This window comes from Lithobates pipiens, unplaced genomic scaffold (assembly GCF_037356315.1).
Source record: "Lithobates pipiens isolate NorthernLeopardFrog02 unplaced genomic scaffold, aLitPip1_a1.2 Scaffold_8, whole genome shotgun sequence".
NCBI classification, from domain to species: Eukaryota; Metazoa; Chordata; class Amphibia; order Anura; family Ranidae; genus Lithobates; species Lithobates pipiens.
In genome coordinates this window covers 251415519-251703876 of record NW_027507903.1, presented here as the reverse complement: position 1 = coordinate 251703876, position 288358 = coordinate 251415519, and the positions used below count along the sequence as shown (strand labels likewise).

Here is a 288358-nt window from a genome sequence, read left to right as displayed (position 1 = left end):
TTCTGTTCTGAGCCACTGAGACTTCACTTGTTGCATGTTTGTTTGGGTCAGTGACTTTTTCCATTTAAAAAAAATCTGATATGCCCCTAGCAAGAGGTCCATTTTATGCAAGCTCATATGACTATTAGGACTCTGATGAGTTTACTTCCTTTTTCATTCCCTGCAAAGGTAAAGCATAATGGACTACTATGCATCGCATAGTAGCCCATTATGTGTCGCTTACCTGACACAGGAGCCAGCGATGTCACTGCTGTCCCCTGTAGTCCGGCGCATCCATCTTCTCGGTGGGTCTCGCTGCTCCGCCGCTGTCATTCGACGAAGCCGCGATGACGTCACTCCCGCGCATGCGAATGGGAGCCGCCACGCGTGGCATCTTCGTCGTTGACGGGGCTGCGCTCAGTGCGCCTGCGCGCCGCTGTCTACGGTGCATGCGCCGTAGACAGCGGTGCCTGTCTTTTGGCAAATATCTCCTAAACCGTGTATGTTTAGGAGATATTTCTTGGATCTACAGGTAAGCCTTAACCACTTGCCGACCGCCTAACGCCGATGTACGTCGGCAGAATGGCACGGGCAGGCATAAGCACGTATATGTACGTGATTTGCCTCCCGCGGGTCGGGGGCCCGATCGGGCCCCCGCCCGGTGCCTGCGGCGGTCGGTTTTCGTTCGGGAGCGATCCCGGACGAGGGGACGGCCATTCATTCATGGCCACCCCCTCGCGATCGCTCCCGACGAATGGAAATCCCCGGTGACATCACTTCCTCTCCTGTAATGTAAACACAGGAGAGGAAGTGATGTATTCTCTCCTCCGTGTCGGTATTTTTCGTTCCGACACGGAGGAGAGCGGATCAGTGAGTTGCACCAACACATCCCACACACAGTAGAACATGCCAGGCACACTCACACCCCCCCTTTACCCCCCGATCACCCCCCCAATTACCCCTGCCCCCCAGTCACAGTGACACCAATGTCATTTTTTTTTTTTTTTTTTTTTTTTTTGCATTGGTGTCATTTGTGACTGTAATAACTGTTAGGGCAGTTAGGGTTAGCCCCCTTTAGTTCTAATGTACCCCCCTAACCCCCCCAATAAAGGTTTAACCCCGTGATCACCCCCCGTCGCCAGTGTCACTAAGGCTGGGTTCACATTGCAGCGGTTTATGAGAACGAATGTGATTCGCACCGCACTGCAGTGCAAATCACATCCGATCTCTGTGCGATTCGAGTTCAGCCATTCGCCGCACCCGCCGCACCCGCCACACCCGCCGCACCCGCCGCAAATTCGCACGGGACCCTTTTTTTGGCCCGCAGCAGAATCGGATCGCATGGGTGTTCACACCATGCGATCCGAGTTTGCAGATCGCACTGCGATATGCGAACTGATCTGGGGGTGTCAGTAACATTTCACTGACACTCCCAGCAGTTCGCATAGGGCAGTGTGAACTGCCGCCGGGAGGCATGCGATGCGGGAACCCGCCGCGGATTCGCGGCGTTTCCGCATCGCTCCAGTGTGAACCCAGCCTAATAAGCGATCATTTTTCTGATCGCCGTATTAGTGTCACAGGTGACGCTAGTTAGGCAGGTAGGTATTTAGGTTCGCCGCAGCTTTTTATAGCGCTAGGGACCCCCATATACTACCGCATAAAGCCCCCTGATTGCCCCCTAGTTAACCCTTTCACCAGTGATCACCATATAACTGTTACAGGTGACGCTGGTTGGTTAGTTATTTTTTTATAGTTTCAGGGCACCCGCCATTTATTACCTAATAAAGGTTTAACCCCCTGATCACCCGGCAGGTGTCATTTGTGACTAATAACTGTTAGGGCAGTTAGGGTTAGCCCCCTTTAGTTCTAAGGTACCCCCCTAACCCCCCCAATAAAGGTTTAACCCCGTGATCACCCCCCGTCGCCAGTGTCACTAAGGCTGGGTTCACATTGCAGCGGTTTATGAGAACGGATGTGATTCGCACCGCACTGCAGTGCAAATCACATCCGATCTCTGTGCGATTCGAGTTCAGCTATACAGATAGTATGGCTGAATTCGTGTCGCACCCGCCGCACCCGCCGCAAACTCGCACGGGACCCTTTTTTTGGTCCGCAGCAGAATCGGATCGCATGGGTGTTCACACCATGCGATCCAAGTTTGCAGATCGCACTGCGATATGCGAACTGATCTGGGGGTGTCATTAACATTTCACTGACACTCCCAGCAGTTCGCATAGGGCAGTGTGAACTGCCGCCGGGAGGCATGCGATGCGGGAACCCGCCGCGCATTCGTGGCGTTCCCGCATCGCTCCAGTGTGAACCCAGCCTAATAAGCGATCGTTTTTCTGATCGCTGTATTAGTGTCACAGGTGACGCTAGTTAGGCAGGTAGGTATTTAGGTTCGCCGCAGCTTTTTATAGCGCCAGGGACCCCCATATACTACCGCATAAAGCCCCCTGATTGCCCCCTAGTTAACCCTTTCACCAGTGATCACCATATAACTGTTACAGGTGACGCTGGTTGGTTAGTTATTTTTTTATAGTTTCAGGGCACCCGCCATTTATTACCTAGTCTCACTAGTGTACCCCTAAATTTAGGGGTGTCTACTTTCTAAAATGGGGTCATTTGGGGGGGGGGGGGGTTTGTGCCATCTTGGCATTTTATGGCCTTCAAAACTGTAACGCCCTTAGAAAGCCTGAAGGCGGTGCTTGGTTTTTGGGGCCCCGTACGCGGCTAGGCTCCCAAAAAGTCCCACATATGTGGTATCCCCGTACTCAGGAGAAGCAGCAGAATTTATTTTGGGGTGTCATTTCACATATGCCCATGGCATGCGTGAGCAATATATCATTTAGTGACAACTTTGTGAAAAAAAAAAAAAGTTTGTAATTTTCCCGCAACTTGTGGCAAAATATAAAATATTCCATGGACTCAACATGCCTCTCAGCAAATAGCTTGGGGTGTCTACTTTCTAAAATGGGGTCATTTGTGGGGGTTTTGTGCCATCTTGGCATTTTATGGCCTTCAAAACTGTAATAGGTAGTGAGAAGTGAACTCAAAAAATTACGCCCTTAGAAAGCCTGAAGGCGGTGCTTGGTTTTCGGGGCCCCGTACGCGGCTAGGCTCCCAAAAAGTCCCACATATGTGGTATCCCCGTACTCAGGAGAAGCAGCAGAATTTATTTTGGGGTGTCATTTCACATATGCCCATGGCATGCATGAGCAATATATCATTTAGTGACAACTTTGTGAAAAAAAAAAAAAAAAAAAAAAAGTTTGTAATTTTCCCGCAACTTGTGGCAAAATATAAAATATTCCATGGACTCAACATGCCTCTCAGCAAATAGCTTGGGGTGTCTACTTTCTAAAATGGGGTCATTTGTGGGGGTTTTGTGCCATCTTGGCATTTTATGGCCTTCAAAACTGTAATAGGTAGTGAGGCGTGAAATCAAAAATTTACGCCCTTAGAAAGCCTGAAGGCGGTGCTTGGTTTTCGGGGCCCTGTACGCGGCTAGGCTCCCAAAAAGTCCCACATATGTGGTATCCCCGTACTCAGGAGAAGCAGCAGAATTTATTTTGGGGTGTCATTTCACATACGCCCATAGCATGTGTGAGCAATATATCATTTAGTGACAACTTTGTGTAAAAAAAAAAAAAAAAATTTTTTTTTGTCATTATTCAATCGCTTGAGGCAAAAAAATAAAATATTCAATGGGCTCAACATGCCTCTTATCAATTTCCTTAGGGGGTCTACTTTCCAAAATGGGGTCATTTGGGGGGGTTTTGTACTGCCCTGTCATTTTAGCACCTCAAGAAATGAGATAGGCAGTCGTAAACTAAAAGCTGCGTAAATTCCAGAAAACGTACCTTAGTTTGTAGATGTGACAACTTTTGCGCAAACCAATAAATATACAATTATTGACTTTTTTTTTACCAAAGACATGTGGCTGAATACATTTTGTCCTAAATGTATGACTAAAATTGAGTTTATTGGATTTTTCTAATAACAAAAAGTAGAAAATATCATTTTTTTTCAAAATTTGCGGTCTTTTTACGTTTATATCGCAAAAAATAAAAATCGCAGAGGCAATCAAATACCATCAAAAGAAAGCTCTATTTGTGGGAAGAAAAGGACGCAAATTTTGTTTGGGTACAACATTGCATGACCGCGCAATTACCAGTTAAAGCAGCGCAGTGCCAAAGTGTAAAAAGACCTCTGGTCATTTACCAGCAAAATGGTCCGGTCTGAAAGTGGTTAATCTAGGCTTACCTGTAGGTCAAAGTGTGTTGTAAGGGTTTACAACCACTTTAAGATCATGCACTTCCATGATCTACAAAGATGGCCCACTGTGGCCCTACACACAGTAATGAAATTATTCTGCTTTCTATGGAGAAAGGGACACTATGCCTGATTAGTCACAGAGATTTTCTATTATGTTGAAAGATCTCTACAGGCTATATCAAGCCTTTTAGAAGTTAACCCCTACACTGCCCAATAATCACAAACTATGCATCCAATTATAGCCATGTATGGCCAGTCTAATGAAATGAGGATCTGTCATCTGTGTAAGCATTCCATTCTGTTCTTTTACAATCTGACTTTGAACATCTTTTTAGAAATTATTAAAGAGAGCACAAGTTTTTAATTCCAGAACGAATGTTCTAAAATCTAAAACACAGGATAAGACATTATTTCTTTAGCTGTGTATGCAGTGTGCATATACAAACTGTCAGGAACGCTGTTTACAAGGGTAGAGATGCTAATGTGCGTGTGAGGTTTACAGCGTCTAAATATGGATTATGTTTTCAATGTGAAAAAGGCATGACAGTTTACACATGCTGACCTTCACATTTTTGTTAGGTCTGTGCTTTGCGAATTTGTGTATTATTTAAAATACAACAAAATATAAATAGTGCATTTTTTTCTCTGCATAAAATAAATATATTCTTTTAGACTTCCATACCGTAGGCACTTTGTGGTCTAAGCACATAGAGGAGAGACTACACAACAACATTTTGTTGGCCAAGTTTCACAAATGGTTTCTCAGGCATCCTTGCAAATGCTAATAAGGGCTCAGCCTTGAACTGTGTTTGCTCTTTGGGGAAATCCTTACCATCGGCATGCAGTTATTCTCTACACCGTCAAGCAGTTCCTGTTAGTACTTTGAACATATTTCATTATTATTAGAATCAGCATCAACCAGACTATTTCCTTTTAACACAATTTTATAGAAGACACGAGACCATGTTTGTTCTTTCTGTGTGGAAGCAGTGTCACATGAATTTACACATTGAAATCTAGTACTGCATCTCTGAAGTCTAAGTCATTTTAAAAGGATAAGCCATTCAAAACAAGTGTAGCACTTACCTGTTAAGAATTGGGTTTTCCTACCATTTCCAGTGATGACCCATCCTGTACCTGGACTTGGCAATATATGGACACCACCAGGAGTGATAAATTGGCATTATCAACCACTTTAAGCAGGTAGAAGTCGGCACTGTAAAGGGATCATGATGCCCAGAAGAAGCAAGTGGGGCTCCTGATTTTGCTTTACTGTGATTGGCTGCTTGATGCTGACCTCATTGGGAGCCACCAACTTCCAAATGTCAGTAGTTGACTGTGAGCTGTCAGGCATGCTTCCCTCAGGTCTACAGCAAAATGGCCCCCACTCCTCCTGTACTGAAGACACTTCCAACTCTCACCTGCACTTAAAAGTTGCCATATCCTACTGATCAATTAAAGGGGATGTTGCCTGGGTCTACATATTTTAGTAATGAGTGGATTCTAACTGACGGATTGGCTCACTGTCTTCTTATGTTCATCTGGGTCTCCACTTGGAAGGTCTTCACACCACAGATCTTACCTGTGCCCCCATCCATGTCCAAAAATGTTGACAGCATCTGGTGGGTGATTTAACTCCCCAACATTTACACAGCATTTAACCATAAGCAGGGTTGTAGGTAGATACACCATATTACCAAAAGTATTGGGACGCCTGCCTTTAAATGCACATGAACTTTAATGGCATGCCAGTCTTAGTCTGTAGGGTTCAATATTGAGTCGACCCGCCCCTTGCAGCTATAATAACTTCAACTCTTCTGGGAAGGCTGTCCACAAGGTTTAGGAGTGTGTCTATGGGAATGTTTGACCATTCTTCCAGAAGCGCATTTGTGAAGTCAGGCACTGATGTTGGAGAGAAGGCCTGGCTCGCAGTCTACCCTCTAACTCAAAGGTGTTCTATGTCAGGGCTGGGCTCAGCCCTTCCTTCTCTGAGCTGGCCGCTCAGCTGTCGGCTAATTGCCAGCTCCTTTCTCTCCATGGTGACTCAGCTGTTGTAGATCTGCTCATCAGTCCTGCCTACTTAAACCCGTCCAGCTCACTTCATCTCTGCCTTTGGTCACATCTCAGAGACTTTTCTCCTGCGTTCCTGTTGAAGACTTGCTCGGCTGACGTCACTTCTGGCTCCTGATCCTGCTTGCTGTACTACTACGTTGATCTCTGGCTCTCTGACTTTGGCATTGGCTGACTACCCGATCCGGTTATTGAACTCTGGTTATGTATTGACTACGCTTACTCTGTTTACTTTTTTATTATTATTAAACAAGTGTGATTAACTGTACTTCTGTCTCGGTCTGATTCATGGTTTATGACATTCTATCAGGTTGAGGTCAGGACTCTGGGCAGACCAGTCAAGTTCTTCCACCCCAAACTAGCTCATCCGTGTCTTTATGGACCTTGTTTGTTCACTGGTCCAGATCATTTGGTGGAGAGGAGATTATGGTGTTAGGGTGTTTTTCAAGGGTTGGGCTTGACCCCTTAGTTCCAGTGAAAGGGACCCTTAAGGCATCAGCATACCAAGACATTTTTGACAATGTCACGCTCATAACTTTGTGGGAACAGTTTGGGGTTGGCCCTTCTTGTTCCAACATGAGATGGATGAGTGAGTTTGGGGTGGAGGAACTTGACTGGCATGCACAGAATCCTGATCTCAACCCGATAGAACATCGTTGGGATGAATTAGACTAAAGACTGTGGGCCAGGCCTTCTCTCCAACATCAGTGCCTGACCTCACAAATCCGCTTCTGGAATAATGGTCAAACATTATCATAGACACACTCCTAAACTTTGTGGACAGCTTTCCCAGACGAGTTGAAGCTGTTTGTCATTGGGTGGGCCAACTCAATATTGAACCCTATGAACTAAGACTGGGATGCAATTAAAGTTCATGTGCGTGTAAATACTGTTGGTAATATAGTGTATATTTCTTTTTTTAGGCACAACTGAATAATGGTGACTTTTTGAAAAGCCCAGGCCCTTCTATCTCACAATTGTTTTAGTAAAATTTAAAACAAATGTGCTGTTGGAGGAATCATGTTGTCTGCTTTACACTCACAATTACTTTGTAACTTTACAACCCAACAATCATAGTTGTGTGTTTATTGTATATAATGAGTTTCCTGTCTACAATTTAAAACTAGAATGTGCTGTTGGAGGAATCATGTGGTCTGCTTTACACTCACAATTACTTTGTAACTTTACAGCCCAACAAACATAGTTGTGTGTTTATTGAACTATAATGAGTTTCCTGACTTCTCTCAATTCACCCGCATACATTCCACCCTGTAATTAATTTGCCATATTTAGCCACAAATGTCTATAGGTGACCAGAGCTGCAAGGAGAAGGAAAGAAAATACGAAAAAAATGGTATGTTTGTCAAGGTTTGTAATACGCCAGGCATTGTGGCAAATACAGCCTTGAGTGTAGGGTTTGGGTGAACGAATCATTTTGCCTTTTCTTTAGATTATTAAGACGTGCAATGTTGTGGGGTCATTTATTGGCCATACACACCACACTTGTTTGGCTATTTAAACCAATTTCAACTGGTTTATCTACTAGCAAATGAGTTCCTTTTCCATGAACTGGTAATTTAGAACACTACACATCTGGACTCCAAAGTCTCACTATTTTTTTTATTTTATTTACTTATTTTAGGTACTTATATAGCACCGTCCATTTACGCAGCACTTTATATTATTATACATTCACATCACTCCCTGGTTAAAATCTAAGGTCCCTAACTCACCTTCATACATATACATACTAGGGCCAATTTAGACAGGAGCCAATAAACCTACCAGCATGTCTTTGAAGTGTGGAAGGAAATCGGAGTACCCAGAGGAAACCCTCACAGGCATAGGGACAATTAGCAAACTCTCCCACTAAAGAAAATAAATAAACCATGATGATGTGCAAAGGTGCAGTATCCCAAAGCAAAAAAGAAATCTCATTAGCTGACCTTAGTAAAATAAAATCAGTTTGGCTGCTATCAGTTACTACCTTTATCATATCCTTGCATTGGTGTTCATGATAGTCATAATAAAATCTCCCTAATTGGTGCCAGTGACGGCATAACACATGGGTCAACACATTTTTCAGGGTTTTTACTCATTTTTCTTGTATCACACCCAGAAATAACAAACTGAGCAATACAAAAGATCCAGAGTTTGTGTTTTTTAGTGGCAATTATAGTACCCTTCTTCACTGGGGTTCAATGGCAATCCTTTTCATTGGTGTTATTCTCGTTCCATCTGTTCCAATCCATTCCATTGTTATTCCCTCGGAGCAATAATAAAGCCCCCCCTCCCCCCTTCACTGGTGTTCAGTGCCAGCAATATTAAATTATCACCCCACATTAGTGTTCAGTGGCAGCAACAATAAAGTTCCCCCCATACATTACTGTTTAGTGGCGTCAGTATTAACCCTTTCATGACTAAGCCTATTTTTGGAATTTGGTGTTTACAAGTTAAAATCCATATTTTTTGCTTGAAAATTACTTGGAACCCCCAAACATTATATATATTTTTTTAGCAGAGACTCTAGAGAATAAAACAGCGATTGTTGCAATATTTTATGTCACACGGTATTTGCGCAGCGGGAACAGGGACACTTTCATGAATAAAAAAAAAACAAAACAGTAAATTAGCCCAATTTTTTTGCGTAATGTGAAAGATAATGTTACGCCGAGTAAATAGATACCAAACATGTCACACTTTATAATTGCGCGCACTTGTGGATTGACGACAAAGTACGGTACCTAAAAATCTCAATAGGCGACGCTTTAATTTTTTTTTACGGTTACCAGGTTAGCGTTACAGAGCAGGTCTAGTGCTAGAATTATTGCTCTCGCTCTAACGATCGCGGCGATACCTCACATGTGTGATTTGAACACCGTTTCCATAAGCGGGCGCGACTTCCGTATGCGTTTTCTTTGCTTCGCGAGCTCGCGGGGACGGCGGGTGCTTTTAAAAAAAATTTTTAATTTTTTTATTTATTTTAAAATGACTAAATTGTTTAAAAAAAAAAATTTTGATCACTTTTATTGCTGTCACAAGGAATGTAAACATCCCTTGTGACAGTAATAGGTGGTGACAGGTACTCTTTATGGAGGGATCGGGGGTCTAAATAACCCCCCACTCCTCCTTTACACTTCAATGTATTCAGATCGCCGAAAACGGCGATTCTGAATACCGGATATTTTTTTAAAACCGGCGCTATTGGCAGCCGAGTAAACGGGAAGTGACGTCATGACGTCGCTTCTGTGTTTACGATGAGGAGACTGGAACGAAGCCGATTACGGCTTCGTTCCAGTTCCTCCCCAGCAGCCGGTGGCAGCGGAATTTGAATCGGTGCTCCCGATCGAGCGGGAGCACCGGTAACAGCGGTGGGAGGGGGGGACGTCCCCTCCCGCTCCTCCGGCATAACAGCCGAGCGGCTTTTAGCCGCATCGGTTGTTATGCCTGGATAGCCAATCGCCTGCTGAGAAAAACGGTACCGGGATGATGCCTGCAGGTGCGGGCATCATCCCGGTATACCCCCCGGAAGCCGAGTACGCACATCTGCGTACGCTCGGCGGGAAGGGGTTAAGGACCCTTGTTAATTTGTGTTCTGTAGCAACAATAATAAAGTCCCCTAGAGCTTCATAAGTGTTCAGTGGCAGCCATAAACATAACCTCCTTCATTGTGTTTAGTAGTAGCAACAATAAGAACCCTCTTCATTAGAGTTGAGCCAAACAACCCCCGGTTTGGTTTGCGGCCAGGACTCTCAAATATCACAAAAGTTCGGACCAGAGCCATGAACCCTAATAAAGTGTATGGTATCCGAACTTGAAAAATCAATAGTTCTCATTTTAAAGGCTTATATTCAAGTTATTGGCCATAAAAGGGGATGAAGGCCAGGGTACTGCCTGGGGGACATGTATCGATGCAAACATTTAAAAAAAAAAAGGTTGTTTTTACAGGAGCAGTGATTTTAATGATGCTTAAAGTGAAACAATACAATTTTAAATTTCTTTAAATATAGAGCCTGGGGATCTCCTTATTCTGCCTGTAAAATGCCACATCTACCGTGTATAGAACCCGTTGCAGCAAAACTGACTAATATAAAAAAAACAAATGGCATTTAAATTGCTGGCAATACAATACCATTGCCATCAATTCAAAAATGTAAAAAACAAAACAAAAAAAACGTCAGGGAGCAGCCCATATCAGGCCCTTTGGATTTTGAAGGGAATCCCACGCAAAAAAAAAAAAAAAAAACAGTCCTCCTCAAAATCCATATCAGACCGAAAGCACCCCCCCCCCCCCCCATGTCAAGGGCATGTGGCCTGGCATGGTTCAGGGGGCACTCACTTATCCCCACCCTCTCCTGTCCTGCCAGGCAGCATGCTTGGATAAGGGTTTGGTATACATTTTGGGGGGACACCCACACCTTTTTTTCCCACTTTTTTGTATTGCCAGCATTTTTGTTTAAATTTGGCTATCAGGGAAGCTGTTGACAACTAATAAATCATTTGTTGTTAAGGACGCAGTGGCTGCTTCCTGGCCCACTCCCTAACAACCAGCTATGCACTATGCAGTGCACAGTGCATCGAGGACAGTGTTAATATTGGCAGCAAATTTCAATTCAGATTTAGTCTAAAGCTGGCCATACAACTATCTGCAGATTTTCTATGGTTAGATGGAAAAAGTGCAACAGATTTCTCCATGTACGCTAAACTGTGTGGATGGAGTAATCTCCCACTTTTTCCATCTGACCATAGACAATCTGCAGATAATCTATAGGTGTATGGCCAGACTTAAACTTTTTGCCATTTTAGTCAGCTGCAATTGTTTCAGTTTGTCATAATTAGTCGACTAAAATCTTCAGTATATTTTAGTCGACTAAAATCATTTTAGTCAACTAAAACCATTTTAGTTAACTTAAACTCATTTTAGTTGTCTAAAATTGAATGGGTTTACTTAAATTGTAATGCAATATTTAAGCATTTCCCTACAATTTCCAAATTCATGATATACTCCTGGGGTAAAAAATCAAATATGTTATTATTTATGGTATTTAAATTTAGCACAGATTTAGTCATTATATAACATCTTTAGTTAAGTAAAACCAAGTTTCGTTAAAAGAATATTGCTTTTTTGACAGAAGTAAGTATAACATTAAAATAAAACCCCCCCAAAAATTATTTGCCGGATGCTGCCAATGTCAATGGATGAAAATGTGGTGTACTTTTTGTTTGTGGAGCGCCCTGCATCCATGTTCAGGCCGAAATTTTGCTTGGCTCACACTGTTTGCCCAATTCTACTCTTCGTTAGTGTTCAGTGGCAGCAATAATAATAATAACCCCTTCATTAGTGTTCAGTGGCAGCAATAATAAGAAGCCCCCTCATTAGTGCTCAGTGGTAGCAATAATAAAGTACCCCCTTTATTGATTTTCTGTGACAGAAAAAATAAAGACTTGAGTTCATGGATTTACGCAGCTATTGGAACCATTATGAGGTGTTACCTTTTTTTATTTATTTTATATTACTAAGCCCATAAGACTCTATATCTTACTAAACTACCACTTCTGGGCAGACTGATTACTGTAGTCCTGTTTAACAACAAAATGGTTGTCAGAATGCCGATAAATATCTGCTTCCTACTTTTACCCAAATTTCATGCAAAATGACAAGAAAATGTAAAGCATTTAATAGTAATTATTTTTGAAACACTTTTCTTTTCTTTTTTAAAAAAATTATTTAATGCATGTACAGACAAATGAGTTTAACCTTATTCTCTTAAGCAAGCTCTTTACTTATGAGCAAGCTGCAGTGACTAAAGTAGCAGTCATACCTAGCGGTTAGTATATACAATTATCAGGAATGTGTTCTTCTGCATTGTTTCTTTCACCTTTGAAACATACCTTTTTAAGAAAGGTCACTTGTCAGTGATCAGTCTAGCGGGGAATGCATGAAATGTTCAGTCCCAGCAGTCACAGTGAATAGTTCAGCTATAAACTACATGAGGAAGGAATTTTTATTATCCTTGGTATGCAAATATCAACACCTATCTTACCCCCTACCAGGACCAAATTACTGGAATAATTAGTTTTAAAGCTATAACGGCCTAGGTTTGGTGCTGTAGTAAACAGATGTTATTGACTGCAAATCTTTGCCATCAATTCCTGTTAAAACTGTTTTTCCACAGTAATACAGTTATTTTATAATATCAATAATAAGGTTTGTGATTGTTGTTGTTAAAATGTTAGTAGGTATGAGTATATAGAAATATACTTAAAGATTTCTAAAGGAAGAGTATAGCCAAAGCTCTGTTGGCTGTACTTCTCTTGGGGATCACAGGAGTGCAGTTTGTTCTGCCCTCCTGTGGCCGGTTTTCAGCAGTCGGCAGGAAACACTTTTTGAAAGATAAAAAGTGCATTTTTATATACGACTACTGTGTATAGATCAGATCAAAATAAGGGACAAATGAGGATGAAAGAGGAACAGGGGGACTTTGTTCCAAATCAGGGACATTCCTTTGAAATCAGGGACAGTTGGGAGCGATGGACAAGAGTGGCCTCTACTTCTCTAGACCAACCACCCCTGAGTAGTGAGCCAGAATGCAGGGACAAAAGAATGGCAAGATTTATATTTAATTGTTTTATATATAAATACCAGAGTGACAGGCAGAAATTGTGGTCAGAAACAAGTCAGTAAACACAGGATTATATCAGCATAATGGGAAGAGCCAAAGAAGAGTCAGAGTGCAAGCCAGGCTGGTAACAGAACATCAGGATCAGATGTAGGATCAGGTGAAGATCTTTCAGTACTGGAGTCCTACAAATGTCAGCCTATTCCAGCACTATAGGTGGTGAGCGCACATGCTTGCCTGTACATGTACCACAAGACTAGAGTATGATCAGACTATTGAATGATCCATCATTAACCTGATAAGCATATCCCTTACTGTGTTGACTTATCTCCCAATAATTGTCTGTCAAGGGGAAGTAGGGAGAGCTGGGTTGTTAAACTGCCACACAAACTGTTTCCCTGATGTGCAATAGGTCAGTCTCTTTCAGTGTATTAGTACAGGGATAAATATTGACTGCAAAGGACAAATGTACCAATAGATCCAGTCTCATGCTGCAATTCTTGTAAATACTGCCCATTGGGTGAAAAGCACTTGATAGGCCCCTTTTTGGTTTTAGGGACCCATTACTACTGCGCAGACTGCACAGCAAGTGTGGCTGTACACTTGCATAGACAACTTGATTATACTAGAACTAATCTTTCATCAGACGTGTTGAATAAAATTCAGCATCTTCTTATTCACAGTGACACTGTTAGGCCGCGTACACACGGGCGGATTGTCTGTCCAACTTAGTCCGCTGAAACGTGTTTCAGCGGACAATCCGCTCGTGTGTGGGCTTCAGCGGACTTTTTCAGCGGACAGTCTGGCGGACTAAGTCTTTCGGAATTTCCGTAATTTTGTCCGTCCAAACTTGGTTTCAGCGGACAGTCCGCTCGTGTGTAGGCAAGTTGGACGGACTAAGTATGGCGCATGCTCAGAAAGGATTTACACGCCGAAGGTTGCATTGCAGTGTATTGGACGTCGTATTTCTAGTCCCGTCGTACGTGCTGTACACGTCATCGCGCAAGCTTTCAGCGGACTGTCTGTTCATCGTGTGTGGTCAAGTCCGTTCATTCAAAAGTTGGACGGACTGTCTGTTGGATTGTCTGACGAACTTAGTTGGGCAGACAATCCGCCCGTGTGTACGCGGCCTTAGGCTTGAACTTCAAACTATGGTTGTCTTACTAGTTGCTAATGGAGCAGAAAAGTGTATTGTTAGTGTCTGCTAACTTGTAAAGTAGTTACATAGTTAATCTGGTTGAAAAAAGTCCATCCAGTTCAACCTACAGAAAATAAAAACAAAACCTACACAAATTAAAAACCTCCATATACACAATCCTATACTCACAGCTGATCCAGAAGAAGGCAACCTCCCTCCACCCCAAAAAAAAGGTATGCTCCAATTTTTTCCAGCGGCGGACAAATCCTTCCTGATTCCCCAAGAGGCAATTGGATATTCCCTGGATCAACTTTACCTATAAATATTAGTATCCAATTATATTTTTTTGTATTTAGGAAAGACTCCAAGTCTTTTGTAAAAACAATCTACTGAGCTTGCCAGAACCAGTTCTTGAGCGAGTCTGTTTCACATTCTCACAGCTTTTACTATAAAGAAGCCTATCTGTACATCACTAGCAATAGGTGACTGCAACAGTGGAAATTCAAGCAAATATGCAACACAAAACCATTTAGACCATTTTTGGCACTGTCCGAATCAGTGCGACGCTGACTTTCCCAAAAGTCGTTTCTGTACTACTTTTGGCATCTTCGGATGCGATTTTCGAAAGCAGGAACACACACATGTCTCTGAAATCACTCCCGAAGGCAGACTGACATGCGGGTATGAAATTGTGCGAGTTCAGCTAAATCTCTAAAGCGTACATATGGCCAAAATCTTATGTTTCTTTTTTTTTTTTGCTTTGCATAGAGAAGAGAAAGAGTAACATCCCCAACTGCATTTTAGTGGGGAGATTTCCCTTCACTTCCTCTCCTGGAAACAACAGAAAATGATAGAAGATCCTTCTATCTACTCCTTCCAAAGAGAGAGGAATTCCCTTCTTAATCAGTTGTCAGAGCACAGGTGTTCCCATAGGGTCCTCTTTTTCTGGTGAAAACTGTAAAATTATGGATTTCCTACCACTTTCTGTCTTGGTATCAAAAATAAAAAAAATGGCTTTATATACACACTAAGGCTCCATGCACACTGGCTTAAAAACAGAAAATTGTACCATACTTACCGTAATTTTCTTTTCCTGGTGCCTATCCATGGCAGCATACCTGTGACAAGCTCCGCCTTGGCTCCTCCCTCAGGACTAGTGAATATTATAAAAGAAAAGGTTAGTACGGCCCCCGCATTCTCCGTAATATAGAATACTGAGGGTGGGATTGTATGCTGCCATGGATAGGCACCAGGAAAAGAAAATTACGGTAAGTATGGTACAATTTTCTGTTTTCCTGGTGCCTCCATGGCAGCATACCTGTGACAAATAACTAGCTGAGACGGGTGGGATGCTTAGAAGTTTATTTTAAAGAAATTATTATTTAGAAGAAGCGAAGGCCGAAGTGACTGCCTGTCTGCCAAACTCCACCGAAGAGAGAGCTCCTGGGTCCACCCTGTAATGTTTCAGAAATGTATGTTGGGACGACCAAGTCGCTGCCCGACAAATAGTCTCATCGACACATTCGCTCTTGCCGCCCAAGAAGCAGAAACCGCTCTGGTGGAGTGCGCTCTGACCGCCAAAGGGGGTTCCAGTCCCTTCGTCCTGTACACCTTGTGGATGAGTTCCACTCTGTCTGGGTAAAATATAATGTGATCGTGATCTGCTCCTAAAGCTTGGAGCTCCGAAACCCGTCTGCCAGAGGTTATAGCTATCAGGAAGGCTAGCTTCAAGGTTAGAATCCAGAGCGATGCCGAGTCCGAAGGGGCAAAGAGTGGATTGGCCAAGGACTCCAGGATGACGGCAAGGTCCCAAGTGGGAAAAGATTGTTTGGTTGGTGGTCGGATCTTTCTGACAGCTTTGAAGAACTGGATTAACAATGGATCCTCGGCCCATCTTCTACTGGTTGCTGCTGAGATCGCTGATACCTGCACCTTTAGTTTACCTAATGCAAGACCTAGGTCCAGGCCTGTCTGCAAGAACTCGAGAATTTGAGAGGATGATGGGGAACCTGGATCACAGCATCTGTCAAGCATGAAGGCCCTGAACTTGTTCCACACTTTATCGTATATGTCGTTTATGGATGGTTTTCTTGCTTTGAGCAGGGTTGCGATCACTTTGTCGGAGCACCCTAGGGATTGGAACCTTTTCCTTTCAGCTGCTAGATGTGAAGGTCCAGCCTGCGGGGATCTGGATGGGTGTGACATCCCTGTGACAGGAGAAGAGGTATTATTGGAACCTTGACTGGAGGTCGGGTGCTCAGATCCATTGCCGTGGGGAACCAAAGCCTTCTTGGCCAATATGGTAGGACCGCTATCACCGTCGAGGTTTCCCTCACAAGTCTTGACAAGAATCTTGGAATGAGAGGCCGCGGAGGGAAGGCATAGGCCCGATTGCATGCCCAAGGGGCTGAGAGGGCGTCTGTTGCCTCCGCCTGGGGGTGAGGAAGCCTCGAGATAAACCTTGGAAGCTTGGTGTTGAATGCTGTCGCAAAGAGGTCTAGCTCGAGGGGACCCCACTGGTTCACTATCCAGTTGAAGATTTCCGGATGTAGGGACCACTCGTTGGTATCCGCGAACTTGCGGGAAAGGCTGTCTGCCCTCGAGTTGAGATGACCGGGCAGATAGACTGCCCTTAGGTCCTTCAGATTCCTTTCCGCCCAGAGGAATATGGGTTCCACCTCGTTCAGGAGGGACCTGCTGCCCGTCCCCCTTGTCGGTGCACATAAGATACCACGGCCCTGTTGTCCATCCTGAGGAGAACTGGTTTCCCCGAAATCTTGAACTCTAGGGCTAGTAGTGCAAGGTAGGCTGCTCTGAGCTCCAAGACATTTGACACCACGCCTGGAAGGACCATCTTCCTTGCACTGAGGTCTGGTTGGAGTGTGCTCCCCAACCAGCTGCACTGGCATCGGTAGTAATTATGATCCAGTCAACATGCCCTAGCGGGCGTGATTTCAGAAGTGTCTGTTTCTTCATCCACCAATGTAGACTCCTGAGCATCAGGGTCGTCAAGTGTATGGGTTGGGATAGATATCGTCTGTTCCACAGTCTAAGGAACTCCAGCTGGAAATGTCTCAAATGCCAGTGGGCCCAGGGGACAATAGGGATACATGATGACATTCGGCCTATCAGGCTCAAGCAGTTTGAGGCTGTCAGGTAGGATCTCGTGCTCACTGTCTTCATTTGCTGAATTATGGAAGTTGCCTTCTGAGGTGGGAGAGACACTGTTTCGTTCCTTGTGTTGAACAGAGCGCCCAAATAGACCATCTCCTGGGTTGGAGAAAGGTGACTTTTCTCCTGGTTTATCTTCCATCCAAATTCCGTTAGTGTTGTCAAAAGGATGCTCCCGTGCTCCACTAACTGGGCTGGATCCTTCGCCAGGAGTAGAAGGTCGTCCAAGTAGTGATATACCCGAAGCCCCAATTCTCTCAGAGGGGCTATGATGGCAATCAGGGTCTTTGTGAAGACTCTTGGTGACGTGCAGAGGCCAAATGGAAGGCTCTGAAATTGGAGATGCACCTGCCCCACCGTGAATCTCAGATACTTCTGGAAAGGAGGGAGTATGGGTATATGCAGGTAAGCGTCCTGCAAGTCTATTGACAACATCCAGTCCCCTGGTTGGACTACACACGAATAATCGTTTGTAGTGACTCCATCTTGAATTTTTCTAGAAAAATATAGCGATTTAATCTTTTTAGGTCTATCACGGGTCTCCACCCTCCGTTTCTCTTGGGGACTAGAAACAGGGTGGAGTAAAAACCTGAAAATCTCTCTGATGGAGGCACTGGAACTACTGCTTGTTGCTCCTGCAGGGAGAGAAGAAATCACTTTAGCGCTTCCGCTTTTTGGGGAGACATGGACACCCTTGTGGGGGAGAAAAAGTCCTTGGGAGGTTTGTCTAGGAATGACCAGAAATGGCAGTGTTTGACCGTGGCAACTACCCAAGGATCCCTGCACTTTTGTTCCCAGATCTTTGAGAACTGTTTAACCTGGCCCCTACAGGGATCACTTGGGCTGGCCTGGCGTCAAAAGGATTTAGTTGAATCCTGTGGGGTAGGCACTGGCCTCTGTCTCCGGGTCTTGAGAAACGTAGATTGTGTGCTTTTCCAATTATGCCTGAAGCCTTTCCTTTGCCTGGACTGTCGGTAGTCCTTATTTTTGGAGTATTGGAACCTGGGTGCGAATAACCTGGAGCGTCTGGATCGCCTGTCTTGGGGAAGTAGGCCTGATTTTCCGCCAGTGACCCGAGAGATGGCCTTGTACAGCTTTTCCCCAAACAAGGCTTTACCGTCAAAAGGTATCTTGCACCAGTTCTGCTTCGAGGCAATGTCCGCTGCCCACGGTTTCAGCCACAGGGCCCGTTTGGCCATTACTGAATGGAGCATTGCCCTTGCGGAGCAACGAATTGAGTCAATGGCGGCTTCTCCAATAAAGTCCGCTGAGAGCTTCAGCTCATCTAAGGCCTTAATTATATCTTCCTTTGGGATGTCCTGTTGGATTGCCGACTCTATATTATCCGTCCAGACACATAATGCGTTAGACACTGATGTCAAGGCTATCACAGGTTTACAGGCGTTGCCTGCCATCTGATAAGCCTTCTTAAGGTCAAGGTCCATCCTTCTGTCCAGAGGATCCTTGAAAGAAGTTGAATCTTCCTGGGGCAAAGTGACATTATTTGCCAGCCTTACCACTGCGGCATCGACCACTGGAGAGCCCTCCAGCATTGCGGAATCCGCCTCTGAGAGAGGGTATAGTTTTCCCAAGCGATTGGTGGAAAATCTCTTTTCTGTCCTCCCCCACTTTTCCTCGATCACTTCCTTGATCTCTTCCATAAGAGGGAAAAGGGAGATCTGGCGCTTGAGAAAGGGGAAGTATGATTTCGACTTCTTAACCTCCGTGTTGGACTCTTCCCAGCCGATCGCTTGTTTAACCGCCTGTACATAAGGCTGGACCATGGCGAAGGCAAAGCCGGAGACATCTAGGTCATCAGATGATTCCTCTGAAATGGCCATCTCATCTTGATGCTTAGAGGAAGATGCAGGCATTGGGCGAAAAATTCCACTCGTGGATGGCCCGGGAATAGGGGCTTCAGCCATCTGCTCCTGAAGAGGGGATGCTGGTTGTTGTGTCGGCATTGTAGCTACCAATTCTGCAAGGGAGTCTTTTACTGCCTTTTTAAGGAGATCCACCACTTGCAGGCCCTCAGATTCTCTGTCTGCTGCATAGTCTCTAAGGCAATTTCGACAAATCAGTTTGTCCAGAAGTGGGGTACCTCCACAGGCCTGACATCTAGTGGGTCTAGGTCTCGGGGAGCGCGAATGACGGCACTTCTTGGCCGAAGCTTTCCTGCCACTTCTGTAATCCCCATGCCTGGGCGACCTGTCTCTACTGTGACTAGAGTCATCGTCGTCTTCATATCGCCTTGAGGTCCTCTTAGACATCTTCTGGCATACAGGACTGAAATACAAAAAGTACCATGCTAAGTGCACTCTTTTTTTTTTTTTAAGACTTACCTGGACGTAGGTCCTTACCTTGGGAGTAGAGTAGGATCTTGAGCGGGCGGCGAAAGGCTCATGTTAGGCGGCTTAGAAGAGGCGCAACGGCTAGGAAAACAGTCAGAGTAGAAGAATCAACTGGTCGTGCCCTAACTTACGAGGAAAAAGGGAATTTACCTGCATAAATAATGACTTTCCCCCCGTTTTTTTTTTTTTTTTGGAACAGCAAATGATCAATTAATTAATTAATTCAATTTATTAATTTACATTTATATAAATAAATTAATATATATATTATCCATTTATATTATTTAGTACAATATATATATATATATATATATATATATATATATATATATATATATATATATATATATATATATATATATATATATATACATCAATTCATTTGCCTACCTTTAGAAGAATGGGTATAACTTCCCTGGATCTCTAAAGTGCAGTTCTCCCCACAGCCACAGGCATCCCACTGAGGCTGTTGGGTAGATAAATAGGAGGAGGAGGGGTGGGGGCACGCCTGTGCTCCACCCCTGACGCTCTGAGGGCAAAGTGGACACTCCGCCCTCAGCAAAAATGGCCGCCGTAGCCTCCGAATCCACCGCACATGCACTGACCGGCGGAACGAGCCGTGGAAAGATCCGTCCCGCCGGCGCATGCGCAAAAGACAGCGGGGAACGCCGACAGTAAATAAAAAAACGGCGCTGGCCGTGAGCGGCCCCTAGGGAGCCTGAAGGACGGCAGGGGTGAGGGGGGAAGGGAGGGGGGGTCTCTGAAAGGTATGGGAAGCCAGGGGAAAGAAAATAGAAAGTTGGGGAGGAGAGGAGAAGAGAAAGGGAAGAGGAAAGAAGAGGCAAGAGACGGATTGCAAGCCTAAAGGTGAAGGGAAAACGGAAAGATAAGGAGGACAGGAGGGAAGAGAGAGACAGAAAAGGAATATAGAAATAGCTGCTAACTCTGCTGCCATGAGCGAGCTGAAGCCTGAATACCCAACTGCAAATAAAGCTCTTAGTTAAGAGACAAACTGCTTGTCCCAAAAGATCCTGCAGAAGGGACTTCCAACCTTATAAGCGCATTTAGCTGCCCAAGAGAAGGAACTTCAAGCCTCTCCCGGACGGAAGCTGCCGAATGCAGAAGGTAAGGGCGCCGACCAGAATTCACTGCCATGAGGTATGAGGAAAAAAAGGAGAATGCGGGGGCCGTACTAACCTTTTCTTTTATAATATTCACTAGTCCTGAGGGAGGAGCCAAGGCGGAGCTTGTCACAGGTATGCTGCCATGGATAGGCACCAGGAAAAATTGTTGCTTCTACAGGAGTTTTGTGTTCCGCCTGTAGAAGCAGCTCAATGATCTCCTATGTGTCCATACACATTAGGACGATTACAGGCATATTTTAAGTTCAACGTTTAGAGGCAGGGAAAAAAAAAAATTCTGGTTCACGTTTCTGATTGGAGCTCACTGGCAGAAAAAAATGTAAAATTCTTCTAAACTCGTTTAGACGTTGTACAAAAAATTCTCTATATGAGCATTTTTTACTCCCAAGAGAACAGACCTTTTTATACCTAAGGGGGAATGGCGCCTATGTCTCCATGCACACTGGGCTTAAAAAAACACCAGTTCCCTTGGCTGAAAAAATGCTCATATATATATATATATATATATATATATATATATATATATATATATATATATATATATATATATATATATATATATATATATATATATATATATATATATATATATTTATTTATTTATTTTTTTGTACAAAGTTTAGACGAGTTTAGGAGAGTTTTGCATTTTTTTTTTGCCAGAAAGCTCCAATCAAAAATGCAAACCAGAAGGGTTTTTTAATTTCCTGCCTCTAAACATTGAGCCTGTAATCATCCTAATGTGTATGGACAAATAAAAAATAAGTTCAGCGCTAAGTGATAAAACAATAGTGAAAAGAAAAATTTACATAAATAATAATATATCAAGAAATATGCTGGATTAGTGTAGTGAAAATCAGTCCATAGATACAAGTCCTTAGGTGAATTTCCAACAAAGATCAGTGAGTATGAAGTCCCTTTGCCAAGTGGAAAAACACCCAGGAAGTGAGCAAATATTCTCCTTACCGACTTCAAAGACCAATAGAATGATCTCAGCAAGCCCAGGGAATTCGGTCTCCCAAAAACCTATGCTGTAATACAGCTGATCCTGGATCGGTACCACTCAGGGAATATAAATAATAAAAGCTCCCATTGTGTAATATTTAAATAAAGAATTTAATAAAAATAAATAGATCACACTTACAAGAAAGTTGCAATATAGTGCGATATAAAATCATCAGTGTCCCATAACACTCTCCCCGCTTGCTGTCCCCTCCAACGAGGCAAACGTGATGACGTCAAAGCACCTCCCTATGCAGCGTTTCATCACAAGTGGACGTCGTCTGGGGATTGGCGGAGGCCACATCACCCAAAAAAAGAAATCCTACGGCCACATCACCCAAAAAAAAAGCCTATGGCCACATCACCCAAAAAAAAAATTGCCTACGGCCACATCACCCCGAATGTGCCGATCTCGTCTGATCTTGGATGCTAAACAGAGTTGGGCCTGATTACTACCTGGATGGGAGACCGCCTGGGAATACCAGGGGCCATAGGCTAAAAAAGCCTACGGCCACATCACATCGAAAACGCGGATCTCGTCTGATCCCGGATGCTAAGCAGGGTCAGGCCTGGTTAGTACCTGGATGGGAGACCGCCTGGGAATACCAGGTGCCGTAGGCTAAAAAAACTCAGCCAATCCCCAGACGACGTCCACTTGTGACAAAACACCGCGTAGGGAGGTGCCTTGACATCATCGCATTTGCCTCGTTGGAGGTGTAGCTGCGGAGGACAGCAAGCAGGGAGAGTGTTATGGGCCACCGATGATTTTATATCGAGCTATAAAGTCCGGCGATTTCTAACGCGATGACGTACAGCACGTACGACGGGACTAGAAAAAGGAAGTTCAATAGCCAGTAGCCAATAGCTTCCTTTTCGTACTTGCTTCAGAGCATGCGTCATTCTTAGTCTAGCGGACTAGCACACTGACGAACGGATTGTCCACTGAAAGCCAAGTCCAGAGGAAAAATTTTGAGTCAAAACTACTTTCTAAGTCCGCCGGACTTTACATTGAAAAAGTCCGCTGGAGCCCACACACGATCGAATTGTCCGGCGTACTGTGGTCCGGTGAACCTAGTCCGCCGGACAATTCGATCGTGTGTACGCAGCATAAATTTTCACTTTTAGCATTTTTTCACCAGATATTTTTTAGTCACTTTAAATAATAATTTTTTTATGTTTATTATATATGCTTAATTCTAGTGTGCAAATCTATTATGTTTAAGCAGAGTTTGTGCTATTCATCCAGCATATTTCTTGATATATTATTATTTATGTACATTTTTCTTTTCACTATTGCTTTATCAATTAGCGCTGCACTTATTTTTTATTTGTCACTGATTTAGGGGTTTTCTTGTATTCTAAAACTCAAAGTGCTGGCTGCTCTACCGATTGATTTATTTTTATTTTTTGGACATTCATATCCTTTCTATAGCGCAGCGTTTGGCCTTTGGCTGTTTTTTAATGTGTATGGACACATAGGATAACATTGAGCTGCTTCTACAGGCAGAACACAAAACTCCGGTAGAAGTAACGAGATTTAAGCCAGTGTGCATGGATCCTTAAAATGTATTTATATATAATGTTCATTTAACTATCTAAAACTATGCTTATGGATTGAAGGGTATGCACTGTGAATCTATTTTGTATTACACTTTTTCATTGTATAATGCTGTCATCTCATATATTTCAGGCACTAGAGGTATTTAAGTACCGTATTTTTCGGACGATAAGGCGCACCGGATTATAAGGCGCACTAGCAACGACCGGCTAATATAATGGATATTTCCATATATAAGGCGCATCGGACTATAAGGCGCACTGGATTATAAGGCGCATTTAATGAAACACAACTCGGATGCGGTACTGTAAGTCAAATTTTATTCAACTCTTTAGCAATAACCATAAAATGGTCTATAACAATAACTCTTAACACTGTTCAATTAAATACAAAACCAGACAATTATTTTTTCACTTTATTCTTCAATAACTATTAACACTGTTCAGTTACCGGTGAATACCGTACAAAACCAGACACTCACTTTTTCACTTTATTCTTCTCCCGCAAATCCATCAAATTCTTCATCTTCAGTGTCTGAGTTTAACAATTGGGCGATTTCGGCATCAAGCACGCCCGTATCCCTCTCATCATTCTCATCAGTATCCGAGTCAGGCTCGTTGCTGTCATCGGTACCGGTACTTAGCTGTTCAGTGATAATTCCGGACTTCTTGAAAGCTCGGATTACACTGGTGACTGATACCTTCGCCCAGGCATCCACGATCCACTGGCAGATAGTGGCGTAACTCGCCCGGCGTTGCCTCCCTGTGTTGGTGAATGTGTGTTCGCCTTCTGTCATCCAATGCTCCCACGCAGCTCGCAGTTTAACTTTAAACGACCTGTTGACACCTATATCTAGTGGCTGCAGTTCTTTGGTTAATCCACCTGGAATGATGGCAAGCACCGAATGAGTTTTCTTCACTTGGGCTTTGACAGTATCTGTCAGATGGGCGCGCATGGAGTCACAGACCAATAGGGATGGAGATTCGTGGAAAAAGCCGCCCGGTCTCTTGACGTAAACCTCTCTCAGCCACTCACTCATCTTCTCCTCGTCCATCCAGCCCTTCGGGTTAGCCTTGATGATGATGCCAACCGGAAACTTTTCTTTTGGCAGAGTCTTCCTCTTGAAAATTACCATGGGTGGTAGTTTCTGGCCATTAGCCTGGCAACCGAGAACTACAGTGAAGGATGACTTTTCGTTTCCTGTAGTGCGTATAGATACCGTACTGGTCCCTGTTCTCTCGACAGTACGGTTTACAGGGATATCAAAGGTAAGGGGGACCTCGTCCATGTTGGTGATGTGCTCTGGTCGGATTTTCTGTTCATTGATCTTGTTCTTGCAGTAGGTATGGAAAATGGCCAGCTTTTCTTCGTAATCCTTTGGCAGTTGCTGTGACATAGTGGTTCTTGTGCGGATAGAGAGATTCCGCCTTTTCATGAAACGGAAGCACCAAGAGGGACCTCCTCGAAAGTCGTTGATCTCCATGTCGCGTGCGATCGCTGTTGCTTTGAGTCGAATAGAGACAGTAGAGACGCTTCTACCTGCGGTTCTCTGTTCAATAACCCACTGTTCAATTTTGTCCTCCAACCGTGGCCATCTTGCTTTGTTTCCTCGGAAACTCAGTTTGGTCTTCTTTACCTGGCGCAGGGCATCTTCTTGCTTCCTCCACTTTCGTACCATTGATTCATTAATGTTGAATTCTCTCGCAGCTACTCTATTTCCATGCTCTACTGCATGACTGATAGCCTTCAGTTTGAAATCCGCTTCGTAAGCATGTCTCTTAACAGGAGCCATTTTTGGGGCAGCGGGTATACCGTAGAAAATGAACGAATGAATGCGCACACCTCCTGACTAAGATGGCCGTAATGCTCACGAAGCTGCACTGCTTGGATTGGGCATTACGGCCATCTTAGTCAGGAGGTGTGCGCATTCATTCGTTCATTTTCTACGGTATACCCGCTGCCCCAAAAATGGCTCCTGTTAAGAGACATGCTTACGAAGCGGATTTCAAACTCATCGCTATCAGTCACGCAGTAGAACAACCTGAGAGAGGTTTACGGTACGTCAGTTTACGGTAAGAGACCGGGTGGCTTTTTCCACGAAGGTCATATATAAGGCGCACCGGATTATAAGGCGCACGGTCGATTTTATGAGAAAATTTAGGCTTTTACGTGCGCCTTATAGTCCGAAAAATACGGTAGCTTAAGGAGAAAAAGGATCTCCCTGGCGTGATAATGCTCATTCATAGTCCAATGAGCTGACATTATAATCAAAGTAAACATACATATTAAAAATTAAATTGTTCTACTCATTTGGTAATCCACCCCATTGGCCTCTGTATTTTGTCTATGTTGTTTGGATAGAGTTTTACTTTAACGTTTATGACTTATGTAAGAAGATGATATAGTGCTTATGTCTGTCTCTATTAGACAGGTGAAATATGAGCAGTAGAAGTGAATCTTGAATTCTTCTACACAAGTGAAAACATCCGTTCTACTGGAGAATTCATGCTGTTTCTCAGGAGAATGATCTAAACTTGCCAAAGTACATATGTCCCTGCAAGGGAGGAGTGCAAAAACGAGAGGAATGTACAGAGACATCTTCATTCCATTGTCTACATGTTCTCATGCCTGCTATTCCTGAATATGGTATAAAATGAGCCCTGTATGGCCTATGCTAGTATAGAACCTATGCAGACTGTACTATATGTTACCACTGCAGATGACAGTATATAGGTGTTTTTCATTGAAATTATTGCCTCCCTGGTAATACAAGGAAAATACCATCATTAAAGTGTCAGGAACAAATTGAACATTTTAATTTCAATACTATAAAATACACTGAGAGTATTTTATAGTATTGCAAATACTATAAAATGATTTTATTCATTACAGTATAAAATACTGTGTCATGAGAAATATGAGTTTGCAACTGTCAACCTCATTTGGAAATTCTGTTAGGGGAGTATTTAATGGACACAGTTGAACTGTGCTATTCTGGCATCAGTGGATTCTGGTGCTATATATTTTTTTGGGGTGGGGGGTGCCACCCCCCGGACTCATGGAACACCCGCAAACCCCCAATTACCCCATCCAGGTCACGGGCAGCTCTTCCTCCAGGTGGCGGCCTCACACTGCATCTCCTTCTCTTCTACCTCTTCTCCATGAGCTACAAACTCTTATCCTCTTGGCCAATTGTGTCTCAGGACTCACTTCCTGATTGGCCGGGAGGAGAATCAGGAAGACTATAGCGAATGTTAATTTGCTATTGTCACACAAGTGTCACGCAGTGCTCTACGCCCCAAGTCCATCCTTTTTTGGAGTCAATTGAAGCCTCAGGTTGTAATCGTGTGCTTCTAAAAAAAAACAAAAAAACATTGGAGTCCATGTGTCCAACTCCCTGCATGTAGATTAGGGGCCGGGCGCATGGATTAGGGGGCAGCACCTCTGTGTCCCATACGGGCCGCCACTGGCTGGCACCATTCTTGCTAAGTAATGAAGTAACTAGCTGCACAATAGTGGTAATTACCTTGGAATGTAGCAGAAATCTATTGTTATTTATACCAGTCATAGAGAACATGGGAGCCATTCATGTACATGTGGTGGGAGTTACTATGTATCCCCTACATTTTCACTAACTCAAACCTTTAAAACTGTGTTGTGTATTTACTAATATCATTTTACGTAGGACTAAAGCCGCGTACACACGTAGCGGTATGTCCGACATACTTAGTCTGGCGGACTTCCCGCCAGACTGTCCATCAGACTTTCCGAACGGGCTACTTGCCCACACACGGCACTTTTTGAGCGGACTAATACGGCGTACTAAGTCCGCCGTACTATCCGCCCTACTTTTGAAATGAACGGACTCGCCCACACACGCGGAGGAAGGTCCGCTCATTTCGAGCGCGTCTCCAGGTAGGCGGGGCCCACGAAGGAGACATCGCTGGCCCCGCCGCCTGGTATGGACTTAAAGGGGAACCCCAACGCCTAAAAAAAATCGGCGTGGGGGTCCCCCCCAAGTCCACAACAGACCCTTGTCCGAGCACGCTACCCGGCCAGCCAGGAAAGGGGGGTGAGCGAGCGCCCCCCCCCCCTCCTGAGCCGTACCAGGCCGCGTGCCCTCAACATGGGGGTGCCTTGGGGAAGGGGGGCCGCACGGGGGCCATACTCATTCCCATAGGGTGGGGAGCCGGTATCCGGGGGCCCCCTTATTAAAGGGGGCTCCCGGATTCCGATAAGCCCCCCGCCCGCAGACCCCGACAACCAACGGCCAGGGTTGTCGGGAAGAGGCCCTTGTCCTCATCAACATGGGGACAAGGTGCTTTGGGGTGGGGGGGCCTGGTACGGCTCAGGAGGGGGGGCGCTCGCTCGCCCCCCTTTCCTGGCCAGCCAGGTAGCGTGCTCGGACAAGGGTCTGTTGTGGACTTTTTTCGGCGTTGGGGTTCCCCTTTAAGTCCATACCAGGCGGCTGGGCCAGCGACGTCTGCTTCGCGGGCCCCACCTACCTGGAGACCCGCTCAAAATGAGCGGACTTTTCTCCGGGCGGGAAAAGTCCGCTCATTTCAAAAGTATGGCAGACTGGCATGCACACGGCCGGATTGTCCGCCGAAATGCGAGTCTGGCGGGAAGATTGGAGTGCAACACGGCATTCTAAGTCCGCCGTACTTTCGGGTCAAAAAAGTATGCTGGAGGCTACACACGGGGGGATTGTTTGGCGGACTTGAGTTTGCTGGACTTTTCCACCGGATTGTTTGATCGCGTGTACGTGGCATAAGTCTAATAGACTTATTTATAAATTTACTGGGACTTTTTTGTCCTTGATACAGTGCTGAGTCAACTATCCAAGTTACCATAGTATGGTCTGCCAATACACAATTTAAGGATTTGCGTTTTAAATAATCTAGCTAAACATATCCATAAACAAGACTTTATAGTCTTTTTTTATTCTCAGATATATAATATAATTGGTAAATAGGACAGATGAGTGGTTCTAGGTGTGATAAGATGCAAATCAAATCAAATCTTGTCAAAATTTCTATGCCACAACAATGAGCAAAGATTTCTAACTTCTGTTCAAATGTTCTGATCCCCTCCCTATTCATGCTGTTAATTTTATGTTGATTATTGTGATTATTGTGTTTGTTGTATCTCTGTGACACCTTAGTGGGAAAACTAAAATCAGTAAAGTCCCAAAGGGAGAAACCCACACTGCTATATCTATGTTGGGGGGAAATAACTTTCTGCTTAAGGGTGGAAAATCCCCATGAGTCCTATATGGGGAATTTTGTTTTATTCCAAACTGTTGCCTTTAGCTGTTACATGACCTGTGTATCATGATCTGATATTTCAGTAGTAACTTTCTTTGGAATGAGCATGGTCGGTGTGTTCATGACAAAGAAAGATGAGCTTCTGAAACATCTAGCCATGTTTACAGTATGATATGGACTTTATTATATTTATTAGCCACACAGAAGGCTATTTTTTTTTTTTATATCATTGATAACAAAGTTTTTGGAGTAATACAAATATCTATGTTGCTATGAACAAGCCAAGTACATTTTCAGAGAAAACAAGCAATATATTTTTAATTATAATATGTTCGTTCTTAGAGCTGACCACTTATTGCTGGTGGTACACAGCACTCTCAGTACCAATGGCAGACATTGATCCTCTAACTGTCCCCATTGTTACAAAATTATTTGAAAATTCAAGACAAAAAAAGGTTTAACGTCATTCTGTAATAACGTTATTTTTTAGTTATAAAGTAGTGAGATGTGCGATGATTGGAGAGCATTTGATTAATTCTTCCACAGAAATAAACAACATTTTCAATTAACCATAAAATTATAGTATGTTAGTTCTTGGAGCTGACCACTCATTGTTGGTGATACACAGCACTCTCAGTACCAAGACCACTTGTAGACCCCACAGCTCCTCTAACTGTCCCTATTCTGTAAAGTGACTCCACAACCCTATCTTGTTTCTGCAATTTAACATTATACTGTCCAAGGCACACCTGATGAATGACTTCATTTTCTACAGGCCCCACCCCTTGTTTCCTGAATATTTTCCTAATATGAATGCTGACATATGTCACTGGAGGCAGTATGGAGACCATTAATAGGCATATTTACATTTTAACTCTATACACCACCAAACAAGGCATGCATTTTGAACTATAGAGAGACTTTTGCCATGTGGCATCTTTGAGATTCACTTGTTATGTCATTTTGTTGCACAAGTCACCCCTGACGAAGTCAGGTGAAGCATTTTAGGTTTTAGGGTTATTTTGAAGATTTTTTAACACTTTTATTCTGTCATTCTTTGGGGGGGGGGGCATTATGGGGGGCATTATGTCAGAAACTGTATCTGTGTGAATTGAGTGAGCTCAGATCAGAATACTTCTCATGCATTTGTGTAGCCAGTGAGTATACCGTAGATGCCTCTGGACATAAACTTTGATCACATAGTTGGTAATGACTTAGTAATGACTTTTCTAATAATTCTTTTAAAATTCAATAATTTTTTTAACTTAATTTTGTATTTTTTCACTCTCTTTCTGTTCCAAAGACACAACAGAAAGTAAGAGATTATATCTCCAATGCAATGGGAAATTTCCAATAAGACCAATGTTAATGGAACAGAGTTCTAGGTTCCGATTGTGGTACCTTCCAGACATTAAGTCAATGTTAGACATTGAGTGCTTTCCAGGTCTAGAACTATGGTGTTGCCTCAGGGCTTGTCCTAAGTAATGGCACATCTTGCTCACCAATGTGCTGGCCCCTGGGTTAGTCTTATTGCACTCTCAAAGCAATCCCATAGTGAAATATCTAGCTAACCTCCTAGCTAACTTGTGGAAACAGTCAGCACAAGTTTTTTTTAGCTCTGACCATCCTGACCTTGCAAATGTTCATTTAGATCCTGAACCTTCAGAAATCAGTGCTGGAACCAAGTCATCACTTGAAATAGTTAGGTCTATTCCTCTACCTTGCTCAATTCAGAGTTTTTCTTCCCCAGGAGAAACTTCAAATTTTTTGTTTTCAGACTGAGACCCTTCAGTCCAGCAGCCGCTAGAATCTTCACTTCTTCAATAGAGTCCTGGGACCAGGGCTCAAGTCCTGCGGGAACGCATGGGAACGGAGTTTCTGTACTTTTTCCACAACAGGAACTCAGTTCCCGTTAGCAGCCATTTCCTGCAAGACTTTGAAGTATGCGAGCTGTGTGGTAGGTGCTACACCAGCAGCCGCCAACACAGCTCGCAATAGTAAGTGGCGCACACCTGACCATTCAGGCATTGCCAGTAGGGGGCCCCATGACAGCTTCCGCTTCGATCTACCTGTCAATCACAGCTTGCTGACAGGTAGACCAGGTCCCTGCTGCTAAGAGATTGTATTTAGTCAGACCTCTCGTGATGCGCTCCTCCCTGCCGGCCCCTCCTGATTTTCTGTCTCCTCATCCCCCCCCCCCCCCCCCCCCCCAGTCTCCTGCATACTTGCTCTGTGTGTCCCGCTGAATCCCCCCCTCCTCTATCTTCAGTGCCATATGATGAGAGAACCCAGAGGGGCACAGCTATTCTGCTCACAGGACGTGCAGGGAGAGAGGTGAGCTGAGGGAGGAACATCAGTTTGGGGTGGTAAGTTGAGCACAATACCTGGCAAAGTTTAATGCCAGGAGGGAAGTTTATGTGGAAATATGTGAAGGGTTAGAATAGCAGCGTGTGTGTGTTGGAGCCCTGCAGAGTTTGCAGCCCCTTAAGCTAACATACATCTCCTAAGCAGGAACACATCACTGTCTCCCAAGCATTCTGTCCAGATAATGTGCAGTTCATTTATGACCTTTCCATTTAACCTTGTGTTATCCAAACTCTGTTCAATAAAAAGTGTAAACTCACCACATAAACACTCTATATACAAAATAACATTCCCCAATAAAGATCAGAACACAATGTTCACATTTGCATGGAAGCACAATTGAATGAATGCCGATTATTTAGAGAATTATCGTTTTTTTATGTACTAACAGTTAAGCTTCATATGCGCAATATGAAAATGGGATGAAAAATACTACTTTTGAAGTGTTTGTTTATTTGAGCGTATTATTTTTTATTTTTTCTGGTGGGGGAGTGGATCTTGGGGAGTTTCCACACTTTTTTCCCCAGGACTTGACCCCTGCCTGGGACTGATAGTAACCTTCTTTAAGGCAATATAATTGTTATCAGTTTCACTTTAGACCCCTGCAACGCAACTTTCTGTTGTCATGGGACAAGTCAGTCCAGTTCTTGAACAGACCTAGGCTTCTGTGATTTGTCTGGCACAGAAGCCTAGGTTGTCCGAGACTTGATAGCTCAGGAATCTGGCCCTGGAGTTGGGAAAATTCTTCGTTCTGATCCTCATAACACATGTCAGACTGTTTGTCTGGATAGCTATCCTGGGCACCTCGTCAGTGCAGGGGACTTGGACATCTTGTCCCCCAATCAACAGTCTGGAACTTCAAGTCAATTGATTGTTTCTACAATGCTGGACCTCCTCTGTGGATCGTAATGTGATAAGAGTGTAGTCAAGAGAGGTAAAACATATCCTGTCCTAGACAGATATTCACGTTTCAGCTTTGTCTGCTGTTTACATCCCAGAAATGCACATTTGACAGGTGGACTTCCTCAGGCAGTAGTGCCTGGACCCAGGAGAGTGGTGCCTATGCTCAGAGTTGTTCAATGACTTGTATCATAGGTGTGGCTTCTAGTTTCAACAACAAACTCCACAGGTTTGTCTTCAGGTATAGGGATCTTCTGTTGTAAGCAGTGGATGCTGTAGTGACCCTGAAGGATCACATCCTGATCTATACCTTTTCCTCCCCTGAAACCCCTTCCTTTTTTGCTCAGCAGGATCAAGATGGAAGTCATTCCAGTGATCCTCATAGCTCTGTACTCCAACCTGATAAGACTTCTAGTTGACACCCCATGAGCTCTTTAAAGGGTTACTCCACTTTAGTGGGGAAAAGAATAGCAAATAAAGAAAAATATTTTATTTAGCACATATAATTTGCGACAATAATCATATTGCAATTAAATGTTATTAAAAATGACCTTTCCTTTTCAATCTGCAGCCAATGTAATTTTCTGAGAATACATTGCAATATGGCTATCTTGAGTTGTTCTGTACACAGAATGCGTACTGAACACTCCCCAGAAACATAATTTCCTGCTTGTGTTATTGGCTCACCAATTTTCCCAGAAGTCTGCCTAAGATACAAATCAGATTTCAGGCATCCCTTACAACAAAAGGGATGCAGGCCCAGCAGATTTTCTCATTAGTGTTGTGTAGCTCCACACCTGACAGCTAATTATGAAACCACTCCCATTAGACCCACTCAGAACAGAGGCACAGAGAATCACACATGGATTTCTTCAGAATAACAAATAACAAAAGGTAGGAATATGCAACAAAGTTTGTTACAATCCTTGCAATGTACATAGATCACCCAGGGGGGAATGTTTTTTCTCAACAAAAGTGGAGTTACACTTTAAAAGATAAGTTCATCTTTGGAAACATGTTACATGTTTCACCCATTTCTAGGGTGAAACATGTACCCAATTTTGCAGCTGCTGTGTGACCACCCCCCCCCCCCCCCATCCCCGCTGTGACAGCAGTATGGGGAGATGTTTTCTGTGCTAGCTGTCATTTTTTGACACTAGCGCAGCCATGCGGGGCTTCGCCCACATGGCCGCATCATTTATTCATACAGCTCTGTGTGTGAGTGAACTACAAGCCCTGACATTCTTTGTGACTGTCAGCTTGTAGTTCTCAATGAACAACAATGGCGTTGTGGAGCACCGTAGTAGTTTATTGATTCGTCCTGTCAGATTGTATCTGATTGCCCCTACGGGATGTACAGGCACACAGATACTCTGACAGATCTGGAGGAGATGTGAATAGCACCAGGGATCTGCTGATCCCTGGTGCAATGCTTTACAGGCTCAAAAAAATAATAATAAATGCTATTTTTTTTACCTGCAAAAAATGTGCATTTATTATTTCTAAAAAGTTAACTTATCCTCTAAGAATGATCTGAATTTTCTGTCTCAAGGGCTGATTTACAACACTGATTCTTGGTTACTGGTATTCATGGAATGGCGGTACAGGTCAATGTTTGGAGGAACAGAAGCATAACTCTATCAGCTATTCTCACAATGTTAAAAGCTAGAAAGTTTATTTCTCACAACCAAATAAAAAAAATACCTAACAAGCTAACTATAATATAAAATATACAAGGTGAGGAACACAGATCATAGGAGAAATTATCCTGTGACCTGTGTTCCTCGCTTTGTATATTTTGTATTATAGTTAGCTTGTTAGGTTTTTTTATTTTATTTGGTTATATGTTTGTTGTGTATGTCGTTTGCTGGGGTTTTGTTTCGCTGTTAATAAACTTGCTTAAATCATATACTGTATAGTCTGGTCAAAGTTTCCTGGGTGCAACTATGCAGAACTGGCCATCCCTGCTGCTGGATGCCTGCAGTTGGCATCCCAGACAGGCTAACTCTGTTCCTTTAAGACTCAGTGTATTCTACATTTGATTCTCCTGGCACTTCAAAAACCACCTTTTAAAACTATCAGGGATATTTTCATTTCAACACTTACTTTCAAGACTTGTTTCTTGTTGCCATTACTGTACGAGGCAAATCTCTGTGCTGGTGGCCTTATCCTTTGGAAGTGCCTTTATCTTGCACAAGGACAAGTTGGTATTGAGGTCCAGGACTGCCTTGCTACCAAAGGTAGTTTTGGCCTTTCACTTCAAACAGTATATCACTCTTCAATCCCTCTGTCCAACTCTAGTTCTCTGGAAGGAGCTCTCTCTATTGCCTGGATGTAGTTCAGGCTGTGCAAGTTTATCTTGCAGCCGTTGTTTTCTTCTGAAAATTTGAATTCTTATTTGTAATTTCAGATGGTCCGCATAAGGGGGGACTAGCTTCTTGTTCCACCTTTTCTCAGTGGCTTATACAGACCCTTATTCAAGTTTATGTTCCTGAGAATCAGGTGTCACCCTTTCCTTTCAAGGCAGACTCACTAAATCTGTAAGTGCCTTTTGAGGTCTTCAGCATCATGGCTTCTGTTGCTCAGATTTGCAGGGCTGCTACCTGGCTTTATGTTCACATGTTCTCCAAGTTTTACCAGGTGGATGTTCAGGCCTCATTCTGATGTCAGCTTCAGCCGTAAGGTCCTTCAGGTAGCTCTTTAAGCTACAGGAAATCCCAATTTTTATGGGCTTGTTAAAGTTTTGTTTGCTGTTGCCTGCCCCTAAGTCCCTTAAGTCCATTGAGAACAAAGGTACCATGCCTCTGTGTTTATGATTATGCTCTTGGTACTTCTTTGACACAAAAACATTACATGCTGGGAGTAGGAGGGGCTATCCTGTGCTGGCTTTCAATTTTTCTGTTTGCCAGTGTTCAATCCCCCTGTAGAAGGCAGTATAACCCAACAGTAGAGGACTTCCTTTGAATGTCATCCTTGCAGGTGGGGGAGCTTTACACTACTTAATGAATGAATTCCTTCTCAAATATGAATTCTAACAAAGGGCACATAGGATGTAATCGATACCGACAAGGTTCTTAACCTTTCCCACTCTAACAAAGTACTTTCTTTGCTGTCTGTGTTCCTATTAAAGAGATATCTCCTCTCTCTTACTTTCTCAGAAATCACTGACACTAAAACTATTATTGAGTGGAAATATACCCAACACAAAGACAGGAATAAATGTCACAGAGGTTCTAACCCTTACCCATTCCACCAAAGATAAACATGTTTTTCCTATAATCTCGTGCCAGTTTTTGTCAGCATGTAATGTGTTATCTTTTATCCTTTTTAATCCTGTTAACAAATATTAAAATAACATCTAATACCAAATGCAGCATTCTGTATTTTAGCTACTTTAAAAATCAAAAAACAAAAAAACGTTAGCTTCTATCGTGCCAACAGCAATTAAATTCTCCAAATTAGCAGTTTGGCATTTGCACCATGTTGCACAATATACATTCTTGGCTGAAGACAGCAGTGACATGTTATGACATTGAAAAGTCTGTTAGAATGATTCATGTCTAAATGCTTAAATACAGAGCCATTATTCGTATCTAAATACCAGAGTTGTCTTGTCAAAAATTGTAGCTCCAGTGCAAAACCAGTTCTCATATCCTGGAGAAAGATAGATATTTTAAAAGCTTAAAATAAAATTATCTTTTCTTTGGACTATTTTTAGGTTTATATGGGGTTTAACTGTTTTATATATTTTACTATGTAAATAAAATTCAAAATCTATACTTATTACAGGGCAAACCAGCATCACTGCTGTTACAGTTTCATGTGTTTTTCAGAGATAACAGTAGAAGCTGTTTGCTTTCAGACTGTCTCTCGTTAATTAAAAATCTGTTTGGGGACATGTACAGCAGTCTTTCTCTAATTACATTTCTGTATAGAGAGTATGGGGGGGGGGAGGTGGGTGAGTTGCTCTTTCAGTTTGAGCCACTGTGCTCTGTAAACAATAAGTTTTATCTGGAAGGCAGATAAGGTCAACTCTGTAAACATGAGAAAAAGAGAGCTCTACCTGGCTGGAAATGTAAATATCAGATGTTCCTATGTTATATTTCATATTTACCTGACTAAAAAAAAAAGAAAAAAAATATTTGTAAATATTATAGTTTGACCATGAACATATTGAATAAAAAGTAGTTGAAAATAAAGAAATAAAAGCTTAGATGAATTTAATGGTGTTACTCTTTTTTTGATGAAAAAAAACAACTTGCATTTAAAGTACCGTATTTATCAGTGTATAACATGCACTTTTTCTGCCTCCAAGGTGAAGGAGGGGGCAAACGCCCAGGCATGTACTGGCCATTGGGACTACCGGGAGTTTCCTGGTGGGCCGATGGCTCAGTGGGCCACTCTGATGTAAGGGGGCTGGTGATGGGACACTCTGATGTAAGGGGGCTGGTGATGGGACACTCTGATGTAAGGGGGCTGCTGATGGGACACTCTGATGTAAGGGGGCTGGTAATAGGACACTCTGATGTAAGGGGGTGTTGATAGGACACTCTGATGTAAGGGGGTGCTGATAGGACACTCTGATGTAAGGGGGCTGGTAATAGGACACTCTGATGTAAGGGGTTCTGATGGGACACTCTGATGTAAGGGGGTGCTGACGGGACACTCTGATGTAAGGGGGTGCTGATGGGACACTCTGATGTAAGGGGTGCTGATGGGACACTCTGTTGTAAGGGGGCTGGTGATGGGACACTCTGATGTAAGGGAGTGCTGATGGGATTCTCATAATGTAAGTGGGCCGGTCTGGATGAAGTCCAGGGCCAAATTTCTGTCCCAGTCCAGCCCTGCAAATGCCGGTGGATTAAACAGAGCCGCAATCTCCTTTTTAGCCAGCACTTAGTCACACACAGTCCTGCCTCCTGGCCCGGCATTGGACCACTGTTCTGTCTATCATAGGAGCCAGGCCAGGAGGCGGGACTGTGAGTTACTGCAATCGTCGGGTACACAGATCACGGCTCTGTGTAATCCGGCACTGGTGAAAGTGCAATGATGGGCAAAGGCAAGGTTGCAGATGGGCACTGAGCAGGCTACATTGATGGGCAAAGGTGAAGCTGCATATGGGCACTGAGCAGACTGCATTAATGGGGAATGGTGAGGCTGCAGATGGGCACTGATTAGGCTGCATTGACGGACTGTGACCCTTATTTTGCTTCAAAGTTCTTTATTTAAAACTTACGTTATTTTCCTGAAACGTCCCTCCAAAAATTAAGGTGCATGTTATACACTGATAAATATGGTAGTTGTGAACATACATAATTATAGACCAGAGGTAGGCAACCTTTCAGAGGTTGAGATCTACCTTGGCAACATGTAGGAAATCAAAGACCCCTGGCGGAAGGGGCAGTTGGGGCGTTGGCATCGCACCTTTAAAATTATAAATAAATAAAGCATTCACCAAAAACACATAGAGGTCATGGTAGTGTCTTCTGCCCCACTTCAAATCACTCCCCGCCACCACAGTAGTATTCTTTGTCATCTCCTCCCCCGCAGCGGTGTTCTCTGCCTCCTTTCACTTCATCCCACCTAGTAATATATTATGCCAACCCACTGTAGTGTCCTCTGCCCCCCCCCCCCCCCCCGACACAAACACATGGTAGTGTCCTCTGACCCTCCCACACATGGTAGTGTCTTCTGACCCTCCCAACTGTAGTGTCCTCTGCCTCCCTCCATAGTGCCCCCTATAGCAGTGTCTTCTGCAGCCCCCTACCCCCTCTACAATAGTTTCCTATGCCACCCCTCACTGTAGTGTCCTTTGTCCCCCTAAGCAGTGTCCTCTGCACCCCCCACACAGTAGTGTCCTCTGCCCCCCTCTGTAGTGCCCCCCATAGTAGTGTCCTTTGCACCCCCACACACATATGGTAGTGTCCTCTGACCCTCCCACACAGGGTAGTGTCTTCTGACCTCCCCAACAGTAGTATCCTGTGCCCCCCAAAGCAGTGTCCTCTGCCTCCCTCCCTCCACTGTAGTGCCCTCTGCCCCCCCATAGCAGTGTCCTCTGCATCCCCCTCCACTGTAGCGCCCTCTGCCCCCCAGAGCAGTGTCCTCTGCATCCTCCCCCACACAGTAGTGCCCTCTGCCGCCTCAGCAGTGTCCTCTGCAGCCCCCCACACAGAATAGTGTCCTCCAAAGCAGTGTCCTCTGCAGCCCCCTACCCCTTCAACAATAGTTTCCTCTGCCCCCCCCCCCGTAGTGCCTCTGCCACCCCATAGCAATGTCCTCTGCATCAAACACCCCCCAAGTAATGTCCTCTGCCCCTCCTTCTGTAGTACCCTCCCCTCATAGCAGTTTCCTCTGCAACAGTAGTGTGCTCTCCTCAGTCCCCCCTGCATAGCACTATCCTCTGTACCCCCCCCCATGATGTTCTCTGCCCCTTTATAGCCTTCGGCTGGTAGCTCGCGATCAACAGGCTGCCGACCCCGGTTATAGACACTTTCAAATATGACACCATAACGGATTTTTCTAAGTTTCAGAAATGATCTTTCTTAACTTTTTTAACAAGGCATCTCTCGCATTTCTCCTTCCTAAGACCCCTTTTCACACGCCTGCAAAGCGCCCTGAAAGAGCCGCTGCTATGTCTTGAATATGAAAGCCGAGAGGGCTTTCACACTGGAGCGGTGTGCTGTCAGGACGCTAAAAAAAGTCCTGCTAGCAGCATCTTTGGAGCAGGTGTATACCAATATCAATAGGGCAGGGCGGCTATACCGCCAGCATAGCGCTGCTACAACAGCACTTTGGCGTGGTTTTAACCCTATCAGGGCTGCTAACGGGGTGCTTTTACCCCCCGCCAGTAGCCCTGAAAGGGTTAAATAGCACCGCAAAATTGACGGTAAAGCACCACGAAATTGACGGTAAAGCACCACTAAAAATACGCCCCCAGTGTGAAAGAGGCCTAATAGTGAGGAGCGGGATTACATTACTGTACAGACATGCAGTGTGCCTGTATTCCATAGTCTGTTCAGCCTAAGGCAGGATGCAGGCTGAGCTTGAGCAGTGGGCATGTTTAAGAGGCAAGATGTGATTGGGAGGGTGTGTGTGCCACATACAGGCTATAAATGTTTGGGGGGGATGGGGTGGCTGAACAAACTACCCTATACAGGTAAGCGGTGTGCCTGCACAGTGTCCTGTACACCTCTGGGTGGCCAGCCAAAGGATGCAAACTGACCATGCTAACACAGATCAGCATCTGTGCGTTGTGCGGTCTGTTAAGAACAAGGAAGAAAGGTGACTGCCAGGATCAACCAGGTACTTGAGATAGAAGAAGTACATGAAACTGATTGAGACTGATTTATAATATATAATATATATGTGAACACACATGTAGAAAAAATATATATTTAGGAGAACATACACTTTAACTCCTTACAATGTCTATACACGTCCATGTGCTGGATGTGGGGGGGGGGGGGGGGGGTGGGGGGGATTGTGCTGGGAACATATGTGAAATGAGAAGATTTTAGCTAAGCATGCATATAAGCGCTGAATTTTTTTGGAGGGGGGGGATATTTGCTGACACATAATGCTCATATATCTTGGAACAGGGGGAGGGGATGCAATTAGGCATGTTCGCCCTGGGCTCTAGATGACCTTGTCCCAGCACTGTGTGGATATTGCACTCCAGACACCAATAGAGTGTGACCTCAGGGCTGCCTAGATGGTGGCCAACAGCTCCCAAAGGCCCAGAACATAGTAGCAAATCACAGGGCAGAGCAGGCAGCAAACATGCATGCTTGAGAAACAAGCAGAAGGTCTGGGGAGGGGGCATGCAAAAAAACTGAGGGCAACAATAGCCAGAAGCAACTAGCAGTAACAGATATCTGTCAGGCCGCGTACACACGGGCGGACTGTTCGCCCAACCTTGTCCGCTGAACAGTGTTTGGGCGGACAGTCCGCTCGTGTGTGGGCTTTCAGCGGACAGTTTCAGCGGACAGTTGGACGGACAATGTCTTTCGGAAATTCCGAAAAACTGTCCGCTGAAACTGTGTTTGAGCGAACAGTCCGCCCGTGTGTGGGCTTGTCCGCTGTACTTTCGAAATGAGCGGACTGTTCCCGCTCGGAAAGTCCGCCCATTTCGAGCGCGTGTACAGGTAGGCGGGGCCCGCGAAGGAGACGTCGCGGGCTCCGCCGCCTGGAATGGGCTTAAAGGGGAACCCCAACGCCGAAAAAAATCGGCGTGGGGTTCCCCCCAAGTCCACACCAGACCCTTGTCCGAGCACGCTACCCGGCCGGCCAGGAAAGGGGGGCGAGCGAGCGCGCCCCCCCTCCTGAGCCGTACCAGGCCGCGTGCCCTCAACATGGGGGGGTGCCTTGGGGAAGGGGGGGGCCGCGCGGCCCCCCCACCCCAAAGCACCTTGTCCCCATGTTGATGAGGACAAGGGCCTCTTCCCGACAACCCTGGCCGTTGGTTGTCGGGGTCTGCGGGCGGGGGGCTTATCGGAATCCGGGAGCCCCCTTTAAGAAGGGGGCCCCCGGATACCGGCCCCCCACCCTATGTGAATGAGTATGGGGTACAATGTACCCCTACCCATTCACCTGTGAAATAAAGTACAAATAAAAACACAACACAGGGGGAAAAAATATTTTATTGCACAGCCGGGGGTCTTCCGTCTTCGGGGGTCTTCTCGCCGGACTCCTCCGCTATGTGTGTGTAGCTCTTTTGCCAGCGGAGGAGTCCGGCTTTCTTCCTCCCCGCCGCCGGCCTCTTCTCCCGACTTCGGGGGTCTTGTCCCCCTCTTCGGTTCTTCTGCCGGGCCACCGCGCCTGGTCCGGTGGCCCGGTCTTCTGTCGCCGTCTTCCGTTCTTCTGTCGCCGCCTTCGGTTCTTCTGCCGGGCCACCGCGCCTTCTTGTAGCTCTTTTACAGGCGGTGGCCCGGTCTTCTGTCGCCGCCTTCCGTTCGTGTTCTTCTTCTTGTTCTTCTTGTTCTTCTCCTGGAGATGTTGACTCGACGAGCTCTCCGGCCGGAATGCCGGGGACGCGCTGTGCGGTCACTTATATAGTGACAATGGGGCGGGGTCACATGGTATATGTCACATGGGTTGGTCACATGGGTTGATGTCACATGGGGACTATGACATCGTAAGGGGGCGGGGGTCACCATGTGACATCAACCCATGTGACATATACCATGTGACCCCGCCCCATTGTCACTATATAAGTCACAGCGCAGGGCGGCTCTGGCATTCCGGCCGGAGGGAGCGACGTGTCAACATCGCCTGGAGAAGAACAAGAAGAACAAGAAGAAGAACACGAACGGAAGGCGGCGACGGCGACAGAAGACCGGGCCACCGCCTGTAAAAGAGCTACAAGAAGGCGCGGTGGCCCGGCAGAAGAACCGAAGGCGGCGACAGAAGAACGGAAGACGGCGACTGAAGACCGGGCCACCGGACCAGGCGCGGTGGCCCGGCAGAAGAACCGAAGAGGGGGACAAGACCCCCGAAGTCGGGAGAAGAGGCCGGCGGCGGGGAGGAAGAAAGCCGGACTCCTCCGCTGGCAAAAGAGCTACACACACATAGCGGAGGAGTCCGGCGAGAAGACCCCCGAAGACGGAAGACCCCCGGCTGTGCAATAAAATATTTTTTCCCCCTGTGTTGTGTTTTTATTTGTACTTTATTTCACAGGTGAATGGGTAGGGGTACATTGTACCCCATACTCATTCACATAGGGTGGGGGGCCGGTATCCGGGGGCCCCCTTCTTAAAGGGGGCTCCCGGATTCCGATGAGCCCCCCGCCCGCAGACCCCGACAACCAACGGCCAGGGTTGTCGGGAAGAGGCCCTTGTCCTCATCAACATGGGGACAAGGTGCTTTGGGGTGGGGGGGCCGCGCGGCCCCCCCTTCCCCAAGGCACCCCCCATGTTGAGGGCACGCGGCCTGGTACGGCTCAGGAGGGGGGGCGCGCTCGCTCGCCCCCCTTTCCTGGCCGCCGGGTAGCGTGCTCGGACAAGGGTCTGGTGTGGACTTGGGGGGAACCCCCACGCCGATTTTTTTCGGCGTTGGGGTTCCCCTTTAAGCCCATTCCAGGCGGCGGAGCCCGCGATGTCTCCTTCGCGGGCCCCGCCTACCTGTACACGCGCTCGAAATGGGCGGATTTGCCTCCTCCTTACGTGGGCGAGTCCGTTCATTTCAAAAGTTGAGCGAACTGTTTGCCCAACCTTGTTCGTCAAACAGTCCGCTCGTGTGTGGGCAAGTCCGCTCATGCAAATTTTGAGCGGACTGTTTGACAAACTGTTTGCCGAACAAGGTTGGGCGAACAGTCCGCGCGTGTGTACGCGGCCTCAGAACAGACAGAACAGAGATAGCTGTCAAACACAAGCTGAGTTGTAACAGGAAACCAGATTCAAATACAGATCTGCCTTGCAGTTTAGCACACAAACACCATTGATAAGTATCTTTCTAAGGCCTTGTTTATACATGTGTTACCCTCTGAAGAGCAATCCATGGATTGTTTTCCAGAGGGCATTTGAAAGAGGGTGAATATGCATTAAAAACCCATGCCACCATGCAGCAGGGTGGTTCTGGCAGAGCCCCATTTAATTAATACGTTTTTCTGCTCCACAATGCAAAGCATCCCAGTTGCATCATGTGTGCACCCCCCACTGCTTGTTGCACCTTAAAGGGGAGCAATTGGGGGACTGTAAAAATGTGTCTCAAGCTCGTATTTTTACAGCCTCCCCCAACCACAAGTGTAATCCTAGCCTTTGGCCGCGTACACACGCGGGGACTGTTCGCCCAACTTTGTCCGCTGAACAGTGTTTCGGCAAACAGTCCGCTCGTGTGTGGGCTTTCAGCGGACAGTTTCAGCGAACAGTCCGCTGAACAAGGTTTTTCGGAAATTCCGAAAAACTGTCCGCTGAAACAAAGTTTCAGTGAACAGTCCCCTCGTGTGTAGGCTTGTTCGTCAAACTAAGTTCCGCGCATGCTCAGAAAGGATTTACACGCCGAAAGTTATAATGCAGTGTATAGGACGTCGTATTTTTCGTCCCGTCGTACGTGCCGTTCACGTCATCGCGCACGGTTTCAACAAACTGTTCGTTCGTCGTGTGTGGCCATGTCCGTCCATGCTAATTTTGAGCGGACTGTTTGCCGAAACTGTTTGACGGACAAAGTTGGGCGAACAGTCCCCGCGTGTGTACGCGGCCTAAGTGTAACTATCCTAAATTAGGCTACTGAACTTGAGACCAGGTTTGCATCTGCATATGACCATGCCACAGTGTTGAAGATCTTCTAGCAGATTGCATGAACGTGAGCCTAAACATCAATGCTAACCGTTCCAGGGATGGAAACAAGACAATTACAAGAAATAACTTTCTAAAAGATGCTGACATTTTGCTTGTGAGATTGTAAAGAAAATGTGGAACTTTTTTTTCTGGCCCTGATTAGCAGTCCTCAGTAAGGATCCCAATGCAGGTTCAGGTAAGTATCCAGCAGAATGGTTATTGTTAGAGCTTAGTTTAGTGGTTAGGTTAGTGTTAGCTTCAAATTAGGGGCTATGTTTCCAGAGGATGTTAAGGGCTTGCTTTAGAAGCTAAGTGATGGAGGGGCTGAGTGTTGTATGACCATTTTACGGGATGGCTAAGTATTGCATTTTCATGTGGGGGTGGGAAGGGGGAGGGGTTAAGTGTTAGGACCATGTACTGGTAAAAATATAACACTTATATAGAGAACCACTAGAAGAATACCGGATACAGCTACATGTTACATACATTATTAGATATCAGTCTAAAAGAATGCCTACTTTAACGGCATTATGTAAATATCATTGTCTTATTCGTCTTCAGTTATTTTCAATGTAACATATACTACTTTATGACAAACACCAAGACATGGGTGCTGTATATGCAGAGGACATGTCTGTGACAACGCACATTTACATTCTGTGTACTGGACATCCCAACCTGCAAAAACTTGTTTCAGGGAGGTGGTGCCGTACCCCCACCATAAGAGTCTAAAGAGTTCCCCTTTACATCAGGGCAGAGGAAATATCAAATGGGCTCAGCCAACTGCCAACAGACATTGGGGGTCAGTATGATCTGGATGCATACAGAGAAATGGGGAAATCACCTGAAATTTCTACTCCCACTTTGATCAGTGTCCCCCTGTCCCCAGACAAGGTCACCTGTGAGAATAATGGACCAATCAGAATTTCCCACCAATTATTTCACCTATATTCTCATACTATATATATATATATATATATATATATATATATATACTCATATTGCTAAGAGGATATAATAAAAAACAGAAGATAAACCGCGCTCAAAAGCAAACACTAATTATAACAAAAAGCTGCAATAAAAACCAAGAAATATCCATATGGTGTCAAAAATCTAAAATGATATAAATTGCGCTAATAAATGTGACCACTCTCAATATAAATGACATAAAAAGGAGCAGTTGGATATCCAATATACCCGTGCAGAGGGTTGTATCTGCCTGCGCAGTAGACCTAGTCAACTAGGGGGTCCATCATATTCATTATGGTGCATTTAGAATTTTGACCTGCTATCGTCACATCTTCTACCTTTTCTCCACCTGCAAGTTCTGGTGAAGGTGCCTTCTGCCCTTTTAAGCTTCGGGACCTCCAAAATAACTGTCTCCTCATTGGATGTATTGGGGTCTTCATTCTCTAGCTCCTCTTTGGACTATTGATGGACTTTATTTTTTATTTTTTTATAAAAAATTTATATTTTTTATTTTTTTATATTTTATTTTTTATTTTTTTTATTTTAAGTGCACATATATTTATTTATAATTTTTAATTACATATTTTTGCACATGTATTGATTTATATTTATCAATTATCACTCATTTTTATGTCATTTATATTGAGAGTGGTCACATTTATTAGCGCAATTTATATAATTTTTGATATATTACTAAGAGGAAGGCTTCGGCCGAATCGCACCAGCATTTCATATGTAGCCCTGCTGTTTATGCTCAATAAAGGAACATAAGAAGCATTCGTATTGCCCTCATTTTCGTTTATCTTATGTTTATGGGACAATGTGGACATATAACATAAGGCTAGTAGAGATCACTGCAGAACCCAAGCATCTGGGAACTGAGGAGACCAGTTGCTGGAGTTTTGGGAGGGGAATGTTTTCCCATTCTTGCCTGATATAGGATTCTAACTGTTCAATGGTCCCGAATCTTCTTTTTTTGTTTCAATTATATTATTAATGTTTTCAAATTCACAGGAAAAAACTGTGAAGCGGTTACAAGTAATATAAATGGCAAAACATGAGTACCAACAAGATATTGATAATGCAAGTCATAGTAAACTGAACTTCACAAAACGTATAATTGCAGCTCCACAAGGGTCCAACTCACAGAGGGTTGGGGTGGTACATTTGAGGGACTCTGTAATGTAATTACAGGTAAAGCAGGCATACCACCATGGCACCCAAACACCCCTTTTGGGAACTAACTGTGAGTGGGTGGGGGCTCTGATACCTGGCACTTGTCTTTCCCTCTTACCGGTTTACTGAGAGGTTTAATTGAGTCACTCTACTCCTCTGGTGTTCTATTTATATGAAATTCCTCATTGGGGGTGAACTTCCAGGTGTAGTTCCCAAACACTATGTCCAACTGCAGCAGCATGTAGATTGTCTTGTATGACTCTAGGCCCTACTGGGAAGCTTTAGTCACTGTTCAGGGGAGGGTAGGGAAAAGGGCGGGTGGGGTGCAGAGGGGTGTGGTGTGAGCTCGCACCTGTATGCTATGTGATGGCATACAATGTATCATGGGTATCCCCAGGTCAAGTTATTAAGAAATGTTTAAGAGGTTGTGGAAATCTGTTGTGGAAAGGAGACATATACCTGTGGTGGCTGCAGCTTTTGCCAGTATATACACATAGGTCCCACATGTAGGTTACTCAATGGCAGAGTATTTAGAGGCCAACATTTTGCTAACTGTAAGGCATGAGGTGTGGTTTATTTGTTATTATGTGACTGTGGCTCATTCTATGTAGGAAAAACCAAGGACGAGCTGTGAACTAGGATGTCAAAACACATTTTGAGCATGAATGGATGCAATCCAGATCTTCCCTTGGGGAGACATGTAACTATGTTGCACAATGGTCTTTTTTCAAAAATGTAATTCTTAGCAATTGAGAGAATACATTCTAACTTGAGAGGAGGGGACTGGAACAAGGTCCTACTCCAGAGAGAATTAAAATGGATTTTCTCCCTTCAAGCTACCATCTTTCCAGGCCTCAATGAGGCAGTCAATTACAGACCCTTCCTAGAAGAGTTTGTATCTGGAGGTATGGAAAAATAATTTACCTCCAAAATTGTGGACTGTGTAAGCCCCTGACCTTGGTATTTCTTTTGAGTCCTTTCTTTTGAGTTTGTTTTCAATGAAACCTTCTATCTTGGTGGACATTTACTTATATCATATGCTACCCTCCTCTTTGGGCATTTTGCCCTGTCAAAGTCCTACATCCATTTGTTGCTTTATATGCCACACATGTCCACTCTGAGTGATATTGGTCTTTTTTCTCTACAAATTTAATTCTTATTTATTTTATTGTTATTTCATTTTATTTTATTTTATTATATTTAATTTAAATTTGTTTTATTTTATTATATTATGTTATTTTATTATTGCATTTAATTTAATTTATTTTTATTTATATTTTATTTTATTTAATTTATACTTTGTCTTCTCTCCTCTTGTGTTTTGTCATGCTATTCCCCCTGTCTCTGTTTCCCCTGTTTCTCTTTCCTGTTTTTCTTTTCTTTCCCTCCTCTTCCTCCTCCCCTTTTATATTTTTTTCTCTGGTTGGATTTGGCGCGGAGCCCATATGTGCAATCCCGGCATGCGTGGGCTGTTTGGGTCCACAGGCCATTTCAGTGGATGTTTATCCACCCTCCGACCCCTAGATTGTTAGGCAATTCTTTGGGGCATTTGGGCTGTAGGATCTGGGATATATTTGCCACTTCCGTTTATCATCCAGCTCTACCTGTGGCTAATGGCTATTGGGAATCACTATATCCCCCTACTGAGGCTGTGGTATTCTTCTCTCCCTCCCTCACCAGTTGCCGCGGATCCCGGGGGCTGCCGCGCATGCATGTCGGTGGGAGCATGACGTCACTCCGCTTGTGCCGCCATCTTGGATGTGGGCATAGGGCGGCTTCATGCGCCACACACTAGGGGAACCAGGTAAGAAACACAGGTCGATTAATTTCCAGGCGATGTCTCCACCTGATGCATGGAGCAGATCTATGACTATAAATAGGAGGTGAACTCTATCTCCTTTAATGGCGATCTACCAAAGGAGCAGTCCATACTGAACTTTTTGAACCTCTATGCATAGGTAAGTGTCACTACTCTGACACTGTATTGTTTATATGATGAATATATTTCAGTACTCTGAGAGCCGTTCATGTTTAAGAAGATAATTGCCACTCTAAACCCAAATGGTCTCAAGGCACACGCCCTGTAGGAATCCCTCGGGTGCAAGCTATGCAAGCAATGAATCAGAGAGTGAAAAAACAAGTCCTGGACAGCCGCACACTGATAAGGCACATTCAGACTATGATATATGAGCACCAATATATGGTATGAAATGCGTTGAGTATGTATCCCTGCAGTTGCTAATATGAACTGACTGTATTGGATTTTATCTGCAATAAAGGTGCCTTATCGGTGTGCAGCCGTCCAGAACTTTTTTTCGCTCTCTGAGTCGTTTGTGTTTGTTTCACTATGTTGTAAATATATTGTCTGCTATTTGAGACCAGGTACTCCTTGTCCCTATATGTCTAATATTAATAAAAATGCCATAAAACTATCCCCTATTTTGTAAACGCTATAACTTTTGCGCAAACCAATCAATAATCACTTATTACCAAAAATATGTAGAAGAATACGTATCGGCCTATACTGAGGAAAATTTTTTTTTTTTTATATATATTTTTGGGAGATATTTATTATAGCAAAAAGTAAAAATTTTTCAAAACTGTTGTTTTTTTTTGTTTATAGCGCAAAATTAAAAACCGCAGGGGTGATCAAATACCATCAAAAGAAAGCTCTATTTGTGGGAAAAAAAGGACGTCAATTTTGTTTGGGAGCCACGTCGCACGACCGCACAATTGTCAGTTAAAGCGACGCAGTGCCGAATCGCAAAAAGTGCTCTGGTCAGGAAGGGGGTAAATTCTTCCAGGGCTGAAGTGGTTAAACAGCCATGTACTCCCAGGCTGTTTCTTCTTATATATGGAACCAATGATAAACTATGTTGGACATCTCCATCTATATCAACATATCCTGCAAACCTTGCAGCTATCACAGTGACTCTAAAGGTATGCTCTATATGAACCCTTTATTCATTTCTAGACACCAATAGGCCTTAATCACGGTCGTCTGTGTGTGCACATGCGCACGTGTATATTTTGTGTATGTGCGGGTGTGTATGCACGCATCTGGATTTTAGGCATTACTTTTTATATATATATTTTTATATCCTTTTTTTTTATTCTAATTATTGTCTCTTCGCCCATAGCAACGCTGTTCTGCTCCCAGTTTGCACTTCTGTGACTCTCTATCCATCTTCCTTCTGACTAGACTTTTTGAATTCCCTCTTCTCTACTGTATCTCTTGGCCATCCTGGTCACTTCCCAAGGGGAAATCTGTGTTTACCTTAAATTAGGGGTTTTGGCCTTTCAACAGCAGATATAATCCACCTCCAATTTTTTGATATCTACATAGATACATGGGAGAAGTGAGTGACGTACCCACCCAGAGTCATTCACAGGATCACCAGGTGAAAATAAAGGAAGAACAGCCTGAAAAAACAAACACAACACATGCAGGAACTTTATGCAAGCACTGGTAAGCTTTAAGTCAGTTTGAAATTTTAGTTCATAATTTTCTCACCAAAAATGCTCAATTTTAAAATAAAGGTATAATTTATGTGTGGAATTCTTTTTTTCTGGTTAAATTGGACACCCCCTAATAGTTTTCAGTTATTACAAGCTTGAAGCTAAGAATATTTTAAGAAATGTTAACTGTATAATATCTTTTAAGATCGATAAAAATAACATGGGTTCATTCAGAAAATACATGATAATTAAATCATCACACGTAGTATGCTTTTGAGAAATTAACCTAACATTAATTACAGGTAAAATGCAAATTACAAAAATACACTTCCAAAATTTAATTCCACACAGAAAAGAACTGTCCCCTTTTCTTTATACAGATTTTCACTATAATTTGTCATGTTTTCCTGTGTCCATTCCGATGACCGTGCTCAACATGTAAGAGTGACATCACTGGTGTCTGTATATGTGTTAGCGTGCTTTGTTAACAAAAGTTGGAATCTTTCACAAAAGCCTCTTTGTGCTATTTTTGGCAGGCAAGTCATATATTTATTTAAACATGCATAACTTTAAGGTGAATTACATGAGTAATCACAATTTAACTGACAATTCTAGCCCAGAGTGATTATCAGATCAATGCAAGAGCGATAGGAGCAAGGCTCCTCTTTCTCAGATCTCAGATTTTGTCACAAAACTAATCCCTGTGTGAGAAGGTTCTGATGGATAAAGCCATATCCTTTTTGGTAAAAATGCATACTACCTCTTAGGCAGATACTCAGGGAATAGGTTTAGCCTTAGTTTCCCAGAAGTAGCATATGGCATATGAACTAAACAATTGCTGTTTCCATCAGTCTTCTCACCTCTGTTTTGGGACAGATTGCCTTTGAAAATGAATATATAATTCATTGAATGCAAATCAATATAAGACTAACTTAAATTAATATGAACCATTCTATAATCCCTTAGTACAACTAAAAAGAAATACATATATACTGTACATATAATTAGTGATAATAAAACCCTAGACCACTATCTGTACTAAAAACGTCCATAAAAGTGCAAAAAAACAAAGAGCTATTGAGCTTAGTTTTATTGAGACGTTCCTGAAAGACAGTTCTTTGTCACACATGTACAGTATTATCTTGGCGCTTATCATGTGAATATAATGCAACAATTCTTTTTTTCAAAGCAGTTATCACCTCTGTGATTCCCAATATAAAGTAACTCAGGCTCATCAAAAGCAGGTCACATATTACTTTTCAAACAACCCTACTTAGCAATGGGACTCCAGGTCCATCCTTGCTATTCTTCCTCTCCCTCATTAGCTCATTCCAAGAATATCCCAAGCGATACAGTATGTCTTTCAACTATGCATTTAGTTATTTGACTTGAGTTGCACGATAGTTAAATACAGCACATGTGACTTGACACTCCTAATGTATGGAACTTTCTATAAAAGATGTTTATATAAAATCCTTTAAAGGCATGCAGTCACTTTGCCTTGAATGGGCAATGTGACCTTTTTTGTAAAAAGATCTTTCATTAACCCTCTGATAATCAACGCTTTAGTGACCCCCAATCCTCCATGTTCAAACAACGGACGTAGGGACGTGCTGACATCACAGTGTGCTACGTCCATTGTTTGTAAGCACGGGCGTGTGTACTGCAGCCAGCCAGCCACAACGTTTTATACAGATTTTTTTTAATAGAAGTGTTTTTGTGTTTCTATGCTTCAGCGTATGCATTTTTTTATAAAATACCCTACGGATTTTACCTATGATTGCTCCATCTTTCTTTTTTTTTAGCAAACATACATCTATCCTTTGTTATACCACCTGTCATCAGTGGAGGATCACAGGGATATTGCTAAGGCTGGGAGATTCCTGCAGAAGAGGTGCCGATCAGATCGTTGGGCGACCGGACCATCTACTGAAACCTTCTGACAAAAAGGCCCCGGCTGGGCAATAGCCACATGTCTTTAAACTCTTACAGCTGGTAAGCATGTATTTCACTCAGTGGTGGGATTCATTTAGCACAAGTCACTATATTGTGGAAATCATCATAAGCTGTCACCTAAACACCCACGGATTGTGGACTTATTTATGAATTTCTCTCACATGACATTTTTTATTCATAGAAATTTGTTTATGTGCTATTTGCTTTGGTATTGGAGTATATGTGTTTTTGTTCACAGCACCTAATATCTATTTATTTAATTAATTTATCTATTCACTTTATTAATTAATTAATTAATTTTTAGGGGCGCAACCTTGTTTGGATTTTTATTATTGGTGTGTATCTCACGTGGTGTTGCTGTTATTTCGTTTTTCTGTCCAGCGCAGCTTTTCTTTTTGCTATATTAGTGTCAAATGTTAATGGATATCTTATGATATCTACAGTATATGTGTAGTGCCAGCTTCAGGTAGAATTGGCTGAAATGTACTGGAGAAACAAAGTACCGGTAGGTGTTTTACTACAAGAATTAAAGTGACACAAAACTCATGTTTTTTTCTAAAAAATAAATAAATGCAACATGCCTAAATATAAGTACATAGAATGTACCTTCTAACTCTCTCTTCCTTCGTTTCATCACTCAAATGCAAGTTTTTCTTTGCTATTCTCAGACTTCCTGTTCTAGGGTGGCTTCATTCATTTTCCATACTCCCCTTGTGTATGTAAACATAGCCACCCTTTCCTGCTCGCCCCTAAGATGGACTACACTTCATTATGCAGACACATTCAGTTGTATGGACATTGTAGTATGCATATAGCAGAGCATGTGACCAGAGATGATGGCACTGCTCAATCTACACCAGTAGCAGTGAAGTGCATAAGTCAAGGATAGGGAGCATGCACAGTACAAAAAGGAAGCATGAAAACAATGCTAAGAAGCGAAAAAAAAAAAAGTACTTGATATTGTAGAACAATTGATGTAAAATTAGAAATGTGAGTTTAACACCACTTTAAGAGACCGCAAATGACACAGCAGTGTAAAATGGCCAACAGCAGTACATATTTAATCAGGGGTAATAAGCCTAACTGGTCAAAGCCTACGTTTTATTTTATTTATAGAAATGGTTTGTGGTGAATGTGATATATTGTGAGGTGGTATAGGTGCACTTAGATTTATTTCCTTTTAAATAATGCAAACAAAAGATTACTTAAAGAACTGATGGTTATAACAAGTCAAAGCTCTTCTTTAAACACCCAAGACCTAAAAAAAAGCCCTATGAACGTTTAAAAAAAGAATTTTTTTTTTTAGAGGATTGCCATGGATAGATAAAGGCGACTGCTGACCTCGAATCAATTACAAATAAAAATGAAAGACAAAAGCACTCAATAATAAAAAAGCAGCAAGGAGATTGATTGCCTAAAAAGATTGCAATCAAAATGACATTGAAGTATAGTTTCCTACCTGAACCTAATCTCTCCCTGTGCAGTTTGTCAGCTTTTATTGCAACAGTTTCAATTCCCCAAAACTATGTATTCTTTGCATACAGTGTTCGGCAGCCATTTTTGGTGTGACCAGGGAGCAGCATGCTCTGACTCCATTTTACTGTAGTCCGGTGGCCATTTTCCCTGTGATTATATCCTTTAAACTGGATGCTCAGCGGCCATTTTGTTGAAGCCTGAACATGTTTTTCAGCTTCAGCGCTGTACAGTGGAGCTCAGCACAGCGCGGTTTTGTCTCTTAAGCATCTGGGAGCTGACACAGGACACGGGCACACCTATCTGGATGGCGCAGAACTCGGTCAGGGTGGGGGCCCTCAACCTGCAGCAGTTAGGAGGAGGGTGGGACCATCACTGCCCTAAGTTCCCAACAGGTGGCAGACAGGGTAGGGTCAGCATGGCTTCAGAAACTGGTGTTTCTTCCCCCGAAATCCAGGCAATTGCAACCGGTTTGATGGCAGACAGTGCATTGCCTCTGGACGCTTTGTCAGCGGTCCTTAATACGTTTGTTGTCAAGATGGAGGCGGTGGGTGGGCACAAAGGTGGTAAAAAATGGCCTCTGCCCCTCATCCTCCAGGGAGAGCTCTGACGCAGACTCTGGCCCCACTGAGGCTGGTGATCTCTGTTCTGTAGTTTCAGATGACACTGACCAGGACTGTTTGGACAGTGAGAATGAATCCCCGTCTGGGTCTGTGCGCGATAAAGCGCTTGTTGGAGCACTTATAACAGCTGTGCATGATACCCTGAAAATTCAGGAGCCAGCAGATCCCTCTGCTGATGTAGTGGTCCCTTTTGGGTCCTGTAAGCCAGCCTGTACACCTAAGGTGTTTCCGTACCTAACTTATTTAGATAAGTTCATATACAAGGAATGGGGTCAACCTCAACAGACCTTTTCGGCCCCCAAATACATGGCGGTGCATTACTCCTTTGAGGAGAGCCTTCTCAAAAAGTGGTTGGCTCCTCCGGTCGTGGTCCTCCCAGTATCCAGGTTAAACAAAGTAACCAGGACAAGAGATCCTTGGGCAGACGCCCCAGGTGGACTCCGTGGGATCAGTACCAGCTGATCTATGCCTTTCCTCCGCTGAAACTGTTACCACGCCTGCTCCGCAGAGTGGAGGCCGAGGGGATTCCAGTAATTTTGATTGCCCCAGATTGGCCCCAGCATCCCTGGTAAGCAGACCTAGTATGCCTGGTGGTGGACGCACCATGGTGACTGCTGTTACGAGAGGACCTTCTGTCTCAAGGTCCGATTTTTCCATCCTGCCTTACCATCGATTATTTTAATGGCATGGCTATTGTGAGCCAGGTGTTGAGGAACCGGGGTCTTTCAGACTCAGTGATTCCAACTATGCTGAGAGCATGGAAATCATCTTCTCGGAAGATATATATCATCGTACCTGGAAGGCCTACATCTCCATGTGTGAGGAGAAAGGATGGCGTCCGCGCTCCTTTTCTATATCCAGGATCCTGCTGTTTCTACAGCAAGGAGTAGAACAGAAATTGGCTTTAAGCACCATTGAGGGACAAATATCAGCCTTGGCTGTCTTTTTTCAGCGACCCCTGGTGTCTCACTCTCTAGTGAGCACTTTTGTTCAAGGGGTCCGACATGTAGTTCCTCCGATGCGTCCACTGTTACCCCCATGGAATCTGAACCTGGTGTTATCGGCGCTTCAGAAACCGCCATTTGAAAATATCAGAGAGATCCCTCTGTTGACTCTTTCTCAGAAAGTGGTCTTTCTAGTGGCCATTACATCGGCCAGGAGGGTTTTGGAACTGGCAGCCTTGTCTTGCAAGTCGCCCTATCTGGATACCCACAAGGATAAAGTGGTGTTGTGTCTGCAACCTTCTTTTCTGCCGAAGGTGGTTTTGGCATTCCACATCAATGAAGACATCTCTGTGTCCTAAACTGACACACCCTAAATAGGTGGCCCTTCATTTCCTGGCGTGGTCCGGGCTTTGAGGGTGTATTTGTCTGCTATGGCTCCCCTTCAGAAGTCAGAGTCCTTGTTTTTTTCGGCGGCTGGTACGAAAAAAGGCATGGCGGTCTCGTCGGCCACCATTTCCAGGTGGATCAGACAGATTGTAGTACAGGCCTACACCTTGAAGGGGCAGGTGCCCCCCTTTCCGATCACGGCCCACTCCACCAGGGCAATTGGACGTCTTGGGCCTTTCCGACATCAACCGTCTGTCGCTCAAGTGTGTAAAACTGGTCGTCTGTTCACACCTTTACAAAATTCTACAAGGTAGATGTCGGTGCATCGGCTGATGCCTGTTTTGGCCTCAAAGTTTTGCAGCTGGCAGTGTAATTTGCAATTGCACTAAAACTTTTTTTATGGGTTTCTGGTAAAAAACACAGTACCTTTTAATAAATGCACTGTTGCATTTGTTACCGCAAGTTTTGAGGAGGTTTGTGAGCTAGTGACTCCCAGATTGAGGAGCACTCTGTTTTTTTTAATGGGAAAGAAGTTCTTTGCTGTTCCCACACTCTGTTTTTTGTGGGTGAAGTTTTATATTGGTTCCCACATGCCATTGTGGGTGAAGTTTTATGCTGTTTCCCAACCCTCGTTTTGGCACTGCTTGGGGACGTCCCGATGGTCTAAGAAAGGAGCTGTGTCAGTCGGTGAATGTAAGAGAAAATAGGATTTTTTGTACTCACCGTAAAATCCTTTTCTCTGTAGTTCACCAACTGACACAGCACCCGCCCCTCCTATTTTTTACGTTATACTGCTTGTTGATGTATTGAAGCTGCAGGAGGCAGGCTGGGGGGTTGTTACCTAAGGGACCACCCCTTGGGCGGAACTAGAAAGTTCAAGTTTTGTTATAACATGTTCTGCCTAGTTCTCTCCTGAAGGTGGCGTAACAACCCGATGGTCTAAGAAAGGAGTTTTGTCAGCCGGTGAACTACAGAGAAAAGGCTTTTTCGGTGAGTACAAAAAAATCCTATTTTTTATTTGTGATATATATAGAAAACCATGATCTCTGACACCTCAAGGGTAAAAGCATCCTAGGCAACACACTGCCTACCAGATACATCTTGAGGTCAAGAGCAGTGCCAAACACAGTAACAATGCTTTGACATTGCATTCTACCTCATGTCTTATTACTTTGCCTTATGTTCTATTGCTTCAGTGCCCTGAAGAAGAAAAAATAGGACACTATAGCACTGCGTGTTCTGAAGTGCTCTAGCTCATCACAATACACTGTTGTGTATAGAGTTAAATGAAGTGTAAGTTAATTAAAAGATTTAGAAAAGGAAACTTGGGATGCACGTGCACAATACACCAGCACACACAAGTTATGAACACTATAACATACACTCGATGGTGTGAGTGAGCCCTAAAAAGATATCTTTCTGCTGCTTTATTCATTACTATAATTTGTTTTTGTTGTTAGAGGGACAGAGTCCCTCTAAAAGGGTCTGACAGAAAAAGAGATGAGGAAATAACTGATAAATTTCAGTGAATTGCTAAGGAACATACACCACTTTGAACCATGGAACATTAAGGCATTGTACAGTAACTGGGTAATGGGTCTATTCTCTACCAGAACGTTATCTGAATTCAATTTGCATGTTCTCTCCATGTTAACATATGGTTTCTTCAGAACTCTGTAGTTTCCTCATACAATCCAAAGACACAAAAGTGTTCACATTATCTCCCTCTCAAAAATGCCCCAGATTTTAAATTGAAAGCTTCGGACAGGGAGGGAAAATAGATTAAAAAAAAAGACAGGACAGTGCCAGTGGGCCAAACCAGTGTTTTACATTTTGGCTATTGTCTGTGAGTCCGTTTTGCTTCCCAATGGCTGTGTGTACAATGACAACATTCCAGCCATACATGCCACAACAGTCAGTGACTATTCTTTTAGATGTCCTTTAGCACTCATTACACTCAGCTAGAAAGACATGCGTACCTGTTCTCAGCTATCACAATGGAATGTTGTTGCTATTCCTTGACGTACCCTTATACATTTCATCACACATCATCATATATCTCATTGAATCACTCAAAAGATGCAAAAGCCTTCAAGATATACACATTTAGGAGTCCAGGCATGCCGATTGAAGGAAAACTTACATGACAGAAATATGGACACTATCATTACTATCCTCATCATGAAAACGCTTGACACCTAGCTGTGATACTAATTCACTGGCTTCAATTTCTAAGTTGCTTACCCAGACAAAGCTTTACGATTAAGAGTTCTAGCTTCATTATCTTTACACTAATTCTATGTTAGAGACTCAGAAAGCATTGATTTGACAGACTCCGTATGATACCTAGGAAACCAGCAATTTTGCGATAAAAGAGTGCTATGAAAGGGACAGCGGCTAAAGGCATTGGTTGACTTTTAATCTATCACAAACCAAAATAATAGACAAAAAGTCCCCAAAAAAACAAAAAAAAAACAGCAATGAGGTTGATTGCCTAAAGAGCTAAGAATCAGAATGACACAATCTCTTGGAGCCTGGGCCCAGGCTGTACATTGGGCCTCAACTTCTGGCCAAGTAGAGACTAATGCCGCATACACACGTAGCGGACTATCCGACGGACTTAGTCTGGCGGACTTCCCGCCAGACTGTTCGTCCGACTTTCCGAACGGGCTACTTGCCCACACACGGCACTTTTTCAGCGGACTAATACGGCGTACTAAGTCCGCCGTACTATCCGCCCTACTTTTGAAATGAACGGACTCGCCCACACACGCGGAGGAAAGTCCGCTCATTTCGAGCATGTCTTCAGGTAGGCGGGGCCTCGAAATGAGCGGACTTTTCTCCGGGCGGGAAAAGTCAGTTAATTTCAAAAGTACGGCGGACTGGCATATGCACGGCCGGATTGTCCGCCGAAATGCGAGTCCGGCGGGAAGATTGGAGTGCAAAACTACTTTCTAAGTCTGCCATACTTTCGGGTCAAAAAAGTCTGCCGGAGGCTACAATCGGGGGGAATGTCCAACGGACTTGAGTTTGCCGGACTTTTCCACCCGAATGTTTGATCGTGTGTACGCGGCATAAGAATCACCCTTTACAACTAAACATCACCTACCACCACCAGTCAACTGTCAAATGCCAGAGCTTATATTGCCTACTGACATTTTGGAAACTGACAACTGAATGAAAGGTGTGGTGGAATGTACTGGGCTAAATTTTGACATGTAGAAAATCAAGGTTCCATGTAAAATCCGAGCTTGGTGTCCAAAGAGCACTGCAAAGATACACCATAGACCAGTGATGGCTAACCTTGGCACCCCAGATGTTTTGGAACTACATTTCCCATGATGCTCAACTACACTTCAGAGTGCATGAGCATCATGGGAAATGTAGTTCCAAAACATCTTGGGTGGGGTGCCAAGGTTCTCCATCACTGCTATAGACTAACATAGACACATAGCTTAAAGAGGTTCTTCTGTCTAACATAAAATATTAAAAGGCAGCAGCCATAAATACTGAAGTTGCTGGCTTTTATTAAAATTACACTTACCTGTCTAGGGATCCAGCGCTGTCTTCACCCGGGCCGGTTCTTCACCATTCTTTGCATGACTCCTTGTGGCTTCACAGCCGGCTCTCCACTGTGTATGCATAAGCCGCACTGCGCTTTGTAAATGTACCTGAAGACTTCTGGGCTCTGTGAGCAGTCCTAGGAGGCTGCAGGTGAGGGGTGAGAACTTCTGGTGGAATTGCCTAGGCGAATTCAATGGAAGTGGGAGTGGGTACCTTTCTCACTTCACTTTAAAGTTCCACTTTATGTAATATTGTTACTATTGTTACCTTTTCCTTCACAGATGCTTATTTAAATCTGATCTAAATGACCTGGAACTGTATGAGTAGAAGCATTCCTGTGGTTTTGTATCATGTCATCTGTGATATAGATTAAGTCCATCACTGTACTCTGTGCCACATAATAATGAGTTTAGAGTAAGTGACCTCTGTAGCATTACATGTACACTACAAAAACTGACATGGTACCAGCACTTCCAGAACCACTGCACAATCCCACAATGTTGTAGCAAAGTGCTCATTTACAATTAATTCTCAGATGCAGACCCCCTTAACTCCCTGAGTTCCTGGACATACCAGGGAAGATGAGTTTTTCTGGCTAAGCAATCTGGTACATTATCTTGCCAGAACAAGAACGCCGACCAGTTATGCTTATTTTACAGATTATATTCTGTTAATTTATTACTTTGCTTTGCTTATGTACATGAACATCAGCACTTGCTCATTGGGCAAAACTATGACTGCCATCTGGGAGTGTCATGTACTGAAAGCTACACTGCATGGTAAATGCCTCATGATTCAGTGTCTTTGTAAATACCAAATTTTACTATGTCTCATCTAGTTTGGAAAGCAAATTGCTAAATCAATTATGCACCCCCCCCCCCCCCCCTCCAGGCCACTTTTACATTGTGTAAAACTAGGAATCTTTGAGGTTGCACAAAATACAATTTTATAGACAACATAAATAAATGAACATAGCATACAACTGAAATGACATACACTAATGTAATGGACCTGGTCACTCCTGCTTGTGGGAGACCGCCAGTTTACTGTCATTTCCTCCAACATGGATCTCATTCTGGTAGCCTCTGCCCTAAGCCAGCATGTTCTTTCTAGGTGCTTGCCCGTGCCTTCCATTGGTTAAAAACGTGTTAATTATGTCTGTAATGACACTTAAGCAGCCAAGTCAAAAAAGCTCAGTGCACTGTGGCAGTGCCTTAAAGTGGTTCTGCACCTTTAAAAAAAATCTTAAAAGCCAGCAGCTACAAATATTGCAGCTGCTGACTTTTAATAAATGGACACTTACCTGTCCCAGGGTCCAGCGATGTCGGCGGCAGATGACGAGCGATCGCTCGTCTTTCTGCTGCCCCCGCCGCCATCCTCTGTCAGGGAATCGGGAAGTAAAGCTTTGCGGCTTCACTGCCCGGTTCCCTACTGCGCATGCACGAGTCGCGCTGCGCGTCTCTGCTGGTCTCCGCTGTGTCCTGGGAACTGTGTGTTTCCCAGAACACAACGGGGGGGGGGGGGGGGGGGCATCTGCGGCGGTCTGTCCCGGAAGTGGGTGCAGTTACCTGGATTATCCAGGTAACTGCACCCCTCCCCCCTGAAAGGTGCCGATTGTGGCACTGGAGGGGGGGAGGGATCACATGAGCGGAACTTCCACTTTAGGGTGGAGAACCTCTTTAACAAATAGTTTCAGGTAGTTTCTATCTTTTCCTGAGAGCGTTGGTGTTCTAACTTGACATCCTGGTGATCTGGTTTGACTTGACCTATGCCTAAACCAATTCAATACAGGGCAATTTCACCCCCTTCCTGCCCAGGCCAAATTTCTGCTTTCAGTGCTGTCGCATTTTAAATTACAATTGCGTGGTCATGCAACACTGTACCCAAACAAAATGTTTTGCATTTTTTTCCCACAAATAGAGCTTTCTTCTGGTGGTATTTGATCACCACTGGGTTTTAATTTTTTGCACTAAAAATAAAAAAAGACCGAAAAAAAAGTTTTTCTTTGTTTCTGTTACAAAGCTTTGTAAATAAGTACGTTTTCTCCTTTGCTGATGAGCACTGATTAGGCTGCAGTGATGGGCACTAATCAGGCAGCACTGATTGGCACTGATGAAGTGGCACTGATGATGAGGCACTAATATGCAGCACTGATGGGCACTATAAGTCTGTATGCTGCCTGCTGTAATCTTATGTCTAATTCCTGACTTTCCTGTCTGATACCCATCTCAACCTTTGTTTTGGACTTGACTACACCCAACTTTGAGTTCATAATCTGCTTTACTTCTATGCTTTTCCCCAGCCAATTACCTGCCTGCTAGTTTTTGCCAGTGGGGCAAATCCAGTGATGCCATCTTGTGCTGCCACATTACCAAGCTCCTCAACCCACTTTTCCCCTTACTGAGAGCCATGACTTTTCATTGGAAAAAAATGGGTTATGGTATTGAAATAAGGGGCCACCGTAGACTGAAGCTTCTGCAGTCTCTCTATAAACTGTGACTATTAATGCAGTGTGTGTATATGATAGCATTTTAGAATAAAAATGCTTATGATAACTTGTTTGTTAGCAGGTGTTGTGGTTCCTCGCACTTTGCACACCATCATATTTCACTGTGTTATATGTCTGCTTCCCCTATGAGTGAAAGTGAGAAAGGAGTTTCTGTTTGGTATCTCTCCTCAACCTGGATTATTGTTCTCTCTTTGCTTTGTCTTGACAAGTCTGCAGCTATGTGCTGAGATCCATCAACAGCTAAACAGGTTGAAAGTATGTAACAATACCTGTCTCGCTTATCGCATGTACAATTTAGACAGAATTGTCATAAATCTTCATGTTCCATGACTGTATGCTAAACAGAAGCACAGATCACGTCTCAGAAAATGTCAGCCTGTACTTTCCATTATTAGGCCAGGGAAGTGTATGTGTGTAGTGCACTTAACATAGACATATGGCACTTATTCTACAAAAAAACAACGTTTTTGGTAATTTTATCTTTATTGGGATGACAACAGGATATTATCCTCAGCTAAAACTCTGCTACTGAATGTGCTGTAAACAAATATCGAACAAGTTGAATCATATATCTGAGGATGTTTTGCTTTCAGTATGAATCCTGGAACACTTCAACAATGACTCATATGACAGAAATTTGGCTTGTTTATTGATTCTCTGCAGACAGAAAAACCAAAGCTCACTAATATTTAAATGTGTTTGTGTATGGAATGTGAACAGACTTTCTGAAATTAGAATCACTGTGGAAGATCCATTGACATTAAAGTGCAAGTTCTGGCAAAACCAAATAATGCTAAACCTGCTCTCTGCCACATTCTAAACCCAATCTATCCAAACCCATGTAAAGAAAAAATCGCCATACTTACCTATTCTGCAGCCGAAGCGGTCTGGTCCCAGTATCATCTGTCAGAGGCGGCTTCAGTGTGGAGGCGTGTTTAGGAGAGACAGCTGATAACGGTATCCCAATAGTAAGTCTATGGTTGACGTCACTTCCCAGCCATTTTACAGTCGTTGTTGGTCCTCTCCTGCACACAGCTTCCACTGCTGGAAACCGGACCAGATTGGCTGCAGAAAAGGTAAAGTGCTTTGAAAAAGTAATCATGCCCTTTGAAATTTTCCACATTTTATCATGTTACAACCAAATACTTTTTTATTTTATTGGGATTTTCTATGATAGCCCTAACTGAAATCTAGTGGAACCAATTGCCTTCAGAAGTCACCTAATTAGTAAATAGAGTCCACCTGTGTGTAATTTAATCTCAGTATACAGCTGTTCTGTGAAACCCTCAGAGGTTTCTTAGAGAACCTTAGTGAACAAACAGCATCATGAAGGCCAAGGAACACACTAGACAGGTCAGGGATAAAGATGTGGAGAAGTTTAAAGCAGAGTTAGGTTATAAAAGAATATCCAAGCTTTGAACATCTCACAAAGCACTGTTCAATCCATCATCCGAAAATGGAAAGAGTATGGCACAACTGTAAACCCGGCAGAAGAGGGGGACAAGACCCCCGAAGTCGGAAGAAGAGGCCGGCGGCGAGGAAGAAAGCCGGACTCCTTCGCTAGCAAAAGAAGCTACAAGAAGATAGCGGAGGAGTCCGGCGAGAAGACCCCCGAAGACGGAAGACCCCCGGAGCTGTGCAATAAAGTATTTTATCTCGTGTGTTGTTTTTTTTGTACTTTTATTTTACAGGTGAATGGGTAGGGGTACATTGTACCCCATACTCATTCACATAGGGTGGGGGGCCAGTATCCGGGGGCCCCCTTATTAAAGGGGGCTCCCGGATTCCGATAAGCCCCCCGCCCGTAGACCCCAACAACCAACGGCCAGGGTTGTCGGGAAGAGGCCCTTGTCCTCATCAACATGGGGACAAGGTGCTTTGGGGTGGGGGGGCCACGCGGCCCCCCCTTCCCCAAGGCATCCCCCATGTTGGGGGCACGCGGCCTGGTACGGCTCAGGAGGGGGGGGGGCGCTCGCTCGCCCCCCCTTTCCTGGCAGGCCGGGTAGCGTGCTTGGACAAGGGTCTGTTGTGGACTTTGGGAGGACCCCCACGCCGATTTTTTTCGGCGTTGGGGTTCCCCTTTAAGTTCATACCAGGCGGCGGGGCCAGCGACGTCTCCTTCGCGGGCTCCGCCTACCTGGAGACGCGCTCGAAATGAGCGGACTTTCCTCCGCGTGTGTGGGCAAGTCCGTTCATTTCAAAAGTAGGGCGGATAGTACGGCGGACTTAGTACGCCGTATTAGTCCGCTGAAAAAGTGCCGTGTGTGGGCAAGTAGCCCGTTCGGAAAGTCCGAAGGACAATCTGGCGGGAAGTCCGCCAGACTAAGTACGTCGGACAGACGGCTACGTGTGTACGCGGCTTTAGAGTCTGCAAAGGACTTGAGACTGGGGCGGAGGTTTACCTTTCAGCAGCACAACAACCATAAACATGCATCCAGAGTTATATTGGAATGGTTTAGATTAAAAGAATATTGATGTGTTATGCCACGTACACACGATCAAACAAGCGGGTGGAAAAGTCCGGCAAACTCAAGTCCGCCAGACAATCCCCCCGTGTGTAGCCTCCGGCATACTTTTTTGACCCGAAAGTACGGCGGACTTAGAAGGCAGTGTTGCACTTCAATCTTCCCGCCGGACTCGCATTTTGGCGGACATTCCGGCCGTGTGTATGCCAGTCCGCCATACTTTTGAAATGAGCGGACTTTTGCCGCGCGGAGAAAAGTCCGCTCATTTCGAGTGGGTCTGCAGGTAGGCGGGGCCCGCGAAGGAGACGCCGCTGGCACCGTCACCTGGTATGGACTTAAAGGGAACCCCAACGCCGAAAAAAATCGGCGTGGGGGTTCCCCCCAAGTCCACAAAAGAGCCTTGTCCGAGCACGCTACCCGGCCGGCCAGGAAAGGAGGGGCGAGCGAGCGCGCGCCCCCCCTCCTGAGCCGTACCAGGCCGCGTGTCCTCAACATGGGGCGTGCCTTGGGGAAGGGGGGCCCCGCGGCCCCCCACCCCAAAGCACCTTGTCCCCATGTTGATGAGGACAAGGGCCTCTTCCCGACAACCCTGGCCGTTGGTTGTCGGTGTCTGCGGGCGGGGGGCTTATCGGAATCCGGGAGCCCCCTTTAATAAGGGGGCCTCGGATACCGGTCCCCCACCCTATGTGAATGAGTATGGGGTACAATGTACCCCTACCCATTCACCTGTGAAAAAAAGTAAAAAAAAAACACAACACAGGGTTAAAATATTTTATTGCACAGCTCCGGGGGTCTTCCGTCTTCGGGGGTCTTCTCGCCGGACTCCTCCGCTATCTTCTTGTAGCTCTTTTGCTAGCGGAGGAGCCCGGCTTTCTTCCTCGCCGCCGGCCTCTTCTTCCGACTTCGAGGGTCTTGTCCCCCTCTTCGGTTCTTCTGCCGGGCCACCGCACCTTCTTCTAGCTCTTTTACGGGTGGTGGCCCGGTCTTCTGTTGCCACCGCCGCCTTCCGTTCTTCTGTTCTTGTCTTCTTCTTCAGATGTTGCCTCGCCGAGTCCTCCGCTCACAATGACGGGGAGCGGGCACGCGGCGACTTATATAGGGACAAGGGGCGGGGTCTTCGGTGGATGTCACATGGGTGGATGTCACATGGGTTGATGTCACATGGCGACAGTCCCAGCATCCTCCGGGACTGTGACACCGTAAGGGGGCGGGGTCACCATGTGACATCCACCCATGTGACATCCAAAGACCCCGCCCCTTGTCCCTATATAAGTCGCCGCGTGCCCGCTCCCCGTCATTGTGAGCGGAGGACTCGGCAAGGCAACATCTGAAGAAGAAGAAGACAAAAACAGAAGAACGGAAGGCGGCGGCGACAGAAGACTGGGCCACCGCCTGTAAAAGAGCTAGAAGAAGGCGCGGTGGCCCGGCAGAAGAACCGAAGAGGGGGACAAGACCCCCGAAGTTGGAAGAAGAGGCCGCGGCGATGAAGAAGAATGCCGGCCTCCTCCGCTAGTAAAAGAGCTACAAAAAGATAGCGGAGGAGTCCGGCGAGAAGACCCCCAAAGACGGAAGACCCCCCGGAGCTGTGCAATAAATTATTTTATCTTGTGTGTTGTGTTTTTTTTTGTACTTTATTTTACAGGTGAATGGGTAGGGGTACATTGTACCCCATACTCATTCACATAGGGTGGGGGGCCGGTATCCGGGGGCCCCCTTATTAAAGGGGGCTCCCGGATTCCGATAAGCCCCCCGCCCACAGACCCCGAAAAACCAACAGCCAGGGTTGTCGGGAAGAGGCCCTTGTCCTCATCAACATGGGGACAAGGTGCTTTGGGGAGGGGGGGCGCGCGGCCCCCCCTTCCCTAAGGCACCCCTCATGTTGAGGGCACGCGGCCTGGTACGGCTCAGGAGGGGGGGGGCGCTCGCTGGCGAGTCCGTTCATTTCAAAAGTAGGGCGGATAGTACGGCGGACTTAGTACGCCGTATTAGTCCGCTCAAAAAGTGCCGTGTGTGGGCAAGTAGCCCGTTCGGAAAGTCCGACGGACAGTCTGGCGGAAAGTCCGCCAGACTAAGTACGTCGGACAGACGGCTACCTGTGTACGCGGCTTTAGAATGGCCCAGTCAAAGTCCAGACCTAAATCCAATTGAGAATCTGTGGCAAGATTTGAAAATTTCTGTTTGCAGATGCCCTCCATCCAATCTAACACAGCTTGAGCTATTTTGCAAAGAAGGATGTGCAAAGCAGGTAGAGACATGTCTAAAAACACTTGCAGCTGTAATTGCAGCGAAAGGTGGTTCTACAAAGTATTGACTCTGGGGCTGAATACACATGCATGCCACACTTGACAAATGTTCCTTCCACTTGACAATTATGTGCCACTTTGTGTTGGTCTATCACATAAAATCCCAAAAAAATACATTCACGTTTTTGGTTGTAACATGACAAAATTTGGAAAATTTCAAGGGTTATAAATACTTTTTCAAGACACTGTATGCGACTTCACTATTGGGAACTTATTTTTACAGTGTAAATGTCCAAAATTGTTTCTATCTGGAGTTCAGCATTGAAGTATGTCTAAACTCTAAATGAGTTATATTGTTTGACAAAGCACTTATTTTTTTGAAACAACATATCTGTTCTCACCCTTTTTTCTTTCTTTGTTCCATGTTCAAACCTCCTGTAGTCTATTCGTAGCCACTTCCTGTCTACATATATTTGATGACTGCCAATCACGGATAGCGACAATGGACCATACCCCAACGTCATGGGTATTGAATTGGCAACTTGCAGTCCCCATCTGAAGCCTGTACGACTGAGTGGCACTGCAACTGGAATAGAGCATTGTCACTTTATCACGTGAAGTTCCTTAAAAAATGGGTGGGCTCAGGGGACAGTGCTCTGCGCCCGGAGCCCACCCTTTTTTGAAGCCAATTAGAGCCTCTGGAATCACATGCTTCTAAAAAAAAAAAGAACAAAAAACATTGAAATCCATGTGTCCGGCACCCTGCATGTAGATTAGGGGCCGGACGCATGGTTTAGGTGGGCAGCACCACTGCTATATAGTAATAAATGCATTTGTTTTCTCCACAATTATTTTAATGGTTTATTGATTTTGAAATGAAAGAATTATTTTTCTGATCAGATGATGTTTAAGCTTAGATTGCAGTTAAGGTTTAGCTTAGAGGTTAGAGGTTAGGCTCAAACTAAAGCAGAACTCCAACTAAATGATTTTAATAGAATTGGGATGGGTTAGGACTTCTGGAAAATTATTAATGCTGTACGTTACCCCATTGAGCAGACTTTCCTACTATTTATCGAGAAAAAATGATAACAGCGATCACTCCCTAGGATAGATACATAAAGAGATCAATATGCTCACAGAGGCAGTAAACTTTCATCATGCCAAAAAATATTGCAGCTATTTTTTTTCCTTTGGTAAGGTTTGTTAGGATCTGCTGTTCCTCTGATTTCCTGCCACTAGGACCAGGAGTAAGGGAAAATCTTCCCAATGGACAAAAAAATAAATAAAAATACACACGTTATTGTAAGAAGAAAATCTAACTAGTGCATGGACAACTAAAGGTTTGAGTTAATGCAGTATTAAATCCAAAATGTTTATAATATTGGAGCTTATCAATTCTTATACGTAATGGCTGCATTAACTTTCCTTTTTAGGCTCTTTCTTTTATTTTTACCTGGTGATACAGCCAGGTGAAACAAGTTTTCCTGCAGATGTAGCAGTTAGAGGGTTGAGACAAACCATTTAACAATAATCATCTTTTATTTATTTATGTAAAGGAACAAAACTGTCGCTGTGATTACTTAAAAAGTACTGGCTGGAGCACCAGAAACTGACCAAAAACTGACTGCATGGTGTGAACTAGAGCCATTGGAATACATGGAAAACACTGTGCATGCATTTTTAGTGCAGAAAAAAAGCGCACGGAACTGGACGGATCTGGTCCTCAATAGTTTTTTATTGAATTTTCGTTGCATAAAAAAACAAAAACAGTGTATACACAAGAAATATCCTCTTAGGCTGGATTCACACCTATGCAGTTTTAGTGCGTTTTGCATTTTGCAGATTTGCACTACAGTCCATGTAAGGCCGCGTACACACGAGAGGATTGTCCGTCCAACTTAGTCCGCTGAAACGTGTTTCAGCGGACAATCCGCTCGTGTGTGGGCTTCAGCGGACTTTTTCAGCGGACAGTCTGGCAAACTAAGTCTTTCGGAATTTCTGTAATACAGTCCGTCCAAACTTGGTTTCAGCGGACAGTCTGCTCGTGAGTAGGCAAGTTGGACGGACTAAGTATGGCGCATGCTCAGAAAGGATTTACACGGCCGAAGGTTGCATTGCAGTGTATTGGACGTCGTATTTCTAGTCCCGTCGTACGTGCTGTACACGTCATCGCGCAAGCTTTCAGCGGACTGTCTGCTCATCGTGTGTGGTCAAGTCCGTTCATTCAAAAGTAGGACGGATTGTCTGTCGGATTGTCTGACGAACTTAGTTGGCCAGACAATCCGCCCGTGTGTACGCGGCCTAACATTGTTTCCTATGAACACATTCTGTAGTGCAAATCTGCAAAATGCAAAAAGCATTAAAAATGCATAGGTGTGAATCCAGCCTTAAATGCGATACAGGTTAACCACTACAGATCCGCGCTATTGCCAAATGACGGCAACAGCGCGGACCTACATTTCCGGGACTACGTCTATTGACGTCGTCCCGGATACGAGCGGCGCGCTCTGTGATCGGCGAGTCCGTGAGACTCGCCTGATCACAGATCCGTGCAAGGGGTCGATCCCGACCCCTTATCACGTGATCAGCTGTCAGCCAATGACAGCTGATCATGTGATAGAACGGAGCCGGTAATCGGCTATTATTCCTCCTCGCGCTGACAGCGCGAGGAGAAAAAAAAAAAGCCGATCACCGGCGGCTGTGATCGGGACATCAGTCCCGATCACGGCCATCAATACAAGGGAACACCTGCCACCAGCCAGTGCCCACCTGCCTCCCGCAGTGCCATCCTGAAATTAAATAAAACGCAAAAGTAAGTGCCCCCCGTCAGTGCCCATAGTGCCCACAGTGCCACCCACAGTGCCACCCACAGTGCCACCCCACAGTGCCACCCACAGTGCCACCCACAGTGCCACCCAATCTGCCTCAAAGGTGCTGCACCCCAGTGCCGCCCATCAGTGCCCAGCAGTGCCGCCCATCAGTGCCCAGCAGTGCCGCCCATCAGTGCCCAGCAGTGCCACCTATCAGAGCCACCTATCAGTGCCACCTATCAGTGCCCATCAGTCCCATCTATCTGTGGTACCTATCAGTGCCCATCCGTGCCACCCATCCGTGCCACCCATCTGTGCCACCCATCCGTGCCATCTTATGTGCCCATCTTTGCCCATCAGTGCCGCCTTATCTGTGCCCATCGGTGCCGCCTTATCTGTGCCTATTAGTGCCGCCTTAACTATGCCTATCAGTGCCCACCAGTGCAGCCCATCAGTGCCCACCAATGCAGCCCATCAGTGCCCACCAATGCAGCCCATCAGTGCCCACCAATGCAGCCATCAGTGCCGCCTAATCAGCGCACTTCAATGAAGGAGAAAAATGACCCGTTTGCAAAATTTTATAACAAACTATTAAAACATGATTTTTTTTTTTTTTTTTTTTGCATCTTTTTTTGTTTGTTTAGCAAAAAATAAAACTCCGAGCTGTAACTAAATACCACCAAAAGAAAGCTCTATTTGTGGGAAAAAAATGATAAAAATTTCATTTGGGTACAGTGTTGTATGCCCGCGCAATTGTCATTCAAAGTGCATCAGCGCTGAAAGCTGAAAATTGGTCTGGGACTGAGGGGGGTTTAAGTGCCCAGTAAGCAAGTGGTTAAGACATTGAGAAATAAACATTATGGAAGCAAGGTTTGGATCACATATGGTATCTGACAATGAAAAACAATAGGATTTTGAGACAGCCCCCATTCCCAGCCACTCCTTTTGGGATCAAGCTGTGTCCGGGATCCAGAGCCCATCACCACTCCACCAAGCAATGGCAGACATCAATGTATTTAAATTCTGCATGAGAAATATAATCCAATGTACAACAAAACTGTAATCAACACGGGCAGTTGCTTGGGAAGAAACAACTGCGTAGGTTAAAGAAAAATAGATAAGAAAGAAAGAGAAAAAGAAAAGGGGGGGTGGGTAGAGGATCAATTGTATCTCGACGGAACCCCTGAATGGGGCTTGAACACCCTATGAGATATTCAAAGGTGTATGTATATAGTCAGCCCATGGTTCCCAAATGTCTTCAAACTTCCCAACTGTATCCTGCAGGATGCTGACCATTTTCTCCTGGGCCATGATCCAGGAAATATTTTGTTTTGTCATAGCATCAGAGACAAAGGGTCACTTCCAAGCCCTGGTGATAGTCAATTTAGCCCCATGAAAGATGAAATATATCAATCGCCCTGTATTCTTAGATGCCTTTTCAATAGGGAAATTTAATAAGGCTACATGTGGCTCTGTTGTGACTGTAATACCCGTAATTTTGCATATCAAGGCAAATATTTTATTCCAAAAGCTTCTAATTTTGGGACATTCCCACCAAATGTGCATCACGGAACCTATATGTGAGCAGTTTCGAAAACAAAGTGGGTAGGCTGTAGGATAGAATTTGGTGAGTCTCGTATGAACCAAGTACCATCGAGTTAGTACTTTGAGGCCTGCTTCAACCAGTGAGATATTCAATATTCCACGGTAGGCACTAAAGGTCACGGCATACCAGTCTTCAATGTCCCACTCACATGAGAGGTCCTTCTCCCATTCTGTCATGTAGCTAGGTTTAGAGTGGAACCTGGAAAGTGACTCATAGATCACCGATATTCCTCCTCTCTGCTCCATGGTCTGAGTGCACCACTATTCATAAGGAGTTATAGAGGAAGGCGAAGGTGTAGACTTCCACAATGTTTGGAGAAAGTTGGAAATTTGGAGGAATCAAAATCTCTCAGAGGTTGGCATATCCAGTTTGCTAGTACAATAGTGAAGGGTGATAGGGCCAGAGAGATTGAAGAAGTGTCCAATTCTGTACAACCCTTTGTTCAACCACCATTGGAAATCTTTAATGTTCATTCCTGGAATGGATTAGGGATTTTGGAATAACAGGGCCTAGATTCTAGATATTAATTCTGTGCATCCTTTTAGGCTGTCCCATAAGGTGTACGAGTGTGACAAAGTTGGGGTCATAATTGCCAGGTGGTTTTTAGGGGGGCACCACATAAGGTAGTCCAGGGTGAAGTGAGGTACTGCCTGATGTTCTATGTGGACCTAGTCTGGTTTGATTGCTCTCAAGTATATTATGGAAATTTGTGCTAATTAAGCTGCCTGATAGTACCAAAGGAGGTTGGGTAAACTAAATCCTCCCTTTTTACGGGTTTGGAAGAGGACCCCTTTGGCGCATCGATGACCTTTCCAACCCCATACAAAGGAAATAATTTTTGCTTGAAATCATCTCAGGTGGTCCTTGTTGATAGGTATGGGGAGTGAACTAAACAGATAAAGGATACATGGGAGCAGAGTCATTTTGATGGAATGAATACGTCCTAGCCAAGAAAGGTTAAGCCTAGAAGGGCAGTTGAGATCAGATTCCAATTTTTTGAACAATGGAGGGTAATTAGCAGAATATAGTTGGTCCACTGTTTTAGTAAGGGAAATTCTCAGGTAGGGTATCATGGAGTTGCTCCATTTAAATTCAAAGTGATCTTTCAAGCGAGAGACTAAAGAATCTGGAACAGTGATGTTAAGGGCTTGGGATTTGGTCATGTTGACATGAAGACCCGATATGCGTCCAAATTTAGTAAGTATGTGACAGATATTTGGTTAAGAAATAAGTGGGGAGGTGATGAATAGGAGGAGATCGTCAGCAAAGAGGGCACACTTGTGTGTCTGGGAGCCGCATGAAACAGCGTGAATATCTGTTTTGGTCCTTAGAGCTACCAACGTTTCGATTGCCATAGCAAAAACCAGTGGGGACAAGTGCCTTTTGAAATTGTAATAGGTTCCGAGTATAGGCCTTGAAATCATACCCTGGCTGTAGGGGATGAGTAGAGGGTCTTGAGAGTATTAGTGTCTGACCCACCCCCCATCGCTCCAGGATGGAGAATAGTTAGAGCCAGGAGACCGAATCAAAGGCCTTTTGTAGATCGAGTGACAGAAGGAAACCTTCTTGTGGTTGCCCTCTGTCCCAACCTGATTGTAATATTGAAATAATGCCTATAGCCCTTCTGGTCTGGCCCCTGTCGATCCGGAATAAACCAGACTTGGTCCTTATGTATATATAAACTAATGAAGGAGGATATCCGATTAGCAAGGATTTTGGTCAAGATTTTGAGGTAATTGTTTATCAAAGAGATAGGGCGGTAATTACTGACTACACTAGAGTCTTTCCCAGGTTTCAGGATTACGGTGATATATGCCGGGTTTAGAGAGCTTTCTAAATCAGTTCCTTGTCTGAGGGAGTTAAAGAATCGAGCTAGGTAAGGGGAAAGGGTAGTTGCGAAAGCTTTATAGTAAGGAACCGAGAAGCCATCCAGGCCCTGGGGCAGAGCCCCGTTTCAGATGCTTAATGACTTGTGTGACCTCCTCAGCTGCTATTGGAGCTTCCAAAATATCTCAGTGTTGATCTCCTAGCTTGGGGATAGGTAGAGAGTCTAAGAATGAGTCCACCTGGGCCTGACTGACCTTGTTCTCCTTGTTGTTGTATGTTTTTGTGTAAAAATTATGGAAAGCTCCCATGATCTTTTGTGGATTGTGCGTTAATACTCCTCCTGGGAGGTGTATAGCAGGTGGGGGGGTGTGGAGACGTTTTTTGGGGGATAGTTCAGTGGCTAACATTGAGCCCATTCTATCTCTGTTTTGGTAAAACCTGGCTCCAGATCATCTCAGATTCTTCTCAGCTTTAGACGTGAGCGCAACATCTTCTAGTTCTAGCTGCAACTAGGGAAGACTTGGGTGTGGTTTTAGGATCACGTTTGTGTTGCTTGCTAAGCTGTAGGAAATCCTTTTCCAGTCGCTCTATATTCTCTCTGCATGCTCGGTTAAGTCGGGATGAAAGCTGAATCAATTTCCCTCTAATGGTAGCTTTATGTGCGGCCCAGAAGGTAGTGGGAGAGACCTCATCTATGTCATTGTTGTGAAAGTACTCAGTTATAGCCTTTTTTATTTCTATGGTTCTGATTGGATCGCTGAGAACGGATTTATTCAGTTTCCATTGTCTGGAATTGGTCTGGCCCTGTTGTCTATTTAAAATTAGGAAGACCATCGAGTGGTCAGACCAAACTGTGTCTCTAATTTTAGAGCCAGGGGAATTGTGGTTGAGGAAACTAGGATATGATCTATTCTGGCGAAAGATTGGCGAGGGTGGGAATAGTGTGTAAACTCCCGTTTTGAGGGACTGAGTTCCCTCCATATGTCAATTAACTTGTGTTGGAATATCAGCCTAGCAATGCGCATACTTTGGTTAGTGGGTCTGACGGTTTGCGTACCCAGTGGTCATCGTTTGTCTAGTCCTGGTTCAAAGGCTATATTTGAATCACCTTCAAAAATCACTGTACCTGCGATTAAAGGGCCCAGAGTCTGCATCATGGAGTGAAAAAAGGTGGCCTGGTTTCTATTGGGAGCATAATATGAGATAAAAGAATAAAGTTGGTCATCGATAATACCCTTAACAAGGAGGAATCTACCCGCATGATCCTTATGTTCTGACTGCAGGGAGAATTGACAGTTATGTGAGAAACATATGGCTACCCCTTTTGATTTGTCCTCAGTGTTGGCCAAGAAGAAGTTAGGAAATTTGATGTGGATGAATTTGGGGTTATACAGTCTTGAAAAGTGCGTTTCTTGAAGAAGCACTACATCAATTTTCTGGCTGTGATAATATTGAAATATTTTCTTGCGCTTAACAGGAGAATTTAGACCCTGTGCATTGTGTGTAACAACTCTTAGTAAAGGTGGTGACCTGTCAGCAGTAGCCATGGAGAGAGAGAAGGATATTCTCAGGGTGTGTTGAGTCACTTACCAGAGAGCATTTAGGGTGGTCAGAGGTGATGAATCCCCTAAAAGAGGAAAGCCCCTTGAGCATTCCAGTGGGGTTCCATCAGGATCACTAGAAAAGAGGATAATGTTAGAGAAGCAGGTGAAGGAAGAGATCAGAAAAGAGGAGGAAATAAGAAATAAAAACATCCAAAGGGTGGGAAGGCAAGATCCCTCCGCACCCTCAAGTAAACATAGTCGTTCTACCTCTACAAGAGAGAGAGAAGTCCTGGCCAGGTAAAATGGAAAAAGCATATCCCCTGGTCAGGTTGAGGCACACAAAGCTCCGGTTGCAGCGTCCCACGTTATGAAAAAAGTAACTGGTAGCATAGGGGGAAAGGGAGAGGGCGGAGGTGAAATAGCTGGGTAGAGATATCACAGGAAACCCTTTATGGGGAGGAAGTCATGGGGACAAAAATAACTAAATAAATAAAAAAAGTCCTGTAGAGACTCCAAGAATCAGAGACGCGTTCCATAGGTAAAAGCCAGAACGATGGGAGAGGTAAGGATTGTCATGGCGAGGAAGGTTCAGGACCTCAAAGGTTCAGGTCTTTGAAGTCTGTGTTCCAAATGAAGATATGGTGACATGAGCACTAAAATGTCGCAGTCCTGTAGTCAATCACTTTTAGCCGACAGTCAGGTATAGCAGAGGAGTCAGGTACCTCTCCGACTTCAGTGAAGATGGATGAACACAATATAAAGGTACAGTCATCATCCCGTGAAAGATAGGAAAATCCAGAGGTAGGTGCAAGAATAAAGATTCTAAAGATCCACATCAGAGACCATGGATGGGGTCATGACCGCAGTGTGGGTAAAGTGAGAGAGCAGAAGGCCTTCTGTAGGAAATCACTTTATCAGGCGGGGTTGGAATCCTTAGATCTTTTATATTTTTGATTGTGCCACAAAGGGACAATTGGACTCGTGGGGAGTTGGCGTTTTGATGTGCCAGCAGGTAATTCAGACGGAGGGGAGGTAGGGACCTGTGAGATGATGCTCAGGTGGAGAAGTGTTTTTTCTCCATCCAGGAAGTGGAGAACGTATAGGTTTTGTTCTTGTAATGGAACTTGAGGCCAAAGGGAAACAACCACCAGTATTTTATTTCCTTCTGGGTTAAGGCCGACAGTAGGGGTTTTAGAGTCCTCCGTTTTTGAATGGTGGTTGGCGATATATATCCGCAAAAATTTGGATGGGGTGAGACTGGTACTGTAGTTGGGGTTTCGAACGGGCTTGTTGCATAACTTCCTTTTTAACCATATAGAAGTGGGGTTTCACCCCTATGTCTCTGAGCAGTCCGTCAGCTATAAGCGGTCCTAGGGCTCTGTGAGCATGGTCTAATTCCAGCCTGTTGCGGAATGTCCGGGATAAGCTCTTGAACGAGGGAGCGGACTGCAGCAGGTGAGTCAGTGATAGTTTCGGGGATTCCCCTGATCCAAAAGTTGTACCGTCTGAATCTATTTTTAAGATCATCTATTTTAGCAAGTGCAGTCTCGAGTTGGTCTTGGATGTTTTGTATCCGCTCCGTATTTTGGTTAGCCCTGGCAACAGTAGCATCCATTTTACTTTCTATTGCCTCTAAGCGGGAACCCATATTCTGGAGGCCGGATATGTGCCATCAGCTGGATGGGGTGCCCAAACGACCGGAGCAGTGGGGAGATCCCAGCCTAAGCGGTCATTTTAGAAGTCCCGCGCATGCGCACTGCTCTACCTTTATTTTTAGTACACCTTGTGTCATGTGTTCTTAGATTGTAAGTTCTAATGAGCAGAGCCCTCTGATTCCTACTGTATTAAATTGTACTGTAAACTGTTGGCTCTAGATAAATTCTGTATCATATTAATGTGCTTGGTATCAATACTATCACAGCCCAGGCAAGGGCAGAACTAAGCCAGTGTGTCTGATGTCCTATGATGTCACTTTAACCATTACGTGCCCTCCCTTCCCGGCCATTAAAAGCAGAGAAGTTGGTTTACTAAAACTGGAGGGTGAAAAATCTGGTGCAGCTGTGCATGTTAGTCAATCAGCTTCTAACTTCAGCTTGTTCAATTAAGCTTTGGCAATACCTGGAAGCTGCACTACACCCTATTTTGCACGTTCCAGTTTTAGTAAATCAACCCTAGAGTGTGTTGTCAATCAAGCATCTGATTTGCCTAGGGCAGTGATGGCGAACCTTGGCACCCCAGATGTTTTGGAACTACATTTCCCATGATGCTCATCTACACTGAAGAGTGCAGGAGCATCATGGGAAATGTAGTTCCAAAACATCTGGGGTGCCAAGGTTCGCCATCACTGGCCTAGGGGATGTATCAAAAATAGCATGAGCCTGATTCTTAAGCCTCGTACATACGCTTAGATTTTTTCGATTGACTGTTTGTCTGTTTTTTGTGGCATGCTAGTCTCATGTCTAAAGTGAAGAGATTACTCACAATACAAAAATTTTTGTACGACAGAACACAATATCAAAAGTGACGTAATGTGTTGCATAGTTTTGTATGTATTCTTTAGTTTCTGAGCATACGTAGTTGTGCTCTTACAAATTTTTTTGTACGTAAACCGTACTAATGAAACGAAAATCGGACGTTGAGTTCACATCTGACAAAAATTTTATACTCTGCAATCCAGCTTTTGTCTGACAAAAAAGCAAAAATGGCTTGTCGAAAGCACCATACTAACGTTCTGAAAATCGTTAGCTCGTTGTACAAATTTTTCCAACTGATTTTCATATTTTGTGTGTATGTGCCTTTATTTCCTGCTGGAGCCATCCCACAATCTGATGCTGATTGTCACATGGGACAGAAAGAAGGGGGGAGTAGCTGTGGACAACACTCTGGACACCCCGATAATCTATCAAGGAAGTCATGTAGGGCTGCATCCATTGAAAGGAGGAAGTAGAAATGATCTTGCCAAAACATGTGCACTATGAGTTGCAACAGAGGATACAGAGGAACAGCTTCTAGTCTGTTGCCACTCAAAATAGGGAAGGTAAGTTAACAAGCAGGAACAACCAGGTATTTACTAGGATTTAAAAAATGTATGCTGAAATGGTTATGAAGACAATCACACCAAAAAAATTTACGTTTAATGACACTTTATTTTGTTTTATGCCATATAAACTACCAGTAAGTCTGTTGTGTGTGTGTGTGTGTGTGTGTGTGTGTCTGAGGGCTGTAGATGTGTGGGCTAAAAAGTGTCATCAGAATATTTTAACCCTCCAGAGAGAGTTATTCATTGAGACTGTCCCCAATAACAATTGCACAAACTGAATTCTTTATTTAAACATCAATGGGATTAAAAATTAATTGTTTTTTAAACCATGTACTGTATATATCTTATAAGATGTAGCATTTTAAATTAAACATTTGAGCAGTATTGCCCTGGGAGTATGATCCTAGGTCTTTTATTAATGCCATTTGGTAAAAAAAAAAAAGTCCTTTGATGTACCTTAAATCCATGTTAAGTAATACTGTAACATTGATAAATGGAATCCAATCAGTAATCGTACCAAGCGGCAACAAACCATCGCTGAAGCAGTTGACTGTTATTATTATTAATGGTTTAGTTTGCTCTCTTACATCTGTCGGCATTTTGTGGGCTGTGAAAGATAACTCCAGCTTAACATGACGCAGTTCTTAAACTATAATGAGACATCTGTTATTGTTACTTTTCATTAGCACATACAATATTAAAATATTTATAAATTGGATGATGAATTATAGTTATCTGATATTGTTGATGATGAATTCAGCTATACCATGTGCAGAGTAAGCAATATCACCTGAAAGACATTTCGTCGTATGCAACTGATAGCATTACAGGGATTAATGTCCACACAGTAATGAACTACAGAGATTCTTCTACTATGGCAATCTGTTCTAAATTACATTGTTAATACTTACATCGTGTTATTCATTATATAGCTTTAAACTGTGAATCTGATGTCATCTCTTCAGTATTTCTTAATAACTTTCATTTATTACATTTACCTCCCTCAGATTTAATGGAGTTTGTTGAAAGTATTTTGTATATCTTGATAAAGTCAGCTTAGATATTTACAGTATGTAAAAAACGATCCTATTTAAAATAAGAAGTTGATTACATATCAGCACACCTTCCTCTGCCAACACTACTTACTAAGAGAGGGAGACAGAGTGAGAATGTGTCAGTAAGAAGAGAAAGGGGGGGGGAGCTGTCTGTAGTATCCTGATTCCATTGGGCCAGTTTTACTCTTGCGATATGCAATTTTTCTCCTGCCAACATAAAGCCATTAAAACTGGCCATAGACATAATAATTATGTTACCCTTTGGGAATTCCAAAGTGCTTTTATCTTAAAAGTGTGCTTGTATATAGAAACTACCAAGCAAAAGCTACAGTTTGAGCAGATAATACTAGGCCTGCAGTATTTACTGTGGTGTTTTCATCCCTTTACGAGCATTCTCCCAACTGGCAGCTACAGACGAGTCCCTTTAAGCTGAACGCATACACAGAAACAGATGGTCAGATGGCCTGCTCCTTCGTTTGATAGTGATTGATGACAGTTGGAGCCCTTGCCATCCTTTCTGAACACTGCATGTGAGATACTCAGTGCGCCAGCTCTATTTCGGAAGTTGTACTGTGTGACCTGGACCCAGTTAGTAAACATCAATACCTAAATGTTACAATTTCAGTATTTCGGATTTGGTGAAAAAAGAATTCCCTGCCTCAGGTGAAACCAAAGTAAGAGTAAATGACTAGCCATTTGTCACTGCTGTATTTTTTGTAGGCAAGTGCTGCTGAGTCAGGAGCAAACCAAATTAAGCATCCTACCTACTTTGCTGAGATTTTATTTCAAATTGTGATCAGCAAACTAAGGTGCATCACAAGACAATTTGGGGCTACTCGGCATAGATAGTTCCTGCGCAAGTTGGAGGAGGAATTTAACAAGACTAGAGCACAGTTTTGACTTACCTATCTAATAAATGGGGTCAGAAAATTCCAGTGAGTGATCACTCTCAGGGGAGTTTGAAGAAGCACGGGTGCAGTATTGAAGAGTTGACACATTTGTATGACACTCTATATGGACACTAATTCTGTGATTATTAGAAACATGTTTAATGCACTATGAATGCACTTTTTTCAGCTTCCAAGGAAAATTATTATTACATATTTGCACTTTATATTTATATTAATGTGAATCACAATTGTTGAAGCACTGGAAGTATTTGTTACACAATACTAAGAAGGTGTGAGTGTTGGTCAGATTCTATACAGAATACTAGAGTTTTGGCTATTCCAAACCTCTGAAGTGATTGTAGCTGTATTAGCGCACTTATAACAAAAACAAGTGCCCATGATACTTTTTTTATTATTATTTATTTATATACAAAAATTTGTAAAATTTTGCACTAATATATACATTTTCAGGACAATCTTTCAGGGTATATCCCTTTCTTCAAGGTCTAAGTAGTACTGATTAACAGTTCTTGGACCTTGAATAAGGAGGAACATCTCGAAGCTTGTCCTGAAAACTGTGTTCATGAAAATAAAAAAAGCATTGCGGCCAATCCTTTGATTGAGATCCCCTTAGGATATCTAGTACAGGTGAAGGTATAAAACAGGTTGCTGATTGACCCTGCTGGCAAATAGGAAGGCATCTAATGTACAGTATATGGTACTTCAAGGCTTTATCTGAGATGATATGGTATAAACTGTTAACATGCAACATATATTAATGGAACATAAAACCTAGGTAGGATAGGCTTAGAAGAGCTTTATACAGTTATCAGATAAAAATTTCTTGAAAGGGTAGTGCATACCCTTTCACCATATGAGATGGGAGAGATATCAGGCTATATGCAGAATCATAAAAATCCACAGTAGTAGGGTTTTAAAATGTATTATTGCGCACTTCTAAAGAAAGATCCTTTGGCAGCTGGATCATTTACACCTTGCAACCATTTAAAGTTTGGTAAAGTTTGTTAGCTTTAAAAAGCATCAACAGCACTTATCCTCTTTAAAATGTAGAAGTGTAACAGAAAAAAAAAGCTGGAGGCAGTGCTTAAAACAAAGCCTCATATTCCATTTCATTATTGAAATCAAGATGTAAACCACATGATTGTTCCAATACCTACAAATAGCTTTTGGATCACAATAAAATTAGGTTGATACAACACAATTAGCTATCCAAAATTCCAGCAAGAGAAAACTTTTCTGCATGTTTTCATTTCCAAAAGCTATAAAATGGGCTAACAAAAAAACTGCATGCAACATAAAGGTCCACATTTTTAATTGTATGTCTTGTGTCATGAAATGGCTTTGCAACATAAATAAATCTTTTGAAGACAACAAATAATATAAAAACACATAAAATACAGTCCTTTTAAAGGTGTCTATAGTGTGGGTTCAGTTCTATAGCTTACTAAACCCCATTGTCCTGTTTAAAAAATAAAAAAGCAAAAGGGAATTTTTGCAATAGGCATTAACAATTAGTAAAGTGCTTTGTAGAACATACTATTTACAATTCAAGGAGGATCTTGCGGGAAGATCTTTCCCTAACATCTAGTTCCACCCCCCATCTTCTGCTGGATTTTTCAATTAATCCTATGAAGAATACATCAGGGGGCCTTATCAACATTTTCAAGGAAGCTGTTCGGAGCACTTCCTCAATGTCAAAAGTCTGTATTTTCGTTCTCTGGTACCTTCAGCAATATAAATTGACAATAGAGAATTCACCTTGCACAAGTGGCCATAAGACACATTGTTTTATAACATCACAACGCCATCGGAACACTGACAAAGAGGAAGTTCTATCTAGCAGCAAAGCAAATGTACGTCTTGTAAAGCAGCCAGATGAAGAATTACATCATAACAAGTGCCTGATCTTTATAGGTGCTTTTGCACTCTCCCCCCTGTCCACTGTAATTTAAACTTTCATCCTAGGATGGCTTCTTTATTTTCCTGTTTTTAGTGCTCTGTTTTCTCTTGTCATACGCAATCCTTTTTCAGAATCTCCATTACTTTCTTGCCCAGAGCAGGTTTCCATGGCTGGACAAAACTTTTCATATTGACAATGAGGCGACCAGTGCGTATATCTTCATACCCTGCAACAAGGTATTCCAGACCTGTGGAGAGCACCAAGCATTTGTGTATTATTAAACTTTTCCAAAAATTGTATTTTGTCATCTTGGAAATCATGAACTATTTAACAAAACATTTGTTTAAAGTTTGGGAATCACTGGCCTAACATATAGTCAGGCATGTTCCATGGTAACAACGCTAGCATTGTTATGTGCCACTTGAGCCAAGCAGTTAAATAAATATATGAAATCCGGTACATATGTATGTGAACTACCAAAGTAAATTTCATTCTACTTAACCGTTGGCCTCTGGATGAAGGCATCCAAGGATGGTCAAAACACATGTTTTTACTCAAAGGGCAGCCTCTTGATTTACTTCTTGCAGAGAACAAAAAAACACTTAAACCATAGGATCCTTCTCATGTGGACAGATATGGTGCCAACCCTTGAAAACTGCCATATGAAATCTTCCAAGGCACCTACTGAGAAACTCAGGGCTCCAAGTAAATCGTCCAGGATTACAATTGACAGGTTTTTCCAGTTCTGAATATCTGGAATGGACATGCGCTCTGTCCATATCTTAAGGGTTTCACAAACTTCCACTGCACCCATCAGAGCCCCTCCTTCCAAAGAGGAGCATACTATAAAGATGGCCTCCTGCCTCTTATCTGTGGTGCCTTTAAAGACCAGGACCTCTTCCACCATCAGGGTGTTATTTAAATAGGAAATATCTGGGGCAACAGCAGGAGAACCTAATTTTTTGCATAATTCCTCCTCCATGCGGTACTGGTGTGCAAAATGCTTCGCTTGGGAAAACACTTTCTCCAAATCAGCCTAATCGGCATACATCACTTCTTGTATGTGAGGGTGCACTGGAAATGACTTGGGTTTTTGTGGTGGCCACCAAGATTTAAAACAAGTGACTTTAGGGAAAATTGATTCTGGAGTGGTAATTTAGTTTACTTATTCAGATTTTTGTGCATTAGATCCATTAGAAAGCCCACTGTGGTTCTCTGTCTGAGACAGGCCTGGACCCTGGATTCCTCCTGGGAGTACATGTACACAGAGGATTCCTGATCCTCAACAGCAACCTCCTCTTCCTTTGCCCCAACACCCCATCATTCTTCCCTCCACCTCTCTGCCTTCACGATACTATGGCTAGCAGACTGGTAAATGCACCAGTAATCCTTGCAGGTAAATGGCCATCCAACTGAGAGGAGTGTCAGTTTATGCCTGAAAACCTGTTTGGCAAGTCACCACCCGTAGACAAGTGTCCAAATGCTTGCTGTGCCCAGTTGACATAGCAAAATCTATGGCTGTTAAGGGCTGAAGGCATAATGGCCTCATGGATTCCATGGTGGTGCAACAGTGCAGGACCATGAGCTCAGGAAGGCTTGTACTATGCCCTGGAACTGGTAAAAAATGTCACCTGCGTGTACGTAGATGCAACGAAGCACCCCACTTGCTCTCTGCCATATGCCACTTCCATAGGAAAAACTACCAAAATGTCCTAGAAACCCAGGGAACACTGAGAGGGGGGACTGCCTCGTGGATCCCTATAACAACAGCTGTACTAATCAATCCATAGCTATAGGGCCAGTAGAACCAATCTTCACTCATCATGGCCAATCACGCAGGGCCTGAGAGACGTAACTTCCCTCCAGCAGGATCACTGTCCTGGACCTGTATAGCACCCTGCAAGAAAGATCACAGGATACACTGTACTCCAGAGACAAAGGTGGCTGTATCCACTATTGTATGTGGGGTCAGGGTACAATCAATTTGGCCTTTAGGCTGTTGTGACCAATCCAGATCCTATAGACACAAGCTAAGAAACTGAAGCTTGGCTGAGCTAGGAAGGTTAATTCCTGAAAGGGGATTCCTGCTTTTTTTTTGGCCAGTGTCCATTTACCTAATGGTGACAGCAAATTCTAAATAGTAATGATTCAAGTCCTTTGTGTGATGAGAGAAAAAGTCTACATATTAGAGGATATCACGATGATGTCTAAAAGTCACATGACAGGAACAAATTAATTTTGGAATGGAATATGCTTTTTGTCATGCTAGACATTTAATGTGCCAGACTAAATGATAAATGGATGTGTATTCTAAGGCTGGCTTACACAAGTTTGGTTGGGTAGACATCCCTAAATCAGTAGAATGTGCATTTTGTCTAGTGAAGCTGTGTTCACTTCAATTATCCAATCACATGCGAAGGAACTCCCTGCAAAAAAATTGGGTGCTTGAAATCTACATACGTTTTTTTTTTAAATGAAGGCAGAAGTGGAGTCATATAGAGCACCAAATTGATTGCTTAATAAGTGCTCCAACAAAATAAAAATAAAAGTAATTACTATAGCTAGCAGCACTATTCCCATTTTCCCTAAAGATGCTACAACAAATTTCCCTCTCAGAAATACGTGCAATGAGTGATTAGAGATACTATACCTGGGTTTAGAATAGGACATGTGCAGCCACGGTTCGTCCATGATTCTGGATATAGAGTCCTTTTTCCTTTTAAGATCTTTAACTTTGTCATTTTCAAAACCTTTTTAATCTTCACATTCACTTCAGCGTGAGAGCCTCTATCATGGGCTGACAGTATCTTTATTTTCAGCACTGTCCCAGAAGAAATATTTAGAAAACAGATTAGGAAAACTATTTTGCTAACAATCAACCAAAAACATCTATCCAAATGTAAAAATAATTTGAGAAATGATACGCATAAAAGGATGGTAATGAAAATCCCTACTAATGCACACATTTGAAGTACAATTAAAGGCTCCTGTATGACTGTCTAAACAAGTCCTAAATCCAGTTACTATGTGTTACACAAGCCTCAAAGTAAAAAAAAAAACTTTTGTTATTGAGCCTCCGTTATTGAGCCTCCTTCATTTGTGCCTCACATGCGCCCCCTCCGAGATACTACAGCTCACAGTGGAAAGGTTTCAGCAACATAATCAGTTCTACCAATTCAAAAAGCAGTGGGCAGGACTAGGTCTGACTTGAAATAAGGTATGACGATGCTGATAGCCATGCCCCATGCAACATTCTCTTATTCCACTGTAGGGCAAGCAGGCACAACCTACATGAGTGCTCTGAATTAAGGAGCAGCACAGCATCGTTGCCACACCATCAAAGAAAGCTGCATTAGGTGCACTTCACTGGCAGGATCAAAGGGTATTTGTGGAACTTTGCAGTGTGACTAAAAGAAAATTGTAAATGCAGATGCACTTATATTTAAAACCCAACTCAAGGAAAAATAATAAAAATCCACCCTTGCACTGCAAGAAATAAATGCTTTTTTAGTCTAGGGGCAGAGTATCAAGGTGGAACACCTTAGGCTGGCCATAAATGGATTGAAATGTGTCCGGTTCAGCAGGAACCGGACAAATCTTGATCTATGCATGGGCAGACTGGTTGTACACAAGTTGGTCTACAATACTAATTATTTTATTCTGACTGCAGGGAAGGCCCCCCGCTGTCAGAATACAAATGAGCAGTGGGAAGAATTTCCCCATCTACCTGTGCGAATGGAGGAATCGGCTCAACCCACTGGTTGAAAAAAAAAAGAATCATGTATAGCCAGCTTCATTCCTTGCTCCAGCCCTGCAACCAGTCCATGGCAGCTACAAAAGGCTCCGGCTGAACTCCAGCCTCCTCAGCATCCAATACAGGGTTGGCAGGAGAGGAGATGTAAGGTAAGTAAAGTGGCTTGTACAGTATCACCAGGCATACCAAGCTTTTAACCCTTTCAGTGCAGAGGGACCTCAACTGCAGGGGTGGATTTTTTTCTTTTTCCTGGAGTGGGGCTTTAAGTACTCCACCACATATTTATTTTAATAAGAGGTAAAAATTTTACATTACTGAAACTGGTAGAGAGCAGTTATAATTTGAAAAAAAACTTTATCAAAAACCACATTTTAATTCATTTGACTACAGTAAACTGAAATTTAAACGGCTATTTTGATAGCTTGCACATTACTAGTGCGCTATGTATTACTTGCTTAAAGTGATTGTAAAGTCTTTTTTTTTTAAAACATGTTATACTTACCTACTCTGTGCAGTGGTTTTGCACAGAGCATCACGGATCCTCCTCTTCTTGGCACCCACAGCGGCAACCCTGGCTCCTCTCTCCTGCCTGGTGACCCGACTGCAAGCAGCTTGATATGGGGGCACCCAAGCAGACACTCTTCTGATCAACAGCTCTGTCTGTTCACTCACACACAGACCCGTGGCGCCACCCCATCCCTCTGTCTCCTGATTGGCTCAATATCTGTGATAATGCACTGCTGCAAAAAGCCAATTAGGAGTGCAAGTTCCGGGAGAGGCAAGTCTCTCGTGGACATCGCTGGATCGAGAGGGGGCTCAGGTAAGTATTAGGGGGGCTGCTGCACACAGAAGGATGTTTACCTTCATGCACAGAATGCATAAGGTAAAAAAACGTTGTGGCTTTACAACCACTTTAATAAGGCTGTAATTTTTGGGCTAAACTGGCACTTGTATTTTCTCTGGTTTTTCTAAATGGGATCAAATGATAGCTTTATTACTGGAATAGGCAGATCAGTGATTAAGAGAAAGATTCAAGCTGTTGTGTTTACAGACAAAGTACAAGTCAGTTTGCTCTTTCTTATAAAGCTTCTGGAGTGTAGTTAGGTGATGAATTGTGCTTGTAATAAAGCTCATATTCCTCCTCCATACATAGAGTGATGAAAGGGTGAAGGATCTGTGTGCTACAGTAAGATTTATTCATTTGTTCTTTGCTTACACCCCTTATCATTAAGAAAGATTAAATATCATCACTATCACACTCAGGAAGCTAGAGCAACACATAATCATAATTTTTCACTGACACAAGACCCCTTGAACTTTCTTTGCAGGGCACCCTGTCTTTGTTGGGCATAACTTATCTCCTGATCCACTCCCAGAAAGGAAACAGGTGGGGACAGCGTTAACAAATGTAAAGGGAGTTTAATGCACACATTGCACGAATGCAAAGCATAAATACATATTTTATTAGCCAGATGAAATGCAACACAAGCTACTATACAATTGATCAGAGGTTGTTAATTACCCTAAATTCCAGGAGTGATAACCTCTGGTCAAGATATACACAAATTAAAAAAGCCAAAACAAGCCCACAAAACAACAAATTTAGGTTCCAACAGCCTAAAACACCACTACAATCACCTATATTGAGATACTTAACAAAGTATGAGGTTTGTGATGTATTTTTGGTATCCCAGTTATAAAAATCAAGCTCCCTGGTTTTGTTCAGCAGTGAGATCTGTTAGAGCTCGTTCATATGTGTGTTGATTATGAAAAACTAAAATGAAATGTTTATTAACGTGCTTATAGTGTTCATGTTGTGTTCACATGCTATGTTTGTGTTTTTCAGGCATTGAAAAAAAACATCAAGAAAGTTTGTTTAACGCCCATGAAAGCGTTGTTTTTTTAGGCGGAAGTCCTGCCATCCAAACTGGCACAACCATTTATATATGAATTAGTTGTGTAAGCTGTAGTGCTATAACCCATAAAGTCCTAGTGCTGGTCATATAATATACAGCATCTCACAAAAGTGAGTACACCCCTCACATTTTTGTAAATATTTTATTATATCTTTTAATGTGACAACACTGAAGAAATTACACTTTGCTACAATGTAAAGTAGTCAGTGTACAGCTTGTATAACAGTGTAAATGTGCTGCCCCTTCAAAATAACAACACACAGCCATTAGACCCCTTTCACACCAGGGCGTTTTGCAGGCGCTATAGTGTTAGAAATAGCTCCTGCAATCCGCCCTAAAGAAGCTGCACCATTATGTGTAGTGTGAAAGCCCGAGGGCTTTCACACTACAGCAGTGCGCTGGCAGGACTTTTTCCAGCTTCTTTGGAGCGGTGAAGGAGCGGTGTATTTACTGCTCCTCCCCATTGAAATCAATGGGGCAGCTCTGTAATACCGCCGGCAAAACGCAGCTATTGCAGCGTATTGCCGGCGGTTTTAACCCTTCCTCGGCCGCTAGCGGGGGTAAAAGCTGAAATGCGCCGCAAATAGCGGCGTTTTACTGCCCACGCTATGGGTGGTGTGGTGTGAAAGGGGTCTTATTGTCGAAATCGCTGAAAACAAAAGTGAGTACACCCCTAAGTGAAAATGTCCAAATTCAGCCCAATTCGTTTTCCCTCCCCAGTGCCATGTGACTCGTTAGTGTGACAAGGTCTCAGGTGTGAATGGGGAGCAGGTGTTAAATTTGGTGTTATCGCTCTCACTCTCCCATACTAATCACTGGAAGTTCAAAATGGCACCTCATGGCAAAGAACTCTCTGAGGATCTGAAAAAAAGAATTGGTGCTCTACATAAAGATGGCCTAGACTATAAGAAGATTGCCAAGACCCCGGAACTAAGCTGCAGCATGGTGGCCAAGACCATACAGCAGTTTAACAGGATGGGTTCCACTCAGAACAGGTCTCGCCACGGTCGACCAAAGAAGTTCAGTGCACATGCTCAGCATTCTATCCAGAGGTTGTCTTTGGGAAATAGGCGTACGAGTGCTGCCAGCATTGCTGCAGAGGTTGAATGGGTGGGGGGCCAGCCTGTCAGTGCTTAGACCATACACCTCACACTGCATCAAATTGGTCTGCATAGCTGTCATCCCAGAAGGAAGCCTTTTCTGAAGTTGTTGCACAAGAAAGCCTGCAAACAGTTTGCTAAAGACAAGCAGACTAAGGACATGGATTACTGGAACCATGTTCTGTGGTCTGATGAGACCAAGATAAATTTATTTGGTTCCAATGGTGTCAAGCATGTGTAGCGGCAACCAGGTGAGGAGTACAAAGACAAGTGTGTCTTGCCTACAGTCAAGCATGCTGGTGGAAAGGCCATGGTCTGGGGCTGCATGAGTGCTGCCGACACTGAGGCACTACAGTTCATTGAGGGAACCATGAATGCCAACATGTACTGTGACATACTGGAGGAGAGCATGATCCCCTCCCTTTGAAAACAGGGCCGCATGGCAGTATTCCGAACATGATAACGGCCCCAAAGACACCTCCAAGGCGACCACTGCCTTGCTAAAGCTAAAGGTAATGGACTGGCCAGGCATGTCTCTAGACCTAAACCCTCTCTAACATCCACCAGCTCCATGATGTGGTCATGGAGGAATAAAAAAGGACTCCAGTGGCAACCTGTAAAGCTTTGGTTTACTCCATGCCCAAGAAGGTTAAGGCAGTGCTGGAAAATAACAGTGGCCATACAAAATATTGACACTTTTGGCCCAATTTGGACATTTTCACTTAGGGGTGTATGCACTTTTGTTGCCAGCGGTTTAGACATTAATGGCTGTGTGTTGAGTTATTTTGAGCGGACAGCAAATTTATACTGTTATACAAGCGGTACACTCACTACTTTATATTGTAGCAAAGTGCCATTTCTTCAGTGTTGTCACATGAAAGGATATAATAAAATATTTACAAAAATGTGAGCGGTGTACTCACTTTTGTGAGATACCATATATATATATATATATATATATATATATATATATATCAATGACCAATACATAAACAAAAATATATACATGCTGTTGCTAACCTTTTGAGAAAATCAGCAAATGGAAAGCGTTAGTATTGGACTGCACTGCAACCGTAAGTGATGACATACCCCCCGCCGGAAGTGACGTATCGCTGGTAGTGAGCGAGGGTGAGACACTGCACAAGGGGCACACTGTTGGGTTTACTGGCACTTCTGTGTGAGATTTTATGGGCTGTTTTTAACTTTATGCTTGTGAGTGCCATTTTATTGATATTAAATTAAATTTGGGGGTAAATGGAGTCACACTGTCGGGGATATTTACTAAAACCGGTTCACACAGAATCTGGTGCAGCTGTGCATAGTAACCAATCAGCTTCTAGGTTTTATTGTCAATGCTTAATTGAACAAGCTGACTTTAGAATCTCCCCCATTATGTCATAATTGTTCAACTTTCGCAACCTCTGGCATCTGCTACTAATCCAGACAAAAATCTTTCTATGTATCCAGAAACATTATCCCTTGGTTACTACTGCTTCACCACAAAATAGTTGTTTTGTAAAAGGCTTGTGTATTTTTAGGATGAATGAATGCTCAGTGTTATTGACCAATCACAGTTGGGATACAGGACTACTTCTTCCTTGATACTCACCATAGGAGTATTTCATTCCACAGAAAACTTTTGGTTTTCCTAATGTTTGCTCCTTGCATTCACATTTTCCTGAAACAAGAATAAAAAGCAGGATACAAATTTTATAACAGAATGTAATTTCTGTTTTATCGTATACAAACAAGATTTTGTTTTTCACTTATCGTGTTTTCATAGATTTATATTTCTTAGACTTGTGAAGAGGATATGTATAATTTGAATAAAAGGGTTGCATTGTACAGAAGTGGTTAATTTGAAGTCCCAGAGTAACTTTAGATCTAGACATAGGTGTGTGCAGCCTATTACATTAGGGTGTGCACCCAAAGCTCAAGCACACGTGCCTTTCTCTGCAGCCTCAGCTGCACAGGGCAAACTGAAGCATAATAAATACAGAATACAATGCTTCAGTTATGAATGAACACATTGAGTGTGTCCACTGTGTACTTTTACAAAAGTTTTTATTGTAGAGTAACAAGATTACGGGTCAATACAATAGGCTTACAGTGTGATGCCGGTACAGGAAGTTTCAGTCCAGTACAATTAAAGTAAATTTCCAGGTAACATTGTACACATTCCCTGGATCAAAACAGACCCTGGGTTCACAGAAATGCAACACAAACACGGCCTGGAGAATGCCTGAAGCCTATGGTGATCATATCTAGCGTAGTTGAAGGATGAAAAGGGAAAAAAAAAAAAAGGAGGGAAGGAAGGAGGGGGAAAGTTAAGGGACAAGAGAAGATTGGAGGGGAAAGAAGGTGTAGAGTGCCACAGAGGAAGTGTCCACTGTGTTCATTTAGAAAAGGAAGGGGTTGGTAAATGACATATTGACCAGCCCTTTCCCCCGCTCTACATCTTGAAACATCCCCCGCAGCAGCCCAGGGGATATGAATGAAGCCAGCAGCACTGCGAGGGGGGGGGGGGGGTGCAACAGAGGGGGAAGCTTAGGCAGTAGGGGGAATTGGCACCACACAGAGTATTAGGGTGTGCCCTGGAACACCTGGCACAACCCCTGCGCACACCTATGGATCTAGACTAACAACAGACAAGGGTCAATGGAAGTATTTTTAAGTGATGTAATGGTGCTAGTATTAAACTCTGACTAGCCTGAGGTTTACTGTTCCTTAAGGAAAACCTTAAATTATTGGAGAAGCAATGGATGATGCCAGTGCTCACCTCTCTTTCTGAAAATGCTCTTTGCCTGGCTGTGATGTTGACACTTCAATATTTTGAGTCACTAACACAGTACGTCTTTCCAAATCTGTGTATTTGTTCTGGGGTCAGTGACTGATCTGTCACCTAGGTTTTAATGAAGGAGGTGAGCAGTGAGACCTCTCTTTAATTCTCATGACAGGTTGACTTAAAGATGGTAATTTTAACCTTTGGATTACCTTGAAATATAGGAAGAGATTTTTTCCACAGAGGAGAGGAAAATCCACCAGCACACACAAGAAAAATTATGGTTCCTTTTAAAGCAGAGGTAAAGCCTTACAGTAGCCATACGGCTGCTTGAATTGTCTTTGTCATTGCAGGGTCACTTGTAAACTAAACGGAGGCTGGAAAAGAAAAACATAGCTTTTCTTTTAAGCTGCTTTCACACTGGGGCGTTAAGGGCGTTGGCAGTAAAGCGCCGCTATATTGAACGGTGCTTTACTGTAGTGTTAGCTGTGCTATTTGGCAGCTAGCGTGGTGCTTTTAACCCCTGCTAGCGCCTGAAAAAGGGTTAAAACCGCTGGCAAAGCACCCCTGCCCAATGGGCAGGGGTGCTTTAGGAGTGGTGTGTACACCGCTTCTACAGCACTGTAAAGATGCTGCTTGCAGGACTTCTTTTTACTGTTCTGCAAGCGCACCGCTCCAGTGTGAAAGCACTCGGGCTTTCACACTGGGGTAAGATGAGAGGCTCTTTACTGGCGTTATTTTTAGCACTATATCGCCTAAGTGTGAAAGCAGCCTTACAAACTTCAGTTACAAGTGACTGTGCCATGACTGGGTCAATTCCAGCAGAAGTACGGATATGGCAAGACCATACTGCTGTTTTTTAAAGAAGCTCCAAAATTTCAGTCAGTGTGCTACTGGATTAATGTTTCTTCTGTTAAAAATACTTAAAAAAAATAAAATAAAAACAAGCACACTTATAAAGCAAAGTGTTCTATTAACAAAGGTCCATTGTGCTTTGCTTGATGAGTTTCTGGCAAGCTTACTTATGAGGAAGCTGGTGGGGTATCTACTCATCCACAACAAAAATACAGTGGGTATAGAAAAGAATCACCCCTTTAAAATAATCACATTTTGTTGCTTTGCAGCCTGGAATTAAGATAGGCACCGTTTTTGTTTTATCCAGCTGTATTTACTCATCCAAATGAAAGATATAACACCAACATGTTGTCAGAAAACAAAAAACAAATCAAAAACAGAATCACTGCAATGTGCTTTGGGTCATTGTCATGTTGGAAGGTAAACCTTCTTCTCACTGCCAACTTTCCGGCAGAGGGCAGCAGCTTTACCTCAAGAATTTGATGGAATTTTGCCCAATCCATTTTTCTTCTATACTGACAAGTGCTCCAGTCCCTGCTGCAGAGAAACACCTCCATAACAGGAACTTACCACCTCTATGCTTTACTGTATGAATGGTATTATTTGGATGGTGAACTGTATTGGATTCCTGTCAGACATATTGTTTGGTCTTAAGAGCAAATCATTAAATGTTAGCCTCATTTGACCACCTTAAATGCACCTAGAAGATTCTGAGGCCACATGAAAAATATGTGTTATGGTCAGATGAGAGCAAAATGTAATTATTTGGCCTTAACACCAAACGATATGTCTGGTGGAAATCCAATATAGCTCACCATCCAAATAACACCATTCCTACAGTAAAGCAGCATGGAGGTTGTAATATTCTGTTATGGAGGTGTTTCTCTGCAGCAGAGACTGGAGCATTTGTCAGGATAAAAAATGGATGGGGCAAAATACCATCAAATTCTTAAGGAAAATCCGTTGCCCTCTGCCAGAAAGTTGTCAATGGGAAGTAGGTTTACCTTCCAACATTACAATGACCCAAAGCACACAGCAAAAATGACCAAACAGTGGTTAAAGGAGAAAAGGGAAAATGTCCTTGCATGGCCTATTTAGAGCCCAGACTTAAACCCCATTGAAAATGTGTGGAATGACTTGAAGACTGCAGTCCACAAAAGGTCACCATCACATTTAACTGAGCTTGAGCAGTTCTGCAAAGAAGAGTGGGTCAATATTGCAAAGTCTAGATGTACAAAGTTCGTAGACACATATCCCAACAGACTAAAGGCTGTAATTAAAGCAAAAGGTGGTTCAACAAAATACTGACATAAGGGGGTTAATCCTTTTTCAAACTCAGTGATTCTGTTTTTTATTTTTTTTCTGACATGTTTGTGGTATATCTTTCACTTGGATGTTATAAGTTGCTCTAGAAAATATAGCTTGATAAAACAAATAATGTGTATATCTTAATTTCAGGCTGAAAACCAACAAAATGTGATTATTTTAAAGGGGGGGGGGATCTTTTCTATACCCACTGTACATGTTCACGAACTGGTTGTTTAAGGGGTTAAGGCATGTTAACACATGATATTACTGTCATGTTATTATCTATCTCTCATCATTATTACTGTGTGATACTCTCATAAGTTGCAAATAATGAGTGACCTAAAATGCCCTAAGATGATATAAAATTTGATCATTTAGAACAATGTCTCATTGCGTGATAAATAATAAATGAGCACAAGAAAAGCTTTCAACCTCTGACATATTGGTTACAGAACTACGGTACTCTTGTTTACTTATCTCCTGACCTTGCAATGTAATAGCATATATGCTTGAATGAAAAGGGTTAATTGTCATGAAACTTTAGCACAGGTGTCTCATAACATGCGGATCAGCAGCACTCCCTTTGTTGACATTCCAAAGAGAGGGAGCAGTAAAATGGGAGCAGTTTTCAGTTTATCCAATAATTAGAAAAAGGAATGTTTGTGTAATCCAACAAAAACAAACCACACTAAATGCATTTTCATTGACATAAATGGATTCTAATAGAATATTAAAATGTGGATTAGGAAAACCACAAATCTTGTTGATTGTCATACTTCATGCCTACTTGAGAAATGAATAAGTTGCATTGTGTTGATTTGCTTGATTCTAATTCTATAACCCCCCCCCCCCCCCGCACTTACCAAACACTAAACGGAAATTAATTTTTTATGACCTTAGTTTGCATTAGTCAAAGGTAATCTTTATGAATTGAAAAATTAGAAGTCTGTAAAATAATTTTCTTGGCAGTACATCACAGGACACAAGATCCAAAAGCAATCTTATGAGGGGTAGGAAATATGGCAAACAACAGCTAACAGGTCCCAAGAACCCCGAAAAGAGCTAAACTCACAGGATCACCTGTAGGACTTTCTGACTGAAGCAGGCATCATCATGCTGCTTAAGTCAGCAATTGTGAAGCAGGATAGTACACTGGACCTTGAGATAGCATTTCTGGATGAAGCTCCACAGAGAGTACCAAACCCTCCTGGTTCATGTTGAGAATCACCGAAGTGCCCTCTGACCTTCCAAAGCAAGTGAGGAAGGAGCTTTAGAGGGGAAAGGCATAAATCAGGTGGAACTCATACTACAGAATTACCAGGGCCTGTGAATCCCTGGTTCTAGGAATATAGTTGTCCAATTTGTTATTGAGCCTGAAACCCAGGAAATTCACGTTCAGCACCCCCCCCCCCCCCATTTGCAACAGAGAGCCTAAAATACCTCTAGGTGGTGAGGCTATTCTCAAGAATCCAGATGCTAATGGTTCGCCTGGCAATTTTCCGTGCCTGGAATGTGCACCATGGACAAGACAAGAATGCGAAGGCCTGCCCAAGCAAGAAGATCTGCCTTCCTCTGGGGAGCAGAAGACACACTGAAGGGCATGAAGTGAGGAGGAGGCAAGATGCAATACTTGTATACTTGTATACTTGTAGCCTCTGGACATGATGTGCCGGACTTATTGATCTAAAAAAACCCTGGGTCCAGGTAGGTGCAAAGGCCGCCAACCTACCCCATGATTTAGGCTCCAAGGATCGGAGCAAAATGTGCCAGGGGCGTGGCCTGGCTGGAGTCTGGGCTGAGGCTGCCATCCATCTCACTTTATGTACATGGGTCTGCTTCATGATGTGTGGCTTATGAATCTTGGAGCCAGGACAAGTTACCTGTCCCTGCCTGAGCGGCAACTACATTTTGTCTTTTGGGGTCACCATTGGTCTAACAATTAACCAATCCTATGAGTTCTATTATTTATGATAAAGAAATATGTAGGCTGTCATTTTTTCATATTGAAATATTTTATTAAATCAAGTCGAATCACAATAGCCATCACATGAAACAAAACAGTCATCATAAACATGGAATGCTTCATGCAGGGAGTGGTACATTAACAAGTGCCATTTACATGTCAAAACAAACGACAACTGTACACAATAGGCCAATCAATTTATGGACAAATATATTCCATCAAATGATGGCTTATAGAAACCTAATTGCTAAAGTAGAGGTAGAAAAAGCTAAAGAGCTGACATGGCCCAGGGGAAAACTAGGAACAAGTAAAGTCAGTGAAATATCCAGCAATGTACTGATAAACAAGAGAAAAGAGTAGAGAAGTAATGGAGGAAAAGGGAAGTAAAAGGAGAAGGATGGTTTCGGGAATTGAACCGGCCATGGTCCCAAGAACACAGTCAACCGAATAGTATAACAAGGCAGCTAAGACTCCATAAGTGAGGCATCAAAATTAGGGGGCACAAATCTATCAACCCAAGGTTGCTGAATTTTGGAGTATCGTCTCACCTCTCCATCCTAGAGTGTTGCCTCCGTCTTGACGTGTATCAGTGCCTGGGTGACTATTTTTTGTAGCATCCACACTAAGTACCGATGTTTTCCAGGCTTTGTTTATTGTTTGCTTTGCAGCAGTTGAATGAAGAAGAGGAAACCGCATTGGCTCCTGGTCAGCTCCAAGCAATGAAAGCTCAGTAGGGCTATTCGCGGATCGGGTGAAATCGACTTGTCAAATAGCGAAGACAGGATGGAAAAAATGTCTTTCCATTAAGGCTATACAATGGGACAAGACCACCATGTATGTAGATATGTGTGCAGATGCCCACAACCCTGAAAACAGGTGGATGGATAGCCCGGGACATATTTGGCTAGCCTATGAGGCACTAGATATCAGCGGGATAAGACTTTATAAAATGTCTCCAAAGCGAGAAGATTTGAAGAAACCTTATGTGTTGTCTGCTAAATCTCTGACCAATCCTCTGGGGAAAGGTGTAGGGCTAGATATGAAGTCCACTTATCAACATAAGCTGGTGGGGTTAGCTGTGGAGAAGATAGCAATGCTGTGTACAATTTAGAAATAGCCCCCTTAGCGTGTTAATCAGATGCACAAAAATGTTCATACATCATGGTGGGGTCTGTGCTAGATGAAAGTGTAGTCATGTAAAAGTGTTTGATTTGCAGGTACCGAAAGATCTTCGAATTTGGGAGTTTTTATCACTCTTGTAGGGTCGGAAATGATTTAAAACCTTTGAAAGTCACAAGGTGGTGTAATCGACTAAGGAGTAAGTGTGTCCTATGATGAAATGAAATTGGGGAAGTAGCTGCAGGATAGAAGGCCGGATTGTGGAAAAAAAGACAGTAAGGGTTTGTGGAGAAATAAATTTTGCCTTTGATTTTACTCTGTCCCAAATATGTAAGGAATGTTGGGTGACTGGGTGGAATGCGTGGCCTCGCTCCAGTGGGGTGAGCCTAAGTAAGTTGTATATAGTGTGAGGGTCAGCATCCAAGGCTTTAAGACCAACAGACAGGGGGACCTCCTGACTGGCATGATATTTGATAAGAGGAGCCAGTTGGGCCACCTGATAATATGTGGAAAAATGCGCAATACCGAGGCCACCGGTCTGTTTAGAAAGCAAAAGACCTGGAGAGGGCAGACAAGTGGATCCCCAAATAAACTAGGTAACCCTGCTCTGTAAAATGCAGAAAAAATGTGCAGGGACCAGAATCGGCAATACTTGAAGAAGATATAAGATTTTAGGAAGCAGGGTCATCTTAACTGAACTTATCTTACCAAGCCAGGATATGAGGAGAATAGACCATTTAGAAATTAGTTTTGTTAAATGAGCTAGCATGGGAGAGTAGTGTGTTTATACTAAGAGTCCGGAAGGGTCAGGTGCACTCTTAGGTATTTCAAAGGGTGGGTTGACCATTGAAAGGGAAAGGACTGTTGTAAAAGTCCATATTCTTCGCCTGATAGTGTAATATTTAAGGCCATCGACTTGTTCTGGTTAATTTTCAGACCAGAGATCTTTGCAAAGCAGTCCAGAAAAAAAGTTAATTTTTGATTCTTAACGATTAATCATGCAGCTCTACCATGCAGACTCAGAATGACCCAGTCTCCAGCCATTCTGCATGTGTACCGACACTACTATTACTTATGGCTTCTTCTGAATGATTAATTCTTGTGGCGACAGCGCAGGTGCAGAATGACCTTGGACTTAGGTCATTCAGAATGACTGAATTACTCATTTAGGGGGAGATCTAAATATTACTGCATAATCAGTGGTAGTGGAGCAGGTGCAGAATGTAGGCATCTCAGCTCATATGGACATAAGCAGGTGTATTTCTGTACTACACTAATACTAATCCTGTACACAGGATCTTCCTTGACATTTTTTAAGTCTAGGGGCTCATTCACATGATAAATATATCTGCGGATACTTGCACCCAGGATCTCTGGTTTCCCGATCAGTGGTGGCTGCTTAGCCTATACAACTGAATGAGAGGCTAAAAAGAACTAGGGTTGTCTGTGACTGTAAGCATGTATTCTCGTGTATCAGCTTATCCAGTGGTTACCTGTGGTTGGACGGAGATAGATTGCTGAAATTGCTATTTATCTGGCTGTTATTCTGACCTGCTGGAGTTAATACTTTGGGACACTAACATGGGACCAGTATACAGATCAAGAAAAGTCAGAAACCTTTATCTGCATACTTTTTCCTGGTCAGACTCAACTTATTTAAGAGAGATGCCAGTATGACAGCTAGGAAAATATGATTTTCAAAAGATCAGTAATGGAAGTCTCCATATTTTTTTATGGCATTTTTCCTTCATGGGAGACAAGATACGCATTTTTTTGTTTGAGAAAGGCACCCATCATGCTTTGGTAGAGTTTTCTTTTCTAGTAAACTATTAGCCCTTGTACACACTGTCGGACATTTCGACAACCAAATCCGTCAAATTTTGTCGGACGGATTTTGTCCGAAACTGTTGCATACACACAGTCGGACAAAGTTGTCAGAAAATCCGATCGTACTTAACGTGATGACGTTATTTCGTTAGGATGGGACTACGTTCAGGCTAGTAGCCAATAGCTTTGGTCTAGGAATTTGATCTGAGCATGCGGAGCACTTTGTCCGATCGGAATTCTCTACACATGAACGGACAAAGTCCGATCGGAGCATGTTGTCAGAAAATTTTATAGACAAGTTGGAAAACTTGGTCCATCGGATACTCTGATGGAAACAGTCCGATGGAGCCCACACACTGTCGGATTATCCGACAACACGGTCCTATCGGACATTGTCCATCGGTATATCCGACCGTGTGTACAAGGGCATACAGTTAACTTAAAGGCAGGACCAACAGTAGGGACTATATGCTACGAGACTACATTGAGTAGTAACTATTTTGGAAAAATACTATAAAGGGATGCATAGCATACAAAATGGGTTAAAAAAAAATCTAATTGTGGATTAATGGGCATGCTCCAAGAGGGCCCATAGTCATTTTCTAAACTCTTTTGCCAGGTGTGCTGTCATTGGTGGTGCAGTGGGGTAATGGAATGTGGAGTTCCATGTTGTACTACTGTGCATGTACACATGCTATTACTGGAAGGATAAAACTTCCTCTTTGCACGTCACTCAATATTTCTTAGCCCTTGTACACATGGTCGGAGAATCCGTCGGAATGTGTCCTATCGGACCGTGTTGTCGGATAATCCGACTGTGTGTGGTATGCATCGGACTGATTCCGTCGGAATATCCGTCGGACCCAATTTTCCAACTTGTTGGAAATATTTCCGACCAACTGGTTCGATCGGACATACTCCGATCATGTGTAGAGAATTTTTTTTATCGGACCAAGTGCCACGCATGCTCAGATCAAATTCCTACATCAAAGCTATTGGCTACTAGCCTGAACGTAGTCCCATCGTAACAAAATTACGTCATCACGTTCTGAATGATCTGATTTTTCGACAACTTAGTCCGACCATGTGTATGCAACAGTTTCGGACAAGATCCGACGGACAAAATCCGACGGATTTGGTTGTCGAAATCTCCGACCGTGTGTACAGGGGCTTAGGAATGGGCTTAGGCCCCTCATACACTTGTATGGCTTGTCCTGCGACTTGGAACTGCAAAGTCGCATGATTTGATTTCCAATGAGTACCACTTATATCTGTGATTCTTCAAGACGCAGCGATCTCAAAGCAGTTTCTGCACTACTCTGGTCCGACTTTTATGTGATTTGAGGTCTATAGACCTCAAAATTACACAGGCATTGCTTCAAGTCATGGCAAAATCACGTCAAAGTTTCATGACTTTCAAGTCGCACAAGTGTGGAAGGAGCCTCAGGCATGCTCTGATCCTAGTCTGAACCCACCTGTGTGATTTCACTAGGAATCTCTTAATGTACTTGGCCAATCATAAGGTGCCAAGGCATTCCCCGCTCTGGAATGCATACATGCCTCTTGTATATGTGGGGCAGTGGGACAGGGAATGCCTCAGCACAGTACAGATGACAGCTTACTGACGGGATCGTTTAGGTGGGTTTGAACTGAACTGCTAATTTTCAGTAGCTAGTGTACCCCTCTTCTATTGAATGGTGATTGTGGTTACCATTAGGGGTCAATCCAGAGAGGACACAAGGCTGATTGAATGTTTGAATGTTATTTCCTCAATAATAAACCTTATCTAGCTCTCATTACACACTGTACGTAGTGGAGGTTTACCACTACTAGTGCTATTATAACACTGTCAGTGTTATTTTATGGGCCTTTATGATAAAATCAATATAAAATTCAATTCACAAGAAGTGACTCGGAGGTTATTACTCCTTAACCACTTTAGGGCAAGCATGTTACAACATCTTCCTTAACTGACAATTATTCGGTCATGCAGCACAATACCCAAATTAATTTATATGATTTTTTTTGTCAAAGAGAGATGTCTTTTTTTTTTTTTATATCCCCGTGTTTTTTTTTTTATACCCTATGAAGGAAGAAATGTTGAAGATGAAAAAAACATTACCTTCTAGTATAAAACACATCAAAGGACACCTTTTTGAGCTAATTTTTTTTACCACTTTTTTAAAAAAAGAAGAAGGATGCTAGTAGAGGTGGTCAAAACATTAAAGGTGCACTGAGTTTTACCCAATGAAGGCACGTGCTACTTTTCAGCTATTAGTGGAAGAAAAGTGAAAGGATGAAAAGCAGACTTCTTCTAAAAGACCAACAGGCTCATAACCTGCTGGCTCATTATCCTGTGTAAACAGGCTTTTACTAAATTTCAGTGCATTCTAATATTTGCACATGTGTTATGGTAGCATTCTTTGTCATAGATTATGTACTGGCAGTGAAATTTTGATCCCCCCCCCCGCCCCTCAAACAATCCAAAACATTGGTAGTCAGTGCCATTATACACCTCATAAAACAGTCCCACAATTATCAGTGGTCACTGTAATTTTAAAACTCCCTTCCCCACCATTGGTGGTCACTGGCACTTTAAATGCTGCTCACATCCTTTGTGGTCAGTGGTCCTTTTAACCCCCCCCCCCCCCCACCTTCAATTGCAACTTTAATTAATGGATTCTGTTGAAAGAGGAAGGGGATGGTTTGCCAATGTAAACAGCTATCATATGACACAGAGCCACTCCAGCTGGCTCTGTGCCTTTAGGTAATTCTCAATTGTCTAATGATAGCAGGAGCAATTGCTCTGTGTGCCTTCTGTACACAAATAAGCACATGCACAAAGGTTAACCAAAAGGTCCAACAGGCACATCCACACAAACCAGCAAGGGTGCCACCCAGCTGTTTAGTTACTATGACCTGACAAAGGTGGTTAAAAAAACACCAACTTAAATTTGGTACTAAATAGGAGTTTTAAAATGTATCTGTGGAGAAACCCAAGAAAAATAGGATTTTTGTACTCACCGTAAAATCCTTTTCTCTGAAGTTCATTGACTGACACAGCTGTAGTAATCTTGACCATAGGGTTATTACGCCACATTCAGGAGAGGACTAGGCAGAACATGTAATACATGTGAAAAACAACAGAACTTTACAGTTCCACCCAGGGGATGCTCCCTCTGGTAATATCCCCTAAGCCTGCTTCCTGAATCTCAGTACATAAACAAGCAATATAACGTAAACCAATAGGAGGGGAGGGTGCTGTGTCAGTCAATGAACTTCAGAGAAAAGGATTGACTGACACAGCTCCAGTAATCTTGACCGTAGGGACGTCCCCAAGCAGTGTCATAACGAGGGGTGGTAACAGCAACATAACTTTACCCACAACCATCGGTGCTCCCTAACAGGGGAGTTACCATCTGAACTAACCGCATCAGAACTTGCAGTCAACCAAATGCAGCAAAGTGCATTAACATTCAAAAAAGGTAATTTTTTCTTAACAGAAGAAAGAGTGTAAAATTGCAACATTACACGGCCGCCTGCCAAAGCAGACATCAGACCGTGCGCTTATATCCACTTTGTAGAACGTTGTAAGAGTGTGAACGGATTACCAAGTTACCGCCTTACACACTTGAGCAACTGACTCTTGATGTCGGAAAGCCCAAGAGGTCCCAATTGCCATGGTGGAATGGGCCGTGACAGGAAAGGGGGGCACCTGTCCCTTCAAGGTGTAAGCCTGGACCACGATCTGTCTGATCCACCTGGAAAGGGTGGACGACGAGACCGCCAGTCCTCTTTTCGGACCAGCAAATGAAACAAACAGAGAGTCTGACTTCTGGAAGGGAGCCGAGGCAGACATATATACCCTTAGAGCCCAGACCACGACCATGGAATGGAGGACCACCTCCTTAGGATGTGTCGGTTTAGGACACAGAGATGGTAACACAATGTCTTCATTGATGTGAAAGGCCGAAACCACCTTCGGTAGAAAAGAATGTTGCGGATGCAACACCACCTTATCCTTGTGGATAACAAGATAGGGCGACTTGCAAGACAAGGCTGCCAGTTCCGAAACCCTCCTGGCCGATGTAATGGCCACTAGGAAGACCACTTTCTGAAAAAGAGTCAACAAGGGAATTTCCTGATGCTCTCAAACTGTGGTTTCTGAAACGCCGGTTGCACCAGGTTCAGATCCCAAGGGGGCAAGGGTGGATGCACTGGAGTGATTACATGCCGGACCCCCTGTACAAAGGTGCTCACTAGAGAGTGAGATGCCAGGGGTCGTTGAAAAAAAAACAGCCAAGGCTGATATCTGTCCCTTGATGGTGCTTAAAGCCAGTTCCTGGTCTACTCCTCGCTGTAGGAACAACAGGATCCTGGAAACGGAATGGGTGCGCGGACGCCACCCCATCTCCTCACACATGGAGATATAAGCCTTCCAAGAACATGGTATATACAAGTGATGGTATATCTTCCTAGAAGAAGATTTCCGTGTCCTCAACCGAGTCAGACAGGCCTTGGTTCCTTAGCACCTGGCTCTCAACAGCCATACCATTAAAACCAGCGATGGTAAAGCAGGGTGGAGAATTGGACCTTGAGACAGAAGGTCTTCTCGCATCAGTAGCCAGGGAGCGTCCACAACCAGGCGCACTAGATGGGCGTACCAGGGACGCTGAGGCCAATCTGGGGCAATCAGTATCACTGGAATCCCCTCGGCCTCCACTCTGGAGGCCAGGAGCTCCACATCTGGTGTGCGCCACCGCAGGCACAGAAGCCTGAACACCTCCGGATGCAACAACCATTCTCCTGGGTTCAGCATCTGGCGACATAGATAGTCCACTTGCCAGTTTTCTACTCCCGGGATGTAAATGGCCGACAGGGCCGGTACATGTCGCTCTGCCCACCAAAAGATGTGAGAGACCTCCCGTGCTGCAGCCAAGCTTCTTGTTCCTCCTTGATGGTTGACATATGCCACAGCTGTGGCGTTGTCTGATTGGATCCTGATCGGATGTCCTCTTAGTCTCATCGACCATGCAGAGAGGCATAGCCTGATTGCTTGGAGCTCAAGAATATTGATCGGTAACTTGGATTTCTTCCCCGACCAGAAGCCCTGGGTTGACTGTACTCCCAGTACTCCACCCCTGTCAGTCAGGCTGGTGTCCATTGTGATCACTGTCCAATGTAGAGGTAGGAATGACTTCCTGGACCGAAGTGCCAGGGATCTCAGCCACCAGAGCAGGGAGTCCCTGACTGACTGGCTCACCCGAATCTGCCGATCCAGGGATAACGGAGATTTGTCCCAATTTTTGTCAATATCTCCTTCTGCAAGACTCTGGTGTGAAATTGGGCATACGGTACCGCCTCGAAGGAGGCTACCATGAGACCCAGGACTCGCATGCAGAAGCTCAGTGATGACCACCTGCGGTTCATCAACAGCTTCACCACTGCTCTGAGAGTCTGCAGTTTGTCTGAAGGGAGAAACACTATCCTTTCCACGGAGTACAGCAGTAAGCCTAGGTACTCCAGGTGCTGAGTTGCTATAAGCGCCAACTTTTTGAGGTTCAACAGCCACCCAAATTCCTGTAGAGTTTGCAGGGTGATTGCCACATCCTCCTTTCTGAGGCGGAAGCTGCTCTCAGGAGGAGATCGTCTAGGTAACTCATGATTGCGATCCTGCGTTGTCGCAACAATGCCAAAATTGGAGCCAATGCCTTGGTAAAGACCCGGGGTGCTGAAGCCAAGCCACAAACTGGTAGTGAGCTTTCCTTACTGCAAATCGCATAAACCTCTAGTGCCTGAGGCATATGGGTATGTGCAGGTACACGTCCTGGATGTCCAAAGATGCCAGGGAGTTCCCCTGATGGAGTGCAGTGACAACTGAGCGAACTGATTCCATTCTGAACCTCTGTACTTTTACAAAGCAATTGAGGGCTTTCAGGTGCAAGATTGGACATACCCCTTCCTTTTTGGGGACTACAGATTGAAGTAGAACCCCTGAAACCTTTCCGATTCCGGAACATACATTATCACCCCATGGCTTAGCAGGTCCCTTACTGCCCCCAACAGGGCCTCCCGGCGAGCCAGGAATAAGGGTATGCTGGAGGGGAAGAATCTGTTTGGTGGCCAAGAGAGAAACTCTATCTTGTAGCCCGATTAAATCAGTTTGCAGACCCATTGGTCGGACAGCCGAGAGGCCCACCGGGCTGCAAACTCCCGAAGGCGACCCCCCACCCGAGTAACGGGTGGGGGCAAACCTTCATGCGGAAGCATTTTTGCTTGCTGGCTTGTTAGGCTTGCGAGTCCAGGGGCACTTCTGTCCCTCAGTATTTGCCCTGTCGCACTGGGAGAGCTTAGCCGAAGTCCCGGGCGGATGAAAAAGTCTCTTTTGAGCAGACAATGAAGACTCTTGCATTCGGTGTGGCTCCTTAAGCCGCGTACACACGGGCGGACTTTATGGCCAACTTAGTCCATCAGACAATCCGACGGACAGTCCGTCCTACTTTCGAATGAACGGACTTGACCACACACGGATGCACAAACAGTCCGTCGAAAGCTTGCGCGATGACGTGTACAGCACGTACGACGGGACTAGAACTAGGACGTCGAATACACAGCAATGCACCCTTTCGCCGTGTAAATCCTTTCTGAGCATGCGCCATAATTAGTCCGTCGAACTAGCCTACTCACGAGCGGATTGTCCGCTGAAACCAAAGTATGACGGACAATATTTCGGAAATTTCGAAATACTTAGTCCGCCAGACTGCACGCTGAAAAAGTCAGCTGAAGCCCACACACGAGCGGACTGTCCGCTGAAATGTGTTTCGACGGACTAAGTTGGCCAGACAGTCCGCCCGTGTGTATGCGGCTTTACTCTTCCTGGCCTGTGGGAGCAAGGTGCTCTTCCCACCTGTGACATTCTTAATAATGTCATCCAACAATGCTCCAAATAGTCGCTCACCAAGGAAGGTTAGATCCATCAAGGCTTTTTTGGATGCCTGGTCCGCAGACCAACATTTTAGCCAAATCAGGCGCCGCAGCACCACTGCTGACACTGAATCTCTGGAGAGCAAGGGAAGCGTATCCAGGGTTCTATACAGCGTATCTATGGTTTACTAAAGACTAAATAACTGTGTAAAGAAATACTTTAGAATGTGGCTGTCATAATTCCTCATGGTATTAATGTTTCACATCTGAATTCTTTGAAAAAATTGCCTTGGCATGCCATGCCATGTGAAAACATGAATTCTATTAAATGGCACATATGGGATTTATGACACCTCTGCTAAGCACTACATGTATTTATGCCCTTTGTTCCTGTTTTTAAATGCATCAGCCTTTTCTTAAAGGTGGAATGTATATTTGCCATGCTGGTTATAAGGTAGTGTGACACAGCATACAGTAAAAACAATTGTTTTCAGTTTCACTACTCCTGAACAAGCAAGACCAATATGTGGGAAAGCCACAATGCATTCAGGGTTTTCAAAGCTCTTCCTAAACATCAGCAGCACAGAAAACCTCATATGTTTTTCAATTCAATACATAAAATTAACATTAAATCTTACATGCAGTTATGTGCATAAAGTGTGTTTATTCTAAATAATGCAATGGACTGAAACGAGAATAGAGCAGCAGACTTCTCACCTGAGTGACGAAGGGCTGAAAATCCCTGTTCATCTTCCCATTCCCAGGCCTGTCCACTCTCATTAAACACAGAGAGGTATTCAGGAATTTCTCGGTACCAGTCTATTTCCATGCTGTGAAGATACATTATTAGAAAAATCTCCAAAATACAAATCATGATTCATTCTGCCAACAAAATGTGTCACTGTGTTTTAATAACTAGGACTATTAATTTACAATTAATCATTCATTTATTTTAACAAAACAAGATTTAAACAATTCCAAGTCAGTGAATGATTTCTGGTATGTTGGGTGAAGGGAGTTAAATAATGAGTGGCTTGCCCAGTCCATTTAAACCCATGACATCAGCAGATGATGTTGGCTTGAGGTCAGACCACAGACAGAGCACATTGTGTCCAAAGCCAAGTCCATTATGGGTAAAGAATAGGCGTTATATCTGCATAACTAACCCTTCTAGTCTGTTGTGCACATTTAACCACTAAGAAATTAAACTCATATAGAATTACCTTTAAGTATGACAATATAGTAAGAGGTTTTTTTATATAAACAAATATATGATACATTTTAATCAAATATATGATACATTTTAATCAAACCAAACTGGTGCAGTATACCAGTTCTGTTCTAAAATAATGACTTACAGTAGGACTGAAACGATTAATCGATAATGAAAATTGCTGTCGACGATTTTAATTATCGATTCGTTGGTCTGCACGCACCTTCCTCCCTGCCTATCAGTCCTGCCTGTGTCCAAATGTTACACAATCCCCTGTGTACAAGCCACTTTCTCAAATCAGCGCTCATTTGACCAGGCACATCCGCCTCACACGTCTGCCTCTCTCCTCCTCGCTGACATCAGTGGGTATTCTCAGCCCCACCTGCTTTGCTGCCTCGAGGGAAGAGAGAGAGGAGAGAAGCAGCGGTGAGCGCTGAGCTGCGATAAGGTACAGTGGAAAAACATTCATACAATGGCAAAACATTGATTTTGGTATTTCTGGGAGGACAAGTGCCCCATTATTGGTGTTTCGAGGGTGGGGGCTGGGATGGCAACAGTAGGGATGGTGTAGTGCCCCATCATTGGTGTTCTTAGGGGGGGAATAGTGCCCCATCATTGGTGTTCTTAGGGGGGGAATAGTGCCCCATCATTGGTGTTCCTGGGGTGTTCTTGTACTATAAGCCCCATCATGACAGGATACCTGTATATGACCTGTGTATACCTGAGTAAGACTCAGATTTTTCATTATTATTTGAAATAAACGAAAAAATTGCATATTGCGTTTTTTTTTCAGATTTTTTTTGATTAGTCAAAAAAATACTTGGCCAACTAATCGATTATGAAAATAATAGTTAGTTGTAGCCCTAACTTACAGTATCTCCCAATATTTTTGTAAATATTTTATTATATCTTTTCATGTGACAACACTCAATAAATGAAACTGTTTCAATGTAAAGTAGTGAGTGTACAGTTTGTATAACAGTGTAAATTTGCTGTCCCCTCAAAATACCTCTAAACACAGCCATTAATGTCTAAACCCCTGGCAACAAAAGTGAGCACACCCCTAAGTAAAAAAGGCCAAATTGGTCCCAATTAGCCATTTTCCCTCCCAGTGTCATGTGATTTGTTAGTGTTACAAGGTCTCAGGTGTGAATGGGGAGCAGGTGTGTTAAATTTGGTGTTATCGCTATCGCTCTCTCATACTGGTCACTGGAGGTTCAACATGGCATTTCATGACAAAAAACTCTCTGAGGATCTGAAAAAAAGAATTATTGCCCTAGATAAAGATTGTTTAGGCTATAAAAAGATTGCCAATACCCTGAAACTGAGCTGCAGCACAGTGGCAAAGATTATATAGTGGTTTAACAGGACCTAGTTCCACTCAGAACAGACCTCACCATGGTTGACCAAAGAAGTTTAGTGCATCTGCTCAGCATTATATCCAGAGGTTGCCTTTGGGAAATAGATGTATGAGTGCTGCCAGCATTGCTGCAGAGGTTGAAGGGGTCAGCCTGTCAGTGCTCAGACCATATGCCGCACACTGCATCAAATTGGTCTGCATGGCGGTCAACTCAGAAGGAAGCATCTTCTAAAGATGATGCACAAGAAAGCCTGCAAACAGTTTGCTGAAGACAAGTAGACTAAGGACATGAATTACTGGCACCATGTGCTGTGGTCTGATGAGACCAAGATAAACTTATTTGGTTCAGATGGTGTCAAGCGTGTATGATGGCAACCAGTTGATTAGTACAAAGACAAGTGTGTCTTTCCTGCAGTCAAGCATGGTGGTGGGAGTGTCATGGTCTGGGGCTGCATGAGTGTTGCCGGCACTGGGGAGCTACAGTTCATTGAGGGAACCGTGAATGCCAACATGTACTGTGACATACTGAAGCAGAGCATGATCCCCCTCCCTTCAGAGACTGGGTCGCAGGGCAGTATTCCAACATAATAACGACCCCAAATACACCTCCAAGATGACCACTGCCTTGCTAAAGAAGCTAAGGGTAAAGGTGATGGATTGGCCAAGTGTGTCTCCAGACCTAAACCTTACTAAGCATCTGTGGGGCATCCTCAAATGGAAGGTGGAGGAGCACAAGGACTCTAACATCCACCAGCTCCGTGATGTCGTCATGGAGCAGTAGAAGAGGACTCCAGTGGCAACCTGTGAAGCTCTGGTGAACTCCATGCCCAAGAGGGTTAATTAAGGCAGTGCTGGAAAATAATGGTGGCCACACAAAATATTGACACTTTGGGCTTAATTTGGAATATTCACTTTTTGCCAGCGGTTTAGACATTAATAGCTGTGTGTTGAGTTATTTTGAGGGGACAGCAAATTTACACTGTTATACAAGCTGTACACTCACTACCTTACATTGTAGAAAAGTGTAATTACTTCAGTGTTGTCACATGAAAAGATATAATAAAATATTTACAAAAATGTGAGGGGTGTACTCACTTTTGTGAGATACTGTAAATGGGCACACGTGTAGAAAGCAATATGTACTGTATGTATATATCATATAAAAAAATATTGAGTGTGGTTCAAAAGCTTTATATGTGCTTTTACACTAATAGTAATAAAGTGCTCCCAGGAAAATCATTAGTATTGTATTTAATGCATTCATAATTGATGCTAAATGTAACTGAAGTTAATATTACAGCCATGTGGAGAAAGTGTACTGAAACACCTGAATTGCCACATTGCTGTACAATAAATAAATTAATATACTGGGACTAATTCATTACACCTGAAGACGAAAATGTATGTTGCTGCCATTAGCAACCAGTCAGGTTTCAACTTTCTTTTTATGCAAAAATATAACAAGAATCCTGATTGGTTACATCAGGTCTGCTTTTTGCTGATTTTCCTTTTGCCACCTGTAATGTATCAGCCTCACTGAGGGCAAAAATACAGATGCATTTGGAAGATATGGCCAGGGCATATACCAGTATAAAATTCTGTGCCTGTATAGGGTGCACTTCAGAAGATTTCCACATGGAAGTTTTACTCCCATCCTTATGCAGTTATAGATTTTAAAAGATCATAGTCTAATATTAACAGACATCTCCAGTCACTGAAATGAGTAAGGGAGTTACCAATGCTCTTTAGAGAACACTGAAAATCTACTATAGGCAGTCCCCAAGATATGAACAAAATGGGTTATGTGGGTTTGTTCTTAGGTTGAATTTGTATGCAAGTTGGAACAGGTCAATTTTTTTGTGTGTAAATCCAGCCAAAAAATTATTACGTTTTGGATAGCCTTTGGAAGGGAAGTCCACATCCTTGCCGCTCAGTAAAGAACCCTCTACATAGTTTAAGGTTAAATCTAATTTCTTCAATTTCAATGAGTGGCCACGTGTCTTATTAAACTCCCTTCCGCGGAAAGGCTTTATCCCTATTGTGGTGTCACCAGTATGGTATTTGTAAATTGAAATGATATCCCCTCTCAAGCGTCTCTTTTCCAGAGAGAATAAGTTCAGTGCTCGCAACCTTAACTGAGCATGCAATGATGTGGGATTGCCAACATGTCCACTAGGGATGAGCCGAACACCCCCCAGTTTGGTTCGCATCAGAACATGCGAACAGGCAATAAATTTGTTCGAACATCCGAACACCGTTAAAGTCTATGGGACTCGAACATGAAAAATCTAAAAAAGTGTTAATTTTAAAGGCTTATATGCAAGTTATTGTCATAAAAAAGTGTTTGGAGACCTGGGTCCTGCCCCAGGGGACATGTATTAATGCAAAACATTTTTTTTAAAACTGCAGTTTTTTTCGGGAGCAGCGATTTTAATAATGCTTAAAGTGAAACAATAAAAGTGAAATATTCCTTTAAATTTTCGTACCTAGGGGGTGTGTATAATATGCCTGTAAAGTAGCGTTTCCCGTGCTTAGAACTGTCCCTGCACAAAGTGTCTTTCTGAAGAAAAAAAAAGTAATTTAAACGCACTCACGGCTATAATAAATTGTCAGCTCCTGGTAACACAGAGAACAGTCATTGAAAGTCATTGATAAAAAAAAATGCCTGGGGATCCCCCCAAATTCAATTACCAGGCCCTTCGGGTCTTGTATGGATATAAAGGGGGGAACCCTGAGTTAAATTTAAAAAAAAAATGAAGTGGGGTTCCCCACAAAAATCCATACCAGACCCTTTATCCAAGCATGCCACCTGGCAGACCGCAGGAAAAGAGGGTGGGACGAGAGAGCGCCCCTCCTCCTGAACCATACCAGGCCACATACCCTCAACATTGGGAGCCCCCCAAAGCACCTTGTCCCCAAGTTGATGGGGACAAGGGCCTAATCACTACAACCCTTGCCCGGTGGTTGTGGGGGTCTGCGGGTGGGGGGCTTATCAGAATCTGGAAGCCCCCTTTAACAAGGGGACCCCCAGATCCCGGCTCCCCCATTTGAAATGGTAACGGTACATTGTACCCCTACCATTTCACAAAGGATGTGTAAAAAATTGTAAAAAAACACACAGACACCGTTTTTCTATCTCAAGTGAGCTCCCTCTGAAATACAGATTATAAACATGAAATCCATTTAAAATAGCAAAAGGGATATAATGTTCTAAAAAAGCTTTAAAAAACAGATATGGGCAACCTAATGTGAAATGTTTCCAGAACTTACTTGTTAATACAGTCTCCTGTAAAGGGATCACAATTCCCAGCACAATCACATGGCCTGCAGCCATAGTCACCAAATCCCCAGTACCCCACCATACAGCGGTCACAGCTAGGCCCGGCTACACCAGGTTTGCAAGGACAATCTCCATTTTGAGGATCACAGGTTGTAAAGGTGGTTGAGGGAAGCTTTGTTGAACCAACTGGGTGACAGGAACATGCTGAAGAAACAAGAAATTTAAAAAGTTATCAATTATAAAACAGCTTCACAAGATACAGTGCAAGCCAATAAGAATATCAAAACATAGGAAAAATACACAGTATTTTATAAATACAATTTTATAAAAAATATCTGTTCAAAAGTTACATAAAACAGTTTACAGTTTCATAGTACATTTAAATATACTGTAAATGGCAATTTATTAATAACTATTAAAGTGATTGTAAAGCCTCACCTTGTAAAACAAGCCATTCTATTTAAAATAGAAATGAAATGCAAAACATTTGCGTATAGATATAAAAAAACACTATAAACCTGTTTTCCCTTTTTTGTAAGTAATCACATTCTCTCTGTTCTCAGCTACATAAGAGCTGAGGGGAGGCGAAGCAACAGTACACTGAGCTTCCCAGTGACGTGTCAGAATAGGTTTGATCACTGGAGGAGAGTATATGGAGTTCCCAGCATGGCTGGAAAATTGACCACGGTATGTTCTCCTGCTTAGTGTGATCAGTTTTTAATAGGAAAGCCGAGGGACTCTGGCAGGAATATTGGTGATTTCACACAAAGGAAGCAATAAAAACCGAACAGGATACTTTATCCTATAAGTACATGGTACAGCAGGCACATATTAGGAATATGAAATTATTTTTGTAATTATTTATATATAAATGCTACTTCAGTTAAAACCTTTGCAATTATTTTCTTGAACAGGGGGGAGTAGACAGGAATGTCACAATGTTCCATGTGCAAACACAGTTGATCTCCTTGTTCTTACACTAATGAACTCCTTCACTATCTTTCTTTGCATTTTTTCTTTTAATATTCTAGAATATACATTCCCTCACACAAAGCCAAATGTAAAAATACAGAAACACTTTTTTAGTATTTTGTAACCCACCAAAAATGAAATTTAGGTGTTCGGAGTTTCTACAATATGCTTTGGATACACCCACGGTGAGATCTCCACCTGGGAGTTTTGAGTGTTCCCATCCATCCCCCAACACCTCCCTTTGCATTTTCCATAACATAAAACAATCCAAAACAAATATAAGTTTTGAGTGCACTAGCCATTTAAAATAGAATGGCCATGAAAGGGTAGAGCGTCCTGGGGTTCCTTCAGGTTTCTTCAGGGATGCCTCAAATGACCTGTGTACAATCGACCTGAATGATCAGTGCTGCCGGCTATAAATATAGATCATTGTATTCTGGCAGTGGGGAAGTCTCCCTGCTGTCAGAATAAATAGCACAGCGGGAGTGATTCCCCCATCCATATCAAATGTGTGAATGGGGGAATCATATTTTTAGTTCAACCCACTGCTTGAACAAAAATAAATAGTAATGTATCGGTGGCTGCCTTACCGATTGCATGGTCATCCATAATAATATAAATTCTTTAACCAGGTAAGCATGTTCCCCTTATATTACTAAGCTCTTTACTGCCTTGTGTTTTATGACTCGACAATAGAATGGAATAATGCCATGTATGCCAGAGCAATACACCTACAATACAGTTCAAATTTACAAGATTGATTTCAAAAGAAAAAACATCTACCACACCTACAAACCATTTTCAAATGCATCCTTCTTTGGCTTTATTAAAATTCATAAACAACACCGACATTGGCATAGAATAAATAAAGAGAACTGATGTCACAAAGCACGATGCACTTTGTAAGTGGCATGTTGCCTTTTTAGTCTTTATTGATCTCAGATAGCACCATCATTTTCTCCTTTCAGGTCAGGAAGTTACCTATGATTTACTTCGGCCTGCCATCCAGCCAGAGCAAGGGTGCTTTAAATAAAGACCTACTCTGAAAAACAGTTTTTCTAAAAAATTTTCATTTTTTTTTCTGCATATAACAAATACCCCAAGTGCACTTTCATAATCTAGTTTTACTAGTGATTTGGCTATTCGACGCATTCAACAACCTACAGCTTTCTAAAAATGTAGTAATCTGAGAATACTCTGTCATAGTAAATGAGAAATAATCCCCCTGCTACTTACACTATGAACTTCATTTAGGCTTACATTTCAGTGTAATGTATTCCAGAAGTTCTTGCTGCATGCTATAATTTAATTGCAAGTAATAAGAAACTTAAAGTCTGAGTGTTATTATTTAACACAATCAATCCTTAGGAAAATCATATGTTTAGTTAATATAATATTTATGTATGGTTTAATATACTTAAGTGCTACACAAGCCATTTTGTAATATTATTATTAAAAGGTTACCTATTTAAATAAAAAAAATTCTATAGCTGCCAAAGAAACAAATGTCACTTCTTTGTAACCAAGACAACCATGGTAAAACTCAGGGTGTCCTGTATACTGTGTAAATAATGCTTCCAGATATATATTTTCTTTGAAATGTGACTCAGAACTGACTCAGCGTGAGTCAGTTCTCAATACGTTTTTTTCTCTTATTACAATAACTGAACTGATCATGCAGGCAGCCCCTACTATTCTAGAATATGCAGCAGTGGTGAATGGAATCTAGTATAGTTTAGCTCAGAAAGGCTAGTATAGGTGGAATATTGTTCTTCTAATAAAAGTATACTCATCCTTTAAAGTGAGCCTAAAATTTAATTTTTGACAAAGTATCCTTTCACATGGGCTTTGTCAGTGTGAATAGATCCCCTGCTGAACTAGAGCTGAGTGGGACGAATGTCAGTTTTATGACCTCTGTGCTCCTTCAGTCTCTGCATTTTGACAGCGAACTTCTGCAAACCTGTGATGACTCTATGTGTGACCATATGTAAATGACCAAGTGTACCCCCACTTGCAGAAGTAGGGGTGCCTCTTCAGTGGAAAGGTTTGTTGTCTGTCTTAGTGGCCTTCGGGCTCCAGGACTTTTCAAAAGTAGCTTTTCTGTTTTGCCCCAAAGTCCTGACAAGAATGAGAAGGAATCCTTTTTGGTAGCAGACGAAGACTGGCATCTGCTCCAAAGGCTTCTGCCACATTGGAAGTAAGACTGTTCTTTCATATCATGATTTTCTGTATAAATATATCCAGGGCATTGTCAAAGGGGCTTTCCAACTTAAAATGCATATGTTCCAACTGCTTCAAGTAGGGGAGCTCAGCAGACCAGCATTTAGGCTACAGCACTTGCTTTACATGATTTACTCTGACACCTTAGGCCCAAAAGATTTCCGTATTGAAAGTTTTACATTCTTATGCACTGCCACTGTGACAATTCTCACAGTGGACTGTTGAGTTAGAGACACAAGAGGCCTGAGGCGTCCTCTTAAGAGGATTCGCTCACCTCGGAGTCCAGGTCCTCAGACCCCCCCCCCGCAAGTCCTCCTCTAGGGTTAGGAAAGGGAAGCAGAGAGACTTCCTATGATTTCTGCATGCAAATCCTTTACAGAAATCTGTCAGCTGAGCAATAGCATCAATAAGGGGGTGTAACCTCTTAGTATCTCACCACTTGGAGGCTTTGGGATCCCTGGTCACATATTGTGGCCTGTGCTGTAGGAGCTTAGCAATACTGGATTGGATATGATGCAAGCACACTAACCAAGAAGTCACAAGGTGCTTGGTTAGTACAGCCATTAGGTGGTGAGATAGCGTGAACCCGGCTGAGATACAGGTATTTTAATGAATGTTTGATAGAAGGTGATGATTTATATAACTTTTGAGAGTGGTTTTAATGGTTTTTCAATAAATGTGTTGTCATATAACTATTGTCAGCATTTCTCTTTTATGGGTGAGTGTTGGATGGAGAGTCTATAAGGAGATGTGAATGCCTAAAAGCAGGAGGATCCTGGGAAAGCTGGGAGCAGATTTTCACCATTTAAAGTGTTGTATGCCAATCATTTTTGATGTGAGGCATTGATTTTTTGTGAGTTCAAGTAAAAATCTGTGCATTAATGCAGAAAAGCCTCTCTCAGCACCAAGGGACACTTGCAAAAAGCTGAGGCAATGCTGGGAGTGGGTGGGCTTATACTTGGTGTGTCAAGCTTTGCAATTTGGATAGTGATGGTAGGGGGGCGCTAACTATATCAGTGAATTCATGTATAATTGTTATAAGACCATATACCATGTAATAAAGTGAACATGTGCAAAGTGTGAAACAATAGTTATACCAATATATGAATTAGTCCTCGGAATAAACTGAACATATGCTTAAAGTGCAGCTAAATGAACCAATTAATAATAATAAGTCCATAAACTTTAGTGTTTAGTCTTGATGGCTGAACCACAAAAAAGATATCCTTCACCACTTGCAATTCAGAATCAACCAAACTGCTCAAATATGAAATCTGCTCACCAGATGAACATGACCTCTTTAATTAAAAAGGTCTAAAGCGCTGTGTGGGAAATCCTGGGCGGATGGCTTGAGCTATTTGATAGATCTTCTATATTATGACCTCCTCATCAACAAAATGTCCCATATAAAAGACAAAGGGAGAGTACATAGAGCAATACTGTTTTTATTAAAAAGGAGTCAAACACAAAAAATGCCTGCTTACATTTGCTGGGGTCTTGTCCTGGCCCTGAGGCTAGCCTGCAATAGTTCAATGGAAGCTGCTGAGCTCTTGTTACAGAGCCGGGGTGCGTTGCACTCCTTGTGAGAGAGAAACTGGAAGTGACGTGACTGGAAGCGCCTCTCTATAGCTTTGCTATTTGTCAGTGTCCAACCACCTGGCGGTGGATCATATTACAACAGTCCCAAGAATTAAGTCTCCTGTGTCTTGTGATGTAGGATTAAAAAAAGTAAATAGTGTTCACATTTATGGGTGGCTTTACAACGTAGCCAAGCTGCCATACCCTACAACAAATCTTACTTTGCAAAGATATATTTAACCACTTCAGTACCAGGCACTTTCACCCCTTCCTGCCCAGGACAATTTTCAGCTTTCAGCGCTGTTGCCCTTTGAATCACAATTGCGCAGTCATGCAACACTGTAACCAAACTAAATTTTTATCCTTTTCTTCCCACAAATAGAGCTTTCTTTTGGTGGTATTTGATCACATCTGGGGTTTTTATTTTTTGCTAAACAAACTAAAAAATACCAACATTTGTGAAAAAAAAAAGTTTTTCTTAGTTTCTGTTAGAGCTGCACAATTAATCGTCAAGTGTTTCACAATTCTTTCTATGCAAAGAATTATCTCTGCTCTTCTGAAGCCACAGCCTTCAAAAGAAAGGAAGAGAAAAACTGGGCAATCACAACATTCTTTATCAGTTGTACTTAAGTATAAACATTTTAACAATTTGTCAATGGAATAGACTTTGTGTGTAAGTGAAAAATGTTTAACCACTCAAACACTAAACCTTTTTCTGACATTTGTTGGTTTCAAGTAAAAATAATCTTTTTTTTGCTAAAAAATTACTTGAAACCCCCAAACATATATATATATATATATATATATATATATACAGTATATGTAATTTTAGTAGACACCCTAGAGAATAAAATGGTGGTTGTTGTAATATTTTATGTCACACTGTATTTGCGCAGCGGTCTTTCAAATTATTATTTTTTTAAATGATGAGCATTGATAGGCACTGACGGGCACAGCACTGATAGGCGGCACTGACAGACACTAATAGATAGCACTGATAATGAGGTACAGACAGGTGTTACTGCTGGGCACTGATTGGCACTGTGATGGGCACTGATTGGCACTGTGGTGGGCTCTGATTGGCACTGTGGTGGACACTGAGAGATTTTTTTGAGGGGGCACTGACTGGCAGCTGTTGGGCACCGATTGGCAGGTGATGGACACATCTGATGGTGGCTGTGCTGATAATCAATGTGCGGACAGGGAGAGACTCTGATTGGCTCTCTCTGTCAGCGTGAACCGAGGAATGCCGTTTACTGGCACTTCCTGGTTCATGCGACGATAGGCTGTGATTGGTCCCAGCTGATCACGTGGTAAAAATCCTCTATCAGAGGCTTCTATATATATATATATATATATATATATATATATATATATACCAATTATATTATTGCTATAACAAGGCTGGTCCGATAAATAGAAAGTGTGTGCCATTACCATAGAACTCCTTTAACAATTCAGGATGTTTTTGCACAATCTTATGTATTTTTTTTATATGTTGCAGTACCCTGGAACTGGATATTATATACATTTAGAATAGGGGTCTAATAAAATAAACTTTCAGACTTTAGGTCTAAAAAAAATTAACCTTTACAGACAATAAAATGAGGTGTCCAAAATGGCTGTCTGCAATTCCTGATTGTAATGGTTGAGCAGAAGATTTATTTTATCAAGTGTGGTATGTGGTGCCAGGGGCACTGTTATTGTATCCAGTGTTACAACCAGAACACACATGAACATTTTCTTCTACTTATTTTCAAGCACCTGCCTGACAACATGTCATGACTAAAACTATTGACAGATGCAATACCTTTTCAAACAAATAAATGTTTTGGTATTCCTCTCATCCTCCCCAGCGCACTTTACCTTTGGCAGTTGAGCATATGAACCATTCATTTGTCACATAATAGGCTAATCATCGCATCTCACCCTATGTAAAAGTGTGAAATTAAAGTGTTACATTCAGAATGAGGCTGTACATATTTGTATTAGTTATGCTTGTTTAGTCTCACGGAAAGCTGTCACATTTTTTGCTTACTTTTAACAATTGATGTAGAAAAAATGGAGCACATTTCTGACATTCCTGTCAGCTAAAAGATTTATTTCAAAAACATGAAGGAACCAGCTAAATTGTTGCAGTATTTAAAGCAAATAATTATATACGCAATTCTCTGTCAAATAATCTTAAAACCTTGTTTTCTCAAAAGCGCAAACTCAACAATTTTTGCTCGAAGGAGCTTAAGCAGGCCATACACTATAGATTACTTTCATTCAGCCTGCAGGCTGAACAAAAGAAATCTAAAATATTTCTCTATTCTCTCATGACATGGATGGACGAATCCTCCCTGCAAGGCTATTGTATTTTTTAGGGGGAAGGCTAGCCATACATCATAAGATTTCTCTTGTTCAACCCTGTGGGCTGCAGGGAAGTAATCAATGGATTTCCCTATTCATGCTAAACACTCTGGATGGAGGTATTTTCCTTGATGCAGTTGTATTTTGACAGCCACTTCTTCTGAGCCTGTAAGAAAGTCTTAACAGTGCCTGCTGCTGATTGGCTGGAAATCAGATCAAGATCCCCCAAGCACCTGTGCAGCAGCAGATCACTTCTAACTGTAATCTATTGTTGGCTGCAAACAGCCAGCTTTTGCTTACTGTAGTAGTGATCTACTGCTAAGGGTAGAAGCTAGACAGTACAAATTTTCAGACAGAACCAATGCAGCTGATAGGAAGTGCCGTAATGTCATTCATGATGTCATTATACTCCCGAAGTAAACTCAATACGAATACACTGTTTACAATCATGTCTACAGCATGCTCCAAAGGAGTGTTTTGAAGAAGCACCAGAAGCCCAGCACAACGCATAGGTGTGAACAGGGGTTGCTGACATCAAGTGATCTGTGATGATACGCGTGGGGAGGAGCCAGGTAACATCACAGTCAAGGACCGGCAGTGCAGCGGGAACAAGAGCGCAGTATCCCGATTGATTTTTTCATACAATGCGAGTTATTTGTTTTTATATATGAGTGATATTTTTAATACATTTTATGATATTGATTATTACTACACCATATGGTGCTCCTATGTGGCTTTGATGTCACTCTACAGAGCTAAACAGTACTGCAGCGGAGTTATAAAGAGATATTGTCCCTTTGTGAGCAGTGGATGAGAGGGGTGTCCAGGACCACTGAGAAACCTATTAAATAATCCCCAGAAGGTGGGGTAAGTGCTGTTTGACATTTTTTAATCTATAGGTCAATATATGAAGGTTAGGGCAAATCCTGAATCATAGCTGAGGTGGAGCACAGTGGTTTTCAACAGATTTTACAACATCTGGATTTTGGGTTGACTTAGCTGTAGGAAGATCACATTGTTGAAGCAGAATTGTTCTGAAAAGACTGTATTAAAGTGCATGGTAACTCTTTTCACTCATTTGTGTTATTTGGTTTAGCACTGAAGATATGTTGACAGTTATTTATTTATTTTTTATATAGCAGCGCTTTACACTTAAATATATCGATTTATATCTTATATTTTGTGGTGAATACACAATGTGGTGATTGCAGCAGCTGGATCACAAAAGGTTATTCGTTTACACGTGGAAATAGTGGCAGTGCATGAGTTTGTTTGGGTTTCTTCATTTTCAGTATTGCTGGGTAAATATGGGGAAGTACCCAGATATGCAGGGAATGGTAAATTTCAATAAAAAGGCTGTGTGGCTCACAATGTACTGCATTGCCAAGGAATAAGGTTATCTTCTGTCTGGTTGTGCAATGTGCAGTGTAAAAAAGTATGTAAATGAAGGTTTGACTGTACAGAATTGCAAATCCTTCATCAGGAAAGACTGTAAACATAAATGTATTTAGCTGTTTGCCAAGGGTTTAACTTTGTTGTAGGTAGCAAAGCCCACAGCGGCTAAAATATCCAGATATAAATTTTTTACTGTTATTTAGAATGTGTTGGATTGATAAAACAAGTGAGCAAGAAAATCTCGGTTGATCTGATATCTTCCTTTGGCCTTTAATGTTGCATTTCTGTCAAAAGCAAAGACAAATTAAGCAGCAGCCACACTTTTAGCAGCTAATAAAGAGCGTCTGATAAGAAGATCAAATCACCACCCACTAACTCAGCTTTTGGCTGTGTGCCACTGGCTACATTGGTTTGCAAAACACGTACTTTACAATAACATACTGGACTAACTGCCTACCCGTCTTTAAAAAAAAAAAAGTGTTCTCAGACACATTAAATCACATTCTTTTTCTTGGGAACCCACAATAGAATAGTGAAGGATACGCCTATTTATAATTATTTGTATTTCATACCTTAAGCATAATAAAAGGAAATTTGAAAATACATTTTTGAGTAAAGTTGGCACTGAGTACAAGCAATGGGGTCATAATAAAGTTATTTCCATTGGGTCTAAGCATTTACCACAACCTGATACTGATGATGCTTTACAGTAAATATTCAGCATTGCTGGAAGCATCTAAAATCTAAGGTTCACGATGTACAGATAGAATAGTGGTCTTAAAAAATCTTAGGTTTCACGTTAAACATTTATTAGTCTAGGAAAAATTGCTTTTACAAAATATCTTTCTTAGATCGAAGCTGCCAGAAAAATCAATCTATAAATTTGGAAATTTTCCTCCTTATTGCTGCATATGGCATTATTATGGACACATTTTTTCCTGCCTTTAAGGCCTCATGAACACTGTATGTTTTTTTGGGCTTCAGATGTTTATTTTTGTCAATAAAATCTCCAGCATGTTATCCATGCACACATAGGCTGTTATCAACAGTTTATTGGCTGTAAAAAAAAACAAAAAAAAAAAAACTAGTGGGTTCTGAGAGGAGTTTTTCAGCTATAAAAACTCTCTAATATCAAAAAATGCCTAAAAACGCAGATAAATGCTCAAAAACGTGACTCACTAGCGATTTTAAAGTTTTTGATCCCACTGAACAAAAAAAACAGTTAACAACGCTAAAAAAATTCACTGCAAAGCTATTGGCGTTTTTATAACGTTATTATAAGGTCCAGTGTGCCCAAGGCCTCATCCACACAGGACGTTTTTACAGTTGATTCTAGGGGCGGGCGTCTGATGTTTTTTTTTTTTCCTGCCTCTAAACACCCCTCCATGTTAGTCTATGTGTCTATGCACACACAGGCTTTTAGCAGCGTTTAGTGGCAGGAGCTTTAAGAAGCTGTTAGAGGCAGGAAAAAAAATACTGCCAGTGTGTCCAGGAGGAGCAGAGTTTGGGCAGAAAAAACATTTGAAGCTACAGCTGATAACAGCTTCTAAAAGCTGTTAAACATTAGTGCTTGAGCATTAATTAATTTCAATGATCAGAATAAATTATTTATTCTGGCCAATGAAATGAATTAATGCTCAAAAGCCTGTCGCCTGTAAAAGCGCACACTTTCACAAGCTCCAGGCATTTTTGCTGCAAAAACGCTGCTGGCTTCTAGGAAAGGTAAATAAACGTCCTGTGTGCATGAGGCCTTACCATTATCAGGATATCAATGTTGACAATACAAAATATACCCCACTTCTAGTTTAATGGGTGGTAGGGAGCACTATGCAAAGCCCCAGCAGTGCAAAATCACTTACCCTGTATACTTCACCAAAACATATGATACATGAATTAGTATAAGAACCATACTAAAAGCAAAATTCTAGACAAATTATTTATTAAAATGTACGCCACCTCCAAGAAAGGAGTACGCCACCTCCAAGAAAGCTTACTTTAATACTTACAGCTTCATTGATGCAGGAGAGTCTAGCTTCTGTGAATGAACCAGGGGGGAGAAGGGGCTGATGAATGACAGTATTTTTTGTGTATGATAGCTCCCATAGTCACAGCATTGGAGGTATAGCGAGAGCTATATTAAATGGTAATTAATAAAGAAGCAGGTGCAATTCTAGAGGTGGTATACACCTCATGAGATTTAACAATTTCTTACATAGCACATTTCTTAGAACATTTTCCTGGAGTTCCACTTAAAGTGATTGTAAAAGCAGGACATTTTTTTACCTTAATGCAGTCTTTGCATTAAGGTAAAAAATGTCCCAGCAGTTATATCGCCCCCACCCCTCCATTTTACCTACCTGAGTCCTATTTTGATCCAGTGCTGTGCCCTTCTGCAGTGGCACTGCTCTCTCTCTTCACAAGACAAAGAGGCAGGTGCAGGAGCCTCCCATGTGGCGGGAACAGGGCAGGGCAGGGCGAAGCCATGCTGTGTTTTTTTATGGATCTGAGCACAATGTGATTTTGCAGTGTTTTTTTCCAGGGATTTTCAGACATTTTACAGACATTTTTCAGGTGTATTATAAGTGTTTTAAATGCATTTTTTGCAAATGTACCAAACTTCAGGGTTTTTATCAGGGGCAGAGACATTTTTATAGAAGAGGTGGTGTAAAAACACAAGAAAAAAAATGCATGAAAACATGTATTGCATATCCAAGTGTTCCCATTAAACTAGATCAAAAATGTCTGAATACACTCAAAAAAAAAAAAAAAAAGCTCACAAACTTTTTTGAGCATAGAGCAACTGAGCATACAAGTGTGAACAGAGGTAATTAGAAATAATGGGATTCTGCATAGATAGACATAGAAAAATGAGCAGAAAAACGTTCAAGTGTGAATAGGGGCTTAGACTACAGACAGAGTTCATGCATTAACCTGTGCAGTGCCATGCCATATGCCTCTTGTTTGAACACAAACTGAAACTTCAGACACCTGAATGCGATGGTTTACTCTACTATATACTGTGCATACAGAAAAACAAATGACACCCTAAAACTGCATGATCCACGCACATCTTAGGCAGGTGAAAAACACAAGGTGCAGGTAGGAAAGTTTATGCCTTTAAGGCACAATCTCTGTCAGGGCTCATTTACACTTGCTTCGGCTTCAACACACATTAATGGCTAGTTTACATTTGCTTCAAAACAAAGTTTCGGACAGGCTTTGTTAAAGCTCTCTGAAAGCTTGTCAAAGCTCCTGTCACTAAATGAAATGGCTAGCTTACAGTCCTGTTTACACCTTGCTTTTGCTTTGTGCTTCAATGGGGCTTTGGTGGGGCTTTGATGAGGCTTCAGTGGGGCTTCAAACGAGCAGGGCCGCTGATAAGCCAGTACAACTGGCCCTGTTATACCAGGCCGGGCCTTACTGTTAAGTTTCTTCAAGTATTTTTAAGCTCAGAATAACTTAGATTGAACGAACAGGTACGTTTGTGATCCATTTTTTCATGGACTGCATTTAGTAAGTTAAGTATCAGAGAAAAAAAAATATATAATTTTTTTTTAAATAGGTTGAACAGCATTCTGGGACACATACTGTATCTAGGTAATCTCTCAATTCCTCTAAAGAAGACATTTTAAGAATGCAAGCATGAAGTTGAATGTAAGTAAATTGTTTGCAACAAATGTGATAGGGATTGTCAAAACTAAGGAAAGAAAGGTGCTTAAAGCTCAGCTAATCCAGTATATGGTCTGTGTACCTTGCCTACCCCCAGCACCAACATGTTCTCCTCCATTCAAAAACAATCTTGGCTGCGTGATTGTTTTCCACACTAACTGGCAACCATGTGTATGTGGTATAGACACAAAGCTGTAAGCAGGGACTGTGACATGTCCATGTACTCTATCATGCATTGTGGAAGATGTGGCTTATAAATGAAGAGAATACACTATTTAGGTTAGAAATATATTTATAATAAAATTATTGTTATATTCAAGGCTTATGTCATATACCGTATTCTTTAACAGTCACAAAGTCTGAAGAAAAGTTTGATATTAGTTTTATATCAATGTCTCCAGGCAATGAAGCTGGAGCCAAATTGGACCAAGAAAAAAAGAAAACAGATCAAAGTGTAAATAATATATAATTAAATGCAATTTACTGCTATCACTGCCAGGTCTTTGTGTGATGGTTGATCAGACAAGGGGTCTCTTACTGATACTCTCTTTTATTCTTCTTCTGTGACTCAAAAATAAATCTTTTTCTTTAAAAATATTAAAATATTTCTTATAAGTAAACTATTTTATCTACTAAAAATTACACACAATATGTTCCAGATATTTAACGTTATCTGTTTACTTTATGTTATATTTACATAAGGATTCTCCATACCAGGCTGTCACTTGATGCACCATGTAAAGTATAATTGCTTTCTAACATCTATGTTAAACACAGGTATTTGCACCCACTTCTGGGCATAGACTCCCACTGGAGTCTATGCCTCTTCCTGTCCCGGCGCACATGCTGGGACGCACACGGGACCATTCCCATTGCGCTGCGCGACTAGCACAGTAGGGAACTGGGAAGTGAAGCCGCAACCCTTCACTTTCTGATTCCCTCACTGAGAATGGCGGCGGCAGCAGCCGAGAGCCGAGCGATCAATCGGCCTCGGCTGCCGACATCGCCGGACCCCAAGAAAGGTAAGTGTCCATTTATTAAAAGTCTGCAGCTGTAGTATTTATAGTTGCTGGCTTTTAAGAATTTTTTTTCGGGTGGACTCCCTCTTTAAAGTAGAACTTAAGTTTGGACTCCAGAGAGAGAGATATAATTTTGCCCCTGTACAAATCCTTAGTAAGACCTCATCTGGAATATGCAGTTCAGTTTTGGGCACCAGTTCTCAAAAGGGATATCAGGGAACTGGAGGAAGTGCAGAGAAGGGCAACCAAACTAAGAGGCATGGAGGAGCTCAGCTATAAGGAAATATTAAAGGAACTGAATTTATTCCCTCTTGAGAAGAGGAGATTAGGGGGATATGATCAACATAAATACATAAGTGGTCCATATAGTGACCTTAGTGTTGAGTTATTCACTTTAAGGACAGAGGACAAGAAGGCACTCTTTACATCTAGAGGAAAAAAGATTTCATCTCCAAATACAGAAAGGTTTCTTCAGAGTAATAGCTGTGAAAATGTGGAAGAGACTCCCTCCAGAGGTGGTTCTGGCAAGCTCAGTAGATTGCTTTAAAAAAGGCCTAGATCCTTTCCTAAATTTACATAATATAACTGGGTACTAACATTTATAGGTAAAATTGATCCAGGGAAAATCCTCTTGGGGGATCATGAAGGAATTTTTTCTACTGCTATAGCAAATTGGATCATGCTTTGCTGGGGTATTTTGCCTTCCTTTGGCTCAACTGTTGGTATAGGATTCAAATATGGAATTGTATTTATTTATTTTTTTGGTTGAACTAGATGGACTTGTGTCTTTTCAAACCCACTAACTATGTAACTCCAGGCAAAATTCTTACATTTTTCAATTGTTTCTTGAGACCTCCCCTCTAACCTATAACAGCCTATTACGCTGTTACGTTTTCCTTACCTGGTGAAGTCAGTTATAATTACCTATTCTCCATCTAGGTTGCTCGCTGACACCACCTCTGCCTGCAGGGTTGCTAATAACGCACCGCAAGTTAAGCCTCGTGGCCAGTCCTCTTCAGCTCCCTCAATGTCGATCCTCTTCTGGATTCTGAGAGGGCCCCTCCACTGACCAGTCAATGACATGCAGGCCGTGATGTGCACATCCAGGAAGTAAACAGAGAAGAGAAGGGCATAGCGCTGGATGATCATGTAACTGCAGCTTGAGGTAGGTGAAAATGGATATCTAGATTTATTTTATTTTTTTAAACCCAGTGATCAAAGAGCCATCTATCCTGGAGTTGGGCTTTACATTTAAAAAAACTATATAATTACTAAGTTAGGGAACATCTAAAAATGTTAATGGTGCCTACAGTAAGAAGTAACCCAACAAGATTACCTTTGACTGGAAATCCTTCTGAAAATTATTATTGTACTCCCTGGTATGTGAGTGTGTCTAAGCACTCCTGTGCCTACAGCCTCATAGCTGTATATCTGCTGTGTGAGATCTATGGCATTGATCCAAGGAGATTTGTAGTGAGGTTTCTTGATGTCACTACTGTGCTGCTCACTGTTTTCCTTGCAGGAAGTTCTGAGATTCTGAGAAGCAAACCCTGCATCTGCCAAGATGGCCACATTTACAGAGACGCAGTACAGAGCAATACACAGTAAGTCAATAATGGGAGACATTGCAAACACTGCTTTGTTTTCTTTCTGACTGTGTGCAGTGATCTGCAGTCTTCACTGTCTAGTTTAGAGAATAGTACTTAAACTGAGAAAAAAGATGGCATCCTGGACCCAACAACAATTCATGCTTCAATATCCAGAAGAAAAGGCAGGCATATGATTTTCTTTAACCCTTATGCTGCCAGCTCCGTATATGTCGTACGGACCAGACAGCGCGGGGGGTCCGTACCCCCCCAGTGACAGGCAGATTCCTACCTGTCAGGTTGATGCACCGGCAGAACCCCACACACGTGCCCCTACCATGTGCAGATGCTGGTGGGTGGAGGGAAGGGAGTGGAGTGGAGATACATCTGCTCTCCACCCCTTCTTGCTGTGACCCAGTAAGCACCGGAAAGCTTCCGGGTCAGCCTCTCAAGGTATCCCCGACTTGCATAGTCAGGATGGGATGTACTGTAATACATTCAGTGGAGTCCAGAGGATCCTGCATGTCTCATTAAAGATTAAAAATCATCAGAAATCATCAAAGATAATGTTACATCCAAGCACATAAGCACATAAACCCCCCCAAAAGAATTTGGGGCCCCTGCGTACGAACATAAACACACGCATCGGGGGCGCCTATATGTGAAAATTTTGATTGCGATACATGTTACATATCGCCGCACAAGCCAGTGTGAGAGCAACAATTCACAAGATCAAGACCGCACAAGATCTCCTCTGTGACACTAAACTGATGACCTATAGGGGGGCTTTTGAAGCATTACCTATAGAAAATATGGGGTACTGAAGTTTGTCACGGGCGCACACAAATGTAAGGTTTGGCATGTTGGGTATTTACTTACTCGGGCAACCTCAGTTTTCATATTTTATCAAAAATTTGGCTAGCTTATTGCATTTCCTTGCATCTGTGCACAAAATGCAAAAATGGCTCTGACAGCGAAAGGGTTAAATCTTATAAAACATCCACTGGATGGTGATGCCTCATAGGTTTGCATGGGGCTGCAATCCTACACTGGAGACATTCAAAGTACGGCCCAATTTAATTCTATTGGTACTTGGTGAGCACTGAAGAAGATTTTTACGTGAATGATGTAAATACTGTAGCTTTCATGCTGAGGTATATAAACAGTTGACCTGGGGTTTCTAGGTTAGTTTAGGGTAAGGGACTAAAAACTGTAGACTAGTCCTTGACCTAGAAACTAGTTAGTCCTTTAAATACAGTGACTAAAGCATGCAGCTTAAGTTATAAAAACTTCTCCGGAAACAGCTATCATTAGCTGAAAATGTGATCATTATTTCTACTGTTTGTATTTGTGTCACAATGTATCTTTTTAATAGGACCAAGCTATTTAAACTTGAGTAATCCCTTTAACAAGTCTACATTTTGTCTCTGTTTACTTTGGCTGTGACACCTGATTTTTCAAGTTACATTTGCTTCCACATTCCCCACCTGTTTGCCGAGAAGCCAGACACCTGCAAAGAGTGAGGTAATATGCACAAACAATTCTTACTTGTGTGGAAGGATTAACTTCTGGCCACTAATGAATAATACTGCATTGATATAAAGCACAGCCCAACTTCAAAAGTCTTCCAATGTTCCAATGTCCTCAGGTACAGACACTGTGCTTTACCTCCCTACTTGTTCTAAGTATCATATAGTATTATTTAGTAAACGTTGAGGTAATTTACCAACTTTTTCTCATTAGAGTGTATGGGGCAAAATATACAAGCATGCTAAGTATACCAGACATATTGTTAGATGGGGGAAGGGGTTCTGTAAAAAAAAAAAAAAAAGTAATGGCAGACTTTGAATGTGCCTCCTTACTGTTAAAATATTTTTTCTTTAAATTAATTGCCTCACTAATTAACCACTTCAGCACCGCTACATTTGGCTGCGTCGCTTTAACTGACAATTGCGCGGTCGTGCAACGTTGTACCCAAACAATATTTTTTCCCCACAAATAAGGCTTTCTTTTGGTGATATTTGATCAGCTCTGCGTTTTTTATTTTTTGCGCTATAAACAAAAAATACGGACTATTTTGAAAAAAAAAAAAAAAGCAATTTTTTTACTTTTTGCTATAATAAACAGTGGCGGCCCGCCCATAGGGGGCGCCCGGGCGCCGCCCCCCCTCTCCCTAGGCTCCCTAGCAGCAGCAGAAGACCGGGCCACCGCCTCTAAAAGAGCTATAAGAAGGCGCGGTGGCCCGACAGAAGAACCGAAGAGGGGGACAAGACCCCCGAAGTCGGGAGAAGAGGCCGGCGGCGAGGAAGAAAGCCGGACTCCTCCGCTAGCAAAAGAGCTACAAGAAGATAGCGGAGGAGTCCGGCGAGAAGACCCCCGAAGACGGAAGACTCCCGGAGCTGTGCAATAAAATATTTTAACCCTGTGTTGTTTTTTTTTGTACTTTTTTTCACAGGTGAATGGGTAGGGGTACATTGTACCCCCATACTCATTCACATAGGGTGAGGGGCCGGTATCCGGGGCCCCTCTTATTAAAGGGGGCTCCCGGATTCCGATAAGCCCCCCGCCCGCAGACCCCGACAACCAACGGCCAGGGTTGTCGGGAAGAGGCCCTTGTCCTCATCAACATGGGGATAAGGTGCTTTGGGGTGGGCGGCCTGGTACGGCTCAGGAGGGGGGGGGCCGCCCGCTCGTCCCCACCCCCTTTCCTGGCCGGCCGGGTAGCGTGCTCGGATAAGGGTCTGGTGTGGATCTGGGGGGGACCCCCACGCTGTTTTTTCGGCGTAGGGGGTTCCCCTTGGAATCCATACCAGACCTAAGGGCCTGGTATGCTCTCGGAGGGGGAACCCACGTCAAAATTTTTTTCCGATTACATAAGGGGCGTGTTTTATGAGAAGTGGGATGGGCCAAAATGGTGGGCGGGGTCATGATGGGCGGGGTCTGGCGCCCCCCATCCAAAAACTTCACCAGCCGCCACTGATAATAAATATCTCCAAATATATATATAAAAAAAAATTTCTTCCTCAGTTTAGGCCGATATGTATTCTTCTACATATTTTTGGTAATATAAATCCCAATAAGCGTATATTGATTCGTTTGCGCAAACGTTATAGCGTCTAAAAAATAGGGGAAAGATTTATGGCATTTTAATTATTATTATTAATTTTTTTACTAGTAATGGCAGCGACCTGCGATTTTTAACGGTACTGCAACATTATGGCGGACACATCGGACACATTTTTGGGACCATTGGCATTCATACAGCGATCAGTGCTATAAAAATCCACTGATTACTGTGTAAATGTCACTGGCAGTGAAGGGGTTAATGGTAAAAGGCAATCAAGGGGTTAACTGTGTTACCTAGGGAGTGATTCTAACTGTGGGGGATGGGACTGCCTGGGTGAGGAGAGCGATTGTTGTTCATACTTAGTATAAACAACAGATTGCTCTCCTCACCTCTGACAGCACAGAGATCTGTCTGTTTACATTGAGAGATCTCCGTTCTGTCTCTGTGTGGAGCAATCGTGGGTGTCTGCCCGGCATCTCGACCGCCAGGCACGCACATCGACTCCAGCGTGGCACAGCAGGAGCGTGTGCCCCCTACTGGTGAAAAGGCAAGCCGATGTATAGCTATGACGGTTCCCCCAGGGGAGCCAACCTGGCGCAGGATAACTGCGACGGCTGGTCGGAAAAGGGTTAAGGTTGTCCTCAGTCCAGCACCTGACTATTTACATCATGTATACACAGCGTTTATAAGTGATAAGTTCATCTCATAATTATTAGAGCATATCAGGTGACTGGGTGAAGACTACTAGACTCAACGTGTTACTCAGAACGTGTTGCTCAGAACGCAAGTTCCGCTTCCACGTCCACAAAGAATACAAAGAATAAAAAAAAGCCTGATAATCTATTCTTATATCACAAGTTATACTAAAGGTATAAAAAAAAAAAAAAAAAAAACAATGTTATACTTACCTGCTCTATGCAATGGTTTTTCACACAGCAGCTCTGATCCTCCTCTTCTTGGGTCTGCCGTCGGTGCTCCTGGCTCTTCCCCTCTGCTGAGTGCTCCCATAGCAAGCCGCTAAGCTGGTCGGTGGTACGACATCAGTAAGTACATTTTTATGTATGGCACCTTACCTTAGTGCCTGTTATCTACACGACACATACAGTATCTCACAAAAGTGAATACACCCCTCACATTTTTGTAAATATTTTATTATATCTTGTGTCAATACTGAAGAAATTACATTTTGCTACAATGTAAAGTAGTAAGTGTACAGCTTGTATAACAGTGTAAATTTGCTGTCCCCTCAAAATAACACACTGCCATTCATTTCTAAACTGCTGGCAACAAAAGTGAGTACACCCCTAAGTGAAAATGTCCAAATTGGGCATAATTAACTATTTTCCCTTCCTGGTGTCATGTGACTCGTTAGTGTTACAAGGTCTCAGGTGTCAATGGGGAGCAGGTGTGTTAAATTTGGTGTTATCGCTCTCACTCTCTCATATTGGTCACTGGAAGTTCAACATGGCACCTCATGGCAAAGGAATCTCTAAGGATCTGAAAAAAAGAATAGTTGCTCTACATGAAGATGGTCAGGCTATAGGAAGATTGCCAAGACCCTGAAACTGAGGTGCAGCGTGCATGTGCTCAGTATCATATCCAGAGGTTGTCTTTGGGAAATAGACATATGAGTGCTGCCTGCAATGCTGCAGAGGTTGAAGGGGTGGGGGGTCAGCCTGCCAGTGCTCAGACCATATGCTGCACACTGCATCAAATTGGTCTGCATGGCTGTTGTCCCAGAAGGAAGCGTCTTCTAAAGATGATGCACAAGAAAGCCCATAAACAGTTTGCTGAAGACAAGCAGCTAAGGTCTGGATTACTGGAACCATGTCCTGTTGTCTGAGGAGACAAAGATAAACTTATTTGGTTCAGATGGTGTCGAGCGTGTGTGGTGACAACCAGGTCAGGAGTACAAAGACAAGTGTGTCTTGCCTACAGTCAAGCATGGTGGTGGGAGTGTCATGGTCTGGAGCTGCGTGAGTGTTTGCGACACTGGGGAGCTATAGTTCATGGAGGGAACCATGAATGCCAACATCTACTATGACATACTGAAGCAGAACATGATCCCCTCCCTTCGGAGACTGGGCCACAGGGCAGTATTCCAACATGATAACAACCCCAAACACACCTCCAAGACGACCACTGCCCTGCTAAAGAAGCTGAGGGTAAAGGTGATGGACTGGCCAAGCATGTCTCCATACCTAAACCCTATTGAGCATCTGCGGGGCATCCTCAAACAGAAGGTAGGGGAGCGCAAGTTCTCTAACATCCACTAGCTCCATGATGTCATCATGGAGGAGTGGAAGAGGACTCCAGTGGCAGCCTGTGAAGCTCTGGTGAACTCCATGCCCAAGAGGGTAAAGGCAGTGCTGGAAAATAATGGTGGCCATACAAAATATTGACACTTTGGGCCCAATTTAGACATTTTCACTTAGGCGTGTACTCACTTTTGTTGCCAGCGGTTTAGACATTAATGGCTGCGTGTTGAGGGTTATTTTGAGGGGACAGCAAATTTACACTGTTATACAAGCTGTACACTCACTACTTTACTTAGTACCAAAGTGTAATTTCTTCAGTGTTGTCACATGAAAAGATATAATAAAATATTTACAAAAATGTGAGGGGTGTATTCACTTTTGTGAGATACTTACTGTATATGTTATGGTTAAAAATTGGATTTAAACCGCCTATCTGTATGTGACAGCGTAACCAGCACTTCTGGCCGGCAATACATAAAGTTTAGGCTCCTTATAGTAGCTTCAGCTTGAGAAAGAAGTGCGCATGCCCAGATACATCAGGGCACATGCTCTGAAACATGTAGCAAAGCCTCTTGGATCCCTCAGACGTCATCCAGCTCAACGTCGCCACCTTCTCCATGCTCCACCGTGATAGTGCAGTGAGCAATCTGACACTAACTGACTTTGAGGGGGAACTAACTGCTACTGACACTAATATAAGTGACACGAATATAGTGACCAGTGCTAATACTATACAAGGTCACTGTACTAAAGACACTGGCTAGGAAGGGGTTAACATCTCGGGTAATCAAGGGGTTACATGTGTCCTTAATAGTGTGTAATGTATGCTGAGATTTATGAAAGATCTCTTTGTTTCTTATCCCTGCTTTGACTGTCAACACAGAGTCTGGGCTGTGATTGGACACAGCCGATCAGCAGGTCTCGATCATGAATCATTGGCCAGGACCCGCTGATAGACTCCTGTTGTGTACAATCACAGCAGGTGTCGGCGGGGAGTGCCGTACACATGCCCTAAACCCAGACAAAGGCATCAATGTACCAGTACGTTGCTTTGTCTATATGGGTCCCCCATCCGTAGTACCTTGCAGTGCGCAAGTGGCTAAACTCAAAACCAAAAATGTAATACTGTAAATTGCAGCTTACCAGTCATTAGATGTGGTGGCTGCATCAGTTTTACTTTCTTTGGCTTTTCCCCTGTGTTTTCACCTGGTGTTCTGGCCAGTAACACACCTCCTATATCAGAGACACAAGGAGGAATGAGCACAGGAGGCACAGCAGATAGCAGCATTGTCAGTCTTAGGGGAGTGGAGTTTTAAATGTATTAGCAGATTTATGCCTCGTTTCCACTGAATGAATACAACCAACACATCTAAAAATTGGTAAGCTCTAATGTAAAAAATGTTTGCTTTTGGGGTTAATGCTGCTTTATCTTGTTACATCACATATATCTGAAAGGAAGTATAACCTAACAATACAATGCAAACCAAAGTATCAGGTGAACAAACTAGGTATATTGATAAGCATACAGCTGTTTAGAGTATCTAAATATATATTTAAAAAAATTTGAAATATTTGCTTATTCTGACTTCAGAAAGACAGATATTCATAATCTCACGTATTAAAAGAATAATTTAAGTAAGCTTTTGCTTTTAGGCAGCTATAAACACAGAGTCAAGCACATGAGTTCACTAAGAACTGAGGTTATCCAAGCATCTGCAAATGTTTTGTCACTTTAAAGAAAAAAAAATCCAGAAACAAGCACACATATTTCAAAATTCTATCACTAGGGTCTGCTATGGCCTTTTCTCTGCTATCCTCCTAAAGGTGCAAGGTTTACTTCATTGGATTATGCATTGAGCAATTCAAAAATGACCTTAGGACGTCAGTGTTATATACAGTATATGGTATGGAAAGCACAATAAAAATGTATGAAGAATTAAAGATTATTTGTATAATGCAGGCACATTGCTCACAGCAGGCACAGTGCTGGCACATGGAGCTGTTTTCAGCACCACTTTGAGTACCAGACAAAGTTACCACTTCAATAGTAACCAGCTGTTGTTTGGGTCCTTTGTTTAGATCCCATGATTTGTAAGAAATTGAGATTAATAGTCCTGCTGGCCACGTGAGGGCAGTTCCTGAAGTGAATTTAAATCTTTCAATGGAATAGGGAATGCTGCCCCAGTTATTTGCTTAGAGTAATTGTACTCAAACATGTGAAGACTGTTGCTGGGAAATGAGCTCCCACAATTAAAATGTAATAAGCAACAAAAAAGTGGTGGCTTGCAGTTAAAAAACAACCAAATGTATATATATATATATATATATATATATATATATATATATATATATATATATATATATATATATATATATATATATATATATATACTTTTACAAATATATGTAATCTTTTTTATTTATTTGACTGTTCCATTAACTTGTTTAGAATTAGTGAATTCATCATGCAGGAAGTAGGTAAACTGTCACAGTACCTTTGCAGGCATCCTGGCCAGAAAATGGCACATTCCAGTCTCGGAAGAAGCCAGGCTTGCATCTCTGGCAGTTAATACCTTCTGTATTATGATTACAGTTATCACAAACTCCTCCACTACGGTTCCCTGATGCCAGCCACATATCCAGGTCAAAGTGGCAGCTGTCAGCGTGCTCATTACAGTTACACTCTGATGGAGACAAAAATGTGAACACATAATGTTAGATGCTGGCATGGTACACTTTCTATGAAAAACAGGTTGCTTTATTTGCAGCCTAGACCATAACTGTCTTTATTTCAAATAGCATTGCTCCATTGACAGTTGCTTTGAATTGGAATTCTGTAAGGTGTGGGTTACAATACACCAGGGGTAGGCAACCCCCGGCACTAGTACCAGAAGTGGCAGGCAAAGCCTCTTTTGCCAGCACCCGACTCCCTCCCCATCAGCAGAGCAGTGCAGGAAAGTATCAGTGACACGTTAATGCATTCCAATCTCACAATTCCCCACACCGCACCTGCACTGAGGGGGAGGCACTGTGCCCCCACACATTGTAAACAATGGGAAACATTGATTATCTAACTTTGTGTAGCTGATATCGTCAGCTCCTGCTAAGGCGGAAGAAATTGGGTGCAGTTCTGCTGGGGGGGGGGGGGGGGCGTCCCTGTTTCTAGGAGGGGGAGGATTGTTATTGGCCACTGCCAAAGCCAATCACAGTTCTGCTAGCCCCACCCACAATTACCCACCATCTGGAGGAAGATGACCACCACCAATCTCAGAGAGAAGGGATTTCATTGTGATTGAGAAAACCCAATCAGGTGACATTTTGTGGAATTACTGTTGAGCTTCTGGGAACTTTGTTGGAAAAAATAAATAAATAAATAAATATTCTAAAAAATTTATGTTTGTATGTATGTGTCACTTACTACTGACCCCTCAGCTCTGCACCATCTACTACTACCAACCTCTACATCACCTACTCCCAACATCTGAACCCTGTGTCACTTTTTACTGAACCCCTGCTCTCTTTGCTGTGGCACTCAGCACCACACTTTTTCTTAGCTGCGGGGGCTCGATCTTGCATACAGGCCCACTGCTTTCAGAAAATGCCCCTGACCTGAGCTCATCATTGCGCATCCATTCCAGATGCTTGTATGTGACATCACATTCATCACATGGGCTAAATGCAAAAGGTGGATCAGTGGGGCTGAGTGTACCGGGAAAGGTAGATGTGTCTCATCTGCTTCTTTGCACCACTCTGCATATCACGCAAATCATAGAAAAGAAGAATAAGAGGGTACAGCAGTGGAGCAAATGAGTAGGAGGGTACAGCGGTGGGGCAGATGAGCGGGGGGGGGGGGTTTAGCAGTGCGACAGAAGAGCAGGAGGGTACGGTGGTGGGGTGGATGTGCAAGTAGGTACAGTGGTGGAAGAAATGAGAAGGAGGTTCAGCAGTACTGATTGGTCAGCCATGCAGACCAATTTGATGCAGTGTGCGGAGTATGGTCTGAGCACTGACAGGCTGAGCCTCCACCCCTTCAACCTCTGCAGCAAAGCTGGAAGCACTCATATGTCCATTTGCCAAGACAACCTCTGGATATGATGCTAAGCACATGCACTCAACTTCTTTGGTCGACCATGGCGAGGCCTAGGCCATCTTTATGTAGAGCAACAATTCTCTTTTTCAGATCCTCAGAGAGTTCTTTGCCATGAGGTGCCATGTTGAACCTCCAGTGACCGGTATAAGAGAGTGAGAGCGATAACACCAAATTTAACACACCTGCTCCCCATTCACACCTGAGACCTTGTAACACTAACAAATCACATGACACCAGGGAGGGTAAATGGCTAATTGGGCCCAATTTGGACATTTTCACTTAGGGGTGTACTCACTTTTGTTGCCAGCGGTTTAGACATTAAGGCCTCATGCATGGACGTTTGACGTTTTTACAGCTGCTGTTTTTGGCTGTAGACTTTTCTTTCTACAGTCATTAAACTCTCCATCATGTTATCCTATGTGTCCATACACACATAGGCTGTTTTCAGCAGTTTTGGGCAGTGGCGTTTTTGAGCAGTAAAAAAACCCCCAAAACTAGTGGGTTATGAGAGACTTTTTCAGCGGTAAAAAATGTTCTAACGCTAATAAACACTCAAAAACTTTGCTCCCCAGCGTTTTTTTAAACCTTTTTGATCCCTTGAAAAAAAATAATTTTCTTCAAAAAAAAAACACGCTAAAAAACACTAACGCTGAAAAACGCTAAAAATGGCTAATAAACGCAAAATAAACGCTATTGCAAAAACATTGAATAAAGTTGAAAAACATTGATAAGTATGTGAATACTTGTGTGTTATTGTAACCAAAAAGACAGCATAGACAAATACTGCCAAATACCACCGGCCCGATTATTTTAGCCTAACATAACCAGTACGATGGATCAATAATCTGCAAGCCTAACATAATTTCAAAGATTTTAACAATTTGTATTTCCAGTTTCCCTGTCCACGTGTCTTGGTTTGGAGAGGTGGAAGACAACATGTTTCCTACTAAAGTAATCATATTCTTATCAGTTCTCATAGAATTGTTTCCATTTGTGACGTGGAAGTAGGAATATCAAATATAACAATGTTACCTTACCCACAGGTAAATATGTACTTATACACATACTGTATGTGTACATGTGAAAGTGCATCGAAGGTTTTATTTCTATTAATAATTTATGCTCTTAGACATCCACATATTCTGAAGAGGTACAAAGAGGGTTTGTTTAGCAATACTGTACTGGACATTAACCTACAAAATAAAATGTTTACAAAACTCTCATGGGTGGTATACCACCATAACATTATTTAAATCTGGATTTTTAAGTGCTATATATTTTCCAGCTATATGTTTCAGCTGTGCCTGTTAATGCTGCCATTTGAATTTCTGCAGCCTCTGGTGTTGGTTCTCTTCTGTGTCTTGCGTATTAGGCAAATGAGATATGCTGCATCTAATTAAAGTGGTTCTAAAGGCAGAGGGTTTTTTATCTTAATGCATTCTGTGTGCAGCAGCCCCCCTTATACTTATCTGAGCCCCACCTCGATCCAGCGTTGTTGCATGAGAGACTTGGCTGTCCGGCACTCTCCCTCATGATTGGCTGAAACACACAGCGGGCGCTAATGGCTGCTGTCAATCAAAGTCAGTCCCAGTTCACATGTCCTGGTTGTCAATCAAAGTCAGTGAGCCAATGAGGAGAGAGAGGGGGAAGGGCTGAGCTGCGGCACAGTTTCTTAATGGACACAGAGTAGCGGCTCGGCTTGGGTGCCCCCATAGCCGGCTACTTACTGTGGGGGCACTCGGCAGGAGGGAGGGGCCAGGAGCACCAGCGAGGGACCTGAGAAGAGGAGGATCTGGGCTGCTCTGTGCAAAACCACTACACAGAGCAGGTAAGTATAACATGTTTGTTAATTTGAAACAAAAAAAACCCCAAGACTTTAAAGTGATTGTAAAGTCTTGTTTCTTTCCTATTAAAATAACAAACATGTTATACTTACCTGCTCTAAGCAGTGGTTTTGCACAGGGCATAAAATGCATTAAGACAAAAAAAAAAGTCTGCCTTTACAATCACTTCAATATCACTTTAAGCCAGACACTGTTCTCTTTTAAATGCCCACTGGAGACCACACAAAAACATTCATAATCAGAGGATTCACTATTCTTTCTAGCTACAGACAGCAGGGTCTCACACAAAGGCTATCTTTCTAGTTCTTGCTACTAGGCATTAATGGAAATAAAGGTTTTTAAAGGATAAGTTCACCTTTTAAAAAAAATTATAAAATCCAAATTTTTTTGCAGGTGAATTTTTTTTTGTATATTTTGCATTTACTTTTTTTTTTTTTAGGAGCCTGGAAAGCAAAACGAATTAGTGAACTACCACAGCACTCAGTAGCAAAAGATGATGGTACTTGTAGTTCATTCATTCACTTAACTCTGTGAATGAATGACACGGCTGTGTGAGCAGAACTTCTTCCCATACTGCTGCCACACAGAGGGCTGCAGAAGTAGGAACATGTTACGTGTTCCACCCTAAAAACGCATGGAACATGTAACATGTTACTGAAGGTGACCTTATCCTTTAAAAATGGAAGCATGAGTAAATGCCGTGTACACACAACCGGTTTTCCCGTCGGAATAAACTCTGAAGGTTTTTCCGACGGAGTTCCTACGGAATTCCGCTGAAACGGTCTTGCATACACACGATCACACCAAAGTCCAATTGTAAAGAACGCGGTGACATACAACACGTACGACGGGACTAGAAAAAGGAAGTTCAATAGCCAGTAGCCAATAGCTTCTGTCTCGTACTTGCTTCAGAGCATTTTTGATCCATTGGAACAGCAATTGGAACAGCAAACAGACGAGCAGTTTTCCAGATAGGAATTGGATCCGTCGGAAATATTTAGAACATGTTCTATTTCTAGGTCCGTCAGAATTTTCGAAAAAAAAAAAGTCTGATGAGGCCCACACATGATCGGAATATACGATGAAAAGCTTCTGTCAGACTTTTTCTGTTGGACATTCCGCTTATGTGTACACGGCATAAGTCCTTGTTTCTGGTCAGCATGTAGACTAAAAGTGGACTCCTACAACGTGTCTGATAAAATATTAGAGATTCTGCTTTCAATACCTTCTCATATTCTAAAATAATGAACTATGATATTGATGAACTAATGATGCTCAGATCAGTAAATTAATTATAAAATTGTGTGTGCCATTCAGCAGTATTAATCATATAACATAGAATTATAAAAAAACACAAAGGATTACACATATTGTATGTCTGGTGTATTATATTCCTATTGGAAACAAATGCTGACTCAGAAAGATAACATAGGGACTGGGCTTTGTCATATCTACTTGTACTACATACTTGTTTTTGGTGCATTGTGTTTGACTGCGACATCCTTAGAAATTGTAAAATAAATGCCTACAGCAACTGACCTATAAATAGTTTGCATATGCACACTAACATTTATCAGCAGAATAAAAATAAGAAACTGTGACTAAATGTATACCATCTTTTAAATTCCTCATTTGAAAATTCCTGGTGCATAAGCATTGATCCAATACACAATCAGTATACTGTGTTTACCTATACACATAAACTTAAAGTGTTTGTTACCCCCCCAAAAAAATGTAATACAAATGTTAATAAATTGGATGCTGTTCCCTTAAAGCACGTTATACAGCACAGTGCTTGTGCTGTGTAATTTGGCCCTATGTATCACCTGAAATACCTGTCTGATCCTGGCTGGTTCTGCCCCCCCCCCTAAACACTGACCCCGGTTTATTGTGGCTGCTGAGCCTTGACCCCATGGTTAGTTTATGTGCCTCCGTCATCCGCTACTATCTGCTCCTCCTCCCCCCTCCCTGCCTTTCAGCTCTGTCCACTCCACAATCCTCCCATCCTACTGCTTTCATAATACAAGAACCTTTCAACAATCCCCTCTGCTATGTTAAATAATGTCCCCAGTGCATTTGTTTTAGAAGAAACTGCCGCTGTGTACCTAATTTCAAAGCGCTGATCGGCGATCACGTAACCGGCTGCCTCTCCCCTCTTCTCCTCCTCGCTGACATCAGCGGGGATTTCTCAGGCCCCCCACTTTGCTGTCAGCTCAAGAGAGGAGAGAGGTGGCCAGTCATGTGAGCTCTGATTGGCGCTCTGAAATCAGGTACACAGCGGCAGTTTTGTTTTATTGCAATATTTTTATTTTAAAAATCCGATAATAACAAAAGTAGCATGTAAACAGAAGCAAATTCTCGGATTGTCACTATGTCAAGTACACGAATATATAAAACATGAATAAACAAAAATAACATTGTCCATGAATAAAAAGGAACAAATAATTATCATGGGATGTTCTCAGATAAACATTCCGTCAGGGCTGGGCTCAGCCGTTCCTTCTCTGAGCTTTTCGCTCAGCTGTCGGCAAATTGCCAGCTCCTTTCTCTCCACAGTGACTCGCCTGTTGATGTTAGCCTGCTCATCAGCCCTGCCTACTTAAGCCGTCCAGCCCAGATGATCTCTGTCTTCGCCTTGGTCACATCTCTAGAGACGCTCTTCTGTGTTCCTATTAAACTTGCTTGGCTGACATTCCTTCTGGCTCCAGATACTGCTTGCTGTTTTACTACGCTCATCTCTGGCTCCCTGACGTTTTGGCTTGTTTCACTATCCGTCCCGGGTCCTGAACTCTGGCTATGTTTTGACTATTTTTACTCTGTTTACCTTTTATTATTATTATTATTAAACAAGTGTGATTTAACTGTACTTCTGTCTCATTCTGATTGATGGTTTCTGTCAGTTTCAGTAGGCAAAGGCCATGATTTCAGAATATGCAGTGAATCCACTTGTTGGTAATATTTTTTCCAGATTGGATGAGCCGGATCAACGCATTGATCAGTCTGCCTTGGCGTTACAAACGCTCATGAGTCACATGGCTCACCTGGAATCTCCCGTTGTGGCTACTCCGGTACAACCTGTGTTGCAGGCCATCCCTGCTGCTGCTCCACCTCGAGTATTACCTCTGTAAGAGGTATGTCTGGTTCCGCTTTGCTTCCACAGTGATTTGGGGGCAATCCAGTCCAATGAAGAGGGTTTCTCAACCAGGTTGATATATACTTTGAGATTCTGCCCCAGGTGTTTCCCACAGATAGAAGCAAAGAGTACGAGAACTGTTGCTGATTACACCATTGAATTCTGTACTCTGGCAGCAGAGGTTGCATGGAACAATGAGGCCCTTGTGGCTGCTTTTTCACATGGTCTCTCAGATACCATCAAGGATGAGATAGCAACCCACCGAGCTGAGTAGTTGATCACTTTTAAGGAGCGCTTGCAGAAGTCTTCTGTACATTTGTCTCCAAGCTTTGTAGTACCACCTTGCCTCCCTTACCCCCCATGCCTCCTGGTACCGAGTCAGTCAGTGAGGATGAACCCACGCACTTGGGCTTCATGTGTCTCTCTGCGCATGAGAAAACCCTTAGGAAGATTGTGCCTTTATTGTGGCCAGGCAGGTCACTGTTTGAAGTCTTGTCCTACCCATCCAGGGAACGCCCGAACCTTGAGGTCCTGTCATGGACAGACCTTAGGTGGCGTTGTTTCATCCCAGTTATACTGAAGAATAAGCCCTGGTTTTGGTTACCCTTTCTTGGGCTGAGTCGTCCATCGAGATCCAGGCTCTAATCGACCCTGGGGCTGTAGGCCCATTCATTTGTATCCTTTGTATCAAAGCACTCGATTCTGCTGCAGCTGCGTGACACTTCACTTGCCATTGAGGCTATTGACGGGAGACCTCTACAGCATGCCCATGTGACTCATGAGACTGTTCAGTTGTCCATGGCCGTAGGGCCTTTTCGCCATGAGACAATCCAATTCCAAGTTATTTCCTCACTTAAGTTTCCGCTGGTTATTAGTTATCCTTGGTTACAGAGGCACAACCCCTCTTTTAATTGACTCCATGCTGAGGTTCTCTCCTGGTCGCCACAATGCAGTAAGACATGCTTCCAGAAGGTAGTTAAGGTCCTGTGCACCTCTTCATTCTCCTCCCTGCCGGAGGAGTACCGCGATTTTTAGCGATGTCTTTGACAAAGGTCCAGCCGGTAGTTTTTCTCCACACTGGTCGTATGATTGCACAATTGACCTTCAACCTGGTGCCATACCCTCTCGTGGCCAGGTTTACCCTTTGTCAGTCTTGGAGGATAAGGCCATGGAGGAGTATGTTGCAGACGGACTTTCTCGAGGTTTAATTCGCAAATCCTCATCTCCTGCTGGTGCTGGTTTCTTCTTTTGAAGAAGAAGAGTGGTGAACTGAAACCTCAAGGGAGCAACGGTTTTCACAAACCTTGTTGAGAGGGGCATATAATCTTGTGAGAATTAAGGAGGGCAACGAGTGGAAAACATTTTATACCAGAACAGGCCATTATGAGTACCTCGTAATGCCCTTTGGCCTTTGTAACACCCCAGCAGTTTTCCAGGAATTTATTAACAATGTTCTCCTAGATTTTTTGCAGTTATGTGTAGTGGTTTATTTCAACGATATCCTCATATTTTCCAAGTCTCTGGACAGCCACCATACAGATGTCTGTTGTGTGCTTCAGAAACTAAGAGAGAACAATCTCTATTGTAAATCAGAGACGTGTGAATTACATTGTGAACAGGTTAAATTCCTGGGTTATGTCATTTCCACTGCAGGTTTTTCGATGGACCCAGGGAAACTTTCAGCAGTCCTACAGGCGCTGCGACCCATGGGTTTACGTCCTCTGCAGCATTTTCTTGGCTTTGCCAACTACTATCGGAAGTTTATTCGTAACTTCTCGTCTCTGGTCAACCCCTGACTGATATGACCAGAACAGAGTTGGTCTCCGGAATCCATTAAGGCATTTGAGAGTCTTAAGGCTGCCTTTGTTTCTGCTCCTGTGTTGGCACATCCTGATCCTATGTTACCTTTTATCCTTGAGGTTGATGCTTCTGAGACTGGCGCCCTTCTGTTTCAACGTCCTACCACTGAGAGCATCCTTGTGGCTTCCTTTCCAAGAAATTGTCTCCTGCGGAGTGCAATTACGAGATTGGTGGCAGAGAGCTGTTAGCCATCATTTTAATGGAGACATCCCCTCGAAGTTATCACTGTGTCGGTTCTCATTCTTACTGACCATAAGAATCTTACATTCTTGTCTGAGGCTAAATGTCTCTTTCCCAGAAGGGCGCGATGGGCTCTTTTCTTCTATAGTTTCAATTAAATTGTCTCATTCTTGCCTACTTAAGCTGTCCAGTCCAGATGATCTCTGCCTTCACCTTGGTCACATCTCTAGAGACTCTCTCCTTTATTCCTGTTAAAGAATTGCTTGGCTGACATTCCTTCTGGCTCCAGATCCTGCTTACTGTTCTACTATGTTGTTCTCTGTCTCCCTGACGTTTTGGCTGACTTTGACTATTCATGGGTCCAATATTTTATCAATTTTTTTTTAAGGTATTATGGAGTATGTGAGTGAGTTTGTCATTAACCATAATCCAGTTAACTTTATTTTTAACATAATCCAGAGGAATAACCAACTGTTTCCAATGCTGAGCAACAGTGATCCTTGCCGCTAACAATACATATGTGATTAATTTTACTGATTTCCTGGGCATTTCATTGGGTAGTTTATGGAACAAAGCAACCTCTGGGATCTACGGATGTTCACCTCCATCACTGAATTAATTTAATTAAATATCCAAAACCTAGTCATTAGATATGATGCATTGTCCCCAATTGACCACAGCTACAAAAACAGGTGATGTGGACAGATGCATTTTAGCCACCCTAATAGGGACCAGGTACAAACACAAAAGTGTTTTATAGTTGGCTTCAATTAGCCTGTTTTTTATAGAGACTTGAAAGCGTAGGAAATATCCTGCCACTCAGACAGGTCAAAAGTAAGATTCAGGTCCTTTTCGTATTGGTTCAAATAGGAGAGTTTTGAATTTGGTTCAGTGAGAGAGGCATACACCGCAGATATTCATCCCTCCAAAAGACCCCTTGCCTGTCAAGACAACTCAAATGTCCTAAGTGTAAGAAGCCCAACTATTAGATTAAGTTTTCACCTGACAAAGGACACAATTTGATTATGTCAGAATATTTCACTAGATGGTATCTGCATCTTGTCTTTAACCACTTAAGGACCACCTCACGCCGATGTACGTCGGCAGAATGGCACGGCTGGGTACAAGCATGTAGCTGTACGTTGCTCTTTAAGTGCCCAGCCGTGTGTCGGGAGCGTGCCGCTGCCGGCACGCTCCCGACCTGGTCCTGAGCTCCATGACCGCGGTCGCGGGACCAGCAGACCCGATCGCCACTGGTGTCCCGCGATCAGGTCACAGAGCTGAAGAACGAGGAGAGGTCTGTGTAAACATACCTCTCCTCGTGCTTCCTACTGTGGCTGTCACCGATCGTCTGTTCCCTGGGGAAAGACGATCAGTGACGTCACATGCCAGGCCACGCCCCCTACAATAAAAAAAACACATAACATCATACATAACACCTACACTGCCCCCTAGTGGTTAACTCCTTCACTGCCAGTGTAATTTACACAGGAATCAGTGCATTTAAATAGCGCTGATTGCTGTATAAATGACAACGGTCCCAAAAATGTGTCAAAAATGTCCGATGTGTCCACCATAATATCACAGTCACAATAAAAATCGCTGATCGCCGCCATTACTAGTAAAAAAAATATTAATAAAAATGCTATAAAACTATCCCCTATTTTGTAAACGCTATAACGTTTGCGCAAACCAATCAATAATCGCTCATTTCGGCCTAAACTGAGGGAAAAAAAATGCTTTTTTTACATATTTTTTGGGGATATTTATTATAGCAAAAAGTAAAAAAATTTGCATTTTTTTCAAAATTGTCGCTCTATTTTTGTTTATAGCGCAAAAAATAAAAACTGCAGATGTGATCAAATACCACCAAAAGAAATCTCTATTTGTGGGAAAAAAAGGACGTACCGTATATACTCGAGTATAGGCCGACCCGAATATAAGCCGAGGCCCCCAATTTACCCCCAAAAAAACTGGCAAACTTATTGACTCGTGTATAAGCCGAGGGTGAGACATGCCTGTCCATCCCTGTGTGTGTGTCCGTCCATCCCTGTGTGTCCGTCCGTCCCTGTGTGTCCGTCCATCCCTGTGTGTCCGTCCATCCATCCCTGTGTGTGTCCATCCATCCATCCATCCCTGTGTGTGTGTGTCTCCATCCATCCATCCATCCATCCCTGTGTGTGTGTGTCTCCATCCATCCATCCATCCATCCCTGTGTGTGTGTGTCTCCATCCATCCATCCATCCCTGTGTGTGTGTGTATCCATCCGTGTGTGTGTGTGTGTGTGTGTGTGTGTGTGTGTGTGTGTGTGTGTGTCCAGCCTACCTGTGTCCCGAGCCTTTGTCCCGAGCCTCCGTCCCGTGTCGTGCCTTGCCTTCGTCCCGTCCCGTCCCGTCCCGTGCCGTGCCTTGCCTTGCCTCCGTCCCGTGCCCTCTTCGTCGGCGGCCATTGTAAAATTCAAAAGCCGCGCCTCCTCCTTCGCCTGTGATAGGCGGAACACTGAATTTCCCAGCAGCCTGTGTTCCGCCTATCACAGACGTCGTATCATCCTCGTCCGTAGTACGAGGATGATACGACGTCCGTGATAGGCGGAACACAGGCTGCTGGGAAATTCAGTGTTCCGCCTATCACAGGCGAAGGCGGAGCCGGAGGCGCGGCTTTTGAATCAGAATGGCCGCTGTCTGTCTGCTCGACACGCTGATCGAGCGGGCAGACAGCGATGACTCGAGTATAAGCCGAGGGGGGCACTTTCAGCCTCAAAAAAGAGGCTGAAAATCTCGGCTTATACTCGAGTATATACGGTAAATTTTTTTTGGGAACCACGTCGCACGAGCGTGCAATTGTCAGTTAAAGCGACATAGTGCCGAATCACAAAAGGGGGCTTGGCCCTTTGGCAGCAAATTGGTCCGGGGCTTAAGTGGTTAAAGTGTTGTAAAGTGTATATCTGGTTTCCACTAAAGTGCAAGTACACCTTTACAGAAAATCTGTAAGGTGAACTTACACTGGACCCCCCACCCACTAACCTGGGGTTCGGCGATCTCCGGCACTGACAGCTTGTATCACTGCTGTAACGGTCACAGACTTGAAATCCCCGTGGCTTTCTCTCCTCTTGGCCTGCGGTGACTGGACAGGCTACGCGCATTCTGATTGGTCGGCGCTGCCCATGTGAGGGCACCGACCAATTAGGATGTGCCTAAATGCACCTCCTGACAAGGTACGTTTTTGAGATTAAGCTGCGGGGGATTTCTAAGCCCTGGACCGGTGAGTCCGTGACCCAAAGTCTCCTAGCGTGTTATCGCCACGCTCCAGGTCAGGACTGGGGGGGGGGGGTGGTTGAGGAGGGCGTCCTGAATAAGTTTACCCTACAGGTTTTTACTGTAAAGGTGAACTTACCTGTTAAGGTAATCGCCAATTCTTAGTAACCCCTTATTGAGCAACCATTGAAATAATTTTGGTACCAACCCAGGTGGGAATTCCGGGTTGCAGAACATGGTAGCTAACTGTGTGTGTAGCAAAATCTGACGGGTCGCCTAATCTGACGAAACATAGGGCAAATAGAGAGGGTAAATCTCCCTACTGGGGCACAGACAGCAATAATGACTGAAAAGTTTTGCCTCTAGTAAGTGTATTTCAGCCTGCTCCTTCTGAGTATATTTTTATGAGAGACCATTCATAAAAAAAAATATATTCAGAAGTCTGACATGAACTATGCTTACAGAAAGCCCAGCTATTTAGAGGGATAGCACATTCTCTGATGTACTTGTCATTTTGATAAAAAGCATTTAAACTGATCAAACTCTACATGAGCAGCCTCTAGAGAAATGACTGTTTTATGTTGTTACTGTAAGAAAATATGTGTTTTGTTTGTTTGTTAGCTGGTGCCATGGTCACTTCCTAAGGATTTCTTGGTTGAACTTTATGTGTAATGCTTGGAAAATTTTCCACACGTAACCATTCACTGAACAATGTACCAGAATAAAAACAGGCATAACTGGCGACATGATATGCATAGGAGGCCACAAAGCATATTGAGATATACAGAATAACAAAAAATAGAAGTATAATAGTTACACATCAGATCTTTACCATCAGGCTTGTAACTAAAAAATTAAGCACCCCAGTGGTACTTTATCAGGGCTACAAATATATGTATGAGGGGTTTTCAAAAAGTTTATACACGTTTATATTTTCGTTGAAAACGGTGAGGGCGCGAGGAGTACTAATTGGCTGTGTGGAAATGTTTTGAAGAACCCTTGTATATATAATTTTGGAAGTAGTTTTTCATTGATTCTGGAAAGCTAAATTACATTCAAGCTTCTTATATTGTATCTCTAAAGATGATATTTCCCATGGAATTTTCTGTTCCATCCAAATGCCCTGTCTCAAGCATGGTGTTAGGTTCACTAAATGTATTCTTTATAATGTAGTATTAAAGTGTATATCAGGACAAAATTTTAAAAAATGCAAAAAATCACTACATGACATGCACACTTTCTTGTGTTTATTCCATTTAGATCCCCGCAAATATAGAAAAATATCTGTTAATGTGCCATAAATTCCATCAGCTTCTTATGTGTCATGCGCATGCACTGTGGGAAGACCTGGCGCGGGCGCAGCTCAGGGGGCCTTCATGGAATCTGATACAATTTCCGGCCGCTCAGCTGTTTCCTATGATGGGCGGTACATTCCATCATAACCTGCACATAAATATCCATATAGCACAGGTGCATAGGCATGGTTAATAGGTGGACACATCCGGATGTGCGGATGGGGGATTTAACATGCTCACAGTCATGTGGAGACTTGCTACATTTATTCTTATATTTTTTGTTTGGGCTATTTGTTTGGGTGGCCACTCACACTCACCACATTTTGTTTCTGTGCCCTTTTTCTTCCTAATGTGGGATGATAAATAGCCTTCTGATGCAATAGCGATCAGACTATTTCCCAGCATCTCCAGATATCTGTGTCCTTTCTAGCCTGATTGCCGTTACTCTGATGCGACCTCACATTGTTGATCCCAGTTGAAGTCTTGACGACGAAACTGTGTATTTCCCAACTTCTTTTGTGAGTAGTTTTTATATTCTTAATAATTTATATACGTTTGAAATACTACACTATGGCGGTTCTCTTTGGTTCATTCCTCTGAGCTTACCTACCATTCACCACATATGAGGAAGTTGGAGAAGTCTCCAAGAGCCTGCTGTACAGCCATCCCCGTGATCATCCCTTGTTACCTGGGTGCCCTGAATTATTTTCGCTGTTTACCTTACAGCGGTGAGGTAATTGCATAGCATTGGCATCACTTGCACGGATCATCACTGAAGGATTGTTGGCTCAGCACGTTGCACTTTAATTTAGTGTGTTTACCGAATTGCACTATCTGATCATGTATGGGACACTTTAGTGTGATTCACTGTTGTCACCTGGATTCAGATTTGTTTTACTGTTCACGTTATCATTTGTCACCATTTGCTCCATTTTCTGTACATATTTAATTATTTTTACACTGTTTTTTGCTTATGCATTTTGGTGTGTGCAGCAAATCATATGAGTATTATGCACACAGTCACTTTGTGATTTATTGCAGCAAACCTTACGAGTATTATGCACACAGTCACCTTTTGATTCATTAATGCACGGTTGCACTTTCAAAAAATTTCTTTTAAATTTTTTTCCATTTATGAATATAGTTGCACTGCATTTTTTGCCATTAGTAGGGCTATCCTATTTATTTATCATTGTTTTTATTTATGGTTGTAAATTAGCGCATCACACCCTTACCCTGTTTTAAAGTTTACATTAGTAAGAGCCAACTCATATAGTGATTGCTGCTTTTTTCATTCGCTGTTTTTGGCTTCTTCTATTGTCCATAGAGCGCAGAAGTCCTTAGCTATACACATTGCGACCTCACATTGTAGGTACGTTTGTCCACAAGTTTATCTTGTTTGGACTATATTTACATCTTTTTCTTTACTTTATATTGACATAAATATTTTATTACATCTTTTCCAGGATTCCAGGCATATAGGCCCAGTACACACCAGGTCTGCCCTAACTGAGGACAAGCCCCCTCTCCCTTCTCCTTGATTGGGGGCTCAGTCCATATATACATATCTTTTTTCTGGTCAACCATTTTCTATAGAGATTTACTCTAAGCAGTGAAAGTGTGGATGGTGACTATGTGACTGGGCCCTCTTTTAAAATGGATTTGGACGTTCTTATGTATGTACAATTGAACAAGATGTAAGTCACTAGCACCTTAGACCCCCCTTTTATGGGCAATGTATTTTGGGTGAAATATATTAAATTGATTGTTAACTATTTGTATTTTATAGACTATACATCTCCTGTTAACCCCTGATGAAGGAGACTACACTTATCTCCAAAATGCGTTATTTAATCGGTATAGGATCTCTGTATCATCAATGTGCACAATTTGATGTTTCTATGTCGAAGAGTTTGTCTAATTTTCTTTGTATATTTCTATACAATTAAAATATTTTTTTACCTGTATTACTTGATGGCAGTGCCTTAAAAAATCCCACCCCTAGGGGTTCTTTCCTATTCAATACTGTAACTTCACATTCACTCTTAAATAAAAAAAATTGTAAATCCCTTTTAAAACCATTATCTCAAAAGTACCAAGCAGTCTTTTGACTAAACCCTGCATTAGCGATTAAACAAAGCTGCATGTATAGTTATGGTCTAATCATTAAAACATCTTTTTAATATTGCAAATACATAGCCTCGCGGAATGAAATGGTTAGGGTGCTCATGTTTATACACTGAGCAAACATCCTTGGTGCTGGCCTAATTTTGTGTATACAATAAATAACAAATGGGCCTGGGAAATACAATACAATAGCATAGCCATTCATTAGGAATAGGATGGTCATCCTCGGGGATATCTGTTTTGAATCAAGGGCACCCAGAAAGATAATGAGTGTGCAAAATACAGTCCCAATCACCTTTTTTTTCATAGGGCATGCTTTCACTATACCAGGAAGCTTGGCTGGGCCATTTCTGAACTCATAGAAAACTATTGGATTTGATGGTAAGTGGCATTGATGATCATACAGAGTGGCTTTCTGGCCTCTAACAAAATCTCCCTGTTAAGTAAAGCGGGGGGAGAGAGCTATTACCAGCTAGGTACCAAGCGTAACTTGTTCAAGTGTGCACAGATACATTACGTCTTCATAGCACCAGTTTATATGTAAAAATCACATGACACAAAGCAAAGCACTTGTACAAACGTGTGTTATCAGTCTGGTGTCCCTAATGCAGAATGTGTATGGATAGCTTTACAAAAATACATTAGGAGAATGGCTGCTGTTTGGGTAGCAAAAAATTAAATTCCTTGCGCTGAAACTGGGTGCAATCAATGATTCACCATAAAGCATCACATTTCAACAATCAAGCTGGGACATCAGTATTTTATTCACTGACTTGTCCTTATATGTAATCCAGCTCAGGGATGACACATAGTACAATTTAACGCAGGATTACACAGTTATATAAAACTGAAAAAACAAAAAAAAATTGTCAGTTTGACTAAGACAGAAAGATGTTTAGATGTCCTTGTGCAAGAGGGCAAGAGGTTATAGGAGGAAAAGAAGAGATTAAAAACAGGAAAAAAGAGGAGGTGGGGGAACATCAGAGTCATCTGAAAACAATGTGAAATACACAGATCGTCATGTATGGTTTTCACAGTTCATTCACAAAAGCAACTCAACCATCCTTGGGTTAATCTCAGGGTTCTCCGCTCCCACTTACTTCTGCACATGTTAGGCTCCCCTGTTTTTCCATTTGCTGCTCTCCACGGCTGGTCATTATAAAGGGGAGTACAAAGCTCACAGTGGAGACCTTTTGTGTGATGCTTGCAAATGCATCGCCCATGGACCTAGATAGAACACAAACATAACATAAGAACACCCAGTACAAATTATGATAGGCAGCTCACACTAATTCATTTTTCTATCACATTATTAAACTGAATTATAGTTATCATGACTTTCAGGGGACTAGAAGGCAAAACTCCAAAATCATCTGAATAATACTATAAGATGCTTGACCTAAATGCAGAACCCTTTGTTAGAATTGGATGGAGTGGAGACGGATTTGAACAGCTGTCAGGTTTGTGTTATTGTCTGTGCCCCCATTAGGGAGATTCCTGCTCTCTGTTAGTCATGTTTACCGTTATCATTGAAAGTGAAAGTAAAAGAAATCACAAACTTTAGCTGGCCATGCATGGATTGAAATTCAGGCGGTCCAGGGCCCGAATTTCAAGCCATGTATGGGCAGGCTGGTTGTACACAAGTCAATCGATTAATCGACTTGCATACGACCATCATGTCTTTTTTTTCCCACAATGAATAGTGCCACCGGCGACAGCTGGCTACGCTGATCATTGTACTCTGATGGCAGGGTCAGAACAGAATGGCTCCACGGGCGTAATCCCCCAACGATATCAAGTGTGTGGATGGAAGAAGTGGCTCTTTTTTTTTTGTTCAACCCGCTGGTTGAACAAATAAAAAAAAAATGTATAATGTATGGCCTGCTTTACGGTTGTCACCAAAACTTGCAGAAATGTACTCTATACAAAATGAAAAAAAAAAGGTTTGCCTTTAGTGCTACTTTAAGCTACCAGGCACTTACACTCCCTTCCTGCCCAAGCCATTTTTCAGCTTTCAGCACTGTCGCACTTTGAATGACAATTGCGCGGTCATGCTACACTGTACCCACACACATTTTTTATCATTTTCTTCACACAAATAGAGCTTTCTTTTGGTGGTATTTAATCACTGCTTGTTTTTTTATTTTTTGCAAAAAAAAAGACAAATATTTTGAAATAAAAAATGTTTTTTTACTTTTTTCTTCTGCCAGTATATTTTGTAACAAAGTAATTTTTCGCTTTCACTGATGTGCGCTGATGAGGTGGCACTAATAGGCTGAATCGGTGGGCATTGAAGAGGTGGCACTTATGGGCACTGATGAGGTGGCCACAGCCAATCACATGGTTAAAGAGCCGTGGCTCTTTACAGAGATCTTTACACAATCGCCACGATGCGGGCCCCCGTGCGCACGCGAGGGTGGCCGTTCTGGGATGCCATCATATAACAGCATCCCAAAACGAGTGCTGCACCGCCCCGCCATCATTTGACGGTGGGCGGGCAGCAAGCAGTTAAAAAGAGAAGTATGGCCAAAGTTTTTTTAACCATACTTCTCTTGTGGGTCACAGGAGTACATTTACTTTTGTTCTCCCGTGACCCAGGATAAGATTATAGCAGACTATTGCCTGCTGTCAGCGGATATGAAAGAGTCGCTTCATGCTCAGAACGGATCTTGACAATATTGTTTGGATCCACTCAGCTGTCTGATTGACAGCTGGCTCTGCCTCTCAGCACACAACTGAGAGCCAGAGCCAAAGCCAACTGCAACCGCACCCTCTCTAGCCTGGCACACCAGGGAGCGCTGGAGGAGCAGAGCAGAGAGCAGTGACTGACAGTGTCATGTAATTGCTTAGTTCTCAGTCTTAAAGCCGACATGGGACAGCTGCAGCATCACATTGATGCTGCAGCATAGGGGTGTGTATGGATATTTATTCTTTTATGAACCCAGACCTCTTCTTTAAGCCTAATTTGCCATATCAATTATAATTTTTTTGTAAGCATAAAAACAACAACAAAACAGTATTTTGCACACATCTATAAATCTGCATTAATATATTTTCTGATAACAAAGGCCTTGTAGAATAAATTTTATAATATTTGCGCAATTGTTTATCAAATACATATTAAGGAAAAAATATAATTAATTAATTTTAGTGCACGAAGAAAATATAAAACCCAATTTTTTGGTAAGATATAAAAGATGCAGCTGTGTTGAGTAAATAGATATCAAACATGCTAATCCTTAAAAATGCGCGTACCTGTGATATCATGGAAAACAATGGTACATACACAAATCTACATAGCAGTGTTAATTTCATCAACAAAATATTTTCATCAACTAAATTAACGGTATTTTAGTCTACCAAAATATGACTGAAACGAAACGGTTCAAATGAGTAAAATAGGACAAAAAATAAAATGGCATTTTAGTCAAAAGACTAGGATGTCTAAATTTGATGTCTAAATTAACGCTTTATGCCTTTACTACTCATCAGTTTAGAGTTAACTATGAGATATGTCACTAGAACTATTGCTCTCACTCCACGGCAATACCTCACATGTGTGATGCAATTGTGATTTACATATATGTGAGCACCATGTGCATGCATTTGCGGGTTTGTGCAGACCAAAGAATGTTAACCAAAGGATGTTATGTTTAATTTTTTAAAATACATTTTTCTATAATTAATTATTTTTTTTACCGTATTTATAAATTTTTTATGCTGCTTTACAAGTACAAGGGGTTAACAAACTCCTATGCAATAGCATTGGGCAGGTAACAGGTACCCTTTGGTATAACACTGAAGCTCTAATAGACCCCATTGTCTCCCTTGCCCTCCAAAGCATCTAACCAAGCACAGATCTGTTTGGTTACATAATTCCCTGGCTGTTATAGCCAGTAAATGATGGCTCTGAAACAGGAAGTGAGAAAATCAACATTACTTCCCATTTCATTCCATGCAGGGATTGAGGAACAAGCATTTCTCGGTCTCCTGCTCGCCATTCTGAAGGCAGTGGATGTTGTCCCAGGCTCCCGTAAGAGTGTGAGAGCCCAGGAATCATCCGGGGGGGATACGGAGTGATGTGGCATGAGGGGACCACACCATCCACACTTTCAAAGTGCTATACAACCGCTGGATCACTTTCCTTTTACAGCCAGAAGCCAGTTGAGAATGGGCACAGGCTGATGGCTGTTACTGCTGCTACCATCCAAAGAGCTGAAGAAACAAAGCTGAAGAAACAAAGAAAACGGTTGAACTCATAAAGTGAACATTTCTTAAATTATAGAGAGCATTTCAAAATATTAACTGCGTCTAATCGGTATCCTGGAAATGTTACCTTTAGTGTTAAATTCTATGTGAAAAAAATAGCAGGTGTGTAAGGGAACCTAGGCACTTCTATATCTAAAGCCTAAAAGCTCATAAGGACTCTTATGACACTACTGTGTGGCTCACTCTCTGCCATGAGGAAGCAAAATCCTGCACCTACCTGGATTGCTTCTCCCATACAGACATAGTGCAGAACAAGGCATGGTAAGTCAGTCATTGGGAAAAGGTCTGTTGCAGGTAGACCAGAGGCAATACTGGTTATTATTTGCCCTCAACCTGTTTTTTTTTTTTTTTGGCACAGCTTCAAGAGTTCAATTCTTCTTTAAAAAGTAAAGTGTCATTATACTCAATAGATTTTTCATTTCTATGCAGAGTGATGTGTATACATAAGCAGCACACTGGCTATCACTTGACTGACAGTTTGAATTCCAGTATTAATTTGTCAGTGTTATCTATTGATATATGCAGTTTTATTGTGTAAAGAAGGCCTTTTCAACTATTTGAACATTGCCTGAATTTCCTTTTAAAACATGAAATGTTTGCTCATATGGGACTGACTTGTTTTTGAGGTCCATCAGTCAACAGCAGCGTGTCTCTGCACAGAGCTCTAGGTTTACATGAATACGACTGTCATTCAATATGCTTCAGAGGGGTTCTCGCCATACCCTGTATCTCTGTTTATCATAAGAAGTCTTAGAAGCTTCTCCAGACAGTCGGTATGTTTGATACAGTATCTGCTGAAAAGTGTTACTCTTATGCTTAATATAAAACAAACCAAATGGAACCTTGAAAAGGATACATCCAAATATTTAAAATTAATGCATTTTCAGTTCTTTGAAGATTACATGAAAGAGGAAACAAATCCTACAGCATACAAGTGAGTCATTTAGATAGAATTGAAGCGATATTAGGGTTCCGTTTGGTTTTCTTTTCCTAAAATAACAGACATTTCATACCTACCTGGTCTGTGCAGCCCCGATCCTCTTCTTCTTAGGTCCTCCACTAGAGTGGCTGGCTCCTCCACCATTTCAGCACTGCCCTAGCAAACCGTTTACTGGGAGGGGTTACAGTACTTGTGTGGGCTTGATCACAAGCCACACTATGTGTGTCTATGTGTCCATCATCTATTGCCCACCCCTGCTCCTTTGTAACTAGATTTGATGAACAGCAGCGGGAGTCAATGGCTCTTGTGCACAGTGCTAGACTGAGATTGGCTCAGGCAAGTACTTAGGGAGGGGCTGCACCTAAAAGGTTTTTTACCTTAATGCAGAGAATGTATTAACGTAAAAAAAACCTTTAAACCTTTTATAAACACTTTTTTAAACTTCAAAGGTTAGCTTACAAATTATGTAACTTAACACTGATTTCTGATTAAGACACTCTATACCAGGGATCTCCAAACTTTGAAACAAAGGGCCAGTTTACTGCCCTTCAAACTTTAGGGGTCTGTCAAACTTTAGGGGGTGTGGGCAATGGGAGTAAAAAATGCATCAGTAGGAGTAAGACAATTCTATAGGCTTGGTAGTCAGTGGGAGTAAAAAATTACATCAATGGTGTTAGTGAGAGGAATAGTGCCCCATCATTGGTGTCAGTGGGAGGAATGCTGCCCCCACAATTGGTATCAGTGGGATAATTAGTTCCCCATCTCTGGTGTCAGTGAGAGGAATAGTAAACCCATGTTGGTGTCAGTGGGAGGAATAGTGCCGTCTTTGGTGTCAGTGAAAGGAACAGTGCCTCATATCAGTAGAAGGAATAGTGCCCCAAGCACTGGATAAAGGCAAGCAAAGGGCCACTTCTAGCCTGCGGCCACAGTTTGTAGACCCCTACGTTATAATGTTGTATCAGAGATATATACAGGAAGGAAAAACAAGCCTTAAAAGTGAGAGCAAATTTGTGAGTCTTGTTGAAGAGGCTGCTAACAACAAACTGTATCCCCAGGATTATATTATGTGCAAGAAGGATGTTTAGGGCCACAAGTGCCCATATTTCAAATATAATGATTTCAAAATACTGTCAGGCATTCTAAATGATTGTGAAGGCAAATAACACCCGAGATTTTCAACTGACTCTGCCGATAAAGAATCAAGAGAAGGGCCAAATGTCAAAATGCATACTAAGAGTATCTATACAATATGTTATCAGGTGAGAATGAAGAGTTAAGATCCTTCAGGTTTTAGTTTAGAAGGTCAGTGCCTACTGCCTCTAACAACATTATAATATCTTTGGCCAGCTTAAAGCCCGTCTCTGAGCAAAATTTAGATGCGGGTGGGGGGAATGGAAGGGGAGCCTGGGGATTCTAGAAGCCATTTATCTACCTCAATTAGTGCAGAACCTAATAGTCTTTCTATAATAAAGATATCATTGTTTTTCTAAGATAATATTTTCACTAACCTATGTTTAAACCATTGTGCCAGAAAAATGTGCCTGTATCATTATAACAAAAATATGCTCAAATTCAGATTCTAAAAAAATGTTTTTTTACATGGCTATTAGCTATTCATAGACTTCAGTCAATGACTTTCAACTTGTGGCAGAAACATTTTATTCTCAAATTAAGAATTACAATGTATCAACAAAAAATTATCTGGTTTGAGCTTAAAGTGTATGTAAACCTTATTCATGAAATTTGGCCTAGGCACATCTATCTGTAGTGTTTTCTTACCTCTCTTCAAAGTCCTGTGTCTTTCTGCTGCTCCGCATGATAACTTCTGACAAAATCTCTGACAACCGAGATAAAATCAGCCTGAAATTTGTGTTGGGAGGGTGCTATAAATAGATTAGCAGATAGCTGGTCTATTCACAGCACAGCTGTCAGGGCTGGCTTAGCCCTTCCTTCTCTGGGCTGGCTGTTCAGCTGTTGGCTAATTGCCAGCTCTCATCTCTCTCCACAGTTACCCAGCTGTTCCTGATCCTGCTCATCTGACCTGCCTACTTAAAGCTGTCCAGCTCACTTCATCTCTGCCTTCGCCTTGGTCACATCACAAGAAACCATCTTCCTGTTTAAAGACTGTTTTGCTGACATCCCTTCTGGCTCCTTATCCTGCTGGCTGTTCCTCCACTTGGATCCCTGACTTCTAGCCTGGCTGATTACCCGACCTGGTTATTGAACTCTGGCCTGGATGACTACTCGATCCGGTTACTGCACTCTGGCTATGCTTTGACTACACTTACTCTATTTACCTTTTTATTTTTTATTCATAACCAAGTGTGATTTAATTGTACTTCTGTCCCAGTCTGGTTCATGGTTTCTGACAACAGCTCTGCACATTCCTTCCTTTCTTTGCCTACATGGAGAGGGGGTGTGTGACTTTCTTCCAATCAGCTGCCACACAGTGTATGCCAAGAATCCACACACAGTGCTGAACAGGAAGAGAAAGTTTGTGCACTTTCTAAAGAATATAGCAAGCTGAAGACAGCAGATATACACGTAAAACTTATGTTGGGAGATTTGTTTCATATCTGTGTATCATCAGAGAATGTTCACTTCACTGGGTATATGTGAGGGTTTATATCCACTATAAGAATATACATTAAAGGATTAGTTCACCTTTACCAAAAATCTTTCTATGCAGACAAAAGGGTGTCTGTAGATAAAAACAAACTGTGCAGCTTTGGCTACAGTTGGATAATGCTCTTGCTATGGGTATAGGCTATTGATGTACTTCCCAAAGTCTGACCAAACAACGCCCAAAGGTGGCATCATCCTATCCTGCCTTGTTGCCAAGACATGGACCAGGCCAGCTCCACTTCAGTAAGTGCTTGTGCACCTTTTGTTTCCACAAGTAGGCAGACTAGAAACTTTGTATTGACTTACCTGAGCTGCAGTCTATTTGTGGATCAGAATCACAAAAAGTATTGAAGTATTATATCTTTTCATGTGACAACACTGAAGAAATTACACTTTGCTACAATGTAGACCAATTTGATGCAGTGTGCTGCGTATGGTCTGAGCACTGACAGGCTAACCCCCCACCCTTCAACCTCTGCAGCAATGCTGGCAGCACTCATATGTCTATTTCACAAAAACAACCTCTGGATATGACGCTGGGCACATGCAATCAACTTCTTTGGTCGACCGTGACAAGGCCTGTTCTGAGTGGAACCTGTCCTGTTGCACCACTGTATGGTCTTGGCCACTATGCTGCAGCTCATTTTCAAGGTCTTGGCAATCTTTTTATAGCCTAGGCTATCTTTATTTAGAGCAACCTTTCTTTTTTTTTCAGATCCTCAGAGAGTTCTTTGCCATGAGGTGCCATGTTGAACTTCCAGTGACCAGTATGAGAGAGTGAGAGCGATAACACCAAATCTAACACACCTGCTCCCCATTCACACCTTCGACCTTGCAACCCTAACAAGTCACATGACACAGGGGAAGGAAAATGGCTAATTGGGCCCAATTTGGACATTTTCACTTAGGGATGTACTCAGTTTTGTTGAAACACCGTTTAGACATTAATGGCTGTGTATTGAGTTATTTTCAGGGGAAAGCAAATGTATACTGTTATAAAAGCTGTACACTCACTACTTTACATTGTAGCAGTGTTGTCACATGAAAAGATATAATAAAATATTTACAAAAATGTGAGGGGTGTATTCACTTTTGTGAGATACTGTATACATACATACACAAACAATCAGCCATAGGTTTATGACCATTCACCCAATATTGAGTGGAACATTCTTTTGCTGTCAAAACAGCCCTGACCTGTCTTGAGACATGGACCCACTAGACCTCTGAAGGTATGCTGCGGTTTCTGGCACCAAGCCATCAGCAGCAAATTCCTACATGTTATGAGATGGGACCTCCATGGATCGGACTTGTTTTTCCAGCACATCACACAGATGCTCAATTAGATTGAGATTTGGAGGCCAAGTCAGCACATCAAACTGGCTGTTGTGTTCCTTAAATCATTCTTACAGTTTATCTTTACAATTTTTACAGTGTGGCAGGGTGCATATCCCACTAAAAGAGGGCAATGAACTACCTAAAGTGCTCATCAGCACCCTGATAGTTCATTGAGAACTACAAGTCATCAGCCACAAAGAATGTCGGTACTTGTAGTTCATTCATTCACAGAACTCTGAGAATGAATGACATGGCTGTGTGGGCCAAGCCCTGCTTGGCCGCATTCTTTTCAAATTGTGACAGCGGTGTGGAGGAAAGATACCCAGCGCACTGTCACAATAAGAAGGGGAAACGGGGAGAGGCTGCAGGAGCGGTTACACGTTCCACCCTAAAAACAGGTTGCGCATGTAACATGTTCCCAAAGGTGAACTTATCCTTTAACTTGTCAGTGGTCATAAAGTTATGGCTGATTGATGTATATAATATTACCAAACATTGATGGTAATATGGTAGACTCCATATTTCTCTCAGTACAGGTTTGCATTAAAACTAGGACTAGCTACACTGGTGGTTAAATATTTTTGTTGAAAAGAGTTTGAACTACTTGTCCACAATCACTTAATTAGCAGTTCATTCAGTAAACCTTCCTATTTCATAAATTGTGTAGGTGGTAGGCAATTGCATTGTCACAAAAGTGTATTGTGGGAACGATACAATTTTATTTATTTTCTAATACAACTATTTCAATTTCTTATTTTAAAGAGATACATTCTGGTTGAATTCTGCCACTTTCTTTGAAGAATAAAAAAAAAAAAAAATGTTAAAATAAGCTGTTCTGTACACAAACAGTTTATTGTAACGAGATTAGAAAAAAGTCTGTAAAAGGACAGTGATTGCTGGCATAATTGCTTTCATGGTGTATCTTTAGCGCATCACTCCACCTTGTTATATTTGGAAACAAAAACAAAGCAATCTATAACCAGTTATGTAGTGGCAATCACTGACATGCCCCTAGTGCCCAGTGCAGTATTTGTCATACAGATTTCTACATACCTAAAAATTTCCTTTTGTGTACATACGAGTAGCTTGCAGAGTGCTAATATACAAGCTCCTTTGAGAGATTTCATATTTGCTGAACCCTGCATGAACTCACTTATTCAATGAACATTGAAGAGTGGAAGTTCCTTTAGAGCATGGTACCAAATAATTCCCTAGTTCACATGACATTCCTTTGAGTTTAAGGGGAAATGCCTTGCTTCTCATTCCACTAAATAAACCTCTTGATTCCTTGGCTGCAACTTGTTTTAATGACAGAACTTAGTAGACAGTAGCTTACATGTATTTTTTATAGCTGGATCAATCTGCATTACATGATTTTAGAACAAATTCAGGCAACAAGCTAAATCAATCAGTGAAATACACTTATCTGATCAATTGATCAAAGTGAGATTCACCCTACAATTTTGCACCGTACAATAATCAGCCACATACTACCCCTATCTTCATAATTCTCTGCTCTCTTCTGTTCGCGCTCAGGTTTTCCATCAATCTGTCTTTAAATCTGCCGGCTATAATAAGCAACACCAAGTAACCTCATGGTCTCACTTCCTTAAGCCCCCATTCATCCTGTGATTGGCAAGATAGGAGAAAAAAGTTAGCATGTTCATGTAGTGTTATGGTCAGGTTTTGCAAAAGGTTTCGGGTACTGGTGATGGACATTGATTACAGTAAGAGATTTTCTTGTCATATCCCCACCTACTGCTTTGCAAGCATAATGAAAAGCTGACTCTCAAATACAGAATGTTGTAAAGTAAAGCTAAGTGTACAGATCTATATATAGAATGTATGGGTGTGTCATTTTCACTTGTCTGCATACATGTGAAATGTTTCCTGTGGCTGTGTGTATTTCCACTTTAACCTGAGTTTTACTGACGTCTTTCTGACATGTTGCCAGCAGCAGAATCACCAAGCTGCCACTACTGGCTACTCTTAGGTGAAATGCTGCAGAATATCAATCATTTATGGTTGGAGCAGTGATTGAGTAAAATCCCACTGCACTGATTCTGTTGGCTTGTAATTTTACCATAAAAATGTTATCATTTTCAACAAATAAATAAATGTTAATTTACTTACTGATATTTTAACAGCGCAGGCGCACTGCCGTTAGTGAAGGCGATTATGCCGTCACTGAAGGCTCCCGTGCGAATGCGCTGGAGTGACATCATCGCTGCCAGTCACAGTGCCGGAGCAGCGATACCCGGAAGACACTCCAGGAGATATGACAGTGATGGAGGAGATGAACGAGGGTCGCTGTGGGGGCTACGATCTCAGGTAAGTAATTCATAATGAGCTATGCATAGTAGCTCATTATGCCTTTGTCCTGCAGGGTGTGTTTTTTTTTTTTTTTTTTTTTAAGAGAGGGTTTACGTCCTCTTTAAAACACACCTTTTACAATTACAAAAATAATGTATAATATTGAGTAATCTAGACAAAACGTTTAAGATATGTGCATTTCCTTATTGTAATTGAGTTACATTTAGCTAACAAAATGATCTTTTCATTTGACTGAAATTGCAGAAGGCAAACATGCAACCGCACAAGTTTTGATGCTGTATTTTTAAAGAGTTTGACGTCTTTTGGAACTTTAAATACCTGCACAAGGCAGTACCCATACATTTGAGGCCCATCAGGACAAAAGAGCGCCACCAGTGACAAGAATTTGTCCAAGTCCCTACAATGCCATGCCATGCCATTGAAAGATAAGAGTGAACATTAAACAAATTATTGTTCACATGCTTTAAATGTTGCTTAACCACTTTCCGCCCACCCTATTGTGGATTTACATCCAAAATGTAGCTCCATTATCCTGACTGGGCGTCATATGACATCCAGCAGGATAAGCCGCTGGTGCGTGCCCCCGGGGGCACGCAGCGCAATGATCAGTGATTGATCAGTGGTGCTCTAGGCTTACTTGTAGGTAAACGTGGATGTAAAGGGTTTACAACCACTTTAAACCTCGTATACAAGGTCTGATTGTTGGATGAATTAGCATCTAATTTTTGTTAGAAGGGTGTGTGCAGGATTTTGTCTAGCATACTAACTATCCGCAAATTGTCGTTTGACAAACATGAACGTAGTGACGTACTATGAGAGCATAAAGAGGACGTTCATTTCTCAAGCGCCATCCTTGGGGCCCCTTCTGCTAATTTCATGTTAGTAGAAGGTTGGTGAACGTTGATTCGCTATTTTCAGGTCATACAAAACAAATGACTTTTAAAATGAGCTTGGCATAACTACATGCAAAGCAGCTTCATTATTATTCCATTAACCACTTGGGATCCGCGCTATTGCCGAATGACGGCATTAGCGCGGACCTAGATTGCCGGGACAACGTCTATTGACGTCGTCCCGGTTACGAGCGGCCTGCGCGCCCCCTGAGGGGCGCGCGCGGCGCGCTCTGTGATCGGCGAGTCCGTGAGACTCGCCTGATCACCGATCCGTGTAAGGGGTCGATCCCGACCCCTTATCACGTGATCAGCTGTCAGCCAATGACAGCTGATCATGTGATAAAACGGAGCCGGTAATCGGCTAGTATTCCTCCTCGCGCTGACAGCGCGAGGAGAAAAAAAAAAAGCCGATCGCCGGCGGCCGTGTTCGGGACATCAGTCCCGATCACGGCCAACAATTCAAGCGGACACCTGCCCCCTGCCAGTGCCCACCTGCCACCCGCAGTGCCATCCTGAAATAAAGTAAGTGCCCCCCTGTCAGTGCCACCCAGCAGTGCCCATAGTGCCCACAGTGCCACCCAGCAGTGCCCACAGTGCCACCCAGCAGTGCCCACAGTGCCACCCACAGTGCCACCCAGCAGTGCCACCCACAGTGCCACCCAAAATCTGCCTCATAGGTGCTGCACCCCAGTGCCGCCCATCAGTGCCCAGCAGTGCCGCCCATCAGTGCCCAGCAGTGCCGCCCATCAGTGCCACCTATCAGAGCCACCTATCAGTGCCACCTATCAGTGCCCATCAGTCCCATCTATCTGTGGTACCTATCAGTGCCCATCCGTGCCACCCATCCGTGCCACTTATCCGTGCCACCCATCCGTGCCATCTTATCTGTGCCCATCTTTGCCCATCAGTGCCGCCTTATCTGTGCCCATCGGTGCCGCCTTATCTGTGCCTATTAGTGCCGCCTTAACTATGCCTATCAGTGCCCACCAGTGCAGCCTATCAGTGCCCACCAATGCAGCCCATCAGTGCCCACCAATGCAGCCCATCAGTGCCCACCAATGCAGCCTATCAGTGCCGCCTAATCAGCGCACTTCAATGAAGGAGAAAAATGACCCGTTTGCAAAATTTTATAACAAACTATTAAAACATGATTTTTTTTTTTTTTTTTTTGCATCTTTTTTTGTTTGTTTAGCAAAAAATAAAACTCCGAGCTGTAACTAAATACCACCAAAAGAAAGCTCTATTTGTGGGAAAAAAATGATAAAAATTTAATTTGGGTACAGTGTTGTATGACCGCGCAATTGTCACTCAAAGTGCATCAGCGCTGAAAGCTGAAAATTGGTCTGGGACTGAGGGGGGGTTTAAGTGCCCAGTAAGCAAGTGGTTAAAGAAGATTAGGAGAATTTTGACATTTCATCAATTGCCGCATCACGAATGTTAATTCTAGATTCACAGTCATTCCTTGATTCCGGGAATGCGTGTTTGTACTTTCGACTTTTATGTGACGGATTTCTGTACTGACCATCCAAAAATAAGGCGTTGAGTTCACATCAGACAAAATTTTTATAGCCTACACATCCAACTTTTGTCTGATGTAAAAGTCAAATCGTCTGTCGAAAGCACCGTACTAACGATCCAAAAATCCGCAGACAACTGTTCTTCAGAATTTTCCCTTCTGATTTTTGTACCGTGTGTACAAGGTCTAACTCACATTCATACAGACACATAGTAGGGCCAATTACAGGAGTCAAGTAACCTACCAGCATGTCTCTGGAGTGTTGGAGGAAACCAAAGTACCCAGAGCAAACCCATGCAGGCAGTATTCTTTCATTCCGGTATGTGAAGTCTTGGTCACACAATTTTTTGCTGACAAATACTGTACTGATTAAATGAAAATCATTCGATCTGGTATCGTACAAGAAAGATTTTCATCTTCGTCCCTTCAGATTATTTTGCATGAATTGTTGTGATCGGCTCTCGAAAGCTGTGTACCAATGATCAGATTATCGTACCATCACTTCGAAAGCAGTATTTTCTCATTGTGTGTACTAGGCTTTAGATTTAGCTTTGTGTCAAGCGAGTGTCATTGTGTGCTCACAATGCTAGCAGCCCCTTGGCATAGGACCTGGAAGCTAGTGAAGCTCACTGTAGAAGCTTACTACAGCGATTTATAGCTTTCACAGAGAACCTACAGGTATGGCAAACATTAAAACAATTGCAACACCTGGAATTCATCTTTAAGAAACTATAAACGGAATTACCAAAAGAATGGCAGCATACACAATAATCACCAAATAGGTATGCTGTTGTGGGATGGGTTAACAAAAAAGCAGAGAAGAAAAAAAGATGTTCCTTTTTGAGCCTACAGCTACTATTTGGATAGCAGCCACAATTTTTCAGTTGCAATTAGAAAAATAAATTTATCACCTAACCACATAAAAGGATTTAGAATCCTAATCATCATTAACCAGCAATTCTACTTATCTGAAGAATCAGAATGATTAAAATCATTCCTGAAGCCATATTTAGAAAGATTACACATACACTGCTTTAACTCGGCGAATGCCAGGAAGAAATCAAATCTGATGCTGTTAAATTCTTAAAGAGTTGGTTACAAAAGGGACTGCTCTGTGGAGTCACAATGGCTAACCTAATATATTTCGAGTGGTTTAAGATTTCACGCATAATCAGTGAACGTTGTAAATGTGCCAGATAATGCTTTTTATTTTAGATAGAACCCACATGCTTTGGGGAATATGATACAACCATTAATATCAGATTATTCAGGATCAAAGCACCACTCACTTTTTGGATAAAACCACATTATACTTCTACATGATATAAATGTACCAATCACATACATGTCAGAGAAAAAATAAATCCTAATTACCATAAATGTCCAGCGACAGACCACAGGCTTCATTTCACTACTATTAGTCATGCAAGTCTTTGGTAAACCACTGGATAGCAACCTTCTGTTTCAACCACTTGACCACTGGGAACTTAAACCCCCTTTCTAACCAGACCAATTTTCAGTTTTCGGTGCGCTCACACTTTGAATAACAATTACTCAGTCATGCAACACTGTACCCATATGAAATTTTTGTCCTTTTTTTTCACACAAATAGAGCTTTCTTTTGGTGGTATTTAATCACCGCTGTTTTTTTTATTTTTGCGCTATAAATTAAAAAAATTCTGTAAAAAAACCCACCAAAAAAGTCTTTGTTTCTATTAAAATTTAGCAAATTAGTAATTTTTCTTCATAAATTTTGGCCAAAATGTATACTGCTACATATCTTTGGTAAAAATAATCAAAAATGGTGTATATTATTTGGTCTGTGTGAAAGTTATAGAGTCTACAAACTATGGTGCCAATCTCTTAAAATTGATCACACCTGAAGTATTGATGGCCTATTTCATTTCTTGACCCCTAACATGCCAGAAAAGTACAAATACCCCCAAATTACCCCTTTTTGGAAAGTAGACATTCCATGGAATTTAGAAAGAGGCACGTTGAGGTTTTTAAAAGGTGTAATTTTTTTCCCACAATTCTTTGCAAAATCAAGTTATTTTCTTTTTCTTTTCACAAAATTATCATATTAGCAGGTTATTTCTCACACACAGCATATGCATACCACAAATTACACCCCAAAATACATTCTGATATTCCTCCTGAGTATGACGATACCACATGTGTGAGACTTTTACACAGCATGGCCACATACAGAGGCCCAACATGCAGGCAGCACCAGCAGGCGTTCTAGGGGCATAAATTTCAAGTGTAATTACACTTTGATGCACTGTAGTAGCATGGATGCGAACTGATGTGGCATGGATGAGCCATGGATGTGGATGGCTGAGTATTGAAGAGTATGGATGGATGGATGAGTACTGCAGAGTATGGATGGATGGATAAGTATTGAAGAGTATGGATGGACGGATGAGTGTTGCAGAGTATGGATGGACGGATGAGTATTGCAGAGTATGGATGGATGGATGAGTATTGCAGAGTATGGATGGACGGATGAGTATTGCAGAGTATGGATGGATGGATGAGCATTGCAGAGTATGGCAGAGTATGGCAAAGTATGGATGTGGCTGGAATGGGCACTGAGCAGCGCTGTGGGCACTACACATCCAGCCCACAGCACTGCTGCAAACAATCTCTCCCCTCTCCCCTCACACTGTCGGTACAGAGAGGGGAGAGAGGAACCAGACGTGACGCTGGTTTGTTGGTGTGATCGCTCCGTCATTTGACAGAGCAATCACGTGGTAAACGGCCACCATCAGCGGCCATTTACTGTGATGCGCCGGGTCTACCGGTCATGGATATTTCCGGGTGTGCGCCCCAGGTATGGACGCTCTCCCAGAATAAGCCGACCGCGCTGTAGCCATGTTTCGGCTATGGTCCGGTCGGCATCTAGTTAATACCAAGCACACATTTGTCCATTCCATAACCTGCCCTATATAATAAGGGTCTATTCCCACAAGGTGTGATGAGACGGCATTGGACAGCTATTCTATTGCTGTCCCGCCAAGAGAGAAGGGAAAATTCCTCGTCTCCTGTGTGGCCAGTACACACTACATCATTACGTAGTGTGCAGATGGTCGCAGTGAAAAAAGTAAAGCAGGCCATACTTCTTTTCAGCACTGTTCAAAGCAATCCAACGCCTCGAATCTCGCAGCGGCCGACTGAATTTAATGAAATGTCACATTTCAATAAAATTCAACAAAAGAAAGCGAACAGTGCGATGCGCTGAGATTGGCGCATCAGCACTGCAGTGATCCTGCCTGCACCATTGTAACGCAGTGCCTGGTTTTGATCTCACAGTGACACAAGCACACCATCTGCAAGAAGAGTGATGGTGCCAAGAAACTGCCACCACACAGTCTAACACATGATTTGTATGATCACATAAACTTAGTATGGATGTAGTGATAAAAAAGCTCTCCATACAAGTTTATTCTTGGATAACAGTCACCATTGAGAAAAGCATTTAGATATTTCTACCATCTGGGACTTCGATATAAAATTCTAAAACTTTGCCAGCTATCAGGAGCCTTTAGCCTAACAAAGAGCCAGAATAGTAAAACTACTCTTTCTGAATAATGACACATCAGGAAAAAACACCTGGGATAGCCTATTACATATTTGCATTCAACCTACTGCATAGTTTAAAGTGGTTGTAAACTCTTACATATACCCAGTGAAGTAACTGGCCTAAGGTGATACACATACATGAAACAAATCATCCTATGTACATTTTACCTGTTTACCTACAGTCTTCTCTTCTTTACAGCCATTCAAAGTCCAGCATTTATAAAGCTTGTCTGAGCTGTCAGAAACCAGGGGGCAGAGCTGAAATACATCCTGCAGCTCAGTGAGGAGAGTTCTGAGAGCTGACTGGAGGGAAGGGACACACCCCCTTCACACAGAATCACAGTTTTTTTGGACAAAAGTCTTATAAAGATGTGTATGCACCCATATGTTACCCTGACTGAGGGATATTGCTATGAAGAGTCCATGTTTGTGCAGCTTGCATAATTTATTTTGTATTATTCTGCAATTTATTTATGTTCATTGCCTTTCTGACCCTGTTTTGCAAAATTGCTTCCAAATTTGCACCTGTTTAAACTACTATATCCAGTTGCTCCCTGTCTAAACAATTGATTATTACTGCTGCTATACACATACTTGATATTTATGATTATGTTTCTTCTGTTCATAAACAAATTTTAAAGTGACTATCACAAAGTAAAATACCTAGATGACAGGGTTCTCATCAAGCAACCATCTCTCATCCATTAAGAAGCCGTCTCCAAAGTTCTGTGTACTAGTTCCAGGGTTAAAGCCCCACATCCAACATGCATTATATAAGTTATGAAATGGCCGCTTCCATAAGACTCTAATTATATTTTAGCTGTATTTTTGTAACAGATTCCAGATGTATTGTATTTTGCTGGAAAAACCAAGAAAATCTTTCAGGTTTTACCATGAGTAATTTAAGGCCAATGCTGAAATATTAAAAAATCATTTAGTTAACCTTTTTTTGTATCAGTTATGAATAAAAAAAGATTTCCTGATTATACCATTACTCTGCATTTTCGCAACATAGAACAAATAAAATACAGTACATAGAGTATAAATAAGGGATTATACAATGTCTCATCTCTTTTAAATTTAAGAAAGACATTAAAAAGTAAAGTGTGCATAGATGGTTCGCTCTGAACATTAGTCTTAAGAATACAGACATGACTAATTTCACAAGTCAGTCTCCTGTATACAAACTTTAAACAACAATATGTATATCCTGCATTGAATAGTATTGCACAATAATTTTATACTTACCACCTGGAGTTTGCTGGTTGTCCGGGCTTGTCGAAATCCATCAGTTGGAATGCAGTGATCTGCATGTCCATTGCAAAAGCAGCTTCCCTTAACTATAAAGTCATAAACAGCATAGTGGGCTAAAGACTGTGGTTTGATGTCTGAGTCCTTGTTGTGGCAGGGACACAGCTGTTGCTTCAGCAGTTGAACACGGAGATTAGTGATCTTTAGTTTGTCTTGTGCTTCTTCACTATAAGGATCCACAGTTGAATAGTAAGGTGGCATAGCTCGAAAAATAACCTGCGGGAAAATGTGAATACATGAGATTTTAATGGTAAATTAAAACAAAACATATCCAGGTCTATTACTATAGGGAGCCATAGAAATGTGTTGCTGATTAGAATGACTAAACTCCCACCCATACACCTAGCACTGAGAACAACAGGCAGTGTGAGGTATGTGCACTCTTGTTGAGATCAATGCACACAGCAACAACCACTACAATTGCAATCCTTGGTTGATGGTAACAAGTAAAGATCGGCTCGGGTGTGTTCGGGGATCCCACCTGCTCAATCCTGCCAGGAAGCCGACACTGTACACGGCTAATCACAGGCAGAGAGACATTTCAATCTGTGCAGCTGCGGATCAGGAAATGTCTCACTGCCTGTGATTAGCCGCATGCAGTGTCGGCTTCCTGGCGGGATCGGGCAGGTGGGATCCCAAACAAGCCTGATCCCATTCCTAATAACAAGCAGCATACACAAAATGAAAGAAGGGTTACCTAAAAGGGAATATGCCCTTACATTCACACAAGTTTCTAAAGTGTTAAAAAATATATATTTGCTTTAAAGTAAACAACCTGAAAAGAAATATGGAGAATGGCATTTCTTACTTTCTTCTGAAAGAGATAGTTGCGTTGCTTATTTTTTATTGAAGCTGTCCTTCAAAAACTTCCTCCATCTGGTTGCTAGAGGTTACAGCGCACATTACGACTCACTGATTAGTTGCTAGAGATGACAGCGCACATTACGACTCACTGATTAGTTGCTAAAGGTTACAGCGCACCTTACGGCTCACTGATTAGTTGCTAGAGGTTACAGCACACATTACGACTCACTGATTAGTTGCTAAATGTTACAGCGCACCTTACGGCTCACTGATTAGTTGCTAGAGGTTACAGCAAATGATTTGTGCTTGTTAATTGGTTGCTAGAGATTACTGTACAGTAATACTGCTCACTGAATGGTTGCTAGAGGTTGCAGCACATCATCTCCTCACTGCAGGGGGGCATGATCTACATTTGACTGCCACCTTTATTTACATATCAATGCCACCAGCCGCAGCTATATACTTAGTAATGTTGCCCTCTTTTACATATGAATGCTGGTTATTTACATGTAAACACAGGGTGTACAGGTGAGTCATCTGTACACAACAATAGGGCAGAGCTGAGCAGCATTAGTACCAGCACTTCACACTGAGTTATCGACACACGTACAGGACTAAAACTTCAAGGGACAAGGGAATTTAAACTGGGATAGTTGGCAAGTAGGCAGCTGCTTTGGGCTCCACAACAATGACAGGGCCCAGGGCAGCTGCCCCTTTTGCCCTGCCTTAAAGACGGCCCTGGACCAGGTATGGCTTCCCTATGGCCACAGCACACACCAATGCCACTGTTATCTTTAGAGGAAAACAGCTTACTGAGCAGAATTTCCAACACATTCAATATTATTTTTACAGATATTTCTATAGCGCCATCAATGTTTGCAGCACTTTACATATATATATATTGTACATTCACATCAGTCCCTGCCATTAAGGAGTCTATAATCGAAGGTCCTTAAAGCGTACTGCATTTTTTTTTTAAACTTGCAGGGCAAAGTTATAATGTGCTAGGTTAAAAAGAAGTCCTCCAGCGTTACTTCGCCACCCCTGACAGGGCTTCTATCGTCACCCAGTCTTCCTTTCGGGTTGGCACAGGGCTCTGAAGGAACATTGCGGAATGCCGTTCCTTTGGAGTGCATGCACCAGCGGCTTCACAGGTAAATATCTCCTAAACGGTGCATATCTAGGAGAAATTTACTTTACCTATAAGTAAGCCTTACTATAAGCGTTCCTATAGATAAAAATCGTCCATAGAAATTTACTCCCACTTCAACTCACATTCATACATACACATAATAGGGCCAATTTACACAGGGAGGAAACCCCCTCAGGTACAAGAAGGACATGCAAACCCCAGTAGGTAGTACCGTGGTGTCAGAGAACAGCCCGCAGAAGAAATGGCATATCTGCTAATGCCCAGCAGAATCATAGACTGACACATAGAAATTCACCATTGGCACATAGAAATTTGCCAAAGCTAATATGCATGCGCACACTGGCTCTAAAGGTCTCAAAGAATAATGTGCGCACGTACGCACTGGCACCCAGATGGCCTATTTAAAGCCAGCAGCATCAGCTACTAGTTGCTGGATGATCTTCAGCTCCCCCATGTGTTCCTGAGTTCTGTTCCTGTTTGTTATTGGGTTTCCTGTCTTGTCTCGTCTCCATTCCCTCAGCTTGTTCCACTGACCCACTTCTGCCTGCTGATCTGTGTATGACCTTTGGGTTGCTCATTGGACTCCACTGCTGCCTGTTTACCAATGTATGACTCTGGCTTCCTCCTGACTCTGCTTGCTGCTTTATCTCTGGCTGATATTCCGTGTATGACTACTGGCCTGGTTGCCACCCCCCCCCCCCCAAAATACAGCACCAACCGCTCCCTATTATATCTGAGTCTTGGCTACTGCTATCTGCTAAGTCTACATGTAGTAAACCATATGTTAACATGTGCATATAAAATACCATTCACTAACTCTGAATCGTGTGTTGGTGACTGAGTTGTAGAACTCCCTAACAGCATGGTATTATTTGATATAGAAGCATATCTGCAAATAAAGAGTACAGTTAAATCTAACAGGTTATAGAGAAAAGAGCTAAGCACACCTGGCTAATAGGCATCGTGCTACTCAGTGAACCTGTAGTTAATAGAAGTACTTGCCTTAGGGAAATATTCAAACCATTTGAGTTACATCATTACCAAGACTCTTGTGGTTCCGTCTGGGACACATCTAATATTAACGTGTAACAATAGCTGCGTCGATACCAAGAAAGTATCATCTTTTGCTGCCAGTGTGTGCACAACAATGTGTACTGTACTCTACTAGTTAGTGATTTATTGCTACATGAGCAGCTGAACCTAAGCAGAAAGAAAATACCCATCATTTAACTTTGGTAACTCTAGTAACCCTGTAAATCTACTCTTTCAGACCAGACATACCATTTATAATTACCCTGAAATGTATATTGTGTTGCACTTGGCTGTAGGCAAGCAGCAGGCAAGTGCAACACCTTTGTAAGGACATAAAGAAAAAAAAATGAAAAAAAGGAATGTCTGCTACTTATAAAATGCATTAGGAAATGTTCTATAAAGGCTTGATCAACAAAACCGTGTTTTTGCCACACTTTTTTTGCATGGTCTGGTACTCTGGTGCTCCAACAACCTATCTAGTATACTGTGCATGAAAAGCCCTGAAATACAAATAGGTCATAAAACAGGTCAAGACCAAAACAGACTGATGGGATAAGTACCAGAAGGTAACCTGCATGATAACTGGAAGTCAAGTAAGGAGTCAAACCAGTTGGTCATAGGAGAGAAGCACATTTGGAGATATGTTTTGGTATAAATACAATTAGATTTAAGAACCATCCATCAAAGGTAAAATATAGAGCTGGATCAGAGTTGGTGTTCTCTTTTTCATTCTGCCAACACAGAATCACAGAACATACACACAACGTTAGGGGTACTTTTAGGTACATACCGTGACACCATTATTTGAATCAAAACATCCTTTTATTTATATAATGTATATGTACATAAACTTACTGTTATAAAATCAGCGCAATAGGAATGGTCCGTGCTGTCTCTGGGACCCGTGTGTCCTAGCAGACAACGCGCCGGGACAGGAAACGGCATAGACTCCCGTGGGAGTCTATGCCTAGAAGTGGGTGCAAATACCTGTCTTAGACAGGTATCTGCACCCCCCTCCCCCCTGAAAGGTGGAAACTGTGACACCGGAGGGGGGGGAGGGTTCAGATGAGAGGAAGTTCCACTTTAGGGTGGTACCCCGCTTTAACACACATCCATTAATGTCTAAACCGCTGGCAACAAAAGTGAGTACACCCTAAGTGAAAATGTCCAAATTGGGCTCAAAGTGTCAATCTTTTGTATGGCCACCATTATATTCCAGCACTGCCTTAACCCTCTTGGGCATGGCATTCACCAGAGCTTCACAGGTTGCCATTGGAGTCCTCTTCCACTCCTCCATGACGACATCACGGAACTGGTGGATGTTAGAGACCTTGAGCTCCTCCACCTTCTGTTTGAGGATACCCCACAGATGCTCAATAGGGTTTAGGTCTGGAGACATGCTTGGCCAGTCCATCACCTTTCCCCTCAGTTTCTTTAGCAAGGCAGTGTTGTCTTGGAGGTGTGTTTGAGGTCGTTATGTTGAAATACTGCCCTGCGGCCCAATCTCTGAAGGGAGGGCATATGCTCTGCTTCAGTATGTCACAGTGCACGTTGGCATTCATGGTTCCCTCAACGAACTGTAGCTCCCCAGTGCTGGCAGCACTCATGCAGCCCCAGACCATGACACTCCCACCAACATGCTTGACTGTACGAAAGACACATTTGTCTTTGTACTCCTCACCTGGTTGCCGCTACACACGCTTGACATCATCTGAACCAAATAAGTTTATCTTGGTCTCATCAGACCACAGCACATGATTCCAGTAATTAATGTCCTAACCTGCTTGTCTTCAGAAAACTGTTTGCGGGCTGTCGTGTGAATTATCTTTAGAAGAGGCTTCCTTCTGGGATGACAGCCACTGACAGGCTGACCCCACACCCCCTTCAACCTCTGCAGCAATGCTGGCACACATCTATTTTCCAAGAGCAACCTCTGGATATGACACTGAGCATGTGCACTCAACTTCTTTGGTCGACCATGGCGAGGCCTGACTTGAGTGGAACCTGTCCTCTTAAACCGCTGTATGGTCTTGGCCGCCATGCTGCAGCTCAGTTTCAGGGTCTTGGCAATCTTCTTATAGTCTAGGTCATCTTTATGTAGAGCAACAATTCATTTTTTTCAGATCCTCAGAGTTCTTTGCCATGCTGAACTTCTAGTAACCAGTAGTCAGTAGAGCGATAACAGCAAATATAACACACCTACTCCCCATTTACACCTAAGACCTTGTAACACTAACGAGTTGCATGACACCGGGGAGGGAATATGGCTAACTGGGCCCAATTCGGACATTTTCACTTAGGGGTGTACTCACTTTTGTTGCCAGCGGTATAGACATTAATGGCTGGGCATTGAGTTATTTTGAGGGGACAGCAAATTTACACTGTTATACCAGCTGTACAGTCACTAGTTTACATTGTAGCAAAGTGTCATTTTTTCGGTGTTGTCACATATAAAGATATAATAAAATATTTAACAAGATGTGGGGGGGGGGGGGGGGGGTGTACTCACTTTTGTGAGATACTGTATATCATAGTTTGTAGACACTATGGCGTTTGCATAAACCAATCAATATATACTTATTGGGATTTTTTACTAAAAATATTGGCCTACATTTATGAAGAAATTACATTTTTTAAATTCCTTTATTGGATATGTTTAATAGCAGAAAGTAAAAAATGTTGTTTTGTTTTTTAAATGTTTTGACCCCAGTGGTAATCATATACCACCACTACCACTGTACAGAAACAATACATTTTGTTTCTGTACAGCATTGCATGACCACGCAATTATCAGTTAAAGTAACGCAGTGCCAAAAAGCAGAAAAATTGCCTAATCGTGAAGGGGGTAAATCTTCCGGAGGGAAAGTGGTTATTAATGGCCACATCCTTGTTTATTGATTTTCACAAATATAAACAATTAACAATACAACTCTTTTAATCACTGTAAACTAAATTAGCCCAAATCACTGGGGTGCTCTTCAAATATCCCTCTGGTGACTGGCAAAGATCCCCCTTGTCCTCCTGCTTAAATAGGGGTCCTGGGAATTTCTGGGATGTTCTGGGGGGTCAGGTGGCCCTAAATTACCTTTTCTAGAGGCCCCCTAGAACATTCCCATCAGCTGACCTTTTTTGAAACCCCTAGCACCACAGGTTATTACCCCTTTCCGCGCATTCCTTTGCTTCCGCTGTGTAACGAGACACCTAGCTAACAGGTTGGAAGCCTCACTTTTGTCATTCACTGCGTGCGCTGCTAGTAGTACAGAGTCATGTCAGAGCTTACGGAGTTTCACAGAGGGCAAATTTTGTTGGTGCTCGCTTAGCTGGTGCCTCTGTGACTGAAGTTGGCAATTTATTTGCAGTGTTGTGAGCTACAGTATCAAAGGTTATGACGGCATATACAGTTTCGGGGGGAAACTGGCTCATTTTCTGCCTCCGACATCTCTGCGAGACCTGCAACAATTTTTGCATGAAAAGTGGGACCAGATTCCACTCTTCACCATCCAAAACTTATAGTTGTCAATTCCCAGGAGAATTCGGACTGTCTTGTTTATCCAAAGACAGTCCAACACCATATTAGGTAACAATTTATTTTTACCTGGTGTTTCCATATTTTTGTCCAACCCCTGTACATTCATTGTTATTATTTACAGAAAACATTCCACAGGGATAGACACTTCTCAAAGTAAAGTAAAGAATGATGCATATACTGTATATATCCATTGGCCAAATAAACTTAAATCAGCCAAATGAGAAATCATCAGTATCCAAAAATTGTTAATTGCTACAGCACCTAACCTGTGGATGAACATTCAAAAGTAACCTTCGGAAAGTTGTGCTACCCAAATGCCTTGGGAAGGTTTGAAGGAGTTTGTATAACATCTGTAAAGTCTTTATAAATGGATTTAGGTCTAGTAATCTCTGATGTCTCCAGTCCTAAGTGTCCCATGGCTGAGTCCCAAGTGGACAAACAATAAAGCTCTCATCACTGGCATCTCAATGTGAATTACTACTGATGCACAACTGGTCTAACCCCATATGTCACTAGCCTCCTATGGATCCTTCTTATTATAAAACCTTAGAAATTTTCAGTACGCTTGCATTAAATAAGTATAGGCAGCTTTATGCATAAATATCACTTGAGTTAAATATCAACATGGTATTTAGAACATATCTTGGGGCTTTAGAACATACTGGTAGCTAATGAATACATTCTTTAGTAATTATGCAATTAATCAGTTACAAATTTGTTTAAAATTAAGAAGCTGATTAAGATACTGTGCAATAAAAACCAAAACCACACAAGCAAAGCATCAGTTTGATCATGCAAAGAAATTATTGTGGGCATGCATGCACATGTTCATTTATTCTACAGCTTTTTATAATTTATCTAGTTAGAAAGTTATGTTTTTGTTTTTTTTTACCTAACTGTATGCTTAGTAATTCAATAATATCCAAATAAAAGAGAAATTTTTTAATAAAGGCACCACAAGAAACTGCCAGAAACTGAGAGGCAGGATGGAATAAAAAAAAGATCTTGTTCCTATAAAGAATGTTATACCACACAGTGCTTGTGCTGTGTAAATTGGCCCCCCTGTATCACCTGTAATACCTTGCAGATTCTGACAGTTTCTACCCTCCTCCTGTACGTTAGCCATGATATATCAGAGCTGCTGAGCCCTAACACCACTGTCAGCATATGTGCCCCCATCAGCCGCAACCTGCTCTATGTCTCCTGTGTCCTCTCCTCCATCCTTTCCCCCCTCCTCACCTCTCTACCCTCTCTACCTGTTAGCTCCGTGTCTGAGCCATCTCCTCCAGTCTGGCTACTCAAATTACTGTATATTTGTAATACAATCTCTGTTGTTTACTGTAATGGCCCCCTGCGACTGTGCTGTATAATAATAATGCTGTATATACCTTGTTTACAGAGAGCTGATCTGCGCTCATTGACCCGCCGCCTAACTCCTTTCTCAGCCCAACAGATACAGCGGGCGGGACCACCTCTCTCCTCCCTCCCTCCTGACGTCAGGGGGGATCCCCGGCCCCGCCTACTGCATCTGTCGGGCCGAGAGAAGAGATCGGCGGTGGGTCAATAAGCGTAGACCGGCGCTCTGTAAACAAGGTATATATAGCATTGTTTTTATACAGCACAGTCACAAAGGGCCATTACAGTAAAAAACAGAGGAAAATGTAAAGTTACGTTGGTGGGTTAACAACCACTTTAAGATCTGGTCTGTTGGGGTGAGGCCAGGGGTTGTCTGCTAGAAGTCTAAGTATGTCTCTGTACCAGGTTGTTCTGGGTCAGTTTGGTGCAATTAGAATCATGGTTTTCCTCTATTGCTGTATTAAACAGACTGGAGGGAAGGCGCAAATTAGAACTGAGAGCAGAGGATTATCAAAGCATCTGAGGCTAGAACTAGAGGGTCCCTGGTTCTGGCAACAGACAGCGGCAGTTTATTGTTGAATATGGAGGCTAGGATGTCCACATCTGGAAATCCCCCATTATTAACATATCAGATTGTATCATCTGAAGGGCCCATTCCCCTTGACTCATGCGATGGCGATTGAGAATCTGCTTTTGAGTAATCCACTCCTGAATTGTGCACCGCAAAGAATGTTAGACAGTGAGTTTCTGTCCAAGTGATGATATGGTTAGCCTCCTTCAAGGCAACCAGACTCCTAATATCCCCTTGATGGTTGATGTAGGCAACCACCTATTGGCATTGTGTGACTGTACCCTGATTGGGTGTTCCTTCAGAAGAGGGACCAGTGCTGTAGGGCCAGCTTTTCTGCTCCAAGCTCCAAGGTGTTAATAGGAGGTGTGGCTTCTCTCAATGACCATGTTCCTTGGACAGTTTTGGATTGGAACACTCCTCCCCACCCTGAGAGACTTGTGTCTGTTGTGTTAACTTTAAAGTGATAGGAAAGGGAGAACTTCCCCACAGTTAGGGCTGGGTGGTGATCCACCCAGATAAGGAGTTTCTTTGTTGGCTGGACAGGAGCATTGGCAAATTGAGAGATAGGGCCTGCTTGTTCCAGACGATACAATATTTTGTTGGAGAGTTCTTGAATGTCATTGGGAGAATGGTACTGCTAGTTAGGGCTAGGCTTATTACTTTCATAGAGAATCCCAATGTGCAAGTGTCTTCGATCTCAAAACTCAAGCATGTGCTTTTTGGAGGAGGAACTTTATTTTCTGGTAGAGCGAATTTTGTTTGGGATGTGCCCAGGACAAGACCCAAGTAAGGAAAGGCTGGAGTGCAGTTAAAATTGATCACTCTGACAAAGGCCTGGAACATCTGAATTGTCTTGTGAACATTTTCAAATGAGGAGTCCTTCAGATGAAGGTTGTCTAGATAGCCTGTGACCTGGATGCCCTGAATTCTGAGCAGGGCAGGCAGAGGTGTTAAGACCTTTGTGAACACTTTGGGAGCCGAGAACAGACCAATGGACATTATGACATACTAGAAGTGGCTGTCTGTCAATGCAAAGCACAGAAAGCACTAACGAGGTGGGTGAATGTAATTAGGCAACTTGATTGACCATCTATTCTCTTTGTCTGCAAAATGGTTGACTTTTTAATTCAGAATAGGACAAATACCTCCATTGGGCGTGAACAGATTTGAGTAGAAGCCTTTGAACCTGTCCCTGGGAGAAGAGATGGTTCAGGGCATTTTGAAAGTGTAACTTTCCTTAGACAGATTTTCTTTTAATTAAAAATTTTCTGTTAAGACAGCCCAGTACAATGCAAAGAGAAAAACAGCTTGCAACATGATAGGCCAACAATGGAACAAAATTGGTTGATTTAAAAGAGGAACGTGATTAAGTTATAGGGTTTTTAACTCAATTTTGTACCCCTTTGACACCTCTGATTGAACCCAGAGAAGCAACTGTAACAGATGTTCCCCCACTCTTAGGTATGAGGGTGCCTCTTCATTGTAGAACTTTAGGGAAGGCTTGGTGGCCTTGGTGGGCCAAGCCTTGTGTCAAAAGGTAATGGCTGAATTTTAACGTGAGCCCTGGTTAAAATGAATAGGTGCTCTGTGTTTTCAGGAGCTAGGGGCTTGACACACTCAAATTGCAACAAGAGCTGGTTGCAGGGCTGGGCCTGCAAGATTTCTAAAAGCTTTTAGGAGCATCTCAAACTCTCTATCTGCAGAATCTTTGAAAGAAGGAACATCTTCCATAGATACAGAGGGATGTTTGTTTAGGACTGAGATGGCAAGATCAACTACAGGAATAGCCCACCTCTGTGAACTCTTTTTATCCACTAGATAGAGTTTATTAACGATCTTGGTATTGAAATTTTTTTCAAGAGTGATCCAGTCATCTTAGGCTGCACATTCTATCTGTTCATGAACATGGAATGTTTTGTAGGGTTTTGTAGGTATCTTTGTACCCAAAAGGACATAGTGAGACAGAATAGAGTCAGCTTGCACAATGCCAAGGTTTTTGTCGACAGCGGCAAGGTGTTTTTCAATGCTAGTAAGCATGTTGTGTGAAGCTCCCTCTTCAATATAGTGACAATCTGGGGCAGAAACGCTTTTCAAAGCTTGCTCTAATATTTCTTCAGTATCCTCTTAATTTCTTCTAGGATTGGCATAATAGGAACCTGCTCTGGTTGACAAAGGGGAATAGGAGTAGCGTTTTTGAGCCCTGGACTAAGATGGCTGAATTAAGGTCATTGTATGCCCGAGGAAATATTAAATAGTTGCCAAGAGGTTTGCTTTAGGCAAACAGGCAGCTTTCTGCCTGCCTACAATATAATTGGATGTTGAGACTTTCTCCGGTTCAAGGGGAGCATTGTCACTCTGAGCTTGAGGGTTGTGCGGGCCTTTGACAGAGGGAATATTCGGCTTCAATTTTTCATTGGCTCCTTTTGCCTGGTCTCCGCCATAGATACAAGTGAGTATCTGGTGGGGTACTCATAGAATAGGGTACGGAGTATAGGGTAAACATGTCTATAAGCAGTACTGTCTCAGATGATACACAGAGATGAAAGAAATCTCCCTACATACGTTTTTCATGTATATTTGCTGTCTTCAGCTTCCTATATTCTTTAGAAAGTGCAAATCATGTTACAGATTTTCTCTTTCTGTTCAGCACTGGGAGTGGATTCTTGGCATACAGCCAAGACAGCTGATTGGAGGAAAGGCACACAGCCCCACTCCACATAGGTAGGGACTTGCAGAGAGGTTCTGTGAATAGTTCAGCTCTCTGCTAATCTATTTATAGCAACCTCCCCAACACAAATTTCAGCATGGTTTTATCGCAGTTGACAGAGAACTTGTCAGCAGTTATCATGCTGATAACAGAAGAATGGAGCAGCAGAAAGCCATGGAACTCAGTGCTTTTAAGAGAGATAAGAAAACACTACAGATATATCTGCCCAGCTCTAATTTCATGAATCGGGTTTACATCCACTTTAAACTCTGTAAACAGTATGCAACCAGTGGTGTAATTAACACCTGGAGTGGTTGAATTTTAGCACCAAGTTTGAAAAGTAGTTAAGCGTGAGGTGAATACATTCCAAACATAGTCCAGTGTTCTATAGTAATGTTCAGAGATGCACACCCATCACTTTTGGAGTGGGGACAGTGAATATATGCAATGCCATTCTTGTCTAAGCAAGAAATCCAGAAATGGAGAGGGGGGAAGCTTCAAAAAAAGTATTTGAGGAAAAAGAAGATAATAATATATGTAATTCCATCAAAAGGGAGTATGAGAAATAAAATTAGGAAATTTGTAAAATGAGGGTGAAGGTCTACTTTAGTATTAATTTTGAAACTATATAATTAAAAACGCTGTGGCTATTACTTTACACACACTGAAAGCTAAAACCAGACTGGGTGTTGCTTATTAGATAGCAAAAGGTTGAAAAATACACACTTTTCCCTTTTATGATAGTCTAGATCTATTGTGTGTCTAGGGCGTTGCTGAGCCCCAGCCTAGCTTTTTTTTCTATCTTCTACAGAAAAGTGAGAGAAAGGTAACATGTTCTCAGTATCATCACGTTAGTCTAGGTGCTGAAAAGGTCATAACTGTACAACTTTATTAACCACTTAACAACCGGCCCATAGCCGAATGACGGCTACAGGGCGGTTGTTTAACTCTGGGAGGCCGTCATATGACATCCTCCCAGAACTCCGCTCTCGCGTGCCCCCTGGGGCGCGCACTCGAGAGCATCTGTGACCGCCGGGTCATCGCGGCCGTTTACCATGTGATCGCTCCGTCTCTGTACCGATCGGTACAGCGGAGGGGGAAGAGATCGGTGTCAGCAACGCTGTGGGCTGCATCTGCAGTGCCCACATCGCTGCTCACCGAAATTTAACCCCTCAATTCCCTGCCATTACTCTGCAATACTTTGCAATACTCTGCATTACCAGCAAATACTCTGCAATACTCTGCAATACCCACAAATACTCTGTAATACCCACAAATACTCTGTAATACCCACAAATACTCTGCAATACTCTGCAATACCCGCAAATACTCTGAAATACTCTGCAATACCCACAAATACTCTGCAATACCCGCAAATACTCTGCAATACCCGCAAATACTCTGAAATACCCGCAAATACTCTGCAATACCCACAAATACTCTGCAATACCCGCAAATACTCTGCAATACCCGCAAATACTCTGAAATACTCTGCAATACCCGCAAATACTCTGCAATACCCGCAAATACTCTGTAATACCCACAAATACTCTGTAATACCCACAAATACTCTGCAATACTCTGCAATACCCGCAAATACTCTGCAATACCCGCAAATACTCTGAAATACTCTGCAATACCCACAAATACTCTGCAATACCCGCAAATACTCTGAAATACCCGCAAATACTCTGCAATACCCGCAAATACTCTGAAATACTCTGCAATACCCGCAAATACTCTGCAATACCCGCAAATACTCTGAAATACTCTGCAATACCCGCAAATACTCTGAAATACCCGCAAATACTCTGAAATACTCTGCAACACCCGCCAATACTCTGCAACACCCGCCAATACTCTGCAGTAAAATTCCAGCCAATACTCTGCAATACCCTGCCAATACTCTGCAACACCCTGCCATAAATTGCCATACTTGGAGATACCCAGCCATACTCGGAGATACCCTGCAATACCCAGCCATAGTCGGTGATACCCTGCAATACCCAGCCATAGACATCCCCCCTCCCGCCGCCCTCCGGTGCTTCTACCGACTCGCCAATACAATCAAATCCAGAATCTTTTTTTTCAGGCTTTCCAGCCTAGAGGTGAGATGTGGGGTCTTATTGACCCCATATCTCACTGTAAAGAGGACCTGTCATGTCATATTCCTATTACAAGGGATGTTTACATTCCTTGTAATAGGAATAAAAGTGATCAAAAAATTTATTTTTGGGGAAAAAAATGTCAAACTAAAATAAATAAAGTAAAATGAACAATAAAAAAAAAAAATGTTTTAAAGCGCCCCTGTCCCCATGTGCTCGCATGCAGAACCGAACGCATACGTAAGTCCCGCCCACATATGAAAACGGTGTTCAAACCACACATGTGAGGTATCGCTGCGAACGTTAGAGCGAGAGCAATAATTCTAGCCCTAGACCTCATCTGTAACTCAAAACATATAACCAGTAAAAAAAATTTAAAGCGTCACCTATGGGGATTTTTAAGTAGCGACGTTTGGCGCCATTCCACGAGCGTGTGCAATTTTGAAGAGTGACATGTTAGGTATCTATTTACTCAGCGTAACTTCATCTTTCACATTATGCAAAAATTGGGCTAACTTTACTGTGTTTTTTTTTTTAAAGCACAAAACTGTTTTTTTTCCCAAAAAAAAGCATTCAAAAAATTGCTGCGCAAATACCGTGCGAGATAAAAAGTTGCAACGACCACCATTGTATTCTCCAGGGTGTTTGCTAAAAAAATTTTTTCGGTATTTTTTCTTTTATAGCACAAAAAATAAAAAACCGAGCGGTGATTAAATACCACCAAAAGAAAGCCCTATTTGTGTGAAAAAAAGGACAAAAATTTCATATAGGTCCAGTGTTGCATGACTGAGTAATTGTCATTCAAAATGTGAGACCACCGAAAGCTGAAAATTGGCTGGCTATTAAGGGTGTTTAGTGCCCAGTGGTCAAGTGGTTAAACATCAACTATCAAAAAGAGAAAAAACAACCAAAGCAATTGCATTCAAACAACTCAATAGCTGGAACTTCTCTTCCGATCGACTTAGATTCATTTTCAATTAGATTCAATTAAACTGAGTCAGTTAGCTAGGATGACATATTATCAATCATTTTGCATCAATCAGCAGCACTGAGATGCTTTGTTCATGATTATGATTGTATATTTACTGAGCAAATTATGAGATTATACAGCAGAAACAGATGCGATCGACAATTTAGGGTCGTAAATCACAATGATATCCTAACTATTGACCAAAATCCAATTCCCCGGGCACAGATTTACAGTATGTACATGCTCTAACTAATCAGAAGCACTTGCAAATGACATGTGTTTGTTCATTCTTATTGACCAAAACTATTGAATTATAAACCTGCAGAGTGGTTTTTGCATGTGGCCTACTTTATAGTTTTTTTCATAACATTTTCTCTTGACCTCCCTGGTGATATTTTAAACCCTACTCATGCTTTTATCACTTGTTTAGTGCTACACTAACATGTATTCTCTTTCCTGACCATCTACTATGGAGGGACTGTGTAATTTGCTTAAATGAATGGTCCCCTTTCACACAGGGTGGATCCGCTAAGAGGAGAACCGCAGTTCAGCGGGAGATCTCTCCGTTGATCTCCGCTGAGCCGGCGGATGACAGGTCCGTCTCTGCTCAACTCAGTGTCCCGCTGATCTCTATAGGGCAGTGATGGCGAACCTTGGCACCCCATATGTTTTGGAACTACATTTCCCATAATGCCCAACTACACTGCTATAGGGAGATCGGACGAAAACGGACAGCATGTTTGTTTTCATATCTCATCCGATCTGCAAGACGGATGGTTGAACGTATACGTCTGTCTTATGCGGTTCAGGTGGCAGGGGGGTGGAAGCGGTCACATCTCCGCTGACACCCGCCTGCCCATATTAGTCAATGGGTGGCCCACACAGATCCACCTGAAAAACTGACAGTTTGTCTGTAGTTTACCCACCTAATTTATAACATCTGCAGTCAAATATACAGTATCTTGCATACAGAAAACATTTAAAAAAATTATAAATCTATGCTACATTTTTTATCACCAAGGCTGAATCTGCAAAGTTAAAGGTGCATGCTGTGTGCATGGTAAGGCCTCTTGCACACTACAGCTTGAAAAAGCTCAGTACAGCATTTTGTTTTTTTATTGATATAAAATGCAGCCCATTGTTTACAATGTGCCTGTACAAGGCACGTAAACAAGCGTTGCATTTCTGGTCAGTATTTTGCATCAGTACACCAAATGTGTACAAATACTCCCAAAATGAACACCTGAAAATACGTCCAAAAAAAGCAGATGCTCAAACATCAGTACTGTGTGCAAAAGACCTAACACACATGTAAGGGTAGGACCTTCACCCTTCACACATTTGGCCAGGGTGTGGTAAAAATCCAGTGGCAAGAAAAAGCTTATCTAACTGATTTTCTGTAGTAATTTGCCATAAAATGTGCTCTGATCCTCATCTAAAGCTGGCCATATAGGAATTGAAATTTGTCAGGTTCAGCTGGGATTGGCTGAGATTCAACTCTTGTATGGGCAGACTGATTGTCTATTGATAGACTGACTTGGGAACAATCAGCCTGTTGGATTTTTTACATGTAACTACTGTCAGTGGCTATAGTCGCTAGCATAATTATTGTGTTCTGTCGGCCAGGAAGGCTCCCTGCGCCCCTGTTGGCCTTTGATGGTATCTAGAAAAAGATAAAATACTAGACTCTACTATTTTTGTGCTATACATAGTTGTTTTGGAGGGGAATTTGCCATATGCACAATAAACTTGTAAAGTTTAAATATTGCTACTGTATCTTTAACCACTTAAAGATGGCGCTTCTTTCTGAGATTTGTTGTTTACAAGTTAAAAAATGTATTTTTTTGCTAGAAAATTACTTAAAGAACCCCCAACATTCTACATTTTTTTTTCTAACACCCTAGAGAATAAAATGGCAGTCATTGCAATACCTTCTGTCACACCGTATTTGTGCAGCGGTCTTATAAGCACACTTTTTTTTGGAAAAAATACACTTTTTTTTTCATTAAAAAATAAGACCACAGTAAAGTTAGCCCATTTTTTTTATATTGTGCAAGATAATGTTATGTAAATTGATACCCAACATGTCACGCTTCAAAATTGTGCCCCCTTGTGGAATGGCGACAAACTTTTACCCTTAAAAATCTCCATAGGTGACGTTTAAAAAATTCTACAGGTTGCATGTTTTAAGTTACAGAGGAGTTCTAGGGCTAGAATTATTGCTCTCGCTCTACTGATCATGGAAATACCTCACATGTCTTGTTTGAACACTGTTTTCACATGCGTTCGCTTATGCACACAAGCTCGTCGGGATGGGGCGCGTTTAAAAAAATTTTTTTTAATTTATTTTACCTTTTTTTTTTACATTTTTGAATGTATCTGTTCTGAATCCCCCTGTAATAGAAAAAAGCATGACAGGACCTCTTAAATATGAGTTCTGGGGTCAAAAAGACCTCAGATCTCATATTTACATTAAAATGCAATAAAAAAAAAGAAAAATATTTTGTCATTTAAAAAAAGAAAAAAAAATGGCCCTTTAAGAGCTATGGATGGAAGTGACCTTTTGATGTCACTTCCGCCCTGCACTCGTCTCCATACCCAGCAAGGGGACAGACGCGATCGCCTCCGTCGACGGCTCCAGTAAGTGGCGGGAGAGGGCCCCTTTCCCGCCACCGATAAAAGATCACTTTTATCTTGTAGCGGACCGCCCGCCGAAGAAGAGGAAACCGGGGTTATGGCAGCTAGCTGCTGTCATAACAACGATATCCTCCTTCAAAGTCATCACATAAAAAGACAGTGGGCAGTCCGGAAGTGGTTAAGTTGGATTTCATTGTTGTATACTATTTTTTGATCTTTCTTGGCATGTTTTTGCTGCACTTCCAGGTGTGTACAATTTGGGGAGTGAGCAGAAGGTCAAGGCTGGTGACCCATGAGCTGAAATCCAACTGTTGCTAGGTAGCTCTGGAGCAGACCTGCACAACATTCAGGTGGAAATTTTGATCATTCTTCTTTATATAACTGCTTCAGCTCAGACACATTTGTAGGGTGTCTGATGTGAATGGCTCTCTTGAGGTCCTTCTACAGCATCTCTATATGGTTAAGGTCTGGGCTCTGACTGGGCCACTTCAAAAGGCTAAATTTATTTTTCTGAAGCCACTCTATGGTAGATTTACTTTGATGCTTAGGGTCATTGTCCTGCTGTATCACCCAACTTCTACTAAGCTTCTACAATATCATGTAGGATATTTTGGTAGAGTTGGAAAATAATTTTCCCTTCAATGATGGCAAGTGGTCCAGGTCCTGAGGCAGGGAAACAAGTTCAAATCATGATGTTCCTTCCACCATACTTCTCCGTTGGGATTATATTTTTATGTTAGTAAACTGCTTTTTTTTTGCACTGAGTATTCTTCCCAAACAATTAAATTATTGTTGAATCAGTCCATAAAACATTTTACCAGTAGCGTTAAGGTTTGCCAAGGTGCTCTTTGGCAAACTTTAGTAGTGCATCAATATTTTTTGTTATTTTTGGAGAGCAGCGGCTTCCTTTGTGGTGTTCTGCCATGGACACCCTGCCTGTTCAAAGACTTACTTATAGACTGATAAACAGGGATGTCTGCCAGCTCCAGTGATGTTTTCAAGCCTTTAGCTGTTACTGGTGGATTCTTCCTTCCTTACCTCATTGAGGATTCTGCATTGTGCCTTGGATGTCAACTTGGTTGAGCCCCCACTTCTAGGAAGAGTAACCACAGTACTAAACTGTCTCTCTTTATAGACAATTTGTATTGACTGATGGATGCCTAAACACTGAAATTCCTTTGTATTCCTTTCCAGTCTGATGCTGATCAACTACTTCAATTGTAGCTCTTCAGAAATCATCTTGTTGTGAGGCATAGTTCACACCAGCTGATGCTTCCTATAAACAGTGCCTCCAGCATTGTGAATGTTTAAAGGGTGTATTCAATAAACATACAAGAATTTTGAATTGTTTATGTGTTAACAGCTTAAGCACATTGTATTTGTCTATTGTTGTGACTTAAGCCAGGGGCCGAAAGTCAGGAGACATCGGTCTGTTAAAAAAGAAGGTCAACACTTGTGTGTATGTAGGTCTGTTGGCTTTGACCAGTTAATGTTGGAAAACTAGCAGCTGACCAACTCCCGATCAGTGCTCTCAGCCCAACGCCATCCCCCTGTCAGAACACAACAGCTCAGCGGGGTTGCTGTACTAAGGATCTGAAGTGCTAACTTCAGATCCTTAGTACAGCAGCACCGACCGGACCCACTGGGTTGAAAGAAAAAAAGCTTGTAGTGTGTACCAGGCATGAGATGAGGATGAGATCACATTTTATTATAAATCACTACAGAAAACCAGTTAATTCCAAGGGGTTCACACAGTTTTTCTTTCCATCGTAGGTAGTTGAGTAGCGCTTTTAGCATCCACAGACTTACAAAGGTGGCTTGCCAGGGTGGTACCATGTCATGACAAAAATGATCTGAAGTCTAAATACATGCATTGGGGCTGGTCATGTTTTATGTTTGCACCAGTTAACCACTTGCTCACTGGGCACTTAAACCCCCTCCTGCCCAGTCCAATTTTCAGCTTTCAGTGCTCTCACATTTTGAATGATAATTACTCAGTCATGCAACACTGTACCCAAATAAATTTTTTGTCCTTTTTTTCATACAAATAGAGCTTTCTTTTTTGTTGGTATTTAAAGTAGACATTCCAAGGTATGAAAATGCATTTTTTTTTACACAAAGCTGTCCATTTATAATGTATTTCCAACACATAGCATGTACATAGCAAAAATGATACCCCAAAATACATTCTGCTACTCCTCCTGAGTATGGCAGTACCACATGTCTTTTACACAGCCTGGCCACATACAGAGGCCCAACAAGCAAGGAACACCGTTAGGTGTTTTAGGGACACAGCATGCACATACCAAGAGTTACACCCAAAATACATTCTGCTAAGCAAAGGGTAAACAAAAGATTAGCTGTGGTTTTAGTAGCGCAGTTGTTCACAAGAGGATAGCACTGGTCCAGGCAGCAGGCAGGGACTTGGCCAGCCAAAACAAACGCAATTGTCCAGGCAACAGGCAGGGTCTTGTCCATAGTCAGTAAAGGCAGCAGGCAGGGGTACTGTCCATATACAGTCCAGGGTCAGTGCAGGCAGAGATATTTTCAGCAGTGCCAAAATATTGGCCTTGGTGGTAGGCATAAACGTGGTCCATAGTACAGGTAGCAGGCAGTTCATGTGATAGGCAGAGGCATGATGGCAGTAAGTCCTACAGGCTGCAGGCAGAAGTAGTGACTGGTTCAGGACAGATAGGGGACAGGGGTAGATGCTTCTCCCACCCAAATCTATTTGAAGCCTCTGATCTCCAGACCCTAATCTAGGAATGAGAAAACAAAAAAAAAATGTTTCTTCATCCAGAAAACCAATTCTGGAGCCCCTCACATATGTGAGACCCATGTGTCATGAATCCCACTACTCCAGTAGCAGGGTACAAGATCAGTCCAAGAGGCAGACAAAAGAACATGATCAAACAGTCCAGGGTCAGTTCCAGATCAGGCAGAGGTATGTACAGAAGTGGTAGGCAGAAGCGTGGTCTAATAACAGTCCAGGGTCAGTTCCAGATCAGGCAGAGATATGTACAGAAGCAGTAGGCAGAAGCGTGTTCAACTAAAAGGCCAGGGTCAGTTCCTGGAACAGGTAGAGGTATGTACAAAAGCAGCAGGCAAAGGCGTGGTCGAATAATAGGCCAGGGTCAGTTCAGGAGCATGCAGTGGCATAAGGCATGTGAAGGTAAATGGCATGAACTGAGGATTACGTTTACCATACTTCACTGATAATTTAGTGAAGTATGGTAACGGCGAAAACAGTCCCCTATGCAGAGGCCTGATTGTGAAGGACACTGGGCACAATAATAACTGGTGTCTCTTCTAACTCCTCCACTGGTACACACCTTACATCTTTTCTGATGTCTTTGGCCTGTTGGTCCGGGAAGGATTTTATCGGGAAAATATATATTATAAATATAAGGGCAGTGATAATTTCCTCCTGGAATCCAAGGAAGGGTTGGGGCTTTCGGTGGAGTTGCCGTAGATTATATAGGAGTTGTATATGGCAAAATGAAAAATAAATTGATACTTTATACCAATGGTTTGCTGGTGGCAAGGTAGGGTTCGAGCATTTGGTCATTGAAGTTGATTGCCCCCATGAACAAACTGTATGCATGGACACATGCTGGCTTTTGGATGGGGCCATTCCTTCTGGGAATTTCCACGTAGGTATTATTGTGGATCGAAGACAGCATGTAGACATCCCTTCTGTCCCTCCACTTCACTGCTAGAATTTCCTCTTCTTAACTTCTTATTGATGAGCCTTTGAGGAAAGCCCTTCCTGTTCTTTCTCATGGTGCCACATGCTGGCGTCTTTCTCCGGTGAAGGTTGCGGAACAGGAGCATGCTCGTGTAGAAGTTATCTACACAAAGTGATAGTCTTTCTCCAGTAGTAGGTATATGAGGTCCCAAACAACTTTCCCACTTGATCCTAAGTAGTTTGGGCAGTTAGGGGGATGCAGCAGGGTGTCCTTCCCTTTGTATACTAGGCATATGTGTAACCTGTGGCTCAGTCATATCATGTATACACTTTCACCCCATTGCGGGCTGTTTTGCTGGGGATAAATTGCTTGATTCCCAGCCTGCCGCTATATTTGACAAGTGACTCATCCATGCATATGTGTTGGTCCAGGGTAAACAACTGGGGGAATTTTTCAGAAAAATTATTTAGAAGTGGCCGAATTTTATAAAGCTTGTCATAATTTTGGTCATTTCAGGGAGTGCACTGGGTATTGTCATTAGGAACCTCATTATCATAAGATATCTAGTTCTGGGCATTACCGCTGAGAAGTTCGGCAAGTGGTAGATGGGGTGGGTTGACCAATACAAATGTAATTAACTTAAGTTTGGTGAGTCCTATACAGAATGTGAGGCCCAAAAAAATCTTAAGGGGAGGGTTTTTAGATCGCGCTATGGGCCAATCAATATAAAAATTGAAAAAAGGAAAAAAAGGTTGAGAAAAAAAGCGGAAGAAATTGGGTAAGAGCAGCCTCTATTTATTTCCACTCAGACAGGTGGAAAAATAAAGATGGGGGGGGGGAGAGAAATAGACCTGGCGCTATACCATATACCACTATAAATCTATACGTGAGAACTCTGTTCTGTATAATTTCCAGCGTGCTGGTAATTAAATGCACATCATAAAATAAGTATCATAAAATAGGAAAAACTCAACCAGATATTATTATTAGTATTGCTAAAGTGCAAGTGATAACCTTGTGCGTGAATGCTTGGTAATAGTCTGCGTGCTGGCAATTATATACAACTTATGAAGAAACATAAAAACATAAAAGTAAAAAATTATCTCGGACAATATGCTGCTAAAGTGCTAGTGCCTGTGAGTGTACCTGTGCCAATTGCTGTGAATTGAAAGTATGGAGATGAAATGTGGACTTCAAACCACAAACAAGTGTCTGGTGATTAAATTTTGTTCACATAGTATCATGCATAATGCAATTAGAAATAATTTAGTGATGACTACCACACTGCAATAAATAAAGGTGAAATCATGTGCGGTGCACGATAGATAAAAATATAGAAAAATAAAAATGTAAAACCATATAAAATGCAAGTAAAATTAGACAAAAAGGTAAAGAAGTCTCTGATTAGTGACACAATCTTCCGTGCGTGAAGGAGAGGGGATGTGATAATTTCCAAAAATCTTTCCCGTGTTTAGTGGTCACTTATATAATATGCTCTCACCGGAAAAAAGACCCCATCCGGGGGGATCAGCCTTCACAATATAAGCTATTGTGTCGCTCTCTGGCTTGCTTCAGATACAATGCTTGGGCCACAATTGATGCTAGCATGTCCTCTGTAAAAATTAATTTAAAGAAATCGATTGGGGAAAAAATTTCCATGTCCACCTGGACTCCTGGCTGGGCAGTGAAAGGGGAAATGTTAGCTTCTCCTGAGTTAAGAGGAAGCCACAAAGGGGTTTTGAAGGGAATAGGGAACGCTGGGATGAGTCCTAACCCTTTGCGGCTGAGGTGACACCCCACTAGGACTTGGCGTTTCTTGCCGAGGTACTACGGTGCTGGTGGATGGCACTGCGGTGCTGGCAGATTCCACTGCCTCTTCATCAGAATGCCTTCATTTGGCGAGCAGATTATCTACCTCCTCTGTCTGTGTGTCAGTGTTCCACTGCTTAGGACTGACTCGTAACTTACATTAGACTCAGAATCCAAATCCGAAGAGGAATCTGAAGTTGCTCTCATTGGCTGCACTAAGACTTTGGTATGCCTCCTCGGCGGAAAGGGATGTTTTAGACATTGTTGTTGCTGGTGGTGATGAGCCTGCACAGATGTGTGCTGATAAGCCTGCACTGATGGACCTGCACAGATGTGTTCTGATAAGCCTGAACTGATGAGGCGGCACTGTTGAGCACTGATAAGCCTGAACAGATGTGTGCTGATAAGCCTGCACTGATGAGCCTGCACATATGTGTGCTGATAAGCCTGCACGGATGGGCACTGATGAGGCAGCACTGATGAGCCTGCACAGATGTGTGCTGATAAGCCTGCACTGATGGGAGGCACTGTTGAGCCTGCACAGATGTGTGCTAATAAGCCTGCACTCATGAGGCAGCACTGATGGCGCTGATGACTGATGGCACGTATGACTGGCACTAATGGGCACTGTGACACTGATGGGCACTGACCCTGATGGGCACTTTGACACTGATTAGCACTGACACTGATGGGCACTGTTTTGGGCACTGTATTGGCTGGTAAATAAAGTAAAATCACTCACGCTGCAGCACAGATACAGTAGCTCTCCCTCCTTACATAGAGACCACTTGTGAGGAGGCAGAGCGGTCAATGAGAGATGATCTCATATATGTTTACATTTGAGGTCATCTCTGACTGGACAAGCCGATCACGTAGTAAATGGCAGCTGTGATTGGCCAAGGCATACGGCCATCACAAACTTTCCCCGATGCACGCCCGCGAGGAGCGTGCAAAGGGGAGGACGTCTACTGACGACCCCCTGGCAATTAAGGCCAGCGCTGTAGCCGTCATTTGGCTATAGTGCGAGCACGAGGTGGTTAAACACGTTTTTTACTTAATATGTATAATGGCTGGATTAAGGCCCCTTTCACACGGGACGGATCCGTAATGATCCGCCCCGTGATGATCCCCTTGCAGATGACAGGGCGGTCCCGGCACACTGTGTAGGGACTGCCCTGTTATATCTCCGCTCTCCTCTATGGGGGATCGGATGAACACGGACCGTCTGTCCATGTTCATCCGCTCCGCTCCGCAGACTGATAGAAAAATCGTTTTTTCCTCCGTCTGCAGAATCGGACCATAGCGGAGACGGACGATATCGGGTGTCTGCGGATGTTCATCCGCAGACACCCGCTATCCCATAGGGATGCATGTATGTCCGTATTTCATCCGCAAGCGGATGGATGAAATACGGACATACGGTCCGCATGTGTGAAAGGGGCCTTATGCTCTATCTATATGGCTAGATTTCTGTTTTTGTATTCTTTATTTACAAAACATTTTCAATGTATTTATTTTTTTAAGCAGTCAATAAAAAACAAACAGTAAGTCATATATTAAAGGAAAAAACGGGGGCAAAAAGAATTGGGATGTAACAACAAACTGGACTGAACCCCAGGACCCCTACACTGTAGAAAACGGTTCAAAGCCAAGAGCCCTATGCATGTATGTTGTATATGCATATGAAAAGCACCATGGCTACCTGCATCAGCACCACTTTGTGCCGGTAAAGAACACTTCTCCTGCTGGGGTATCCCAGAGTATTGAGGTGGAACACCAGGGAGAGAAATAAAAAAAAAGTGGGGGATTGAGGAGTATTATGAGGGGTTAAGAGGGGGTTAAAGGGGGGGGGGGATAAGTATAAGGGCTATATGGCTAGATTTAATAGTTGTTATATTCATACGCTGATGAGAAGTATTTATGTGGATAATCGTCAGAGAATAAAACATTTTAGAAATCACCTTTTGCTGACAGCTTGCAAAAGATTTCAGCTAGATGTTTTACTATTCAAGCATTTGTATGTGTCTTCATTGCAACCAGATATGGACAACTACAGAATATAAGCTTGTCTAGAAGCAGAAGTCTGGGTATACACATCCAGTTTTTTTAGACTGACCAGCAGGTTAAATGAAAAAAAAAAAAAAACTGACAGATCTCCCCTGCTGTTCTATTGTATTCTGATAGTGGGTTATCCCCCTCCCCCACTCATCAATTTACAGATCAGTGCTGTACCTATTGGCTGCAAGCGGTGATCAAATGCCGGTTTCCCAGCATGACTGTTTGACAGAAGCCAGTCATTAGACCAATTGCGGCTGGTGCTCCATCAGCCAGGGAGGGGATCTGATACCCCCCCCCCCTTCCTCCAGCCTGCATCACACCCCCCTGTCGCCAGCTCACTCACCCTGTGCTGACAGGCGGCGGCTTCCCCCCTCATCTCTTCGTGTCCCGGATGCATCTCCTCCTTGTCCCAGGATGTGTCTCCTCGGCCATACATCTCCTCTTCATAGGCCAATAGGATGACTCCTCCTTTTGGACAACCCGCTTCCATATTGGCCGGGGGGAGAATCGGTGTGATAACAAATATTAATTCACTATTGTCACACAACTGCCAAACCAGCTGAATCTTGGTACATGTATGTATGACTTTATGCAGCTCATAGAGGATTAATTATTTTTATTCAATCAGCAGGTTGAATAATGGATGCAGGAATCACGCCTGAAGAAATATTGTATTCAGACAGTGGAGAGCCTACATATAACTAAAGTGTTTACTTCTGAACTAACAAAAAGAAGCACAGACAAAATAAATCTTCAAAATAACATGTGCAAATTCTGTATGTCACAGATAAACTGAAACAAATGCGTGAGGAAAACATGTCAAAGTAGTTCATATCCTGTTTATGTGCATGATATTATTGCTTGTAATCAGAGATGCAATTGCTCCCCATAAGGCCTGCAGATAGTTCAGTTTATAGTAACAAACATCCGAAATTAGGTTGTGTCCTATCATGCAACTTCAACAAGAGCATTGTTGACAGGGCTTAGTCAATAAAAATGTTGCTCTATCTGTTATTATACCAAATTTATTTAGCCCTGGGTGACACAGATGCGGCTTTGAAATTACACTACTTCAACGATTTCAAAGCCACAGATCAGCGCGATTTTCACTGCAGGTTTCTTTGTGGCTTGTGACTTCATTTAACAGAAGTTGCAATTAAATCAGTAAAAAGTAGTGCAGGAACCTTTTTCATAATTTCTGCATCATGAATTGCGGCGATACAAACAGTTCCAATGCCAGCAATGGGGTGCGACATGTCATGCGATTTTGAACTGTCAAATCACATGACTGACAAGTCGCACCGGTGTGAAGGGAGGCTTATGGTTCAAAACTTGCTCAGGTGGTGCCATTACTAATAAAGTCTTGATTACATGTTCCAAGTTTGTAAAATTTGAGGGTGTCTGTAGACAAACTGGATAACTGCAGTTTTAGTCTTGGCTACATACATCACCACCATTTAGATCTATGCATGTGCATTTTTTGTAGTGACAGCCAAGTGCGTTTCATGTGTCAAGGTGGGTTTTTTCTTCTTTCACATGCATGATTGATGCGTGTTGATATGCGTTTTAATGCGTTTTTCACTTTTGGATTTGAAGCAGAACTGTTGATTTAGATTTGGTAATACGTGTTTCAAAAGCATGGAAATGCACTTATGCAGGTGCGATTGAATTCTATGGACCTCCCAATGCACTAAAATGCAGATAAGAATGACATGTATTTTTCCCATGTGTCCCATTCACACTGCAATGCAGGCTAGCACGGTGGCATGTTGTTATAAAATGCACACATGCTCTATTTTATCACAGCGCACTATGCCGAATCATATGCTAATGTACAGCAATGCAGCACATCAAACTGCTGTACACTGCTGTCAATGAAGTGTAAGTTTTGTACACATCAAATAAAGTTCGTACAACAAAAAGGGGGGGGGGGGCTGTGTGATGGGCTGAAACACGCTGCCCCCTACTGCAGCAAGCAATGGAGATCTGCTGAAACAGTGAATTGCTCTGGCAGGTCTCTGTTGCAGTGTGAATTCAGCCTAAAAACTTACTGCACTTCATTACTGATATAGGAACAGACACTATATTTTTTAGGGGGACATTGGACACATGCCTATTAGCTCGTCGCAGCTCATGCATTAAAACACAACAGTATAACTGGGCCTTCAACTGGTTTAATATGGGGCCTTATCATTAATAGTTACTATTTTGGTTACTCTATATTATTTGCAGGCCCGCTGAGAATATGATGTGACTGCTTTTGGATCCACTGTCATTCCGGTTTATACACCAATAGTGATATCCTCAAGCAATGTTCTAAGTAATTAGTATTATGTTTTCATCAAAAGGGAAATCTTGATAAAGGCAGCTAAAACATTCTTAGTTCCAGAACAATATTCTTACTCCGCTGACCTACAAATCAATATTAAAGTGGTTATCATAGTAGTAGTAGGTGAGGTTGAAACTAGACAAAAGTCCAGCAAGTTCAACCTATGTGTGTAATTATATGTCAGTATTACATTGTATATCCCTGTATGTTGCGGTCGTTCAGGTGCTTATCCAATTGTTTCTTGAAACTATCAATGCACCCCGCTGAGACGGGGGATGGTTTACCACAAAGATGGATATCACTGCCAGCCCCTTATATCTAGGCATACCATACTGTATAAGTGTTTTATTAAAACAAACCTTGTAAATACCATTTTCAGGCCGGTGTCCTATCATATAGAGTCCCCCATCGGATAGTGTCCGCTGTGTACTGCACATGCGCAGTACACAGCACACACAGATTCCGAAAATAGCCGAAGATGAACGGCGCCTGCGCCGTGAGTCCAGGTTCTAGCCCCACCATCCAAATGGACACAGAGTTGGAATATAAAAGAGCCGAGCACAGTCAAGGCCGAGCCCGAAGCGTGTTGAGCGAAGTGAGCCTGAGCCCGAAGCGTAGCAAGCGAAGCGAGCCCGCGAGGGGCCCTCTAATATCGCCAGCCCTAAGACCACTTGGATGGTGGGGCTACCACCTCGACTCACGGCGCAGGCGCTGTTCATCAACGGAGATTTTCCGAAGCTTCCTCTGCTCCGTCCTGCGCATGCGCAGGATGGGGCAGACAGTATCCGATGCCAGGACACTATATGGCAGAACACCGGCACGTGACTCCTGGCTGGTCTCCTACTCCGATCCCCAGGCTACAGCAGGAGGGGCCAAGATCTCCCTCTGATGTCAGCGGAGGAGGTCACGTGGCTGCTCAGCCCCTCCCACAGTAGCCCTGGATCAGAGTAGGAGACCTGCCGGGAGTCACATGACTAGCTGTAAAACAGTATTTACAAGCATCGTTTTAATAAAACATTTATACAATGTGGTATGCCTAGATATAATAGAGGGGCTTGCAGTGACAATTTGTAATTTTTGATTTTCTACTTATAGCGGCAGGAGGGGGGGGGCAGAGACACAGACATGGAGCTAATAAGCAGGAGGGGGTGAGGGGGTCAGAGAAGAGCTGCAGATGACGGAGGGACATAAACTGACCATGGTAGTCAGGGCTCAGCAGTCATGATTATCGTAGTCAGGACACAGAGGGGGCATAGGAAGTGGCAGGATCAGCCAGGTTTTTTACAGTTTAGACAGGGGCAGATTAGACAGCACAAGCACTGTGCTGTTTATTTTGCTATGAGGGTACAAGAGCTCTTTTTATTTAGGGTTACAAACACTAAGCTATGGATAATGCAAGGCAATTAATATTTAGTTGCTGAAGTATCCTACACCGTGTGCAACTTTTACTTCTTTGCTTTACATTGAGGTCTTTGATGAAATTATATTTACCGGTCTGGTTCTCATTACCTGGTTCTGGTTTATGTATCTAATAATCTGATATATAAAATAGCAGGAAACTAAACGGACAATATTACAGGATAAATGCAGGTCCCTGAATAATTTCCACACATTATTAGCACAAGGCTGACGTATGACACATAATGTATAATTTGTTTTTCTTCAAATAGTCATTTTCACACACAAATAAAAAGTGTTACACACATTCTTGGCAGGTGTACTTCGTCACATACCAGTAACTTTGCTGAATTGTTATTTGAACACCTGGTGTGACCTGTTCTCTATACTTACACCTAAAGGCATACTTCACACATAAAACTAATACTTTTCCCTTTATCAGTTGACGCACTATGTCAGCAAGCTATACTATTCCATACGAAAGCAGACATGTATTGTAAGTCAGTTTGGCTTATGATTGATTTCTGCTACATTTAACAAAAACATAACAATATATAATATAGATACATATTAGTTAAAAACAGGTCTTCAAACATTTGACAGCTTTATGTACCGTATTTATCGGGGTATAAAACACACCGGCGTATAACACGCACCCCAAGTTTAGGAGGGCATTTTAAGGAAAAAAGTTTTAGGAGGGAAGTTTAAGGGAAAAAAAACTTACATTTAAATGCCTGTCAATGCAGCCTTATCAGTGTGCATCTGCAGCCTTGTCCACCATTGCAGAATGATCAGTGTCATTTGCAGCTTGCCCAGCGCTGTTTGCAGCCTTGCAGAGTGTCATTTGCAGCTTGCCAGTGTCATTTCCAGCTTGCCCAGTGCCATTTGCAGCCTTGCCCATGTTTAAATATCCTGCCGAAAAAGACCGAGCGCCGCCGAAAAAGACCGAGCCGTCTGCTCGGCTCCGCTCGTAGTCCCGCCTCCCTGCTATTTCTGGAGCGAGCGCTGCCGAAAAAGACCGAGCCGACTCTACTGTGTATTTGGCTTGGTTTGGCTCGCAGTCCCGCCCAGTATGGTCTTTTTTCGGTCTTTTTCAGTGGCGCTCAGTATTTTAGCCTCACAGACAATGGGGATTGGCGTATAACACGCACCCACGACTTTCCCTCGATTTTAAGGGGGAAAAAGTGCGTGTTATACGCCGATAAATACGGTACTTAGTTTTATGCCTTCCAGTAACTAAAAAAAGTGTTTGTTTATTAATTCAAATTTACCTCTCTGTTATTAGATTTGTATTATCTATGCCATAGTTCCATAAATGTGAGAGAAATCCAAAAGATATCCTTACATTAGGCTGTACAAAATAAACTTGCCAATAATCAACCTTTTTATAATGAACAAGCGGCTCCTTTTCACAATGATTAATGAATCAAGGGGTACTGAAAACACAACTGCATGATAATCACATCTGCGCAACTGTCACACAATCATTTACATTTATCTAAAGGACACTTGCACAATCCAGAAATCTACCATTAGCACAGCAAGACTCTTGGTGCCCCTTTGGTGGATGCTGTTGGCCACAGCAGTGGTATTGTCTGAGTGTACCCCGATTGGGTGTCCCTGCACAAGGAGGTTCCAGTGTTGCAGAGCCATCTTTATTGCTCTGAGCATCAAGATGTTGATAAAAAAGAATGGTTTCAGCAGGTGACCATACTCATGTACAATGGGAGATTGAAACACTCCTCCCCAGCCTGAAAGACTTGCTTCTGTTGCTACTGTTTTCCAAAGGTAGGGAAGGGAGGATTTCTCTATTGTCAAGGGTGGGTTGAGGAGCCACCAAGGTCGTGAATTCTTTGCTTGGTTGGATAGGAGCATAGGAGTTCAAAAGATACTTGCTCCAATTTGACAAAATGTTTTGCTGGTGAACAAAGAGAACTCTCATGGAAAATCTCTGTTTGGGATGTCTCTTTGACTTTAATTCACAAGTGTGGGCTTTGAGAGAGAGGATTTATTTCTGGAAGGAAAGTCTTTACTTGGCATGTGTCTAGGACCAGAACTAAGTATTCCAGATGCAGAGAAGATTAGAGAGCAGAGTTCTGAAAAGTGACCAGCCAACCAAAGGTCTATAGCAGTGATGGCGAACCTTGCACCCCAGATGTTTTGGAACTACATTTCCCATGATGCTCATCTACACTGAAGAGTGCATAATCATCATGGGAAATGAAGTTCCAAAACATCTGGGGTGCCAAGGTTCACAATCACTGGTCTATAGCTTCTAGATTGACCTGTAGACATTTGTAGATAGCTGGCAGGAAGATGAGTCCTTCAGGAGAAGGTCATTCAGTTAACCTGTGACCTGAATGCCCTCAGAGCTGCTTTGTGAATACTTTTGGAGCAGTGTGGCAAACTGGATGTGACTGTCTGAAGCACACAAAACACTGATTAGGAGTATAAATGGGGATATGCAGATAGGCATCTTGGATGTCAGCGGATGTTTAGGCATTCCCCTTGTCTCAGAGAGACAATAACTGACCTGCAGATTCTATGTGGAAATCTGGATTAGGAAGGTATTTGTAGAGGGATTTATAGTCCAGAGTAAGATGAATTCCCCTGTTGGGCTTTGGTACCATGCATTGGTTTGGAAAAAAAAAACTTGAACCTGTCTTGTGGAGGTACAGGGACAAGAGATGGTCCAGGGCACTGTACAAATCTGACTGTCCTTGGGCAGATTTTGGTTGATTTGAGAGACGAAAGCTCCCTCTTTAATTACATGGCAGTCTTGGGAAGAACACTCTCCTGCAGCTTCCTCCTGTACTGCCTCTTTTCCCTACGGAATCCCTTCTGTGTCTGCTTCATCTATGGCAGGAATATCAGGATTAAGATAGATATGAGAGTAGCAGAAGAGGCCTGGTGTTTTTGAGCCCTGGACAGAGGTGACTGTATTAAAACTGTTACTTCCCCAAGGAATTGTGACATAGAGTAGATGCAGAGAATTCTGCTTTTGTCAGGTAAGCCGCTTTTTGCGCTTTTTTGAGCTAGAACTGGTTGCAAAGGCCAGTGCTTCTGCTCAGGTGCAAGGGGCCCATTGTCACTCTGAGGCCAAGTAGTGTGCGGGCCTTCAGCAGAGCGAATGCTCGCTTGCCGTTTTGCCATAACTTCCTTTTGCCTGATTTCCACCATAGCTACAGGTGTGGCTATCCTCCTGTGGGGTACTCGCAGAGTAGGGTGTGGAATATAGAGTAAGTGTGTCCAGAAGCAGAATGAAGAAACCTGAACATAGGCTGTCCTGTAACAAATCGTTGTGGTGAAAGGGATAGAGGAAGCACCTGAGTACCTTATAAGGGCTTTAGGCAAAAGTGGCTGTAAAGTGTGCAATCTGTGGTATGATGTCATACCTGGTCATCCATCTGAGACTGAGCTTTGAGTGGTTGAGTTTTAGCACACAATATAAAAAGTTTACACCAAAGTGAATACAATTCAAATATAACCCCAGTCTTTTACCATACTGGTCAAACAGGGTGACCCTGTCTTACCTGTCCACGTCACTGAACTAAAAGTCCAAGCTTCGCCCGTCATAGTGGGCATACCCATGAAGGAGTCTTCTGAGACTGAGTTCCATAGGGATGGACCATAGCCCTGGACATCTTTTGCCAAGGCGAGTGCCCGTGCAGATCCAGTACCTGAAGCAACATTACAGGCCGCCCCCAAAGCAAGGGTTCAGCTCACAAGGTTTTACCAAGGTTGTGCCAATCCAGATCTACTGCTTCTATCTGTGGCATTCAAAGAAAGGAGGAGCTGACAGAAGAATTCAAAGATAAAATAATGTAGGAAAATAATAAACTAGTTAAGCTAAGAATGATTTCTCTGTGTAGGAGAAGAGGTCATCTTACAACACTAATGGACTAATGTCCCTGAAAGCTTTCCCTGTCCAATCACCTGAAGATATAAGCCTATAACCCAGGGTCTATGAATACTTTGCCTGTGTCCTTTACTGTACAAATAAAAATAGTTTTCCAGGAATCCATCATATTGTTCTTTATATTGCTGTGTCCATGTCACTTTCTCCTAATTGCTTTCAAACAGATAGGAGTCACTACCATTGTAGCTTTTTTGATTTTGTGCAAACACACACAATAAGTCTTCAGCTGCCTTACAAATGCAATATTTGGGCTTCCAGTATGTTACTATACCTTTAGGGAGAAAATGGCTGCCTCCAGGCAAACAGCTAAATACACAGATGTAATATATATAAAAAGTTGTTTTACCTGAAACAGCATACCAGTGAGCTTATCTCCCTGACACTCTACTCTCTCCTCCTATCAGCAGGTTTATTACAGCTAATCAGCTAATCAGCTCTTTGGGCTGTTTCTTCCTCTCTAAGTTCTTGCTCGACATGGAATGCTGAAGGCTGATGCCAAGTCAAATTTAAGTACTTATACTCCAAGCATTTGAAAAAAAATGCTTTCAATGATGTATTGTTAATTAGAGAGCTGCATGTGTGCCTTTTATAACTGCCTGGAGTTCAGCTTTAATATAAAAGTTATGTTTACAGTGTTTCTAGGTTAGAAATGAGGCCTCTTTCACATGGGTGGCTGTTCTGCTGCTGTTAAAAGCATGTTTTGTTATTTTGAAAGACTCCAGGCACAGTGACCACTTGCAGTTGTACATTGCAATTAGGAGCTTTTACGTGTGTTTACATGCGGCTGTGTTTAGCTGCAATTCTTGCCATTTCTAATGTGCTTCCTGTTGTTTTTTTTTTTTCTTCTTGCCCCTGCTATCCACAGGTGAAATAGTACACTGCAATTACCTGCGGTTATGTACAGAAAGCTGCGCTACATTGCACAAAATCCCACGTAACGAAACCGTTGCTAAACGCAGTGTGTAAATGGGGCCATAGGAAAGCATTGTGTGAGGTTAGGTGCGGTAGATAACTGCATCTATCCGCAGCTAAAAGCTAAATTCTATCCGCCCGTGTGAAAGGGACCTTAGAGTTGAAATTCTTACATCTCTTTGAGAAAATGCTGTCACAGATATCCTTAACCACTACAGATCCGCGCTATTGCCAAATGACGGCATTAGCGCGGACCTACATTTCCGGGACTACGTCTATTGACGTCGTCCCGGTTACGAGCGGCCTGCGCGCCCCCTGAGGGGCGCGCGCGGCGCGCTCTGTGATCGGCGAGTCCGTGAGACTCGCCTGATCACCGATCCGTGTAAGGGGTCGATCCCGACCCCTTATCACGTGATCAGCTGTCAGCCAATGACAGCTGATCATGTGATAGAACGGAGCCGGTAATCGGCTATTATTCCTCCTCGCGCTGACAGCGCGAGGAGAGAAAAAAAAAGCCGATCACCGGCGGCCGTGATCGGGACATCAGTCCCGATCACGGCCATCAATACAAGGGACCACCTGCCACCTGCCTGTGCCCACCTGCCTCCCGCAGTGCCATCCTGAAGTAAAATAAAGCAAAAGTAAGTGCCCCCCGTCAGTGCCCATAGTGCCCACAGTGCCACCCACAGTGCCACCCACAGTGCCACCCCACAGTGCCACCCACAGTGCCACCCAATCTGCCTCAAAGGTGCTGCACCCCAGTGCCGCCCATCAGTGCCCAGCAGTGCCGCCCATCTGTGCCCAGCAGTGCCGCCCATCAGTGCCCAGCAGTGCCACCTATCAGAGCCACCTATCAGTGCCACCTATCAGTGCCCATCAGTCCCATCTATCTGTGGTACCTATCAGTGCCTATCCGTGCCACCCATCCGTGCCACTTATCCGTGCCACCCATCCGTGCCATCTTATCTGTGCCCATCTTTGCCCATCAGTGCCGCCTTATCTGTGCCCATCGGTGCCGCCTTATCTGTGCCTATTAGTGCCGCCTTAACTATGCCTATCAGTGCCCACCGGTGCAGCCTATCAGTGCCCACCAATGCAGCCCATCAGTGCCCACCAATGCAGCCCATCAGTGCCCACCAATGCAGCCTATCAGTGCCGCCTAATCAGCGCACTTCAATGAAGGAGAAAAATTACCCGTTTGCAAAATTTTATAACAAACTATTAAAACATGATTTTTTATTTTTTGCATCTTTTTTTGTTTGTTTAGCAAAAAATAAAACTCAGAGCTGTAACTAAATACCACCAAAAGAAAGCTCTATTTGTGGGAAAAAAATGATAAAAATTTCATTTGGGTACAGTGTTGTATGACCGCGTAATTGTCACTCAAAGTGCATCAGCGCTGAAAGCTGAAAATTGGTCTGGGACTGAGGGGGGTTTAAGTGCCTAGTAAGCAAGTGGTTAAGTATTGGCCACATATTTGAAAGCCAAGACACTTGGTTATGTGCTCTTGACTGAAAGTATGGATTAGCATGATCATCAGCTTGCTTCAGCACAGATAATGTGACCAAGCACCTAGGCCCTCATAGATGTGGCCATTACTGAAGGGAACCTAAAGCAGTAGTTTCTTTAAAAACATGTTATTTCAGACATTCTTTTATTGTTTATTTATCCTACCCAGCAAGACTGCTGACTTTTGTTGCCATTTAAGTATAGGTCACCCTAAAGAACCTGTTAAAGATCCCTGATAAAACAGAGACATGCTTAAAGTGTAAAAGGGTCCCCCTCCTCGCCGCCCCCCTCTAACCCGTACCATCGCAGGTTCTAAGCCCCGTTATATCCACGCCAGGAGCCCAGGGGTTAGAAATCCTCTCTCCAGCCTCATGTCTGCTCCATAGCTGACAGGAAAGGCTATGCGGCTGCTGATTGGTCGGTGCCGCCCATGTGATGGCTCTGACCAATTAGACTGCTCCAAAACATTTTGGACATTTACCTCAGAGGATTTCTCAGCCCTGCGCTCCTGACCCAGATATACCGAGGCTTAGAACCGGCCATTGTTTCTGTAAAGGTGAACTTGCCATTTAATACAAAAAATACTAACAAAACATTATTAAAAACTCAAGAAATACAAAATCCTTTAGTGCTGGTTCACACTGGGACGACCTGTCAGGCGACTTAGCCACCTGACAAGTCGTGCTCCATGCAGTGCAATGAAACCAATCTAATGGGAGTGACTCAAGTCATTCCGCCTTAGAAAAAGGTACCTGTGCTAATTTGGGGCGACTTCAGAGTGGCTTGCATTGACTTCTATTACAGAAGTTGTTTGCAAACCGCGATAAGGTCGCACTGTGGCTTCAGAATGGGATGACTTTGAAACCGCTCCAGTGTGAACTGGCACTTACCATCACAAATTTAGTTTTAAAAAATCCAAATATAACATAATTCATTTTTACACTGATATATTCAGTTTCGGTTTTATAAGATAAAATGACTTGAAACAGACCATGTCTCTTAGTAAGTATGTATCATTGGAATTGGAAAATGGCAGTATCCCCGATTTCGCAAAACAAAACAATTCTGCAAGATTTGGTTTTCCCTGCTAGAAGAGGGAATTTTTTTAAAGTGGAAGAAAACCCTCACATATCCCCAGTGAAGTGAACAGCCTCAGATGATACACAAGGATGAAATAAATCCTTCTACATAAGTTTTACACATCTGCAGTGTTCTACATCGGGTAAGAATTTTGACTTCCTCATTGAACAGTAGGAGTGTCGTTCTGACATTTTCTATGTGACAGCTGATTGGGGGAAATGCCCCCCCCCCCCCCACAGTGGCAGAAGGAAAATGCTTTCAGAGCTGTGCTCTTACAAGGCAAGCTCTCTGCTAATCTATTTATAACAACCTCCCACAACACACATTCCTGGCTGCTTTTATCTCCCGTCTCAAAGAGCTCATCAGAAGTTATCATGCTGATAACAGAAGAATGGAGCAGCACTAACACACAGGACTTAGTGCTTTGGAGAGAGATAAGAAAACACTACGGATATATGTGCCTTGGTCAAATTTCATGAATTGGTTTACACCACTTTAAACCTAAATTAAATCAGCAGTCCCGGTGGCATACATAGGCAAATATATCGTATGTGAAAGTTAAAAGAAGTCGCAAGCTGCACTAAAATTATAGGTCAAAATCTCACTGATCTGTGCCTTTGAAATCGCACTTGAACTAGCACGATTTCAAAGCCACATTGCTGTGAACCAGGATTCCAGTTCTTCATAATTATAAAGAAATGGTAATCATTTTTCATTAGTTTAAAAAACTGTCTCACGATGACAGCAAAAATAGGTAATATTGGTGAGTACTTGAGAAAAAGTATTGGTAGGCGGTCCTAAAAACTGGTATTAGTACATCCCTAATGCTTCCTCCCAACTTATGGGGCATACATATAAATCGCTAAACTGAGAGCATAGCTTACTGAAAGGAAATAATAGGTATTCTGGAGGATCACCCGTCTATTAGGTACACCAACAACGCCCTCAGATATCTGGAGACACCATGAAACGAGAAGCAAGTTATGCATTCGTAAAAATGTCTGCCTTTATTAGGTGTGTTACAGCTTATATATGGTACAACATACCAATAAAAAGAGGGGAGGGGTGAGTGGTTAGTAAATTATATATTTGTATATAAATATATAGTTTATGCTAAATCAATAAAACACTGTACAGCTGAAGATCTAACAGGGATGTACAGTAAGAAGAAAAATGTCTGGAAGTCAATCAGTCTAGAGTCCATTTAGAACCAGCTCAAAGATCAGTTTCAGATAAAGAGCATTAAAAAGAACTCCACTGCACTGTTTTACTAGCTTTTTTTTTCTTGGCAATACTGGGTATAATACATACCACACAAGTGTACATTGACACAAGCCTACATGCACTTTCACCTGTCATTATCTAAAACAAATCATGAAGCAATTTCATATGTGCATATTGCTTGTTTTTTCCTCAGCTAATCTCATGATAGCTGTCAAGTTTATTTTATTACCCATTTACAACTGATCATAAACATTTTGCCAAAATTATGTTATATTACTACCACAAGGCTAATTTTCAGAGCAATTTACAACTCTGATTATATAACATTATATAATTTCAATATATAACTCATAATTTTTCATTTGCAGGTTTATTAAGATTTTTTTTTAGGAAGCGTTAGCCAAAGAATACATCCAAGGTGAAGAAGGTATAGTAAAAATCTTCAAAATAGTTACAATTTAAGCAATATACAGATATCAAAGAAAACAAGGTAGGTAGATCCAAGTAAAAATAGGTTTAAAGGGACACACTTTCATTAAAATGGATACGAATAATAACGTGGTGATAGATGTTAACATCTTAATGGGCAGGTCTAGAATCCATGGTTAAATTTAACAGGAAAAAACATGTAAGGTTTGCCCCCTTCATGACCAGGCCATTATATGCTATTCAGTGCTGAGCTACTTTAACTGGCAGTTGCGCAATCATGCAACACTACGCAAATTACATTTGTATAATTTTTTTTTCCACACAAATAGAGATTTATTTTGGTGGTATTTTATCACCACTGGGATTCTTATTTTTTGCTATATAAAGAGTCCCCATCAAGTTTTGAGTATAGTCTGTGTCCCTGCTGGGAGGACTCACCTCTATATTTGTTCTGTGACCATTGTCACTGAGACAGAAAATAAGGAGTTATCATGAGAGCAAAAGGGGAGACAAAATCTTTTGATGAAGACAAAATGTTCTAGTAAGGAATTTCCCTCATTTTGGGGAGACTTCACTTCCTGTGGATTATCCGGGACAAGAAGTAAAGAGAACAAGAATCTCCACAGCAGGGCACAGACAGCAAAAACGTATCTGATAGGGCTTGTTATCCTTTCCTGCTCAATCCAAAACAAACCAAACAAAGTTTTAGCAATACATACACTTTAAAAGATTATAGAATCGCTCCAAATGACACTGAAATTTCAGTTCAGAATAGAATATGCAAAATCCTATACTCTAATATTCTTATAAGGGAACTGTCGTCATCCAGTGGGTCCTACGATATTTTAAATATATCCACCATCATTCCAGATGCAGCTTCTGTATGTTGTAGAGTGTCGATATGCTGTCTATAACTGACTATGGCTGGACAAACACCCCCCCCCCACAAAAATGATGGAGCGCCAAGATGCTCACGTGCCACGTCTGCTGACCCAACACTTTCTACAGAAGTGGACAGAAAGGCACCCACTGGAAAAGAGATTTGATACTTGAAAATTTGGACACTTTCACTGGTGTGATAATGAGCACCTCCAACTGGCTGAAGTGTTTATTGCTGCCCTCTTATAGCAAAGAAACAACCCAATTGTTGCAAGTAATGCTAAAAAGTTATGCTTGCTTCTTTTTCAACAGTCTACAACAAGCCCTCCAACGTATACCCAAACCCCCACCAGCTGCCCAACCTTGTAATGCTCACCTAAATCTGCAGTGATGGGACATGTCAGGGTGGTGAAGAGATATAGGGGGTTGCAGGTTTTTGCAACAAGCAAGTATGCAAAAGCTAAAGCAGACCACAAATGGTTCAATAAAAGCAGTGATGCTGCTAATTTTGATTATTAATTATTAGACTATTTCTGAACTGTAAAAAGGTGATAGTGAGCAGTCAATGGCACAGATGTGTAGAAGATCTCTACACATCTTCGTTCCAGAACCGACCAATCTTCAGGTCCAGGACAATGATTTCTGGCCTGGACCTGCTGATCAGTTCTGGCGCATGAAATGCTTCACCTGCCTGTGAGTGTAAACACAGGCAGGGGAAGTGATTTCATCTCCCCTCGTGGAACTCTTTTCCATTCCAGAGAGAGGAGATGAGACAACTAATTGTAAGTTACACAAACAGTACACTAACACCAGTACATGTAGGCACACTTGTCAGACCCAGATCCCCGCATATCGCCCCTACCCCAGTTAACCCCTTCACTCCCTGTCACAGTGTCACCAAGTGCAGTTGGCAGATTTTTCACAGATCACTGTCCTAGTGTCATTTGTGGCACTAATCAGTGTTAGAGCAGATAGTAGTAGGCTCAGGTAGGTCTAGGGTACTCCCCTAATAAAGGTTTAACCCCTTGATCGCCCCCATTAAACCCTTTTACCTCCTGTAAACAGTGTCACTAGTAGATCTCTTTTCTGATTGCCGTATTAGTGTTACAGGTGACTCTGGTTAGTTAGTTATTTTTTATAGCGTCAGGTTAACCGCCGTATATTACCCAATAAAGGTTTAACCCTCTGATCACCCAGAAGGTGACATCAGTTAGGTTTTATTGTCAGTTAGGGTCAGCCCCAGGCAGCGTCAGATTAGTGCCAGTGGTGCTAACACCCACGCACGCACCATAAACCTCCATTAGTAGTATAGAGTCTAAACGGATCAATATCTTTGATCTGATCAGATCTATACTAGTGTCCCCAATAATTTAGAGTTCCCAAAAATGTGGTGTTAGCGGGATCAGCCCAAATACCTGTTAGCACCTCCTCCCTGCCCAGCCCAGCCCACCCAAGTGCAGTATCAATCGATTACTGTCACAAAACACATAACTGCAGCGTTCTCGGAGTCAGGCCTGATCGCTGCGAATGCTAACAGTTTTTTTGGAAGCAACTGAAGGAGGCTCTGACAATCAGGTGCTCTTTTTGCCTGTGAGTTGCACTAGTTGGACCAGTAAATTTAGAGGCCAAAATGTCCAATCGGAGGTACACTAGTGAAGAGGCCTACATGTTTCTGAGTATGACATATGAGAGGGAAGAGGAAGTCACCATCTGTCAGATTCAGACTCAGAATACGATCCTGTAGACAGCAGCGGCAACCTGACAGATAGCTCTGATGACGAAGTAGTGGTCCTTTCTAAGGTCAGGTGTACCCGACACCATTCTGATTCTGTTGTTGAGGTGCAAGAACCGCAGGGCTCTCGTATGGAGCAGAGAGCCAGTAAAAGTGTTGCTCATCCTTCTTGTGAACTGGCAAGCACCAGCGGCCTAGTACATCCTGGTCGTACATCCAGCACTGCAGTAACACTTGGTGGCATGGTGAGTCCCATAAGTGCAGTTCAAGCTGGTGAGGTGACTAGCACAAGTAGTGTCCTGCAGCCACCAAGAAGACAAACATAGCCCCGTTGATCCCATGGTGCCCTTCCTGCTGCATTTGCCCATCCGAATTGGGAGTCCACCACTTCTGCAGCACTCGTATTTCCCCCATTCACTGGCCAACCCGGAATTCAGGTGGAAACAGTTGATTTTAGGTCACTTGATTTCTATTCGCTGTTTTTCACTGAAGATCTTTATAGATCTATTGTGGACCAAAGCAATTTGTATGCTGGTCAATTTGACCCAGTTGACCCTTGCCAAAGATTGGAGATCTATTACAGTTTCCGAATTTCAGACCTTCCTGGGCCTATCCCTCCTCATGGGCATAACTAAAAAAAGGAAGTTGCGTTCACATTGGTCCACTGATCCAACTCACCATATGCCTGTGTTCTCTGCCTCCATGAGCAGGACACGATACAAGCAGATCTTGCGGTTCATGCATTTTAATGACAATGAACTCTGTCATCCTCGGAGTGACCCTGGATACAAAATTCGGCTCCTTGTAAACCACTTCAACCAACAGTTTTGCAGCCTTGTTTACTCTCGATCAAGTTCAAATAAAAGGATTGCCCAGCGAACTATGTTTTTTTTGGAAGTATTCCTGAGCAAATGCAGTGATGTTCATCACAGAATATTGCCTGTTTTTAATGCAGTGCCATTTAAGGTCCCAAAGATCACGGGCATCCAATATTGTGTTTCGCCCTTGTCCCTTGTGCACAGAGATTTCTCCAGATTCTCTGAATCTTTTGATGATATTATCTGCTGTAGACGATGATATATTTAAAGTCCTGGTGAACCTCTGCCCAACTTTACTTTTGAGACACTCTGACTCTCTAAAATGCTCTTTTTATACTAATCATGTTACTGACCTGTTGCAAATTAATCTAATTAATCCAGAAGGATTTGCCCACTTAATGAGCAGGCCATTTTTTGCGATACGGCACTGCGTCGCTTTAACTGACAATTGTGAGGTCGCACAACGTTGTACACAAACAAAATTGATGTCCTTTTTTTTCCCACAAATACAGCTTTCTTTTAGTGGTATTTGATCACCTCTGCAGTTTTTATTTTTTACACTATAAACAAAAAAAAGCGTCAATTTTGAAACAAAAACAATATTTTTAACTTTTTTCTATAATAAATATCCTTAAAAAAAAAAAATGTCTTCATCACTTTAGGCCAATATGTATTCTTCTACATATTTCTTGTAAAAAGAAAAATTGCAATAAGCGTATATTGATTGGTTTGCTCAAAAGTTATAGAGTTTACAATATAGTGGATATATTTATGGCATTTTTATTATATTCTTTGTTGCCACTGATATTTTTACAGCGATCCGTGCTTTAAATAGCCACTTATTACTGTATAAATGTCACTGGCAGGGAAGAGATTAACACTAGGGGGTGATCAAGGGGTTAAGTGTTCCCTAGGAAGGTGTTTCTAACTGTGGGGGGAGTGGACTGACAGGGAGATAAATCGCTGTTCCTGATGACTAGGAGCAGCAGATCTCTCTCTACTTCCCTGACAGAATGGGGATCTGTCTGCTTACATTGACAGATCCCCGTTCTGTCTTTCTCAGGAGTGATCGTGGGTCGCCGGCGGACATTGCGGCCACCGGCCATGCTCATCGGCTCCTATACCTCTTAATATACCTACGGCGGTTTGCGCAGCTGTACCAAAATCGTGTCTGGTCGGCAAGAGGTTAATTGCAAAATGTTCTTCCAGCTCTTCCTTGTTAGTGCCACTTTCTTTGCCAGCTTTTTTTTTTTTTGCCCTGTCCCAACTTTTTTGAGACATGTTGATGCCATCAATTTCAAAATGACTTTTTCTTAAAATTATAAATTTTCTCAGTTTAAACATGTGATATGTTTTCTATTTTCTATGAATAAAATATGGGTTTATGAGATTTGCAAATCATTGTATTATAATTTTATGTCCATTTTACACAACGTCCAAACTTTTTTGGAATTGGGGATATATAACTGAGGTATTGTCTGATCCTCCCACTACTCATACTTAATTAGTGGTAGCCATATCGTTTTACTTAAGAACAAATAATAATATGCAGGAGATGGTGGCATCGTCCTTGATTTTAAAAAGTAATGCTGATATATGCATATCAGAGCACTCCTGGTTTTAGGGTCTAGGGTGTTGAAGAAGACATTCATAGGTGGTTCAGGCACTAAGACACAAAGGAATGCCTGTTAATTGACCATATTAACATTTTATTATTTCTGATGAATGAAAAGGGCTGCTTTAAAGTTCTTATTCTGCATAATCGGCCTAAATATCTTTGCCTGGAGTAAACCCACACCTTCGCTCCCTTCACCGGTATAAAGATTTATAGCTCCTGGCGTGTCTTTCATTTAGATATGTACCTGCTCTCCCATCTTCAAAGTAAGTAAACAAGACTATCTGAGCAATAAGAATGAGAAGAGCTTGCAGTAACATGTTACCAGTGCTAGTAGATAATCAGGCTCATTCAATTCCACTAAAATATACATTAAAAAATAATTTGTTCTTCATCTTCACAGAAGATCCATCCCTAAATTATTTGATGAGGTTTAACAGCTGAATAGTGAATACTAGTTAAAAGTTCTCCTAGGATTCGTCAGCCTTGGGGTGTCTGCACAGGTCGAGGGTGTCCTATAGACCTTTTCCCGATCAGACATATACTGACTAGATCAGGCAATGATCATTATATTTCTAAGGGGACCTGCATAATGATGTGCCAAGTGCTATAATCCACAGTAACCCATCATATTTTGGTGACAGCAGTCAGAAGAATCAAACATGTTTGTGATCTGCTGCTCTGTTACTGCACTTTTCACAAAGCTTTTTGCTTTTCAATCAACTTATGTTCATGCAATTGAATCTGAATGCCCCTTTGCCAGAGTGTTTTTGTGCATCCATATATTGCACCTGGGATTAGGGACTTTCTCACTGCATTTATTATCATGTGTATATTTCCTGATCACTATCTTACAATATATGTCACCCAAGAGCCCTCATGCTATTCTATTCACAAATGTAGATGAATCATGATGTGTTTCTTGCCGTTCCCATGACATTCCTTGTTCTCAGAGACAATGTTACAAACATCACAAACGCCCTGAACAGCACAGCTTCGTACAATCACACAGAACCACTTCAAAGGTGAAACATGGCTTAACTAAAACACATACAGTACATACTCATTTAAAAAATATACTGGACTTTACAATGCAAGAAATGAAAGTGAAGGTCTTTTGGGTTAACTGTATTTGTGCAAATGATGCTTATATTCCATTACAGTGTTCATATAAAGATCATTATCAGGCATCATCAAACTATTTCAATGTTCTTGACTTAAAGTGTTTGTTAAGTCTAAAATATTATTCACTGCCAGACCCTCTATTAGAGGCTGGCATACCACACTATCCAAGTCCTTGTAAAAACGAGCGCTTTAATCTCTTTAGAGCTGTCTTCAGGCCGGTCACGTAACTCGTGGCCACTTTACAGCTCCGAGACATTGCTTCTACAGGAGGGGCCGTGATCTCCCTCTGTTTTTATTTTTAATAGTAGCGGCGGGGGAGGGGGAGGGGAGACAGAGACACAGAGAAGATGCTGACATACAGGAGGGGATGAGGGGGAGAAAGGAGAGCAGAGGGAACAGTTTAGTCTGACAGAAGGACGTACTCTGACCATGGTGGTCAGGGCTGAGCAGCCCAGATTATCGTGGTCAGTATAACAAGGGCATACAGAAAGTGGCAGGATAAGGGGCAGATTACAAAGCACAAGCACTGCTTTAAGGGATAAGAATCTGAATTTTTTTGGGGGGTTAACAAACACTTTAATTTTCTTTTTTAAGACACCACGCTCCATTTTTTTATCTGCAGAGAAGAAACTAGGGGTCATATGGCTTGGTGGCAGATTTGTTCTTTGTTTTAAAAGCGTTAAACATTTTTGTTAGGCTTCCGTTTCTGTCTGTGACCTCGCAGTTTTCCTTCACTTCCTATCCCTGTGATGCCCATACAAAAAATGGGAGCTATAGGAAGACATGGACAACAATAAAAAACATTCTCCTCTACAGAGAAACCCTACTCTACAGAGAAATCTTATCCTTCAAACTATAGACTCAAATCATGACTTGTCTGTCAATGGTGAGAGGATGGGAGCTCTACACAGGAACCTTAAGGTCCCTTTCACACTACTGCGACTTTAAAGTCGCAACAAATTTGCAGTGATTTCAGGGAATGCCTTTGTAAACTTGAGGTCTATGGACCTCAACTCACATCAAAGTAGGACCAAAGTAGTACAGGGAGTACTGTAGCCGCACAGATATGAATGTGACTCACTGGAAATCATGGGGTACGACTTGTCATGCGGCTTTGCAGTCCCAAGTTGCAGGACAAGTCACACAATTGTGAAAGGGGCCTTAGGAAGGGCAAAGAGGAAATGTGAGCACCTACCTGGCTTTAACCAAGGAGTGAGCACTATGTATTTATTTATTACAGGTATTTATATAGCGCTGATAGTTTATGTAGTGCTTTACATATACAGTGCCATGAAAAAGTATTCATACCCCTTGACATTTTCCACATTTTGTCATGTTACAACCAAAAACATAAATGTCTTTCATTGGGATTTTATGTGATAGACCAACACAAAGTGCCACAGAATTGTGAAGTGGAAAGAAAATTATAAATGGTTTTCAATTTTTTTTTTACAAATAAATATCTGAAAAGCGTGGCATGCATTTGTATTCAGCCACCCTTACTCTGATACTCCAACATAAATCTAGTGGAACCAATTGCCTTCAGAAGTCACCTAATTAGTAAAGAGAGTTCACCTGTGTGTAGTTTAATCTCAGTATAAATACAGCTGTTTTGTGAAACCCTCAGAGGTTTGTTAGAGAACCTTAGTGAACAAACCGCATCATGAAGTCCAAGAAACACACCAGACAGGTCAGAGGTAAAGTTGTGGATAAGTGTAAAGCAGGGTTGGGTTACTCTATAAAAAAAAAATCCCAAGCTTTGAATATCTCACAGAGCACTGTTCAATCCATCATCCAAAAATGGAAAGAGTATCGTACAACTGCAAACCTATCAAGACATGACCGCCCACCTAAAGTGACAGGACGGGCAGGGAGAGCATTCATACCCATTGTAACTCTGGAGGACCTACAGAGATCCACAGATCAGGTGGAAGAATCTGTCCACAGGACAATTATTAGTCATGCACTCCACAAACCTGGCCTTTATGGAAGAAGGCCTTTCTGGCAAGAAGAAAGCCATTGTTGAAAGAAAGCCATAAGAAGTCCTGTTTTTAGTTTGTGATAAGCCATGTGGGGGACACAGAAAACATGTGGAAGAAGGTGCTCTGGTCAGATGAAATTACAATTTAACTTTTTGGCCTTAAAGCAAAACGCTATTTATGGCTAAATACTGACGCTGCACATCACCCTGAACACACCATCCTCACCGTGAAACATGGTGGTGGCAGCATCATGTTATGGGATGCTTTTCTTCAGCAGGGACAGGAAAGCTGATCAGAGTTGATGGAGCCAAATACAGGGCAATCTTAGCAGAAAACCTGTTAGAGACCGCAAAAGACTTGAGACTTGTGTGGAGGTTCACTTTCCAGCAGGACAACGACCCTAAACATACAGCCAGAGTTACAATGGAATGGTTTAGATCAAAGCATATCCATGTGTTAGAATGGCACAGTCAAAGTCAAGACCTAAATCCAATTGAGAATCTGTTGCAAGACGTGACAATTGCTGTTCACAGACCTTCTCCATCCAATCTGACAAAGCATTAACTATTTTGCAAAGAAGAATGGGCAAAAATGTCACTCTCTAGATCTGCAAAGCTGGTAGAGGCATATCCAAAGTTTTGAATACAGATGCACTTTTCAGATATTTATTTGTAAAAAAATGTGAAAATGTATCATTCTCCTTCCACTTTACAACTATGTGCCACTTTGTGTTGGTCTATCACATAAAATCCCAATAAAATACATTTACGTTTTTTGTTGTAACATGACAAAATTTGGAAAATTTCAGGGGGTATGAATACTTTTTAAGTACACTGTAAATTGTACATTCACATCAGTCCCTGCCCTCAAAGAGCTTACAAGGTTCCCAAGTCACATTCATACACAAACTAGGGCAAATCTAGACAGTATCCAATTAATGTACCAGCATGTCTTTGGACTTTGGGACGAAACCGGAGTACCCACGCAGGCACAGGGAGAAAATTCAAACTCCAGGCAGGCAGTGCCATGGTTGGGCTTTGACCCAATGACCCCAGTGCTGCTAGGTGGAGGTGCAACCCACTTAGCCACTGTAACGCCCAAGTTGGCTGAGATCTGCCCGTTGATGGTGCTTAAGGCCAGGAGCTGATTCAGACTACACTGGAAGAAATGCAGTACTCCTCCCAACTGAACAAGCTGAATTTAGAATCTGACTGGCTACCAAGCACAGCTGCACCATATTCAGAATGCACCAGTTTTAGTAAATCTCTCCCTCAGTGCTCTGGAATTAGAAAAGTACACACTATAGAAGGATGCATTTTTTCATACTTCACGTCAGAGGTTTAAAGTCACTTTAATTATTTAACTTTAACTCGTCATTTACACATACGGACAAAAGCCAAAACAAGGTACTCCTAGAATGTGTGCAGAAAATGCTTAGCTTTCTGATAAAAGCCCAGCACTGGCTTTTAAACTGTTGATGGTCTCTAACTAAAGATTCATATGGATGTGAATCTGCTAGCAACTGGGAAGGAGGTATGCTATTCATTCAGCTGTGTATGTTGAGATTTGACCTTTAAAATCAAATTACACCGATTGTTCAAGATATTCAATGCATAACATTACATCAATAAAACAAAATATTCATGTAATATTTTAAGTTTGCCATACGTACATAAATTAAAATGTATTTTGTCCTGAACATAACAAAAAAAGAAAATGTACTTAAAAGACTATTTGAAGAATTAAGCTAAAGCACTGCAGGCACTTGTTTAGAAAATAAAAAAAATGAATTCATAACTCCGGTGTTATAACAAGAACTAATGATATCAATGGAATGTTAAACTGTAACATTCAGGCAAATGTTAATTTATTCTTTAGATAACATATCAGTGAAATAGTGAAATACCCAATGTTCTCTGGTTTTGTACATTGTGTAGTCTGTAGGAAAATGCAAATTCCTGGACATGTGGACGCCTCATCAGCTACACAAAGTGCCACCGCCATTTGTAAAGCCTTGGCAGTCTCTATTTGTAAACAAAGGCAAATTAGCATTTGTTTAAGGAAATTAATTAATTTACTTTCCCTGGCGACAGCTTTATTTTTTACAACTGAGAAAAACATCCTTCCTCCAAGAGACATTTTGTTTTTAAAATAAAATGATAGATTGCATATTTTGTATAGCAGTATCAAGGCTATGATAAGTTTAACATCAGTGATATTTTTAAAAACTTTAAAGCTGAGCTCTGGACAGTAAGTGCCGGTTCACACTGGGACGACTTGTCGGGCGACTTAGCCGCCTGACAAGTCGCATCTCGTTCTGTACAATGGAACCGTTCTAATCAGAAAGACACAAGTCGCTCCAACTTAGAAAAAGGTACCTGTACGACTTTGGGGGCGACTTAAGGGGACTTGCATTGACTTCTATAGAGAAGTCATTTTGCAAGTAGCCGCAGTGGTCGTGTCCAGGTCGCCTGAGGCAGTCGCGCTGCAAGTCGTGCTGCCTCACTGTGAACCGACACTAAGGCTCCATTCACACCTGAGCGTATTGATTTACTGGCGTTTTTTTTAAACTTTTTTGCAGCTTTTTACAAGCTTTTTTAAAGCATCTTAGAAGCATAGTACAAGCATTTTACAGCTTCATGTATTTTTGTTAAGCCAATATAAAGCACCAGGGAGAGGAGAGGGAGTAGAAATTTGGGGTGGAGAGCTGTCATTTGAGCAGAAAACGCTCATAAAATGCTTGTAAAACGCTCAAGTCAGGCATTTCCATTGAAGTCTATGGGGCCAAAAACGTTTGCAATCTGCCAAAAAGAAGCTCATGTTCTTTTCTGAGCAGCAGGCAATTTGTGTCAGGCAACAGAGTGCTTAGATGTGAACAGGGGCCATTAAAATGAATGAAATTTGGCTTGTTGAGCGTTTTAGAGCTACAAGCATCAAGCAGAAAATCACTCAGGTGTAAAAGGGGCCTAAGAAAAAGACATAAATCAATGCAGCTCTGTAGTCATTTATACATTAAATTATTTTTGTTTAATGCAAGCGTTACAGATAATACCTGAACTTGGCCTGGTGTAAGACTTTTGCAGTCCCTTTAATGAAGGGCTGGAGTGTGAGAGGATGAAGCAGTATAAAGAACCAATAAGTGCATGATGCATGCTGGCATGCTGATAGGAAGGGAAAGCAAAGTGACAGAGAGATAAGCTTTTCAATAAGTTGTTTCTCCTTCACTGTCAATTCACAGACTGGGATGGGTCCAGTGCAACCTAAGCTTTAAGGAAGAGGTTGAATGATGCTGGCCATCAGACTAAGGACATCTAATGGAAGCAAAAAAGTACTTCAGGTGAAATCTCTGGATTGAAGCCAAAGTTTTTAGTTTTACTTCCATAATCAATATGCAGGACCAATTAATAAGCACACCAAACAAAAGTGGCCCTCCTCCAGCCCTTACTGTGAATCAAAACCGTGGACGTCCTCACTTACCACATGTCATCATGATTTACTGCCTAGCATCATGACAATAAATATACAGGGGCACTGCTAGGGTTGGGCACATGTCCCAAATCTCCTGCCATGTGTCCCGCGGTTGGGACTGGTAAGAATGGTCTCGCTGTCTCCCTGCATTGTCTTCCCTAATTATATCCAACCATGTAAAATCAAACCTACTGCTACTGCAGGGGGTGAGATCATTTCCTTCCTGGCACATAAGGGCAATGTTTTCCTTTGAAACATTGTGCTGGGGAGAGTAGGATAATGGAGCATCTACCTACCCCACTGCTCACTACTTCCCGCAGTGTCATTGAGTCATATTTTATTTGAGTTAAAGTGGTTGTAAACCCTTAGACCCCTTTCACCCCACACCGCTGATAGCGTGGGCGGTAAAACGCCGCTATTTTTAGCGGCGTTTTACCGCCGGATTTGCGGCGCATTTCGGCCGCTAGCGGGGCGCTTTTACCCCCGCTAGCGGCCACGAAAGGGTTAAAACCGCCGGCAATACGCCGCAATAGCGGCGTTTTGCCGGCGGTATTACAGCGCTGCCCCATTGATTTCAATGGGGAGCAGCGGTGGAGGAGCGGTAAACACACCGCTCCTTCACCGCTCCAAAGAAGCTGCTGGCAGGACTTTTCCCTGACGTCCTGCCAGCGCACCGCTGTAGTGCGAAAGCCCTCGGGCTTTCCCACTACACACAATGGTGCAGCTTCTTTAGGGCGGATTGCAGGCGCTATTTCTAACGCAATAGCGCCTGCAAAACGCCCTGGTGTGAAAGGGGTCTTACATATACCCAGTGAAGTGACTGGCCTCAGATGATACACAGAGATGAAACAACTCCTCCTACATAAATTGTACCTGTTTATCTGAAGTCTTCTCTTCTCTAAATCCGTGCAAAATGCAGAATATATAAAGCTTGTCTGAGAGTTCAGAAAAAAAGGGGCAGAGAGCTGAAATTAAGTTCTGCAGTGCTCAGTGAGGAGAGCTCTTAGAGATGATTGGAGGGAAGGGACACACCCCCCTTCACACAGCACACAGGAACAGAACTAAGGTTGTCAATCAGCTGGAGATCGCTGCCCTGTCACCATTTTTCTCTTGGTGTCAGGAAAACTTGCCAGAAGTGATGCATGCTGATAGCAAGAGGAACAAAGCAACAGACAAAGGTGACACTTAGTGCTCTTAATTAAGAAAGTAAACACTATAGAGGGATATGCTTTGTTCATATTTCATGTCTGAGGTTTACAACCACTTTTAATATTAATGGGGGGGGGGTAGCTAGGAAGAGGGTGGAAAGCAGCCAGGAAATGGGATGTATTGTAAGGCAAAGTCTTCCAGGCCCAAATCAGCCTTATACCTCATACCTCTAAGCTCTTTCCTACATAACTATTCATGTTCTTACATAGGAGTATTTAGGGAAAATTTGCATTAAAGGGTAATTTTCTGAACTTGTTGCATTTTTTACATTTAGGTCATTGTCCCAAAAAAAAAATTACCATTGGCCAAATAAAAAGAAATAATTTTCTCCTGCAAGCCACTTAGTAGGTTCTTCTTTCCAATTGTTATATGTATTCAGAATCATGAATTATGTAATCTGCAGTTAATGCAGACAGCAATCAGCCAGAGACTGCCCTGTGTTAACTAACAGACAGCTCTCTTTGTAATAATATTGGCAGGTGTCCCGATTAAATTTGGCTTGATAACCTCGTTGACAACTTCTGTAATGTAATATGACTAATACCCAAAAAATTATGCTGACTTTGCAAGACTCCTTTAGCTTCTATAAACCTATTATACAAGGACCTCAACACACATCAAAACCTTTTATTCCTGAACTAATCTAATCCCATTTAAAGCAGGCTTCTCACGTGCTGTTTCAATCTGTGTAACTATAGAAGCAAATATGATACATATACTGTAACTACCGGTAGTTGGCTCTTAAAGGACAATTTAACCTTTAGTGAAGCTGTCCTTTGATATAACCCCCCCCCCCTCGGAGTGCAGCCTACCTGGGATTATATTTACCCTCAACCCCCATTCACAGATCTTTCCTCCGACATAATCTCACTTGCCCCATCTTTATACTGTGCATTAATGCTGTGACCCCACTTATTTTCACTGAGCCATACACAGAAGGCAACATGAGTATAGCTGCACATGGCAATGGATGGAGCTGTGACACACATGGACAGAATGAAGAAGAGCTGTCCAGGAACACGTCAGATGAAACATCTCTGGATCAGGGCTAAAGATAAGAATTACCCAAGCTGTGCTGCCTTCATGGTGTGGGGGGATCATTCAAGTAGAATGTCACTAAAAGTTGTCCTTTTCCAATTCAGGACTGCCTGCCCGCATTCTACTGCAGACAGATCGCTCCCACAGGCACAGCGACATATCTGCACGGTTTGGGGAACGCACGCGCACAAAGCAGGGAGAAGAAACAAACAGATTTCTAGTAAAAAGCAGCACATAATACACACATTAACACTTGTTATGCACATGCTTAACCCCTGGATGTTAACCCCTTTCCAACCAGTGTCATTAGTATAGTGACATTGTATAGTATTATCACCGATCACTGTATTAGGCTTGGATCACACTGCCGCGACTTTGGATCCGACTTGTGAGACCCCAAGTTGCGTGACATATGAAATCCCATTTTAGTCTTAATTAGCACTACTAAAGTTGCTCCAACTTTGGAAAAGTTCCTGTACTACTTCAAGGTGACTTCTATCCGAATTGTGCCCTGAGACTTTAATGAAGTTGACTTCAAGTCAGATCCTTATCTTAATTGATGTGATTTGGATCCAACATTACAGGAAGATTACACAGTCATCCCCTTAAGTTGCTTCAAAGTCGTCTGGCAAAGTCGCACTTTCAGGTCGCGGCGGTGTGAATCAAGCCTTAGGTCACTGTCAGTCAATTCCCACCCAGAATCAGTTAGTGTCAGATTGTCTGCTGCAGTCCCACTATAAATCACTTATCACCGCCATTACAAGTATATATAAAAAAAACAAATATACAGTATCTCACAAAAGTGAATACACCCCTCACATTTAAAAAAAAAAATATTCGATTCTATCTTTTCATGTGACAACACTGAAGAAATTACACTTTGCTACAATGTAAAGTAGTGAGTCTATAACAGGGTAAATTTGCTGTCCCCTCAAAATAACTCAACACACAGCCATTAATGTCTAAACCGCTGGCAACAAAAGTGAGTGCACCCCTAAGTGAACATGTCCAAATTGGGCCCAATTAGCCATTTTACCTCCCCAATGTCATGTGACTTGTTAGTGCTACAAGGTCTCAGGTGTGAATGGGGAACAGGTGTGTTAAATTTGGTGTTATCACTCTCACCCTCTCATACTGGTCACAGGAAGTTCAACATGGCACCTCATGGCAAAGAACTCTCTGAGGATCTGAAAAAAAGAATTGTTGCTCTACAGAAAGATGGCCTAGGCTATAAGAAGATTGCCAAGACCCTGAAACTGAGCTGCAGCACGGTGGCCAAGACCAGCGGTTTAACAGGACAGGTTCCACTCAGAACAGGCCTTGCCATGGTCTACCAAAGAAGCTGAGTGTAAGTGCTCAGCGTCATATTCAGAGGTTGTTTTTGGGAAATTGACGTGTTAGTGCTGCCATCATTGCTGCAGAGATTGAAGCTGTGGGGGATCAGACTGTCAGTGCTCAGACCATACGCCGCACACTGCATCAAATTAGTCTGCATAGCTTTCATCCCAGAAGGAAGCCCCTTCTAAAGATGATGCACAAAAAAATCCCGCAAACAGTTTGCTAAAAACAAGCAGACTAAAGACATGGATTACTGGAACCATGTCCTGCGGTCTGATGAGACCAAGATAAACCTATTTGGTTCAGATGGTGCCAAGCGTGTATGGCGGCAACCAGGTGAGGAGTACAAAGACAAGTGTGTCTTGCCTACAGTCAAGCATGGTCTGGGGCTGCATGAGTGCTGCCGACACTGGGGAGCTACAGTTCATTGAGGGAACCATGAATGCAAACATGTACTGTGACATACTGAAGCAGAGTATGATCCCTGGAGACTGGGCCGCAAGGCAGTTTTCCAACATTAAACACAAAAGCAAATCCAAAGGCTGGCGCTTGAAAAATAAAAATATAAAGAACAGCTGCCAGGACCCTAAAGTCAAATACGGCTTAAACAGATAATAAAATGCAAATGGTGTAGTGCTAATTAAAAATGAAAAACATAAGTGAAATAAGGCTCAGAAAGAAAACGAATGAAGATTCCTGAATCAGCACTAGATGAGATCCTCAATCCACACCCGGGTAAGAGTGATTATATCCTGCTTACCAGAACTCTGTGACCACTAAATAATGGTCACACCAAGTGTAGGGAATTGGGTCTCCCCAGGAACCTTATCTCTTGCTAGAATCTTGCTAGAATCCCCGCTGCTTTTTTTTCACTTATGTTTTTCATTTTTAATTAGCGCTGCACCATTTGCATTTTATTTTAGTTTTCCAACATTATAACGACCCCAAACACACCTCCAAGATGACCACTGCCTTGCTAAAGAAGCTGAGGGTAAAGGTGATGGACTGGCCAGGCATGTCTCCAGACCTAAACCCTATTGAGCATCTGTGGGGGATCCTCAAATGGAAGGTGGGGGAGTACAAGGTCTCTAACATCCATCAGCTCTGTGATGTCATCATGGAGGAGTGGAAGAGGACTCCAGTGACAACCTGTGAAGATCTGGTGAACTCCATGCCCAAGAGGGTTAAGACAATGCTGGAAAATAATGGTGGCCACACAAAATATTGACACTTTGGGCCCAATTTGGACATTTTCACTTAGGGGTGTACTCACTTTTGTTGCCAGCAGTTTACACATTAATGGCTGTGTGTTTAGTTATTTTGAGGGGACAGCAAATTTACTCTGTTATACAAGCTGTACACTCACTACTTTACATTGAAGCAAAGTGTAATTTCTTCAGTGCTGTCACATGAAAAGATAGAATAAAATATTTACAAAAATGTGAAGGGTGTACTCACTTTTGTGAGATGCTGTATATACTATAGTTTGTAGATGCTAACATACACTTATTGGGATTTTGTTTACCAAAAACATGTAGCAGAATACATTTTGGCCTAAATTCATGAAGAAATTAGATTTCTAATTTTTTTTATTGGATATGTTTTATAGCAGGAATGAAAAAATGATTGTTTTTGTCTCTTAGCAACATCCTAGCAACAAGGTAGGGTGGAATAATGCGATTTTTGGGATTTTTTCATCAGGCTTCAGGAGGTATGTAAATGGATTCCACATATAGCAAGGAGATTAGTCAACTTTGGTTAAAGCTACAGTTTGTTTTTATCTACAGATGGCCCCTACCTGAATAGGCAGTTTTTTGACAAAGGTGAACTATGCTTTTAATGTATCTCACTTGTGGCAGAAATGATAAATAGCTGCCCATGTTATAACCAAGAATATTATTTCTATTAACATTTAATAGAGAGGAAATGAAATGAAGCTATCATTTATCAAGACTTTGTTGGCTCTTGGTGTCGCTATTTCTATGGCATCAGCTAAAAGAGCAGTGGTAGAAAACATCTTTGTGCTAATCATGTTTTCTTTACAATGCATACATACCTCCCCTCCATTGCATGGAAGAACATGTGAATATCGTGACGTACAAAGTGCTCCTTTCTCATGAACATCATCTTCCATCTGAAAGGTTGTCGTACAGTTTGTAGCAAAGTATTTATATGGACGCCACGTGAGGCCAAAGTCCTGGGACCTCTCCAGAATCATGGCTGCAGGTCTAGGAGACTTGAACACCATGATCAGATGAGTAAAATAAAAAGCAGATTCCAAATTCAGCTGTATGATTTCTCGCTGAGTGTCCCTTGCTGACTGCCACCATGTGCGTGGTATTTTGAAAGCTGAATCTGCCATCGCAGAGGAGGGGTGTGAAAATCTGGGCACCGCAGCATTGCACTTGTCACATTTTGGCTCTGAGCAAGTTCCATGTAGATTCTGATTATACATACAGTACAGTTCTGTACCATTAATGCCACAAGTAGTCTCTGTCCATAAGTGTCGGCCAAGAGCTAAATTGCCCATTCTTGGGTTACAAGCTTTATCCCGATGAGATCCAAATGTAGCCATAGTGCTAAACCCTGTAAAAAAAAAAAAAAATAATATTCAAATTTCTGCAAGCTAGTCAAAGGATTTTTTTTATGAATTTAGCTTTTTAAAAACACAAATCTGAAATACACATTGTAGCCTGTATAAAAAAAAAAGCACCATCTTTCATGGAGTATAACATCTGATTTGGGCACAGGAACATAGACTTAGGTTGTAGGTATTGCTGGCAGCAAATTAGGTTAGCCTTTGACTGCACGTGAATGCTTCTTTGACTTAAAAATTGAAAAATGGAGCAGTAATAAATCTAAAAGGCTAGTTCAATTAAATATTACCCCAAGCCCATGAAGTCTCAAGCATCTGTTGGTGTTAACAGTAGGATGCAACTTATGCTTTCTGTACTAGAAGTTAAAACTGCATTAACCACTTCAATACCAGGCACCTCTGATGCAAACCAGCAACCCAACTGCCTATTTTTTTTTACCATCTCCTGGCTGCCTGTGTGAATGACCCTTTACTGGCATGATCAACATATTGTTATGGGGGATGTGTTAAGGCTATTAACATACTGCATCATATATGCCATGTTTTCCACTTTAACCACCTCAATACTTTCACCCCCTTCCTGCCCAAGCCAATTTTCAGCTTTCAGCACTGTCACACTTTGAATGACAATTGCGTGGTCATGCTACACTGTACCGAAACAATTTTTTTATCATTTTGTTCCCACAAATAGAGCTTTATTTTGGTGGTATTTGATCAACTCTGCGATTTTTATTTTTTGTGCAAAAATTGTGAAAAAAACAAGTTTTTCTTTGTTTCTGTTAATTTTTTTTGTAAATAAGCATGTTTTCTTCTTCAATGACGGGCACTGATATGGCTGCACTGATGGGCACTGATAAGGCGGCACTGATGTTCACCGATGAGGTGACACCAATGAGGTGGTACTGATGAGGTGGCACTGATGATGGGCACTGATAGACGGCACTGATGGTGGCACTCATACCTGGTACAGATGGGCACTCATAGGTGGCACTGGTGGGCACTCATAGGCAGCACTGATGGGTGGCACTGATGGGTTTTTATGGGTGGCACTGATAGGAGGCACGGATGGGCACTGCTGGACACTGATGGGTGGCGCCGATAACACTGATGGGTGGCATTGCTGGGCATCACTGTTTTTATTTTGGTACATGATGGTACCAGTCAGCAATAACCCCAAGTTAATAAGATGGAACCTGATTGGAACAGGCTATATATAGCTATAACTACCTTCAAAAGGTTGTAATTAAAGAAAAGGTCTACGCCAATTCATATTGCAACTGTTTTTGTTGCTGTTTCTAGTGTTTCACTAGGTCAGTGCAAGATACTTCCTAATGAATCAATGGGCATTGATACTCATATATTTACTCAATGCACTGCAGCACTGCAGGACCCAAAAGTACTTGTTCCCTTTACTCCATTTGTGTGGAGATCTTTTAAAAAATTGGAAATCTCTGTGTACAATAAAAAGCACTTGCACCGGTCCGAGGTGCTCAAAATTCACAGGGAGATGTTAAATAGCCATGTTCTTGCTCAGTGGTATAAAAATTGTCAGATCACTGATAAAGATAAGCTATGCAGCAAGAGTGCATATGTATAATTTACAAAAATTCTATCCATCACCATATGCCCAAAACATTGCTATGCCGCAAAGATTTTCATGTCTGATTAAAATATTTCATATAATACAACTGGAATAGTGGATACCTTTTTACCATTTTTAATTTTCAATACCAGTAGAACTACATGTTGTTTCTTTCTTAAAGTTTTCATTGTAAATCAGTGGCAATAAGGTTAACTACCAATATGCTAAAAATGTGTAAAATCACCTCCTGCTGTAAAACTTTTTCTGGGTCACTGAACTTTGCATTTCCCTCATCCTTCTATACTGCAGATATTTCACAAATATGACCAATGCACTTAGGTGTTAAACATGAACCTGTGCAGGCCTCACAGTAACCTAAACTAATGTATTTTCAGCTTAGACTATTTCAACTTTCTCCAAAGTAATAAATGAGACGTCTGCATAGGTCTACTCTTGTGTAACCTGGGGCAATTGTATAATGAGCGTTCAGTGCACATTTCTGAACACTTGTTACAAACATTCCAGCTATGCAGACTGCATATTTATCTACGTCACTTGTATGTCCTCTCGGTATGTTTACTGACAAGTTTGCTTTTAACCACTCTAAACAAACTTAAAAAGCCAAACGTTTTTTAATTGTCATTTGTGCAATAAAAGGTAGGTGCTTAACAATTTATCTTGAAAAATAAATGTTTATTATTAATAATTGTGCATTGTTGAATATATATTTACTCTGAAAATCCAGTGCTTTGCAGTATTAGTCGAAAACAAAATTATAACAAGTTAAACAACAAAGCTTAAAATGGTTGTAAACCCTTACAAACCACTTTGACCTACAGGTAAGCCTAGATTGAGGCTTACCTGTAGGTCCAACAAATATCTCCTAAACCTATACGGTTTAGAAGATATTTACCTGAAGACAGCCACAGCTGTCTACGGCGCATGCGCCGTAGACAGTGGCGCACAGGCGCACTGGGTAAGCCGCAGATCGCTTACGTCAGTGACGTCATCTCTGCTCTGGCGAATCACAGCGCCGCAGCAGCGAGACCCACGGAGACCCACCAAGAAGATGGACGCTCGGAACTACAGGGGACAGCGGTGACTTCGCTGGCTCCTGTGTTAGGTAAGTGACACATAATGGACTACTATGCGATGCATAGTAGTCCATTATGCTTTACCTTTGCAGGGAATCAAAGAGGAAGTAAACCCATCAGGGTTTACTTCCTCTTTAACTCCCGGCACATATAAAGTACCATATTTAATTCCGTGTTCCATAAAATATATATATTTTTTAAAGAAGTAGCATTGGTATCTGGATCTGTGTTCATAGTAGCTACCCTACGTTCCCTACACAACAGACCTAAAGCCCCATACACACAATTCTGCTAGCAAAAGTCGGATGAGAGATTTTGGTCAGAAATTCCAAACGTGTGTACGCTCCATCTGACTTTTGCTGGCAGAATTCCAGCCAGCAAAAGATTGAGAGCAGGTTCTCTAATATCCGGTCGGAAAAAGTTTGATCTTCTGTACAAATTCTGACGCGCAAAATTCCTACGCATGCTCAGAAGCATTGAACTTCATTTTCTTGGCTCGTTGTAGTTCTTGATGGTCGAAAGTTCAGAGAACGTTCGTGTGACCGTGTGTATGCAAGACAACCTTGAGCGGAATTCTGTCAGGAAAACCATCCAAGTTTTTTCAGACGGAAAATCCGCTCGTGTGTACGGGGCACTAGTAAATGAACGGGCAACACTAGCAACCAGACTATACTGATTTGCACAATGCAGCCTTCTTAAAACGAAAAATTTGCAGATAAGAGAGAAAAGTAGAAAGATTAAATGTTTTTAAATTAGTGTGACAATGTTCCTTCCTTGGCTAATCAGTAGCCTGGCAGTGGGTCTGCGATCAAACTTTACTGCTTAGCTACAGTAGAGCAATGTAAGATAAATAAGTGCTAGTTCACACCAGCCGCAGTACCCTATGCTTCTGCACTAAAAATGCATGCAGTGTTTTCCAATGGTTCTAGTTCATACCAGTACAGTCAGTTTCCGGGCAGTTTCCAGTGCAGAAAAAAAAAGTAGAGTGTGCTGCATTTTTTCTGCACAAAAAACTGTACTGGAACCTAGCAAATTGTATCAAAAATGCACTAGAACTGCGTGCGGTGTGAACTGTAAGCAAAAACTGATCTGGAATGTATCCGGAGTGCATTTTTGTGGTGTGAACTGGCCCTAAGGCTGGATTCACACTTATGTATTTTTAGCCCTTGTACACACAGTCGGAGATTCCGACAACCAAATCCGTCTGATTTTGTCCGTCGGATTTTGTCCAACGGATCTTGTCCGAAACTGTTGCATACACACAGTCGGACAAAGTTGTCGGAAAATCCGATCTTTCAGAACGGGATGACGTAATTTCGTTACGATGGGACTACGTTCAGGCTAGTAGCCAATAGCTTCGATGTAGGAATTTGATCTGAGCATGCGTGGCACTTTGTCCGATCGGAATTCTCTACACATGATCGGAGTATGTCCTATCGGAGCATTTTGTCGGAAAATATTTCCGGCAAGTTGGAAAATTTGGTCCGACAGATATTCCGACGGAAACAGTCCGATGCAGACCACACACAGTCGGAATATCCGACAAAACGCTCCGATCAGACACATTCCGTTGGAATCTCCGATCGTGTGTACAAGCGCTTAGTGCTTTTTGCATTTTGCAGATTTGCTAAACAGAACATGTTCCATAGGAAACCATGTTAAATGGCCTATAGTGCAAATCTGCAAAAAGCACTAATAATGCATAGGTGTGAATCCAGCCTAAGGCTCAATTCACACTAAGGCTAGGTTCACATTGCTGCGATGCGGGAACGCCGCGAATCCGCAGCGTTTTCCCGCATCGCATACCTCCCGCCGGCAGTTCACACTGCCCTATGCGGACGGCTGGGGGTGTCAATGTTATGTTAATGACACCCCCAGATCCGTCGGCATATCGCAGTGCGATCTGCCGACTCGCACAGGAATCGGATCGCATGGTGTGAACCCCCATGCGATCCGATTCCGTTGCGGACCCAAAAAAGGGTCCCGTGCGAGTTTGCTGCGGGACCGCTGCGAGTTCAGCCATACTATCTGTATGGCTGAACTCGCAGCGCTACGGAGATCGGATGTGATTTGCTGTGCGAATCACATCCGGTTCTCCCCCCGCAGCGGTGTGAACCCAGCCTAATGCAGGTTTTATGCATTTTGCAGAAATACAGTAATTTTTTTTCACATGGGTTCCTATGGAACATGTTCACATCAATGCATTTTTGTGCCTCTGAATTTTTGGAAAGGGTCAGGGACTTTTTTCCTGCAAAATGCAGCGTTTTGCATGTAACAGACTTCAATGGACTCGCATCCAAAACGCACGAACCGCGTTTTTCTGCGATTTTGCCACAATTTGCACCCTCCTTTTTTTCTTTTGTTTTTTACACTGTATATAGCTGGTTGCTAAGGAGTGGCGCGTAAAAAAAAATTGCCGTCTAAAAAAAATTGAGAAAAATAAAAACAGCATGCCCCCCCAGTTCCATACCAGGCCCCAGGGTCTAGTAATTTTTAAATAACTTGTCAAAAACTGTCTATTGTCTTTTGTCACACTACACTACGTTTTTTTGGGTGAATGGGTAGGGGTACAATGTACCCGATACCAATTCACATGGGGGGATTCTAATAAACCTCCCGCCCGCAGACCCCGACAACCAATGGCCAGGGTGGTTGGGAAGAGGACCTTGTCCCCATCAACATGGGGGCATGGTGCTTTGGGGTGGAGGGCGCTGAGCACCCACTCCCCCATGTAGAGGGCATGCGGACTGATATGGTTCGGGGGGGGGGCTCGCTCGTCCCCTCCCTTTCCTGACTTGCCTGGTTTCATGCTCGGATAAGGGTCTGCTATGGATTTTGGGGGGGGCCCCATGCCAATTTTTAAAAACATTTTGGAGAGGGGGGGGGGGGTCACCTCCAAATCCATACTAGACCCAAGGGCCTGGTATGGACCAGGGGAGGACCCCATGCTATTTTTTTTCCCAATTTTTTTTTTTAGCCGCCAATTAGTTTTTTTGCATTAAGCCGTCAGCGGGGGGATGACTCATCGGTTGTGAAGGACGCAGTGGCCGACTTCCCCGCCCCCTGCTTAGCAACCAGCTATATAGAGTTTAAAAAGAAAAATGCAAATCGCAACAAAACCTCAGTAAAAACGCATTTCCAAAAACACAGCAAGCACTGCAGAAATGCTCAAAGGCAACATCCTAAAATCCTTGATCCTAAAAACAAATGCACAGTGTTTTCCATGTATTCCAATGGCTCTAGTTCACACCAGTGCAGTCAATTCCAGTTTTTGGTCCATTTCCGGTGCAGAAACCGACTGGAACTGACTGCATTGGTGTGAACTAGAGCCATTGGAATACATGGAAAACACCGTGCATGCATTTTTAGTGCATAAAAAAAGTGCATCTGGTGTGAACTGGTCCTAAATGCAGACTCGTACATCATTCAGCTGTGTATTTCATTATTTTTTTTTTAAAGAGAACTATGTTATGGGCGAAGTTTGTTAATTGCAAATAAAGCAATGGACTTAATGGGTTAACATGTTTTCTTGCTTGAAAATGATAAAGGTAACTATATATGTCATATGAATTTATTATCAAATCTGAGCTTTGCAATACTACTTCATGACCCTTCTGTTTTGTTTTTTTTCTTACACATTTTTCCCTCATGTTTGTTACCCTTATGATTTAAAGCGGAGGTCCACCCTAAAATGGACCTCCGCTCATCGGAATCCCCCCCCCCCCTCCGGCGCCACAATCGGCACCTTTCAGGGGGGAGGGGGGTGCAGTTACCTGGATAATCCAGGTAACTGCACCCACTTCCGGGCTAGCTCTCTGCGGAACGGGGCGTACGTTACGCCCCGTTCCGCAAGCGCCCGCATCCTTCAGCAAGTGCCCCGCTGCCTGCTGGGAAACACACAGCTCCCAGAGGCAGCGGGGACCGTCCGGATTGCGCCGCGCGGCTCGCGCATGCGCAGTAGGGAACCGGGAAATGAAGCCGAAAGGCTCCATTTCCTGATTCCCATACCCAAGATGGCGGCGGGACCCGGCAGCCGAGCGAGCGATCGGCTTCGGGTGCCGACATCGCGGGCGCGCTGGACAGGTAAGTGTCACTATTTAAAAGTCAGCAGCTGCAGTATTTGTAGCTGCTGGCTTTTAAAAAAAAAAAAAAACGCGGAGTCCCGGTGGACTCCCGCTTTAATATATGATGTGTATGTTATTATTTTCACCTACTGTATTAGCTGTGAATGCTACAGCTTTTTAAGACATACACATTGATTGCTGAGGGCAAAAGAGCCTTAGTTTCAATCAGGGCCACAAAAATCTGTGTGGTACCTTGGGCCTTTCTGCATTCTTAGTAACATTATAAATGCTGGGGTCAGCAAGCCGCCGATCGCGATTGAACGGTCGACCGCAGGGAGCAACAGGTGGATGGTGCAGCCTCCGTTGCTCTCGTTCACTGCAGAGTGGAGAGCGGGAGGCAGCATAGTGCTGGATGGATAGCGGGAGAAACCAATCACCAGCATGTTATGAAATGTTAACTCTGGCAGCTTTGGCGCCAACCTTTCACCCAGCACTATGATGTCTCCTGATCTCCTCTCTGCTGTACACATGCTGGCAGGTAGGAAGTGCTATCTACACAGCACTGTGTGGATGGGGGGGGGGGGGGGATGAAGAAAAGGGGACAGAGGAGACACTGTTAGAGGAGGGGCAGAGGACACTACAGTGAGAGGAGAGGCATTGTGATGAGAAATGGACAGAGGAGCTTTTTTGGTGGATGAGGAGGCTGAGGACACTGCTATGGGGGGAGGGGGGTAGAGGACACTACAATGGGGAAGGGGTATGTGAAGGGGGGCAGAGGACATTGTTTAGGGAACGGGTGGACACTACTGTGGGGGGAGGGGCAGAGAACACTGCTATGGTAGGCAGAGGAAACTACAGTGAGGGGTGATGTGAAAGAGGCAGAGGAAACAGTGTTGGGGGGGGGGGGGGCTAGTACAGAACACTATGTCTTTTTATTGGGAGCTTGATCATTTTTATTTATTTTTTATTTTTTTAAGGGCACTGCCTAGTACCCCTTCTGATCCAGGGATCTTTCCTCCATGTTGCCCAGGTAGATCTCAACCTTTGAAAGGTTGATAAACCCTGTTCTACACGATCTTGAGGCACATCTAAAATGTACATTACATAACGCAGCAACATCCACACACGTAGGACACCCAACGTCAGAAATGATTTATTCTTCCACAGTAACTGACTAGTATTCCAGTGTTTCTCTTCTCCCTCAGTTTCTCTCACTCATTCAGCTAATGTGATCCCAGTGCTGATGGAGAGGGGCAAACAAGGATGCTGTGCAGGCGTCCAAAGTCCTTCTTATCAACTGATGACCTCATTGAATGTTAGGCTGCTTGAAGGTTGTAATGATGCATGAATGAAAACCTGTGGCGTTGTGTATCTAAAAGGCAGGTGTCATCCAACCACTGGCCTGTATACAATTTTTGGGCAGTTTTTAGGCTTTTGGCCAATGCACCCTTTAAGAAACCTGTAGGCACCCTGGTTGAAAAAGACTGGGCTAGAATACAATAAATACAAGGAACTGAAGGAAAATTATGCACCCACACAAATCTCCTAAAAAGTTACAGTGTAACTATAGCCTATTCTGTTTTTTTGGTTTTTGTTTTCCTGTTTTTGGATAGCATATGGGGTTAGGACCTCTGTCATGTTTTTTTTGCTATCCATGACCCTTCTGGGGAGATTTACCCTCTCTATTGTCCTGATGAGCATTGCCACTGGAACACAAAGTTATGAGAAATCCAAATTTGATGGCTGTCAATGGAAGAGGAGATGTGGGGAATCTTACATTGGGGTCAACTGTTCCAAAGTGTTCCAAAGTGAAAGAGATTTCTTCCCACTTCTGACTGTGTATCCAGGACAGAAAGGTAAGTCGTTTAGGGGAAAAAAGACAAGGGTTCTAACAGTTGCCTATTTTATTCAAAACTTACAAAAAACCCTTTAAATAACCAGGAATTTGTGTAGAACTTCAGTGTTTGTCTAGATCAGGGATCCCCAAACTACGCTCTGTAGCTGTTGCAGAACTACACGTCCCATGAGGCTTTGTAAATCTTTGACATTCACAGACATGACTAGGCATGATGGGAATTGTAGTTCCTGAAAAACTGGTGGGTCATAGTTTGGAGACCCCTGATCTAGACCATCAATGTGTATGTACAAAGTATTGGCACACAATGACTGTACAAGGATTTAGGTCAAATTTGAAAAAAATCAGTTCATGCATGGAAACATCAGTCACACTCCCCCTACCTTATCTGTAGGGATAATGTCTAGGTGGGAAAAAATATCCAGTTACATGTATCTGCTCTTGCATAAAGCTAGCCATAGATGGGTAGAATTTCAAACTAAAAACAAATGTTCTGAGAATTTTTGTATGATTTTTCCTAAGACTTTTCTTTTGAAAATCTATCCATCTGAGGCCAGCTTAAGGCATCAAGTGGCTCGTTCTATGTCTTATCCAGGGTGCTGAATGTTCAGATTGTGCAAATTGACCACTCCCCAGAACGCCACGTTTGTTATAGATAGGGCTACCTAAGATCTAATTGAAATCCAAAAGTAACCAAAGCTTTACATGAGAAAAATGTGAATAAAAAACTATTACTTTTGCCACCTGTATACAAAAATGCAAATATTTGCTGCATAAAACTTTTGAAAAGTTGCACCCAGCTAAAAATTTCTTCCACACAACTGCAAAAACACCTAGATATCAAAAACAATTACACTTGCTGTTAATCTGAGGCTCTCCATCAATCAGAGCATTTCATGACTATTATTCTAAAATCCAACTATATTAACTGTGGTTATCAAACCCAGGTGCATGATATACAACTACTAAGTTTGCCAAAGATTGGCAGCATTTGGCATACACCCCAGACAACTGTTTTGAGGGGAAAAAATTGATAATTTATAACGGTCTTGAATAATCACTATTGTTAATTAGGGGTAAAGCCACCTAAGTATTCAGAGGATGCTGGGACTGTGACATCATAATAGGCGGGGACATCATCCGGTGATGTCCCTATATAAGTCGCCGTGTGTCGTGTCCGTGCCATTGTGAGTGGAGGATGCGACGAGGCAACATCTGAAGAGAAGAACAGAAGAAGAGAAGAAAAGAACAGAAGAACAGAAGGTGGCGACAGCGGCGAAAGAAGACCGGGCCACCGCCTGTAAAAGAGCTAGAAGAAGGCGTGGTGGCCCGGCAAGAAGAGCCGAAGAGGGGGACAAGACCCCCGAAGTCAGAAGAAGAGGGCGGCAGTGAGGAACAAAGCCGGGCTCCTCCACTAGTAAAAGAGCTAGAAGAAGATAGCGGCGGAGTCCGGCGAGAAGACCCCCGGAGCTGTGCAATAAACTATTTTAACCCTTGAGTGTTGTGTTTTTTTTTACTTTTTTTTTACAGGTGAATGGGTAGGGGTACATTGTACCCCATACTCATTCACATAGGGTGGGGGGCCGGTATCCGGAGGCCCCCTTATTAAAGGGGTCTCCCGGATTCCGATAAGCCCCCCGCCCACAGACCCCAACAACCAATGGCCAGGGTTGTCGGGAAGAGGCCCTTGTCCTCATCAACATGGGGACAAGGTGCTTTGGGGTGGGGGGCTGCGCGGCCCCCTTTCCCCAAGGCACCCCCCCATGTTGAGGGCACGTGGCCTGGTACGGCTCAGGAGGGGGGGGGGGCGCTCGCTCGCCCCCCCTTTCCTGGCCGGCCGGGTATCGTGCTCGGACAAGGGTCTGATGTGGACCTGGGGATGACCCCCACGCTGATTTTTTTCGGCGTTGGGGTTCCCCTTTAAGTCCATACCAGGTGGCGGGGCCAGCGACGTCTTCTTCGCGGGCCCCGCCTACCTGGAGACGTGCTCAAAATGAGCGGACTTTCCTCCGCGTGTGTGGGCGAGTCCGTTCATTTCAAAAGTACGGCGGATAGTACGGCGGACTTAGTACGCCGTATTAGTCCGCTGAAAAAGTGCTGTGTGTGGGCAAGTAGCCCGTTCGGAAAGTCCGGCGGGAAGTCCGCCGGACTAAGTCCGCCGGATAGTCGGCTACGTGTGTACGCGGCATTAGATGCACACAGATGCATTTCTCTTCCAGCAATCATACAGTTTGTAGTGTGCATAGATTTGCAAAACAATGGGATAAACAAATATTCCTGAACTTTGTTTTATCTCATGGTTACTGTGAAATTGTGTGAATGCATCAATGCAGTGCATGTTATCTCAGCTTGCAGATCTTGGATTCACTGAATGAGTTTACCATAAATGTAAATATTGCAGGATATACAGCCTCAAGCTACATAACTAAGTTTCATTTCATGCTGAATAAACTAAATTATTAATCTATCTTAAATAGAAAACTATCTTTAAATCGACTTTTACTCCAAAAGCATTTTATTAAATTAAATTTGATAAAAAATAAAAAAAATCAGATTTAAATCAAATAAATCCGATTTTTTTTATTTAGATTTTTTTAAATATCATCCACCATGGTACTTGATGCCACTTGTTACATGGCTACTTTTGTGTCCTACAGTGGGACACACACACACAAGCAGCAGGAGAGGAGAAGAACTGCAAAAAAATAGTGAAGCAGGAGCCAGAGGGGAGTAAAGGAGATGATCAAAATATCACCTCACTCCTGGTAACAGGACTTCTACCCCCTCACAGCCCATCAACCTCCCCAACCCCCTCCCCTGCTACTTACCTCACCCCCCCCCCACCTCTCATCCTAATTACCCATTGCTGAACATCCCTGCCACCCACCTTACACACCCCTTAGAGACCTCCATCACCTGCCTCACACCCCTTAAAGTGGATATACACCCTTCTCCTATACCCAGGGAAGTGAACAGCCTTAGATGATACTTAGACAGAGATAAAACAAAATCTCACTATATAAGTGTTACATGTATATCTGCTGTCTTCATCTGTATATATCCTTTAGAAAGTGTTCTTTTTGTTACATTTTTTCTCTTCCTGGTTAGCACTGGGAGTGGATTATTGGCATACAGGCAAGACAGCTGATTGGAGGAAAGACACATACCCCCCTCTCCTCATAGGCAAAAGAAGAAAGGAATGTGCAGAGGTCTGCTCTTTGATGGCAAGCTGACTGCTAATCTATTAATAGCAACCTCCCCCAACACACACTTCTATCTTCCGTCTTGGAGAATGTGTGAGAAGTTATCAGGCTGATAACAGAGCTACGGAGCAAGAGACAGCTATGGGAAATAGTGCTTTGAAGAGAGATAAGAAAACACAGATACACAGTGCAGATATATGTGCACAGCTCAAATTTCATGAATGGGGTTTACATTCACTTTAAAGTCCCTTCCTGTCACCCACTTAAACCACTCCTTACCAGCCTTCTAACCCCCACCCACTTCAAACCTCCCATTTCAAAGTCTCTCTGCAACCCACCTCAGCCTCCTCATTACAGAGCCTCATCACCACCCACCTCAATCCCTTATTAAAAAGCCTCATACCACTCTCCTCACCCCCCCCACCATAGCTTCCATGCCATTCACCTCACCCCCCCCCCCCTCATTCAAAGACTCTTCCTGCCACTCACCTACCTTCTCACATTGACTACTTGCTACCAAACTCATCCTCCCACTCACAGGACCTAAACACACACCCCATCACCCCTGACTTCCCACAACACCTACACACTGTACCCTCCAATGACATCCAACCCCCCTGGTTTACCTACAATAAAACCTGCCATATATGGATGGAAATTTGCCTGATTCAGCAAGGACCAACTAAATTTTAATCCTTCTATGGGCAAGCTGATTTTACTCAAGTCGATCCATCCATCAATTACTGCCAGCGGCTATAGCCGCTAGCAGTAATAATTGTATTATGCAGGCCGGGATGGCTCCTGGCGCCCCTCAACCTCTGGCAGAATATAATAGCGCTGCAGGCAATCCTCCATGAACACTGTGGTGGAAGGAAAGGAAATCGATTCATTTATGGCATGCTTTACATTTTAGAATATCCATGACCTTGGCTGTGCTGGAAGGCACACTTGTGTTAGTTTATATAAAAAAATATATATAAGATAGGGTAATGAAATTCACACTTTTTGCAGCTACTAAACACTTAGAAAAATCTATAGATTGCCTCCAGTACTGATATTATTTTCTTTCTTTCAACATCTTTAAATGACATGAACATAGGAAAGTGTCCTTTTAAATATTACCAAATGTAATAATATAAAATAAATGCTATATGTCATAGCATACCATGTAAAATAGATTTTTTTCCCCCACAAGTTTACCAGACTCACATATAAACAGAACTGTTCTATTCTTTTTTACTATGCATTTGTTTATTAAATATTCTATAGTATATCTGCTTTATACATCTCAACAGAGTAATTACTTTTGATGTGAGATGAACATTAATCCTATTTCCGTTAATACTTTAGCCTGTGTCAACTTATTTTCTGACAGTTGTGATTAACTAATCCCCGACGCATCCTAAATAGGTTATAATCCCATGCTTTAGAGATAATCTTCTCCTTTTCAAAATTTTGAAATATATTTCAGTCTTTCCAAAAAGTTCCTTTAAATATGTTTCCTTGGTTTAAAATATATGTCACGAGCATGACCATAAAGCACTCGGGTTACTGAGCATGATAATAACATTGTATATCTGAAGTGAAAATTGTTTCTACTTTCCTAATAGCTGACATAGATGACATGTCAAACTAAATCAGTTTTATAATGAACACATACCATACAGAATGCCATCCTGAACTTTCATTTTGTTTAAAACCGCCTCAATACCACAGTATATATATATATATATATATATATATATATATATATATATATATATATATAGCGCTAGAGAGAGAGAGATAAGTATTGAACATTTCACCATTTCTTTAGGTAAATATTATTTTATTCTATATCTGTGCTATTGACATGATATTTTTTACCACACGTCAGTACTAACCCATGCTATTTAAAAGAAAAAAATAAGCTCAGAAAGTTAAGTTATGTGTAATAAAATGGAATGGCAAAAGGAAAAAGTTCTGAACATGCTAACTGAAATTTATTTAAAACTTCGTCCAAAAGTTACCCCTCGTTCACCCCGGGTCTTCACCCTCAAAATTTTGCCCGGTGAACCAATAAAGGTCTACTACAAATTGCGGATTTTTGTGACCATAGAGGTGTTCTGTCAAAACAATTCCTTCAGGAATCACACCAGCTTCCTAATTTGGAATTGTACCGATACACTCAGATAGCGCACTTTTTAGCAGCACTAAATCGCAAGATTTAACCTCGTCAACACCAATGGAATATCTATGCAGGAATTTCGACAAACACACTGGTCACATATCCAAAAATGTATTCCATATTGACCTCCGCATCTGAAAAGCTATATTATATGCACAAATGGGAGCAGGACCTGGAGGAAACTCTGGCTACGGAGGATTAGATTAAGATAGCACAAAGTGCATCTAAGTCATATATCAATACATCACTGATTTCAGAAAACTATAAAGGTCCTTCTGCGGTGGTATATGGTGTCAGCAAGAGTAGTGTCCTTTGCCCCTGGCATGTCTTGCAGTGTTTCAGAGGGTGTGGTATGAATTGAACAATGTTCCATGTTTGGTGGACATGCCCAAAAGTCAGGCGGTTCTGGATCCGCACCTATAATTTCATATACTCACTCAAGTGAACCTCATTAAATCACCACTGCAGGCACTGTTGGGGTGCCCGATAGAGGGCACAACGAGACACACAAACAGACCTTTATATTTGTAGCAAATAGGGTCTCCATAGCTAGATCATGGAAATCTTCCACGGTTCCCTTACAGTTATTGAGATCTAAACTATCTTGGATATTGGTACATGAGCGCCTATCGGTGATTCTAACTGATAAATTAGAGAAGACTTGGGACCCCTGGATTAAATACCTGTCAAATATGAGACTGCTATGCAATGAAATGTCTGCCCCCCCCCCCCTTTTTTTCCCCCTCGGGATAGGGTGCACCTTCCTCTTCTTCTTTCTAATGCTTTATTACTCTTCTCTTCTCCTTTTAACCATATTCCCTCTACCTGTGCTACTATATTGCCCTTTGTGGGCGCTCAGGTCCACTGGGATATCCACAACTGCTGGAGAGTTTAGGCTGGCCAGTACCTCAGACCGTTATCATGAGTTCCTCATAATTTAGCTTAATACTTTCCTTTCTACATGCTATCCCACGTATACTGACTTCTGAGTAAGAGGTGAGCCATATAGCATTTTTAGATGATCTACTCCCACGCCCTGCTTCCTTTAGAAGGATGGGAGGCGACAAGAGTCATAATGTATACATATCGGTTATTGCAGATTTTCCTTTACACTGTTCTTTCTTAACCACACCTTATATGTTCATAAGGTAAATGGTAATTCAGTATGTTTATGTCAGTATGTATCCTTAATTGTTGCAAAGACTAATACCCTGGTATATAGCCAAGGTCTGTCTATCGATATAATGGCTAGTGTTGACGTTGTATACTTTAAAAATCTGAATAAAAATCATTGAAAATGAAAACTTCATGCAAAATCCTTTGTTGGTAATGACAGCTTCAAACCTCCTGTATGGAGAAGCTAGTCGCATGCATTGCTCAGGTGTGATTTGGGCTCATTCTTTCACACAAACTTCAAATCTTAAAGGTTCCATGGGCCTCTTCTATGAACTCTGATCTGTAGTTCTTTCCATAGATTTTCTGTTGGATTCAAACCAGGTGATTGGCTGGGCCATTCCAGCAGCTTTATTTTCTTTCTTTGAAACCAATTGAGAGTTTCCTTGGCTTTGTGTTTGGAATCATTGTCTTGCTGAATTGTCCACCCTTGTTTCATCTTCATCATCCTGGTAGATGGCAGCAGATTTTTATCAAGAATTATTTTGGTACATTATTCCATTCATCCTTCCTTCAACAAAATTAAGTTTGCCAGTACCATATGCTGAAACACAGCCCCCCACCATGATGTTCCCACCTCCAAACTTCACTGTTGGTATGGTGTTTTTGGGGTGATGTGCAGTGCCATTTGACCTCCAAACGTGGTATGTATTATGGGATCCAAATAGTTCAATTTTGGTCTCATCTGACCAGACTTTATTCTCCCAGTATTTCATAGGCTTGTCTAAATATTGCGCAGCAACCTTTAAACAAGCTTCAACATGCTTTTTCTTCAGCAATGGAGTCTTGCATGGTGAGTGTGCATACAAGCCATGGCAGTTGAGTGCATTGCTTATTGTTTTCTTTGAAACAACTGTACCTGCTAATTCCAGGTCTTTCTGAGGCTCTGGATCTTGGACAACTCCTTTTTATAATTCTTTTCACTCCTCTGTTAGAAATCGTGCAAGGAGCACCTAGTTATGGCTGGTTTATGGTGAAATTATGTTCTAGCCACTTCAGGATTGTGGCCCCAACAGTGCTCACTGGAAGGTTCAGAAGTTTAGAAATCCTTCTTTTAAATTTCTTTTAAATTGTTTTTATAAAATTTTTCACATTTAAAAAAATCTTACATACTTTGCAAAACAATTTGCAAATCATTCACAATACACAACATTTTCAAGGTACACATAAATACATAAAAAATACATTAGGTACTTGAATGGATCAATCTTTTAACATACATTTAGATACAAATCCTTCTGTAACCAATGGCATCAGTATGTTTTGCAAAAATAAGGTTGCAAAGGTCTTAAGAGAGCTCTACCCATCATGAGATCTTTCTTGTGTGACACCTTGGTAATGAGACACCCTTTTATAGGCCATCAGTTAACATTTTTTATAGGCTATCAGCTGATATTAATTTGCACTGACAAGGGGCAAGATTGCTTACTAATTAGTGATAGATTTCAACTGGTGTCTTGGCTTTCCATGGCTTTTTTCACCTCCCTTTCTACATGTGTTCAATACTTTTTCCCCGTGTCATTTTATTACACAAAACTTAAACTTCTCTGAACTTACTTGCTTTGGTTTCTTTGTATGTATGGATTACATAGGTTGTTATGGGCATGTGGTGAAAATGTAATGTCAGTTACACCTTTAGAAATATATTTACCTAGAAAAATGGTGATGTGTTCAATACTTATTTTACCTGCTGTTAATATATGTATGCAGCCTCCTATTGAGGTGGTTATACCAGGATCATGGCTGCAGATACAGTTAGGATCCTGGTACCATTCTTTACAGCAGGCAATTCCCTACAAAGTAAAAGTGATCTGAGCAGCTACACAGCTGCTCAATCACTTTTACAGATGGTGTAATAGAGGCCCTTTCCTCCCACCACCTGGCTGTCCCATCCCACCAGAAAGCCCAGGAGTAATGCGTCTGGTCGCACTGGATGCACTAGACAGAATGAGAGGAACTTCTGTTGCTCCTCCCCTCTGTGATGTCAGAAACCGTAAGTGATGAGGATTTTGCTTTGTTTGTTTACAAGCCATTACCAGTTACCGACTTGGTTTGATCAGAGTCTTTGGAGGGCAGGGAAGAGATCTGGGGCCTAATAGACAAGCACATGTAAACAGCAATTGCACCACATATGTGAGGTATCACTGTGAATGTTAGAGTGAGATAAATAAATCTAGCACCAGACCTTCTAAACTGGTAACCTGTGAAGGCTTGTAAACCATTGCCTATGGTTAATTTAATTTACCATCGTTTGTCCCCATGGGCATGTGCAACTTTAAAGCATGACATGTTTGCAGTGCTGTCTTTAAGGCAGGGCAAAAGGGGCAGCTGCCCTGGGCCCTGTCATTGTTGTGGGGCCCAATACAGCTGCCTCATACTTGCCAACTATCCAAGTTTAAATTCCCTTGCCCCTTGAAGTTTTAGTACTGTGCTGTGTCCCAATATCTCAGCGTGAAGTGCTGCTACTAATTCTGCCCAGCTCTTCACTATTGTTGTGTGCATATGACTCACCTGCAGACTCTGTGTTTACATGTAAATAACCGGCATTCATATGTAAATAGTGGCAACAATACTAAGTAAATAGCTGTGGTCGGCTGCATTGATATGTAAATAAAGGAGGCATTCATATGTATATCATGCTTCCCTGCTGTGAGGAAATGATGTGCTGTAACCTCTAGCAACTAGTCAGTGAGCCGTAATGTGTGCTGTAACCTCTAGCAACCAGTCAGTAAGCAGTAAGTAAATGCTGTAACTGCTGGCTACCCTACCGCAATTGCTGCCTGATCTGATACAGTAAACAGATTTTAAGTCTAGCTGCTATTTATTGTATGTCTCAGAGCAGGTGGAGAGGACAATTGCATGGGGGGGGGGGGCCCAAGAAAAATTTTGCCCAGAGTCCAATCAATATTAAAGGGGTTCTGCACTCATAATCAAACATTTGCCCATTCTGTTGCCTCTAGTTCATATATTTCATAATGCCACCTGTTTTTTTTTTTGGATTCACCTACCTTTTGTAATCTGTAGTAATTTATTTTAAACCCCTGCGGCGATGGGCGGTCTCTTGCGGGGATCAGCGTCATTTCCTGCTGAAGCCCGCACTGTCTCCTGGGATCTCGTTGAAGTAATCCCAGGAGACATTGCGGCTAATGCACCCGACATCTCGCGAGATTTCGGGTGCTACAGCCGACATCTCGCGTGATTTGGGTTATTACAGCCGAGATCTCGGCTGTAATAACCCAAATCACGCGAGATGTCGGCTGTAGCACCCGAAATCTCGCGAGATGTCGGGTGCATTAGCCGCAATGTCTCCTGGGATTACTTCAACGAGATCCCAGGAGACAGTGCGGGCTTCAGCAGGAAATGACGCTGATCCCCGCAAGAGACCGCCCATCGCCGCAGGGGTTTAAAATAAATTACTACAGATTACAAAAGGTAGGTGAATCCAAAAAAAAAAAACAGATGGCATTATGAAATATATGAACTAGAGGCAACAGAATGGGCAAATGTTTGATTATGAGTGCAGAACCCCTTTAAAGACAACCCTGCATTTTTGGTAATTATTTGCTCAAAGTAACATCATATTTTTATATTTTACCAAAAGAATGGGTATTGGATTGTGTTTTCGTTCACCAAAATCCATTTAAGTAATTTTTTTTAATTCGTGTCTGATAAACTGCTGTGCAAATACTATGTGACAAAAAATTTACATCATCCACCATTTTATTCTTCATGGACTTTGCTTTGAGAAAATATATATTGTTTGGGGATTTTAAGTCATTTTCTAGCAAAAAAAAATGCTTATTTTTAATTGTGAAAAATAAGAAGAACCCCGCGCTATGGCTAAAGTTAACGGTGCTGCTCCCCTCAAAGTATAAGCCCCTGAACACACGGTCAGAGATTTTGCCAACCAAATCCGTCGGATTTTGTCCATCAGATTTAGTCTGAAACTGTTGCATACATACGGTCGGGCCAAGTTGGCGAAAAATCCGATCTTTCAGAACGTGATGACATAATTTCGTTATGATGGGACTACATTCAGGCTAGTAACCAATAGCTTTGATGTAGGAATTTGATCTGAGCATGCGTGGCACTTGGTCCGATCAAAATGCTATACACATGATCGGATTAGGTCCGACCGGCCCAGTTGGTCGGGAAATATTTCCAACATGTTGGAAAATTGGGTCGGACGGAGATTCGGACGGAATCAGTCCGATGCATACCACACACAGTCGGATTATCTGACGACACGGTCCGATAAGACGCATTCCGACAGATTCTCCGACCGTGTGTACAGGGGCTTAGAGGGTGCTTAAACAAAACAATATAAAAAGAGAACACAATATTTAAGCAACATGACAAATAAAGTGCTAAAAATACTATTCCAAAAATACATAAAGTGCAAAGTGATAGTAAAAGTCCCAATGGATTTAAATAGCAAGAGTGTCCCTAAACATTTGAAAGAGTTGGATCTTTAACCCATCACCACTAAAAACGATCATGGAAAAACAAGGGACACCCAATGGATAAAGGTAAGTAGCCTACTTACCGATCCACCATGACCCCTTTAATTAAAAAGACAGGTCAGGTGGGGCTTTGACAGATTTAGGAACTGTCGCCTGTACTGGTAGAGTGGGAGTGAGAAATCACTCCAATTTGCTCAGAAAAAATGAAAAAGCAGGACCATAGTATAATTTTGTTTTATTTAAAAACTACAATAAAAACAGCAAGCCAAGTGGCCTCTTACTTTAAAAAGTGCCTTGCCTCTGCACTGAAGGAAGACTGCATGTAGTAGCAGGTGGGTTGTAAAGCAGCCGTCCCGCTTGCACTGTATTTTGGCCGGCATGCGTTCCACCACCAGGAGATGAAGAAAGCGGAAGTGGCCGGAAGTAAAAATGTGACCGGGATGCGCCTCTACCTACGTTTTGTCGTAATGACATTCTTATTGAATGGAATTCAGAAAGAATGGCTAAGAATTCTTGTCAGAGACAAATAAATTTTCTTTGTTGAATGAGAAGTAAGAGGAATTCTTAGATGCATAGCATGCATCAATTTATAATATAAGCATGCATGTGTATGCTACTGTCACTTTAAAGTGGAAAGTTATTCAGAAAATTAAGTCCTGCTAGATCACTTAATGCTGGCCCCTTTGCAGGTGTAGTTTTATAAAACAATAAAAATAAGTGTTTATACTGTTTAAAATCTAGTATGTCTCACCCTGCTCTGCACATACTCATGTGCTCTCTGTTTTTAGGCATTTTTAGGCACTGGCTAATTTGTAGAAGCCAATCTGCTGACATCCTTAAATCCAAATGAAGCCCTACTATCCTTTACAGCCAAGGAAGCTGCTGCTGTTTGATCTGCAACTGCCATGGTGCTGCACATGTAATCAGTTATGACACAAGTTATTAGATGGTTTAATAGTTTGGTTGCGGAAACAAGTAAATGTAACAGTTAGCAATCCCGGCATTCCAGGAATGTAACTGTTTTTGTAAACCATTAAATCAATGGGTTTAGTTCCACTTTATGCTTGACTGCTGTTCGGGGGCTCTGTGCTTCAGGAAAATGGCAGCCTCTAGCAAGAAGAAACAGGAATAATGCTTTGGGCAATTTACAGCACACACTCATTTTGGTAGCATAATTAATAACGTGCAATGTATGTTCCCTGCTAAAGATCATTATATAAGTTGCTATAGGTAACGTTGTGCTTTAAGTCAAGTTAAAATATATTTAAATCCTCATGCTGAAAAAAATATGCCTCACCTTTTCTACAGTTTTACTTCTTCCACTCTCCCTCTTCCTTGGTCCCCAGAAAAGATCATTTAAAACAGAACCCCGGGAATAAACCTTTTTTTACATGTCCTTGTTGCTGATCTCCTACCTTCACCAACTATACCATCCATCTTCTTCTGAGCTCTGCAGTTCCTCTGCAATAGATGACAGAGCGGAGACCTCAGGCTGTGACAAATCTTGTATGTGAGATACCGATTGCTGTACTGTCCCGCCTCCCGTACCTGCATTGGAAAAGAACGCTGTCTATCACAATGCCGGTCCAGGAGGCGGGACATTACGGCGATCAGTATTTTCACATACAAGACCTGTCACAGCCCGAGATCCCCGGTCTGTCATGATTTCTGCTCTGCACATATGGTCAGTTATAAGCTGCATTGGTGGGCACTGATGGCCACTGATAAGCTGCATTGGTGGGCACTGATGAGACAGCACTGATGGGCAGTGATGAGACTGCACTGGTGGATAGTGATGAGACCGCACTGGTGGGCATAGATGAGAATGCACTGATGGGCACTAATAAGCTGCACTGGTGGATACTGATAATCTGCACTGGTGGTCACTGATGATTCCGCACTGGTGGTCACTGATAAGCTGCACTGGTAGACACCAATGAGACCACACTGGTGGGCACTGATGAGACCACATTGGTGGGCATAGATGAGACCACACTGATGGACACTGATGAGCTGCACTGGTGGGCATAGATGAGGCCACACTGGTAAGCATGGATGAGACCGCACTGATGGGCACTGATAAGCTGCACTGGTGGACACTGAGGAGACTGCACTGATGGGCATAGATGAGACCTCCCAGATGAGACCGCACTGGTGGGCACTGATGAGACTGCACTGGTGGGCACTGATGAGACCGCACTGGTGGGCATAGATCAGACCGCACTGATGGGCACTGATAAGACCGCACTGGTGGGCATAGATGAGACCGCACTGGTGGGCATAGATGAGGCCGCACTGGTGGGCATAGATCAGACTGCCCTGGTGGGCATAGATTAAACCGCACTGTTGGGCATTGATGAAACCCCACTGATGGGCACTGAAAAACTGCACTGGTGAACACTGATGAGACCGCACTGGTGGGCACAGATGAGACCACAATGGTGGGTATAGATAAGACCACACTGATCGGCATAGATGAGACCGCCCTGATGAGTTGCACTGGTGGGCACAGATGAGACCGCACTTATGGGCACTGCCAAACTGCACTGAGGTGGCACTGATGAGGCTGCACTGATAAACTGCACTAATAGGCACTAAGGATGCACTTATGGCACTGATAATACTGCACTGATAAGGCAGCACTGATATGCTGCACTGATGGGCACTGATGAGGCTAGACATATGGTCACTAATGGGCTGCACTGATAAGCAGTGGACACCATCCACTGCTTTACTGACACCGTCCACTGCCAAATATCTGTAGGAGGGGTTTCCACCATCCTTACAAAGTTTGCAGTAATTTTTTGTCTTACTTCAGTGTGATGTGTATTATAATGTGATGTTACATATCACAGAGACTGGTATTGTGCTAATATTAAAGGTTATTGAGATCTCCATACATTAAAGGGTTCCACCATTATTGTGTTATTGATTAGTAAGTTAGAGGTGCACTTTTTAGTTTTTTTCTCAGGCCGACATTTACTTGTGCCACATGCTGATGTAGATCATCATGGCAAGGCTTTTTCTTTCTCTGTTGCGGCTAGGGATGTGCTCATATACACCATACAAGCATTGGTTGCTGCTAGAAAGAAAGAAAAATATCAAAGCTACAGCACTAGGAGGAATATTTGCAATACTGAATTACAGCAGAGTAGAGTGTGTTTAACCACTTAAGCCCCGGACCAATTTGCAGCGAAAGGACCAGGCCCTGTTTTGCGATTCGGCACTGCGCCGCTTTTTTTTTTTTTTCACAAACAAAAGCGTTGCTTTAACTGACAATTGCGCGGTCATGCGACGTTGCTCCCAAACAAAATTGGCATCCTTTTTTTCCCATAAATAGAGCTTTCTTTTTGTGGTATTTGATCACCTCTGCAATTTTTATTTTTTGCGCTATAAGCAAAAATAGAGCGACAATTTTGAAAAAAATTCTATATTTTTTACTTTTTGCTATAATAAATATCCCCAAAAAATATATAAAAAACATTTTTTTCCTCAGGTTTAGGCCGATACGTATTCTTCTACATATTTTTGGTAAAAAAAAACGCAATTAGCGACTATTGATTGGTTTGCGCAAAAGTTATAGCGTTTACAAAATAGGGGATAGTTTTATAGCATTTTTATTAATTTTTTTTTTTACTAATAATGACGCGATCAGCGATTTTTATTGTGACTGCGACATTATGGTGGACATTTTTGACAGATTTTTGGGACCATTGTCATTTATACAGCAATCAGTGCTATTTAACCACTTGCTTACTGGGCACTTAAAGAGGAAGTAAACCCTGATGGGTTTACTTCCTCTTTTTTTCCCTGCAAAGGTAAAGCATAATGGACTACTATGCAGATTGTGGGCACTGCTGGGTGGCACTGTGGGCACTGCTGGGTGGCACTGCTGGGTGGCACTGTGGGCACTGCTGGGTGGCACTATGGGCACTGCTGGGTGGCACTGACGGGGGGCACTAATTTTTTATTATGTATAGTTATGAGGGGGCAGGTGGGCACTGGCAGGGCTGGCCGTGATCGGGACTGATGTCCCGATTACGGCCGCCGGTGAACGGCGGCCTCAGCGCGAGGAGGAATAATAGCCGATTACCGGCTCCGTTATATCACATGATCAGCTGTCATTGGCTGACAGCTGATCACGTGATAAGGGGTCGGGATCGACACCTTGCACGGATCGATGCTCAGGCGAGTCTCATAGACTCGCCGATCACAGAGCGCGCCGCGCGCGCCCCTCAGGGGGCGCGCAGGCCGCTCGTGCACGGGACTACGTCAATAGACGTAGTCCCGGAAAAGGAGATCCGCGCTGTAGCCATCATTCGGCTATAGCGCGGGTCTCAAGTGGTTAAATGCACACAATATTTCTAACACATAACATGTACATACCAAAAATGACACCCCAAAATAGATTCTCCTACTCCTTTCTGAGTATGGAGATACCACATGTGAGACTTTTCTACAGCGTGACAACATACAGAGGACCAACATGCAGGGAGCACCAACAGGTATTCTAGGGACATAAGTTTCAGTATGCTGAGCATGAATGAGTATGGATGGGTACAGCTGAGTATGGCTGGGTATAGATGGGATGGCTGGGTATAGATGGGATGGCTGGGTACGACTGAGTATGGCTGGGTATGGCTGAGGAAGGCTGGGTATGGCTGCGTACGGCTGGGTATCGCTGCGTACGGCTGGGTATCGCTGCGTACGGCTGGGTATGGCTGAGTATGGATGGGTATGGCTGAGTATGGCTGGGTATGACTGAGTACGATTGAGTATGGCTGGGTATGGCTGAGTATGGCTGGGTATGACTGAATACGATTGAGTATGGCTGGGTACGACTGAGTACAGCCGGGTACGGCTGAGTATGGATGGGTATGACTAATTATGGATGGGGGTGGATGGGATGGCTGAGCATGGATAGATGAATGGATTAGTATTGCTGAGGATGGATGAGGATGGAAGGATGAGTATGCTGAGTATGGATGTGTGAGCATGGATGGATGGGTGAGTATGCGGAGTATGGATGGATGGGTATGCAGAGTATGGATGGATGGGTATGCAGAGTATGGATGGATGGGTATGCAGAGTATGGATGGATGGGTATGCAGAGTATGGATGGATGGGTATGCAGAGTATGGATGGGTATGGATGGTTATGCAGAGTATAAATGGGTATGCAGAGTATGGACGGGTATGCAGAGTATGGATGTATATGGAGATTAAGAATGGGTATGCAGAGTATGAATGAGTATGCAGAGTATGGATGGGTATGTAGAGTATGCAGAGTATGGATGGGTATGCAGAGTATGAATGGGTATGCAGAGTATGGATGGTTATGCAGAGTATGGATGGTTATGCAGAGTATGGATGGGTGAGCATGGATGGATAGATCTGTCACTAAGCCGCGCTGTGGGCACTACACATGCAGCCCACAGCGCTGCTGCCACCGATCTTTCCCCTCTCCGCTTACACTGGACGGAGAGGGGAGAGAGGAACCGGAAATCACGCCGTTTTGTTTACATATGATCCCTCCGTCATTTGAAGGAGGGATCACGTGATAAACGGCCGTGATCAGCGGCCGTTCACCGTGATGCGCCAGGTCCTCTGGACCCGGCGGTCATGGAAGTTCTCGGTGCGTGCCCTAGGGGGCGCGCAAGAGCGGAATTCTGGGAGGACAACATAGTACGCCCTCCCAGATTTAAGCAACCGCCCTGTAGCCGTCATTCGGCTATGGGCTGGTTGCTAAGTGGTTAATATAAACCTGCTGCTTTACCCTGCATGGGTAAAGAATGGGTTTGCTTTAGATAATTTCCTTAACAACCAGCCATTTCATATAATATAACATTTGGATCCTTTAGAACTACAAGAAAAGAAACACTCAGCATAGAAACGAAGGCTCCATTCACATTAGTGCATCTCCAAAAATTCACTACGTCCAGTGTGACTTTGCAGTGTGACTTTGAAGTGACTTTTGTAGCATCTTTGATCTGACTTTACATTCTCTGGACCAAAGTTGCATCAAAAGTCACAGCAAAGTGACACTCCTGGAGGCCCCCATTACCACTGATGATATCGCGCAGGCGATGTCCTTACTGAATGTGTCCAGAGCCCCTGGTTCGGATGGGCTTCCCCTCGAATTTTACCTAAAATATGCTGACTCCCTGACTCCCAGACTACAAGAACTGTTCTCCCACATATTTGAGTCGGAATCTCTCCCTCCTTCGATGTGTGAGGCATACATAGTCCTTATCCCTAAGCCCGGGAAAAATCTGGAACTCCCCGAGTCATATAGGCCTATTTCCCTGCTTCAGTTAGACATCAAGATCCTGGCCAAGGTCCTGGCTATCCGTCTGAATGCGGTTATCCTAGACCTTATCCATCCCGACCAGACGGGGTTCATGCCGTCCAAAAACACGGCTTATAATTTACGAAGGCTTCATATGAACCTACAGGCGCAGCACGATTTGGTGGGGGCTAGAGCGGTGGTGTCTTTGGACGCAGCCAAAGCGTTCGATTCAGTGGAGTGGCGGTATTTATGGAGCTGTCTACAACGCTTCGGTTTCGGACCCTGCTTTATTAAATGGATTCGCATTATGTATAGTGGCCCTTGTGCCAGGATCTTGGTCAATGGGCGGGTGTCGCCCCCTTTCCCTCTCTCTCGGGGTACTAGGCAGGGCTGTCCCTTATCCCCGCTGTTGTATGCTATAGCGGTGGAACCACTCGCGGCGGCCCTTAGGGGACACCCCGGTATCAAGGGACTTGTGTGTGTTGATATCTAGTATATACAACCTTCTGATTAGACCCCCGGCGGTTGCACTGGCAGAGGCCCTTAGGGGGAGGTGGATGGAGGATGTGGGGAGACTTGAGGACGACGAATGGGATGAAGCTTTGGACAATGGCAAAAGGGTCTCACCCAGACTTTCAGACCGCTTCACCCACCTGAATATTCTGCATAGAACATACCTGACGCCGACACGCATCGCCAAATACAAACCCGATTACAGCCCCCTTTGCCCTAGATGTGGCAGCTCGGAATGCACCTTTTTTCATATCCTGTGGTCTTGCCCGGTGATCCAGGGTTTCTGGTCTCACATAGTCAGATTTATCCACGACAGAATGGGATCGCCTCTGACGCTATGCCCCAAACAATGCCTTTTGGGAGTTTTTCCTGATCCGGACTCGGACAAATACCACAAAATATTTCTGCATGAATCTCTATTTATGGCTAGGTTACTGGTGGCGAGAAAGTGGCTACAAGTCCAGCCCCCCACGCCTCAGGAGTGGGTGGCTGCGATTAACCATGTACTCCCATATAAGAAGGAACTTTATGCCCATAGGGGTTGTCAGTCTAAATACACTAAAGTTTGGGGAGACTGGTTGAATGATGCCGACACGTGTGACGAACTTCCCCCGTAGGAGCTAGGAGATCCTGCATAATCGAACCGAGGGGGGTCGGGACTGTGCCGCATTAGGATAGCACTGCAAGGTATACTTTCATGATAGACCTGGAGATCCCCTGATGTAGTGCTTCCCTAGATTCACCTGGTGGAATTGTTCCCTCTGCTATGTATGTTTTTTAGTTTTTCTGCTTCTTGCTCAGGTTGATATTTTGGGGACTTGCGCCCCCCCTGCCGCACAACATGTGTTCTCCTTGTATTATCTTGCTGATACAATTCATGTATTGACCAATGTCTGTATATTCTTTTCCGTATTCTCAATAAACCACCACGTTATTTGTAAAAAAAAAAAAAGTCACAGCAAAGTAGTGAAGGCCCCTTTACAAATTCGCTGCAACTTTAAGTGCCACCAATTTAAATGGGCACCATTGAAAAAAATGGGCGACGGGTTGTCATGCGACTTTGATGTCCAAAGGCACATGACAAGTAGCACAAGTGTGAATGGAGCCTCTGACCATTTCTTATTTACTAACACAGTGAGCATGGTGTCTTTGAGGTAGCAAAATGATGTCATCTTAAGAACACAAATGTTTAGGCATTAGTATCAGGTCACAAAGCCTTAACCATACCACTAAGGTCTTACAACACTGTCCCCTTTGGCACAGCAAGTCCTAAACAGAATTCTTTGATCTATCTTCGAGAATGTCAATGTTCTCCTCCTGCTCTCCAGTTACATGGCTACAGCTATATGACTCCCTTTTTTCAATAATGCATTTTAAATAAAATATTCTTTAAAGATGCATTTTCCTGTCAGGCTACATATGCTTTAAGTAAATATGATCTCAAGGGGTAAAGCCAGAAACGTTCACAGTGTATGTAATGCATAGATCAAAAGAATTGATGAATAAAGAACACTGCTTAGATTATACCAATCCAGAAATGCCTGCAGAGATGTTTATTTTATTTTCAGCTTCGCCTCATTCCATAATAAATTGTATTTTAATTAAAATACAATAAAGGCTGGATTATGATTAAATGTTTGCAAAAGCCCAGCTGTATGTTAAGTGAAATTCTGTATGCCAGCACTATCTAATGCTAGGGATAAAACAAGTATAAATGCCCATTTTGTTTAGAAACAGCAAGTTACTTTCTGTCCGTTTTGATTCTTGGTGTTTGATCCTGTCTTCTCTGATCTTTCCCTTTTTCCACTGTCCCCAATCCATCTCCTAATAAGACAGAGCCTTTGGAGTCACTCTGCACATGCTCAGTTTGGCATGTATTGCTAGAGAGTTTTTTTTTCTTTATTGGGAGGGTGCATGTGATCAGCACAGGGCCAATCAGCACTTTTCCAGAAAGATGGTCAGGGGACCTGAAGTCTCATAGGACAGTCAGAATAGAATGAAAACTCCTACAAGCTTTAACCAGTGCTTGGCTGGACATTGATATAAGTCACAAGACTGCTATATACTGCTGATGATAAAAGGTATTTAGCAGTTTATATTTAGTAAAATAATTGCATTTCTATGTTCTGTGTACTGTGGGAGACCAGATATCGTGAATGCAGGGTCCTGGGTTTAGTAACACTTTAAAACTAAGGATGCACCCATTTTTTAAGACCGAGTACAAGTACCCATACTTTTCAGCGTGAGTTGTACAAAGAGTTTTTGGTGCAATTTCGTTCAGCGGTTCAGGTGCAAATTTTTAAAGTGTTTAACACTGGAAATCACACCTAAATAGGTCTGAAAACCATAAATGACTCTTATAGAAAAAACTGCACTGCAGCCGTCCTGCACATATGTGATCTGGCTCCATAGAAGGCCTGTTTGGTTCACATGTCATGCAAATCAATCCAATTCATAAAGCATCCAATTCACATATATGTGACCAGGGGCTGAAGATATCCGTTTTAGCATCGGAGCACTTGCACGAATACAAGTATTAGTAAATGCTTATTATCGGCATGGATACCGGTATCGGTATAATGCTAATTAAAACAATATAAAGAATAAATTGTGCACCATAACTTACCTTCTCTGCGGTCTTTACAGTTTGTGCTCATTCCTCCAGGTTGAGTGATGCTGGATAAGAAGGACCTACTCTGATGGAGAGGGGGGTTCTCCAACAGTCCCTGAGAGATTATTCAAAAGAAATGACCAGAGCTAGGTTTTAAACTTTCCTGATGATTTTACTTCTGATGCCTAATCACAGCCAGCAGCCTTCTACCCTAGGTGTATACATTGTGGCTCATCAAGCTTGTGTGTGTGTGTTAGAGCTGCATGCTTAATCGTTAGGAATCGTTATCGCAATTTTTTTCCCCGCAGCAATCTTGACAAAGTATTTCCCGATTCTTTCTATGCAGAGAATTCTCTCTGCTCTGCTAAAGCCGACAGCCATCAAATGAAAAAAAAAACAGAATCACAACATTCTTTAGCAGTGGAACTTAAAAGGGTTGTAAAGGTTTGTTTTTTATTTTCTAAATAGGTTCCTTTAAGCTAGTGCATTGTTGGTTCACTTAACCTTTCCTTCGATTTCCCTTCTAAATGTTTTTTTTCTTTGTTTTCTTTGTCTGAATTTCTCACTTCCTGTTCCTCGTCAGTAAGATGTTCAGTAAGCTGTTCTGGCTGACTAAACACAGCTCGGATGATGGTGTGAAGTTTACTGAGGAGAAACAGGAAGTGAGAAATTCAGACAAAGAAAAAAAACATTTAGAAGGGAAATCGAAGGAAAAGGTAAGTGAACCAACAATGCACTAGCTTAAAGGAACCTATTTAGAAAATAAAAAATGAAGCTTTACAACCCCTTTAAGTATAAATATTGCAACGATTTGTCCTTTAGATCAAAGGAATACACTTTGGTATGTAAATGAGGGAATTTTAACCAATTAAACACTAAACCTTTTTCTGATATTTGTTGGTTTCAAGTTAAAATATTTTTTTTTTTCTAGAAAATTACTTAGAACCCCCAAACATTATATATATATATATATATATATATATATATATATATATATATATATATATATATATATATATATATATATATATATATATATATATATATATATTTATATATATTTAGTAGAGACCATAGAGAATAAAATGGTGGTTGTCGCAATATTTTATGTCAAACTGTATTTGCGCAGCAGTTGTTCAAATGCAATTTTTTGGGAATAAATTACACTTTAATTAATAAAAAATAAAAAAATAACCAATAAAGTTAGCCCAATTTTTTTTTGTATAATGTGAAAGATGTTACGCCACGAGAATCGTGATCTTTTTATTCTAAGCAAAAAAATTGTGATTCTTATTTTGGCCAGAATCGTGCAGCTCTAGTGTGTGTATAGACATTTCCCTTTAAAACAGACATCACTTTGTCTTTAATAATGTTTCTTTGGACAGCGAAATTCTCTTGACTCACAAGATACTGCACCTGGCTGTTAAAACGGGCCAAGACAATATCACTTTGGTGTTAGTGGTGATGGTATAAATATCTATACACAGAGTTAAGCTGAGCAATGAAGTTAGTATAGCGAATAACAACTCTGACTGCCACGCAGCATGTAACACTACTTGGTTTTGTAATACTGTTTTGATCATGCGGTATTTGTTCTTTAGGCAGAAGTGCCTGTTATTTACAGTATATACAAGCATATATGTAATTGTGTTAACAGAAACACCAAAAGGAATGGGTGAAATGATAAATTTATTTTAATGAAAGAAACCAACTGCATATTTGCAGCTCTCTTCGGGAATTAGTGTTACTAAACCCATAACAGTAAAATCAGTCTGTATATGCAGTAAATCATGCTTGTTATACTCACTGTGAAACCTAAAGGGTAAATCCCCACATTGTGTAAAAAGGCTTTTTGATCCTGTCTCTGATCCTCTGTTCCTGATCTCTGATCCTCAAATTTTTTTACTGTCCCCAATCCAGCTGATGTTGATAGTACAGAGCCTTGGGGGCACTCTGCACATGCTCAGTTTGCTGTGTATTGCTAGAGATCAACACAGGGCCAATCAGCATTGTCCAGACAGAGGGTCAGGGGTCATACAGCCTTATAGGCCAGTCAGAGGAGAATGAAAACTCCTCCTGCAAGCTTTAACCAGTACGTTGGCTGGACACTCTTAGGGCTCTTTCACGCGGCCAATCCGTTAAGGTCCGCCTGTCTGTCAGTTTTTCAAGCGGACCTGAGCGGGTGCTCCATAGACCTCTATAGAGCGTCGTATGTCAGTGGTGACACGTCCGCTGACATCTGACCCGCTCCAATCTGAAAAAGTGTGACGGAGGAAAAACCTACTTTTCCATTCGTCATCGGATCGGGTGACGACGGACTCTATGGTCCTTCGTCACCCGATCTCCTATAGGGAAGAGTGGTGCTGTGACAGGTCCATCCCTGCAGAGTGTGCAGAGACAGACCTGTCATCTTCCTGCTCAGCGGGGATCAACGGTGCGATCCCCGCTGAGCAAGCGGATATACACAGGCCGGATCATCACGGATCCACCCCGTGTGAAAGACCCCTTAGTAGTCACAAGACTGCTATACACTGCTGATGTGATAAAATATATATATATAGATCAGTTTATATTCACTCAAATAATTGCATGTCCATGTTGTGTGTCCTGTGGGAGACACTGGCCACTTATGCACTCCAAACCAATATCAATCATAATATTTTCCCTAGAAAGTATTCTGTGACTTACTTTTGAGTCTGACACTCGTATACAAACCCTAAGAAATACTGGACAATGTAGTAAAATGCATGTGTATGTGCTTAAGGGGCCAATTAACACTAGACTAATAAAATAAATGTGATAAAAATCAAAACAAAAAATTGATTTAAATCAAATAAATCAGATTTTTTTTTATTGATTTTTTTTTAAATCATTGATTTATATCTACCCTGCACAGGAACATACAGCACGGTCCTGTGCGATTCACATGTGGTTCCTTGTGTGAATGGGCCTTTTTAGTGCAACTGACTCAGTGACTAGATTCCGCCTTTCTTACATATTGTGATAAGCTCAGTGGCCAGAGTCTGTCTTACTGACAAGTGGTAAATGGTTTCTAGAGTCTAAAGCTGGCAATATATGGATCAAATTTTGGCTAGTTCAGCAGGGATTGGCTGAGCTTTGATTCATGTATGGCCATTGTAATTAAACAGAAGTCGATCTACTTATCGTCTTCTATTCAACTGCCTCGTTGGAAAAAAAGCCACTTGATCAGCGCTGCAGGCTGTAGACTGCAGAGCTAATCTGTGAATTCTGATAGCAGGGAAGTTTCCCTGCTGTCAGAATACAATGACACAGTGGGGAGGGTTCCCCCATTCACTTCAAAAGTATGGATGGGGAATCAGGTCAGTTTTTTCCATTCAACCAGAAAAACACAAACTCATCTATGGCCAGCACTATTGAAAGGTGTTGCTCATGACTGGAGTCTGTCTTACTGACAGGTAGTGATTGGCTCAGTGACTAGAGTCTGTAATTTGACAGGCGGTGACAGCCTCCATGGCTGGACTCTGCCTTACTGACAGGTGGTAATTGGCTCTGTGGCTAGCATCTGTCTTACTGGTAGGTGGAGGCGGGCCTAGTGTCTAAAATCTCTCTTACTGCCAAGTGGTGACTGGCACAGTGGCTAGAGTACATCTTACTGACAGGTGGTGACTGGATCAGTGGCTGCTTGAGTCTGTCTTACTGCCAGGTGGTGATTGGATCAGTGTCTACCGTTTCTTCAAGTGACAGGTTGTATCTGTCTCAGCGGCTAGAGACCGTCTCACTGACAGGTGGTGATTAGCTCTTGTGGGGGTTTGCTAACAGTTTGCAGAGTGTCTTAAACTGGCCTTGCTGAGTGGATGGAGTCTGCTTTGCTGACAAGTAGTGACAGGCTCAGTAGCTAAAGTCTGTCTTACTGACAGATTGTGATTTGTTCAGTGGCTGTAGTTTGTATATGCCATACACATTAATTTAGGATTGATATAGCTAGCGACAAACAAACCAGATAAGAGATCCTTGCCATACAGTGTCCTTTGAAAATATGATCTATCAGAAATGATCTATTAAGAACAATAATTTACTTGTTCTATGTTATGGAACGGTTGTCTGGAAAACATTCAGTAATAAATTGATCGGTCAGAAACAATTAATACATTTCAACTATGGCATTGACTTGCAAGCATAAAAACTGATCAAAAACTCACTAACAGATTAAATGGAGGGTCTGTGGTTTACAATTCCTTTTCAATTTGATAACTTTAGCTGCATGGAATGATTGATTGAATGATCATATTGGTACATCTGAAGCCACATTTAGGCTACTTTAACACAGGGGAATTGGGGGCATCAACGGTAAAGCTTCAGTGTGAAAGCACTCTGGCTTTCACACTGGAGTGAGAGGAAAGGCTCTTTAACGGCGCTATGCAGGAGCTATTTTTAGCGCTATAGCGCTTGTAAAGCGCCTCAGTGTTCCTGGTCCGGTAGCTGGAGTCTGTCTTAGGCAGGCCATACATTATGCATTTTTCTTTCAATCGATGTGGATTGGGAAAGCCCTCCAATTTGGTATTTTATTCTGACAGTGGGGAGCATTCCCCAATGTCAGAATACAATGATCAGCGTTGCTGGCTATAGCCAGCATCATTGTTAGTTCAGGAAGAACCCAACAGGCAGTTCAACAGATCAACTTGTGCACAACCAGCCTGCCCATAAGTGGATCGAAATTCAGTCAGTTCATGCTCAACTGGCCAAATTTAGATTCATGTATGGTCCCTGTACTGATGAGTTGTGACTAGCTATGTTTCAGGAGTCTGCTTTCTGACAGATTGTAACTATACAGTCAGTGGAGTCTGTCTTGCCGACAGGTTGCTGAGTGGCTGGAGTTGGCTTTACTTATGGCTAACAGGCTTATTGATGGCTGGAATCTACCTTACTGGCAGGTAGTTGAATGGCTTGCTGATAGTGATTGGCTCAGCGGCTGGTAGTTGCAATAATGACAGGTTAGCAGACAGCAAAATAATAATAATCTCTCCTGTTGCACTGTGGCATGAATGAACTCTGATGGTAGCCATTATCATTCTTAAATTAAAGATTTGTTAAGAAAAAAAATAATAATAATAATAATAAACATGTCATACTTACCAGCTCTGTGCAGCCGTTTTACACAGAGCAGCCCCCATCCTCCTTGTTGCTCCTGGCTCCTCTTCTTCAGTTCTCCTAATAGCAAGCCCCTTGCTCTGGGGACATGGTGCGTGCTCGCTCCTGAGCCCCGCTCTATGTGTCCATAAGACACACACAAATGTGGCTTGGCCCCCGCCCCCACCCTCTCCACATTGGCTCACTGGCTGTGAATGACAGTAGCCACTGGGTTGAACGAAAAAAAAAAACCTATTAGAGTGTAACAGGCTTTAGTCATTCTCAACAATAAAAACAATAAGCTGAAGCTAATTTGACAACTAAAGTGTTCCTTGCTGATGCCTTGAAGCGCTATTCATTGCCAGTCTTTGCTGCTTTTATGACTCCCTAAAATGACCTATACGTTAATACTAAAATAAAAAATAAAAATCATCCCTACTGCTACCCCCAACAATTCTGTTGCTGACACTGACAATAAAATGTACACGATAAAGAGAAAAGGTTTAAAGTTGTATATGTTGATTTCTCATTTGTGGCCATGTATATTTACTTATTAGCATAACATACCATCAGATTTAAACCATGAATATTTACCTGCTAAATAAGTGGGGAGGGAGTGTGTAGCCAGTAAGGGCAAGTCTGATGTGCCAAAGCTTTGCTTGGTGTATGAGTGTTGTAGGAAATGGGGAAAAAGATTAAAAAAAAATAGAAGATGGGGAGAGATGGTGGTGTAGAGAGAGAATGGGGTAATAAGGATGAGTAGAGGGAAAGTGAATGGGGGGCGGGGAGATAATGTATCAACCTCTAGTGGCCTAGCCGGAGTGATCTGTCATTCAAAAGCTCTCATTAAAGCCTGGTACACACTAATGCCGCGTATACACACGACTGGTCTTTCCGGCAGAAAAGGTCAGACGGTCTTCCCGACGGACTTTCGATGGAGTTATGACAGACTTCCGAACGAACGGACTTAAAGTCCATTCGAAAGTCCGTTCGTTTTGAACGTGATCACATACGAAGAGACTAGAAAAGGAAGTTCAATAGCCAGTAGCCAATAGCTGTCCTTGCGTCATATTTGGTCCATCAGACCAGCACACGCGGTTTTCCCGATAGGAATTGAGTCCGTCGGACAGATTTGAAACATGTTCTATTTCTAGGTCCGTCTGAATTTTTTAAAGAAAAACAATCAGATTATCCCACACACGATCAGAATATCCGACGGAAAGATTCCATCTGACCTATTCTGCCGGAAAGTCTGGTCGTGTGTACGCGGCATAACTGTTTTTTTGTTTGTTTTTGTTTAACCCAATGGACTGAATGGAAAAGCTCAGGAGGAGCCGCTGTGCTCCTCCTAAGTGCATCCAATGTTAGTACAGTACAACGATCTACCCTGCTGAGCTATTGTGTTCTGACAGGGGAACGGCCTAATCCAGAACACACATTGGCTGAGAGTGCTGATCGAGTGCCGATTGGCAGACCTTTTTCAGTCATGCCCCTACGACAGATGACGGGCGAAAGGCAGGCTTCTGTCAGACCGGCCGCCATACACACAGGCCGACATTCACCCCATGTGTACGGCCCTTAAAGGTCCATGCACACTGAGAGTTAAAAAAATGTTGTGTCTATGGGAGTTTTGTGTTTTGCCTGCAGCTCAATGTTATCCTAAGTGTTCATCTTATGTGTCCATTAGGATGTTTAGAAGCATATGTTAAACTCTGTGCTTAGAGGCAGAAACAAAAAACCTTCTGGTTTGCATTTTTCTGAGGAGTTTTCTGACAAAAACGCTAAACGCTCCTAAACACCTGTATAAAAATGATTTGAACGTTTTTTTTTTTCTGCCAAAAGAACTTGAATTTTTTGAGCCCAGTATGCATAGACCCAAAGTATGATTGTAAGTGAGCCCATAATTTGAACAAGATGACCAGGCATACATGAATCTTTCCATTCACTTATCAAAACCTGCCACAAGTTTTCAGTATGTATTATTATTATTATTATATAGGGTTTATATAGTGCCGACAGTTAAGCAGCTCTTTACAACATTAGGGCAGACAGTACAATTACAATACAATTCAATACAGGAGGAATCAGAGAGCCCTGCTCGTTGGAGCTTACAATCTAGGAGGGAGGGTCACGTTATAAAAAAGGGTAATAGCTGTGGAGGATGAGCTAATGGAGAAAATAGTGCAGTTGTTAGATGGAGGAAGGATAGGCTTCTCTAAAGAGGAAAGTTTTCAGGGGATCGCCTAAAAGTGCATACATTTGGAGACATTCTGACAGATTGGGGTAGTGAATTCCAGAGGATGGGCGAGGCTCGGGAGAAGTCCTGGAGGCGGATATGGGATGAGGTGATGATGGAGCTAGAGAGCAGGAAGTCTTGGGAGGAACGAAGAGGGCGATTAGGTTGGTATTTTGAGACTAGGCTAGTGATGTAGCTGGGGGCAGAATTGTGGATGGCTTTGTAACTTAATGTTAGTATTTTGAATTTAATCCGTTGGGCAAGTGGCAGCCAATGGAGGGATTGGCAGAGAGGGGTAGCAGACACTGAGCGGTTTGTAAGGTGGATGAGTGTGGCAGCATTATGCCATCTAGTTCATGAATCTGTTAAGCGAGGAATGGGGATGTTTGCGTTCTCCAATGTCTGGAGATGGTAGGTCAAGCTGATGCAAAAAAGTGTTATAATTATACATCTTTTTTGGCTCATGGAACTCCGTAACAGTGACTGTACAGTGATTGTCTGGGTAACAAAGATTTGAAATTCGGCGAGTAGAACTAAGTAATAAAAATTAAATTTTTACAAGTCTAAGCCCTTGTACACACGGTCGGAGAATCCGTTGGAATGTGTCCTATCGGACCGTGTCGTCGGATAATCCAACTTTGTGTGGTATGCATCGGACTGATTCCGTCGGAATATCCGTTCGACCCAATTTTCCAACATGTTGGAAATATTTCCCGACCAACTGGGCCGGTCAGACATACTCCGATCATGTGTAGCGAATTTTGATCGGACCAAGTGGCACGCATGCTCAGTTCAAATTCCTACATCAAAGCTATTGGCTACTAGCCTGAATGTAGTCCCATCGTAACGAAATTACGTCATCACGTTCTGAAAGATCGGATTTTTCGACAACTTAGTCTGACCGTGTGTATGTAACAGTTTCGGACAAGATCCGACGGAGAAAATCCGACGGAGAAAATCCGACGGATTTGGTTGTCGAAATCTCCGACCGTGTGTACAGGGGCTAAGAGCTGTCAAAATGAATGCAGTTTAAACTAAGCTACACAAATTTGTCCCAAAACATACTAGCCAACAATCACAGATGTAACTCAAGAATACAATTCCAGAATACCTATTTCAGTTTTAAGTCTTTCATTTAGTACAAAGTGTAGTGTGTAAAGTGTATCAGCTCAAAGCAACCAATCAGAAAAAATCTCTTTACGGATTTAACTGCAAACTTAACAGAAAATGCTGTATTTTTCGGCACATTCCACGTCTTTGTTGGTTTATACACGTTGCTGAAACAGTCCAGTCATATGCACGTGTTGAAATGTCTACTTCAAACAGCTACAATTGGGAGATGCCATCAAGGTAATTAGTGTGGTTTGGCTGGCAATGAATGGCTGACGAGCAAAGGAGCTGGCACACAGCATCCTCTTTCCTAATCTAGCTCTTGCTTTATCTAACAAGGATAACAGATGACACCAGAATTTCTTCACCAGGTTCATAACACAGAGACTAGTACAAAGTATACAGGCAGTACACGGGAAGAAGTGCATGTCATGGTAGTACATGGTTTAAAGCAAACTGTTTCTAGAAGCAACATATGTGATTCATGGCCCCTAAACTTTGCAGTAATATGAATAAATATTACCTAAATCCTTGGTATTTACATTTGTAATTCAGCTACTTTAATATTTTAGTGCAACTTCAAAAGTAATTTTCATTACTTTTAAATTTGAAGCTTTCCTTAAAATAAGGTAATTGGTAATCTTGTCTTTACCTTACATGAGGTCAGCTGAAGTGGCTGCTTCGGAGAGGTATGGTGGGGAAGATGGGGGCAGCACTTAGGCTGGGTTGCTTTGGTCTCAGTGCTGTTCAGTAAGGCTAAGCCTGGTAAAACCACAGTGATGACCTCTACTGCACCTGTGTGTGTGTGACAGGTACAGTAGCCAGGGCACAGAGAATTTTACTCAGTGATGCCGAGCAAACACATTTAATAGGCTCTGTATCACTGAGCTGTCTGCCTGCGGGTTTACAGAAGGGCACACACACACAGGCATCACCACTGCCGCCCAATTTGGCCATTTGTGCTGCAAAGGGGCAGCAAAAACAGACACTTCAGGCATCATTAATCCCCAACAGACTCTTACCTGTCAAAAAGGTCAGTTTTCAGGCCCTTCCTATTACAGCCCTGGTGCCCAACCTACAGCCTGGGGGCCGCATGCAGCTCCTAATGCACTTGATGCTCAGCCTTTAGTTTGTAGAGCGATGGCCAAGTGATTTGGTAACTGGTCCTAGGCAACAATAAACCGCCCCCAAACCGCAAATGTAAACAAACCCTTATTGTTCAGAACTGAAGTGCTGCAGTTTACTGGCACCACGGGTGTAGAGCAGCGCATCTCTGGTCTTTCTGCGGGTTAGCTGTGGTTTGCCATAAACTTCTATTACATCTTACAGATGTGGTGGACTTTCTGAAAGTGCATTAATGCCACAGGATATAATAGAAATGTCTATGGCAGTGCAGCTAACCTGCAGGAAAGCCCCAGATAAATTGCGCTGCACCTGCAGATCAGTGTGAAAGCAGCCTAATGGTTTTTAACCCTTTAATAGGTGCTACTATGCCCATTGCAAAAGCTATTATGACCAGTGAATGCAATGTTTAACCACTTGCCGACCGCTTTCCGCAGATACACTGCGGCAAGGCGGCTCAGCTAGCATTAAGGGGGTAAATCCTTTTGTGGCTGAAGTGGTTAATACACTGACCTTTTCCTCTTGCAGCTGCTGCTGACATTCATTAGGTTGCTAGAGAGAATTATAGGGGGGGTGTACTTGGTATCTCTCCGCCTGAGACAGGAGTCAGCGCTACAGAGGAAGCATCAGCTTATGCTTCTGCTCCCTCCGCAGGTGACTGCTCGCTCTGCTGCCGGCGTCGGCTCTCTACACCCTGATGTTCTGGGATGGCAGATCAGCAAGCCCAGATCTAGTCCTATTGCAAATGAACTTTTATTCAAGTAGGGCCCATCTATGCCCCCTTGCATTGCAATAATGCATGCACCATGACTACGGCTGTGCACTGTGTTCAGAGAATCGGAACTGGATCTTTTTCACAGGATTCACATCACTGAATAGACTCAGTCACTGCATCTGCCTGTGTGACAGGTGCAGCAGCCTGACAGGGACCTCAGTAATGCTGAGCCTGTGGTTTTACCAGGCTGAACGTTACTGAGCTGCACTGCGAATGAAGTGCCATCTTGCACTGAGCCTTCATAAGTGCCACCCAAGGTAGACGTCTTAATTGACCTCATTGAGTATAATCCTTTTTCCTACATCTTTGATGTGCTTTCATGAAAATGCACATTATATAGAGCTCTATGGTAAGACGCCTAAAACGCAACTGGCCCTTAAAATGGTTCTAAGGGCTAAGGCTGGGTTCACATATGTGCGACCGCGGTTTCCAACATGGAGTCTGGTGCATTCCTGTTCACCGGTTCAGGTGCGATTCAGGTCCAAACTTTTGCCTGAATCCGCACCTGAACTGGACCCAAAAATGCGAACGACCCTTCTGGAATTCGCACCTTGGCTGCCCCAGACATTTGTGAACCGGCTTCATTAAGAGCCGGTCACACTTGCATGTCATGCGAATTGGATGGGGCGAAAAACCTCATCCAATTCGCACATATGTGAACCCAGCCTAAGTGTTTTTTTAACTTAATGCATTTTCTGCATCAAGGTAAAAAAAACTCCCCACTACTTGCTCCCCTCTTCCCCATCACTAAACACCGGACTCTTCTCAGCATCCAGTGCTGTCCCATCTGCAGCCCACTCTCCTCTCTTCTATTCTAACAATAAACACAAGTAGCTGTGGGAGCCATGGGCTCCTGCTATCAGTCCAACTCCTATTAGAAGTGTGGGGGGGGGGGGCTTACTGGCGCTTTGTGTGCCTATGGACAGTGCAGCCTAGACTGGGAGCACATCAGCGCTGTACTCCCTCAGCACCACGCTAGTGGGGGACTCCAGACAAGGAGGTAAGGGAATGCTATATGCAATATTGCTGCACAGAGTAGGTAACTATAACAATTTTTATTTTTATTTTAAAAAAAAAATTACCTTAGGGCTCTTTTACACTGATCTGTTTTTCCATTTTTTTGGTTATAAAAGCAGTAAAAAAAATGCATGAAAATGTATCCCTTTAAATCTTATGGAACTCTTCACACCAGTGTGCTGCATTTTTAAAAGTCCTACATGAAAAATCTTTGGTGTGCTTTTTAAAAGTGCACCCAAAAATGCATCTCCCATAGAATTCTACAGAAAACAAATCAAGTCACATGTCCAAGTTTTACAGGTGCATGATTGCAGTCCAGAAAACATGGTAAAAATGCATATGCGTTTTTACCTGTGATTTTAACGCAGCAGTGTGAAAGCAGGCTTAATATCAGTTTAAAGTGAAATTCCAGGCTCTAACTAAGTTAGATTAAAGTGGCTCCCAAATCCACTCCGCCAACTCTAACTATTCTAACTACCGTGCAAAAGGAAGATGCATTTACGTACTTATTCTCAGGACGTTCTGGTCTTGTCACATGATTGGCTCCCAGCAGCAGCTTCAGGTGGAGAGTAGAGGAGACAGCGACTACAACAGATGACCATATGGGACCTATGGGTGATGTCACCACCCAGACATTCCATCCATTGTTGGCACTCTCTCCTCTCCCCTGAAGCTGGCTACTGGGGAGATCACATGACTGGACCGGAGCGCCCAGAGAATAGGTACGTATATATGTACCTTCCTTCTACAGGGTAGTTAAAGCGGAGGTCCACCCTAAAGTGGACCTTCCACTCATCGGATTCCTCCCCCCCTCTGGCGCCACAATTGGCACCTTTCAGGGGGAGGGGGGTGCAGTTACCTGGATAATCCAGGTAACTGCACCCACTTCCGGGCTAGCTCTCTGCGGAAAGGGGCGTACATAACGCCCCTTTACGCAAGTGCCCGCCCCCTTCCGCAAGTGCCCCGCTGCCTGCTGGGAAACACACAGATCCCAGAGGCAGCAAGGACCGTCCTCATTGCGCAGCGCGGCTCGCGCATGCGCAGTAGGGAACCGGGAAATGAAGCCGAAAGGCTCCATTTCCTGATTCCCATACCCAAGATGGCGGCGGCAGCACTCGAGTGTCGATCTAGAGATCGGCTTTGGGTGCCGACATCGCGGGCGCGCTGGACAGGTAAGTGTCACTATTTTAAAAGTCAGCAGCTGCAGTATTTGTAGCTGCTGACTTTAAAAAAAAAAAAAAAAACGCGGAGTCCCGGCGGACTCCCGCTTTAAGTTAAAAGCGGGTGGGAGCAGTTCAGTTTTCGTTATTTAGAGCATGGAATTCCACCTTAACCACTTGCTGACTGTGCTACAGCGAGGTCGTCCAGTTCTGGGAGGGAGTCTATTGACGTCCTCCCAGAACCCTGCCTCAGGCGTGCTCTGTAATTGCTGTGTTCTTTAAAGACAGCTGATCGCAGATTGAGGTAAAGGGCCAATCACAGTGGCCCTTCAACATGTGATCAGCTATGTCCAATCACAGCTGATCCCATATAAACAAAAGCTGTTTATCGGCACTACCTTTCCTCAGCGCTGTCACTGTGTGAGGAAAGGAAAGCCCATAACCGGCTATCCTGGGACAGCACACATTTACACTGATAATCAGTGCCCTGATTATCAGTGCAGCCCCATCAGTGCCAGTGTCCATCAGTGCAGCATATGAGTGTCCATCAGTGCAGCCTATCAGTGCTGCCTCATCAGTACATCCTATCAGTGCCCCATCAGTGCCGCCTTATAAGTGCAGTGTCCATCAGTGCAACTTTTCAGTGTCCATCAGTGCAACCTCATCAGTGTCCACCAGTGCAGCCTATCAGTGCCCATCAGTGCAGCCTTATAAGTGCAGCATCATAAGTGCAACCTATTAGTGTCCATCACTGCAGCCTCATCAGTGTCCATCAGTGCAACCTTTCAGTGTCCATCAGTGCAGCCTCATCAGTGCCCATCAGTGCAACCTATCAGTGCCCATCAGTGCAACCTATCAGTGCCGCCTTATAAGTTCAGTGTCATCAGTGCAACCTATTAGTGTCCATCGGTGCAGCCTATCAGTGCCCATCAGTGCAGCCTATCAGTGCCCATCAGTGCAACCTATCAGTGCCCATCAGTGAAAAAGAAACATTATTTATTTGCAAAATCTCATAACAGAAACAAAGAAAAAGGTTTTCAGACTTTAACTTGTTTGTGGTGATTAAATACCACCAAAGGAACGCCCTGCCTGTCTCAAAAAAATAATAAAAATCAAATTTGAGTACAGTGTTGCATGACTGCGCAATTGTCATTCAAAGTGCACTGAAAGCTGAAAATTGGACTAACCAGGAAGCGGGTGAAAGTGGTTAAGAAAATGCACTAGGGTGGCATTTGGCATGAACGGCACTTGCACTGTGCGCTGCCATCACCGTGTGATTTACCGCATATTACTGCAACATGACTGCATGAACTGGCTCTCATCATCAATGTGAAGATGACCGGTCAGGATTCATATGATCTCTGCAAAGAGATACATAGTAACATGTGATCCTCCAGTGTTTACCCAATAGTATGCAATAACAATAGCAAGTGACTATATAGCAGATGGCACTTGTCCTCCTTGCTATTTACATGGAGATCAGTCCATTCAGGAATAGTCTGTAGATTGAACAAAGCCTAGAATAAAAACAAATGCCCAATGTGCCCTCACCCTCAGCCCCCCCCCCCCCTCACCCACCACTATCACATACCAACCTGGAACAAACGTAGATGCTCCTAGGAGCGCCAACATCCAACAGCAAACTTCCATGGTCAATGGCATGACACTGAAGGTGCTGAGAGTCTTGTGTCCAATGCCAAGTGTCCTCTCGACTTCCACAATAATGTCCTGTCTAGTCAATAGGGACTTCCTGTTAGGAAATGGACACAAGTGGCACCAGGGGTGCCCCGCAGTCCATAGTCTTGCTTTAGAAGACAATAGTGTGCCCCATGTGTGCTGTGCTTCATCTGACTTCTCCGGAGGTCCCCGGGCACGCCATGTTCCCGGTCACAGCAGGGCAGGCTTTTTTTCTTCCACGCACTTCTCCTCAGCGAGTTATTGCGGAGATATTATTGTGTCTTCCCTCCCTCTGATAACAGTGTGGGATGTTCAGTGCTGTTGCAAATGAGTGGAGGAGTTGAGACTGGCAGCACGGCTAGATGGTGTACAAGTGTACAAGCCCGCCCAATTCCCGCCCTTAGCCACTTCTCCCTGTTGTGTCAGCCTGTGCACCTCAGACATTCCTCTAAATCACTGTCTTCCAGCCTGTCGGATCAAGACTTGTACAGTCTTCTAAAACTGAAGAAAAAAAAAGAAAAAATCCTAGTACTGACAGCAAACACTATTTCCTCCCCTTCACAGAGCCCATGCCTGAGTGACTGACTTTCCTCTCTGCTTGTTTGGCTGGGTGCCCTCATGACACAGTTATGAGAATTAGTCAGCTGTGTATTCCTCATGACAGGGACATTCTTGGACCTAAAACATTCTTGAGGCCTTTAGTCATCAAATATTTTACATTAAAAATGCTTAATATGGTATTTCCCTCTATGTTTTGTCAGAACAGTTTTTTCTTTCCTTTTCTCTAAAACAGCCTGCTTATCTGAATTCAAAATGAACATGGTAGGACCAAGTCCTTCAAAGAGCGGTCTAGGTCATGCTAGAGCTGGCAATGCACACATACCCATGGAATTATTAAAGACTGGCAAACGGAAGATTTTGTGAAGGTGTCTCAGGAATTCTAAAATGAATTTGCCAAATTCATAGACCTGTCTAGAACTTGTACTTGAATTTGGCTCATGCTACGCCACTTTAGTGCCCCATACACGCGATCGGTTTCTCAGACGAGAAATATTGGATGTGAGCTTGTTGCCATCAAATCCGACTGTGTGTATGCTCCATCAGACATTTGTTGTCAGACTTTCCGCCAACAAATGCTGGCTAGCATGTTCTCAAATTTTCCGCCAACCAATGTTTGTTGTTGGACTTTCTGATCGTGTGTACACAAGTCCGTCGGACAAAACTCCAAAGTACAAACACGCATACTCGGAATCAAGGACGAGCCGGAAGCGCTCGATCTTGTAAAACTAGCGTTCGTAATGAAGATATCACGTACGTCACTACCTTCATAATTGTTGGCCAACATTTGTGTGACCGTGTATACGTGAGACAAGTCGGAGCCAACACCCTATGAACAAAATTGCACAGTTTTGTTGTCGGAAAGTCTGATCGTGTGTATGAGGCTTTAGAATGCATGCAAGACACTTTTGCAGGCAGTTATTATCTCTGTACGCCAAAAGACACTCATTCAGTCTTTTGGCGTACAGAAAGAAAAAAGAACATGCCAAACTGCACCCCCCCCCCCCCTCAAGATGTATGAGCATTATATGTCAGCAAAAATCCCCCCCCCCCCCCACTACTGGACTTGCCTGGCTATCGTTGGGTACTGGAAGGAGAGACTAGCCTATGTGGCTCAAATCACCACCATACCATTACAACAGTCCATATGGCAATCTGCATGCTGGGCTTGATAGAACAATTAATCCCCACGGTAGAGAATCACACTTTGGTGGGGTTGCTCCTATTCTATGCCCGCAAAGCCATAGCCCTCATTTGGCACAAACCTACTCCCCCTCCCCTCTCCCTATGGAAACAACTAATCAACAACAGCTTACCCCTCTACAAAGACACCTACGCCAACACAGGTTGTCCTCAAAAATATGACAAGGTCTGGTCCAAATGGCTTGCAGACTCCTCCACAGTCTCTGAAGCCCCCTAATTATACTAGATATCCAGGATACCTCATGCCAGATCCTAATTTTATGATGCCTTAATCTTAATATCCTGTCTAGCTCTGTACCCGGGACCGTCAAGGACTCAGGACCTCAGGAACCAGCCTATTGTACTCATTATAGTGACCCATATTTCCTGGTCTGCTTTATATGATTGTATACCAGATGACATGTCCCTTGCATGGGTCACATACATGTAATGACCAATATATGTTGTTTTGTTCTGTTTTTTGCTTGTTTTGAAAAACATTAAACAGATTTTTTTAAAATTCCCCCCCCCCAAAAATTAATATGAATCTGTATGCTTACCCCCAAAGCATAAATCCCCCCTCCTCCCATGACAAATTCACCCCCTGTTGAAATCCCCCCTCCCAGCACAAATCTTTGCCCCTTGCACAAAGTTTATACATTTTTCCCTCCGGATATACCCCCCCCCCCCCCCACCCTCCCAGACCAATTTTTCCCCATTCCCCTTCCTGGCACAAATACTCTGCCTCCAAAAAATGTTTCCTTCCTAGCACAAATACTCCCTAATCATTCTTACTAGCACAAATTCCCCCCACTCCAATAAGCCCCCCCCCCCCACCACCATATCACATCTTCGAACACAAACCCCCCAAATCCCCCCTACTACCTACTAGCACAAATCCTCTTCTCCCATCCCCCATCCTAACACAAATCCCCCTAAATCACCACTCCCTGCTCTTCCACCCAAATTTCCCCTCCTAGAACAATTCTTACCCCCTGCCACCTGCCAGATTCCCCCTTCCAATACAAATTTCCACCCCAAATCTCCTCCCAGAGCCCTTCCACCTCACATAATGCCACAGTGCCCAGGGCAGCTGCCCTTTCTGCCCACTCATTGTCCTTGTCAGAGATCAAATGTTCTGGCTAATGTTCACTCAGTACCATACCATACTGCCTGTTGCCTAGAGTCGGCATCCCCAGAAGAATAGCAGAAGCACTGAGACTGCACAGGCTACCTACAATGTAGGGGCGATTTAAGACACTGGTGAACCCAGCGCAAACTTTTTATGGGTTGGCCCCATCACTTTTTTTTTATGCCACCAACACAAAAAGCATGCTAATACCAAATACCGAGACAAGGAATGTGTTATGTTAGCCATACAGGGTTCAAATTTTAGCAGCTGATTTTCCTGCTGATTCAGGCCGAAATTCAAGCTGGGGGTCGCCATGTTGGCATCATTTGGCTCAACAAAATTCAGTTTAAACATCCTCTGGGCCAGGTGGAAAAATAACGACTGAACAGAGTCATCCAATCAGATCAGATCAGATGCAGTCACTGTTCAGGTATTCAGACTGGTGATGCAGCTTTCTTAGTGGTTGTAAACATTTACACAGTGAACTACCGGGGTCATAAAGGTCACAGTTAGGACTGGGCCCTGGCATTCAGTCACATGGGTGGTCCCAAGAAGGCTGAAAGGGGGCCCGCTGCGGGACCATATTAAGGGCCCCTTGACATGAGTAAAAGACTCCTAGATCAGTGGGAAGGGCCCCAGGCTCGGAGAGAAGGTCCCTGGGCGCAGAGGGAAGGGCCTTGGGACCAGAGGAGAGAGCTCTGGGACCAGAGGAAGGGGTTCCAGGACCAATGGGACTGATGGAAAGTGTGCCCAGACCAGTGGGTGAGGGGGGGTAGCCTTCATGGTTTCTTGCACTGGGGCCCTGAAGCTTCTAGTTACACCTCTGCCCTTACATATACCTATTAAAGTGACTAGCCTCAGGTGATACACAGAGATGAAACAAATCCTCCTACATAAGTTCTACCTGTTTATCTACATCTCTCTCTCCTCTACAGCCTTCTAAAACGCACAGATCAAATGCTTTTTCCCAGCTCCAACAGGCAGGGGGCGGGGATCCGACATCACACACTACATAGCATAAAAAGGAGAGCTAAGGGAAACATGCACAGTTGAGGTTGGTAATCACAGGCCGGGGGGGCAGGGCGTCCTCCCAAAACTCTGTGGTGACCTGTCAGAAGTGAGTCATGCAGACAGCAGAGGGAGAACAGACAGAAATCACAATTGGTGGTCTGGATTGAGGCTAGTGCATACTATGTATAGAGGGACATGCTATGTTCATTTTCATTTCAGAGGTTTACAACCACTTTAACCACTCAGGGAGCTGAAAGATTTTCCCCCTTAATGACCAGTCCATTTTTTGGGATACAGTACTGCATTGCTTTAACTGACAATTGTGAAACATGCAGGATTGTATACAAACAAAATGTATGTTCTTTTTTTTCCCACATATAGAGCTTTCTTTTGGTGGTATTTGATCACCTCTGCAGTTTTTATTTTTTGCGCTATAAACAAAAAAGGAGCGACAATTTAAAAAAAAAAAACAATATTTTTTACTTTTTGCTATAATATCCAAAAAAAAAGTCTTCATCAGTTTAAGCCAATATGTGTTCTACATATTTTTTGTAAAAAAAAAAAAAAAAGAAAGAAAAAAATTGCAATAAGCGTATATTGATTGGTTTGCGCAAAAGTTATGGGGTCAACAAATTTTTTTTATATTTATTTATTTTTTACTGCTAGTGGGACGGCAACATTGCGGCGGACAGATTGAACACTTTTGACACTGTTTTAGGACCACTGACATTAAAACGGCAATCAGAGCTAAAAATAGCTACTGATTATAAATGTCGCTGGCAGAGAATGGGTTAATACTAGGGGGCAATCAAGGGGTTAAGTGTTCTCTAGGGAGGTGTTTCTATTTGTGGGAGCAGTCTACTGACTGGAGGAGGAGAGAGATCGCTGTTCCTGATCACTGGGAACAGCAGATCTCTCTCTACTCCCATGTCAGAACAGGGATTTGTTTGTTTACATACACAGATCCCCATTCTGGCTCTCTGAGGAGCGATCGCAGGTGGCCGGCAGACATCGTGGCCGCTGGCCACGTGCATCGGTTCCGGCGTCTCACTTCTTAAAGGGGCCAATGTACAATGACGGTGATTTGCACAGTCATGCCAACCTGTCACAGTACAACTGCAGCGGCTGGTCGGCAACTAGTTAAAGCCTAGGTTTAATCAAAAACATAAAGAAAAAAAAAAGCACAAAAAAAAATGTGAAGTGTCCCTTGTGCTGCTGGCAGCAATTCTAGTTGAAATCCTCTGTCCTCTGATTCCCCCTTTACCTCGGCAGCCATAATCTTCTGGTGCGTCAGGGGTTAATAGAGCCAATGAACCTGTCATAGTCACTTGTCAAGAGTACCGCCTATGTCTGCCCTTTCTGCCCGCCTCCTCCATTCATAGAACATTTTTCATTCATAATACAGCTTCTATTGATGCATGCATACCCCCAGCCCATATTAACCACTTCAGGACCGCCGTATTGCCATTGTACGTCAGCACAATGGCACAGGCAGGCAGAATCACGTACATCTACGTGATTGCCTTCCAGCGGGTGGGGGGTCCCATCGGACCCCCTCCCGCTGGTTACGGCGGTCCGATTCGGTCCAGGAGCGCTCCGTGATGAGGGGATGGCCGTTCGTTTTCGGCCACCCCCTCTGGATCGCTCCTGGCCAATGAGAAGCTTCCTCCCCTGTGTATTGTTTACACAGGAAGGAGGAAGTGATGTCATTCTCCTCGGGGCGGTCTTTTTGACCGGACTACGAGGAGAAGAGTAAAAGTAAGTCTGCACGAACACTACACTGACATGTAGGTACACACAGGCACACAAACCCCCCCCGATCCCCCCCCCGATCGCCCCCCGATCCCCCCCCCGCCCCCCCTCCCCCCCCAGTCACAGTGTCACTGATTGCATTGATCATTTCTTTACTGATCAATGCATTCAGTGTCAGTTGTGACAGTAAAAACTGTCAGGACAGTTAGTGTTAGGTCCAGGGTAGCCCCCTATCACCCCCCAATAAAGATTTAACCCCCTGATTGCCCCTAGAGTTAACCCTTTCACCCCCTTTTGCCAGTGTCACTAAGCGATCATTTTTCTGATCGCTGCATGTGTCGCTAGTGTCGCTAGGTAGCTAGTTATTTTTTTAGGTTCACCGCCAGGTTTTTATATCGCTAGGTACCCCGATATACTACCCAATAATGTTTTTAACCCCCTGATTGCCGCTAGTTAACCCTTTCACCCCCTTTTGCCAGTGTCACTAAGCGATCGTTTTTCTGATCGCTGCATTAGTGTCGCTACAGTCGCTAGGTAGCTAGTTATTTTTTTAGGTTCACCGCCAGGTTTTTATAGCGCTAGGTACCCCGATATACTACCCAATAATGTTTTTAACCCCCTGATTGCCGCTAGTTAACCCTTTCACCCCCTTTTGCCAGTGTCACTAAGCGATCATTTTTCTGATCGCTGCATGTGTCGCTAGGTAGCTAGTTATTTTTTTAGGTTCACCGCCAGGTTTTTATATCGCTAGGTACCCCGATATACTACCCAATAATGTTTTTAACCCCCTGATTGCCGCTAGTTAACCCTTTCACCCCCTTTTGCCAGTGTCACTAAGCGATCGTTTTTCTGATCGCTGCATTAATGTCGCTACAGTCGCTAGGTAGCTAGTTATTTTTTTAGGTTCACCGCCAGGTTTTTATAGCGCTAGGTACCCCGATATACTACCCAATAATGGTTTTAACCCCCTGATTTCCGCTAGTTAACCCTTTCACCCCCTTTTGCCAGTGTCACTAAGCGATAATTTTTCTGAACGCTGCATCAGTGTCGCTAGTGTCGCTAGGTAGCTAGTTAACTAGGCTCCCAAAAAGTCCCCCACATGTGGTATCCCCGTACTCGGGAGAAGCAGCAGAATTTATTTTGGGGTGTAATTTGACTTCTGCCCATAGCATGTGTGAGCAATATATCATTTAGTGACAACTTTGTGCAAAAAAAAAAAAGTTTGTAATATTCCCGCAACTTTTGGCAAAATATAAAATATTCCATGGACTCAACATGCCTCTCAGTAAATAGCTTGGGGTGTCTACTTTCCAAAATGGGGTCATTTGGGGGGGTTTTGTGCTATTTTGGCATTTTATGGCCTTCGAAACTGTGATAGGTAGTGAGGAGTTAAATCAAAAATTTGCACCCTTAGAAATCCTGAAGGTGGTGATTGGTTTTCGGGGTGCCGTGCGCGACTAGACTCCCAAAAAGTCCCACACATGTGGTATCCCCGTACTCGGGAGAAGCAGCAGAATGTATTTTGGGGTGTCATTTCACATATAACCATGGCATGTGTGAGCAATATATCATTTAGTGACAACTTTTTGTAAAAAAAAATTTTTTTTTTTTTTTTTGTCATTATTCAATCCCTTAGGACAAAAAAAATAAATATTCAATGGGCTCAACATACCCATCAGCAATTTCCTTGGGGTGTCTACTTTCCAAAATGGGGTCATTTGGGGGGGATTTGTACTGCCCTGCCATTTTAGCACCTCAAGAAATGAGATCGGCAGTCATAAATTAAAAGCTGTGTAAATTCCAGAAAATGTACTCTAGTTTGTAGACGCTATAACTTTTGCGCAAACCAAAAAATATACGCTTATTGACATTTTTTTTACTAAAGACATGTGGCTGAATAAATTTTGCCCTCAATGTATGACTAAAATTTAGTTTATTCGATTTTTCTTATAACAAAAAGAAGAAAATATCTTTTTTTTTCAAAATTTTCGCTCTTTTTTCATTTATATCGCAAAAAAAAAAAAACGCAGAGGCAATCAAATACCATCAAAAGAAAGCTCTATTTGTGGGAAGAAAAGGACGCAAATTTCGTTTGGGTGCAATATTGCATGACCGCGCAATTACCAGTTAAAGCAGCGCAGTGCGAAATTGCAAAAAGACCTCTGGTCCTTAAGGTGTTTATTGGTCCGGAACTGAAGTGGTTAACCGTAATAAGACGTAATCTTATGGTGCTATGGGGGGGGATCAGAGGACAGAGGATTTCAGCTAAAACCGCAGCGAGCACCATAACTCGCACTTTGCATTGATTAAAAGCACGGTCCCTTGTACTGAATTTTTTTAACTAAGTTCAGGCTATAGTACAATAGTCAGTGGCAGAGATTAGTACATTGTCACTGTTTAGCGTGGATGGAGGTATCTATTGATTTACTCTTGTAGACGCCTTTATTTGCTAGATGCCTTTAGTTGCTATTTGTATGTCATATAGTACAGTTATCACTCTTGCTGAGTGAAGCTTGAGATAACATTATAAGCCACCTAGAGACTGCATTGGCTTTAATCAGTTCTGAGCAAAAAGGATGGACCAAAAATAGCCATAAACAGCCCGAATTTCGGTCATTTTACTGTTCGGGTATTTGGGTACCCACAGGTGTTGCGGCTGTCTGTTGGCAGCAGAGATTCCTCTAGCCATGCTGTTTTTCATGGATTAGGTCATCTATTATTTTTGTCTCTCTCCGAAACCAAAGCCAGCCTCCATTTTGCCATTTCCAATCTTTTACCCTACCGTAGAGTTGCACAATTAATCGTCAAGAATCATTATCACAATCTTGACTAAAGTGTTTCACAATTCTTTCTATGCAAAGAATTCTCTCTGCTCTTCTGAAGCCACAGCCATCAAAAGAAAGGAAGAGAAAAACTGGGCAGTCTGCCAAGAATCACAACATTCTTTATCAGTTGAACTTAAGTATAAACATTGTAACAATTTGTCAATGGAATAGACTTGTAAGTGAAAAAAGTTTAACCACTTAAACACTAAACCTTTTTCTGACAGTTTTTGGTTTCAAGTTAAAATCATTTTTTTTTTTTTGTTAGAAAATTACTTAGAACCCCCAAACATTATATATATATAGTAGACATCCTAGAGAATAAAATGGTGGTTGTTGCAATATTTTATGTCACACTGTATTTGAGAAGTGATCTTTCAAATGCAATATTTTTTGGAAAAAAATACTTTAATGAATATTAAAAAAAACAACAACCAGTAAAGTTAGCCCATTTTTTTTGTATACAATGAAAGATTTTATGTCGCGAGAATCGTGAGAGAATTGTGATCTTTTTATTCTAAGCAAAAAAATTCTCATTCTCATTTTGGCCAGAATCGTGCAGCTCTACCCTACTGTAAACAGTAGACATGTGCGCTTTGTTTCATACGAATCAAAAATACGTACAAATTTCCGAAAATTCGTTTATTCAGAAGCATCCGCAATACGAATTTCTATGCTTCCGAATTGTATACGAAAATACTAAATTTCGTTGACGAATTTCAGATCCAGATTCCGTTGCAATAGAAACGGGACTGGTGTTTTGTTGACCAATCAGAGGTTTTCTTCTGCTGCTGAGTGAGGGTTGGGAAAATTACCTTTTTTAATATGGGAGTGGGAGACTGGTACTGGTAGTCAATGGGAGATTCAGAATTGGACAAAATAAGAATGTTCGTTAATATTGTTTTATTATTGTCATAATAATTATGATTATTTGTTCTGATGAAGTTAAAAACCCAGGAAGTCAGCACAGCACAGAGCTGGTGGGAGCCCCTCATAATGAGCACAGCAGGGGTACAAACCCAGGAAGTCAGTACAGCACAGGGATGGTGGGAGCCTGTCATAAAGAGCACAGCACAGGGATGGTGGGAGCCCCTGATAATGAGCACAGCAGGGGTACAGCCCCAGGAGGAAGTCAGCACAGCACAGGGATGGTGGGAGCCCCTCATAATGAGCACAGCAGGGGTAAAGCCCCAGGAGGAAGCCAGCACAGCACAGTGATGGTGGGAGCCCCTCATAATGAGCACAGCAGGGTTACATCCCCAGGAGGAAGTCAGCACAGCACAGGGATGGTGGGAGCCCTTCATAATGAGCATAATGAGTCTGATGACTACCATGTTGAGAAAGGCATTGTTTGCTTTTTAAATTCATCATAAAGAACGTTCGTAATTGTTACGAAAAGTTTACGAACCTAACAAAAATTTTGGACACGAATAACGAAATACGTATTAACGGCTAATATGAAACAGAACTAAACAAATTTATTGACGGTGCACATGTCTAGTAAACAGTCACCAGCTCCCTTTTATTCTTTTAGCCAAGAGTGTAGCTAGGATTGTAAAAGGCATGGGGAACCCTGAGGTCAGGCAGTCACTGCACCTAATGGTTGGAGGAGTTTATACACTTCAATACAGGGAATTTTCACCACCCTTCATGCCCAAGCCAATTTTCAGTTTTCAGCACCCTATTGAAACTTGTATCTTTTTTTTCCCCACAAATAGAGCTTTCTTTTGCTGGTATTTGCTCATCTCTGTGTTTTTTATTTTTTGTACTATAAACAAAAGAAGAGCGACAAGTTTGAAAAAAACACAATATTTTTTACTTTTTGCTATAGTAAATTAGTAAATATCCCAATTAAAAAAAAAAAAAATCGCAATAAGCTTATATTGATTGGTTTGCGCAAAAGTTATAGTGTCTACAAAACAGGGGATAGTTTTATGGCATTTTTATTATTTATTTTTTTACTAGTAATGGCGGCGATCTGTGATTTTTATCAGGACTGCGATATTGCGGCGGACATATGGGACACTTTTGACACTATTTTGGGACCATTCACATTTATAACGCGATCAGTGCTATACAAATGCATTGATTACTGTATAAATGTCACTGTCAGGGAAGGGTTAACACTCTGGGGCAATCAAGGGGTTAATTGTGTTACCTAGACAGTGATTCTAACTGTAGGGGGGACTCACAAGGGGAGGAGACCGATCGGTGTTCCTCTGTACTAGGAACACATGATTGGTCTCCTGACAGGACGTGAATCTGTGTGTTTACACACACAGATCCACGGTCCTGCTTTGTTAATGGGCAATCGCAGGTGCCCAGCGAACGTCGTGGCCTGAGCATCGGCTCCCGAGTGACGCATCGAGGGCACGCCCCCCAGATGGTCGGGAAGCCCAGGACGTCATATGACGCCCCCGCCCAGGATGGGAGATCCCTCCTGTGGACGTCATATGCTAATGGGTGGGATGGGAAGTGGTTAAAGGGGCATGGTTAAATAAAATATGAGCCTACTGTATACATGGCACACATATGCCACAATCCTTGCTCCCACAAAATATGCTTTAATTGCTATAGAAAAAGTATGGGCTGGGTATACAACCTGCCCAAACAAAAAAAACAGACTTTATCAGAGACACCTCATACTGTATAAAATCAATAACTATAATACACGTATAAAGTAAAAAGTATAGTATAAAATCAATAAAGTAGATTAAAGGATACAGATAAATAATAATTCAAAGAAAAATAAGAATTGCCCCCCAGAATAACCCCGAGGGCAAGAGGTTCTGTGACACTTTTTGCAAAAGTGTCTCTCATGCATCCTAAAAGTGGTGAAGAATGCAACAAATTCATATACCTGTCTAGAACTTGTAGACACTCCTGACATTTTGCACTCCTAACCTTAGGATTTGTACAGTATATGTATCTGTAAGAATCTTGCCTGTGGAACAGGAATGAAAGCGTATATCAAAATATAGACTTTCAATATCCGCATCCAAAATACCATAGAAGATGTATGGGTTGGGTATACAACCCGCCCAAACCAAAAAAAAATATTATATTGGCTTAGCACCAGAAACACTGCATATATATATATATATATATATATATATATATATATATATATATATATATATATATATATATATATATATATATAAAAATCAGTAACTTTATTACAACTAGATAAAAGCATGTACAGATAAAAAAATATATAAAAATAATAGTAGTATAAAACTGAGAATATCCAGAGGGCAATTTGGATACCCAATCTGGTAGCATGTGACTAGTACTTCTATTTCCAGTCAATTGAGAGTTTTACAGAACCTGGGGCTGAAGAAGGCGACGGAAGACCGGGCCACAACCTGTAAAAGAGCTATCAGAAGGTGGCCCGGCAGAAGAACCGAAGAGGGGGACAAGACCCACGAAGTCGGAAGAAGATGCCGCGGCGACGAAGAAGAATGCCGGGCTCCTCCGCTAGCAAAAGAGCTACAAGAAGATAGCGGAGGAGTCCGGCGAGAAGACCCCCGAAGACGGAAGACCACCAGAGCTGTGCAATAAATAATTTTATCTTGTGTGTTCTGTTTTTTTTGTACTTTATTTTACAGGTGAATGGGTAGGGGTACATTGTACCCCATACTCATTCACATAGGGTGGGGGGGTCGGTATCCTGGGGCCCCCCCTTCCTCAAGGCACCCCCATTCCTCAAGGCACCCCCATGTTGAGGGCACGCAGCCTGGTACGGCTCAGGAGGGGGGGGGGGCGCTCGCTCGCCCCTCCTTTCCTGGCCGGCCGGGTAGCGTGCTCGGACAAGGGTCTGTTGTGGACTTGGGGGGACCCCACGCCGATTTTTTTCGGCGTTGGGGTTCCCCTTTAGGTCCATACCAGGTGGCGGGGCCAGCGGCGTCTCCTTCGCGGGCCCCGCCTACCTGCAGACCCGCTCGAAATGAGTGGACTTTTCTCCGGGCGGGAAAAGTCCGCTCATTTCAAAAGTACGGCGGACTGGCACACACACGACCGGATTGTCCGCCGAAATGCGAGTCCGGCGGGAGGATTGGAGTGCAAAACTACTTTCTAAGTCCGCCGTACTTTCGGGTCAAAAAAGTATGCCGGAGGCTACACACGGGGGGGATTGTCTAGCGGACTTAAGTTTGCTGGACTTTTCCACCCGCTTGTTTGATCATGTGTACGCGGCATAACTGCCACTGGACCACAGAATCATCAATCTTCATGAGATCTGAGTGTGAAAGTGGTTGAGAAGTTTAGCAAGAGACAATAAGTAGGGCTGATAACATTCAGTCCACAAAAATAATGTTATTTTACATCTCTGGAATTGTAAGGTTCACTGGTTTTCTCCCTGAAATGTGAAAAATAGCCAAAATTCATCTAGCCTACCAGTTCATGGATGTTCCCAAGACTTAAAGGAGAATTCCAGGTTTACTTTCACTTTAAAAGTTTGGCCCAGCTTTAAAAAAATTGCTTTAAAAAATTAGTTTAAGCCAGCTTGGTCCAATTATTCCTATGCCAGAAAATGTTGGCAGCTCTGTGTGCTGTAATAGACTGTAACAACATACAGTAAGTGGCACTGTGTTCTGTCTGCAGTATGACACTGTTACAGAGAGATTTGGTTGTCGTGCATCTGCACCATTAAGGAGAAGCCTTGTATTTTTTCAGTGAATACAACGCTTCTTCTGATTGGCCGAGGTAGAGAATAAGGCTTCTCCTTTAAGTGGTTGTAAATGCTAAAAGTTTTTTTTTAATCTTAATGCATTCTATGCATTAAGGTAAAAAAAAACATTAATGTTTTGCTCCCCCCCAGTCCCCCCTAAATACTTACTTGAGCCCGATCTTGATCCAGCGCTGTGCCCGAGAGCAGCAGGAGCTGCTATCTCTCTCTCTCTTCACTGGCTCAGAAACAGCAGTGGAAGCCATTGGCTCCTGCTGCTGTCAATCACAGCCTGTGGCAAGAGAGGGGGGGGGGGGGTTTGGAGTGGAGCCTTGCTGTCTGTGTCTATAGAATAAAACGATAAAATCGCTCCCATTGTATGCACTTTGCACAAAGACACTAAGAAACAATCCGCAACAAGGTTTGTTAAAATCCTTGCAATGTACAGTGTTCACCCAGAGGAAAAAAAAATTTCCAACAAAAGATGAGTCATTCTTTAATATATAAAAAAGATGAAGCGCTACCTTAATACCACCCATATATAATGTATACCTAGCAATATAAACAATAAGTGCACAACAGTGGCCCCTAGTGGAAGTAATAAATATGACACTAATAACTTTAAATAAATAAAACAAAGTCCATATGATAAGTGCAATCTTCTTAGGTGCAATTTGCAAGGTATCCAACCATGAATAGATGGCAAGTAAGTGACAAACACCAAGTGAACCCTCCATCAGTCACACTATGCGCTCACCTCCCAGAATGGCCCCCAATTAGGCCTAGTAGCACCTTCCCCTCTTGGAGGTCACAATCTGAGATTACTTTTTAAACTCCCATCCATGGGCTCCTGCAAGCGCAGTATCTTATAGGTGATGGCAACATAAAGGTAAAGAAGGAACTAACATAGTGTAGTACTGTAAACGTAATTTATTAAAAAACATACAACTGTTCCATTTACATTTAAGAATGCACTAGCCTTGCTGCATACAGGTCACAGAATCATCTGCAAGCAGGGGCGGACTGACCATTCAGCAACTCGGGCACTGCCCGAGGGCCCAGGGCCACTAGGGGGACCCATCAGGGTTGCCAGCCTCAGTAAAACCAGGGACAGTATGTCAAAATCAGTTTTTTTTTACATCTGCCATCTAAAATGTTCCTTGCCGACATCCTTTTTGTCTAAAAATCCTGAGATTATAGTATAGCTGCCCCACCTCTCCAGTACCTTCTCACCCAATAGAAACATATCTGTACATACTGTGTGTACATGTATGTGTAACCTGTGTGATTTTATACTGTGTGTGTGTGTGTTTGTGTATACTGTTTGGCCCCATAATCTGATTGCCAGGGGGCCCCATAATCTCCTATTGCCCGGGGGCCCCATGAGTTGTCAGTTGGCCCCTGTCTGCAAGTCCTCGGCCCTGCTGCCCTCCTTGGACAACGGAATATCGCCACAACCCCCGTTTATGATGTGTTTCGTCACCGCACATGTCAAAGTTGATAAAGGTGAATGGCCAAGCTGTTTCTTCAGTGCGCATGCGCTAGTGATGTCACCCCCTGCTGCTCACTGAAATATCTCCTAAACCGGGGTTGGAAACTCGTCGATCGTGGGCTACCTGTCAATTGCTGTCAGATGACAGGTAGACCACGTCCCTGCCTTGCCAACCCCCAGTCTGCCTCCTGTGAAATTCTTTACCCTCGACACTACCCAAACTCTTCTCCGGCGCAGAGGGTGAAGAATTTCACAGCATGCTGAGGAGCAGCAGAAGTATTGTGCACAAAGTGAAAGTAACAATGCCGGGCAAGATCAGAGGCACGGGGTACACAATGTCATTGGCGAGATTGAGAACTACGTCCAGTGTAAGTGCCGAGCAGAGACACAGGCATGTCATTCCTTAAGCCAGAGGCAATCTCCTGGGTATACACAGAAGAACACACGATTCCAAGGCAGTCTGTATCAGGAGAGGTGAGTTGCCCCATTGAGACCTTTCACTGCCCCATTGACACTGTCTACTGCCCTATTGACACCATCCACTGCTCTGACACCGTCCTCTGCCCTACTAACACCATCTTCTGCCCCACTGACACCGTCCACTGCCCCACTGACACCGTCCACTGCCCCACTGACACCGTCCACTGCCCTATTTACTTCATCCACTGCTCTGACACCGTCCACTGCCCCACTGACACCATCCACTGCCCTATTGACATCATTCACTGCTCTGACACCTTCCCCTGCCCTACTGACTCCATCTTCTGCACCACTGACACCGTCCACTGCCCCACTGACACCTTCCACTGCCCCACTGACACTGTCCACTGACACCGTCCACTGCCCTACTGACACTGTCCACTGCCCTATTGACACCAGCCACTGCTCTGACACTGTCCTCTGCCCTACTGACACTATCTTCTGCCCCACTGATACTGCCCCACTGACACCGTCCATTGCCCCACTGACACCGTCCATTGACGCCATCCACTGCCCCTCTAACACATTCACTGCCCTACTGACACCATCCACTGCTCTGACACCATCCTCTGCCCTACTAACACCATCTTCTGCCCCATTGACACTGTCCACTGCCCCACTAACACCATGTCCACTGCCCCATTGACACCTTTCACTGCCCAATTGACACCATCCACTGCTCTGACATCGTCCTCTGCCCCACTGACATCATCCACTGCCCTATTGACACTATCCACTGGTCTGACACAGTCCTCTGCCTTACTAACACCATCTTCTGCCCCACTGACACCATCCACTGTCCCACTGACACCGTCCACTGCCCCACTGTCATCGTCTACTGCCCCACTGACAACGTTCACTGCCCCACTGTCATTGTCCACTGCCCTATCGACACCATCCACTGCTCTGACACCATCTTCTGCCCTACTAACACCATCTTCTGCCCCACTGACACTGTCCACTGCCCCACTAACACCATCCACTGCCCTATTGACGCCATCCACTGCCCCACTGTCATTGGCCACTGCCCCATTGACACTGTTCACTGCACTATTGACACCATCCACTGCTCTACTGACACTGTCCACTGCCCTACTGACCAACACCGTCTTCTGTGCTACTGACCCTTGTAATCTGCCCTGAAAGCACCTGTACACTACCTCACATACTACTGACCTCTGTACGCTGCAATACATCCAACTGACTTCGGGTCACTGAAGCTAACTTTTAGTGTAGGCTAAGTTTATATTTTTACAATGACATTGGCTTTATTATATATTTTTTTCCGTGCTGTCCTTGCTAGTTAATTTCTTTAATAGCCGTTCCAAAAAAGTTTTTAGCTGCTGGTAGGGGGAGAAGTGTGACGCACGTTTAACCACTTCAATACCAGGCACTTCTGCCCCTTCCTGCCCAGGCCAATTTTCAGCTTTCAGCGCTGTCACACTTTGAATGACAATTGTGCGGTCATGCAGCACTATAACCAAACTAAATTTTTATCATTTTCTTCCCACAAATAGAGATTAAAGTTTTCTTAGTTTCTGTCATAAAATGTTGTTTTCCCCTTCGCTGATGGGCACTGATAAGGCAGCACTGATGGGCACTGATGAGTTGCCACTTATAAGGTGCCATAGATTGGCACTGATGAGACACTGATATGTATAATTGAACTGATTGGCACTGTGGTGGGCTTTGATTGGCACTGTGGTGGGCACTGGCAGACTTTATTATCTGAAGGGGCTGATAATCAACACCCCCCCCCCCCCCAACAGGGAGAGCCGTTTACCGGCACTTTCTGGTTCACGCGAAGATCAAAGCCAAAAAAGGGCTGCGCTAAAAATTGACTGGTGAATAATGAACAATATGATCACTACTACAAATACCCGGGTATAGCAACAAGTGAAGCCATAAAAGCCGAGAAAAGTACATAGACTATCCGACTAGAATGCACTCAGTAGAAAATATGTGCAAAAGAAATATGTGTGCTTATTAACACTAAAAATTGAATGAATATTGATAAACGTCACATATACAGTGATAATTGTATAATCACATAGCAAATAAATGATATAAACTTTAAGTGCCTAAGATCAAAATAAAAAAAGTTATAGCCCAAACAGGGATTGAAGAATGAGTGATTAAATAATAACAGTGTTTAAAGTGATGAAAAAATGAGAATATCCCACAAACGTGTGCCAAAAGTGAGAGTGCCTCCACCACAGCAAACACTGCCGCTTACCAGATATTAGTGGTTCCTTATTACAGGGGGCCACAATGTGCAGGTGGCTTGTCACCCCAGCCGGGGGGTCTTAGAAGGATGTACTGAAGTGTACAGGACTCCCCCAAACTCCACGAAGATGGGCCCCTCACAGATCAAGCCAAGTGCAGCAGCGACAACCCGGGTATTTGTAGTAGTGATCATTTTGTTCATTATTCACCAGTCAATCTTTAGCGCAGCCCTTTTTTTGGTTTCTATTTGTTTAATGTTGTATAACATTTGGGAGTTGCAGCTCAATTCTTTATATATAGGATAGCACAGTCTTTTCTTCTTTTATGGGTCACAGCTGATCACGTGGTAAGAAGCCTCTGGCAGAGGCTCCTTATCAAGATTGGAGATGCAGCGTGTCAGACTTACACGTCACACTCAGCATGTTATCCTGCTGGACGTCATATGAGATAACAGAATCACTTGCCAGTTGTCAATCTACTATAGACTGGGCGGGAAATGGTTAAGCATATCAGTTTCCTTAATTTATGTCACCGCACAGCAGCATGGTGCATTGCAGTTGCTGTGCGGTGACATGCAGGGACATCCAGTGAGATGTGATATTATGCAAACATGTTGCATATCACACATCTCTGGAACACAGAGAAACACTGTGGTCTGGTATGGTCATGACACATAGAAAACTGTTGTCTCCTGTGGGTCATTGTAGTTACCTGCATTTATCCATGAGGAAAAAGCGCAGGTAACTGCATACAGTGTAAAAATCCATGTGATCTCTGATCTCCTCAATGTTGTTCAAGTAGATCTCCACCTCTCAAAGGTTGCCTACCCCATCCTAAACAGTGCACATTTAGGAGATATTCATTTTACCTACAGGTAAGCTTTATTTTAAGCTTACCTGTAGGTAAAAATCAAAAATTGCTGAGTTTACTACAGCTTTAATGACAGTCCCAGTACAGGTACAGTATAGATCAGTGGCAGCTGGTGGTCATTTTTTTTTGGGGCGGTGGCAGCAGACAGTAACAACCCACAGGGGTGTAACTATAGGGGGTGCAGCAGTCGCGACCGCAACTGGGCTCTGTGCTGCAGGGGGCCCATGCAGCCCCCTCTACATATGGCCGGCAGCAGCATAGGCAGCTAGGGGTACCAGTGCACCATGCACACGGATGGCTGGAGGTGGAGGGTGACTAGCAGAGCTCCATGCTCGACTATCGCACTGGCTGCTCTTTAGTTGTGCATTCTCTGCATGACCTGTGTCCTCGGCTGGCTCCTCAGAGTACCCCTCTCCTGCTCCATGCATTGCTGCTCAGACCGATGTCTGTTCTCCCCAGCCAGAGTCCCGTCCCCCCCCCCCGAGTCCGGCCCACACTGCACTGCATACTTCTCCCGGGTAAACAAACTTTAAGCACACACATGCAGTGCAGCCCTATGAGAGCCGGCTCCCCGGAGGACACTGCAGGCTTGTCTGCCAGCCTCCCTCCTCCCCCGTCATACACAGATGATGAAAGGTCTTTCTGGGAGATATGCTGATCACCCGTCCAGCACACTGGATGGAGCCCAGGCCAACATGGATGAGTGTGCGGCCTGCAGCTTGGTCATGGTGAGTGAGAGGACCCCATCCCCCACACACCATTACTTACCCTCTCCATCTCCCCCTGGGGACAGGGGCCCCTTCTCAAGTGGGGACAGGGACCCCCATCTCCCCTGGGGACAGGGACTCCTTCTCACCTGGGGGCAGTAACTTCATCTGCCCTGGAGAAAAAGACCTCATCTCTTCTGGGGACGGGGACCCCATCCTGCCTAGGGACAGTCCCCCAATGGGGCACCTAAAAATTAAAAAAATAATAATAAAAAAAAACTACTGATGCCAGTGGTGGAACTACAGGGCTCACAAAGGTCATAGCTGTGACCATGCCCTGGAGTTCCACCACCGGACTCGGAAGGGAAGGGCCCTGGCTGGGGTTCAGGTGGGCCCTTCATGGTTTCTTGCATCGGGGCCCTGAAAGTTCTAGTTACCCCACTGACAACCCATATTCATTCGCTGTTGTAACACCTGGGTGGGCTAATGGCACATTGCTCTGTGCTCTTAGCCCACCTTATTTTGAAGCCTATTAAAGCCTCTAATCAGGTGCTTCAAAAAACAAAACCCACCACTGTGATTCAGGCTCCCGGTGTCCTGAAAGGGGGGTGACTGCAGCGGCCATGGATAGATTCATGCTATGCATGAATTTATCCATTATTCATATAGGAGGTGGCGTGGAGAGAGGGCGTCCCTAATGGATGGGCCACCACTTGTATAGATACTGTATAGTCTCGGCACAGGTAAAAGGTAGATGTAGTTCAAATGTTCGGTATAATGCAGTATAGGGATGGCATAGGTGCAGTCTAGGTTTGGAATAAGTGCACTATGGATTGGGTAACAATTGGTGTCCTGCTCTCAGTGGCTTAGTCCCTGCTAGCAGCATCAACAATGGGTAAATAGTTCTTTCACCAGTCTCCCTGCTGCAGCAGTGCAGGTTTTGTGATGTGGGCGGTACCTCGTTGCCCCCGGGTGTCCTTACTCTCGATCTCAGGTGGGTCTCCGCTGGTAGGGTCTTTTGCTGACAGGTGAATATTTAGATGGAGGTGCTCTCTCTCTAACTCCCTTGGTGCCAAGAGAAAGAGCGTTCCCTGGCAGTTTAATAAAAATCATCTCTCCACTTCTCCTAATTCACAGTGCCTATTGATTTTTTTTTTTAGGAAGGAGTATATTCGTGCATAGAAGTCATTGGGCTTGCTTGGCTTTAGCTCTTCTCCTGCTGTCCGTAAAAGGACGGTGCTGCATAACGTCAGTATCTCTGTAAAAGGGGAGAAGAATATAAGGCAATGTCTCCTTCTCCATATTGCTGTAGCCCAGCACATGGCTACACTAACTTTATTACAATATACTTATTCTATCACTCAGCAGTCTGTGGCCTATTTCCTGAATACTGGTATGGTGTAAGTTACACAGGTGTGAGCGGACTTCACTCTACAACCAGGTGAGTCAGTGAGGACCGAGCAGTTTGAGAGTTGTGGCAGAACCCATCTTATCTAGCGGCTCCTGTGAGGTTAAATCCTGTACTTTTTTTACATACTGTTCTACTTATTGCTAAATAAATGTCTAGCCTAAGAACAGACCAAAGTGTTGGCATCTTCTATGTTCCTTTCTGACTTTGCTTTACTTTGTTACTAAGCCGAAAAACATTTTTTCATCAGCTCCTGGTAACTTTTTGTGTACACTGTGCAGCGTATCCCAGGAATAGAGCTAGGTGGCGGAGATAATGTAACTCTTGTGCACATGCGCAGAAGGTATATCCTCCACAGCAGTTTAATGATGACCAACCGCTGCTGGACCCAGAAGAATCAGAAGTGGAGAGGGCAGTGGCAGGGGACACAGACATTACAGAATTTGTCATTGATGGAGGAAAGCACAGCAAAGTATGCCAACAAATAAGTGTTTCTCTCAAGAGGTACCTAGCAGAGGTCGGAGAAAGAGAAGGCAGCAGAATCGGGGGGGGGGGGGGGCAGTGGACAAAATGGCAGCAGGACCATATTGTGAAGTGGGGTAAAAAAAAATGGGGTAAAACACAACTGGATAGTGGTGGGGGGAGGAGGAGATGAAACAGGGGAAATTGTGATGGAGGTGGGAAAGGAGGAAACAAGACAACCCAGAGTTGCTCAAGAGGTACTGAGAAATGCTACCGAGACCAGATTGAGGATCAGGTAAGGCAAAATGGCAGCAGGACCATATTGTGAAGTGGGGTAAAAAAAATGGGGTAAAATTGGGTAAAATGGGGTAAAACACAACTGGATAGTGGTGGGAGGAGGAGAAAAAGCAGGGGAAATTGTGATGGAGGTGGGAAAGGAGGAAACAAGACAACCCAGAGTTGCTCAGGAGGTACTGAGAAATGCTACTGAGACCAGATTGAGAAGAAGGCAGCAGGAATAGTTTGAGAAAGGAGGGGAAGAAAAGCAATAAGGCCTGACTGTGAAAAGAGGTGAAAGGAGGCAGGAAGAAAGGGACTTTGCCAAAAGAAAGTGTTGAGACTGGATGGTGGAGGGGTGGACAGAGGTGTGGAAGAGGGGAAGTGAGTAGACAATAAGACCACATTGTGGGCAATGAATAGACATCAGATTGTAAAGGAGGAGAAGAGAAAGCAGGGAATCCAAATAATGGAAGAGGGGAAAGAGAAACAGTAAGAAGTTCAAGGAGGAGAGGAAGCAAGATAATACTGTGAATGTTAACTACATTCTAATTGCTTAACCCAGCTGCTGCACATATGCGTCAACACCAGCCTAAGGTCACCGACAGCCCTAGGTCAAGGCTTCTGATCGGGAGCCATGGGGACAGGATTCCAATCATGTAACAGCTGTAAGAGCAAATCAAAGAGGTTACACTAGACAGAGATAGCGAATCCATAGGTCCTTCCGGGCGTTAAACCCTACTTAAAGGTTCACCTAGAGGTGGTGTTAAATGATTAATGAATAAGATGAAGTTGTATCCACTTTGAATACCCAATCATCCTAGCACATGATTGGAGTTGGCTATTTTAAAAGATTCCATCTTCACTTTATTCACTAATGCCACACACACACGATCAGACTGGCCGGCGGACTTAGTCCAGAGGACAATCCACCAGACTTTCCAAATGAACGGACTTGCCCACACACGGAGTAAGTCCGTTAATTTTGAGCGTGACTTGAGGTACGACAGGACTAGCGAAGGTGGTCAGTGTCGCTGCCTCCATCGGTGAGATTGACACCTTGCTAGCCCCGTCGCCTGCTATGGATTTAAAGAGGAACCCCTATGCCGAAAAAACGGCGTGGGGGTCCCCCCAAAGTCCATACCAGACCCTTATCCGGGCACTCAGCACAGCCGGTCAGGAAAGGGGGTGGGGACGAGCGAGCGCCCCCCCCGAGCCGTACCAGGCCGCCTGCCCTCAACATGGGGGGTGGGTGCTTTGGGGAAGGGGGGCCCTGCACCCCCCACTCCAAAGCACCTTGTCCCCATGTTTTTTTTAAGGGTAAATGTTTTTGAATTTCACATGAATGTACATTTCAGTATTACATCATACTTTTTCATACAGCATATCTCATATCTCTTACATTTTAAACTTTATCTTGTTATTATTATTATTTTTTTTAAAACCATAAAACTGTTAAGTACAAGCATTCTATTTCTGTATTATAAGTAATAAACTGTTTATCAGATTGCTAAGTCTTTTGCGTGTTCTTTCCGTGTTTCAATTCCGTTTCTATAAAATATCTTATTTTATATACAGTACACATAGTGATATGACACTTTTCATGGTATGTATTTCATTGATCATACTGCAATGTCTCCTGATACCTTTTCGTTCCATCTTCCCCATACTTTGTCAAATTTTTTTGTGCACCCTCTCGCTTGATACGTAAGTTTGTATAATGGTAGGGCATTATTAACTAACTTTAGCCAGTCTCACAAAGGAGGGGGGGGGGGGGGGGGGGTCTGACTTTTCCAACTAAGGGCCAGTGATTTTTTGGCGTAGCAGAAGACTATTCTTAAGAGGGTTTTCTGTTATGTGGGTAGTTCTTCTTCCTCCAAGTCTCCTAGGAGACATCTGGCTGAAGAATATGTTTGGGAGCTCCAGTGCGTCCTCGAGATATACGAGGACCAACCTCCAGTATGTCATTATCTGTGGGCATTGCCATATCATATGGAAGAAATCTCCCACTGCTGCATTGCAGCGAGGACACTCTGGAGACCCCCTCCTACCCATCTTATGCATCCGCTTGGCGGTATGATAAATTCTGTGTAGGTAGTTGAACTGAAGCATTTTATCCCTTGCTGAGATCACCGAGGGCAACAGTGTGTCCATTATCTCAGACCAGAAATCCTCAGTGAGGGGTGGCATGTCTGTTCTCCACTGTGCCACCACCCTCTCCATTCTAGGAGAAGAAGATGTCAGCAGTGCGAAATAATATCTAGCAATCAGTTTTAAGTGATCCTCCTCAGCAATCATTTTTTCTGTTTTTGGAGGGGAAAGAGATACTTCTCCCCCGCCATATTGGGCTCCTGCGTGTGGCGCAGCGGTAGGTATCTGAAGAAAAAAGTGTTCGGGGTGCCATATTCCGCCATTAAATCCAGAAAAGATCTAAATATACCGTCCCTAAACAACTGATGGGCGTATTTAACCCTGTAAGCCGTCCAGCATACTCCATCTGGTACCTTGGCTATTTCATTTAATTGAGAGTTATACCATAGTGGTGCATTAAGAGATTCCTTTAGGCGGGAGCCCCGGGAGATAATCAGAATGAAATGGGAATATTATGGATTACCTTGTCCCCATGTTGGTGAGGACAAGGGCCTCTTCCCAACAACCCTGGCATTTGGTTGTCGGGGGCTTATCGGAATCCCCCTTTAATAAAGGGGCCCCCATATTCCAGCCCCCCACCCTATGTGAATGAGTATGGGGTACATGGTACCCCTACCCATTCACCTGAGGGAAAAAGTGTTAATAAAAAAAACACAACACAGGTTTTTAAAGTAGTTTATTAGACAGCTCCGGGGTCTTCTTCCGACTTCAGGGGTCTTCTCGCCGGGCAGGACGCAGGACGTGTGGCCGTGGCTACCCGACGATCGTTTCCTCACAGGTCTGACATCATCGGGGTACCCCTTGTGCTTGTGCAATCGCAATTTAAAACCACATACAGGTTTTTTTTATCTGCTAGCAATTTTATTTTTTCTGTTTGTATTTTAAAAGCTATCTGTACATTGGAGACTCGGTGGAGTCCTTTTTACAGCATCTGACTTTATGCAATAAAGAAAAAAAAATTTGGTGTTAAAATATATTACAAAATTCGGAGAACTTTTTATTTTGCATGACCCTTCACGCTGGCAAGTATTTGGGAAGTTTGCGGTGACTGATCACCTGAGCTGCGGAGTCTGCAGATAGGAGACACGAGTTTTTTTACATCTGGTGGTCTGGAGCTGGAATTTGTGATGTTATACGCGCTGACTGACCTCCCTTAAACAGGGGGTTGCTGATGATCTGGTAAGCCCCCATCTTATTAGTGGTGATTAAAGGTGATGGAACCCACGTGTTCAAGTA

The 288358-nt window shown here is 42.9% G+C and overlaps 1 protein-coding gene and 2 pseudogenes across 2 annotated transcripts; 2 read left to right on the top strand and 1 right to left on the bottom strand.

The window, feature by feature from the left end:
* Positions 1 to 22127: 22127 nt before the first annotated feature.
* LOC143965480 (5S ribosomal RNA) lies at positions 22128 to 22245 on the top strand (annotated as a pseudogene).
* A 6-nt stretch (positions 22246 to 22251) lies between these two features.
* LOC143965410 (5S ribosomal RNA) lies at positions 22252 to 22369 on the top strand (annotated as a pseudogene).
* Positions 22370 to 78966: 56597 nt separating this feature from the next.
* NTN4 (netrin 4) lies at positions 78967 to 264309 on the bottom strand. Of its 2 annotated transcripts, XM_077470221.1 has the most exons (11): positions 263843 to 264309; positions 220166 to 220695; positions 165623 to 165901; positions 147975 to 148101; positions 131587 to 131775; positions 130235 to 130324; positions 108963 to 109176; positions 103837 to 103949; positions 87951 to 88019; positions 82222 to 82392; positions 78967 to 79818 (listed from the first exon to the last, which is right to left on the bottom strand). In XM_077470221.1, exons 1-11 carry the CDS (start codon positions 263907 to 263909, stop codon positions 79682 to 79684), a joined length of 1986 nt encoding a protein of 661 aa, XP_077326347.1. In that variant the 5' UTR covers positions 263910 to 264309; the 3' UTR covers positions 78967 to 79681. The 2 variants fall into 2 exon arrangements, with proteins under 2 accessions (XP_077326347.1, XP_077326348.1); XM_077470222.1 differs by lacking the exon at positions 130235 to 130324 and having other exon boundaries at positions 263843 to 264305.
* Positions 264310 to 288358: the final 24049 nt, after the last annotated feature.

Coding starts and splice junctions, on each gene's coding strand:
- NTN4 (XM_077470221.1), bottom strand. CDS start 263,909: ATGCCATTGACCATGGAAGTTTGCTGTTGGATGTTGGCGCTCCTAGGA. Junction 148,102..165,622: donor CAACCAGCAAACTCCAGGTG/GTAAGTATAAAA, acceptor TGTTCTATCTAG/GTCCATGGGCGATGCATTTG. Junction 131,776..147,974: donor GGAGCCTAACATGTGCAGAA/GTAAGTGGGAGC, acceptor TGTCTCCATCAG/AGTGTAACTGTAATGAGCAC.